At 42.5% G+C, this 288,358-nt stretch overlaps 3 protein-coding genes across 3 annotated transcripts in view; 2 read left to right on the forward strand and 1 right to left on the reverse strand.

Annotated features, from left to right (window-relative positions):
* The first annotated feature begins 31,505 nt into the window (after window positions 1-31,505).
* Window positions 31,506-122,242, forward strand: tdrd1 (tudor domain containing 1). The gene is made up of 26 exons (XM_064950951.1): window positions 31,506-31,556; window positions 32,103-32,260; window positions 36,030-36,076; window positions 36,187-36,244; window positions 36,560-36,677; window positions 37,142-37,205; window positions 51,731-51,817; window positions 52,155-52,334; window positions 52,445-52,588; window positions 55,011-55,179; window positions 55,577-55,660; window positions 57,054-57,230; window positions 85,112-85,219; window positions 85,986-86,156; window positions 86,466-86,707; window positions 95,147-95,275; window positions 98,738-98,843; window positions 99,019-99,189; window positions 100,755-101,171; window positions 105,957-106,073; window positions 106,209-106,325; window positions 112,344-112,511; window positions 112,847-113,176; window positions 113,835-113,909; window positions 114,019-114,059; window positions 121,683-122,242. Exons 2-26 carry the CDS (start codon window positions 32,113-32,115, stop codon window positions 121,743-121,745), a joined length of 3,531 nt encoding a protein of 1,176 aa, XP_064807023.1. The 5' UTR covers window positions 31,506-31,556; window positions 32,103-32,112; the 3' UTR covers window positions 121,746-122,242.
* Window positions 122,243-132,041: 9,799 nt separating this feature from the next.
* Window positions 132,042-158,654, reverse strand: casp7 (caspase 7, apoptosis-related cysteine peptidase). The gene is made up of 7 exons (XM_064950952.1): window positions 158,267-158,654; window positions 153,202-153,311; window positions 140,774-140,925; window positions 139,726-139,854; window positions 136,552-136,727; window positions 135,959-136,097; window positions 132,042-135,677 (listed from the first exon to the last, which is right to left on the reverse strand). Exons 2-7 carry the CDS (start codon window positions 153,309-153,311, stop codon window positions 135,451-135,453), a joined length of 933 nt encoding a protein of 310 aa, XP_064807024.1. The 5' UTR covers window positions 158,267-158,654; the 3' UTR covers window positions 132,042-135,450.
* A 24,304-nt stretch (window positions 158,655-182,958) lies between these two features.
* The window catches only part of nrap (nebulin-related anchoring protein), a 115,481-nt gene continuing 10,081 nt past the window's right edge, over window positions 182,959-288,358 (forward strand). The window contains exons 1-38 of the mRNA XM_064950953.1: window positions 182,959-183,334; window positions 183,813-183,907; window positions 184,891-184,972; window positions 190,512-190,619; window positions 191,424-191,531; window positions 191,719-191,814; window positions 191,913-192,020; window positions 192,349-192,456; window positions 195,277-195,384; window positions 196,457-196,573; window positions 198,972-199,076; window positions 203,690-203,797; window positions 219,816-219,929; window positions 221,040-221,138; window positions 223,780-223,878; window positions 225,642-225,749; window positions 225,904-226,005; window positions 244,990-245,187; window positions 245,559-245,663; window positions 245,759-245,857; window positions 245,954-246,058; window positions 248,032-248,139; window positions 248,424-248,735; window positions 249,447-249,551; window positions 252,881-252,979; window positions 255,179-255,283; window positions 255,498-255,605; window positions 257,305-257,418; window positions 257,824-258,021; window positions 258,544-258,648; window positions 268,570-268,668; window positions 268,769-268,873; window positions 273,219-273,326; window positions 275,038-275,349; window positions 275,680-275,784; window positions 275,876-275,974; window positions 276,198-276,302; window positions 287,275-287,382. Of these exons, the coding sequence (XP_064807025.1) occupies window positions 183,269-183,334; window positions 183,813-183,907; window positions 184,891-184,972; window positions 190,512-190,619; window positions 191,424-191,531; window positions 191,719-191,814; window positions 191,913-192,020; window positions 192,349-192,456; window positions 195,277-195,384; window positions 196,457-196,573; window positions 198,972-199,076; window positions 203,690-203,797; window positions 219,816-219,929; window positions 221,040-221,138; window positions 223,780-223,878; window positions 225,642-225,749; window positions 225,904-226,005; window positions 244,990-245,187; window positions 245,559-245,663; window positions 245,759-245,857; window positions 245,954-246,058; window positions 248,032-248,139; window positions 248,424-248,735; window positions 249,447-249,551; window positions 252,881-252,979; window positions 255,179-255,283; window positions 255,498-255,605; window positions 257,305-257,418; window positions 257,824-258,021; window positions 258,544-258,648; window positions 268,570-268,668; window positions 268,769-268,873; window positions 273,219-273,326; window positions 275,038-275,349; window positions 275,680-275,784; window positions 275,876-275,974; window positions 276,198-276,302; window positions 287,275-287,382 (4,533 nt within the window). The 5' untranslated portion in view covers window positions 182,959-183,268. The remainder of the gene's footprint in view (window positions 183,335-183,812; window positions 183,908-184,890; window positions 184,973-190,511; window positions 190,620-191,423; window positions 191,532-191,718; window positions 191,815-191,912; window positions 192,021-192,348; window positions 192,457-195,276; window positions 195,385-196,456; window positions 196,574-198,971; window positions 199,077-203,689; window positions 203,798-219,815; window positions 219,930-221,039; window positions 221,139-223,779; window positions 223,879-225,641; window positions 225,750-225,903; window positions 226,006-244,989; window positions 245,188-245,558; window positions 245,664-245,758; window positions 245,858-245,953; window positions 246,059-248,031; window positions 248,140-248,423; window positions 248,736-249,446; window positions 249,552-252,880; window positions 252,980-255,178; window positions 255,284-255,497; window positions 255,606-257,304; window positions 257,419-257,823; window positions 258,022-258,543; window positions 258,649-268,569; window positions 268,669-268,768; window positions 268,874-273,218; window positions 273,327-275,037; window positions 275,350-275,679; window positions 275,785-275,875; window positions 275,975-276,197; window positions 276,303-287,274; window positions 287,383-288,358) is intronic.

Consider the following 288,358-nt stretch of genomic DNA (forward strand, 5'->3'; position numbering starts at 1 on the left):
TAAAGCATATTTGAAATCGGACACTGTGGTGGGATTAACAACAATATTACCTTTAAAACGGTATAAGATACATGTATGATTGAGGAATTTTAATTATGAGATTTTTGTTGTTTTGAATTTGGCGCCCTGCACTTTCACTGGCTGTTGTCATATCATCCCCTTAACGGGATTGCAGCCCTAAGAAGTTTTAACTTAGCACACATCCTCCTGGTTAGAATGTACATTTGTAAAGGGAACCTTTTATTGTCGTTCATAACTCTTCACATTACAACCTCCCTTCGTTCCAGGTTTCCTTTCGCAAGTGGCCTATAAATAAAAGACCAGTTATCACTATGCATCCTTAGTCTACTTATTCATAGTGAATAGACCCCCGTTCCCCTTTAGTCTTCCTTCTCCCGGCACATATCATTCCAACATGTCTATTTCAGATAGGGTTCACAGGTCATCTTCCAAACGGACACAGTTAGAAGTCACTGTTACATAACACACATTTGTCCCTCACTCTTCAGCCAGTTAGGGAGGGTTTTGAGGTTCATTCACACTACCTGTGGACAAATTATCCCTACCATGCATTAAGACACGATCTGAGGTCACATTCCATCATAACTCCCTTATTCTACTGGCGATTCCCCCTAACCCCTCGCAGAATCCCACACTGCAGTATCCCAATCTGGTGCATTTTATATTGAAACAAAAACACAAAATGAAATCATCAATACATATACCACAATCCATTAAAGTAATAATAACATATATTTTCCCTTCTATATGCAGATTGAACAAAGTACCTCTGTATATTTACCCAAAGGCCACAACCCCCATGGAACAGGTCATTTTCCCTATGAACGTGATTCAAAAATAACATGTTAAATTAAAAAAACTATTAGAATAACTAATCAACTTAGATTGTTCTCTCTTTCTGAGTATATTCTTACTTCAAATGTTCCAATTTCTATATACTGTATATTCTTCCACCTTTCAATAAAGTATACAATTTTTTATGGCCTCACCGGGCATTCGCTGATGTCGTTTTAATATTTATTACTAAGTTACTATAATGTTCATGTATTTTTCCAATTTATCCTTACTGTTCAAACTTCTAGTATCATATTCCTTCAATGGGTACATTTATTTCAGAGCAGTATCCACAGATTTATTTTCCTGTCTGCATAGTCCTCTATTCATCTATTTATAGAGTGGTAACTACAGATTTAATTTCCTGTCCGAGCAGACCTCTATCAATCCATTTATATGGCGGTATTCACGGATATGACTATCCGTCTATGCAGTCCCATTATCAAACACCTGATTATACAGCACTTTCCTGATTCTCCTCCTTGACACAGACACGTTCAAATATACTTTTATTACAATATAACAAAAGCCGAGCTGATTCATGGAGCAACTCCCATTCCAATCATGGCACAGACTTCTTATACATTTTTCCTCCTTACGTCATACCCATAGTAACTCCTCTTAATGACTCATCCCCTCTGGCATTTAGCCACCATTGTCTTATTGCCTCACACTAATTTTAGTTTGGTTTCACATTAGGGCATGGAACCCGTAGATCCACAGAAATTGTTCAAATAGACAGACATGTTTTCTACTAAGACAGGTGCATAAATATAGGACCCAAGCAACACTCTTAGGTACTTTACATAAATAACCAGACATGTCATCCTGCTAACTCCTCTGAAAGAAACACCCATGTTCTGACAAAACCCAAGAGGTGTAACCATAGCAACAGTACATTAGGCCATAACACAGTAGGCCATAACACAGTTACAGGAATAACCAGTCGTGTCCAATCCCAAGACAGGTGCATGTCTAATGGTTTCAAATGACCGAGCACATACAGACTGCATCCATCTTACTAGCTCTTCTACAATTAATAATTAACGCACATGTTCTGGAAAATTCTAAATACTGGCAAAACTTATGTTATGGTTTTACACTCCCTGCTATATTGTGAATACAGAGTTACCTGTCTAACGGAAGCCTCTCCTACATAATCCATGTAAAATCAGGAATTACCCAGGGCAGCTGTCTAGACCCGTTACTTTTTTCAATCTTTACACTGACATGCCACTGGCTTTGAGGAAAGGCAGTGGCCTGTATGTGGATGACTCAACACTATACATGTCAGCTACTACAGTGACTGAAATGACTGCAACACTTAACAAAGAGTGGCAGTTCGTTTCAGAGTGGGTGGCAAGGAATAAGTTAGTCCTAAATATTTCTAAAACTAAAAGCATTGTATTTGGGACAAAACACTCACTCAACCTCAGCTAAATCTTGTAATAAATAATGTGTAAATTGAGAAAGTTGAGATGGCTAAACACAGTACTACATAGAACCATGAATACATGGCACGCTATTCCACATCAGGTAACTGATGCAAGCAGTAAAATTAGATTTTAAAAAACAGATCAAAATACACCTTATGGAACAACGGGGACTGTGAAGCAACACAAACATAAGCACAAACACATGCATACACACACACACCCACGATAAAATATGCACTATATACTGTGGTATCCCAGGAGGTCTACCCCGGGGGATGGTAATAGAGGGGAGGTACGTGATGCGACGTTGGCTCCCTCTGCTGGGAATACGGGAGCTGGGCACCCCGACACACACAGCTAAGTGTAGGTAATTAGGGTAAAGTGCCAACCAGCCGTGGAGGCCAAATAAAAGGAGCACTGTGGCACACCGCTAGGGAGAACGGGGAGAGCCCGACACCAAACAAAAGTAGAGGAGAAGAACCGAGCCAAACTTCAGTGATTTTCTTTGTTATGCTCATTTTCTCATAGCAAGGTTGTTTTTGCAGACTAAAACCTCCCTGTCTCGTGTGTCAATCTCTGCACGCTCAACCCAACATCCCACGGTTTACCACAATACACACATACACATGAATGTAGTACTGTAGATATGTGGTAGTAGAGTAGGGGCCTGACAGTCTGTTGTGAAATCTGTGAATATATTGTAATATTTTGACATCGTATAAACTGCCTTAATTTTTCTGGACCCTAGGAAGAGTAGCTGCTGATCCATAATAAATACAAATACTGTTCAGTCGTGTGGTTAGGTTCCACAAAAAAGGACCATCACTGCTTGCATTTATGAGTTGTGTTGACATGTTGAATGCTCCGAGCTGACTATTTGAACTACTGGTGCACAGCTCGGACACCCATGCATACTCCATAATACATGCCACAAGAATGCCAGCATCCCAGAGTCACATCTTCACTGTTAACGTTGAGACTGGTGTTTTGCTGGTACTATTTAATTAAACTGCCAGTTGAGGACTTGTGAGGCGTCTGTATCTCAAACTAGACATTCTAATGTACTTCTCTTTCTCAGTTGTGCACCGGGGCCTCCCACTCCTTTTTCTACAGTTTTCAGCTGTGATAACATAATTGCAAAAGGGTTCTAATGATAAATAAGCCATTTAAAATGATAAACTTGGATTAGCTAACACAACGTGCCATTGGAACACAGGAGTGATGGATGCTGATAATGGGCCTCTGTACACCTACCTAAAATCTGCCGTTTCCAGCTACAATAGACATTTACAACATTAACCTCTCTAGGGGGTGTGGGACAGTGGCCAATATCCAGTGAAATTGCAGAGTGCCAAATTCAAAAACAGAAATACTCATTATAAAAATTCATAAAACATACAAGTGTTATACATTGGTTTAGAGATTAATTTCTTGTTAATCCAACCACGGTATCAGATTTCAAAAAGGCTTTACGGCGAAAGCATACCATGAGATTATCTGAGAACAGCGCCCAGCAGACAAATCATTACAAACCGTAATTAGCCAAGTAGAAGAGTTACACAAGTCAGAAATAGGGATAAAATTAATCACTTACCTTTGATGAACTTCATATAGTTGCACTCACAAGACTCCCATTTACTCAATAAATGTTTGTTTTGTTCGATAAAGTCCCTCTTTCTATCCAAAAACCTCCGTTTTGTTTGAGCGTTTTGTTCAGTAATCCACAGGCACAAAGGCAGACAAACAAAAAATCCCAAAAGTATCAGTAGCCTAAAGGCCAAAATGTGCAAACTTGCAATGTATTCGATGGTTAAGTCTGAAATCACGGTTGTGAAAAACAAAATGCCTCCATCTGTCTATCACTAGTGTAAATAAAAACACAGAATATCTAATTCATTCATGGATTAAATCACAATTGCCAACATATTGCGGTTCATCTGATGAAGGTGCACATTGGCATATTTATATAATGAATATGAATTCAGAGGGCAGAAAGACCTCTCACTAAAGGCATCAGTCACAGAAAAGTTATACTTAAATCCAAACTGTTTGGAGATTATATGAGTACATGGCCATAAAGAATAGATCATTTTTAAGCTGTTCAAACATTTATAGATGACCAGCAGGGTCAAATAATATAAACAGTGGTTACATAGGGTGAAACCGGTCAGCACCTTAGGAGTAAATGTCAGTTGGCTTTTCATAGCCGAGCATTCAGAGGTCAAGAGAAAGAGAGATCATCGAAACACACACACAGTAAAGCGTATTAATGAGTTCCGAGAGCCGATCTGTTATCCAACAATTAGTTTAATAGTCCGGGTACAGCGTGAAAATCCCCCCTAAATGGTGGGGGCTTGGGCGGGTTGCTGTGGAGTTGCTGTGGAGGGTGCCGGGCAGTTGACCGGGGTAGGGGTAGCCAGGTGGAAAGCATGGCCAGCCGTAGGAAGATGCTTAATCAAATTCTCAATTATAGTGGATTTATCGGTGGTAACAGTGTTTCCTAGCCTCAGTGCAGTGGGCAGCTGGGAGGAGGTGCTCTTATTCTCCATGGACTTTACAGTGTCCCAGAATTGTTTGAGTTTCTACTACAGGATGCAAATTTCTGTTTGACTGCCTGTTTATATTTGTTCCAAACTTCCCTGAACAGTTGCATAACGAGGGGGCTATTCGATGCTAACGCAGAATACCACAGAATGTTTTTGTGTTGGTCAAGGGCAGACTGGTCTGGAGTGAACCAAGGACTATATCTGTTCCTAGTTCTACATTTTTGAATGGAGCATGCTTATTTAAGATGGTGTGGAAGGCACTTTTAAAGAATAACCAGGCATCCTCTACTGACGGGATGAGGTCATTGTCATTCCAGGATATCCTGACCAGGTCGATTAGAAAGACTTGCATGCAGAAGTGTTTTAGGGAGCGTTTGACAGTGATGAGGGGTGGTCATTTGATCGCAGACCCATTATGGATGCAGGCAATGAGGCAGTGTTCGCTGAGATCTTGATTGAAAACAGCAGAGGTGTATTTGGAAGGCGAGTTAGTTAGGATGGTATCTATGAGGGTGCCCGTGTTTACGGCTTTGGTGTTGTACCTGGTAGGTTCATTGATAATTTGTGTGAGATTGAGGGCATCAAGCTTAGATTGTAGGATGGCCGGGATGTTAAGCATGTCCCAGTTTAGGTCACCTAGTAGCACGAGCTTAGAAGATAGATGGGGGCAATCAATTCACATATGGTGTGGAAGGCACAGCTGCGGGCAGAGGGTGGTCTATAGCAAGTGGCAACAGTGAGAGACATGTTTCTGGAAAGGTGCATTTTTTGAAGTAGAAGCTCGAATTGTTTGGGTACAGACTTGGATAGTAAGACAGACCTCTGCAGGCTATCTTTTCAGTAGATTGCAACACCGCCCCTTTTGGCAGTTCTATCTTGGCGGAAAATGTTATAGTTAGAGATGGAGATTTCAGGGTTTTTGGTGGTTTTCAGAAGCCAGGATTCAGACACGGCTAAAACATCCGGATTGGCAGAGTGTGCTAAAGCAGTGAGTAAAACAAACGTAGGGAGTAGACTTCTAATGTTAATGAAACAAAGGCTTTTACGGTTACAGAAGTAAACAAATGAGAGCACCTGGGGAGTGGGAGTGGAGCTCGGCACTGCATGACCTGGATTAACCTCTACATCCCCAGAGGAACAGAGGAGACGTAGGATAAGGGTACGGCTAAAGGCTATATGAACTGGCCGCCTAGCACGTTCGGATCAGAGAGTAAAAGGAGCAGGTTTCTGGGCGCAATAGCATAGATTCAAGGCACAGTGTACAGACAAAGTTAAGGTAGGATGTGAGTACATTGGAGGTAAACCTAGGCATTGAGTAATGATGAGAAAGATATAATCTCTAGAGACGTTTAAACCAGGTGATGTCATCGCATATGTCGGAGTTGGAACAACATGGTTGCTTAAGGCATATTGAGCAGGGCTAGAGGCTCTACAGTGAAATAAGACAGTAATCACTAACCAGGACAGTAATGGATGAGGCGTATTGATTTTAGAGAGAGGTATGAGTAGCCAAGTGATCATATGCATCCAGTGAGTGGTTGGGCTGGCTGGGGACACAGCGATTCAGTTAGCAGGCCGGGGCTAACAAGCTAGCAGTTAGCAGACCGGGGCTAGCAAGTTAGCAGGAGGGCCTTTGGGGGACGTCGCAATGGAGGTAAGTCTGTTTTTGCCTCTTCGTGCCGTGACGTTGATAGACCAGTTGTGGATTAGTAGGGTTCCAAGTAGCTCTAGATAGCTAGCAGGCCACGGTTAGCAGAATGGGCCTTCAGCGGACGTTGCGCCTGAAGGGCCTGTTGGAGTCCTCGGGCAGATTATTTTAGTCGTAGAGGATCGGCGGGGTTCCGTGCCCCATACCGGCAGTAGAAGGGGTCCGGATATTGTAGCCCAGGAGTGGGCTTCAGTAGTAGCCCAGGAGCCCTAGCTTCAGGCTAATTGGTGCTTGCTCTGGGATGGAAACGCTAGCCAGGAGTAGTCACCCGGGATTGCGGTTAGCTAGTTGCGAAGATCCAGATGAAAAGGTTCAGAGTTTGCGTTAGGAATCTGGGGATATGGAAAGAAGAAAAGGTCCGTTATGCTCTGGTTTGAGTCACGTTGTATGAACTGGCAAGAGCTTTCCGAGCTAAAGGTTAGCTGATGACCGCTAGCAGTGGTTTGCTGACTGAAAGCTGGTAGCTAGTTAGCTGACTAGCTTCAGTTGAGGGATTCCAGATCCGAAGTAAATAGAAATACTTTAGAAAAAAATCAGATCCACGCCTTGGGTGAGGCGGGTGGCAGGAGAGTATTTAGAAGTTGAGGTTTAGGAAAATATTTTTAAAAGATATGCGAATAAAAATATATAAAAAGATATACAGTGGGGCAAAAAAGTATTTAGTCAGCCACCAATTGTGCAAGTTCTCCCACTTAAAAAGATGAGAGAGGCCTGTAATTTTCATCATAGGTACACTTCAACTATGACAGACAAAATGAGAAAAAAAATCCAGAAAATCACATTGTAGAATTTTTAATTAATTTATTTGCAAATTATGGTGGAAAATAAATACTTTTTTGCCCCACTGTATACAAGGGACACGACAGGACAAAGACGTCTGACTGCTACGCCATCTTGGAATAAGATAATTTTATGTCACGTTATTTAAGTGTCAGCCATTGTTGCCATTGGGTATTGGTTAGCCTACAATTAGGGTGTGGACATTTTAGGATTATTTTCCTCTTAGTAGACCACTCCCGAACGGTCACATTGTACAGTGCCATAGTTTCCTAACTGAAACCCTGAGGGTTTCATATTTCTTCGAACATAAACACCATAATATTAATCAAATTAGTTAATATCAATCCCATGTTCTTACAAATGTTTTTTTTAATTATCTAGTACAGCCGATATTAAAAACTGTCAAATGCTTCTCAAAGATGCTCTCTGGTGGTCAAACTAGCACTAACTTGCATTAATGTAAAAAATGGCTAGCAATTAAAGAACGTGCCATAGAATGTTTCAGCAGCCCACAAGGTATGACGCAACTTTTGAAGCACGAACCACTGGAGCTCGCACATTGTCTTAATCGAAATTATGGATTGCCTCAAATCCGCTTGTTATCATTTTACGCCATAGTTTGTACATCCCAATTTCAATAGAACCACATTTCTTTATGAAAGTCAGCCATATCAGCTATGCTATTTTCAAAGGCAGTAAATTAGGCTGAATGAACTGTTTCGCTGCCAGACAATGCTCCGCTGATAGCCAGGTGTAGCAGTGGTAAGGTGTTGGGACTGCTGTTGGTACTTTGCTGTTGGCCCTAAAAGTGTGTGGGCACCGTTTGTCACTGTTATAGTGCAATTAATGTAATGTTTAGTGTTGTGTAGTGGCATTGCTGGCATGCATCCCACATTTTTTTGTTGGGGCCACACCAAGATTTACATGCTAAAATTTCCACTGGCCACGAGTCTTCTTGGGTATGACGCTACACACCTGTATTTGGGGAGTTTCTCCCAATTTTCTCTGCAGATCCTGTCAAGCTCTATCTGATTGGATGGGGAGCATTTCCGCAAAGCTATTTCAAGGTCTATCCAGAGATATTTGATCGGGTTCAAGTCTGGGCTCTGGCTGGGCCACTCAAGGACATTCAGAGACATGATGCCACTCCTGCGTTGTTTTGGCTGTGTGCTTTGTGTCTTTTTCCTGTTGGAAGGTGAACCTTCACCCCAGTCTGATGTCCTGAATGCTCTGAAGCATGTTTTCATCAAGGATCTCTCTATACTTTGCTCCATTCATCTTTCCCTCAAACCTGACTAGTCTCCCAGCCATAACACTGAAAAACACCAGCACAGCATGATGCTGCCACCAACATGCTTCACCGTAGGGTTGGTGCCAGGTTTCATCCAGATGTGACGCTTAGCATGGAGGCCAAATAGTTCAATCTTGTTTTCATCAGACCAGAGAATCCTCTCTCTTTTTTTAATAATATGTTTATTATTTTACAATAAAAAATCAAATAAAAAAGACAGCAATACTAACAATGACATTCATTGTACTGTTGAATGGGATGGCCAATTTAGATGGCCAATGGTCTGAGACTCTTTCGGTGCCTTTTGGCAATCTCTGTCATGTGCCTTTTACTGAAGAAGTGGCTTCCGCCTGGACACTCTACCATAAAGGCCTGATTGGTGGAGTGCTGCAGTGATGGTTGTCCTTCTGGAAGGTTCTCCCATCTCCACAGAGGAACTCTAGAATGCTGTCAGAGTGACCTTTCAGGTTCTTGGTCACCTCCCTGACCAAGGCCTTTCTCCCCTGATTGCTCAGTTTGACCGGGTGGCCAGCTCTAGGAAGAGTCTTGGTGGTTCCAAACTTTTTCCATTGAATGAATGATGGAGGCCACTGTGTTTGGGGACCTTCAATGGTTCAAACATTTTTTGCTACCATTTCCCAGAACTGTGCCTTCGACACAATCCTGTCTCGGAGCTCTACGGACAATTCCTTCAACCTCATGGCATGGTTTTTGCTCTGACATGCACTATCAACTGTAGGACTGTCAGGAGAATTTTGTTCTCAATGTTCTTAAACTGAACTTCAATTAAAATACTCTGTTACTAAGAATTTGTAAGGTTCTTATTCAAATTAAACAGACAGAGGCCACTACAATAGTCAGCATGTTTATTTACGAGAGCTCTGCTTATAATATCCTGTACATTGGTCTATATACCTCACATTTCGTCATAAATGTCCCTCCTCCTCTCAGAAACAATGACAATATAGTTCACAAGTCTTCTCCTACTCATACATTGTCTGCCACCTGTTATACAATCTACTACAAGCCCAAGGTCTCTCCCCTCCCTGGGTGGGGACAGAATGTCCTGTAAGGAACACAGTAGTACAGCTTGTCTGTCAATAGCTCCTCTTATAATTTGTTTCACTTGCACCCTGCTTGCATACTAAAAAGGAACAAAAAGTCCTTGTTCTCATTCTGACAAACTACACACCAGATTTATAGCTGTATGATTCTAATACATTTCATACAATCATACAGTGACAGGGTAGAATTTCTAAAAACCTGTTTTCACTTTGTCATTATTCATTTAATCCATTTTAGAATAAGGCTGTAACGTAACAAAATGCGGAAAAAGTTAAGGGGTCTGAATACTTTCCGAAGGCACTGTAGATTTGAGTTAAGGAGGAAGACTTAGGACAACCTTGCCTGACCAATCACTGTCTCAGTTTTTATTAGTCACCCAACTTCTTACATTTTCTATAAATAAAGGTATATCTATAGCTGGTAAAGAAATTATTATAAGCCAGCTGGCTGACAATACTACACTTTTTCTGAAAGAAGCCAGTCTAAGCTAGAAGCTAGTATTCCCATATCGATCAATGTGATCCTTTCCCAAAGCATCTGTTCTATGTCTTTAACATTAATAAATGTGAACTCATGGCTGTCAAAGACTGTAACACACTCATATTATGATATTCCAGTGAAGGAAGAACATATTTAGGCATAACCATTCCTAAGGATCAGAAGTCGAGGCTTATTCAATTTTAACCTACATATTAAAAAAAACTCAGAAGACCCTAAATCAATGGCTATAGCAGGACTTATCTTTAAAAGGAAGAGTTGTAATAATCAAGTCTGAGGGTATCTCTAGAATAACATACGCTGCTCTATCTTCATATTTTGACTGTAAAAAAAGACAGACCAGATGCTTTTCAACTTTCTGTGGATAAACCGTACTCATTACATTAGGAAAACTGTTGTAATGAACAGTTATGATTGGTGGGCTGAATGTTCTAGACTTTCCTACCTTAAATAATACATTTAAGATCAATTGGATAAGGGGGGCGGAGCTAGCATGTTGGAGTGAACCGCTGTGTGTGAGAGGCTCCTGCAACTTTTTTGCGGAATAATCTAATTTAACCTACTTTATGGCACTTTTTACAACAAACGTTTCTTTCTAATACAAGATTGTAACTTTCTATGTGAAAATGCCGAGTAATAAGCAACCAAAGGACAATAAATCCACAGAATAGGCCTACTCCTCACTAAACAACGAGACAGACATGGTGGAAGGCACAGGCAACAACGTGACACTTACAGAACTTACCCGGGCTTTGGGGGAGCTACATGTTGCTATAGCTGAGGATCTTAAGGCTACTATTACTGAACTGGACACCAAAGTCGAGAGCACCATTCGAACGGTCGCTTCGCATGGCCAGGGTATTGTGGACCTTGAGAAAGCTTCTGAATTCAACGCTGGTAGGATCGACGAGTTAGAGAAGCTATGCACGTCAATGCAAGATAGTGTGCATAGGCTTTCTGCGAAAGTGATCAACCTGGAGGGCCGATCCAGGCGTAATAACCTTTGCGTTGTTGGTCTGGCAGAGGGGGTGGAGGCGGGCTCTCGCCCCACCGACTTCTTCGCCAAGCTATTGAAGGATGCAATGAGATCGGATGTTTTGGCTTTGGATCTCCAGCTGGACCGTGCACATCGCTCCCTTGTCCCAGTGCCTGGACCGGGCCAACGTCCTCACAGTTTCAAGACCAAGGATCTTATCCTGCGTGAAGCTCGAATGAGGGGCAACCTGTCACATAAAGGGCACCCATTCCGTGTCTATGAGGATTATGTGCCCGATGTGGCAAAGCACCGTGCCGGCTACAGAGATGTCATGACGAAACTTTTCAAACTCCATCTTCGCCCAGCCTTGCTCTTCCCTGCAAGATTAAGAATTACCCCGCCTTCCAGTGAGAAGATTTGGCTCTCTTCCTCTCGTCGTTTTGGACGCAGAGAAGTTTATCCAGGAATATACCCCAATCCCCGGTACAGGTCCAAGATGGTGTAGCAGTGAAGACGTGTTTTGTTCATCTTCTCGTGTACTTTTGTGTGTGTGTATATATATATATATATCAATTTTATTTTCAATCTCTTTTCGATTTTTAATTTGATTATACTTTCCGGTAACCTGCCTCACCCAATGTGATTCAGAATCGCTATTATTATTAATTTTAGAACACATTCAAGAACCTCCAGAAGCTAACCAGCTAATTAGCTACAAGCTATTTAGTCATTGTTAGCCACTGCTAACGGCTTTTACCTTCTGCACAGATACCAGCCCTGTTTTTCTGCCTGGATAATACTCGCCAGTCTACCAGTATCGGACTGTCTCTCCACAACAATGCCGGATTCCTGCCGTTATCCCTGGACCACTACTTCTGATCTTCACAGCTAGCTTGATCACAGCTAGCTTGCACTCACCGTGGCACCCAGTACTGAAGCTATCTCTGAGGCCCACCTCCCGGTCTACTCAGCTGTTCAACAGAACCCCAATGATACACGGCTAGAGCCCAATACTCCACCGGATCCTTGCTGTAAACTCTGGACCTTGGCACCGGATCACCGCTGCGACCGATTGGCTATAGTGGCTAACTCCACTGCCACGAAGTTAGCACCAGTTAGCCGTGAGCCAGGCGAATCTCCAGGCGAACTAAATTCTACAATACCTCTTTCGCCATCTGGCTTGGATTCTCTGTCGACACGGCGACCCGCCGCACTACCATGACTGGCCTGCCGAGGAATACTCCATCCACTGTGCCTTCAACCGGCCTCCGTCGGAGCAGACGCTCCTACTAGCCCCGGGCTACTAACCTGAAACGCTGTGTCGCCCGCGTGCTAGCGTAGTGGCGGCTTACCTGTTCCATCTACTGCTGCCCCCTGGACACTATGATCACTTGGCTACATAGCTGATGCCTGCTGGACTGTCCATTAATCACGGTTCTCCCTTCTGTTATTTAAAAAAAAAAATTATCTGTCGGCCCCAGCCGCGAACTCAAGGTTTGTGTGTAGTCAATCCGACCCCCTCTGCCTAGTCATCGCCATTTTACCTGCTGTTGTTGTGTTAGCTGATTAGCTGTTGTCTCACCTGTTGTTTTAGCTAGCTCTCCCAATCAACACCTGCGATTACTTTATGCCTCGCTGTATGTCTCTCTCAAATGTCAATATGCCTTGTATACTGTTGTTCAGGTTAGTTATCATTGTTTAAGTTTACAATGGAGCCCCTAGTTCCACTCTCCATACCTCTGATACCTCCTTTGTCCCACCTCCCACACATGCGGTGACCTCACCCATTACAACAGGCACGTCCAGAGATACAACCTCTCTTATCATCACCCAGTGCCTGGGCTTACCCACACCCCACCATACCCATACCTCTGCACATTATGCCCTGAATATATTCTACCATTCCCAGAAATCTGCTCCTTTTATTCTTTGTCCCCAACGCTCTAGGCGACCAGTTTTGATAGCCTTTAGCCGCACCCTCATACTACTCCTCCTCTGTTCCGCGGGTGATGTGGAGGTAAACCCAGGCTCCGCATGTCACTAGGTACCCTCATTTGTTGACTTCTGTGATCAAAAAAGCCTTGGTTTCATGCATGTCAACATCAGAAGCCTCCTACCTAAGTTTGTTTTACTCACTGCTTTAGCACACTCTGGCAACCCTGATGTCCTTGCCATGTCTGAATCCTGGCTTAGGAAGGCCACCAAAAATTCTGAGATTTCCATACCCAACTATAACATTTTCTGTCAAGATAGAACTGCCAAAGGGGGAGGAGTTGCAGTCTACTGCAGAGATTGACATTACTTTGCAGGCTTACTTTCCAGGTCCATACCCAAACAGTTCGAACTACTAATTTTAAAAATTACACTCCAGAAATAAGTCTCTCACTGTTGCCGCCTGCTACCGACCCCCTCAGCTCTCAGCTGTGCCCTGGACACCATTTGTGAATTGATCGCCCCCCATCTAGCTTCAGAGTTTGTTCTGTTACGTGACCTAAACTGGGATATGCTTAACACCCCGGCAGTCATACAATCTAAGCTAGATGCCCTCAATCTCACACAAATCATCAAGGAACCCATCAGGTACAAGCCTAAATCTGTAAACAAGGGCACTCTCAGATTTTATCCTGACCAACTGGCCCTCCAAATACACCTCTGCTGTCTTCAATCAGGATCTCAGCGATCACTGCCTCATTGCCTGTATCCGCTACGGAGCCGCAGTCAAACGACCACCCCTCATCACTGTCAAACGCTCCCTAAAACACTTCTGCGAGCAGGCCTTTCTAATCAACATGGCCCGGATATCCTGGAAGGATATTGACCTCATCCGGTCAGTTGAGGATGCCTGGTCATTCTATAAAAGTAACTTCCTCACCATCTTAGATAAGCATGCTCCTTTCAAAAAATGCAGAACGAAGAACAGATATAGACCTTGGTTCACTCCGACCTGACTGCCCTCGAACCAGCACAAAAACATCCCGTGGCGGACTGCAATATCATCGAATAGTCCCCGCGATATGCAACTGTTCAGGGAAGTCAGGAACCAATACACGCAGTCAGTCAGGAAAGCAAAGGCCAGCTTTTTCAAGCAGAAATTTGCATCCTGTAGCTCTAACTCCAAAAAGTTCTGGGACACTGTAAAGTCCATGGAGAACAAGAGCACCTCCTCCCAGCTGCCCACTGCACTGAGGCTAGGTAACACGGTCACCACCGATAAATCCATGATAATCGAAACTTCAACAAGCATTTCTCAACGGCTGGCCATGCCTTCCTCCTGGCTACTCCGACCTCTGCCAACAGCTCCCCCCCCCCCCCCGCAGCCACTCGCCCAAGCCTCCCCGGCTTCTCCTTTACCCAAATCCAGATAGCAGATGTTCTGAAAGAGCTGCAAAACCTGGACCCATACAAATCAACTGGGCTTGACAATCTGGACCCTCTATTTCTGAAACTATCTGCCGCCATTGTCGCAACCCCTATTACCAGCCTGTTCAACCTCTCTTTCGTATCGTCTGAGATCCCCAAGGATTGGAAAGGTGCCATGGTCATCCCCCTCTTCAAAGGGGGAGACACCCTGTACCCAAACTGTTACAGACCTATATCCATCCTGCCCTGCCTATCTAAGGTCTTCGAAAGCTAAGTCAACAAACAGATCACTGACCATCACGAATCCCACCGTACCTTCTCCGCTGTGCAATCTGATTTCCGAGCCGGTCACGGGTGCACTTCAGCCACACTCAAGGTACTAAACGATATCATAACCGCCATCGATAAAAGACAGTACTGTGCAGCCATCTTCATCGACCTGGCCAAAGCTTTAGACTCTGTCAATCGTCATATTCTTATTGGCAGACTCAGTAGCCTCGGTTTTTGTAATGACTGCCTTGCCTGGTTCACCAACTACTTTGCAGACAGAGTTCAGTGTGACAAATCGGAGGGCATGTTGTTCGGTCCTCTGGCAGTCTCTATGGGGCTGCCACAGGGCTCAATTCTCGGGCCGTCTCTTTTCTCTGTATAGATCAATGATGTTGCTCTTGCTGCGGGCGATTCCCTGATCCACCTCTACACAGACAACACCATTCTGTATACTTCTGGCCAGCCTTGGACACTGTGCTATCTAACCTCCAAACGAGCTTCAATCCCATACAACACTCCTTCCGTGGCCTCCAACTGCTCTTAAACGCTAGTAAAACCAAATGCATGCTTTTCAACCATTCGCAGCCTGCACCCGCACGCCCGACTAGCCTCACCACCCTGGATGGTTCCGACCCAGAATACGTGGACATCTATAAGTACCTAGGTGTCTGGCTACACTGTAAACTCTCCTCCCAGACTCATGTCAATCATCTCCAATCTAAAATTATATCTAGAATCGGCTTTCTATTTCGCATCAAAGCCTTCTTCACTCACGCCACCAAACTTACCCTAGTACAACTGACTATCCTACCGATCCTCGACTTCGGCAATGTCATCTACCAAATAGCTTCCAATACTCTACTCAGCAAACTGGATGCAGTTTATCACAGTGCCATCCGTTTTGTTACTAAAGCACCTTATACCACCCACCACTGCGACCTGTATGCACTAGTCGGCTGGCCCTCGCTACATATTCGTCGCCAGACACACTGGCTCCAGGTCATCTACAAGTCCATGCTAGGTAGAGCTCCGCCTTATCTCAGTTCACGATGGCAACACCCACCCGTAGCACGCGGTCCAGCAGGTGTATCTCACTAATCTTCCCTAAAGCCAACACCTCATTTGGCCGCCTTTCCTTCCAGTTCTCTGCTGCCTGTGACTGGAACGAATTGCAAAAATTGCTGAAGTTGGAGACTTTTATCTCCCTCACCAACTTCAAATATCTGCTATCCGATCGCTGCAGCTGTACATAGTCCATCGGTAAATAGCCCACCCAATTTACCTACCTCATCCCCATACTGTTTTTATTTAATTTACTTTTCTGCTCTTTTGCACACCAGTATCTCAACCTGCACATGTTCATCTGATCATTTATCACTCCAATGTTAATCTGGTAAATTGTAATTATTCGCCTACCTCCTCATGCCTTTTGCACACAATGTATATAGACTTTTTTTCTACTGTGTTATTGACTTGTATATTGTTTACTCCATGTGTAACTCTTGTGTTGTCTGTTCACACTGCTATGCTTTATCTTGGCCAGGTCTCAGTTGTAAATGAGAACTTGTTTTCAACGACCCTATCTGGTTAAATAAAGGTTAAATAAAAAAATAAAAACGGTTAGAGCTCCTTGTCACTGTGTTAGGGTCTGCTCATGGACTCGAATCCATACTATACCATAACGGGTGAAACCGTATTAAACCGGCTCAACAAGGGCTACTGAACATGTAAGACACTGAGCCGACCAATGTATGGCGGTCAGAGCTCTCATTTAATGTTAAGTTCACTTTCATCCTGGCTGTGTTCAGAGCGATGCATATTTGGGAGGCCTTCCAGGTTTGATCATTGACACTTTCGGATGGATATACTTATATTCCCCCATTTTTGTTTTGTTTCGTTATTTATTGTTCCATCCTTACATTATTCTTATTACCATACCATTTACTTATTGCTTGCAGGGTACTGGGGGTGATGGTTGGGAAGGGGCAGACGAAGACACCTGGTTAGCAAGTTGATGTTTTGTGCCGTTCTGCCTTTGTCTAGCCGTGGGCCACTCTCCCGACTAGATTCCCACCAGCCCTCTGTAGTGCTTGTATCTGTGTAGGTGTGCATACATATAATTATTATTTGTACTTTATTATTATTTTCTCTTAGCATTTTAGTATTATGTATGTGTATATTTTAAATCAGTGTAGATTGTTATTCTGGGGTATGAATGTTTGTATGTGCATATGTACTGTACATCTAAAACAGATCCTAACCCCTTAATTATGCAAAACTTTTTGGAGGACTGTAATCTTCCTGCCCTGAATCGGGAATATTCTAACTTCCTGAATAAGGAAATATCTCGATGAAATTCGAGAAACAATTAAATATCTAAAGAGTGGCAAGACCCCGGGCCCAGATGGATACCCTGGTGAATTCTATAAAACATTCAGCAACTTGCTCTCTCCCTACCTGCACAAAATGTTGGTTCAGGCCAATGAGGATGGAGCTCTCCCATCTACTTTGGATGAAGCGTTCATTGCAGTTATACATAAGAAGGATAAAGATCCGGAAGAGGGCGGGTCATACAGACCAATACCTCTCCTTAATACAGACCAAAATATTTGAGCAAAAACTCTGGCTAAGAGGCTTAGCACTTTATTTGGCAAATTGGTCCATTCGGACCAGACCGGCTCTATCCCTAACAGAAACTCATTCTTCAATCTCAGGCGCCTCTTCAACATTATGTATTCTCAGAGGTTACCCAACGTGGACCTTGCCGTCATATCTCTTGACGCCGAAAAGGCCTTTGACCAAGTTGAGTGGTCCTATCTGTTCAAGGCCCTACAGAAATGTAATATTGGAGATGGGTTCATAAATTGGATCCAGCTTTTATTTTGGAACCCCTGTGCGAGAATACTCACTAACCAATCATTGTCGCCCCGATTGAACCTTTTCAGAGGGACAAGGCAGGGTTGTGGGCTGTCGCCTATGCTCTTCGCCCTAATTATCGAACCTCTCGCTCAGGCGATTAGATCTCTTGCAGCAATACACGGCTATAATACTAAAGATACTCTAAATAAGATTTCACTATACGCAGATGACATCCTCCTCTATGTAACATAACCCCAGGCTAGTATTCCAGCTATTCTTGATGTCATCAATTTGTTTGGTACCTTCTCGGGATACAGAATAAATTTGAACAAGATTGAATGAATGCCCATACGGTCACAAAACACCTCCTGGCTAGAACATCTCCCAGTTATCTTCAGAAAAATTTACCTACCTAGGAATTGTAGTTACCAAACAATACTGCTTACTATTTAAAGAGAATTTCCCCTCTGATGCAAAAACTCAAGGCAAACATACAATTTTGGAGAACTCTCCCAATTTCTCTGCTCGGAAGAATTAATGCCATTAAAATGGTCTTCTTCCCACAACTGCTCTACCTATACCAGAACATTCCAGTATTCATACCTAAATCCTTTCATAAACAACTGGACTCAATTATCAATCCTTTCATCTGGGATTATAAAACACACAGGATAGGTAAAAAAACACCTCTGTAAATCCAAGATGGAAGGAGGACTGTCTCTCCCAAATGTTATATTTTATTACTGGGCCTCTAACCTCCGCGTTGTTACGTTTCTGCTGGATGACGCGCTTCCATCATCCAGCTGTCTTAGTATGGAGTGTGAGGAGTGCCCTTCTCCATTGGGGCTGTTATTTTGTCGCCTGTCAATCTGGAGATGTCACTTCATTGTAACAATCCTATTATACATAGCACAGTCCGAATCTGGAAGCAAATTAAAGTCCACTTTGAGCTTAGACCAATGTCATTCATGCTCCCTGTCTCCAGTAATCCCTCCTTTGCCCCCTCTAACCTTGATAACACCTTTGAGTGATGGGGAGAGTTGGGGATAAATACCATAGGGGATTTATATATAGAAGGGACCGTTGCTTCCTTTGAGTTGCTGAGGGAAACTTATTATCTTCCCAGAAGTAATTTTGTCAGATACCTACAAATTAAAGACTATGTTAGAAAACACCTCCCAACATTTGGGAATGCTAAACCTTCCATGTTTGACAGATGCATAAAAATATGCCCCAACTCAGATAAACTGATATTGCGTCTATATGATGCTTTTCAATCTGTTAGCACACCTTCTACAGATGCCATTAAGGCAAAATGGGAGGAAGAACTAGGAACTGACATTTCGGTGGCAGACTGGGAAGAGAGCCTGGAGTATATCCACACATGCTCCATTAATTCCAGACATCGTCTCATACAATTCAAGGTATTACACAGATTACACTATTCCAAAACTAAACTGCATAGGATATTTCCTGATACATCCCCTATGTGTGATAAATGTCAGGCTGCGCAGGGTACACTACTCCCCTGCTTTGCCATATGCTCTAGCTTGCATGGTTATTGGTGTGGAATTTTTGGGATCCTCTCTGAAGTTTGAGAGTTCAATAGACCCAGACCCGCTTCTGATAATCCTGGGAGTGTCTGATTCCCTAAACGAATTAACCAACCCCCCAAAACAACGAATCTCTTACAGTCTCATTTCGGCAAAAAAACTAATCTTGTTGTTTTGGAAAAGGAGTGAAGCGCCCTCTATCAAATTATGGCTCAGTGAATTGGCAAACACTGTACACTTAGAAAGAATTAGATATATTCTGAACAATAAATTATCAACATTTGATCAAATCTGGCAGCCTTTCCTCTCCTACCTGGACGAGTCGGTGCTGTGAATTTGTTCTTATTAACGCACTCTCAATTGTAATATTGTATTCTACCTTTGGGCAGCATGTGCTGGCCCCGCCACCAGAGCATCAACCCTCTTTCTTTCTACATGTCCTTGTTCTGTATGTCTTGTTTTGTAATATTTGTTTTGTACCTAGAACTCTGGGTCTTGTTGTTCCTGTCTGCTCTTTTATGTTCATATAGGTATAAAAGACAAGAATTGTATACCTATACACCATTCTTGTGTGTGTTCAATAAAAATATTTGAAACAGAAAAAAGACAAAGAAAGAAAGATCAATTGGATAAAACAATTTCTAAGAAGAACCACTTCTATGTGGAAACTTTATTCCTCATCACGTCTTCTTTGGGTGGTACACAGAAGATAACAAATAGTGCTAAGTCTGTATTATGGCAAGAACAGCTCAAATAAACTAAGGGAAATGACAGTCCATCATTACTTTCAGACATGAAGGTCAGTCAATCAGGAAATTTCAAGAACTTTTAAAGTTTCTTCAAGTGCAGCCGCAAAAATCAAGCGCTATGATGAAACTGTCTCTCATGAGGACTGCCACTGGAAAGGAAGACTCAGAGTTACCTGTGCTGCAGAGGATAAGTTCATTAGATTTAAATTCAGGCCAAATAAATACAGCCAAAGTTCAAAGTTCAAGTAACAGACACAACATCAACTGTTCAGAGGAGACTGCGTAAATCAGGCCTTCATGGCTGAATTGATGCAAAGAAACCACTACTAAAGGACACCAATTTCAAAGAAAAGACTTGCTTGGGCCAAGAAACACGAGCAATGGACATTAGACCGGTGGAAATCTGTCCTTTGATCTGATGAGTCCAAATTTGAGATTTTTGGTTCCAACTGCTGTGTCTTTGTGAGACGCTGAGTACGTGAATGGATGATATCCACAAGTGTGGTTACCACCATGAAGAATGGAGGAGGTGGTGTGATGGTACAGGGGTGACTTGCTGGTGACACTGTCTGTGATTTATTTAGAATTTAAGGAACACTTAACCAGCATGGCTACCAAAGCATTCTGCAGAGATATGTTATCCTATCTGGTTTAAGCTTAGTGGGACTATCATTTGTTTTTAAAGCAGGACAATGACTCAAAACACACCTCCAGGCTGTGTAAGGGCTATTTGACCAAGAGGGAGAGTGATGGAGTACTGCATCAGATGACTTGACATCCACAATCTCCCGACCTCAACCCAACGGAGATGGTTGAGGATAAGTTGGAGTGCAGAGTGAAAGAAAAGCAGTCAACAAGTGCTCAGCATGTGAACATTCCTTCATGACTGTTGGGAAAGCATTCCAGGTGAAGCTGGTTGAGAGAATGCCAAGAGTGTGCAAATATGTCATCAAGGCAAAGGGTGGCTATTTTGAAGAATCTAAATTATATTTTGATTTGTTTAACACTTTTTTGGTAAAAGAATACAGACATTGGACAGAGGGAGATTGGAAAAATCTATTATGGACAGACAAATCTAAGTTGGAGGTGTTCGGATCACAAAGGAGAACATTCGTGAGACGCAAAAAAATGAAAAGATGCTGGGAGAGTGCTTGACGCCATCTGTCAAGCATGATGGAGGAAATGTGATAGTTTGGGGGGTGCTTTGGTGGTGATAAAGTGGGAGATTTGTACAGGGTAAAACGGGATCTTGAAGGAAGGCTTTCACTCAATTTTGCAACGCCATGACATGCCCTGCGGACGGTGCTTAATTGGAGCCAATTTCCTCCAATATCAGGGCAATGACACAAAGCACAGCTCCAGACAATGCAATAACTATTTAGGGAAGCAGTAGTCAACTGGTATTCTGTCTTTAATGGAGTGGCCAGCACAGTCAACGGATCTCAAACCTATTGAGCTGCTGTGGGATAAGCTTGACCGTAAGAAAGCAAAGTTTGAAGGACACAATTATTATTTAAATTAAAAATAATTATTTCTAACTTTGTCAACATCTTGACTATATTTCCTATTCATTTTGCAACTCATTTCATTTATGTTTTCATGGAAAACAAGGACATTTCTAAGTGACACCAAACTTTTGAACGGTAGTGAACCAGTGATTTAAAAAAAAAACTGTAATAAAACAACCCGGGAGACCAGGGGCATGCTTTTGTATGTTACTCAATCCCATTGGCATACTACTACAGTATGACTTGTCTCTCTGTTTGCCAAAATGAATACGTTTACAGTGTATGGTAACACTTTATTTTGAATGTCCATGTGTAGATGCTCTACAGACTATCAGTAACATTTCAACTTATTATCTACTAACCCTTACCCCAACCCTTATTCTAAACTTAACTCTAACCGTAGCAAGCAGTTGCTTAGCAACACATAGTGTTCTGATAGCTGTACTTCTGTACAAAGTATTATATTGTCGTATGTTGTCATCTAGTTGCAAAGTTGGGTACTGTAGCTTTTAATTTGCTAACTCTCGGTGCAGAGCTATTTCCTGTCAGAACAATCCGAGAACAACAGACAGACAACCTCTATTTTTCCATTTTACTAGGCCTTGGTTAAAGTCTATAAGTACTTTTAGTTATTAGGACATGCTTTTGCCAATTCAAATTGTGTTTTGAGAATATTTATGATTTTTTTACATGTTTATTCTAGTTTCTAAGTTCCGATGATGCTAAGCTAATTGCGCTAACTATTGCCCATTCACTTAACATTGTGTTTTAGCATGCTAGCTAATGTTTCGTGACGAAATTTAGCTTCTTTGGGTTTTGGATGTATATAACTATTTTAAGTGTTCAGATATCTCTTATGTCAGAGCTAAAGTCACTGAAAGGGCAAGGCGCCAAATTCAAAACAACAAAAATCTCATAATTAAAATACCTCAAACATACAAGTATTTTACACCATTTTAAAGATAAAAATTCTCGTTAATCCAGCCACAGTGTCTCATTTCAAAAAGGATTTACAGCAAAAGCACCACAAACAATTATGTTAGGTCACCACCAAGCCACAGAAAAACACTGCCATTTTTCCAGCCAAAGAGAGAAGTCACAAAAAGCAGAAATAGAGATAAAATTAATCACTAACCTTTGATGATCTTCATCAGATGACACTCATAGGACTTCATGTTACACAATACATGTATGTTTTGTTTGATAAAGTTCATATTTATATCCAAAAATCTGAGTTTACATTGGCGTGTTACGTTCAGTAGTTCTTGACTCCATGTGGTGATATTGCAGAGAGCCACATTAATTTACAGAAATTCTCATAATAAACATTGATAAAGATACGACTATTATATATGGACATTTAGATAAACTTCTCCTTAATGCAACCACTGTCAGATTTCAAAAAAACTTTTACGGAGTAAGCAAACCATACAGTATGTCACGACTTCTACCGAAGTCGTTACCTCTCCTTGTTCGGGCGGGGCTCGGCGGTCGACGTCACCAGTCTTCTTGCCATCATTGGTACATTTTTCATTTTCCATTGGTTTTGTCTTGTCTTCCCACACACCTGTTTTCAATCCCATTCATTACCTGTTGTGTATTTAACCCTCTGTTTCCCCTCATGTCTTTGTCGGAGATTGTTTTATTGTCAGTGTAGTTTTATGTATAGGTGCGCGACGGGTCCTCGTACCCATGTTTGTTTATATCTGTACATTTTAGTGTTTTGGAGCATGTTGCGTGGACATTTAGTAAAAGACTCCATTTTACACTCCTGTGCCTGACTTCTCTGCCACCTATACACGCAACGCCGACACAGTAATCTGAGTACAGCCTTTAGACACCAAAGCAGCCAAAAAGATTGGGTAGTCAACATTACTCAGAAATAGCATTTTAAATATTCACTAACCTTGGATCTTCATCAGAATGCACTCCCAGGAATCAGAGTTCCACCATAAATGTTTGATTTGTTCGATAATGTCCATCAGTTATGTCCAAATATCTTCTTTTGTTAGGGTGTTTGGTAAACAAATCCAAAAGCACGTTCAGTTTGCACAGAAAGTCGGACGAAAAGTTAAAAAAGTTCCGTTACAGCCCGTAGAAACATGTTAAACTAAGTATGGAATCAATCTTTAGGATGTTTTTAACATAAAACTTCATTAATGTTCCAACCGGACAATTCCTTTGTCTGTACAAATGAAGTGGAACGTAGCTACCTTTGACGTGAGCGTGCCAGACCGAGGCTGTGGCACTCTGCCAGACCACTCACTCAAAAAGCCCTTATGAGCCCCTCCTTTAGAGTAGAATCCTCAAAACAGGTTTTAAATGCTGTTGACATCTAGTGGAAGCCTTGGGAAGTGAAACATAACTAATATCACCCTGTATCTTCAATGGGGGCTGAGTTGAAAAACTACAAACCTCAGATTTACCACTTCCTGGTTGGATTGTTTTCTCAAGTTTTTGCCTGGCATATGATTTCTGTTATACTCACAGACATCATTCAAACAGTTTTAGAAACTTCAGAGTGTTTTCTATCCAAAAGTACTAATAAGGGTAGCCTAGTGGTTAGAGCATTGGACTAGTAACCGAAAGGTTGCAAATTCAAATCCCCGAGCTGACAAGGTACAAAATCTGTCGTACTGCTCCTGAACAGGCAGTTAACCCACTGTTCCGAGGCAGTCATTGAAAATGAGAATTTGTTCTTAACTGACTTGCCTAGTAAAATAAAGGTAAAAAATAATATTCATATTCTAGCTTTTACGGCTGAGTAGCAGGCAGCTTAATTTGGGCACGTTTTTCATCCAAGCTACCACACCCCAAAGAAGTTAAGCTACATGGACACTTAGATTGTGTGTATATGTTTTGTGGCACCTTTACTGTGACGCAAATTGTCATCATTTCTGCACGGTCATTTTGGCTAGCTAGGCTTGTTTTCTTGCTGCTAGCTCATGATAGAAATGATGTTCTTTATTTGTATCCATTTGTGTGAATGTATATAGTGATTTTTCTAATACATTTTCTCCTTTCTGTGTCTGTAACAGTTTTACCAAGAAATATATTCTACTAAAGATTCTTAATGGCACCAGTGTCTCCCTGATTCTTTATTGGAAGAGTGTAAGCTGTCTGCCAAGCTTAGTAGCTTACACATTGTGAGGTCAGAACAGTAAAAACACTGACTACACGACAGGCCCAGCCACAGGAAAAGTGGATCCCTTCTTCACATCGCTATCCAGCCAGACTCTTCAGCCATCAGACTTCATCACAGGGAAGCAACCCTAGCTCATCATGCAACAACCAAAGGATCAAGGTAACACCCCAGCTTTCTTCTGCATCCAGATATAGAGGGCAGCCCATACAACACGCTGGAGACCAGGTCACAGTGCTCAAGCTCTAGAGACTAGAGACATCAGCTAGTGCTGAAGCTGCCAGGTCACAATGCACGAGTCCAAGGCATTCGAGTCACTCTAACCTGTCATCAGCTAGTAGTGCAGGCTCGTGCTGAAGCAGAGGCGGCATGCACACTGGCTTCCTATGCTATACGTGAAGCGGATATCATTAGAGAACAAGCCTGCATAGAAGAAGAGCAGCAAAGGGTTACGGCTGAAGCAGCTGCCCTGGCAGCTAGAAGGAAAGCAGAGGTAAAAGCACACTTGCATGTTCTCAAACAGCCTGAGGTTCTGGAAGCAGCTGCCAAAGATTAAAACATGGAGTCACATCGTCTGATAGAAACACAGATGACACCTCTCAGCACAGTTCAACGCACCTGTGAGTATGTACAATCGCACACAACCATGTACACTGATCCACCTCACCATGACCCAAGGTCATTGGATTCATCAAAGGTCCATCCAGCAGTGGTCAACGTTGGTACAACCGGATAATACAAAACTGAACCGGCCCACCGATTTGGCAAACAAAGTGGTCATGAGCACAGAGGTCTACCTGTCAGTCCTTCAGGTAACCAGCAGAACGGCAAAAAATATTCCCCCCTCTCCACCTCTCACCATTAAAAGCTACAGAGGTACGATCATGTCTATAGGAGAACAACTCCACAACATTGGGCGGTCCAACCAAGCTCACCTGCCGTCTCCTCAGCCACAACCACGGCCTGCAACTGCCTTCAGAGAGGACCGACCTGACACATCAGGAGCTACAGATGTAACTAAATACCTGATACATCGTGAAATGGTGAGTTCCGGGCTATTGAAGTTTGAAGACTTCCAGAAGACATCCATCCAGAAAACTATTGGGCCTGGAAATCATCCTTTCTTAGCAACACCGAATATCTAAATCTGACAGCCAGAGAAGAGCTGGACCTTCTCTCCAAATGGCTTGGACCAGAATCATCTGAGCAGGCCAAGAGAATCAGATCGGTGCACGTCCACAACGCAACAGCAGGGCTCACGATGGTATGGCAGAGACTTGAAGACTGCTACGGTTCACCTGAAGTGATTGAAAACGCACTTCTGCAGAAAATTGAAGGTTTTCCAAGATCACAAACAAAGACAACAAGAGAGCTTGGAGACATGCTTCTAGAGCTGGAGGCAGCTAAAGCTGGTGGACACCTTCCAGTCCTCTCATATCTAGACACATCTCACAGTGTCAATCCAATCATAGAGAAGCTCCCCTACAGCCTCCAAGAAAGATGGATCTCACAAGCATTGAAATACAAGGAAGATCGTCGGGTTGCATTCACACCGTTCTCCTTCGCCAATCTTATTGTCAACCAAATGAGGACCCGCAACGATCCAAGCTTCACCTTCCTAAACACACGATCCAAGCTCCACAAATACTGAAAAACCATCGGAGAAGCACAACAGAGAGCACAGAACTCCTGTGTCCGTACCGAAGACAGAAGTTTTATCCCAGTCTGAAGCTAACCAGGCTCATCCCTCAAGAAAGACAGTTGAGGAGCCAAACAAACAGTGTCCATTACACAACAAGCCTCCCCTCTGGGAAAATGCTGCAGTTTCAGGAGCTGGAAACTGGATGAACGCAAGTCTTATCTCAAGGACAACCACACCTGTTTCAGATGTTGTGCTTCAACCAAACATCTTGCAAAAGACTGAGTCAGCGGTGCAGTGCAAAGAGTGCGACAGTGATAGACATCCGTCTGCATTACATTCAGGGCCAACCCCATGGAAAACGGAGAACTCCGTAGCCAAGAAAGACCATGGCGAGGAGCATAGGGCAACACCTGCAGTAACCTCAAAGAGCACTGCGAACTGTGAAGAGGCAGTCAGCTCAAGATCATGTTCCAAGATATGCATAGTCAAAGTGTATCCCGCAGGTCACTGTCATGTTTACCGCCTCTCCGGCCTCTAGGTCACCAGACTGCTCATTATGGCGCACACCTGTCACCATCATTACGCACACCTACGCATCATCAGACTGACCTGGACTCCATCACCTCCTTGATTACCTGCCCTATATATGTCACACTTGGTTCCTTCCCCAGGCATCATTGTTTCTGTTTCTTGTCTGTGGGTAAGTAATAATGAAGTTCATTGCAACTGCAAGGATAACTGTATGTCTGGAAGAAAATAAAGAGTAATAAATTGTAAGGTATTAAAGTATTTTCTTCATAATAAAAGACAAAATATAGGGTAACTTGTTGGCTACATTCACAGTACACTTGGACAAAAATACAGTCGAACAGATGTATTTTTAATAGTGTCTGCTCTGAAACACCTCATTCATTACAGTGTGGTAAATGAGTTTCCACACATTTACCCAATTTCTGAACTGACTCTTTCTACACCAGCAAAGATTCTGGTCATTGACTACAATTACTCTTATCATGCAGTACACATTTGTTGTCATGATTGTCCTATGGAGTAGACCAAAGCGCAGCATGGTTAGAATACATTATTTAATGAAGAACACTTAAACAAAAAAATGAATAAGACGACCGTGACCGCTATATAAACAATATACTAACGTGCAACATAACAGACAATAACCCACGAAATAGCCAAAGAAGATGGCTGCCTACATATGGTTCCCAATCAGAGACAACGATAAACACCTGACTATAATTGAGAACCAATCTAGGCAACCATAGACCTACATAGACACCTAGATGACCTACATAAACACCTAGATGGACACAACCCCATAAATCTACAAAACCCCTAGACAGTCCAAATACCCTAGATGAGACAAAAACACACATACCACCCTTGTCACACCCTGACCTAACCAAAATATATAAAGAAAACAAAGAATACTCAGGTCAGGGTGTGACAGCAGTGCACTGTTTATCTGGAATTGAGTATTGAACGAAGCCAAGCATCATTCATAACATACACACTAACTATATAACATACAATTACACTGAGTTTATAGAACATTAACACTTTCCTAATATTGAGTTCCACCCGCGCCCCCCCCTTTTCCCTCAGAACTGCCTCAATTCGTCAGGGCATGGTGTCGAATGCATTCCACAGGGATGCTGGCCCATGTTGACTCAAACTTCCCATAATCGGCTGGATGTCCTTTGGGTGGTTGACCATTCTTGATACAGACAGGAAACATTTGAGAGTGAAAAACCCATCAGCGTTGCAGTTCCTGACACAAACCAGTGCGCCTGGCACCTACTACCATACCCCATTTAAAGGCACTTAAATAATTTGTTTTGTCCATTCACCCTCTGAATGGCACACATACACAATCCATTTCTCAATTGTCTCAAGGCTTAGAAATCCTTCTTTAACCTGTCTCCTCCCCTTCATCTCAACTGATTGAAGTGGATTTAACAAGTGACATTAATAAGGGATCATAGCTTTCACCTGGATTCACCTGGTCAGTCTGTAGTGGAAAGAGCAGGTGTCCTTAATGTTTATTATACTGTGTACATGCATATATTATTACCAACCTCCAGGGAATTAGACACAGGTCCTGGTGCAGCCCAACCTTCAGCTCCAGCCTCAGCCCAACCTCCTGCCTCAGCCCAACCTCCAGCTCCATCCTCAGCCCAACCTCCAGCTCCATCCTCAGCCCAACCTCCAGCTCCATCCTCAGCCCAACCTCCAGCTCCATCCTCAGCCCAACCTCCAGCTCCATCCTCAGCCCAACCTCCAGCTCAATCCTCAGCCAAACCTCCAGCTCAATCCTCAGCCAAACCTCCAGCTCCATCCTCAGCCAAACCTCCAGCTCCATCCTCAGCCAAACCTCCACCTCCAGCCTCAGCCAAACCTCCAGCCTCAGCCAAACCTCCATCCTCAGCCAAACCTCCATCCTTAGCCAAACCTCCATCCTTAGCCTCAGCCCAACCTAATGTCTGTTTTTTCATGTACTTTTGCTGTTCTATATTATTTTGTCTCTTGGAATTCAAGAGTCAATGCAATTCACACTTGGCCTTAATGTTCTACTTGTCTACTAATAAATTCAAACTAAAGCTTTGTGCAAGTTTTTTCCTATCATGCTGTACCAAAATAAATTACCACCAACTCTGTGTGGCAATAAAGAGTCTTGCTGTGACCAGTGTAACAGACCAATCTAAAGGCACAACACACAGACGAGATGGGAGACCACACCAGTCCGTCACATTATTCCTTTTGATCTGGGACGGCCATCGGTCAACAACGAATGCACCAGACTACTCTACACAAAAACTAAACTGAAACTATAGAAGAGCAAATGAGCCGTCGTGGGGCAGTGTGCCCACAAAAGCCTGGGACTTGGTTGGAGGCAGTACAGGCTCGTATTCAATCGGCACCAAACAGAATATATAATAATAATAATATATCCCATTTAGCAGACGCTTTTGTCCAAGGCGACTTACAAGTCGGCTGGGGCCACTACTTTTACATATGGGTGGCCCCAGCAGGAATCGAACCCACGACGCTTGGCGTTGCAAGCGCCATGCTCTACCGACTGAGCCACACAGGCCCAGAATGAAAATGGACTGAAACTGCAAGGGACTAACTGAACTTGTCCTATAAGAAAGGCTTGTTTTTAGTTTTCCATTGAAAAGTAGAGTTCTGCTAAGATCTGCACCAATAAATACAAACTAGTACTCACATAGGTTACAGCAGATCTACCTACTCTCTTCCTGGAGATCAACCATCCTGTGGGTATTCAGTACAACCCTAACATAACATACCTGATTCAGCTAGTTGAGGATCATGTTCCAGGCCCTGACCAAATTGCAGATAATGTATTGCATCAACCAATAGTTGCTTTCTACGTCACGTCATCAACTGCGCAGTCGGGTATTAGATTATTATACCGCTATATCATTTGGGTTCCATTCCTGCCTGACTACATTGCAAACGCCTGTCAGATCTCACAAAGCTTGGATAGGTGTTTAACATATCAGCTAACCACATCCTATGATATAGGAATGTAATGCCCGACAGTAGATGACATGGCGCACAACCATAGGTTGATACAATGCAACGTCTTCAAGGTAATCAGGTGTAACGGATGTGAAACGCTAGCTTAGTTAGCGGTGGTGCGCGCTAAATAGCGTTTCAATCGGTGACGTCACTTGAAGTAGTAGTTCCCCTTGCTCTGCAAGGGCCGCGGCTTTTGACTGTTGTTGATGTGTGCAGAGAGACCCTGGTTCGCGCCCGGGTATGGGCGAGGGGACGGTCTAAAGTTATACTGTTACATTGATGCTGTTGACCCGGATAACTGGTTGCTGCGGAAAAGGAGGAGGTCAAAAGGGGGGTGAGTGTAACGGGTGTGAAACGGCTAGCTTAGTTAGCGGTGCGCGCTAAATAGCGTTTCAATCGGTGACGTTACTTGCTCTGAGACCTTGAAGTAGTAGTTTGGGTATGGGCGAGGGGACGGTCTAAAGTTATACTGTTACACAAGCAGGAACACCACCAGTATGTGGTTAGGTGATATGTTCACCACTAGCCTCGCGTGGCCATCCTTCCAAATATTGTCTTGGAAGTCTGGAGAAATCCAGTATAGGATTCTGGGTTTGGATGGGAGGGTAGGTTTTTGTTCAGACCGTTATCTAGCGCACCTAACTAACTGGATGAATAGTTTAATCATGTTAGTTATTACTGGGTTTGGAGCGAAAACCTATAGGGTAGTAGCTCCAGGAACAGAGTTGGTCAGCCCTGCAATAGTGATTTGGGATTTGTAAAAAAAAAAAAAAAAAAAGTAGAGGCCAATAAATCATCAAATAATCTGAGCAATTTATGCTAATCTGTTCCGTTAAGTATCCGTTATAATACACTCAGAAGTTATGAAGCAATGAAGACCCATGGAACGCACCCGTGTCGACCAGCGACGTGTCCGCGGGCTTGCAAAGCAACCGTACGGAGCCTTGCAATGAACGCACCGGTGTAGACCTGCAACGGGCCCGATGGCAAGCAACGCGACCACGGGCTAGCAATGTCAGTGCAATGCTCACTCATTATTTATCAATTACCATTCCTATTGTGGGCAAGGGAGGTCTGGGTGTCGGCGTGCTGGAAATGTGATCTCGCGTTATTGTGTCATTGTTAGTACAGTACATCTACACCACGATGTGACACGTTGATTTGAACCTTCTGACCAACTAGTGGGTCAGGCGGTGCCCCACTGTTTGATTCATATCGCTTGATTTCTAATAATAGTTGATAATTATATCGACTGATTGCAATTGTATCGCATGCACCGACAGAGTTGCAACCGATGAATATGCTTTAGACAAAACACAAGTATACATTTTGAAACATAAACAATATTTCCTCAGTTTGCCACTTGAAATTACAATTTGGAGGGTCGTTCTAATGAAACTTCAGTCAGAACTACGAACTTCTGATAACTCCGACAGCACATGAACGCCCCAAATATCTCGCCTGGACAGGTTAAAATAAAAGACACATTTGAAAAACGAACACCATTAATTTGTCTACCCTATTGCCTCTTTAATTCACAAAAGGGCTCTAGAGGGCATAGATCTAATTAGCATCATAAAAGTATAATACAAAACCAATAAATATATATTTTTTGGTATATAGACAATGTAGACGTAGAACAAAAAATAGCAATTTGACACGCGCAAAATGTGGAGCGCAGCGCGTGGACATTGTCTAGTCCAGCGCGTGGGTGGATATCAGAAACGGAAAGGCACAACACCGTGTGTGACGGTGAAAGACAGGTACATTCACATTTATCACCAAATTACATAACAAAGAATTATGTTCTCATTGGAATAATGCACGTCTTTCATGTTCACACTATAAATGACTTCATATTCCAATTAGTTTTTATGCAGCCTTTGGGTTTAGCTACAAAGTAATTGGCTAGCGTCTCGCTGAGTTTGCCAGTTCATTTCGTTAGTAGTTAACGTTACTGGAGTTGGCTAAATAGTTAATTTACTAGAACGTTAAGTAGTGATTAGATAGCTAGACTAATTGAAGTGTTGTCTTCCAATGATATGGTGCAAACTCAAGGTTACTTAACTAGCTAGTTATATTGGGACACATCTTGCTAGCTATATTTCGAAGGCACATTTAACTTGCCACGATGATAGGAGAGGAAAATAACTACGTTCACCACCAGTTGGCTAGCTAGTAGTCATTCGTCAAACAACTTGGTTAGCTACATGGTTGCTCGCAAACGAAGTGCCAAAACAATCTTGGAGTGATATGGTAATGTTTCAACAACCTAGCTAAGACTGTTTTTAATATGGTCTTTGATTTAGGTTTGACAGCATGATCATGAACCGTGGATCTTTCCAAAACGTGATGCAACCCAACATGCCTTTGAGGAGGCCGTCAACCAGCCCAGCAGGTGCCACTGCAACCCCAAGGGCCCCTGGCACAACACCAGACCGGCCTCTAGCGAACTCCAACGGGGATGGTATTTGTATGAATGTGCTATGCAATGTGTCAAATGATAGTTGATTAGTGATAATGTCATTTTGAAATACAGCTCCTGGATTTATTTAACTGTAATGGCTGCTTGATATTCATAATGGTTATGCTGAATGTCTGTTATGAATACTGTAGTAATTTTATTAGGTAGGGTGTTAGGGGTCAAAATTATATTATGGTTCTGGTATTATACTTTGGATTGCATGCTATAGAGAAGCTTCTCAGGAACACAGAACACTTTATTTCATGAGGATACGACTTAACATTGCTGAGATCTTATTTTCAAGTGATTGGAAAAGGTCAAAAAGGTTGTGGACTGGTCAATGTTAATCCCTAGTCAGTAGGGATGCACGATATATCGGTGAACATCGGAATCGGACAATATTAGATACAAATGCCAACATCGGTTGGTGTCTAGCTTAACCTGTTATGGCTGAAATCCCGATACCGTTTGGTATACATCTCCAAACTCTAATTCTGGTCAGCGTTATATCGGACAAAAAAATTCAAAAAGTGATATTACCGGTCAAAGAAACATTTTAAACTAAGTACAGAATCAATCATTAGGATGTTTTTAACCGGAGTACTCCTTCTTGTCTTCTTGAGCAATGGAACACAAGTGACTACCATGAGGGAAAAGTGAGATCACAAAATGTCTGCTTGATGGACATCTGATATATTCTGCTCTCACATTCACTCCCACAACAACATAGACATCATTATAATTTCTATTGATGGTTGACATCTAGTGTAGAGGTCGACTGATTAATCGGAATGGTCGTTTTAATTAGGGCCGATTTCAAGTTTTCGTAACAATCGGAAATCGGTATTTTTGTGCACTCCATTTACCAATTTAAATATTTTTTTTACACCTTTATTTAATCTTTATTTAACTGGGCAAGTCAGTTAAGAACATTCTTATTTTCAATGATGGCCTAGGAACGGTGGGTTAACTGCCTTGTTCAGGGGCAGAACGACAGATTTTCACATTGTCAGCTCGGGGGATCCAATCTTGCAACCTTAACTAGTCCAACGCAATAACGACCTGCCTCTCTCGTTGCACTCCACAAGGAGTTACGCGAATGCAGTAAACCAAGGTAAGTTGCTAGCTAGCATTAAACTTATCTTATAAAAAACAATCATTCATAATCACTAGTTAACTACACATGGTTGATATTACTAGATATTATCTAGCGTGTCCTGCGTTGCATATAATCTGACTGAGCATACAAGTATCTGACTGAGCGGTGGTAGGCAGAAGCAGGCGTGTAAACTTTCATTCAAACAGCACTTTAGTGCGTTTTGCCAGCAGCTCTTCGTTGTGCATCAAGCATTGCGCTGTTTATGACTTCAAGCCTATCAACTCCCGAGATGAGGCGTGTGTAACCGAAGTGAAATGGCTAGCTAGTTAGCGCGCGCTAATTGTCGTTGTGTTGCTGTTTCGAGCCCAGCGAGCGAGAGAGGGACGGAAGCAATACTGTTACACTGGCAATACTAAAGTGCCTATAAGAACATCCAATAGTCAAAGGTTAATGAAATACAAATGTTGCATAGCGAAATAGTCATATAATTCCTATAATAACTACAACCTAAAACTTCTTACCTGGGAATATTGAAGACTCATGTTAAAAGGAACCACAAGCTTTCATATGTTCTCATGTTCTGAGCAAGGAACTGAAACATTAGCTTTCTTACATGGCACATATTTTACATGGAACATATTGCACTTTTACTTTCTTCTCCAACACTTTGTTTTTGCATTATTTAAACCAAATTGAACATGTTTCATTATTTACTTGAGGCTAAGTAGATTTTATTGATGTATTATATTACGTTAAAATAAGTTTTCATTCAGTATTGTTGTAATTGTCATTATTACAAATAAATAAATAAATACATAAATTGTCCGATTTAATCGGTATCTGATTTTATGGTCCTCCAATTATCGGTTATCGGCTTTTATAGCCCTCCAATAATCGGTATCAGCGTTGAAAAATTATAAGCGGTCGACCTCTAATCTAGTGGAACCCCTAGGCAGTGCAACATCATTCACATCAAGGGGATTTCATTGGGGACTCTGGTGAATACATACAAGCTCAGGTTTCTGACTTTCTGTTTTGATTTCAACTCAGGATTTTGCCTGCCAATGTGAGTTCTGTTATACTCACAGACATCATTCAAACAGTTTGAGAAACTTTAGTGTCTTCTATCCAATACTACTAATAATATGCAAATATTAGCAACTATGACTGAGGAGCAGGCCGTTTGATATGGGCATATTTCATCCAAGCTACTCAGTACTGCCCCTGCAGCCATAAGAAGTTAACGCCGACGTTAAAAACCGATGTCAAAGCTACCATGCATACCTATATAACGTAGGTACATGGCATAATGACGCCACATAAAATTTTGCGCAACACAGCATTCCGAACCTAGCCCACGATGTCTGTGTGGATCGTGCAGTCAAAAAGTTGAGCAGTCATTTGTAAGAGTAAGACAATTTCAGCGAGACAACTCAAAGGCGAAATCCATTAAAGCCAAGATAATGGAATTCATTGCCCTTGACAATCAACCGTTCTCTGTCGTGGGTGATGTTGGCTTTCACCGACTGGTCGAGCACCATTACACTCTACCAAGTGCGCTATTTTTCAGATGTTGCCCTACCGGAGTTACACAGTAATAGTGTCACTGCTATTAGCTTCACGACATACATACTATGGAACGCCGATTGGGTCTTTGCGTGTCAAAAAAGATACAGTAGCACAGTCAAAGCTGTGCAAACAAGCAACCACCGGCCACGAACGATGTGTTTACAATACGCGTTTGTAATAAAGCATAATTTGTTGGACTTCTGGGGTAGCTAGCTTTAGCTCGGTACCTAGCTAGCACCAATGCAGCCAGCCTGAAAACAATGGCCAGTAGAAACTGCAGCCATTTTCATTGTTCTTAGCAATGATTTAGGAATCCTTGTAAGTATTAGCAAGGTTGCCACTTGTTCGCCTATTGAAATGGAACTTCAATTCATGAAAATTAATAACTAGCCAGCAACTTAACCCTGTTGCCCAAAGCTAACGTTACAAGTAGCCAGCTAACTTCATCTGGCTCATGAGGCTCGACCGGACTGCGCTGTGAAGTTAGCCATAATAAGGATTTGGTACAATAATATAATTTGCGGGTTTGCCTTCAAAATAAAAGTTTGACAGTGATGTAAATGAATACAAATACTTTTATGTTGAAGGCTAAATTCAAAGTCCACTATTGTGGCTAATCCTTATTGTGGCTAGCTTCACATAGATGGGTGCGACCACCATTAACCAAATAAGAACTGTCTTAGAATTTAGGGTTATTTTAGATGACACCTAGCTAACTATAGCTACTGAAACAGATGTCATTTTGCTATGTTTTTGGGGAAGAACATTGTTTGCATCCATGAGCTAGCTAGCTTTTTTTTAATGACCAGCACTGTAGATGCGTGAGACAACTTTACCAGCATCATGGCATAGGTATCATTGTGACAAATGAAATACGAGTGAAACCGTAATCAACGTGTAATAACTACGTAAAACATTAATGAATGTGTTCAATTATTACGTTATGTGCAGTCATATTCACATGCAAGTTTTCAAATGATTTGTATTTTTACATTTATTTGACTGCTGTTTTTTTGTCGAATTCTCGCATTGCGTCCATTGTTTGTTGCGTCACCTAACACCCTAATTTTAGCATGTAAATAATAATAATTTTCTTTGTCAAAGCCGAGGCCAGCCGAAAAGAAACTACTGTACTCACAAACGGCTCTATGGTATGCATTTATTATTTTTCTATTGTAATATAAATTTTCTATCTCTCAAATGTAAGGCCTGCCTGAAAGGCAGTGACAACATGTGTAACATCTGTTATTTTCCCTTGTAGAAAACAGCCTCTATGCCCCCATTCACTGTTAAGTTGTGCAACTACTGCAGTCAGCAAGGTTGGTCTTATTTCCCTGCTAATTTCTCATTGATGTATCACTTTGTTTGTCTTGTTCTATGGCATACTGTGAACAGGATTACTGTTACGGTGTATAACATAGGAGAAGCTTTCTTGTTAACTCAAATTACTACCTGTTTAGCAGCACGTGTCCCGCATTGGAAGGTGTATCCATAATCGGTAGACATTTCTTATTAAATCCGCATCCCTTAAATCACTGATCAGTGCACAACAAATCATTAAAGCCAGTTGTTGGATGCTATTGATCGATGTCTATAACCTGGGCTAGAATTGAATAAACCTTCATCTTTTCCAGGTAACCTTCGCTGTACGCGCTGCAAGAAGACCTGCTACTGCTCAGTGGCTTGCCAGTCAGAGGACTGGAATGCACACAGGCACATGTGCAAGCCCAGTACCCCAGATACTCCCACAAGGTGAATATCATAACTAATCATGGTTTATGTTGGCTCAATCAAAGGTGATTTGTTGACTTGGATGTTTTAGTGCTGGGCAGGCAACTTTAACCCTTCCTTTTGCTTCATTTTTTTTACTTCATGTTAAGCTTAAAGGGGCAGTATGCGATTGCTACATTCATTTCTGGACTTTTAAATTAGTTATATACCCATTGATTCTTGAAGAAAATGACTTAGTTTAACATATTCCATCAGAACCCAAAATCTAAGAATTTTTTTATGAATCCATTGTTTGTACAATGTAATTGTAAATGAACACAGTATAACCTTTAAACATGGTGAGAACTATAATTTTGATCTCAGCTTATTACCAAATCAGTGGTGGGGTGTTTGATTTGTTGTTTTGAACTGCAGATTGTCCCTTTAAAAAACTTCTAAAATGCACCCCCCCCCCCTTTTTCTTTTACACCCTTCATCTCAAAAAGTGATAAGCCAAAGGAAATCCCAGCTTCACCGATGGGAAATGGGCAGAACCTGTCAGACTCGAAGGTATCATTTCTTCTGTGTTAAGATGCTGTGGAGAAAAACACACTTGTTTAAATTGGCCAAATTCCTGATGCCCTACTCTGTAGTGACGTGAAGTTTGGCTCTTTTTACTGACTCAATCTTTTGAACTTGTTCACTCAAAATAAATCTTTCGATGAATTTGTTTCAGTAATGCCCAGAGCATGTAGGACCCCATACCGGTGAACGATGAACTAAAAACTCAAGAGTCATGTTTCTACAAGCCTCTCGTTCAATATAGGAGGCTTATTGGAGCTGTCATTTGTGACAGACTTATAAGTGTGCTTCAAACAATGTACATTTTGTAACGGTTTTGACTTGAGGTTATTATTTATAGGGGTGCCAGGTAGGTTGTGCCTACCAGAGAAAACATTGGTTTCTCCTTTTGGTTTGGGAGTGAGTCCCATCTGAGTCCGTCAAGTCTACACCAATACAAAGGACTTATGTAAAAGTCAGGATGGAAATAAACTTTTCTTAAACCCTTAAAACATTGGAAAGAACTTAAAAAACAACTATATTCTTTTGTGTGGGTTGTATTAGCAACATCAATGATTACACACACCTATAATAATATATCAAAATGAGTTCTGGTTGCTCCAGAAATATCCTGTACCTCAGCCCTAAAAAGAGTCCAGCCCGGTAAATGATTTTAGGGAACCCCCGTGACCTTAGTCACGCAATGTTTGTCTGTTCATTCAAGTGTAGCGTAAACCCAGTATTCATCATACAAACAATATAACAATTATTTTACCACGGAACTTTAAAGCGTATCAACTCTTACTAAGTCTTCAACTACAACTAACTACATAAATCATCACAGTATACATCACATCAAAACAAATGAAATACCGTATACAAAAAGGTTGTAGTCAGTCAGACAATCCAATCCGCCAACAGATCTCCAGCGGAGAAAGGCCACGAAGAACAGAGAGGTGTAGTACACGGACGCGAAGAGTGGATCCGGTCCTGGGTAAACTATTAGGCTACAAAACACACGTTTAACGGCAACAAAACAAACGGAATAGAGAAGCTTCGGAACTGAGGGTTGAACACATCCTCATTCACGTCTCCATCACAACCCCACTTTTGCGCAGCTGATGCTGGCTATTGAATTGGGAATGAAAGGGAAAGCACCCTATTGGAAGGAGAAGCACTGAGACGGTTCAGAAAAATTCAGGGCCGTCACAATTTGTGATTGACAGGCATTCAAATAAGAATTCCTTGATACTGCATATGATGGCTGAAGCGGAAAATTATATTTCAATCATGCTGCAGAGCTAGACCGATACTGATTGAATAAACTCCTCGATTGAGAATGACTATTGGCGGAATGCAATTGCTTGACTGCTGCGAGGGAGATTGCAAACAATATTGTGCAAACTGCAGCAGACCCCCCCCTCCCCCCCCAATGATTCATTGTCGAGTTTAAATTTGTTGAGCAGAGACGAGCTGTGTTTTTGTTCTACAAAGCTATTTCCATCATTCCATCATTGCATTCATTCTTGCACCATGCGATCAATTATCAATTCTAAACATGTGCTTTTCATCTCTTTGCTTCCTGCAGCATGATGTATTTCTCTCTGCATACTTATACAGTTGGTGGTTAGATCACATCTCCGGAGCCACTGAGCCAGAGGAGAGCATATTAATCCTGCTCTAAAGAATCGTTTTCAAACTTCACATCACTACTGCTCTGACTCGAGTTGCTTAGAAAATTAGAGTGAGGGCCAGAATAGAGCACTGCTTACTACAGTGAGGCTGTTAAAGGAATATTAATGGAGCTGATACGAGTTAGTAAGTGTATTTCTTTATTTATTAAAAATAACAATTTTTACCTATTTTTCTCACCAATTTCATGGTATCCAATTGTTTTTAGTAGCTACTATCTTGTCTCATCGCTACAACTACCGTACGGGCTTGGGAGAGACGAAGGTTGAAAGTCATGCGTCCTCCGATACACAACCCAACCAAGCCGCACTGTTTCTTAACACAGCACGCATCCAACCCGACACCAATGTGTCGGAGGTAACCTTGGCTTGCGCGCACTGCGCCCGGGCCGCCACAGGAGTCGCTGGTGCGCGGATGATACAAGGATATCCCTACCGGCCAAGGCTTCCCTAACCCGGACGACGGTAGGCTAATTGTGCGTCACCCCACGGAGCCTGGGCACAAACCCAGAGTCTCTGATGGCACACCTGGCACTGCAGTACAGCGCCTTTAACCACTACGCCACCCGGGAGGCTAGTAAGTGTATTTCAACTTAAACATTAAAAAAAAAAAATATATTTCCTTTTTGTATTTGTACTTATTATGGATCCCCATTTAACTGCTTCCTTGAGCTACTATTCCTGGAGTCCAGCAACATAAGACAGTTACATACAGTTTAAAATACTACATGACATTACATTTCACACCTTACCCAACACATTCATTGTTTTCCCTCAGGCCACCATTCCACAACCACATATTTACAATACAACATCCATGTGCAAGTGTGTGTAGAGTGCTTGTGTTATGTATTATGTGCCTGTCTCTTCACAGTCCCTGCTGTTCCATAAGGTGTTTATTTATCTGTATTTTAAATCCGATTTCTACTGCTTTCATCAGTTACCTGATGTGGAATAGAGTTCCATTTAGCCATGCCTCTATGTAATACTGTGCCACCCTGTTCTGAGCCAATTGCAATTTTCCGAAGTCCTTATTTGTGGCACCTGACCACACGACTGAACAGTAGTCCATGTGCGACAAAACTAGCGCCTGTAGGACCTTCCTTGTTGATAGTGTTGTTAAAAAGGCAGAGCAGCGCTTTGTTATGGACAGACTTCTCCCCAACTTAGCTACTGCTTACCTTCTACTTCCGGCGCCGACAGAGATGGCCGCCTCGCTTCGCGTTCCTAGGAAACTATGCAGTTTTTTTTTTTTTTTACGTGTTATTTCTTACATTTAGTACCCCAGGTTATCTTAGGTTTCATTACATACAGTCAAGAAGAACTACTGAATATAAGAGCAGCGTCAACTCACCATCAGTACGACCAAGAATATGACTTTCGCGAAGCGGATCCTGTGTTCTGCCTTTCACCCAGGACAACGGAATGGATCCCAGCCGACGCCCCCCAAAAAATTACTTCGTAAAAGAGGGAAACGAGGCGGTCTTCTGGTCAGACTCCGGAGACAGGCACATCGTGCACCACTCCCTAGCATTCTTCTCGCCAATGTCCGGTCTCTTGACAACAAGGTTGACGAAATCCGAGCAAGGGTAGCATTCCAGTGGGACATCAGTGACTGTAACGTTCTTTGCTTCACGGAAACATGGCTCACTGGAGAGATGCTATCGGAGTCGGTGCAGCCAGCTGGTTTCTCCACGCATCGCACCGACAGAAACAAACATCATTCTGGTAAGGAGGGGCGGGGGCATATGGCTAACGAGACGTGGTGTGATCACAGAAACATACAGGAACTCAAATCCTTCTGTTCACCTGATTTAGAATTCCTCACAATCAAATGTCGACCGCATTATCTACCAAGAGAATTCTCTTCGATTATAATCACAGCCGTATATATTCCCCCCAAGCAGACGTATCGATGGCTCTGAACGAACTTTATTTGACTCTTTGCAAACTGGAATCCATACATCCTGAGGCTGCATTCATTGTAGCTGGGGATTTTAACAAGGCGAATCTGAAAACAAGACTCCCTAAATTGTATCAGCATATCGATTGCGCAACCAGGGCTGGCAAAACCTTGGATCATTGCTATTCTAACTTCCGCGACGCATATAAGGCCCTGCCCCGCCCTCCTTTCGGAAAAGCTGACCACGACTCCATTTTGTTGATCCCTGCCTACAGACAGAAACTAAAACAAGAAGCTCCCACGCTGAGGTCTGTCCAACGATGGTCCGACCAAGATGATTCCACACTCCAAGACTGCTTCCATCACGTGGACTGGGATATGTTTCGTATTGCGTCAGACAACAACATTGACGAATACGCTGATTCGGTGTGCGAGTTCATTAGAATGTGCGTTGAAGATGTCGTTCCCATAGCAACAATTAAAACATTCCCAAATGGCAGCATTCGCGTGAAACTGAAAGCGCAAACCACTGCTTTTAATCAGGGCAAGGTGACTGGAAACATGACCGAATACAAACAGTGCAGCTATTCCCTCCGCAAGGCAATCAAACAAGCTAAGCGTCAGAGACAAAGTAGAATCTCAATTCAACGGCTCAGACACGAGGTATCTGGCAGGGTCTACAGTCAATCATGGACTGCAAAAAGGAAACCAGCCCAATCACGGACCAGGATGTCTTGCTCCCAGGCAGACTAAATAACTTTTTTGCCCGCTTTGAGGACAATACAGTGCCACTGACACGGCCTGCAACGAAAACAAGCGGACTCTCCTTCACTGCAGCCGAGGTGAGTAAAACATTTAAATGTGTTAACCCTCGCAAGGCTGCAGGCCCAGACTGCATCCCCAGCCGCGCCCTCAGATCATGCGCAGACCAGCTGGCTGGTGTGTTTACGGACATATTCAATCAATCCCTATCTCAGTCTGCTGTTCCCACATGCTTCAAGAGGGCCACCATTGTTCCTGTTCCTAAGAAAGCTAAGGTAACTGAGCTAAACGACTACCGCCCCGTAGCACTCACTTCCGTCATCATGAAGTGCTTTGAGAGACTAGTCAAGGACCATATCACCTCCACCCGACCTGACAACCTAGACCCACTCCAATTTGCTTACCGCCCAAATAGGTCCACAGACGATGCAATCTCAACCACACTGCACACTGCCCTAACCCATCTGGACAAGAGGAATACCTATGTGAGAATGATGTTCATCGACTACAGCTCAGCATTTAACACCATATTACCCTCCAAGCTCGTCATCAAGCTCGAGACCCTGGGTCTCGACCCCGCCCTGTGCAACTGGGTACTGGACTTCCTGACGGGCCGTCCCCAGGTGGTGAGGGTAGGCAACAACATCTCCACCCCGCTGATCCTCAACACTGGGGCCCCACAAGGGTGCGTTCTGAGCCCTCTCCTGTACTCCCTGTTCACCCACGACTGCGTGGCCACTCACGCCTCCAACTCAATCATCAAGTTTGCGGACGACACAACAGTGGTAGGCTTGATTACCAACAATGACGAGACGGCCTACAGGGAGGAGGTGAGCGCCCTCGGAGTGTGTTGTCAGGAAAATAACCTCACACTCAACGTCAACAAAACTAATGAGATGATTGTGGACTTCAGGAAACAGCAGAGGGAACACCCCCCTATCCACATCGATGGAACAGTAGTGGAGAGGGTAGTAGGTTTTAAGTTCCTCGGCATACACATCACCGATACTGAATTGGTCCACACACACAGACAGCATCGTGAAGAAGGCGCAGCAGCGCCTCTTCAACCTCAGGAGGCTGAAGAAATTTGGCTTGTCACCAAAAGCACACAAACTTCTACAGATGCACAATCGAGAGCATCCTGGCGGGCTGTATCACCGCTTGGTACGGCAACTGCTCCGCCCACAACCGTAAGGCTCTCCAGAGGGTAGTGAGGTCTGCACAACGCATCACCGGGGGCAAACTACCTGCCCTCCAGGACACCTACACCACCCGATGTTACAGGAAGGCCATAAAGATCATCAAGGACATCAACCACCCGAGCCACTGCCTGTTCACCCCGCTATCATCCAGAAGGCGAGGTCAGTACAGGTGCATCAAAGCTGGGACCGAGAGACTGAAAAACAGCTTCTGTCTCAAGGCCATCAGACTGTTAAACAGCAACCACTAACATTGAGAGGCTGCTGCAACACACTGACTCAACTCCAGCCACTTTAATAATGGGAATTGATGGGAAATGATGTAAAATATATCACTAGCCACTTTAAACAATGCTACCTAATATAATGTTTACATACCCTATATTATTCATCTCATATGTATATGTATATACTGTACTCTATCATCCACTGCATCCTTATGTAATACATGTATCACTAGCCACTTTAACTATGCCACTTTGTTTACATACTCATCTCATATGTATATACTGTACTCGATACCATCTACTGTATCTTGCCTATCCTGCTCTGTACCATCACTCATTCATATATCTTTATGTACATATTCTTTATCCCCTTACACTTGTGTGTGTATAAGACAGTAGTTTTGGAATTGTTAGTAAGATTACTTGTTGGTTATTACTGCATTGTCGGAACTAGAAGCACAAGCATTTCGCTACACTCGCATTAACATCTGCTAACCATGTGTATGTGACAAATAAAATGTGATTTGATTTGCTGTAGCAACATGTTTAGACCATGACAGTTTATAATCCAGGGTTACTCCAAGCAGTTTAGTCACAAACTTCCTCAATTTCCACACCATTTATTACAAGTTTAGTTAAGGTTTAGGTTTTAGTGAATGATTTGTCCCAAATACAATACATTTATTGTATTTAGGACTAACTTATTTCTTGCCACCCATTCTGAAACTAACTGCAGCTCTTTGTTAATTCTTGTGGATCAGTGGGATGCCCTTACCATTTCGACACCTTCCTGTGAAATTGCAGAGCGTCAAATTCGAATTAGTTACTATAAATATTAAACCTTCATGAAATCACAAGAGCAATACATCAAAATAAAGCTTAACTTGTTGTTAATCCAGCCGCCGTGTCAGATTTCAAAAAGGCTTTACGGCGAAAGCAAACCATGCGGTTATCTGAGGACAGCGGCCAGCACACAAATGCATAACGAATCATTTTCAACCAGGGAGTTGCGACACGAAAGTCAGAAATAGCGATATAATGTATGCCTTACCTTTTGAAGATCTTATTCTGTTGGCACTCAAAGGTCCCAGTTACATTACAAATGGTCCTTTTGTTCGATAAAGGCCTTATTTATATCCATAAAATCTCAGTTTAGCTGGCGCGCTTCATTCAATAATCCACCCAGTTTCCCTCCATCAAAATGCATACAAAATGAATCCCAAACGTTAGCAATAAACTTATCCAAACAAGTCAATCAACGTTTATAATCAAACCTTAGGTATCGCAAATAAGCGATAAAATTTAAGTCTGAGAATCGTTATTGTCTGGAAACACTACAGCCAATATTGGGTGGCCATCTAGAAAAACTACATTTCCTGTCTCATTTTTCCAAAAAACAGCCTGAAATTCTTTCTAAAGACTGTTGACATCTAGTGGAAGCCCTAGGAACTGCAATCGGGTACCTGTTCGCCCTATTATAAAAGTGCCAGCCATTGAAATCAGTGAAAGGCCAAATATTTCAACATACCGCCCCCTATCCCAAAGAAGTTCAGTGTTGCAGTAATTTCACTTGCTGTAGTAGCTGAAGTGGGTAGTGTTGAGTCATTAACGTACATAGCCACACTGGCTTTACTGAAGGCAAGTGCCATGTCATTAGTAAAGATTGAACAAAAATTTGGGTCCTTGCCAGCTGCCCTGGGGAATTCCTGACTCTATCTGGATTATGTTGGAGAGGCTTCCATTAACCTCTTCGAAATAGGGGGCGCTCTTTTAATTTTTGGATAAAAAAACGTTCCCGTTTTAAACAAGATATTTTGTCACGAAAAGATGCTCGACTATGCATATAATTGACAGCTTTGGAAAGAAAACACTGACGTTTCCAAAACTGCAAAGATATTGTCTGTGAGTGCCCCAGAACTAATGCTACAGGTGAAACCAAGATGAAATTTCATACAGGAAATGCCCCAGATTTTGAATGCGCTGTGTTCCAATGTCTCCTTATATGGCTGTGAATGCGCCAGGAATGAGCCTACACTTTCTGTCGTTTCCCCAAGGTGTCTGCAGCATTGTGACATATTTGTAGGCATATCATTGGAAGATTGACCATAAGAGACTACATTTACCAGGTGTCCGCTTGGTGTCCTCCGTCGAAATTATTGCGCAATCTCCAGCTGGGTCCACTTTTCCATTAGGTTCAGAGGAGAAAGGCAACTGCCACAAATTATTTATCATCGAATAGATCTGTGAAAAACACCTTGAGGATGGATTCTAAACAACGTTTTGCCATGTTTCTGTCGATATTATGGCGTTAATTTGGGAAAGAGTTTGGCGTTGTAACGACTGAATTTTCAGGGTTTTTTCTTTGCCAAACGTGATGAACAAAACGGAGCGATTTCTCCTACACAAATAATCTTTTTGGAAAAACTGAACATTTGCTATCTAACTGAGAGTCTCCTCATTGAAAACATCTGAAGTTCTTCAAAGGTAAATGATTTTATTTGAATGCTTTTCCTGTTTTTGTGAAAATGTTGCCTGCTGTATGCTAGGCTTAATGCTATGCTAGTTATCAATACTCTTACACAAATGCTTGTGTAGCTATGGTTGAAAAGCATATTTTGAAAATCTGAGATGACAGTGTTGTTAACAAAAGTCTAAGCTTGTGAGCCAATATATTTATTTAATTTCATTTGCCATTTTCATGAATAGTTAATGTTGCGTTATGCTAATGAGCTTGAGGCTATGATTACGCTCCCGGATACGGGATTGCTCGACGCTAAAGGTTAAAGAACATCCTCCTTTTTCTGTTACAGGTAACTCTTTGTCCACAATATAGCAGGGGGTGTCAAGCCATAAGATTTTCCATCAGCAGATCGATAATGTCAAAAGCCGCACTGAAGTCTTTACAAAACAACTCCCACAATATTTTATCAATTTCTCTCAGCCAATCATCGGTCACCTGTGTAACATGCCGACCAAACCGCGCAAGTTGATTTTGTTCATCCACACCAGACACGATCAGGACACACAGGTTGAAATTTCAAAACAAACTCTGAACCAATTATATTAATTTGGGGACTGGCACGTGGGTATATGCGCCTAAAAACCAATGAGGAGATGGGAGAGGAGGACTTGCAGCGTGTTGAGGGTCACAAATAGAACCAAGTTCAATTTTTAGTGCCTGGCCACGCAGAAGCTTGCTGACGCTCACGAGCAGTGTGGTTGTAATGATTGAATAACATGTATGTGTACATTTTATTTTGCAACGCTCGTGTGCTTGTTGAATGTCCTTCCCTATTAGTGTGCTGAAGGTCTGGTCAAACACCAGTTTTTTTCCAAAAGTTCACCAAGGTTTGGTAACAGGGTGATTGGTCCGCTATTTGAGCCAGTAAAGGGGGCGTTTACTATTCTTGGGTAGCGGAATTACTTTTGCTTTCCTCCAGGCCAGAGGGCACACACTTTCTAGTAGGCTTAGATGGAAGATATGGCCAATAGGAGTGGCTATATCTTCTGCTATTATCCTCAGTAATTTTCAATCCAAGTTGTCAGACCCCGGTGGCTTGTCATTGTTTATATGCAACAGAATTCAGAATTCAAAATAACAATGCTTATCTTTTATAATTTGATCAGTTATGCTTGGATGTTTAGTGTAAGTGTTTGTTGCTGGCATGTTTGCTAATCTTGCCAATGGAAAAATCATTAAAGTAATTGGCAGTATCAATTTGTTATGAATGAGCCATCTGATTCAATGAATGATTGAGCTGAGTTTGCCATTTTTTCCCCCAGAATTTCATTTAAACTTTCTAGGGCAGGGGTTCCCTCGACAACATTCCGCTGAAATATATATAAAAAAAAAAATATATATATACAGTGCCTTGTGAAAGTATTCGGCCCCCTTGAACTTTGCGACCTTTTGCCATATTTCAGGCATCAAACATAAAGATATAAAACTGTATTTGTTTGAAGAATCAACAAGTGGGACACAATCATGAAGTGGAACGACATTTATTGGATATTTCAAACTTTTTTTAACAAATCAAAAACTGAAAAATTGGGCGTGCCAAATTATTCAGCCCCTTTACTTTCAGTGCAGCAAACTCTCTCCAGAAGTTCAGTGAGGATCTCTGAATGATCCAATGTTGACCTAAATGACTAATGATGATAAATACAATCCACCTGTGTGTAATCAAGTCTCCGTATAAATGCACCTGCACTGCGATGGTCTTAGAGGTCCGTTAAAAGAGCAGAGAGCATCATGAAGAACAAGGAACACAGGTCCGAGATACTGTTGTGAAGAAGTTTAAAGCCGGATTTGGATACAAAAAGATTCCCAAGCTTTAAACATCCCAAGGAGCACTGTGCAAGCGATAATATTGAAATGGAAGGAGTAGCAGACCACTGCAAATCTACCAAGACCTGGCCGTCCGTCTAAACTTTCAGCTCATACAAGGAGAAGACTGATCAGAGATGCAGCCAAGAGGCCCATGATCACTCTGGATGAACTGCAGAGATCTACAGCTGAGGTGGGAGACTCTGTCCATAGGACAACAATCAGTCGTATATTGCACAAATCTTTCCTTTATGGAAGAGTGGCAAGAAGAAAGCCATTTCTTAAAGATATCCATAAAAAGTGTTGTTTAAAGTTTGCCACAAGCCACCTGGGAGACACACCAAACATGTGGAAGAAGGTGCTCTGGTCAGATGAAACCAAAATTGAACTTTTTGGCAACAATGCAAAACGTTATGTTTGGCGTAAAAGCAACACAGCGCATCACCCTGACCACACCATCCCCACTGTCAAACATGGTGGTGGCAGCATCATGGTTTGGGCCTGCTTTTCTTCAGCAGGGACAGGGAAGATGGTTAAAATTGATGGGAAGATGGATGGAGCCAAATACAGGACCATTCTGGAAGAGAACCTGATGGAGTCTGCAAAAGACCTGAGACTGGGACGGAGATGTGTCTTCCAACAAGACAATGATCCAAAACATAAAGCAAAATCTACAATGGAATGGTTCAAAAATAAACATATCCTGGTGTTAGATTGGCCAAGTCATAGTCCAGACCTGAATCCAATCGAGAATCTGTGGAAAGAACTGAAAACTGCTGTTCACAAATGCTCTCCATCCAACCTCACTGAGCTCGAGCTGTTTTGCAAGGAGGAATGGGAAAAAATGTCAGTCTCTCGATGTGCAAAACTGATAGAGACATACCCCAAGCGACTTACAGCTGTAATCGCAGCAAAAGGTGGCGCTACAAAGTATTAACTTAAGGGGGCTGAATAATTTTGCACGCCCAATTTTTCAGTTTTTGATTTGTTAAAAAAGTTTGAAATATCCAATAAATGTCGTTCCACTTCATGATTGTGTCCCACTTGTTGTTGATTCTTCACAAAAAAATAGTTTTATATCTTTGTTTGAAGCCTGAAATGTGGCAAAAGGTCGCAAAGTTCAAGGGGGCCGAATACTTTCGCAAGGCACTGTGTATATATATATTTTTATTTTATTTTTAGAAATATATTTTTAGAAATATGTAACTTTCACACATTAACTTCTTATGGCTGCAATCCCATTAACGGGAGCGATTTGACAACAGCCAGTCAATGTGTAGGGCGCCATTTTCAAAACATCAAAAATCTCATAATTAACATTCCACAAACATATATGTATCTCATACCATTCTAAAGCTATTCTCGTTGTTAATCCCACCACAGTGTCCAATTTCAAATATGCTTTACAGCAAAAACACAGAAAACGATTATGTTAGGTCACCACATAGCCACAGAAAAACGAAGCCATTATTTTCCCAGCCAAAAATACATGTTTCAAAAAGCATTCTAAAGAAAATGAATCACTAACCGTTGATCTTCATCAGATGACACTAATAGGACTTCATGTTACACAATACATGTATGTTTTGTTTGATAACTCATATTTTGATAAATATGAACTTTTACATTGGCGCGTTACATTCACTAGTTCCAAAACCATCCAGTGATTTTTGCATAGGCACATCATTCAACAGAAGTATTATCATCTACATTTATGATGAGTATAAGTTATACACATGTAATTATAGATATACATCTCTTTTAATGCAATCGCTGTGTCTGATTTCAAAAAAACTTTACGGAATAAGCCAGCCATGCAATAATCTGAGACGGCGCTCAGAAATATTTGTCACAATAGCTGTCATGTTGACGTCAAGATTATTACCGGTCGAAGAAACATTTTAAACTTAGTACAGAATCAATTATTAGGTTGTTTTTAACATATAGCTTCAATAAAGTTCCAACTGGACTATTCCTTCTTGTCTTCGTGAGCAATGGAACGCAAGTGACTACCATGAGGAATAAGCATGATCATAAAATGGCTGACTGCCAGACACCTGACAGATTCTGCTATCATTCACTCCCACAACACCATAGAATTCTCATTATAATTTCTATTGATGGTTGACATCTAGTGGAACCCCTAGGCAGTGCAACATCATTAATATCTCAAGGGGATTTCATTGGGGACTCTGGTGAATATATACAAAGCTCAGATTTCTGACTTCCTGTTTTGATTTTAACTCAGGCAAAATCCTGCCATATGAGTTCTGTTATACTCACAGACATCATTCAAACAGTTTTAGAAACTTTATTGTTTTCTATCCAATACTAATAATATGCATATATTAGCAACTGAGATTGAGGAGCAGGCCGTTTTACTTTAGGCACCTTATTCATCCAAGCTACTCAATACTGACCCCCAGCCATAAGAAGTTAACAAGTCCAATACAGCAAATGAAAGACAAACATTTTGTTAATCTACCCATCGTGTCCAATTGGTATGGTAGGGTCAGGTTGGAATAATAGGGTCTGGTTGGTATAATAGGGTTGGGTCAGGTTGGTAGGGTAGGTTTGGCATAATAGGGTCCGGTTGGCATAATAGGGTCAGGTTGGTATAGTCGGGTCATTTTGGTATAAGGGTCGGATTGTTAGGGTCGGGTTGTTAGGGTAGGTGTGGTAGGGTCGGGTTGGTGTGGTAGGGTCGGTTTTGTATAATAGGGTCCGGTTGGTATAGTAGGGTCGGGTTGTTAGGGTAAGGCTGGTGTGGTAGGGCCAGGCTGGTTTAGTAGGATAGGGTTGGTATGATGGGGTCTGTTTGGTATTTTAGGGTCGGGTTTGTGTAATAGGGTCGGGTTGGTATAGTCGGGTTTGTAGGGTCAGGTTGGTAGGGTTGGTATAGTAGGGTCAGGTTGGTATGATAGGGTTGGTCTAAGTAGGGTCCGGTTGATATAATAGGGTCCGGTTGGTATAGTAGGGTCGGGTTGGTGTAGTAGGGTTGGTCTGGTAGGGTTGGTATGGTAGGGTCAAGTCGGTATGGTAGGGTCAGGTTAGTATAATAGGGTCGGTTGGTATAGTAGTGTCATGTTGGTTTAATAGGGTCGGGTTGGTTTAATAGGGTCGGGTTGGTTTAATAGGGTCGGGTTGGTATGATGGGGTCGGGTTTGTCTAGTAGGGTCGGGTTTATCTAGTAGTGTCGGGTTTGTATAGTAATGTCGGGTTGGTATGGTAGGGTCAGGTTGGTGTGGTCGGGTTGGTATAATAGGGTTGGGTCAGGTTGGTATAGTAGGTGTGGTGTAATCGGGTTGGTATAATAGGGTAGGGTTGGTATAATAGGGTCGGGTTGGTCTAGTAGGGTCAGGTTAGTATGATAGGGTCTGTTGGTATAGTAATGTTAGGTTGGTATAGTAGTGTCAGGTTGGTATGGTAGCGTCATGTTGGTTTAATAGGGTTGGTATGATAGGTTTGTATAGTAGGTTGGGTTTGTATAGTAGGGTCGGGTTTGTATAGTAGGGTTGGTATAGTAGGGTCAGGTTGGAATGTTAGGGTTGGTCAGGTTGGTATAATGGGGTCAGGTTGGTTTAATAGGGTCGGGTTGGTGTAGTAGGGTTTGGTATAATAGGGTCGGGTTGGATGGTTGGTATAGTAGAGTCAGGTTGGTTTAATAGGGTAGAGTTGGTATGATAGGGTGCTGTTGGTATTGTAGGGTTGGGTTTTTATATAATAGTAGGGTCTGGGGTTGGGTCAGGTTGGAATGTTAGGGTTGGTCATTGGTATAATGGGGTAGGTTGGTATAATAGGGTCGGGTTGGTATAGTAGGTTCAGGTTGGTATAATAGTTTAGGGTTGGTATAGTAGAGTCAGGTTGGTATAATATTGTAGGGTTTGTATACTAGGGTCAAGTTGTTATAATAGGGTATGGTTGGTATAGTAGCACAACGTTTTTGCTCCAGGGACTGAAACATTTTTCAACGTTGAGCTTACCATTACAACGGCCGGAGAAGGGAATGGAGAAATCCGCCCATTCCTACCCCTCATGCAATTTGTTGAACCTTTCACTCTGTAGTTCATGTACTTGTACAGTTGAGGTCAAAGATATTGGCACCCTTGCACTTTACAATGTGGAGCAAAATGTTTGTTTTTCTTTTTCAAACGCTATTTTTACCACGTGAAATTACACAGTAAATGAGTAATTTTGTCCAGACCATTTTTTTTCTTGTTCCTGTGTTAGTAAATCAATCAAATATACATGTAAACTTAAGTTTTTTTTTGTTTTTTTTTCTACATAGAAAAAATATTGAATTGTGCAAGGCTGACTATATATTTGACAGGCAACTGGATGGAATTTATTAGTACACGTAACCAGTCAACTGAGGAGAACATTATTTTGAGATCTGTAACACAGTTAGTTACCTGGCGTTTGCAGGTGAACAACGGTGATGTGACTTGCTCCCAGCGAGTGTACCTGCGGGACCTCCGTAAGAATGACATCACCAAAGGAATGGAATTTCAGGTTTGTGCTCTGGCTAGCTCCTTTAATGTCCTCCTGTGGTCATGTTTAGGTCTGGGAAAAAGTCTGACCTAAAAGGTCACCGTTGAAAGAATTAGAGGCAAAATTAATGACTTATCTTATTTTTTATGCATGTTTAGAAAATATGCTATGGCGATGTCTGATGTTAGAACAATGCACAGGTGTACAAACTAATCCAACATACCTTAATGTTCCACCCACACAATGACGATTGTCCTGTAGGTACATAGGCCAACATTATCAATGTAGTATGTTGAGTCTCATTGTGTTTGTGTACTCGGATGAAGTCTTCTCTCCTCCTGGTTGTCTGTGGCTTAAGGTGTCTGTGGTGGAGCTGCATAGCCCTAGTAGGTTTTTCATTCACGTCCAAAGCCCAGAGCTGGTTGAGGCTCTGAGAGCCGTTACTGTGGAACTGCAGAAGACCAATGGTGGCTCGCTAGGGACAGACTACAAGCCCAACACCGGAGAGGTCTGTGCCGTCAAATACTCCTTGGATCAGGTGATGAAGGAGAACACTGAGGAAAATTTGAAAAAATGCAGTTGTGAAAATACTACTTTGAGGCATTAAAAATCCATACTATCTAATCCTTTGCTTATCTCCCTTTCTAGAACTGGTACAGAGGTGTTGTCCAGTCTGTAGCTGCAGATGATGGAAATGCTAAAGTTCTCTACATTGACTTTGGAAACGAAGAAGATGTGACACTGGATCGGATCAAGCCCCTCGCTGCCAGCATTGAACCCATTCCACCATGTGTGAGTTCATTGTGAAAATTCACCTCAGTTCTTTGAAAACTAGAGTTCTCCTGGCTTCCACCAAACCCAGATTCGTCCGTCGGACTGTTAGATGGATATGTGTGATTCATCACTCCAGAGAACGCACTTCCACTGCTCCGGAGTCCAATGGCGGCGAGCTTTACACCACTCCAGCCGAAACTTGGCATTGCGTATGGTGATCTTTGGCTTGTGTGTGGCCGCTTGGCCATGGAAACCAATTTAATGAAGCTCTAGATGAACAGTTCTTGTGCTGATGTTGCTTCCAGAGGCAGTTTGGAACTCTGTAGTGAGTGTCGCAACCGAGGACAGACGTTTTTTACTAGCTATGTGCTTCAGCACTAGTCTGTCCCGTTCTGGGAGCTTGTGTGGCCTACCACTTCACGGCTGAGCCGTTGTTGCTCCTAGACATTTCCACTTCACAATAACCACTTACAGTTGACGGGGGTAGCTCTAATTTGACAAACTGACTTGTTGGAAATGTGGCATCCTATGACTGTGTCACTGAGCTCTTCAATAAGGCCATTCTACTGCCCATGTTTGTCTATGGCGATTGGATTGCTGTGTGCTCAATTTCATACACTTAGCTGAATCCACTAATTTGAAGGGGTGTCCATATACTTTTGTATACGGTGCCTTCGAAAAGGAGTCAGACCCCTTGACTTTTTCCATTTTGTAATGGCCTTATTCTAAAATGTATTAAATAAAACAATTTCCTCAGTAATCTGCACACACTACTCCATAATGACAAAGTGAAAACGGGGTTTTAGACATTTTTGAAAATGTATTTAAAAAATAAAAAATGCACCTAGGCTCCATTTCGAGTCTCATAGCAAACAGTCTGAATACTTATGTAAATAAGGTATATTTACATAAGTATTCAGACTGTTTGCTATGAGACTCGAAATTGAGCTTAGGTGCATCCTGTTTTCATTGATCATCTTTGAGATGTTTCTACAACTTGATTGGAGTCTACCTCTGGTAAATTCATATGATTAGGCATGATTTGGAAAGGCACACACCTGTCTTTTTAAGGTCCCACAGTTAACAGTGCATGTCAGAGCAAAAAACACGAAATGAGGTCGAATGGATTGTCCGTAGAGCTCCGAGACAGGATTGTGTTGAGGCACAGATCTGGGGAAGGGAGCCAAAACATTACTGCAGCATTGAACATCCCCAAGCATACAGTGGCCTCGGTTCTTAAATGAAAGAAGTTTTGAGCTGGCTGCCCGGCCAACTGAGCAATCGAGGGAGAAGGGCTTTGGTCAGGGAGGTGACCAAGAACAGGATGGTCACTGACAGAGCTCTAGAGTTCCTCTGTGGAGATAGGAGAAACTTCTGAAGGTTCTCCCATCTCTGCAGCACTCCACCAATTAAGCCTTTATGGTAGAGTGGCCAGACGGAAGCCACTCCTCAGTAAAAAGCATGTGACAGCCCGGTTGGGGTTTGGAAAAAGGCACCTAAAGACTCTCAGACCAAGAGGAACAAGATTCTCTGGTATGATGAAACCAAGATTGAACTCTTTGGCCTGAATGCCAAGTGTCACGTCTGTAGGTAACCTGACACCATCCCTACGGTGAAGCATGGTGGTGGCTGCATCATGCTGTGGGGATGTTTATCTGTGGCAGGGCATGAGAGACTAGTCAGGATCAAGGCAAAGATGAACAGAGCAAAGTACAGAGAGATCTTTGAAGTCCTAAGCAGGTTATCAGACTGGGGTGAAGGTTCCTGATCCAGAGCGCTCAGAACTTCAGACTGGGGTGAAGGTTCACCTTCCAACAGGACAATGACCCTAAGCACACAGCCAAGACAACGCAGGTTTGGCTTCAGGACATGTCTCTGAATGTCCTTGAGTGGCCCAGCCAGAGCCCGGACTTAAACCCAACATCTCTGGAGAGACCTTAAAATAGCTGTGCAGCGACTCTCCCCATCCAACGTGACGGAGCTTGAGAGGATCTGCAGAGAAGAATGGGAGAAACTCCCCAAATACAGGTGTGCCAAGCTTGTAGCTTCATACCCAAGAAGACTCGAGGTTGTAATCTCTGCCAATGTTGCTTCGACAAAGTACTGAGTAAAGGGTCTGAATACTTATGTAAATGTGTTATTTGTTTTATTTTTAATACATTTACAAAATAAAAAATTTGCTTCATTGATATAGGTTATTGTGTGTAGATTGAGGGAATTAAAATCAATTTTAGAATAAGGCTGTAAAGTAACAATGTGGAAAAAGTCAAGGGGTGAAATTGTGTGCACTGAAGTTAATTTTCCTTCTCCAAATTCATCTGTTTTCAAGGAGTAATATTCAATGCCCAAATATTTCCTGCCCTATTTTATTTCAAATGCGTATTTATTCTTGATGAATTGCACTTGTTCACGTTTATTTACCACAAGCTTTTTCTTGCAGGCTTTGGAGTGCAGCGTCGCCGGGATAACACCGGTGACTGACAGCTGGATGGGGGCGTGTTGCATGGCTGTGAGACAGCTGGTGGCTGGAAAGAGCCTGACACTCACTGTGGTGGACACACAGGAGAATGACCACACCTACGCAGTGGACATCCTACTGACTCCTATCGGTACTGTATCACAGGAAGGCTATGGTCAGTTGGCTACAGTGAATAATAGAAGGTGAAAGACTGAATCACCATGTTTAAATCTCCAAAATAAACCTAAGGATGATTAGTTTTAGGAACCTTGAGCATCTTTTTGGGCGCTCCTATTGGAGTACAGCTCTCCATCCGTATACAGCGTAATTTGTCCTACAAAGTGTCGCTTTGAACTATATGGATGTCTTTGCATCATTCAATTTTTTTCTCATGTTTGTATCGCTGAATGCTTAACTGACTTTAACACTATAATATAGTAACCATACTCCCCTTTTTATGTCTATTGTCCTTTGTATGACTATTGAAGTGCTTTTCACGTTGTCTGTCTTCATGTCTGCCATGTAAACACCGTATCTTTCTCTGACAGGAAAACAGCTGAGCACTTTCCTCATGGACCAAGGTTATGCTGTGAGGGAGGACGTCAATAAGAAACGTGCAGAACAGGACGTTGGTGAGCAGTGTCCATTTTATTTTGTCATCATTTTGCAACAGTTTTTCCAAGTTCCATAATAATAATTGGATTCTGATTCAAATTCTTGCTGAAATGCGTTGTCTTATACTAAACTCAGCAAAAAAAGAAGCATCTCCTTTTCAGGACCCTGTCTTTCAAAGTTAATTTGTGAAAACCCAATAACTTCACAGATCTTCATTGTAAAGGGTTTAAACACTGTTTCCCATGCTTGTTCAATGAACCATAAACAATTAATGAACATGCACCTGTGGAACGGTCATTAAGACAGTAACAGCTTACAGATGGTAGGCAATTAAGGTCACAGTTATGAAAACTTAGGACACTAAAGAGGCCTTTCTACTTTCTACAAAAGAAAGATGCCCAGGGTCCCTGCTCATCTGCATGAACGTGCCTTAGGCATGCTGCAAGGAGGCATGAGGACTGCAGATGTGGCCGTACTGTGAGACGCCTAAGACAGCGCTACAGGGAGACAGGATAGACAGCTGATCGTCCTCGCAATGGCAGACCACATGTAACAACACCTGCACAGGATCGGTACATCCGAACATCACACCTGCGGGACAGGTACAGGATGGCAACAACTGCCCGAGTTACACCAGGAACGCACAATCCCTCCATCAGTGCACAGACTGTCCGCAATAGGCTGAAAGGGGCTGGAATGAGGGCTTGTAGGCCTATTGTAGGCATGTCCCCAATGGATATCACCGGCAACAACGTTGCCTATGGTCACAAACCCATCGTCGCTGAACCAGACAGGACTGGCAAAAAGTGTTCTTCACTGACGAATCGCGGTTTTGTCTCACCAGGGGTGATGGTCAGATTTGCGTTTATCGTCGAAGGAATGAGCGTTACACCGAGGCCTGTGCTCTGGAGCGGGATCGATGTGGAGGGTCCGTCATGGTCTGGGGCAGTGTGTCACAGCATCATAGGGCTGAGCTTGTTGTCATTGCAGGCAATCTCAACGCTGTGCATTACAGGGAAGACATCCTCCTCCCTCATGTGGTACCCTTCCTGCAGGCTCATCCTGACATGACCCTCTAGCATGACAATGCCACCAGCCAGACTGCTCGTTCTGTGCATGATTTCCTGCAAGACAGGAATGTCTGTGTTCTGCCATGGCCAGCGAGGAGCCCGGCTCTCAATCCCCCTTTGTTCAGGGACACATTATTCCATTTCTATTAGTCACATGTCTTTGGAACTTGTTCAGTTTGTCTGTTGTTTAATCTTATGTTCATACAAATATTTGCACATGTTAAATTTGCTGAAAAGAAACGCAGTCGACAGTGAGAGTACGTTTCTTTTTGAGTTTACAAGGTAAAGGTTTTCTCCAGGTTGTTTTAATATTTAGTTGCTATTCCCCCCTCTGCGCCAGACTCCCTGGTGAGTGCGTCCCTGGAAAACTTCCGCCGCCAGTCGGGGGGTAAGAACAAGAACATGGAGGCACAGCCACCTGACCCTCTGACCCAGGGACTGGGAGACACCTTTGCTGCCATGGTGACGCACCTGCAGTCACCTTATGACATCATCTGTCAGAAACTGGACAACGCCAGTGAGTACAACCTAGTGACAACCCATCAATACGCTTTTGCTTAATTTCTTTATTTGTGTTTTATTAAGGATCCTCGTTAGCTGTTATCATGGCAACAGCTACTCTTCCTGGGGTCCAGCAACAATAAGGCAATTTTACAATTTAAGATATTGCTTGTGTGTTCCCTCAGACCACTACTCTACTACCACATATCTACAATACAAAATCCATGTGTACGTGTGTAGAGTGCATATATTATCATTTGTGTGTGTTCCTGTCTCTTCAGTCCCCGCTGTTCCATAATGTGTAAATGTATCTAGTTCTTAAAATAAATCTTCTACTGCTTGCATCAGTTTCCTGATGTGGAATAATGTTCCCATATAGCCATGCCTCTGTAGTACCCTGCTCCTCCCATAGTCTGTTCTTGACTTGGGGACTGTGAAGAGACCTCTGGTGGCATGTCTTGTGGGGTATGCGTGGGTGTCCGAGCTGTGTGCAAGTAGTTTAAACAGACGACTCGGTGCATTCAGCATGTCAACACTTACAAAAACAAGTAGTGAGCCATGAGAGATTTACGTGTTGGCTCTCCGTGTACATCCAAGGGCCAACTGCCCTGTTCTGAGCCAATTGTCATTTTCCGAGGTCCCTCTTGTGGCACCTGACCACACTACTGAACAGTAGTCCTGGAGTGACAAACCTAGAGCCTGTAGGACCTGCCTTGTTGATCGTGCTGTTAAGATTGCAGCACTTTATTATGGACAGATTTCTCCCTATCTTAGCTACTGTTGTATCAGCATGTTTTGACAATGACACACCATTTATTACAAGTTGTGATTTTTTTTAAATTTGATTTCATCTTTATTTCACCAGGTAAGCTAGTTGAGAACAAGTTCTCATTTACAACTGCGACCTGGCCAAGATAAAGCAAAGCAGTGTGACACAAACAACAGCAGAGTTACACATGGAATAAACAAGCGTACATTCAATAACACAAAAGAAAAAAAAGAAAGTCTATGTACAGTGTGTGCAAATGGCATGAGGAGGTAAGGCAATAAATAGTCCATAGTAGCGGCGTAATTACAATTTAGCAAATTGACACGAGTGAATAGATGAGCAGATGATGTGCAAGTACAAATACTGGTGTGCAAGAGCAGAAAAGTAAATATGGGGATGAGGTAGATAGATTGGGTGGGCTATTTACAGATTGGCTATGCACAACATCCAGTTTGCCGAGTAGAATATTTGAAGTTATTTTGTAGATGAGATCGCTCAAGTCGAGGATCGGTAGGATGGTCAGTTTTACGAGGGTATGTATGGTGTCGTGAGTGAAGGAGGCTTTTTTTGCGAAATAGGTGCCGATTCTAGATATAATTTTGGATTGAAGATGTTTAATATGAGTCTGGAAGGAGAATTTACAGTCTAGCCAGACACCTAGGTATTTGTTGTTGTCCACATATTCTAAGTCAGAACTGTCAGAGAAGTGATGCTAGTCAGGCGGGCGGGTGCGGGCAGCGAACGGTTGAAAAGCATGCATTTGGTTTTACTCGCATTTAAGAGCAGTTGGAGGCCACGGAAGGAGTGTTGTATGGCATTGAAGCTCGTTTGGAGGTTAGTTAAGTCCAAATAAGGGCCAGATGTATACAGAATGGTGTCGTCTGCGTAGAGGTGGATCAGGATATCACCCGCAGCAAGAGCAACATCGTTGACATGTACAGAGAAGAGTCGGCCCGAGAATTGAACCCTGTGCTACCCCCATGGAGACTGCCAGAGGTCCGGACAACAGGCCCTCCAATTTGACACATTGAACTCTGTCTGAGAAGTAGTTGGTGAACCAGGCGAGGCAGTCATTTGAGAAACCAAGGCTGTTGAGTCCGCCGATAAGAATACGGTGATTGACAGAGTCGAAAGCCTTGGTCAGGTTGATGAAGACTGCTGCACAGTATTGTCTTTTATCGATGGCGGTTATGATATCATTTAGTACCTTGAGCGTGGCTGAGGTGCACCCGTGACCAGCTCGGAAACCGGATTGCACAGTGGAGAAGGTATGGTGGGATTTGAAATGGTTATCTGTTTGTTAACTTTGCTTTCGAATACTTTAGAAAGGCAGGGCAGGATGGATATAGATCTCTACCAGTTTGGGTCCAGGGTGTCTCCCCTTTGAAGAGGGGGATGACCGTGGCACCTTTCCAATCCTTGGGGATCTCAGACGATACGAAAGAGGTTGAACAGGCTGGTAATGGGGGTTGCGACAATGACGGTGGATAGTTCCAGAAATAGAGGATCCAGATTGTCTCGCCCAGCTGATTTGTACGGGTCCAGATTTTGCAGTGCTTTCTGAACATCTGCTATCTGGATTTGGATGAAGGGGAAGCTGGGGAGGCTTGGGCAAGTAGCTGTGGGGGTTGCGGAGCTGTTGGCCGGGGTTGTGTTTGTCAGGAGGAAAGCATGGCCAGCCGTCTATAGATGCATATCGATTATCGTGGATTTTTCGGTGGTGACAGTGTTACCTTGCCTCAGTGCAGTGGGCAGCTGGGAGTAGGTGCTCATATTCTCCATGGACTTGTGTCTTAAAACCTTTTGGAGTTAGAGCTACAGAATGCAAATTTCTGTTTGAAATAGCTAGCCTTTGCTTTCCTGACTGACTGCGTGTATTGGTTCCTGACTTCCCTGAAAGTTGCATATTGTGGGGACTATTTGATGCTCGTGCAGAACGCCACAGGTTGTTTTTGTCCTGGTTGAGGGCAGTCAGGTCTGGAGTGAACCAAAGGCTATTTCTGTTCTTAGTTCTACATTATTTGAAAGGGGCATACTTATTTAAGATGTTGAGGAAATTACTTGTTAAAGAAAGACCAGGCATCCTCGACTGACGGGATGAGGTCAATATCCTTCCAGGATACCCGGGCCAGGCCGATTAGAAAGGCTTGCTCGCAGAAGTGTTTTAGGGAGTGTTTGACAATGATGAGGGGTTGTCATTTGACCGCGGACCCATAGCGAATGCAGGCAATGAGGCAGTGATAGCTGAGATCCTGATTGAAAACAGCAGAGGTGCATTTGGAGGGCAAGTTGGTTAGGATAATATCTGAGGGTGCCTATGTTTACGGATTTAGGGTTGCATCTGGCGGCTCTAGATTTTGCTCGCCTAAAGTAGAGTATATTGTGATAAATTGCAGGCCACACTATTTGCCTAGAGAGTTTTCAGCTGTTCTTTTCGTGGCTGTTTATTTACCACCACAGACAGATGCTGGCACTAAGACCGCACTCACATCTGTATAAGGAAATAAGCAAACAGGAAACCACTTACCCAGAGGCGGTGCTCCTAGTGGCCGGAGACTAATGCAGGGAAACTTAAATCAGTTCTATCTAATCTCTATCAACATGTTAAATGTGCAACCAGAGGGAATAAAATTCGATATCACCTGTACTCCACACACAGAAACGTGTCCAAAGCACTCCCTCGCCTTCCATTTGGTAAATCCGACCACAACTCTATCCTCCGGATTCCTGCTTACGAGCAAAAATGAAAGCAGGTAGCACCAGTGACTTGGTCTATAAAAAAGTGGTCAAGTGATGCAGATGCTTAGCTACAGGACTATTTTGCTATCACAGACTGGAACATGTTCCAGAATTATTCCGATGGCATTGTGGAGTACACCACATCAGTCACTGGCTTTATCAATAATTGCATCGAGGACGTTGTCCCCACAGTGACTGTACGTACATACCCCAACCAGAAGCCATGGATTACAGGCAACATTCGCACTGAGCTAAAGGGTAGAGCTGCCGCTGCTATGTCCTACGACGAACCATCAAACCAGCAAAGCGTCAATACAGGACTAAGATTGAATCATACTACACCGGCTCTGACGCTCGTCTTATGTGAAAGGGCTTGCAAACTATTACAGACTACAAAGGGAAGCACAGCCGCTAGCTGCCCAGTGATCTGAGCCTAAATCACTTCTATGCTCGCTTCGAGGCAAGCAACACTGAGGCATGCATGAGTGCATCAGCTGTTCCGGACAACTGTGTGATCACGCTCTCCATAGCTGATGTGTATTTTGACCTGTTTAAAGGTCTTACTCACAAGGCTGCGGGGCCAGACAGATTACCAGGACGTGTGCTCCGGGCATGTGCTGACCAACTGGCAGGTGTCTTCACTGATATTTTCAACATGTCCCTGATTGAGTCTGTAATACCAACATGTTTCAAGCAGACCACCATAGTCCATGTGCGCAAGAACACAAAGGCAACCTGCCTAAATGACTACAGACCCGTAGCACTCACGTCCATGGCCATAAAGTGCATTGAAAGGTTGGTAATGGCTCACATCAACACCATTATCCCAGAAACCCTAGACTCACTCCAATTTCATACTGCCCAAACAGATCTACAGATGATGCAATCTCTATTGCTCTCCACACTGCCCTTTCCCACCTGAATAAAAGGAACACTTATGTGAGAATGCTGTTCATTGACTACAGCTCAGCGTTCAACACCATAGTACCCTCAAAGCTAATCACTAAGCTAAGGATCCTGGGACTAAACACCTCCCTCTGCAACTGGATCCTGGCCTTCCTGACGGGCCTCCCCTGGTGGTGATGGAAGGTAGCAACACATCTGCCCCGCTGATCCTCAACACTGAAGCTCCACAAGGGTGCGTGCTCAGTACCCTCCTGTACTCCCTGTTCACCCACAACTGCATGGCCAGGCACGACTTCAACACCATCAAGTTTGCTGATGACACAACAGTGGTAGGCCTGATCACTGACAACGACGAGACTGCCTAAAGGGAGGGGGTCAGACACCTGGCCAGGTGGTCCCCGAATAACAACCTATCCCTCAATGTAACAAGAACAACATTGTGGACTACAGGAAAAGGAGCGAGCACGCCCCCATTCTCATCGACGGGCCTGTAGTGGAGCAAGTTTAGAGCTTCAAGTTCTTCGGTGTCCACATCAACAACAAACTAGAATGGTCCAAACACACCAAGACAGTTGTGAAGAGGGCATGACAAAGCCTATTCCCCCTCAGGAAACTGAAAAGATTTGACATGGGTCCTGAGATCCTCAAAAGGTTCTACAGCTGCAACATCGAGAGCATCACTGCCTGGTACAGCAATTGCTCCGCCTCCGACCGCAAGGCACTACAAAGGGTTGTGCGTACGGCTCAGTGGGGGCAAAGCTGCCTACCATCCAGAACCTCTAAACCAGGCGGTGTCAGAGGAAGGCCCTAAAAATTGTTAAAGACCACAGCCACCCCAGTCATAGCCTGATCTCTCTACTACCGCATGGCAAGCGGTACCGGAGTGCCAAGTCTAGGACAAAAAGGCTTCTCAACAGTTTTTACCCCCAAGCCATAAGCCTCCTGAACAGGTAATCAAATGGCTACCCGGGCTGTTTGCATTATGTCGCCTCACTACTTTAATAGCCTTGCTACTCTATATAGCCTGTCTTTTTTTTACTGTTTTTATTTCTTTACCTACCTTTTGTTCACCTAATACCTTTTTTGCACTATTGGTTAGAGCCTGTAAGTAAGCATTTTGCGCACGGACAAACTTTGATTTGGGTTCCTTGATCATTTGTGTGAGATTGAGGGTATCTAGCTTAGATTGTAGGACTGCTGGGGGTGTTCAGCATATCCCAGTTTAGGTCACCTAACAGAACAAACTCTGGAGATAGATGGGGGGCAATCAATTCACATATGGTGTCCAGGGCACAGCTGGGAGCTGAGGGGGGTGTCTGTAACAGGCGGCAACGGTGAGAGACTTGTTTCTGGGGAGATTAATTAAAAAAAAATTGAAGCTCGAACTGTTTGGGCATAGACCTGGAAAGTATGACAGATCTTTGCAGGCTATCTCTGGAGTAGATTGCAACTCCTCCCCCTTTTGGCAGTTCTGTCTTGATGGAAAATGTTGTAGTTGGGTATAAAAATCTCAAATTTTCCTTCCTAAGCCAGGATTCGGACACGGCAAGGACATCTGGGTTGGCGGAGAGTGCTAAAGCAGTGAGTAAAACAAACCTAGGGAGGAGGCTTCTGATGTTAACATGCATGATACCAAGGTTTTTGCGGTTATAGAAGTAAAGGAATGAGACTGCCTGGGGACACACAAGGCCGGGGTTAACCTCCACATCACCCGAGGAACAGAGGAGGAGTAGGATGAGGGTATGGCTAAAGGCTATCAAAACTGGTTGTCTAGTGTGTTGGGGGACAAATAATAAAAGGAGCAGATTTCTGGGCGTGGTAGAATTGATTCAGGGCATAATGTGCAGACGGGTATGGTGGGGTGCGGGTACAGTTCCTCCTGGTTCCTCTCTAGGTTTCTTCCTAGGTTTTGGCCTTTCTATGGAGTTTTTCCTAACCACTGTGCTTCTACACCTGCATTGCTTGCTGTTTGGGGTTTTAGGCTGGGTTTCTGTACAGCACTTTGAGATATCAGCTGATGTACGAAGGGCTATATAAATAAATTTGATTTGATTTTGATACAGTGGTGGAAAATCCAGGCACTGAGTGATAAGAGAGGTTGCATCTCTGGACTCGCTAGTTTTTCTGGGTGGCATGCATGTGTGGGAGGTGGGATAAAGAAGGCATCTGAGGCATGTTGAGTGGGACTAGGGGCTTGGCAGTAAACTAAAACAATGATAACTATCCTAAACAACAGTATACAAGGCATATTTACTTTTGAAAGAGCCATAAAGCAATCACAGGTGTTGATTGGGAGAGCTAGCTAAAACAACAGCGGGTAAGACAACGAGTAAGACAAGTTTTTAGGTTTTAGTGAATGATTTGTCCCAAATACAATGCTTTTTGTTTTTTAAATATTTAGGACAAACTAACTTGTCTTGCACCCATTATGAAACTAACTGCAGCTCTTTGCTAAGTGTTGCAATAATTTCACTTGCTGAACTGTGTAGTGTTGAGTCATCCACATACACAGACATACTGGCTTTACTTTACGCATGTCATAGGTAATGATTTTTGTTTTTAAGTATGGGTTCTAGAAAGCTGCCCTGGGGAATTCTTGATTCTTCCTTGATTATTTTGGAGAGGCTTCCATTAAAAAACAGCCTTCGTGTTCTGTTAGACAGGCAACTCTTTATCCACATTATAGAAGGGAAATAAAGCAATAACACACACTACTTTCCAGCAGCAGACTATGATCAATAATGGCAAAAGCCGTACTGAAGTGTAACAAAACAGCTCCCATAATCTTTTGGTCTTTTGCTCATCAATAGTCATTTGTGTAAGTGGTGTGCTTGTTGAAAGTCCTTCCCTATAAGCAACCTGAGTCTGTCAATTTGTTCATAGTAAAATAGTTTTGTATCTGGTCAAACACAATTTTTCCAAAAGTTTGCTGAGCTAACTGGCTGATTGGTCCACTTTGAGCCAGTAAAGGGGGCTTTACTATTCTTGGGTAGAGGAATTACTTTTGCTTGCCTCTAGGCCTGAAGGCAAACTTTCTATTTAGCTTAAATTTAAGATATGGCAAATCGTTTTGGCAATAATGTCTGCTATTATCCTCAGTAATTTTCCATCCAACTTGTCAGACCGGTGGTTTTTCATTGTTGAGACAAATCATTTTTTCACTTCTACACAACTTTATGTATTTCAAAATTACGATGCTTATCTTTCATAATTTGATCAGTGATACATGGATGTGTATTGTCAGCGTTTGTTGCTGGCATGCCAAAGTTTGCAATTTTTGCCAATGAAAAAAATCATTCAAGTAATGTTAGTGCGTTTTGTGACGAATGAGCCATCTGATTCAATGAGTGATCAAGCTGAATTAGCTTTTTCTCCCCAAACTTTATATAAAGAATGATAGTAAAAAGCTTTAGAGCAACTTAAATAAAATGTATCTTCATGTCATTGTGTAATTTTATTTTTATTCAGCATAGTCACAATTTTTCAAATTGCAATAAGTTTGTCAATCAGTTGTGCAGCCAGACTTATTTGCCATGCCTCATCCCTCTCAACCATACATCTTTTCAAGTCCTCATCAATATATGGGGATTTAACAGTTTTTACATACATTTTCTTACTGGGTACATGCTTATTAGTAACTAGAATAAGCAATTTCATAAATGTGTCAAGTGCAGTGTCTGTTTGCTCCTCACTACACACCATAGAAAGTCGTGTCTTGACTATCATTTAATGTGATTGACTGTTATTTTATAATATAATTTACGTACCACGTTAAATTATTATGCGATTTAAATTACTCATGTAACAGTTAATTAATTAGTAATCTGGTGCACCACAAAAAGTTATTTAACGAGTTACTATCTCCGGACGAAACTTTAAGATATCATTATCTCTTACATCAGTCAGTCCATTCATTCTCATTTGCCTTCAATCCAAAACTTGGATATCTGCACGACCCTAGCATAAATGATGAATCAGCGATATACAAATTTGCTTAATTTATTTACTAAATAATCACACAATTACCTAAACACACCAACAGAATAGCTTACTAGAGTCACCAAAGTCCCTAGTGGACTAAACCTGACTGCCAAATTTTTAGACAATGGAAAAGGGTGGGGACCGATAAAGAGAGGGAAAGGAGAGTGGACTACATACATCAGCTGAGAACTAGGAAATGTGAATACTTTCCACATGAACGGCCGCACATTCAAAATAATTATTTGTAATTCGTGTAAATATCTGTATGAACATAAGATTCAACAACAGACAAAACTGAACAAGTTTCACAGACATGTGACTAACAGAAATTGAATAATGTGTCCCTGAACAAAGGGGGGTTCAAAAGTAAAAGTCAGACGTGCTCAATGGGATTGAAATCCGGGCTATTTGCTGGCCATGGCAGAACACAGACATTCCTGTCTTGTAGGAAATCACGCACAGAGAACGAGCAGCATGGTTGGTGGCATTGTCAAGCTGGAGGGTCATGTCAGGATGAGCCTGCAGGAAGGGTACCACATGAGGGAGGAGCATGTCTTCCCTGTAACGCACAGCGTTGAGATTGCCTGCAATGACAAAAAGGTGGCTTTGTGCCCATAGGCGACGTTGTTGCCGGTGATGTCTGGTGAGGACCTGCCTTACAACAGGCCTATAAGTTCTGTCCTTCCTCTATCAGCCTATTGCAGACAGTCTGTGCACTGATGGAGGGATTGTGCATTCCTGGTGTAACTCGGGCAGTTGTTGCCATCCTGTACCTGTCCCGCAGGCGTGATGTTCGGATGTACCGATCTTGTGCAGGTGTTACATGTGGTCTGCTACTACAAGGATGATCAGCTGTCCGTCCTGTCTCCCTGTGGCGTTTTAGCCGTCTCACAGTACGGACATTGCAGTTTATTGCCCTGGCCACATCTGCAGTCCTCATGCCTCCTTGCAGTATGCCTAAGGCACGTTCACACAGATGAGCAGGGACCCTGGGCATCTTTCTTTTGGTTGTTAGTGTCTTACTGACCGTTCCACAGGTGCATGTTCATTAATTGTTTATGGTTCATTGAACAAGCATGGGAAACTGTGTTTAAACCCTTTACAATGAAGATCTGTGAAGTTACTTGGATTTGTACAGATTATCTTTGAAAGACAGGGTCCTGAAAAGGGGACGTTTCTTTTTTTGCTGAGTTTTTTGCTGTTGGCTCAGTCGGTGAGCATGGCGCTATGTCTTTGGGACCACCCATATGAAAAGTAGTGGCCCCAGCCGACTTGTAAGTCGCTTTGAAAACTCTGATCCGGGATATATTATTTGACATAACGTGTCAACCAGAGAACAGTCTTTCGTAGTTGTCATTTGATAGATCCATTCTTAAGAGCATTTCCCTTTCAGTGTACCTCCCGGTTTTTATCGGTCGCATATACCAGACTAAAGTACTTAAACAGTTGCAGAATGAATATTCCTATGTTGTCTTCATCTTTTTCACTCGTGAAAGTTTGTCTAGCCATTCTGATACCTTTACGCTCACGCTGGCATGTAGAGTAGTAACCATTTCAGCTTGGGCACGCATGTCTGGTCTTCAGTGTTTTAGATTTCTTAACGATTCGTGTCGTCCTGTTCACACCGTCCGCCTGCTTGGTCTCTAATGTAAATTTCATAACCAGTCCTATGTAAGCCCTCGGGGGGGAGCACAGACATGATTTACATGTCTGTGCTCAAGTGGTTGACTTCATATGAAAATGTATTCTCTCATTTAGAAGTCTAACATCACATTACATGTTCTCGCAAATAGTTGAATTTTTTATATTTATTTTCCCAAAATGTGAATGTTAATCTGATCACTGGAAAATATACACATTCAGAGATAGTGATGTTGTTCTACTGTCCTTACGTCTCAAATTAGTAATGATTTCAATGTTCTTTATGTACACACGGACCCTTCAAACTGTTTAGAATACAGAAATATTGTTTATTCCTCCACTTTTGGATGTGTCGTGGTAATTTCCTGTATTACTAAACATTGAGAGAGCAAACCACACACAAGTCAGAGTATATTATAAAGTCCATCTTTAATCATATATTAGCTTAATTAACCATAGCCCTGTGACTCAGATCAATTCAGTGTCTATAAATGAATTTTCTGAGTGCTTACAAAACAGTTCTTAGTATCATTTATACCCAAGACACACCCATCTCAACACACATGATGAATAACAGATCTTAGGAACATTGCAAAGGGCCTTTTACTTGAGAGAGGAGTATCCCATAGCCAGACAGCATTAGCTATAAATCATCGTTCAGTTTGCTCTCTTAGACAAGGTTCTACTTCTCGTTCTTGGTACCACTTAGGACCAAAACATTACCTCATCCAATGGCATATATCATATCTCAAATACAGCCCTTCCTGGACAAGATCAGAAAAGACAGTGAGCCTTTTTAGGTCATATACTAAATCAAGATAAGGGAAACCTCAGAGGGAACATACAATAGTTCCAGACACTGCCATACTCCTCCCCCAATGGGAAAAGTAGGGAGTGACTGGTGTACAGACTTGGGAGCCCTTCACATGGTTTAACAGATACATTGACGTATGAAGACAAGCCTGACCTCTCCCCTCTCTGGGCCTCAAGTGACTAAGCCCAAGCAGAGAAGAGAGGAAAATGCAACTGCCAATAGTATTATCCAAAAGAAAACATTCTAATGACATATCTCACAAGCATTATTATGTAAATAAACCATCTTATTTATCAATGTTACCTAACTAATTCTGATTCTGCTACCACAGATGATGGAGTTTTGGTGGGAATAATATTTTTGTTATCCATCGGTTCTTTCCCTCAATACTCCATGGCAGTGAAGAGTTTGTTTTGCAAGGAATTTACGACCGTCATGAAACTGTGGAGAGAGAGGCGGGAGAACCTGGCGCCTATGATCCTCACCCAAAAGGGCAAGTCATGAGAAGACCAACAAATATGATTTACATCAACAACATAGGAATCATTACAGAACTCATTGAATGACCTCTTATACACCTACAGTTGAAGTCTGATGTTTACATACACTTAGGTTGGAGTCATTAACTCGTTTTTCAACCACTCCACTTTTTTTTTTTTTTTTTACTATAGGCAAGTTGGTTAGGACATCTACTTTGTGCATGACCCAAGTCATTTTCCCAACAATAGTTTACAGACAGATTATTTCACTTTTAATTCACTGTATCACAATTCCAGTGGGTCAGAAGTTTACATACACTAAGTTGACTGTGCCTTTAACCTCTAGCGTCGAGCAATCCCGTATCCGGGAGCGTCATCATAGCCTCAAGCTCATTACCATAACGCAACGTTTCCTATTCATGAAAATCGCAAATGAAATAAATATATTGAAACGCAAGCTTAGCCTTTTGTTAACAACACAAAATATGCTTTAACCAAAGCTACACAAGCATTTGTGTAAGAGTATTGATAGACTAGCATAGCATTAAGCCTAGCATTCAGCAGGCAACATTTTCACAAAAACAAGAAAAGAATTCAAATACAATCATTTACCTTCGAAGAACTTCGGATGTTTTCAATGACGAGACTCTCAGTTATATAGCAAATGTTCATTTTTTTCCAAAACGATTATTTGTGTAAGAGAAATAGCTCCGTTTTGTTCATCACGTTTGGCAAAAACGAAAATGCAGTCACTTACAATGCCTAACTTTTTTCCAAATTAGCTCCATAATATCGACAGAAACATGGCAAACGTTGTTTAGAATCAATCCTCAAGGTGTTTTTCACATATCTATTCGACGATCTATCAGTGGTGACAGCTGGCTTCTCATCCGAAGAAAACGGGAAAATACTGCAGCTGGAGATTACGCAATAATTGCGACGGAGGACACCAAGCGACCACCTGGTAAATGTAGTCTCTTAGGGCCAATCTTCCAATGATATGCCTACAAATACGTCACAATGCTGCAGACACCTTGGGGAAAACGTGGAAAAGGTAAGCTGACTCCTAGCTCCTCCACAGCCATATAAGGAGTCATTGCCATGAGGCGGTTACAAAAAATGCGGCACTTCCTGATTGTATTTTTATCTGGGGTTTTTCTGTAACATCAGTTCCGTGGCACTCACAGACAATATCGTTTTCTTTCCTAAGCTGTCAATTATATGCATAGTCGCATCTTTTCGTGACAAAATATCTTGTTTAAAACGGGAACGTTTTTCATCCAAAAATTAAAAGAGCGCCCCCTATATCCAAGAAGTTAAACAGCTTGGAAAATTCCAGAAAATTATGTCATGGCTTTAGAAGCTTCTGATAGGCTAATTGACATCATTTGAGTCAATTGGAGGTGTACCTGTGGATGAATTTCAAGGCTTAACTTCAAACTCAGTGCCTCTTTGCTTGACATCATGGGAAAATCAAAAAAAATCAGCAAAGACCCCAGAAAAAAATTGTTGACCTCCACAAGTCTGTTTCATCCTTTGGAGCAATTTCCAAATGCCTGAAGGTACCACGTTCATCTGTACAAACAAAAGTACGAAAGTATTAACACCATGGGACTTCACAGCCATCATACCGCTCAGGAAGGAGACATGTTCTGTTTTCTAGAGATGAATGTACTTTGGTGCGAAAAGTACAAATCAATACCAGAACAGCAGCAAAGGTCCCTGTGATGATGCTGGATGAAACAGGTACAAAAGTATCTATATCCACAGTAAAACGAGTCCTATATCGACAACCTGAAAGGCCACTCAGCAAGGAAGAAGCCACTGCTCCAAAACCGCCATAAAAAAAAGCCAGATTACGGGTTGCAACTGCACATGGGGACAAAGATCGTACTTTTTGGAGAAATATCTTCTGGTCTGATTAAACAAAAAAAGAACTGTTTGGCCATAATGACCATTGTTATGTTTGGAGGAAAAAGGGGGAGGCTTGCAAGCTGAAGAACACCATTCCAACTGTGAAGCACGGGAGTGGCAGTGTCATGTGGTGGGGGTGCTTTGCTGCAGGAGGGACTGGTGCACTTCACAAAATGGATGCCATCATGAGGTAAGAAAATAATGTGGATATATTGAAGGAACATCTCAAGACATCAGTCAGGAAGTTAAATCTTGGTCACAATTGGGTCTTCCAAATGGACAATGACCCAAAGCATACTTCCAAAGTTGTGGCAAAATGGCTTAAGGACAACAAAGTCAAGGTATTGGAGTCGCCATCACAATGCTCTGACCTTAATCCTATAGAACATTTGCTGGCAGAACTGAAAAAGTGTGTGAGCAAGGAGACCTTCAAACCTGACTCAGTTACACCAGCTCTGTCAGGAGGAATGAGCCTTAATTCAACCAACTTATTTTGGGGAGCTTGTGGAAGGCTACCCAAAAAGTTTCACCCAAGTTAAACAATTTAAAGACAATGCTACCAAATACTAACTCAGTGTAATGTATTCTGACATTTCATATTCTTACAATAGTGGTGATCCTAACTAACCTAAGACAGGGAATTTTTACTAAGATGAAATGTCAGGATTTTTGAAAAATGTTTAAATGTTTTTGGCTAAGGTGTATGTGAATTTCTGACTTAAACTGTATATTAGGCCCAGACTTTCAAATTTTGTTTTTCCCTGGTATTGCTACTATATTGTGATCACTACATCTGATAGATTTGGATGTTGCTTTAAATCAAATTTCTGCAGCATTAGTAAATATCTGATCAATACATGTTCCCATGACTCTCTCTCTCCTTGGTGAGGATCGAAGGTGCCAGATCAGCTTGGCACATGGCTGACAGATAGCCAGAGAAGGATAGAGTTAGACCGGTTTTACGACTTAACAGCCGGTCATAGATAGTTTGCAGAAATTCTAATGCAAACTTTAAAACTAATTTATCTAATTGGACATTGGAACATTAATATCTGACGTCTGAATGTTAGTGTTCTGGGCGGATGGAAAGAATAATCCCGTCATATGGTTGATTTATTTGACTCCGTTAAGGATGGTGTATTAAGGTAACAGTAACTCTGAAAGTGTGCTTGTCCTTCGTAGCATGTTTACATCTAAATGTTGTGTAAAATATGATTAAATATGAGAATACTTTTTTGAAGATCGGTTGTGATTTTACCCTTCTAAAGGATAGTTGTTTTAAATATAAACTTGTGCCCAGTCAGTAACCACGCCCAAGTGAGCTCAGAGTTCGTGTCAGCATGATGGAATGCCCCCTTTGGCCAGAGTGCTTAAAGGACTCGCTAACGAAGTTTACATTGGACCAAAATATGCCGGGTTGATGCTGGTGTGTAAAGTGGTCGGTAGCTGAACCTGGAATCAACCATTGAGACCAAGCAGACGGACGGTGTATCCTCGACATCATCACGAATGGTTAAAACTACAAGAGCAAAAATACGTGAGGCCGTGGTCCACATGTTGAGATGGCTAGAAACTTTGTACTGAAACCAGACAGCGTGGAGCGGTGGCTACACAGCTGAAAATGATAACTCTGAAACTCGCAATTTCTACAGAAGAGAACCTCACCTAAGAGACCAGAATCATTCATAGTCTGTAGCTGTGCATGTAAAACGTGGTCCTAGAACTTTAACTAAAAGACACAATGTGGGAAGGAAGAATCCCTCCTTTTGATACAACTGTTGGTTCGTCTGATGCTAACAAACACCCCAAGACCAGAGAAGCTCTACAACTAAGGACATTGTGACCTTTGGTGGACAACAAGAGCCTTACATCGAGCCACAACCCATAGACGTATCGGTTGGTTTCAATAGAGCGACAACAGAGAAAGACCATATCTATAGATATTGCATTTCTAATCCGAATGAGCGGTGGTTAGGATGCTAAGTATTCTGGTAACTGTGAGCGTAGTAACCAAATGTATGTATGATAAGTTGACACTCTCTCCCTACCTTTCTATTCCCACTCCCTTTCCATTGTGTAACAAGCTGTCATATCGTGTCAGTCCACTAGGAACTTTTATCTCATGTAAGTGTATGGTATTCTGTGTTATTTAGTTAGTTAATAAATAAATGATTTCTGTCAATTTGTGTAGTACTGAATATTCAAAAGGGCTAAGGTTCTTGCGGATCCACATACTATGCGACGTTCAGAATGAGACTGAGATAATAATTGACTGTTATTGATTTCATGAACCTTGTTTCTTAAGCTACATATGTTTAATGTGGGCTATTTTTAGCACTTTTCTGGGATGGTTGCTTGTTTTCATTGCTTTACTGGGAAGCTTAGCAGAAGTAGACATGCTCATGTTATTTGTTAGTGCAAGGTGAGCTGCACGCACCTCACTTCCTACTTGGGCACACCACCTCAGTGCTAACGAAATAACTCTTGTTCATGGGCATATTGTTACTGCATACAATAGCTGTAGGATCAGCTGAGGCATTGGGTTACTTACATTGTCTACCAACTCCAATGGGATAATGTACATTTCCTGAAGCATTGTCAATTCAGCGACACAATGGTAGGGCTTAACTGAGCTGGGTTTGTGTCATTGATAAGTCATTGTCTCAACACAGCCTTAATGTGCTGTGAAAGGATCCAGGAACCCAAATGATTTGGGTGGATCCCATCCTTATAAAACTAGCTTTGTTTCCAGAATGAATCAAAATTGTCAAATGTTACACACGTAGCCAGTTATGGAGGATTAAAAGGCTGCTGAAATGTTCAATGCCACGATTTAAGGAGCGCACAGGGCCATTTGAGAATTTCCTCAATTAATATCCTGTGGAAGTGTACTTGCCTCAGTGAAAAGATTAAATATACCGAACAAAAATATATTCACAAGATGCAACAATTACATTGATTTTACTGAGTTACAGTTCATATGAGGAAGTCAGTCCAGTTAAATTAAATTCATTAGGCCCTAATCAATGGATTTCACATGACTGGGAATACAGATATGCATCTGTCACAGACTTTAAAAAATGGGCCCCACAATGGGCCTCAGGATCTCATCAGTTTTTCTGTGCATTCAAATTGTCATTGATATAATGCAATTGTGTTCTTTGTCCTTTAGCTTATGCCAGCCCATACTGTAACTGCCATCATGGGGCACTCTGTTGACAACATTGACATCAGCAAACCGCTTGCCCACCACACAATGCCATACACGTGGTCTGCGGTTGTGAGGACGGTTGGACGTACTGCCAAATTACCGAAATTGTCATTGGAGGCGACTTATGGTAGAAAAATGAACATTACATTCTCTGGCAACAGCTGGTCTGCATGCCAATTGCATGCCCCCTCACCTTGAGACATCTTTGGCATGGTGTGACAACTGCTCATTTTTGTGGCCTTCTCTCCCCAGCACAAAGTGCACCCGTGTAATTATCATGCTGTTCAATCAGCTTCTTGCCAAGGTGAATTATCTTGGCGAAGGAGAAATGCTCACTAACAGTTGTACAACAATTTGTGAACAAAATTGTAGAGAAATTCAATTAACATCCCATATCTCTTGTACAGAGGGTAGTAACTCTTTGTCTGTGCTTGTTGGGCTGTCGGTAGACCAGTGCCGGTCGATGCTGTTTTAAGATGAGGGAGGACGATAATTTTTATGAGCCTTATTTATATTACAGCATATTGGATGACTTGCATTCACATTCCATTCACCCAGCTCAATGTATCATCAATAGGTTTAGGTTACTCAAATTTTCCCAATACCCATCATGAAGTTGCTACAACCTAGCCTATGAATGAGTTTACAAACGTAGGTGCACAGGTTTGATAGGAATTTGAGTAATCCAAGTGACCAACAGTGTCACATTCAATAACGTCTTGCACACACTTGCCTGCATCTAGCTGATATATGGTGTAATCATTAGTCCAACAGTTGCAAGCTAGAGTATCTATTGGACAAATTAAGGTCTGTTTATCCACGTTTCGTTCCATTTGCTAAACATGAACAGAATTTGCCGAATGAATACACCCCTGATCACATGCAAGCACAGTTCACTTTCATAGCAACCACATACAAACTGCATGCTCACTTTGCTTGTTAATTCCTTCTCACATCTACGCACTCAACTTTTCCCTTCGGGTGTGGACTCCAGTGCACAACACATCAGCTGTCTGTGACCAGGTGGAAAAAAACTTTCCAAGCCAAACCATCTCAAAACCGCTGGACCTACATTGTTGCCACCATATTGGCTGTCATAGTCAACGTAGCTACTAGAACTAACGCATTAGTAAACCCGCTACAATCATGCAGTACAGTAAGTAAGGAGTTTAGCGGTTACACTGGCGGGCAATAAATTAATAAAACCAAAAGCTTATCTTGGAAGTGTTCCAGTGTTGGATAGCCATAGCCAGCTAGCTAACAAAGCATCCCTCTCTGAACTGGGTGTTTTGAGTAGGCTAAACTACCTAGCTGCATTTGCTAGCTAAAAAAAGTGAAAGTGAAAAACACATAACAATTATCTCTTGCTTCTCCTATTTTTGAATTTATGTAAACTATTGTCTTTCTATCTCTCTGGGTCAACTACTCACCACATTGTATGCACTGCACTGCTAGCTAGCTGTAGCTTATGCTTTCAGTACTAGATTATCTGATAATTTGATTTGGTGGACAATGTCATTCATGTTGCAAGAGCTCTGCTAGGTTTGAGGATGTCCTCTGGAAGTCGTCATAATTACTGTGTAAGTGTATGGAAGAGGGTGAGAACCTTGAGCCTCCAAGGTTTTATATTGAAGTCCATGTACCCAGAGGAGGACGGAAGCTAGCTGTCCAACGGCTACACCATGGTGCTACCCTACAGAGTGCTGTTGCGGCTACTAATCTTTTTTTGTGCAATATCTGTTGACGCGAGTATATTTAGTATAGTGTTATCTAAAAATAACTTTTGTAATGTTTTACTATTTATTTACCTCTAAGGAGCCTCCACTAATGTAGTACATTGACTCTTGTCCACTTGGTAGTGGCTGCTGTCTCTACATGTGTATACTGTAGATGTGACTGGACAAGTGTTACACTACATGAAAAACTATGTGGACACCTGCTCATCAAATTTCTAATTCCAAAATCAGTGTGCCCTCACGCCCCTACTCCACCACTACCACATATACACAGTAAAAAATCTGTGTTATCGTATGTGTATGAAGGGGTCTGTACCTTTTTGTCTCTTCACAGTCCCCATTGTTCCATAAGGTGTATATTTATCTGTTTTAAATCTAATTCTACTGCTAGCTTGAGTTACTTGATGTGGAATAGATTTCCATGTAGTCTTGGCTCTATGTAGTACTGTGTGCTTCCCATATTCTGTTCTGGACTTGGGGACTGTGAAGAGACCTCTGGTGGCATGTCTTGTGTGGTATGCATGGGTGTCTGAGCTGTGCGGCAGTAGTTCAAACGGACAGCTCTGTGCATACATGTCAATTCTTCCTCTTGATGAAGTCAATCTCTCCACTTTGAGCCAGGAGAGATTGACATGCTTGGGGAGAGAGCTATTAATATTAGCTCTCTGTGTACATCCAAGAGCCAGCCGTGCTGCCCTGTTCTGAGCCAATTGAAATTTTCCCCTTTTTGTGGCACCTAACCACACGACTGAACAGTAGTCAAGGTGCGACGAAACTAGAACCTGTAGGACCTGCCTTGTTGATAGTGCTGTTAAGAATGCAGAGCAGCGCTTTGTTTTGGACAGACTTCTCCCCATCTTATTTACTGTTGTATCAATATGTTTTGACCATGACAGTTAATTAACAATCCACGGTTACTCCAAGCAGTTTAGTCATCTCAACTTCCACATTATTTATTACAAGATTTAGTTGAGGTTTATGGTTTTAGTGAATGATTTGTCCCAAATACAATGCTTTTAGTTTTAGAAATATTTAGGACTAATTTATTCCTTGCCACCCATTCTGAAATGAGTTGCAGCTCTTTGTGTTGCAGTCATTTCAGTCGCTGTAGTAGCTGACGTGTTGAGTCATCCACATACAGTGGGGCAAAAAAGTATTTAGTCAGCCACCAATTGTGCAATTTCTCCCACTTAAAAAGATGAGAGGCCTGTAATTTTAATCATAGGTACACTTCAACTATGACAGACAAAATGAGAAAAAAAATCCAGAAAATCACATTGTAGGATTTATGAATCTATTTGCAAATTATGGTGGAAAATAAGTATTTGGTCAATAACAAAAGTTTATCTCAATACTTTGTTGTATACCCTTTGTTGGCAATGACGGAGGTCAAACATTTTCTGTAAGTCTTTACAAGGTTTTCACACTGTTGCTGGTATTTTGGCCCATTCCTCCATGCAGATCTCCTCTAGAGCAGTGACGTTTTGGGGCTGTTGCTGGGCAACATGGACTTTCAACTCCCTCCGAAGATTTTCTATGGGGTTGAGATCTGGAGACTGGATAGGCCACTCCAGGACCTTGAAAGGCTTCTTACGAAGCCACTCCTTCGTTGCCCGGCGGTGTATTTGGGATCATTGTCATGCTGAAAGACCCAGCCACGTTTCATCTTCAATGCCCTTGCTGATGTTAGGTTTTCACTCAAAATCTCACGATACATGGCCCCACTCATTCTTTCCTTTACACGGATCAGTCGTCCTGGTCCCTTTGCAGAAAAACAGCCGGAAGCATGATGTTTCCACCATGCTTCACAGTAGGTATGGTGTTCTTTGGATGCAACTCAGCATTCTTTGTCCTCCAAACACGACGAGTTGAGTTTTTACCAAAAAGTTATATTTTGGTTTCATCTGACCATATGACATTCTCCCAATCTTCTTCTGGATCATCCAAATGTTCTCTAGCAAACTTCAGACGGGCCTGGACATGTACTGGCTTAAGCAGGGGGACACGTCTGGCACTGCAGGATTTGAGTCCCTGGCGGCGTAGTGTGTTACTGATGGTAGGCTTTGTTACTTTGGTCCCAGCTCTCTGCAGGTCATTCACTAGGTCCCCCCGTGTGGTTCTGGGATTTTTGTTCACCTTTCTTGTGATCATTTGACCCCCCGTGGTGAGATCTTGTGTGGAGCCCCAGATTGAGGGAGATTATCAGTGGTCTTGTATGTCTTCCATTTCCTAATAATTGCTCCCACAGTTGATTTCTTCAAACCAAGCTGCTTACCTATTGCAGATTGTCTTCCCAGCCTGGTGCAAGTCTACAATTTTGTTTCTGGTGTCCTTTGACAGCTCTTTGGCCTTGGCCACAGTGGAGTTTGGAGTGTGACTGTTTGAGGTTGTGGACAGGTGTCTTTTTTATACTGATAACGAGTTCAAACAGGTGCCATTAATACAGGTAACAAGTGGAGGACAGAGGAGCCTCTTAAAGAAGAAGTTACAGGTCTGAGAGCCAGAAATCCAACTGGACATAGACACTCTGGCTTCCCTCAAAGCCAGTGGCATGTCGTTAATAAAGACGGAAAAAAGTAAGGGGCCTAGACAGCTGCACTGGGGAATTCCTGATTATACCTGGATTTTGTTGAAGAGGCTTCCGTAACAGAACATAGAGGGTTAATACAGGTAACTCTTTATCCACAATATAGCAGGGGGTGTAAAGCCATTACACTTCTTTCCAGCAGCAGACTATGATCGATAATGTCAAAAGCCTCACTGAAGTGTGACAAAACAGACCCCATAATCTTTTTTTCATTTTCTCTCAGGCAATCATCAGTAATTTGTGTAAGTGCTGTACTTGTTAAGTGTCCTCTGTAAGCATGCTGAAATTCTGTTGTCAATTTGATTACTGTGAAATAGCATTGACCAGATACAAACACAATTTTTTCCAGAAGTTTACTAAGGGTTGGTAAAAGGCTGATTGGTCGGCTATTTGAGCCAGTTACTCCAAGCCTGGGGGCACACACTTCCTAGTAGGCTTACATTTAAAATATGGAAAATAGGAGTGGCAATATCATCCGCTATTATCCTCAGTAATTTTCCGATCTAAGTTGTCGACCCCAGTGGCTTGTCATTATTGACAATTGTTCCACCTCTTCCACACTTGCTTTACGGAATTCAAAACTACTATGTTTGTCTTTTCATTATTTGATCTGTTATACTTGGATGTGTAGTCAGCGTTTGTTGCTGGAATGTCATGCCTAAGTTTGCTAATTTCGCCTATGGAAAAAACATTAAAGTAGTTCTCCGTATCAGTTGGTTTTGTGATGAATGAGCCATCTGATGAATGAATGAATGATGGAGCTGAGTTTACCTTTTTTCCAAAAATGTAATTTAAGGGCTATGTGCAGTCCAGTCAAGTTCTTCCACACCGATCTCGACAAACCATTTCTGTATTGACCTCGCTTTGTGGACGGGAACATTGTCATGGGAGTTTCCACAATAACAGCACTTAGTTGCCTGGGGCAGCTCTCGCAGGGCAGAAATTTGACAAACTGACTTGTTGGTAAGGTGGCATCCTATGACGGTGCCACGTTGAAAGCTACTGAGCTCTTCAGTAAGGCCATTCTACTGCCAATGTTTGTCTATGTACAGTTGCATGGCAGTGTGCTTGATTTTATACACCTGTTAGCAATGGGTGTGGCTGAAATCGCCACATCCACTAATTTGAAGGAGTTTCAACATACAGTCTATATACACACAACTGAGTCGTTTTTCAGTTGGCTTAAAACAGGACAAAACATTTTGAAATGTAGAGGTACTAGGGTAAAGTTGCACATTTTGGGGAATATTCAGAGATGGAAACTTTCTGTGGGAATTACCGGAAATGTATGCAAATTAATATTAATACCATTTAGATGTAGATGTTTTTCCCATTGGATATATTCAGCATATCATATGGAGACAAACAAATCTTTTACCTTGTCATAAGTAGACATAACTGCACATTTTTAAATCCTTCCAATAGTAATAAAACATTTTTTTTAACGAATTGAACTTTAATTAAATGAGTTGACTCTTCACATGGGATGATTTCACTGAACAACAAAAGAAAGGGAATATTGAATGATCCCCAATGATCCATCGCATCTCCCAAAAAATGTTTTCAAAATACATCTGTCTAGAAACTAAAGCTTTGGTTGTCTTCCTCTCAGGCTTCCATGTCTTCTCCCTGGACCTCCTCAATGCTGTATCCACCCCTGAGGCCTTATCTTCACTGTCACCCTCAGGTTCTAATTCTGAGTACAAACTTGACGGACACTAATAAACCAAGTTTATTCTTACCAGAGGACCAATGCAGCTGCATTAGACAAAGACCTTTTCACACAAGCACTGATATTTAACACTTCCTCCTAGGCTGAGTCTCCTCCAACACATCTGAACAAACTTTGTATCTTTACTGCTAGGCAGGACACTAAGTGATACGGGCCATAATCTGTTATTTCGTGACCTGACCCGATCTCGACCTCCCTTCATCACTAATCCAGGGCTCTCTTCTCTAATCAATGCCTGCCACGTGATCACTTTCCCTACACTCAGTATATCCCAAGCTTAATTAACCATATACTTTCCTCCTACAGATAACCATTAACCTCTGGTGTAGCCCCTCGATTAATGATTAATAAGGATGTAAACTCCATATATACAAACATATCATCACTTTCCAACCTTGAGGATTGCTCGTTGTCAGGCTCAAAAAGCCTCAAATTTGCCCGGATGGCCAACATTTGTCAAGCCTTGTATTGGTCAGCCGGTTGCGTGCTTTGTGTGTGTCTTTTGTGTGTTCCCAAACAAGGACCAGTTGCGCTCTGAGGTGGCTGATGTTGGTGGGATTTGGAGGATGATGGCGGCAACAGGGAAAATAGCCTCCGATACACAAAGTCCCTTCCACCAGGTGGCTGATGAGAGATGTTGGTACAACTGCCATATTGAATCTCCATCTCAAAGCCCTTACTTGGAAGTGTACTTTGCCAAATTGCCAAGAACTTTGCCCTCATCCAGGCCAAGGTGGCAGGACACGGTAGTGATGACACCATAGGCCTTGTTGATCTCTGCACCAGACAGGATGCTCTTGCCAGCATACTTGGGGGTCCAACATGTACGCTGCGGCGTGTATGGGCTTCAGGCAGAAGTCTTCACGCTTTTTGATGCATTTCAGAACTGCAGTTTTGCTCTGTTTGGCTCAACAGTGAAGTGGGCAGGGCAGTACGGATTTCTTCTCTTACATCTAAAAGCAGAGTCTGAACATCAGACAGGATGGCATTGTCTCCCTCAATCTGTGCAATGGCCACTGCTATAGGTTTCAGCAGTTTCAGGCTGCTTACCACTCTCTCCCAAAATAGATCATCCAGGAGGATCCTCTTCATGGGGCTGTCCATATCGGCAGACTGATATGGCTATTTCTTAGAGACTCCTACCCCTCCAGGAGATTGCCAAACATGACACACCCCCCGAACAGGTGTTGCTGGGCAGCTTCAATGTGGTGCTCTTATTCGTCTCACTTTGCTTGGCGAGGTAGATTGCTATAACTTGACCCTTCACATACCTAACCATTTCCTTGGTTCTCTTGTAGAGTGTATCCATTGTTTTCAGTGCCATGATGTCCTTGAGCAGATTCAATTCATGATCAGCACAGCCAATGGGTGTGATGTGAGGGTAGGACTCCTCCACTTTAGACCAAGCAGCCTTCACGTTCACAGCATTGTCTGTCGCCAGTGCAAATACCTTCTGTGGTCCAAGGTCATTGATTTCCTTCAGCTCATCTGCAATGTAGAGACTGGTGTGTCTGTTATCCCCTGTCTGTGCTCTTGTAGAATACTGGTTGAGGGGTGGAGATGATGTAGTTAATTATTCCTTGCCCACAAACATTTGACCACCCATCAGAAATGATTGCAATGCAGTCTGCTTTCTCTATGATTTGCTTGACCTTCACTTGAACTCTGTTGAACTCCACATCAAGCAAATGAGTAGATAAAGCATGTCTGGTTGGAGGGGTGTATGCTGGGCGAAGAACATTCAGAAATCCCTTCCAATACACATTGCCTGTGAGCGTCAGCGGTGAACCAGTTGCATACACAGCTCGAGCAAGACATTCATCAGATTTCTCTGACTACGTTCCTCCATTGAGTCAAAAAATTTCTGATTCCAGGAGGACCATGAGCTGTTGCTATCGATGAGGTGTCTGATTCATCATTTTCACCTCAAATGGAAGTAGAGGGACTTTTGTCAGAGGTTGCTTGTTGTGAGTGCCGAGGGAACTTTTGCCACTTGGCCAGATGATTCTGCATTCTGCTTTTCCTTCTACATTAGCTGCAGTGAACTGTCTCCACATCCGATAGTGTCCGTGGCATTTTAGGTACATGTTCAGGTACAGGATGGCAACAACTGCCCGAGTTAGACCAGGAATGCACAATCCCTCCATCAGTGCGCAGACTACCCGCATTCAGCTGAAAGAGGCTGGACTGAGGGCTTGTAGGCCTATTGTAAAGGCAGGTCCTCACCAGACATCACCGGCAACACCGTTGCCTATGGACACACCCTTCATCGCTGGACCAGACAGGACTGACAAAGTGCTATTCACTAACGAGTCGTGGTTTTATGTGATGGTCAGATTCGCATTTATCGTCGAAGGAATGAGCGTTACACCGAGGCCTCTACTCTGGAGCGGGATCGAGTTTGAGCTGGAGGGTCCGTCATGGTTGGGCAGTGTTTCACAGCATCATCGGACTGAGCTTGTTGTCATTGCAAGCAATCTCAACACTGTGCGTTACAGGGAAGACATCCTCCTCCCTCATGTGGTACCCTTCCTGTAGGCTCATCCTGACATGACCCTCCAGCTTGACAATGCCACCAGCCATGCTGTTCGTTCTGTGCATGATTTCCTGCAAGACCGGAATCTCAGTGTTCTGCCATGGCCAGTGAAGAGCCCGGATCTCAATCCCATTGAGCACGTCTGGGACCCCCCCCGGAAATGTCTGGGAACTAGCAGGTGCCTTGGTGGAAGAGTGGGTTAACATCTCACAGCAAGAACTGACAAAGCTGGTGCAGTCCATGAGGAGGAGATGCACTGCGGTGCTTAGTGTCTGGTGTGGCCACCAGCTGCGTTGACTGAATTTTGATTTTGACCCCCCTTTGTTCAGGGACACATTCTGTTAGTCACATGTCTGTGTGAACTTGTTCAGTTTGTCTCAGTTGTTGAATCTTATGTTCATACAAATATTTACACGTGTTAAATTTGCTGAAATTAACGCAGTTGACAGTGAGAGGAGGTTTATTTACCCACCCAGTATTTTAATCAAAACTTACCAGAAAGCATGTAGTCCTTGGCTCACAGTGTAGTAGTGTAGGCTCAATAGCATTTCATTAGTGTGCAAAATCTTGGGAATCAGCTGTACATGTAATGGAAGAATGCACTGTGCATGCAGAGGGTTGCAATTCCATTGACTAGGGGATAGTTTTAACCAAATAATGCCGCAAGACCTAGAATTGCAATGTGTATCCCTCAAAAAAAGGTTCGCTGTTAGAACTTTAAAAAAATTATAATTTATGTAAAATTCCACAAATTCCAGGGCTTAACTTCCCATAGAAAATTTCTGTAAAGTTTCCAACCCTTTGCAACTAGTGATGCACCGATATGACATTTTTTGCCGATAACAATATCTGATATTTTCCTTACCAAAAAAACGATACCAATATTTGACATTTTTGCTGCTGTTTTAAGCATTCTAGTACAGTTAACTATTTAACACACACATGGATGCAGCGGTCTAAGGCACTGCATCTCCAATGCGTCACTACAGTCCCTGGTTCGAATCTAGGCTGTATCACATCCGGCCGTGATTGGGAGTCCCATAGGGCGGTGCACAATTGGCCCTGTGTCGTCCGTGTTTGACCGGGGTATCCGTCATTGAAAATAAGAACTTGTTCTTAACTGACTAGTTAAGTAAAGGTTAGACACACCGCACAGACCAAAGAGTTATTTTGGGGGGATTTACTTATGTCCCATTACCAGTAAAACATAATCAAAACCTATTTATTTCACTCACTTGCGGTGCTGTTTTGTTTGTTCAGTCGTTTCATTCTCAACCAGGATTTCTATAAAACACCGTTTGGGACTTTGCCTGTCGAAAAATATACACTTATCAAATAAGCTTGTTGACCAATTAGGACCTCAATTGCATGTCACATAATTTAACACATTCATACATGTTTTATGTAGTTACTACACATAGAATAATCAATCACTCGTATTTCATGTCACAACGATTCATCAATACGTATGCTATGATGCTGGTAAAGTTGTCTCGCGCACCTACAGTGCTGGTCAAAGTTAGCTAGTTTATGGATGCAAACAATGTTTTTCCCCAAAAACGTAGCACAACGACATTTAGGTGTCATCTCAAATAACCCTAATTTATAAGACACTTCTTATTTGATTAATGGTGGTCGGACCCATCTGTAAAGCTAGCCACTATTGCGGTGAGCCTTCAAAATAAAAGTTTGCATAATTCTACTATTTGTAGTCATTTGCATCACTGTCAATGGCAATTTTATTTTGACGGCAACCCGTAAATTCCACTATTGTGCCTAATCCTTATTGTGCCTTGCTTCACATCGCTGTCCGGTCGAGCCTCACGAGCCAGATGAAGTTAGCTGGCTACTTGTAACGTTAACTTTGGGTAACAGGGTTAAGTTACTGGCTAGTTATTTATTTTCATGAACTGATGTTCAATTTCAATAGGTGAACAACAAGTGGCAACCTTGCTAATACTTACTCACAAGGATTCCTAAATCATTGCTAAGAATAATGAAAATGACTGCAGTTTCTACTGGTCATTGTTTTCAGGCTGGTTGTATCGGTGTTAGTTAGGTACCAAGCTGAAGCTAGCTACCCCAGAAGTTGCGGTCGAAACAAATTATGCTTTATTACAAACACGGTATTATAAACAGGTCGTTCGTGGCCGGGGTTTGCTTGTTTGCAGACTTTTTTTGTACAGCTGCTGTATCTTTCTTGACACGCAAAGAAACGGGATTCCATAGTATGTATGTCGTGAAGCTAATAGAGGTGAAACTATTGCTGTGTGACTCCCGTAGGGCAACATCTGAAAAATGGCGCTCTTGATAGTGTGTAACGGTGCTCGACCAGTGGGTGAAAGCCTACATTACCCACGACAGAGAACGGTTGATTGTCAAGGGCAATGAATTCCATTATCTTGGCTTTAATGGATTTTGGCTTTGAGTTGTATAACTGAAATTGTCTTACTCTTACAAATGACTGCTCAACTTTTTGACTGCTCGATCCACACAGCAGACATTGTGGTTTAGGTTTGGGAATGCTGTGTTGCACGTGTAGCACAAAATTTTACATGGCGTCATGTACCTATGTCATATAGGTATGCACGGGAGCTTTGACATCGGTTTTTAAATTCGCCGTTAAACTAGACATCGTGCCGATACTGATTTTGTGGCATTTTTAGCTATTATCGTCCGATTCCGGTATGTTCACCGATATATCATGCATCCCTGTTTGCAACCCTAGGAGGTACTGATAAAAAAGGTTTTTAAATGTTTTGCTCTAATGTGCCCTAGTGAATTGAATGTAACCCTGTGGAGGTGATTCAGTCTCTTGAATCATGGGTGCTGAGTGTTGTATGTCTGTACAGGTGTGATCCAGGAGCTGCATCTGAAACTGAGAGACCACTGCTCTCAGGCCCCAGCCAGCCAAAACTTCAGACCTGCCCCTGGCACAGTGTGCTGCTCCCTATTCTATGGTAAGGACACTCTCTCTAATTCTGTGTCAGGCTAGAGTACTCGCATTCACTCAGGGTACATACTCGGTCAGATAAAGGACACATGATGAGCTCTCTCCTTTGATCTTAATCTTGACCTTGTTGAGGAAATTTGTGGAGCATTGCCAGCCAATGATCTCATCGCGGTTGGTAGTGATCTTGTGGTGTCATATTTCTGCATAACAAATGGGGAGAGTTCCAAACTTCACACACCAGTCAGAGTTCTACTTAAACTACATCTTTAATAATAAGAGCTTTGCAATAGCCTTTTTGACTTTCAATGATGCGCTATCTCTAATGAACCATTGAAATTACCAACAGAAAAGTACAAATATCTTTTATAGCCAAGATACACCCCTCTCAACTTAAATGACAAACCGCAGATCTTAGGAACTGTTCACAAAGGTTAATATTTGTATGAAAGATATCTATAAAACATAGCAGACATTTACTGTTGTCAACATTTCTCATTGTAAAGACCAGTGTCTGGCCCTCCTACTCCAAACTTGAGCCGTCTCTCCCTGGTACGGCATAGAACATAACCATTTAGCTCATGTTCTCTGGAATGCTCTTTTGATTTTATCACCCGAAGACATTGTAAATCTCCCCTGTCAGTGTTATCTCACAGAGGCCAATCCTCAGTAGAACACACACAATAGTTAACAGAATGTTCTGTCGAATAAAACAAGCATTATAATGCAATCTTGCAATTTTCTATGACAATCTCTCTCCGTGTGTACGTTCCCAGAGGACAACCAGTGGTACAGGGCCAAAGTGCTGGCCTACTCATCTGAAGAGAAGGTGTGTGTAGGCTACATTGACTTTGGCAACTCAGAGGAGGTGGAGCTGAGTCGCCTGTGTTCCATCAGCTCTGAACTCCTAGCCCTGCCAATGCAGGCCATCCCTTGTGCCCTGGCAGGTATGACCTATTACATGTTCAATTCAATGTATTGATTCATCTGGAATTTCTGCTTTTCTGGTGACATCTATTCATGTGTCATTCCATTTGTCAAAGGTGTCAATAACAACCTTTTAGCAATAAAGAAATGTATTGCCATTTCATGCCTTTTTGATTCCTTCCTTTTCGTCTCAAACTCAAAGGAATCTCTAGTGCATTAAATTGTGTTTTAGGGATAGTGGTGGTGTTAACCTGATCAGTTACAAACTCATCACATTATAATACAAATTATTGCCTGTTACACACACAATCACACCCCTCCCCCTATAGGAGTGCGTCCCACAGCAGAGGTCTGGTCAGAGGAGACTGTGCTGATGCTCAGGCGGATGGTGTGCAACCGATTCCTGCGGGTAGAGATCCTGGGCGAGCGGGAGGGTATGGCGCTGGTGGCCATGATCGACGAGGCCAGCGACCCCCAGGGCAATGTGGCTGAGATGCTGGTCGCCACAGGTTATGCCTTGCCTTCCAACCATCAGGACGAAGAGCCCACCACGAAGGGGCAGGCGGAAGGAGCCTGGACAGAATCATCTCATGGTAACTAGAAGTCACACCTGCCAACCTGTACGGCATTGTTTCTGCTGTACTCATTTAGCATTAAAGTCATCAATATGGTGCTAACTAGTAACAAGATCATGTTAAGAGTTTGTGATCTAGCAGCTAATGATTAACTCAGTGGAGTAAATGCATGGGCAACCTCATGCTTGATCCTTCTTTATTTAGCAACAATATATCTCACCCTCTTCATTCAGTTAATTGAAATTCAATCATGAAGTCACATGTACAATTATCAACTTCGATCTCATTTATTTAGTGGCGGCGGCAGGCTAACCTAGCGGTTGGAGCGTTGGGCTAGTAACCGGAAGGTTGCAAGTTCAAATCTCCAAGTTGACAAGGTACAAATCTGTCGCTCTGCCCGTGAACAGGCAGTTAACCCACTGTTCCTAGGCCATCATTGAAAATAAGAATTTGTTCTTAACTGACTTCCCTAGTTAAATAAAGGTAAAATAAATCAATAAAAAGTGAGGAGAAATAGACATTTGCGCCAGGGTACAAACGCCCAATGGTGAATTTGGTATTTATTTAGCTGTCGCGAAAGATTTATCTAGTCTTCCTGAGTTCCACGTGATACATAATCCACATAATACAGAATATTAATATACTAGAACAGCTCAAGGACAGAACTACATCAATTTAAAATAGGCACACGTAGCCTCCTTATTAAAACATACACACAATCTAACTAGGTCAAATAGGGGAGAGGTGTTGCTTTATCTGTTTTTTGAAACCAGGTTTGCTGTTTATTTGAGCAAAATGAAATGGAAGGAAGTTCCATGCAATAAGGGCTCTATATAATACTGTATTCTTGAATTTGTTCAGGATTTGTGGACTATGAAAAGACCCCTGGTGGCATATCTGGTGGGATAAGTGTGTGTATGTGAGAGCTGTGTTTAAGTTGACTAAGCTAACAATTTGGGATTTTCAACACATTAATGTTTCTTATAGAAAGAAGTGATGCAGTCAGTCTTTCTTCAACTCTTAGCCAAGAGAGACTGGCATGCATAGTATTTATATTAGCCCCCTGATTTCAATGAAGAGCAAGACATGCCGCTCTGTTCTGGGCCAGCTGCAGCTTAACTAGGGCTTTACTTACAGCACCACATGACTAGACAATAATCGAAATGAGACAAAACTAAAGCCTGTACGACTTGCTTTTTGGAGTGTGGTGTCAAAAAAGCAAAGCAATCTCTTATATTACGGACCGACCTCCACATCTTTAGAACCATTGAATCGATTTGCCACAACATTCGTTACCAGATTCAACTGAGGTCTAGAATTTTGGAAATGTTTTGTATTGGCCCCTAAAAGTGGTAGTAGTGTCCCATTAGGCACACCATGGAATTTCAACATGGACAATTGGGTCATATTTGGTTGATCAATAAGATTGGAAATTCAATGTGTCATCACTTTCAACCATCTAAAAGCACAAGCAAATCCCAATGGAAAAACCATGTCTGGTTTAGTCGTCACCTAAATGTGTTATCACTCATTCAACTATTTAAATGCATAACAAAGTCAAAATTGTGAAACAGAGCCGAACTCCGCCATGGCTCGTTGGTCAAAGCCTATGGGGAAATAAATGTTTTTTTTTAGGGGTTTTGGATCAATGCTGAAAATAAGGACTATGGTAAACACAGGCCTCATACAGTGCATTTGGAAAGTATTCAGGCCCCTTGACATTTTCCACATTTTGTTACGTTCCAGCCTTATTCTAAATTGTATTAAATTGTTTGTTTTAAATCGACACACAATACCCATAATGACAAAGCAAAAAACTGGATTTTAAGAGATGTTTTTTTGCACGCCCAATTTTTCAGTTTTTGATTTGTTAAAAAAGTTTGAAATATCCAATAAATGTCGTTCCACTTCATGATTGTGTCCCACTTGTTGTTGATTCTTCACAAAAAAATACAGTTTTATATCTTTATGTTTGAAGCCTGAAATGTTGCAAAAGGTCGCAAAGTTCAAGGGGGCTGAATACTTTCGCAAGGCACAGTATATAGGTCCTGGAAGGCAGGAAGCTTGTCCGCAGTGATGTACTGGGTCATACGCACTACCCTCTGTAGAGCATTACGGTCAGATACCGAACAGTTGCCATACCAGACGGTGATGCAACCAGTCAAGATGCTCTTGAGTGTGCAGCTGTAGAACTTGTTAAGGATCTGGGGACCCCATGAAGGGGAAAACATATTGTTGTGCCCTCTTCACAACAGTCTTAGTGTGTTTTGATCATGATAGTTTGTTGGTGACGTGGATCCCAAGGAACTTGAAACTCCACTTCAGCCCCGTCGATGTTAATGGAGGCCTTTTCGGCTCTCCTTTTCCTGTAGTTCATGATCAGCTCCTTTGTCTTGCTCACATTGAGGGGAAGATTGTTGTCCTTGCACCACACTGCCAGGTCTCTGACCTCCCTAAAGGCCGTCTCATTGTTGTCGGTGATCAGTCCTACCACTGTTGTGTCGTCAGCAAACTTAATGATAGAGTTTGAGTCGTATGGCCACGCAGTCATGGGTGAACAGTGAGTACAGGAGGAGACTAAGCACGCACCCCTGAGGGGCCCCAGTGTTGAGTATCAGCATAGCAGATGTTGTTGCCTACCCTTACCACCTGGGGGTGGCCCGTCAAGAAGTCGAGGATGCACTTATTGATGAAGCCGGTGACTGAGGTGGTATACTCCTCAATGCCATTGGATGAATCCCGGGACATATTCCAGTCTGCTAGCAAAACAGTCATGTAGCATCCGCGTCATCTGATTACTTCTGTATTGAGAGATTCACTCTTAACTCCTGCGTTAGTTTTTGCTTGTAACCAGGAATCAGGAGGATAGATTTATGGTCAGATTAGCCAAATGGGGGGGGGATGGAAAGCTTTGTATATATGTGTTTGTGTGGAGTGCAGGTGATCTAGAGTTTTTATTTATTAATATTTTCTCTCTCTGGTTGCAGATGTGAGGTAAAACGGATTTAAGTTTCCTTGTATTAAAGTCCACGGCCACTAGGAGCGCAGCTTCTGGATTAGCATATTCTTGTTTGCGTATGGCCTTATACAGCTCATTGCGTGCGGTTTTATTGTCAGCATAGATGATAACTTTCTTGGTAGATAGTGTGGTCTACAGCTTATCATGAGTTACTCTACCTCATATTAAATACATCTTTAATATTAGACATCATGCTCCAGCTGTTATTGACACAAGCTGCCAATGCACGGAAAAACCAGCAAGCTCTATATTATCTGTGTCTTCGTTCAACCACGACTCTGAAACGTAAGATATTACAGTTTTTAATGTCCCTTTGATAGGATAGTCTTAATCGTAGATCGTCAAGTTTATTTTCCAATGATTGCACGTTGGTTGCACGTTGGCCAATAGTACTGATGGTAGTTTACACACTCGCCTCCGAATTCTCACGAAGCACCCTGACCTACGTCTCCTTCTTTACTTCTTGCGAATGACAGCGATTTGAGCCCTGTCTTGAGAAAGCGCTATATTCTTCGCGTCGGACTCATTAAAGAAAAAATCTTTGTACAGTTCAAGGTGAGTAATCGCTGTTCTGATGTCCAGAAGCTCTTTTTGGCCGTAATAAACAGTAGCAGCAACATCATGTACAAAATTTGTTTAAAAATTTGAAAAATAAACAAAATAGCACATTTTGTTAGGAGCCCGTACAAAGGCAGCCACCCATCCGGCTCCGTTCTTCCCCACATTTACATAAGTATTCAGACAATTAACCCGGTTTCTCCCATTCTTCTCTGTAGATCCTCTCAAGCTCTGTCAGGTTGGATGGTGAGTGTCGCTGCACAGCTTTTTTTCAGGTCTCTCCAGAGATGTTCAATCGGATTCAAGTCAGGGCTATGGCTGGGCCACTCAAGGACATTCAGAGACTTGTCCCGAAGCCACTCCTGCATTGTCTTGGCTCTGTGCTTTGGGTCTTTGTTGTGTTGGAAGGTTACAGGAATCAGCAGGATAGAGTTATTGTTAGATTTGCCAAATGAAGGGTTAAGGATAGTTTTGTATCTCTGTGGAGTAAAGGTGATCTAGAGTTTTTTTTTATTGCCTCTAGTTGCATAGGCAACATGCTGGTAGCATTAAGGTGAGACTCTTTTCAGTATCCCTGCATAAAAATCACCGGCCACTAGGAGCGCCGCCTCTGGATGAGCCTTTTCTTGTTTGCATATGGCTCTATACAGCTTGTTGAGTGTTGTCTTAATGCCAGCATCGGTTTGTAAATAGTAAGGTCTATAGCTAATCATAAGGTATTTGAACTCGGGCGAGCAGAACCTTGACTTCCTTATTAGAGGTTGCGCACCAGCTGTTAATTTCTCTGGGATATGTGGGACGCTAGCGTCCCACCTCGACAACAGCCAGTGAAATTGCAGGGCGCCAAATTCAAAACAACAGAAATTCCATAATTAAAATTCCTCAAACATACAAGTATTTTACACCATTTTAAAGATAGACTTCTTGTAAATCCAGCCGCAGTGTCCGATTTCAAATCGGCTTTACGGCATTTTCCAGCCAAGGAGAGCCCTCACAAAAGTCAAAAATAGTGATTAAATGAATCAGTAACCGTTGATCTTCATCTGATGGCACTCCCAGGACTTCATGTTACACAATAAATGTGTTTTGTTCGATAAAGTTCATCTTTATGTCCAAAAACCTCATTTGAAATTGGCGCGTTATGTTCAGAAATGCATTGTCTCAAACAAACATCGGGTGAAAGTGCAGAGAGCCACATCAAATTACAGAAATACTCATAATAAACATTGATCTAAGATACAAGTGTTATACATACGATTAAAGATAAACTTCTCCTTAATGCAACCACTGTGTCAGATTTCAAAAAGGTGGCAAAAGCACACCAAGCTATTATGTTAGGTCAGCGCCTAGCCACAGAAGACCATTCAGCCATTTTCCAACCAAGGAGAGGTGTCACAAAAGTCAGAAATAGTGTTCAAATTAATCACTTTGATGTTCATCTGATTGCACTCCCAGGTCTCAATGTTAGACGATAAAGTTCATCTTTATGTCCAAAGACCTCCTTTTTGTTTGCGTGTTTAGTCCAGTAATCCAAATGCACAAGGCTTGGGCACTAAGTCCAGACAAAGTAAAAAAAAATCCATTACAGTTTGTAGAAACATGTCAAACGATGTATAGAATCAATCTTTAGAATGCTTTTATCATAAATCTTCGATAATATTCCAACCGGACAATTCCTTTGTCATGAGAAATTAAAGGGAACGGAGCTCACGCTCACGGCCGTGCGCGATCAACAACTCAATGCTTTCAGCCAGACCTCTGGTTGAAACAGCTCTTATTCGCTCCCCTTTCACAGTAGAAGCCTGAAACAACATTCTAAAGACTGTTGACATCTAGTGGAAGCCGTAGGAAGTGCAATCTGACCCCCTTTACACTGTATATTGGATAGGCAATCACTTGAAAAACCTCAGATTTTCCACTTCCTTGTTGGATTTTTCTCAGGTTTCCGCCTGCCATATGAGTTATGTTATAGTCAGACATCATTCAAACAGCTTTAGAAACTTTTGTGTTTTCTATCCAAATATACTAATAATATGCATATCCTAGCATCTGGGCCTGAGGAGCAGGCAGTTTACTCTGGGCACGCTTTTCATCCGGACGTGAAAATAATTTAACCTCTAACTCCCCATCCCGGGTCCGGGAGCGTAATCGGACATAAATATTCCTAGAAAATATTCCTATTCATGAAAATCACAAGTGAAATATATTGAGACACAGCTTAGCCTTTTGTTAATCACCCTGTCATCTCAGATTTTCAAAATATGCTTTACAGCCAAAGCTAGACATGCATTTTCATTTGTGTAAGTTTATCGATAGCCTAGCATAGCATTTTGTCCAGCTAGCAGCAGGTAACTTGGTCACGGAAATCAGAAAAGCAATCAAATTAAATAGTTTACCTTTGATGAGCTTCGGATGTTTTCACTCATGAGACTGACTCCCAGTTAGATAGCCAATGTTCCTTTTTTCCAAAAATATTATTTTTGTAGGCGAAATAGCTCCGTTTGTTCTTCACGTTTGGCCGAGAAATCGCCCGGAAATTGGAGTCACGAAAATGCCCAAAAATATTCCAAATTATCTCCATAATATCAACAGAAACATGGCAAACGTTGTTTATAATCAATCCTCAAGGTGTTTTTAAAATATCTATTCGATAATATATCGAATATGGTTTTTCAGTAGGACCGATTGGAATAATGGCTACCTCTGTATTTTACGCGAGAATCACTCTGGGAGCCATCAGCCGCTTACGGGTATTCTTCAACATAAATGCATAAAACTACATCACAATGCTGTAGACACCTTGGGGAATACGGAGAAAAAGTAATCTGGTTGATAGCCTGCTCAACAGGGATGCATTGGAACGCAGAGCTTTCAAAAAATGAGTCACTTCCGGATTTGATTTTTCTCATGCTTTCGCCTGCAATATCAGTTCTGGTATAGTTTTGGAAACTTTAGTGTTTTCTATCCTAAGCTGTTAATTATATACATATTCTAGCATCTTGTCCTGACAAAATATCCTGTTTACTACGGGAACGTTATTTTTCCAAAAATGAAAATTCTGCCCCCTAGTCACAAAAGGTTGAACAAGTTATTCTTTCTACCACAATGAAGTATTTTTCCATTTCACTTCACCAATTTGGACTATTTTGTGTATGTCCATGACATGAAATCCAATAAAAATCTATTTCAATTACAGTTTGTAACTCAACAAAACAGGAAAAATGCAACGGGGGATTAATTATTTTGCAAGGCACTGTATGTGGCCTACCACTTTGCGACAGACGTTTGGCCATGTTGTGTATGTACAGAATTTCATGTTTCTAGGTCTCACAGCTTGTGGAGCGTTATAACTTCTTAGGGCTGCAATCCCGTTAACGGGATCGATATGACAACAGCCAGTGAAAGTGCAGGGCGCCAAATTCAAAACAACAAATCTCGTAATTACAATTTCCTCAAACATACATGTATTCTATACCATTTTAAAGATAATCTTGTTGTTAATCCCACCACAGTGTCCGATTTCATATAGGCTTTACAGCGAAAGCACCACAAACGATTGTTAGGTCAGAGCCAAGCCACAGAAAAATTCAGGCATTTTTCCAGCCAAGGAGAAGTCACAAAAAGCACAAATAGGGATAAAATTATTCACTAACCTTTGATGATCTTCATCAGGTGACACTCATAGGACTTTATGTTACACAATACATGTACAGTGGGGCAAAAAAGTATTTAGTCAATTGTGCAAGTTCTCCCACTTAAAAAGATGAGAGATGCCTGTAATTTTCATCATAGGTACACTTCAACTATGACAGACAAAATGAGAAAAAAATCCAGAAAATCACATTGTAGGGTTTTTATTTTATTTGCAAATTATGGTGGAAAATAAGTATTTGGTCACCTATAAACAAGCAAGATTTCTGGCTCTCACAGAACTGTAACTTCTTCTTTAAGAGGCTCCTCTGTCCTCCACTCGTTACCTGTATTAATGGCACCTGTTTGAACTTGTTATCAGTATAAAAGACACCTGTCCACAACCTCAAACAGTCACACTCCAAACTCCACTATGGCCAAGACCAAAGAGCTGTCAAAGGACACCAGAAACAAAATTGTAGACCTGCACCAGGCTGGGAAGACTGAATCTGCAATAGGTAAGCAGCTTGGTTTGAAGAAATCAACTGTGGGAGCAATTATTAGGAAATGGAAGACATACAAGATCACTGAAAATCTCCCTCGATCTGGGGCTCCACGCAATCTCACCCCGTGGGGTCAAAATGGTCACAAGAACGGTGAGCAAAAATCCCAAAACCACACGGGGGGAACTAGTGAATGACCTGCAGAGAGCTGGGACCAAAATAACAAAGCCTACCATCAGTAACACACTATGCCGCCAGGGACTCAAATCCGTTGTTGTGGGAGCCGTGGGCTTTACCGCCTCACTGAAGAGGTACTTGTAGAGATTCTTTAAAGTTGCCTGGTCTAAGAAGGGGACCCTTCCAGTTAGATACTGTTGCTATCAGCCAGGTCAAGCTGAGTGAAATTCTGATGAATGTATGGCTCCCATTTAGGAAAGCAAATACTGATACCTGCTGCATGTCCCTGCACATTATGTATGAAACAAGAATGTGATACACTTTGCTACAACAAACCGGTTGGCTTGACAGGCTATAGATTACATAGCGTGTCAATAGTTTGGCATGAAGGCTATGTTGTTGAAAAGGCCATTGTTTTGAAGCGTTTCCACAATGATGATGGTGATATCTTGCATTTGTATACTGTTTTTCACAAAATTAGGGGCCTTTTGGTTGTATGGGAGTATCTCACCCTTGCTATTCCATTTCTTTGTCTCGCAGTGGCCAAGCCTGCTGTGGCAGAGAAGCTACAGTGGACATGTGCTGAGCTTCCTACTGAGGGCCGGATGGTGGCACTGGTGGTCAGTGTGATGGAGAATCCTGGAGAGTTCTACTGCTACAAATATAAAGGTACAGGCATTCTAAACATCTCACAGTAGGAGTGAGAGTTTATTAGATTAGAATTAGGGAGTGTAGGTCTCCCGAGTGGCACACTGGTCTAAGGCAGTGCTAGCTATGTAAGCCAGAAACCATACATGCTGAGGCTGCATTTATTGTGGCTGGGGATTTTAACAAAGCTAATCTGAGAACAAGGCTTCCTAAATTACGCTTTCTCTGTGAACGAGTTTATTAGCTAGTGCATCGGTGATGTTTTAGCCACTGTGACTATTAAACCTTCCCTAACCAGAGACTGTGGATTGATGGCAGCATTGCGCGAATCACCTCTTTTTAATCATGGCAAGGCGACTGGAAACATGACCGAATACAAACAGTGGAGCTATTTCCTCCAAGGCAATCAAAAGAGCAAAGCGTCAGTATAGAGACAAAGTAGTCGCAATTCAACGGCTTAAACTCAAGACGTATGTGGCAAGGTCTACAGCCAATCACGGATTACAAAATGAAAACCAGCCCCGTCACGGACATCGACGTCTTGCCCCCAGACAAATTAACCAACTTCTTTGCTCGCTTTGAGGACAATACAGTGCCACTGACACGGTCTGCTACCAAAGCCTGTGGGCTCTCCTTCTCCCTGGCCAACGTGAGTTAAACGTGTTAAACCTCGCAAGGCTTCCAGCCCAGGCGGCATCCCTAGCCACGTTCTTGGAGCATGCGCAGATTAGCTGGGTGGTGTGTTTGCGGACATATTCAATCAGGCAAACAACCTCTCACTCAACGTCAACAAAAGAAAGGAGATGATCGTAGGCTTCAGGAAACAGCAGAGGGAGCATCCCCCCATCCATATCGACGGGACAGTAGTGGAGAAGGTGAAAAGTTCCTCAGCATACACATCACGGAAAACTGAAATGGTCCACCCACACAGACAGCATGGTGAAGAAGGCGCAACAGAGCCTCTTCAACCTCAGGATGCTGATGAAATTTGGCTTGTCACCATAAACACTCACAAATCTTTACAGCTGCACAATTGAGAGTATCATTTCGGGTTGTATCACCGCCTGGTACGGCAACTGCTCTGCCCACAACCGCAAAGCTCTCCAGAGATTGGTGTGGTCTGAGCAATGGATCATCGGAGGCAAACTACCTGCCCTCCAGGACACCTACAGCACCCGATGTCACAGGAAGGACAAAAATATCATCAAGGACAACTACTACCTGAGCCACTGCCTGTTCACCCCCAAATCATCCAGAAGGTTAGGTCAGTACAGGTACGTCAAAGCTGGGACCGAGAGACTGAAAAATATCTTCAATCTCCAGGCCGTCAGACTGTTAAACAGCCATCACTAACAGTGGCTGCTGCCAACATACAGACTCACTGTCGGAACTAGAAGCACAAGAATTTCGCTGCACTCGCATTAACATCTGCTAACCATGTGTATGTGACAAATACAATTTGATTTGATAGCTGTGTCACTGGAGGTTCTTGGATCGAGTTCAGGCTCTGTCGCAGCCGGCCGTGACTGGAAGACCCATGGGGCGGCGCACGATTGGCCCAGGGTTTGGCCGGCATGGATGTCCTTGTCCCATCGCGCACTAGCAACTCCTGTGGCAGGCCTTGCGCAGGCACAGTGCACACTGACACGGTTGCCAGATGCAGTGTTTCCCCCCACACATTGGTGTGGCTGGCTTCTGGGCTAAGTGGCCATTATGTCAAGAAGCAGAGCGGCTTGGTTGGGTTGTGTTTCGGAGGACGCGCAGCGCTCAACCTTCGCCTCTTCCGAGTCCGTATGGGAGTTGCAGCGATGAGACAAGACTGTAACTACCAATTGGATACCACGTAATGGAGTAAAAGGGGTACAAAATAAAAGACGCTGTGGGTGCCTCACCTCAGAATGCATTTCGTTTCTTAAGTGATGATATGTTGAGTTCAAACTTTCCTTCTATACCACTACATACAATTGCAGTGTACACTGAACATAAGTATAAAAGCAACATGTGAAGTGTTGGTCACAAGCTTTTCATGACCCGGAGTAAAAGATTCCTGACATGTTCTATATGTACAAAAAGCTTACTTCTCAAATGTTGTGCACAAATCTGTTTACATCCCTGTTAGTGAGCATTTCTCCTTTGCTAAGATAATCCATCCACCTGACAGGTGTGGAATATCGATAAGCTGATTAAACAGCATGGTCATTCATTGCACAGGTGCACCTTGTGCTGTGGACAACAAAAGGCCACCCTAAAATGTGCAGTTTTGTCACAACACAATGCCAAAGATGTCTCAAGTTTTGAGGGCGCGTGCAATTGGCATGCTGACTGCAGGAATGTCCACCAGAGCTGTTTCCGGATCGAATGTTCATTTCTCTACCATGAGCTGCCTCCAATGTCGTTTTAGAGAATTTGGCAGTACCACCAACCGGCCTCACAACCGCAGACCATGTGTAACCACGCCGGATGTGTAGGACATGGACTGACTTCATCTGCACTATAGTCTGAGACCAGCCACCAGGACAGCAGATTAAACTCTAGATTTGCACAAAGAATTTGATGAATTTCTGTGCAAATGGTCTCAGGGAAGCTCATCTGCTTGCTCGTCATCCTCACCAGGGTCTTGACTTCAGTTCGGCGTCGTAACTGACTTCAGTGGGAAATGCTCTCCTTCGATGACTGCTGGTACGGTGGAGAAGTGTGCTCTTCACGGATGTATCACGGTTTCAACTATATCGGGCAGATGGCAGACACTGTGTATGGCTTTGTGTGGGCGAGTGGTTTGCTGATTTTCAACAATGTGAGTAGTGCCCATGGTTTCGGTGGTGTTATGGTATGGGCAGGCATAAGCGACGGACAACGGATACAATTGCATTTTATCGATGGCAATTTAAATGCACAGAGATGCCGTGACGAGGCACATTGTTGTGCCATTCGTCCGCTGCCATCACCTCATGTTTCAGCATGATAATGCACGATCCCATGTCGCAAGGATCTGTACACAATTTCCCAGTTCTTCCATGGCCTGCAATACTCATCACACGTCACCCATTGAGCATGTTGGGATGCTCTTGATAGATGTGTACAACTGCTTGTTCGAGTTCTTGGCAATATCCAGAAACTTTGCACAGCCATTGAAGAGGAGTGGGACCACAGGCCACAATCAACAGCACTGCATGAGGCAAATGGTGGTCACACCAGATACTGACTGGTTTTCTGATCTACGCCCCAACCTCTTTTTTTTTTTTTTTTTTTAAGTTATGTGACCAACAGATACAAATCTGTATTTCTGGTTGTGAAATCCATGTATTAGGGCCTACTGAATTTATTTAAATTGACTGATTTCCCTATATGAACACCCAGTAAAGTATTTGAAATAGTTGAATGTTAGACACGGTTAAATATGGTACACATTCACCTTTTTTTATGTGTTACATTCCCTGTTTTCACTGTAATTGACATTGCTTCATCAGCGATATCTGTTTGTGTTGTAAGACCTGCAGGTTCTAGCGGAGCTGGGGGCTGAGCTGAAGCGGCACTGTGAGGCAGATATCACCCCTTTCACCCCTAGTGTGGGTGAGCCCTGCTGTGCTCTGTTCTCTGGTAAGAACAAACTACGAGATTACTCAAACTGAATATCTATCATACTATATGGGGTAGTAAAAATATCACCAAGGACTCAAAGGCCCTCTCTCTTACTCTCACTGGTGCAGTGAATGTAGTCGGAAACTGTATATTATGGTTAATTAATACTGGTGTGTGTGCTCTCCCTCCACAGGTGATGGGGCATGGTACCGTGGTATGGTGCAGGGTGTGTGGGCTGGCAGTAAAGCCCGGGTGTATTTTGTGGACTATGGCAACACCAGTGATGTCGAACCAGCCCACCTCAGAGCGATCACACCCGAGCTCCTCAAACACCACTTCCTGGCTATACGCTGCTGGCTAGCAGGTGTGTGTGTGTGTGTGTGTGTGTGTGTGTGTGTGTGTGTGTGTGACGGTTAAAGCAGTAACTTTTCTACATTGTCAAACTTTACAGGTTTTTTATGTGATAACAGTACAACCACCGGATAATGTAATAACTTATCAGGTGATTAACAACTTTTTTGATGGATGTTTTTATGTACTTCTTTCAATTTGATGCATATACTGCCAGTTACAAACACAAACTCATGCACATCTTCCCGGAATACTTCTATATAAACACACTCGCAGGCACACATTGAAATGTGCACAATCATACACACACACCCGAAAGTAACTGAATGCTCATAAATAGAAACTCACACTGAAACCGGTCGAGTGGAAAGAGATTTTCAAAATACCACTATAACACTTCTTTACTTGGCCATTGTACAACCGGAGCTTGTCTTTGATGTCACAGTACCCAAACCCTGACACACCAGACCCACAACAGGCTGTGTATCATGATGAGTAACCTTGCTTGAGAGCTAGTTTTGAATCCAGTCTGTGCCCGGATGGGTGTCCACTAGGAGGTGGTGGTCAAAGGTTTGAACCTCACCTGCATGTTGAGGAACCTTGTTTTACACTCCCCTGAGATAAAGATGACTTCTTGAAACCGTTTTGTGCTTGTACCTTGCTCGAGAGCACAACGGCAGGAGGTTAAATCTAGAATTAGATACCAGCAAACCCTCCAGTTGCCGATTCACATCCACCAGATTTTTCCCATGAGACCCAGGATTCAAAGGCCTGCCCCTCTAACCTCAAGGCTACGTGTGCCGCCCCATAGCAAGGTAACAAGAGACACAGGTTTGACTGCTCTGAGAGATGACATCGCAGATGGACCCTATTGGTTACAACCCCCACATAGAGCAGATGCGATTTGGCACAAACTGAGTAATACATAAACATAGCTTTTGCTATGTTATTAGCTACATATTCAGTTAAAGATAATATTATTCATCAAGTTGTTACTCCCATGATAACGTAACAAAAACCTGTGGTAGCATAACTTATAATGTAAAGTGAAAGGTTATTACATTATCTCATGTTTTATTACGTTATCCGGTAAGTTATAACATTAACTGGTGTTATACATTAACCGTTAACCATTACTGTGTGTGTGAATGAATTACATTTTAATTCATGTCAAATCTCCAGTTGGCAGCCCATACCTTACTGACTTAATTGACACTAACAACCATTACAATGATTCACGGTGATACTAAAGTGATCATTGTTACTGTTCTGTGCAGTGCGGACCATGTAAATTATTAAAGTTATCCAAGCAATAATAACAACTAGAGCAGTAAAAAAATGTTAATACAGTTAAGTAAATACAGAACATTTTTAACCCGGTCTTGCACAAAGAGATTGTATGTACATGTTTGTGTATTTGCAGGATTTTGGGGATTTTGTTCATGATATCCTCATTCATAAAATTGTAATTGTTTTCAAACCTGCTCATACGAATATGGTGAGAAACTGTTGCAAATGTCAATGTGGAAAAACATAGCAAGTCATGACTATAAAATAGTCTTCCCCCAATCCCTGTAGGTGTTGAGCCTCTGAGCCCCCAGTGGAGTGCTGAGTCTATAGTCCGCTTCCAGGCCCTGTGTGTGGGCCAGCAGCTCCATGCACGTGTCCTCTTCATCACAGAGCGAGGCTACGGACTTCAACTGGTCAGCAGTGGTCAAAACGTGGCCACCACACTGCTCTCAGAACAGCTGGCCAAAGCCCCTGGACAGAGCCAGGCCCATGCTAAATCCGTTCCCACTGTCCCTAAAATCCCCCAGCAGAAGCCTGTCATTCAGAGAGACACCACCACTAGTGTGGGACCACCCAAACCCGCAGCCGCCAATGAAAATGAGCCGCCCACTGAGAAGCAGGTCAAGAAAAACAATCAGAGCAAGGCTAGTGCCCGGCAGCCGGCAAAAGTGTCCATCCCATTTGGATCCGATGGAACTGCATCTGGTGAGTTAGATTTACTGTATTTTCGGTATCAAGAATAGACTGTAACCATGTTTCCATCCAACCATTTTTAAACAAGTCAAGTACCTGTCGGATAAAAAAAACTCATGATGAGCCTGATGGAAATAGCAAATTGTCGGTGGACTTTCTTAAATGTTGACAAAACTAAATCTGTATCATTTGATTGAAAATGTGTCGACAAGTAGATGGAAACCTAGCTTGTGTAATAAAATAACTTTTTTGGACAACAGCACAAGATTGGCTGCAATGTCACAGTTCATCTGTCTGGCCATGTCTTGCCTTCAGATCAAACAATTCTCCATTTTATTTCAGCATGAGCTTACATGACAGTGCTGAACCAATTAATTCAGTCACATTGCCAGTGCCACACACTTTTACAAGAACAATTTATGTTTATCAAATATCTCCTGTTTGTCTTTACTCGTGCCATCATACAATATTTGTTGCTAATAAATTCAATAAATTCAAGCGCAATTTAGAAATATCAACTTGAATTCCAACACGCCTGCCATCAATACAAGTAAATCATGATTCAGTAAATGTGGTTTGATAAGGAATAATTTATCATTTTTCCTGAAACATTGGTATGGTTATGGCAAAATAAGTATGTACAGTACCTTCACAAAGTATTCAGACCCCTAGACTTTTCCCACATTTTAAGTTGCAGCTGTATTCTAAAATTGATTAAAATATTTTTTCCCTCATCAATCCACACACAATAAATACCCTATAATGACAAGACGAAAACAGGTTTTTAGACATTTTTGCAAAAAAAACAAGTTACCCTATTTGCATAATATTCCGCGGGTTTGCTATGTGACTTGAAATTGAGCTCAGGTGCATCCTGTTTCCATTGATCATCCTTGGTGTTTCTACAACTTAACAGGAGTCCACCTGTGGTAAATTCAATAGATTTGGGCGTAATTTGGAAAGGCACACACCTGTCTATATAAGGTCCCACAGTTGACAGTGCATGTCAGCAAAAAGCTAAGCCATGAGGTCAAAGGAATTATCTGTTGAGCTCCGAGACAGGATTGTGTCGAGGCACAGATCTGGGGAAGAGTACCAAAACATTTCTGCTACATTGAAGGTCCCCAAGAACGCAGTGGCCTCCATCATTCTTAAATTGAAGATGTTTCAAACCGCCAAGACAATTCCTAGAGCTGGACGCCCGGCCAAACAGAGCGATCGGTGGAGAAGGGCCTTGGTCAGGGAGGTGACAGAGCTCTGGAGTTCCTCTGTGGAGATGGAGAACCATCTCTGCTGCACACCACCAATCAGGCATGTTATTGTAGAGTGGCCAGACGTAACCTTCTCCTTAGTAAAAGAGACATGGCAGCCCGCTTGAAGTTTGACAAAAAGCACCTAAAGACTCTCAAACCATGAGAAACAAGATACTCTGGTCTGATGAAATCCAGATTGTACTCTTTGGCCTGAATGCGAAGTGTCACGTCTGGAGAAAATCTGGCACCATCCCTGGTGGTGACAGCATCATGCTTTTCAGCGGCAGGGACTGGGAGACTAGTCAGGATCGAGAGGATGAACGGAGCAAAGTACAGAGAGATCCTTGATGAAAAGCTGCTCCAGAGCGATTAGGACCTCAGACTGGGCCGAAGCTTCACCTTCCAATGGGGGGACGACCCTAAGCACACAGCCACGACAACGCAGAAGTCGCTTTAGGACAAGTGTCGGAATGTCCTTGAGTGGCACAGCCAGAGCCCGGACTTGAACCCAATCTAACATCTCTGGAGAGACTTGAAAATAGCTGTGCAGCAACGCTTCCCATTCAACCTAACAGAGCTTGAGAGAAACTGCAGAGAAGTATGGGAGAAACTCCCCAAATACAGGTGTGCCAAGCACAAAGGTGCTTCAACAAAGTGCTGAGTAATGAGTCTGAATACTTTTGTAAATGTGATATTTCTTTTTTTTTTATATTTAATACATTTGCTAAATATTTGTCATTATGGGGTATTGTGTGTAGATTAAGAGGGAAAAAAATATCTAATCAAATAAAAACCAAGTAATATACACAACTGCAATATTTTATTATTACAAAGTAATTTTCTATTTATGTCTACCCAATGTGGACCTGGTGGAGACAATGGAATATCTTCAATGTTTTTGCAATTGAACATTCACTATTTTGGGCTTTTTTAAACATGTAAATGATTCTAATGTTGTTATTTCATAATGCATTTCATGTTTAAAAAAATGTATTGATCGTAATCGAACCCACCTCCAAAAAGTACTAATCGCTCAGCACTAGGATCAGTATATGATTGTTTAGTGTGTTTATGTCTGAAGCTTTATCCACAGTCACAACAGCTAAATTGTTTCATCCCTGTATGAATTGGTCTATGCCTGGTCAGATTATTCTTAAAAAATGTTTTCAGACAGTCACCACAGCTAAATGGTATCTCTCCTGTAGGAGTCAGTTTGGTTCCCCTTGAGATTGAAGCTCTTTCCTCAGTCATCACAGCTAAATATTTTTTTATTTTATTTTACCAGGCAAGTCAGTTAAGAACAAATTCTTATTTTCAATGACGGCCTAGGAAGAGTGGGTTATAACTGCCTTGTTCAGGGGCCAGAACGACAGATCTGTGGATTTGAACTTGGGGATTCGAACTTGCAACCTTTCAGTTACTAGCACAATGCTCTAACCACTAGGCTACCTTGCCGCCCCACAGCTAAATCTATTTTCTCCTGTGTGAATCCTAATGTGCGTTGGCAGATATTTTGTGTTTTAAGGTCTTGCCGCAAACGGTGCAGGTGCTGGTTATCCCACTGTGACAGAGTCAAACATGGGCCTTCAATTTACAGACTGAATTGTTCTTTTGCAGAAGCGGTATTTGCTGGGTCTCTTCTTGTCGAGAGTCACATGGCTCTGCAGGTCAGCTTTCAAATATATAACTTTTTGCCACAATCACAGCAGCTATGAGACGTGGTGCTGGGTTTGGTACAGTGTTAATGGGGTTTTGATCCAAAGATGAGCAGGGATCCAATTGTGGGCTTGGATCCAATGGTCTCCTTGTCTTCTGTTATTACAGTTTGTATATTGTGGTATTTTAGTAGGAAAGTGTATAAAAGTGTAGATGTCTTGAGTTTAGTCTGATGAAAAGTGTGCTCGAACTGCCACACAATCCAAACTAATGAGGGTGATAGTCTGTCACTGCTTTCATTATTATTAAAACTATCAAAGTCATCAAACCAACTATTTGACTAAATTTAACTTTGACTATAATTACCTGCTTTGCTGAAACATTTTAATCTTCTTCCACTACCACAAACATACTTTTAAATCAAGCCCCACATTTGATTTAATTTAAAGTTACCACCTAGTTATTATTCTTTAGCACGCAGTTCTCTGCTGCCAATGACTGGAACGAATTGCAAATACCGCTGAAGTTGGAGACTTTTATTTCCCTCACCAACTTTAAACATCAGCTAACCGATCGCTGTACATAGTCCATCTGTAAATAACCCACCCAATCTACCTACCTCATCCCCATATTGTTTTTATTTACTTTTCTGCTCTTTTGCACACCAGTATCACTACTTGTACATCATCTGCTCATCGATCACTCCAGTGTTAATCTGCTAAATTGTAATTATTTTGCTACTATGGCCTATTTATTGCCTTACCAACTCATGCCTTTGTGGCGCTCCTGCACCTAAATATAGACCGTACCAGCACCCAAAATGAGTACCGGAACCTATTTCAGTCCAAGTCCAGCACTGATAAGAAGTAATCAGGTAGACCTATTTTATGTCATTTCCACTTGATATCTTTCCCATTTCACGCTGAGTGGTTATCGAAAGGGAGAGGGCTGGGAAGATTTTTTTAAATACACTATCGGTCAAAAGATTTATAACACATACTCATTCAAGGGATTTTCATTATTTTTACTGTTTTCTACATTGTAGAATAATAGTGAAGACATCAAAACTATAAAATAACACATATGGAATCATGTAGTAATCCAAAAAGTGTTAAAATTAATCAAAATATATTTTACATTTGAGATTCTTCAAAGTAACCACCCATTGTCTCGTGACAGCTTTGCACACTCTTGGCATTCTCTCAACCAGCTTCACCTGGAATGCTTTTCCAACACTCTTGATGGAGTTCCCACATATGCACATTGTCGAAAGAGAGCATTCTGGATAGAGAGAATTACATTGTGCATCTGGGCGCATGGTTAAGCCAACGTCTGCGTTGTCCATGCATCATTTACGGTGATATGGCCTCAGCGGAAGTCTGGGCATTCATATTTCTTGAGCTTCGTGGAGCAGAGCAGAGTTGTTGGCAAGGAAGTAAGTTTGTTTTCTACAGGATGTACCACCCTCACCTACCATCAACCAATCATGTCAATGCGGCATTACACAGAGCCTTACCCATTGCTACAAAATTTGGGAAGCGAATTGCGATGCGGTACTGAGATTGATTTGTCCCGTGCATGTCTCTGGAGGCTCTGCAATTGTCACATATGGAGACTTCGGACACAATTTTCCATCAAGCATAAATTGGATTTTAGTCTTGGCCTCCGCTATGGATTAGTTGACATATTTTTGTGTCTGGTCGACCAACAACCAAACAATTGACCAGTCGACTAATTGGGGTCAGCCCTAATGCATATGTGTGGGGTGGAGGGGTGACTTGTGAGCTATGGAAATAATTGTATTTAAGGACATCAGTCAAGGAAACCATCATTAGTCAATCAATGCTAACGCTAGTAATGCTAATCAGATGAACGATATCTACCTCAGCAGACAAATTCCCTCTGGACTGGAGGACGGTGGAGCTGCCTCGCAATGAGACCTTCCAGCCTTGCATAGCAGCCGTTGTCAGCCCCAGTCTATTCTACCTTTTCAACCCCAGCCATGGTGAGGACTTTTTCTCTCATTTCTGTAGACACAAAGAACATGTCAATTCTTACAGGTGTACAATTACACCAGACTCACCCACAAATGTTCTGTGTATACGGTATGAACACTAATTTATGTCTGTGTGTGTTCTAGTGTATGTGGAGAGACTGCAGAGTGTGATGATGGACTTGGCTGTATACTGCACCACCAAGGCCTTGCCTAGTCGGTGCAAACCCATGCCAGGAGCTGCATGCTGTGCCCAGTTTTCAGGTGAGGAGTCGTCACCCCCCCCCACACACACACATACTTTCATCACCTTGTGGACAGGACTTTGCACACACGCACATGCACTCTCACTGCTAAAATACACACCCATTCAGTGCCTCACACAATGCATACACATGCAGTGCTTCAACAACAATCAGATATTATCCATTTCAATGGCACTATCAAATAATCTCATTAACTCAATAGCACTCATTTTTTTTAAACGTTAGGTGAAATCTAATTGTAAAGTGAACGGACTGTCATTTCTTTCATGCTGCTCAGGATTTGGCAATATTGCCGTCCATTCACTTTATGATCAGATTTGAACTAACGTTTCAATATGGCTAAATCTCTTTCTGGAAAGACAGAGTTCTACTGATGGATCACACATCTCTTTTGGGATGTTTTCAAACCAATTGAATGCCAACATTCGCAATATGCTTACATGAGGAACTAGGGTGGTGGACTAAATGGTAGATTGCTCTGATAAGGTGTCAAAGCACGAGATAGGAAACCCCCAAAATGGATTGGACACAGTCGATCACCTTAAGATAAAAATGTAATATTAAATATCAGTAAGTTAGACTAAATAATAGCACTTCATAAACTTGTGTGTTATAACCTTCAATCTGGATAACGACACAAAACAAATCATAAGACTACAAAAAGAAAAACAGCCCCATCTCCACGATGTCTTGCTCCCAGACAAACTAAACAACTTCTTTGCTCGCTTTGAGAACAATACAGTGCTTCCGACAGGGCCCGCTACCAAAACCTACAGGCTCTCTTTCATTGCAGCCAATGTGAGTAAAACATTTAAACGCGTTAACCCTCGCAAGGCTGCCGGCGCAGACGGCATCCCGAGCTGTGTCCTCAGAGCATGCGCAGACCAGCTGGCTGGTGTGTTTACGGACATATTCAATCAATCCCTATCCCATTCTGCTGTTTCCACATGCTTCAAGATGGTCACCATTGTTCCTGTTCCCAAGAAAGTTAAGGTAATTGAGCTAAACAACTATCGCCCCGTAGCACTCACTTCGGTCATCATGAAGTGCTTTGAGAGACTAGTTAAGGATCAGCATTTAACACCATAGTACCCTCCAAACTCGTCATTAAGCTCAAGACCCTGGGTCCTGGACTTTCTGAGGGGACGCCCCCAGGTGGTGAGGGTAGGAAACATGTCCACCCCGCTGATCCTCAACACTGGGGCCCCACAAGGGTGCGTTCTCAGCCCTCTCCTGTACTCCCTGTTCACCCATGACTGCGTGGCCATGCACGCCTCCAACTCAATCATCAAGTTTGCAGACGACACTACAGTTGTAGGCTTGATTACCAACAACGATGAGACGGCCTACAGGGAAGAGGTGAGGGCCCTCGCAGTGTGGTGCCAGGAAAATAACTTCACACTCAACATCAACAAAACAAAGGAGATGATTGTAGAGTATCCTGTCGGGCTGTATCATCGCCTTGTAACGTAACCGCTCCGCCCACAACCGTAAGGCTCTCCAGAGGGTAGTGAGGTCTGCACAACGCATCACCAGGGGCAAACTACCTGCCCTCCAGGACATCTACAGCACCCGATTTCACAGGAAGGCCAAAATGATCATCAAGGACAACAACCCCCCGAACCACTGCCTGTTCACTCTGTTATCATCCAGAAGGCGAGGTCAGTACAGGTGCAGCAAAGCAGGGACCGAGAGACTGAAAAACAGCTTCTACCTCAAGGCCATCAGACTGTTAAATAGCCATTACTAGCACATTAGAGGCTGCTGCCTATAAGCATAGACTTGAAATCACTGACCACTTTAAGGAATGGAACACTAGTCACTTTAATAATGTTTACGTATCTGGCATTACTCATCATGTATTTACTGTATTCTATACTATTCTAAGGTATCTTAGTCTGTTCCGCTCTGACATCGCTCGTCCATATGTGTACAGTCTTAATTCATTCCTACTTAGATTTGTGTGTGTTGGGTATATATTGTGTAATTTGTTAGATTTTGCTGCACTGTCGGTGCTAGAAGCACAAGCATTTCACTGCAATAACATCTGCTTATCACGTGTATGTGACCAATAAAATTTGATTTGATTTGCCTTGATGATAGCTTTGCAAACCCGACCTCAACCATCTTCATGAGGAATGCTTTTCCAACAGTCTTGAAGGATTTCCCACATGCTGAATACTTGTTGGCTGCTTTTCCTTCACTCTGCGGTCCAACTCATCCCAAGCCAGGTTGGGTATTGCGGTGGCCAGGTCATCTGATGCAGCACTCCATCACTCTCCTTCTTGGCCAAATAGCCCTTATACAGTCTGGAGGTGTGTTGGGTCATTGTCCTTTTGAAAAATAAATGATAGTCCCACTAAGCACTAACCAGATGGGATGGCATATCGCTGCAGAATGCTGTGGTAGCCATGCTGGTTAAGTGTTCTTTGAATTCTATATACACTGCTCAAAAAAATAAAGGGAACACTTAAACAACACAATGTAACTCCAAGTCAGTCACACTTCTGTGAAATCAAACTGTCCACTTAGGAAGCAACACTGATTGACAATAAATTTCACATGCTGTTGTGCAAATGGAATAGACAACAGGTGGAAATTATAGGCAATTAGCAAGACACCCCCAATAAAGGAGTGGTTCTGCAGGTGGGGACCACAGACCACTTCTCAGTTCCTATGGTTCCTGGCTGTTTTGGTCACTTTTGAATGACAGCGGTGCTTTCACTCTAGTGGTAGCATGAGACGGAGTTGACAACCCACACAAGTGGCTCAGGTAGTGCAGCTCATCCAGGATGGCACATCAATGCGAGCTGTGGCAAGAAGGTTTGCTGTGTCTGTCAGCGTAGTGTCCAGAGCATGGAGGCGCTACCAGGAGACAGGCCAGTACATCAGGAGACGTGGAAGAGGCCGTAGGAGGGCAACAACCCAGCAGCAGGACCGCTACCTCCGCCTTTGTGCAAGGAGGAGCAGGAGGAGCACTGCCAGAGCCCTGCAAAATGACCTCCAGCAGACCACAAACGTGCATGTGCCGCACAGCCCTCCATGTGCTCGCCAGAGGTAGCCTGACTGCCATTAGGTACCGAGATGAGATCCTCAGACCCCTTGTGAGACCATATGCTGGTGCGGTTGGCCCTGGGTTCCTCCTAATGCAAGACAATGCTAGACCTCATGTGGCTGGAGTGTGTCAGCAGTCCCTGCAAGAGGAAGGCATTGATGCTATGGACTGGCCCGCCCGTTCCCCAGACCTGAATCCAATTGAGCACATCTGGGACATCATGTCTCGCTCCATCCACCAACGCCACGTTGCACCACGGACTGTCCAGGAGTTGGCGGATGCTTTAGTCCAGGTCTGGGAAGAGATCCCTCAGGAGACCATCCGTCACCTCATCAGGAGCATGCCCAGGCATTGTAGGGAGGTCATACAGGCACGTGGAGGCCACACACACTGCTGAGCATAATTTTGACTTGTTTTAAGGACATTACATCAAAGTTGGATCAGCCTGTAGTGTGGTTTTCCACTTTAATTTTGAGTGTGACTCCAAATCCAGACCTCCATGGGTTGATAAATTTGATTTCCATTGATAATTTTTGGGATTTTCTTGTCAGCACATTACACTATGTAAAGAAAAAAGTATTTAATAAGTATTCATTCAGATCTAGGATGTGTTATTTTAGTGTTCCCTTTATTTTTTTGAGCAGTGTATATCACAGACACCGTCACCAGCTAAGCACCCACACACCATAACACCACTGAGCTCATCCATTCACCTACTCTGCGTCTCACAATGACACCACGGTTGGTACCAAAAATCTCACATTTGGACTCCAGATCAGTGGACAGATTTCCACTGGTCTAATGTCCATTGCTCGTGTCCAAGCAAGTCTCCTTTTCTTGGTGTCCTTTAGTAGTGGTTTCTTTGCAGCAATTCCAACATAAAGGCCGGATTCACACAATCTCCTCTGAACAGTTGATTTTGAGATGTGCTGTTACTTGAACTCTGTGAAGCATTTATTTGGCCTGCAATCTGAGCTGCAGTTAACTGTAATGAACTTATCCTCTGTAGCAGAGGAATCTCTGAGTCTTCCATTTCTGTGGCTGTCCTCATGAGAGCCAGTTTCATCATAGTGCTTAATGGTTTTTTGCAACTGCACTTGAAGGAACTTACAAAGTTGAAAATGTACAAACTTGAAATGTTCCGGATTGACTGACCATGTCTTAAAGTAATGATGGACTGTCGTTTCACTTTGCTTGCTTGAGCTGTTCCTTGCCATAATATGGACTTTTGTCAAATAGGGCTACCTTCGGTATACCAACCCTACCATGTCACACACAACTGGCTCAAACGCATTAAGAAGGAAAGAAATTAACAAATTAACTTTTAACAATGCATTCAAGGTGACTACCTCATGAAGCTGGTTGGGAGAGACAAGAGTGCGCAAAGCTGTAAAGGGTGACTAAAGGGTGAAGAATATCAAATATATTTTGGTTACTACATGATTCCATGTGTTATTTCATAGTGTTGATGTCTTCGCTATTATTCTACAATGTAGAAAATAGTAAAAAAAATAAAAAAAAAATACCCCTTGAATGAGTGTGTCCAAACTTTTGACTGGCGCTGTAAGTATTCACACCCCTGAGTCAATATGTTAGAATCACTTTTGGCAGTGATTATAGCGGTACGTTTTTCTGAGTTTCTAAGAGCTTTGCACGCCTGGATTGTACAATATTTGCATATTATTCCTTGTAAAAAAAATCAAGCTCTGTCAAGTTGGTTGTTGATCATTGCTAGACAGCCCTTGAAGTGTTGCTGTAGATTTTCATGCCAATTTAAGTCAACTGTAACTGGGCCACTCAGGAACATTCAATCTTGTCTTGGTCAGCAATTATTGCGTATGTTTGGCCTTATGTTTTAGGTTTTTGTCCTGCTGAAAGGTTCATTTCTGGTCATGGAACATGGGACCATCACTTTACATGTTCCATTTATATTTTTTGTTCAGTATGTACACACATGTAAAGTAGGGATGCACGATATATCGGTGAACATATCGAGAATCGTCCGATATTAGCTAAAAATGCCAACATCTGTATCGGCTGATGTCTAGTTTAATGCCAATTTTTAAAAACCGATGTTGAAGCTACCTTGCATACCTATTTAATATAGGTACATGACATAAGAACGCCACGTAAAATTTTGCGCTACATGTGCAACACAGCATTCCTAACGTAGCCCACAATGTCTGTTGTGTGGATCGAGCAGTCAACAAGTCATGCAGTCATTTGTAAGAGTAAGACAATTTCAGCGAGACAACTCAAAGGCGAAATCCATTAAAGCGAAGATAATGGAATTCATTGCCGTTGACAATCAACCGTTCTCTGTCGTGAATGATGTTGGCTTTTGCCGACTGGTCGAGCACCGTTACACACTACCAAGTGCGCTATTTTTCAGATTTTGCCCTACCGGAGTTACACAGTAATAGCGTCACTGCTATTAGCTTCACAACATACATACTATGGAACGCCGATTGGGTCTTTGCATGTTAAAAAAGATACAGTAGCACAGTCAAAGCTATGCAACCACCGGCCAGGAACGATGTGTTTACAATACCGCGTCTGCATCATTTGTTGGACTTCTGGGGTAGCAAGCTCGGTACCTAGCTAGCACCAATACAACCAGCCTGAAAACAATGGCCATTAGTGTGTGGAAGTACTGACCTGATTGTATGAAATGTGGACTACACATTCCTTTTGACTATAGCCACATGAACATGGATGAAATCGAATATGAATTAATTCTCTTTTTGTCCTTCAAAAGTTGTTCAAGTCAACTATTTTTGGATGAGCTGCATACGGTACAAAGGCAAACATATTGTGAGTTTTTTTATGGACAGTCATCTGTTGTCCATCAACTGTCAACGGTTGGCTCAATCCCTCATTTTTGTACACAATCTCAGTGGCGCTGTACATGTGGACCACATTCCTCTAGATGAGGAGAGCTATTGTTGTTTCACACCGCAGGTGATAAGAATTGGTACAGAGCCGTGTTCCTGGAGACCACAGAGACTGAGGCCAGTGTTATCTATGCTGACTATGGCAACTCCGAGAAGCTCCCCTTCGCCAGCATTCTGCCCATCCCCACAGAGTTCCTGGAGCTCCCTTTCCAGATTGCCCGCTGTGCCCTCACAGGTAAGAGGGGCCACACAAGGCAGAAGTCAACTGCACAGTCTGAAGTTAATGCCTAGCCCTGTAAGCTGTGATCTTGTCCCGTTGTGTCTGTCTGGGCCTGTATGAGCACTTTGAGATGTGATCTATGTCTGTGTGACTGGTCTGTCTAGTTTCTGTGGCACTCATTTTCTGTTGATAAAGAGGGATATGATCTATGACTTGTGTCTTCCTGTCAGCTGCCTGTGTGACTGATTCGTCTTGTTTCTGAGTCTTCATCCCTGTATTTAACAAGTGCTCTGAGATGATACCTGTCAGTCTGTGTCATGTCTGTCTGTTTGGCCCTGGCCCTGCTGTAGGTAAGGAGCATTTCCCGTCAGTGTGGCCCGTAGAGGTCCTGGAGCTTTTCAGTGCCCTGCTGAGTGACGGCGTGCTGGCCTCAGTCCAGGACTTTGATGGCAACTCCAACCTGTTGTCAGTCACCCTGCAAATAGAGCGAGGCGGGGGCCACCTCAACACTATGATCCTAGAGGGGCTGCAGAGCACACAAACTGGCAGCGCCAAGACCCGCAGACAGGAGCCAGGCCAGACCAAGACCCCCATCAACGCCACAGCTCCAGTCACGCTGGCCACAGCTCCAGTCACGCCGGCCACAGCTCCAGTCACGCCGGCCACAGCTCCAGTCACGCCGGCCACAGCTCCAGTCACGCCGGCCACAGCTCCAGTCACGCCGGCCACAGCTCCAGTCACGCCGGCCACAGCTCCAGTCACGCCGGCCACAGCTCCAGTCACGCCGGCCACAGCTCCAGTCACGCCGGCCAGCTCCAGTCGCCGGCCACAGCTCCAGTCACGCCGGCCACAGCTCCAGTCACGCCGGCCACAGCTCCAGTCACGCCGGCCACAGCTCCAGTCACGCCGGCCACAGCTCCAGTCACGCCGGCCACAGCTCCAGTCACGCCGGCCACAGCTCCAGTAACTGGTGTGTCAGTTCAGATATCCGTGTTCTTATGGTACTAATAGACAGTATCAAAGGGATATTGTAGTGTGTGGCAGGGAGCCTAGAGGTTAGAAAGGCCTATAACTGGACGGTTTCCAGTTCGAATCCCATGTGTGACAGGAAAATCTGGTGCTATTCTAGGTATCATAGATGGCATTTCCTGCTGTTGTGCTCTTCAGCAAGGCACTTAACCCCTATACTGCTCCAGGATCACCGCACTGTGGCGATGTCTTGGGCAATGTAACCATTTGTTTGTTTTTTGTATCTTGCTCATTGTGTTTGTAGTATCTTCTAATTAAATATTGCACATTAAGCCTTTTAGATGAGCTGTATATATAAATCTTGTGTATTTTCAGATTATGCTGCCACGACGAATACTGAACCCAAGGAACCACAGAGCCTAATTTGCTCAAAAAGTGTGAATGGTATGTCCAAATGACTCATCAGATACTGCTTACTTGCTCACTTTGACACATTATTGGCATACTTTACCTAGCTGTTGGTTAAGCACTGACTCCAGTATTTGTTCTCCAGATTATGCCTCTCCATGCTGCTGCCGGGACTTGGTGCAAAAGGTGAAACACATTTTTCTACTATTGCTACTAACATATTCAGGTGGCGGCACCAGGCCATGATTTGGTCACACAGTAATTGTTACTTTGTCACGCAGTAGAAAAATTACTTATAAAGTAATTCACAGTGCTAATGAGATGATATGATTCAAGTAAATAAATACATTGTTTAATCTGACACATCCAAAAAAGATTGTTGCTATATTTTACTCTCAAAATAGGGCTACAGAATTTGATTTATTTTGTTCAATGAAATCGAAGTTTATTGGCCGTGTACACAAATTTGCAGGTACATTGAAATGAGTGTTTCTAGAACCAACAGTGCAATAAACACAGTCTTCCCAAAAATTAAGAAATTAGGAAATATCAGAACGAGCAATGTCAGAGACCTTGACTTTTTCCACATTTTGTTATTATTCTAAAATTGATTAAATGGGGGGGGGGGGTGAAAATGACCATCTTACATGAAATTACCAGCTGTGGAATGGCACTACTGGCTGTGGAGGTGAGAGGTCACACAGTTGACAGTGCATGTCAAAGCAAAAACCTAGCCATAAGGTTATAGGAATTGTTCACAGAGCTACAAGACAGGATTGTGTCGTGGAACAGATCTGGGTAAGGGTACCAAGACATTTCTGCAGCATTGAAGGTCCCCAAGAACACACTGGCCTCCATTCTTACATGGAATAAGTTTGGAACCACCAAGTCTCTTCCTGCAAGAATTTCGCTTTGTCATTATGGGGTAGTGTGTGTGTGTGTGTGTGTGTAGATTGAGGCCTTTAAAAAAAATTTAAATCCATTTTAGAATAAGGCTGTAATGTAACAAAATGTGGAAAAGGGGAAGGGGTCTGAATACTTTCCAAATGCACTGTACAGTCGTGGCCAAAAGTGTTGAATGACACATTTATTTTCACAGTCTGCTGCCTCAGTATGTATGGTGGCAATTTGCATATACTCCCGAATGTTATGAAGATTACATTTACATTTAAGTCATTTAGCAGACGCTCTTATCCATAGCGACTTACAAATTGGTGAATTCACCTTCTGACATCCAGTGGAACAGCCACTTTACAATAGTGCATCTAAATCATTTAAGGGGGGGGGTGAGAAGGATTACTTATCCTATCCTAGGTATTCCTTGAAGAGGTGGGGTTTCAGGTGTCTCCGGAAGGTGGTGATTGACTCCGCTGTCCTGGCGTCGTGAGGGAGTTTGTTCCACCATTGGGGGGCCAGAGCAGCGAACAGTTTTGACTGGGCTGAGCGGGAACTGTACTTCCTCAGTGGTAGGGAGGCGAGCAGGCCAGAGGTGGATGAACGCAGTGCCCTTGTTTGGGTGTAGGGCCTGATCAGAGCCTGGAGGTACTGCGGTGCCGTTCCCCTCACAGCTCCGTAGGCAAGCACCATGGTCTTGTAGCGGATGCGAGCTTCAACTGGAAGCCAGTGGAGAGAGCGGAGGAGCGGGGTGACGTGAGAGAACTTGGGAAGGTTGAACACCAGACGGGCTGCGGCGTTCTGGATGAGTTGTAGGGGTTTAATGGCACAGGCAGGGAGCCCAGCCAACAGCGAGTTGCAGTAATCCAGACGGGAGATGACAAGTGCCTGGATTAGGACCTGCGCCGCTTCCTGTGTGAGGCAGGGTCGTACTCTGCGGATGTTGTAGAGCATGAACCTACAGGAACGGGCCACCGCCATGATGTTGGTTGAGAACGACAGGGTGTTGTCCAGGATCACGCCAAGGTTCTTAGCGCTCTGGGAGGAGGACACAATGGAGTTGTCAACCGTGATGGCGAGATCATGGAACGGGCAGTCCTTCCCCGGGAGAGGAAGAGCAGCTCCGTCTTGCCGAGGTTCAGCTTGAGGTGGTGATCCGTCATCCACACTGATATGTCTGCCAGACATGCAGAGATGCGATTCGCCACCTGGTCATCAGAAGGGGGAAAGGAGAAGATTAATTGTGTGTCGTCTGCATAGCAATGATAGGAGAGACCATGTGAGGTTATGACAGAGCCAAGTGACTTGGTGTATAGCGAGAATAGGAGAGGGCCTAGAACAGAGCCCTGGGGGACACCAGTGGTGAGAGCGCGTGGCGAGGAGACAGATTCTCGCCACGCCACCTGGTAGGAGCGACCTGTCAGGTAGGACGCAATCCAAGCGTGGGCCGCGCCGGAGATGCCCAACTCGGAGAGGGTGGAGAGGAGGATCTGATGGTTCACAGTATCGAAGGCAGCCGATAGGTCTAGAAGGATGAGAGCAGAGGAGAGAGAGTTAGCTTTAGCAGTGCGGAGCGCCTCCGTGATACAGAGAAGAGCAGTCTCAGTTGAATGACTAGTCTTGAAACCTGACTGATTTGGATCAAGAAGGTCATTCTGAGAGAGATAGCGGGAGAGCTGGCCAAGGACGGCACGTTCAAGAGTTTTGGAGAGAAAAGAAAGAAGGGATACTGGTCTGTAGTTGTTGACATCGGAGGGATCGAGTGTAGGTTTTTTCAGAAGGGGTGCAACTCTCGCTCTCTTGAAGACGGAAGGGACGTAGCCAGCGGTCAGGGATGAGTTGATGAGCGAGGTGAGGTAAGGGAGAAGGTCTCCGGAAATGGTCTGGAGAAGAGAGGAGGGGATAGGGTCAAGCGGGCAGGTTGTTGGGCGGCCGGCCGTCACAAGAATGCGAGATTTCATCTGGAGAGAGAGGGGAGAAAGAGGTCAGAGCACAGGGTAGGGCAGTGTGAGCAGAACCAGTGGTGTCTTTGACTTAGCAAACGAGGATCGGATGTCGTCGACCTTCTTTTCAAAATGGTTGACGAAGTCATCTGCAGAGAGGGAGGAGGATTCAGGAGGGAGGAGAAGGTGGCGAAGAGCTTCCTAGGGTTAGAGGCAGATGCTTGGAATTTAGAGTGGTAGAAAGTGGCTTTAGCAGCAGAGACAGAGGAGGAAAATGTAGAGAGGAGGGAGTGAAAGGATGCCAGGTCCGCAGGGAGGCGAGTTTTCCTCCATTTCCGCTCGGCTGCCCGGAGCTCTGTTCTGTGAGCTCGCAATGAGTCGTCGAGCCACGGAGCGGGAGGGGAGGACCGAGCCGGCCTGGAGGATAGGGGACATAGAGAGTCAAAGGATGCAGAAAGGGAAGAGAGGAGGGTTGAGGAGGCAGAATCAGGAGATAGGTTGGAGAAGGTATGAGCAGAGGGAAGAGATGATAGGATGGAAGAGGAGAGAGTAGCGGGGGAGAGAGAGCGAAGGTTGGGACGGCGCGATACCATCCGAGTAGGGGCAGTGTGGGAAGTGTTGGATGAGAGCGAGAGGGAAAAGGATACAAGGTAGTGGTCGGAGACTTGGAGGGGAGTTGCAATGAGGTTAGTGGAAGAACAGCATCTAGTAAAGATGAGGTCGAGCGTATTGCCTGCCTTGTGAGTAGGGGGGAAGGTGAGAGGGTGAGGTCAAAAGAGGAGAGGAGTGGAAAGAAGGAGGCAGAGAGGAATGAGTCAAAGGTAGACGTGGGGAGGTTAAAGTCGCCCAGGACTGTGAGAGGTGAGCCGTCCTCAGGAAAGGAGCTTATCAAGGCATCAAGCTCATTGATGAACTCTCCGAGGGAACCTGGAGGGCGATAAATGATAAGGATGTTAAGCTTGAAAGGGCTGGTAACTGTGACAGCATGGAATTCAAAGGAGGCGATAGACAGATGGGTAAGGGGAGAAAGAGAGAATGACCACTTGGGAGAGATGAGGATCCCGGTGCCACCACCCCGCTGACCAGAAGCTCTCGGGGTGTGCGAGAACACGTGGGCGGACGAAGAGAGAGCAGTAGGAGTAGCAGTGTTATCTGTGGTGATCCATGTTTCCGTCAGTGCCAAGAAGTCGAGGGACTGGAGGGAGGCATAGGCTGAGATGAACTCTGCCTTGTTGGCCGCAGATCGGCAGTTCCAGAGGCTACCGGAGACCTGGAACTCCACGTGGGTCGTGCGCGCTGGGACCACCAGATTAGGGTGGCGCGGCCACGCGGTGTGGAGCGTTTGTATGGTCTGTGCAGAGAGGAGAGAACAGGGATAGATAGACACATAGTTGACAGGCTACAGAAGAGGCTACGCTAATGCAAAGGAGATTGGAATGACAAGTGGACTACACGTCTCGAATGTTCAGAAAGTTAAGCTTACGTAGCAAGAATCTTATTTACTAAAATGATTGAAATGATACAGTACTGCTGGAGTAGGCTAGCTGGCAGTGGCTGCGATGTTGACACTACACTAATCAAGTCGTTCCGTCGAGTGAATAGTTTCTACAGTGCTGCTATTTGGGGCTAGCTAGCTAGCAGTGTAGATTGCGTTACGTTACGTTAAAAGAACGACAATAGCTGGCTAGCTAACCTAGAAAATTGCTCTAGACTACACAATTGTCTTAGAACAAAGACGGCTATGTAGCTAGCTAGCTACGATAAAACAAATCAAACCGTTGTACTGTAATAGTTTCTACAGTGCTGCTAGTCGGGGGCTAGCTGGCTAGCTAGCAGTGTTGATTGCGTTACGTTACGTTAAAAGAACGACAATAGCTGGCTAGCTAACCTAGAAAATCGCTCTAGACTACACAATTGTCTTAGATACAAAGACGGCTATGTAGCTAGCTAGCTACGATCAAACAAATCAAACCGTTGTACTGTAATAGTTTCTACAGTGCTGCTATTCGGGGGCTAGCTGGCTAGCTAGCAGTGTTGATTGCGTTACGTTACGTTAAAAGAACGACAATAGCTGGCTAGCTAACCTAGAAAATCGCTCTAGACTACACAATTGTCTTAGACGTTAGCTAGTTGCTTAGCTAGCTGCTGGGCAGATAGCAGTGTAGACTACGTTAGGACGACGAAATACGATAATTACGCAATTATCTTTGATACAAAGACGGCTATGTAGCTAGCTAAGAAATTGCTAAGATTAGACAAATCAAGCCGTTGTACTATAATGAAATGTAATGAAAATGTAATGAAAGGTTATACTACCTGCGGACCGAAGTGTAGATGCGACCGCTCGCTCCAACCCAGAACCTTTCACGCACAGTGAGGCGAAGATGAGTTGCAATTAATTGCAAAGTCCCTCTTTGCCATGCAAATGAACTGAATCCCAAATAAACATTTTCCCTGCATTTCAGCCCTGCCACAAAAGGACCAGCTGACATGTCAGTGATTCTCTCGTTAACACAGGTGTGAGTGTTGACGAGGACAAGGCTGGAGATCACTCTGTCATGCTGATTGAGTTCAAATAACAGACTGGATGCTTCAAAAGGAGGGTGGTGCTTGGAATCATTGTTCTTCCTCTGTCAACCATGGTTACCTGCAAGGAAACACATGCCGTCATCATTGCTTTGCACAAAAAGGGCTTCACAGGCAAGGATATTGCTGCCAGTAAGATTGCACCTAAATCGACCATTTATCGGATCATCAAGAACTTCAAGGAGAGCGGTTCAATTGTTGTGAAGAAGGCTTCGGGGCGCCCAAGAAAGTCCAGCAAGCTCAAGGACCGTCTCCTAAAGTTGATTCAGCTGCGGAATCGGGGCACCGCCAGTACAGTTCTTGCTCAGGAATGGCAGCAGGCAGGTGTGAGTGCATCTGCACGCACAGTGAGGCGAAGACTTTTGGAGGATGGCCTGGTGTCAAGAAGGGCAGCAAATAAGCCACTTCTCTCCAGGAAAAACATCAGGGACAGACTGATATTCTGCAAAAGGTACAGGGATTGGACTGCTGAGGACTGGGGTAAAGTCATTTTCTCTGAATCACCTTTCTGATTGTTTGGGGCATCCGGAAAAAAGCTTGTCCGGAGAAGACAAGGTGAGCGCGACCATCAGTCCTATGTCATGCCAACAGTAAAGCATCCTGAGACCATTCATGTGTGGGGTTGCTTCTCAGCCAAGGGAGTGGGCTCACTCACAATTTTGCCTAAGAACACAGCCACGAGAAAATAATTGTACCAACATATCCTCCGAGCGCATCTTCTCCCAACCATCCTTGTACAGTTTGGTGACGAACAATGCCTTTTCCAGCATGATGGAGAACCTTGCCATAAGGCAAAAGTGATAACTAAGTGGCTCGGGGAATAAAACATCAATATGTTGGGTTCATGGCCAGGGAACTCCCCAAACCTTAATCCCATTGAGAACTTGTGGTCAATCCTCAAGAGGTGGGTGGACAAACAAAAACCCACAAATTCTTACAAACTCCAAGCATTGATTATACAAGAATGGGCTGCCATCAGTCAGGATGTGGCCCAGAAGTTAATTGACAGCATGCCAGGGCGGATTGCAGAGGTCTTGAAAAGAAGGGTCAACACTGCAAATATTGACTCTTTGCATCAACTTCATGTAATTGTCAATTAAAAGCCTTTGACACTTATGAAATACTTGTATTTATACTTCAGTATTCCATAGTAACATCTGACAAAAATATCTAAAGACACTGAGGCAGCAGACTTTATGAAAATTAATATTTGTCATTCTCAAAACTTTTGGCCACGACTGTAATAGTGTAAGACAATATGACCAGTATATGAATAGAAAAGCTGTGTACAGCAGTAGTTGTATAGGATGAACCATGACTAGAATACAGTATATACATGTGAAGTGGGTAAAACAGAATGTAAACATGATTAAAGTGACCAATATTTAATAACGTTGTACATAGGGCAGTAGTCTCTAGGGGGAAGGGTAGTGTACCGAGTGGTAGCCGGGCTAGAACAGTGATTAAGGCTAGTGGTGACATTCAGTTTCTGTCTATCAGTCCCAGCTTTGATGCACCTGTACAGTAAAATGTATTTTTGTGCGCTGGCTATCCATTTATTTGGCCCTTGTTTCTGATTTGATTTGTTTCTGTGAAATCTCATTCATTGAACCTTATGCTCTTTTAACACTAGAACAGCCAACGTCTTTTGAACATGGGTCTTTTGAGCGTCATGTGATTTAACAATTGTAATATCGCTGCCATTTTTAGTCATGTCCCCCACCGTCCTTGACTTTTCCTAAATAAGTCTTTCACACACTTACGTTGTGAGAATTTCAATACCGCAGAGTTTGTGATAAGCAGTTTTACGAGGACACTCAACACCTGAACTATATCAAAACTAATTCCACACAAAAACATAATAAGTAGCATAAAGGCAAGATTAAATAGACAATATTCTGGTGGTTGACAATATTATCAATTGTGTCTGAACAATGCACCTTGTGTAATTGCCAAAAATTGAAGTCTTCATCGCAAAAAAAACTATTGGAAAGAGCAGATTCTATGGTTTCTGAAACACCTACGTTTGCCAAACAACTCAAGGGTTCTATTTTGATCACTTTTTTTGTAGAATAACCTCTCTTTCATGCGTTACACACATGAGCAGTCGTGGCAGCATATAGCCTAAGCACAGACTAGTTACATAATTTTAAATATGCTGTTCTTTTGAAATACATTGTTTTTTAAGACCTGCCTAAATGAAATGATGAGTTTCTTTGTGATGGTGTATAGTAAATTGATTTATTAGACTGTTAAAATAGACACGACAAGGGTGCGACATTGGCCTGGATTAGTATGCCTCACGGCCCGGCGGTTCTAGTGTTAAGGACCATCTTCTGCCCAAAGTGTAGAACCAACATGTTTTGAACCCCCTTCTCTTTCACAGATTGATCAACTGGAAGAGCACATTCTGTTCCTCATGGAGAAAATAGGTGGATTGTCAAAGTGACTGCCATACACGAGTACACAACTCTATGTTCTAGGAATATTCATGAATACATGTAGGTATTCAGTTTCAGTGATTTATGCTTTGCAGTTCAGTTGGGATGTTCCCTCAAGGGTTTTTGGTGGGTGAATGTTGCATCTTGGCTGTGAAAGGTATTTACATTATGGATATAATATGATGGAACAGCTCTCTTGATCAGGACTTAGTTTTAAACTTTGGTTTAAAATTGCTAATCTAATTGTTTTAGGTATTGTTTAACTGAAATGTAATCATATTTTACACTTTCATCATAAGCTATATCATAATTGTACTTTACAGAAGTATGCAATCTTAGAATTGTTATTGTTTTGTGACCATGTGGTCAGTGCATCAGTAATGTTAGGATGATTACATGATTATGTGCCTTCTCATTTAGTGTTCCACCATCTGTTGTAGAGGCATGGTTTCTCATTTACTTGTGTTAATTCAAGTTCAGTTTGGGATATGGAATGGCTTTGTTACATTAAATGAAAGCATTTACTTGAGCAGATTTTTTGATGGCTAACCAAACAGCACAGACTACATGCCGATGAGAAATGTGTTTTAGTGCTTGATCTAAGATAGGAAAATAAATATTGTTGTCTTATGTGTGAAATAGCTTCGCTAGATATTTGGGCCCTCATTTGCTCCATGTAGATCTCACTTTTTGTCAAATTATCAATGTTCATTTTATGAGTTGAAGACCTGTAAAGGAGAATGTTGCTATTTTTCAACCTAATCTGTATTTTTTATGTTAATGGCATGTTATAAAAGGGTGAAGACACTTTTTTTTGTGTGTGATTTTTACTTGTTTTTGAGAAACTTACCAGTCGTGATAGACTTCCTCATTGCTCGTGGTACAGTGTGCGGGCATCCAAAAAGCATATCCAAAAACACCCAAATATGTGCTTTTAGAAACACGCTCTCAGTATCGTGATGCAGGTCTTTAGATGTTGTACACATGCAATTGTGTCATTCCGAACTTCATACACAACGTTATATTCCATTTTGTGCAAGTCCAGCGGTTTCCCTCACCAGCTTGTGCTACTTCTCTGTGTAGCCTGCGCAGCAAAGAAGTAACGGTAAGTTTAAAAAAAATGTTTTACCTTTATTTTACTAGGCAAGTCAGTTAAGAACAAATTCTTATTTTTAATGACGGCCTAGGAACAATGGGTTAACTGCCTGTTCAGGGGCAGAACAACAGATTTGTACCTTGTCAGCTCGGAGTTTTGAACTTGCAACCTTTTGGTTACTAGTCCAAGACTCTAACCACTAGGCTACCCTGCCGCAAGTACATTCATTTTTTTGACACTTCTCAATATAAAAACTGACTTATACCCATAAGTTTAACAATGAAATCTTTTAATACAATTAGTAAGCTTTGGTTTTCAGATGTAAGAATGTCCATGTTTTGATTTAAAATCCTTGGTTTTAGTTTTTCTAAATCCACCCTGAATCTACTCTTCCTGTGGGATCAAGATTTTCCAGATGTTCTGCATCAAAACTAACCTAATCACACTACCTTGGAGTTTTGAAAAATGCAACTACAACTTTGAATGATCAGAATAAAATGTTCAGTTTTGAAATACACAATTCTAAGATTGAATCCCATCCGATTGACGAAATCCGATCAATAAAGTTAATAAAAAAAATAAAAAGAGCCTGGGATGTTGAAGCGTTGGGTAAAGTGGGGCAAAACACTTTCCCTGGCTGCCACAGTGGTTCGGTGGTTTGTGTCAAACTGAATTGCGCACCTTTTGATTTATGATGGGGAGGTGTCCAGTGGTAATTAAAATACATAACCAGGTGGTTTTACCCGTGGTTGTAAACAGGCTTTGTGAGATACTGATTTTGTGTGTGTGGGAGCGGGGCTGTAGTTATGTTAAGACTAAGTTGGCAGGAAATAGTTTTATTTGGGGGTTGTCTGTGATTGATATGTGTTGTAGCGTTAGGTAGAAACTTACGACCATATCTGTACCGTCTGATTTCTGTAGGAGAGTGTTAGACATTAAATATGTAACTTTGTTTTATTGCATTTGTGAGATCATTTAAGATAACTTTTCAATAATGCTGCCGACAACAGTTTTCAAGAAGTTCCATTGGTGATGGAAAAATGTATTCTGTTCAGGGACATACAGTACGTCATCACGTACAATCTTTCATATTGTGGTCAGAGACGCTTATGTTAGGAACTCAGTCCTGCCGGTGGTCAATTGATGGATGTTAAGGCTTACCATTGTCCCCTGAAAACAACAAGTGAACTTACACCCAACGGGGGGGTTGAGAGGAAATGATATCTGTTGGTTGTGGTTAGTTTTTTTAAATGGTCTTTTCACTCATGGTATACAGTAGATAACACCGTAAACCCAAGGCTAAATCTGCATAAACATTGTTAGTTCACTGTTACCTCAACATCAAAGTCGCGCTTCTCTAGACCCCATTCTATATTGTAGTTAGATGTAGGGTGGTTTGCATCGAGCTCTACTTAAAACTGCGATTTATGAAGGGGTTTGTCCTGAGGGGTTTATTAAAAAAGTGGTCACCTTGCATTGTATGTAAGCACTTTTTATGTAGGTTTTGTGTGTGTGCCGTTCGTTAGTTTAGGCACTCAAGGCTGAGAGGAAGGGGTTGTCCTGTCCTGTGATCAGACCAACCAGTTTGAAACCACCAACAAACTAGACAATAGGTTGTCTCTTGTATCCAAGTGTCTGTGTTGGAAGTGAGGGTTAAGACATGTCTTTGCTCCCCTTTCCAAAATGTTTTATAAATAGCCAGATACGTGACATTAACCATGTCCATTGTGGTTAATTTATATAGAACCAGAGAACAGGGGTGAATCAAACATGATTATGTTTACAAGTTGTTACGAATCTCTTTTGGCCCAACAATCTAGGGAGGGGAGGGGGGGGGGTTAGCGAGACCTGTAATATGACTCATGCAAATTATAATAGTGGAAGACTGAACGAAATAACCACAGACAATTAAATTACCGTCAAACACTCATGATTTATTTGAAAAAACACGGTAATGGGGGGAGCAGGATAAGGGGCTGAGCTCGATCCAAGGAAAGAAATAATAAGTATTCAAAAACACCCCTAAGCTAGACTAGCCTACTTCACCAACAGCTAACTAACCAAAAATACAGTGGGTGGTTCGCCCAGTTCTAACTAGTGTTTTTATACAAAGTATTCCTACGGGTAATGTATGCCCATGGGTGACTTATCTTGGTATGTGATAAGGTAATGGAAACAGGAGGAGGTGTGTCTTCTGATTAGCGACTGATTGGGGAATGATGATTGCCACCTGTGAGGAGGAGAGAAAATAAATACATACACAGGATACCTGTATCCGTAACACAAGTAAAGTGGGCTAACAAGAACGGAGCTTTTAACAGGAGAGAATGTCTTCAGCACAAGTATTTGTTGGTTTACCTGTAAAAATGAAATCAACCCAATTCCTATGATGGGTTGTAATGTATAGAAAGTACACTGTATAATAAGATGTTTAAACACTGATTCTGTCTGGCCATTTGTGTGCGTGTTGTCTGTGGTTGATCTCTGTTTATATCATATGAGGCTAGCTTTAGTGTAACTTAACATCTCACAGCGTGAAGTTATTGGTAATTTATTTTCAAAGTAGCTGTTTTACCAGTCAGAAGTTTGGGGACACCTCATTCCTTTATTTTGTTATTGTTTTCTACATTGTAGGATAATAGTAAAGACATCAAAACTATGAAATAACACATGTAGTAAAAACGTGTTGAACAAATCAAAATATTTGAGATTCTTGAAAGTAGACACCTTTTGCCTTGATGACAGCTTTGCACACTCTTGGAATTCTCTCAACCAGCTTTGAGGTAGTCGTCTGGAATGCATTTCAATTAACGGGTGTGCCTTTCCCACGTACTGTTTGTTTTCTGTGCGCATATAAGCAACAGTACAATCTCTATCGTACAGCATGTCACACAAACTCGTCACTTTTTTCTACCCAAACCATGCCAGCCCTCCTAGACTCCTGTCTCACCATGGCAGTTGGGATCACTGTCTAAGTTGGCTCTGTTTGGTGTTATCTGCGGTGAGGCAGAAATAGAGCTGCACCTCCTGGAATTTTGAGATATTTGACAAAGTGTCATAAACTGCAGAATATGTTCTTTCTGATACTATACTGAACAAAAATATAAACGCAACATGCAACAATTTACAGTTACAGTTCATATAAGAAAATTAGTCAATTGAAATAAATGCATTAGGCCCTAATCTATGGATTTCACATGACTGGGTATACAGATACCTTTAAAAAAGGTAGGGACGTGGATCAGAAAACCAGTCAGCATCTGGTGTGACCACCATTTCCCTGAGGCAGTGGAGACACTTTTTTTTTTACCTTTTAACTAGGCAAGTCCGTTAACTTGTTATGGCTGCAATCCCACTAACGGGATAAGTGTCATCAACAACCGCTGAATAGCATAGCGCTACATTCAATAAATATTACTACAAATATTTATATTCATGAAATCACAAGTGCAATATAGGAAAACACAGCTTAGCCTTTTGTTAACCTCTCTAGGGTACGTGGGATGCGAGCGTGCGTCCCATCTGGCCAACATCCAGTGAGATTGCAGAGCGCCAAATTCAGTTACAGAAATGCTCATTATAAAAATTCAGAAAACAAAACATATTTTACATAGGTTTAAAGATGAACTTCTTGTTAATCCAACCACAGCGTCATATTTATAAAATGCTTTTCGGCGAAAGCATACCTAGCACAGAACATACCGAGCCCAGAACATAGCCCAGTTGACAAATTATTACAAACAGTAACCAGCCAAGCAGAATCGTTACAAAACTCAGAAATAGAGAGAAAATTAGTCCCTTACCTTTGATCTTCATATGGTGGCAATCAGAAGACATTCATTTTCTCAATAAATGTTCCTTTTGTTCGATGAAGTCTGTTTATATCTAAAAACCTCCGTTTTGTTGGCACGTTTTCTTCAGTAATCCACAGGCTCAAACGCAGTCAATACAATCAGACAAAAAAATTGAAATTGTATCCGTAAAGTTCATAGAAACTTGTCAAACAATGTTTATATTCAATCCTCAGGTTGTTTTTTTAGCCTAAATGATCTATAATATTTCACCCGGACAAAAACATTGTCAATATAAAAGGTAAACAAGAAATGCACTTGCCATGAAAAAGCTCTGCGACACGGTAGGATCCACTCGTTCAGACTGGTCTTACTCCCTCATAAGAATACAAGCCTGAAACTATTTCTAAAGACTGTTGACATCTAGTGGAAGGGATAGGAACTGTTGACATCTAGTGGAAGGGATAGGAACTGCAAATAGAGTCCTAAGTCAATGGATACTGTAATGGCATTGAATAGAAAACTACAAAACCAAAGAAAAATCCTACTTCTTGAATGGATTTTTCTCATGTTTTCGCCTGCCAAATCAGTTCTGTTATACTCAGACAGTATTTTAACAGTTTTGGAAACATTAGAGTGTTTTCTATCCAAACTACTAATTATATGCATATCCTATCTTTTGGGCCTGAGTAGAAAGCTGTTTAACTTTTCATCCAAAATTCCAAATGCTGCCCCCTACCCTAGAGATGTTAACACCAAACGAAGCCTATGTAAACTTCCGACTTCAACTGTACATGTTATTCAATGATTGCACCCACACTGCTCACAAGTGTCTGCGTGGCCAATTGCTTCTATTTGTGGCACTCAACGCGCTGCAAGTCCGATTTAGGAGCATATACCCATGTGCCATCGCCTCAATGGTTTTTAGGAGCATATACCCACGTGGGTGATTGAAAGATGAACTTAGGTCCGCACTCCGGTCGTTGTAGTAATGCTGTAAATTTGGTTGCCAACCGCCATATAAAGTCAAATAAAAGCCATATACAGTCCAAATAAGAAAAAGGATGGAGGAGCGATGACAAATAACTTTGGTTTAGCGTTTTATCTTTGGATTAATTGTCGGGGTAGAGGACCTTGTGCATTTAAGGTAAAATAACAACCCAATGTTTACATCCCAGGACAAATTAGCTAGCAACAGCAAGCTAGCTAGCTAAATTGCCATAAATGTTTAATGATTTTTGACCTGTCCCTAAATTAATATAATTGGTTTAGAGTTTATTTTGATATTTCAACCTACGTGTCCTAATCGCTTCTGGTGTGGTTGAATAAAATAATGTGCGCACAATGGCGCACTCGGATGCATGCCCGTGTCCAGTTTGGTCAGGATGTTAGAAAGTACATTTACAAACGGGACCATATATTACCAGTATTAACTTTTCTCATTACAGTCCCTGTTTTACTGTCGTGAGTTACAGGTCGGTATCTTAATGGCTGGGCTCCCTGCCTGTGCCATTAAACCCCTACAACTCATCCAGAACGCCGCAGCCCGTCTGGTGTTCAACCTTCCCAAGTTCTCTCACGTCACCCCGCTCCTCCGCTCTCTCCACTGGCTTCCAGTTGAAGCTCGCATCCGCTACAAGACCATGGTGCTTGCCTACGGAGCTGTGAGGGGAACGGCACCGCAGTACCTCCAGGCTCTGATCAGGCCCTACACCCAAACAAGGGCACTGCGTTCATCCACCTCTGGCCTGCTCGCCTCCCTACCACTGAGGAAGTACAGTTCCCGCTCAGCCCAGTCAAAACTCTTCGCTGCTCTGGCCCCCCAATGGTGGAACAAACTCCCTCACGACGCCAGGACAGCGGAGTCAATCACCACCTTCCGGAGACACCTGAAACCCCACCTCTTTAAGGAATACCTAGGATAGGATAAAGTAATCCTTCTCACCCCCCCTTAAATGATATAGATGCACTATTGTAAAGTGGCTGTTCCACTGGATGTCAGAAGGTGAATTCACCAATTTGTAAGTCGCTCTGGATAAGAGCGTCTGCTAAATGACTTAAATGTAAATGTTAATGCATTTGAATCTAAATTACAATAAGCTTCTCAGTGTGTCGACCTCCAAAATCAATTTTGTTTCTGGTGTCCTTTGACAGATCTTTGGTCTTGGCCATAGTGGAGTTTGGAGGATGACTGTTTGAGGTTGTGGACAGGTGTCTTTCATACTGACAACAAGTTCAAACAGGTGCCATTAATACAGGAAACGAGTGGAGGACAGAGGAGCCTTTTAAAGAAGAAGTTACAGGTCTGTGAGATACAGAAATCTTGCTTGTTTGTAGGTGACCAAATACTTATTTTCCGCAAATACATTCATAAACAATCCTACAATGTGATTTTCTGGATTTTTTTTCTCATTTTGTCTGTCATAGTTGAAGTGTACCTATGATGAAAATTACAGGCCTCTCATCTTTTTAAGTGGGAGAACTTGCACAATTGGTGGCTGACTAAATACTTTTTTGCCCACTGTATGTAGATATTCAATAAAAATCAGCTGTTTCCAGCTGCAATAGTACTTTACAACAAATATACAACATTTACAACATTAACAATGTCTACATTTGATGTTATTTTAATGGACAACGAAATGTGCTTTTCTTTCAAAAACAAGGACATTCTAAGTGACCCCAAACTTTTTCAACAGTAGTGTATATTTGAACAAAAATCTACTAGTTTTCTAAATTGAGAATCCTGGGGAATCCTGAGAATCATGTTCATAACGGAAATCGTATTTAAAAGCATCCTATAGTGATCCTCACTATAGGAGCCCGATACAATTCCCACCAAGTGGGCTAACTCTATTGGTGCAATACGTAGGGTGCTTGCCTTTCATGTCACCAACCTGAGTTTGCTTCCCTGCCCCGCCATTCACTACATTGGAGTCAGAAGTGAAATGGCGGCTGTGAGGCTGTCGGAATGTGTGACCCGGTCGTGTGAGGGCTGAGTAGTCAAAGCAGAGGTACGTCCCTTCCCGTTTAGAGAGGACAGCATAGTGATCCTTGCTATATGAGCCATGCTACAATTCCCAGCAAGTGGGTTGACCATATTGGTGCGATGCGTAGGATGTTTGCCTTTCACACAAGCGATCCGGATTTGCTTCCCTGCCCCGTCGTTTGCTACAATATGATACCCATTGAAATATGGAAAACATGATATTATGTGCCACTATAAATCGCAAAATAATGTTTTAATTCATTATTAATCTAACTTTTTTTATTGCTCGTGCATAAAAGATGATGCATTGGGATGAATGCCGAAATATTGTGCCTATTCTCAATAAAGACCTTTTAGAAAAAGAAACAAATTGCTCAATGTGTATAGTGTGTGTTTTACTCAGATGCCTCTGACGTTGTCGATGACCCTGCCACTACCCACCTGAAACGTATTACCTCCCCTAAGGGTGATTTGGGTAAGTAACCTGGCAAGAAGTCCCAGAGAAACCCTCACGCTCTGACACCACCCTCAACGCCATCAGACAGCAGGGCTTCCGAGAGGGCCGTCACTATTTGAAGGTGCAGGTGAGTTGAAAGACCTACTGGGCGATAGACCTCACCTAGTCAAGCCAAGCATCCTATGCAAGGGCTGTGAAGAGTTCTTTAATGGGGACTACAAAGCATGGCATAACAGGGTGGGCCATGAGCACCCCGTGGTTGCCGGACTGTACTTCACTCACATTGGTATATACTCTAGCTTCCCCGGGGGCCTGGTGTGCTTTCTGGGGGCTGACACCATGACCCCTCTTCACTGCTATGTGGGCACCTTCACCAACGTCCTTCATGTCCTGCCCAGGCTATGACAACCAGGGATCCAACTGGATTTGCGATGCCTTACGGTCTGCCTTCAGATGGAGGACAAATGCCAAGGTTGAAGGGAATGGGGGTGGCATATGACTTCTGTCAAACTTTTTTGTGTTGTAGACCAAGCACACCAAGTCTGACTGCTGCTGAAATGGTATGTCCGCTTCCAATCCAATTATGTTTGATCCAAACAAGCTTCAGAGTTAAATAGCAACCATTACAATACCTTCCAGTGCGTGTTACCTACTGACAGGCCTTTTTTCATGTTTCCTTCTGTGTTTTTCGTTTAACATGTACAGTATATTCTTGTGTATTTGTTTTTTTATTATTGTTTTTTTTATTATTATTGGAAACAAGACATCCAAATACCATGTTATAGCTTTCTATGGGACTTTATGGCTATCCATTCTATGAAATTATATCTATGCTATGGAAAAAAACTGTCCTTTCTCAACTAAGATGTCCCCAAACCAGTGTCTATGATTTCTTTTAAATGACCTAGGTATTGGGAGTTATGGTTTTGATTTAAAATAATTTACAGCATATGGTGACTTCATCCAAAAGGACACTGAGGGTAGATGGATTCTATTGTACCTTACTATTGATGAAATACGGATAAGTGATGTGCGCTGAGAGTTGGGAAGCAAGTTCAGGGAGTGAGTGTTTGACCCAGAGTGTCTGACCCAGAGTGTTTTAGAATAAGTCTGTAACGTAACAAAATGTGGAAACATTTTAGGGGTCTGAATACTTTCCGAATGCATTGTATATGTGGGGCTCCCGAGTAGCACAGTGATCTAAGACACACAGTGTAAGAGGCAGCAGGTAGCCTAGTGGTTGGAGTGTTGGGCCAGTAACCGGAAGGTTGCCGGATCAAATCCCAGAGCTGTCAAGGTAAAAATCTGTCGTTCTTCCCCTGAACAAGTCAGTTAACACACTGTGCCCCGCTAGGCTGTCATTGGAAATACGATTTTGTTCTTAAAACTGACTTTCCTAGTTAAATAAAGGCTACATAAAAAATTAAAGTATTTTCACATTACTTGGTTCCTGCCGGATGGGGAAGGTTTTTATTTTTAGAACTCACAAAACAAATATGTTAGTATAGGATTCTTTCTGTCAAACACTACTGTAAACTATAAAGGATTGTGGGAGGTCTCAAGATTTTACTGATAAGTGGGACCAAATAACATGTCAAGAGGGATGGGCCTAATTTTGTATATGAAAAGGTACTCCTGATCACCAGTGATATGACAATTCTAGTTGTATGTGAGTAAAGAAAAAATCTATTCCTGTGGTTTGTTAGGGTTACGTTTTTTTTCAAGTAGCAAAACAATTCACTCACCTAGCTGTAGCAGATCAGGCTGACGAGCCCAAATACATTTCCCAGAGCTTGAAACACCCACCTAATGGTGAAACGATTGTTTTTACACCATTTGGACTTGGTGTGCAGGCCCTAAGGCATCTCTGAAAGTTTTCAATTGAACTGAATTGATAGATTGCTATTCCTGGATTTACATGATTATACGACGTTATACGGCACAAAATGACAAAAATAACCACACTACTCATTTCACAATAGAATCTTCATGTTTAATACAATAAAAGTGTGTTAACATAGGCATTCATTTGATGTGAAGTAATTTAAACATTGTATTGCCCCAGATTCAAAGGGGGCTGCAGAGTATGGCAATATTTAGTAAATTCACAATAAAAACATTTTTTGGGTGGGGGGGGATTCGTCTCCCTATACTATATATTCGTTTTTCCAAATCTTTTATAATATATTAATGAGGACAATAGCATTTAACACCGGAAAGCATTTAAAAAATAATACTTCTAAAAATATGATTTTTCCCTTAAATTCCATTCCAAAACAAGTGGAGCTAACACTCCTTTCAATACAGAATGGGCACTACATCACTGATAAGAGATTCATGTGTCGAGAGGATTCAAGAGTGCCATCTGTGTGATTGACAGGTATGTGTAAAATGTCTACTCGGTCGCCAGCATACTGTTCACTACTGTGGTTCATAGAAATATTGTGTAATCAGGTAAAAAAAAAAAGACTGATGCAATAAAACTAAGATGAGGGGGGGGGGGGAATAGCAAAGCTAGCACCGGATGTTTTCCCAAAGTTACTAGCAAACTATGGAAGCAATCCTGTAAATTGCGCTGGAACGTTGCAGCAACATTGGAAGAATGCAGTGTGCGAATTGAGACATGTGAATTATGAATGATAACACTTGTCACCACCAGTAATAGCTGCCTCTGCAGATGACAGAGTATTTCTGACTTTGGGACAAACAAGCAGTGGATATGCCATGACGATCTTAAATATGTATGTGTGCTTTTGAAGGCCACCAAAGTGCTGTCAATTGAAGGTATTAATGATCAAATGTATGTGACTATTGGACACTCAAACCATTTATCAATTGTCATGAGAATAACATTTAACAAACGTTTTGTGTTTCAGTTGTATATACATTTCACGTATGTAAAATGTTAATGAATTAGATTTTTTAATTGAAGGACAATGCAAGGTGTCTTTAACCGTGGTAATAACTGACAATTTACCACACTGATATACAGTGAAACAATGTGGTCATTTGTGCTTTGAGACCAGATTCAGTTCACTTATCACATGGACTTCCTCCATTTTGACAAACAAATTCAGGCATACATCATTTTACAAGCAACGAAATGAGTGAATTTGTAGGCCAACATAAAGGGGTCTTTCAAAAGAAAAGTTAAATGATCCTTGGCCATTGATAAGAAGACATTGATAACAAACCATATATTGACAATGTATACTGGGTATACCAAACATTAGGAACACCTTACTAATACTGAGTTGTCCTCAGAACAGTTTATTGGGGCATGGACTCTACAAGGTGTGGAAAGCATTCCACAGGGATACTGGCCCATGTTGACTCCAATGCTTCCCACAGTTGTGTCAAGTTGGCTGGATGTCCTTTGCGTGGTGGACCGTTATTGTAAAAAAAAAACAGAAGCGTTGCAGTTCTTCACACAAACTGGTGCAAAGGCACCTAATACCATATCCCGTTTAAAGGTGCTTAAATCTTTTGTCTTGCCCATTCACCCTCTCAATGGAACACATGCACAATCTATGTCTCAAGGCTTACAAATTATTCTTTAGCCCGTCTCCTCCCCTTCATATATACTGATTGAAGTGGATTTAACTAATCAGTAAGGGATCATAGCTTTCACCTGGTCAGTCTATGTCGTGGGAAGAGCAGGTGTTCTTGATGTTTTGTATACTCATTGTAAATACATTGACTCCAGTGGATAAAGTTTACTGACAAGCTTCATCATCTTCAACCTAATGAATTCATGTGTGTACATATAAACTGGCAAAATCTCAAATCCTCCTTGCTTGTGGTATGATGGAACATTTCCTGTGCCCTTGACCAAAAAACACATAACGTTTTTTTTTTCATGCAACAGATTAGCACTCTTTCCTGACAATTGTGCCAGTGAAACTCAAAATCCACAAAAAATAAATCTCACTCACAAAGAAACCTGAGGATGACAGTAAAATGTAATCTTTAACAGTCACTGCTGGGAGTGCATTCTTGGTATGAATAGTTAAATTATTCGTACTTGACTTTGTTACCTCTGTTACATGGGATCATATGACAAGTGATTGCTCTTTGAGTGAGACCTATAATCCCATTTTAGGATCAATGATATTATAAAAACATTAAGACAAATAGCCCAAAATTGAAATTGTACATTTTCCAGCCGCTACCCTCCTGATTCAGTTGAAATTCAGCATATTGCTGTGATCTTTCATAAGGTAAGGTGCTTTTAAACTGACCCGTGTAGCCTACATTCTTAGACAACTATTATGCTGCTGCGATAAGCAAGTCCCCTCTAATAGTCTGATGTCCTTACACACCTAATGAGACGTGGCATCTCCCAACCAACTAGGATCAGGAATGTTTGATCTGGTTTCCGTGTGGTTGTATAACGTCCCCAAACACTTGTAGAACGTTCAGGTACGGTGTTTTTTATAAACACAGTGGCAGTGTCCAATTACCCATACTTGCGTTCTAAATAGAAGGCATGTTGAGTATGCGAAAAATGTTTAGTTTTATATTATGTGAACTTTAGTACGCTTTAAAATGCCAAGATGTCATACTTATTTCAGCTTTTCATCGAGCAGAATTTGCTGCACACTACTTAGTAACAGAACCGTCTTTCGAAACCCACGTGTCTGACAACAGCTGATAATGGCAGGACTCAACGCAATTGCGCATTAGATTAGGCATTCTTAGTAGGATGAGCCTAGTATGCTGATTTGTGTAGCTTACTGCATCTATTTTTTACTGAACAGTGCATTCTAAATAGTATGTAGTACTATCAGTACCACAGTATGCAGCTTGAGTAGTAGGCAAGCCAGTTTTCGGACATGGCCAATGTCTCTAGAAATCTACTTCATGTCAAGAAATGCCCCCTTCCCTCCAAAACTAAAATAAATGCCCTGAGGCATAAATAATGTTAGCTGGGATCTTGGCCAATCAATCAAATGCTTGTACGCATGTCCAAATTTGGACAAGCTGGAAAATGAACAAGAACATTTTCAGATATTACAGATTTCAGATATAACTGATTTCTAACCTTTTAACAACCCTACAAAACTGGCAGCAAATTTCCTGGGTCAGTAAAATAACATGGATATTTCACACAGCCTGTTGACAAAAACCAGATCAAATGTGACATCATTATTCCTAGGAATAACCTGAAGAGGCAAGTATCACCACCAACACATGAACGCAGCGTGCCACTGTATAAATTTATTTGGAGAGCTTGTTTTGTGCCCAGCTACGCTACACGTGCAAAACGGCATTCTCTCCCAAACCGCGCAGCAGCCTGCTGGACCTGGATCAACCCTGAATTTTGAGACCGCTCGGTTAGTGCGTGGTTTAGTTAGTCTCAGTCTGTGGTCAATGACGGTCAGTTAAAATACAGCTCCTTGGTCAGCATGGAGACCACGCAGGGGATCTGCTTCTTCTCGCTGAAACGTGGGTCCTCGGACCAGGACTCGAAGCTGGTGGCTACCATGTAGTTGACACGTGTGAGGATCTGCATGATCTCCAGCTGCTTACCAAATTCATTGAGGACGTTGCAGAGTGCCTGGACAAACCAGGAGCCGCGCCCAGGGTTCCTCCACGAATAGTACCCTGGAAGAGTAGTTGCGTCACTCTCTCCAATTGGCACTGATGCTCGCACAAACGCTCACACACTATACAAGTGCACAGACAGAATCTCTAACACAGTAACAAACACTATGAAAACAACTGGATAGTGGATGTGCGTTACCAGCTACCAAGGTTGATTGGAACATCCAGGGTGTGAGGTAGAGATGGTGGCTGTGGGATTTCTGTCAGACTATCAGTGCAAGGAACATTTAGGAGTGGGCGAACTAGTTTAGCTGGAAATGTACAAGAATGCTGTGGGTTACCTGGCACGGTGGAGTAGGCAAAAAGGAAATCTGCCTCGACAGGAATCTTGTGCCTGGGATTTGCATCCGTTTCCAGGGTATCATTGGGGGGCCCAGAATCAGTCTGTATGCCATCATCGAACTCAGAACCTCGACAAGCCTGGTGAATCAAATGAAAGTTGAGATCAGGAATATCTTTTCAAGGACCTAGTAAAAAAGGGCAATATGTCTTATTAAGTTCTACAAATATGGCTGTATAGTTAGTAATCTGTCCATCAAGAAAAATGACAGTCACCTTGCATATAAATGGGATAACCATAATCTATATACATTTCTAAAAATAAGAGGTCCTGTAATTCAGCCTTGTGGAACACCATAAATTATTTACAAGTCCTTTTATTTCAAAACACTGCACAGCTCACTTACAGACATTGGGTAAACTATCTAGTTTCGAAGCAGGTGCCAACTGACAATATTTAACCATGATTAATCATCTACCTCTTCTATAAGTTTAAGACGCTAAGCTCAACAATAAATGCTTTAATCAAGCCTAGCTAGAACAAACGCCTGGGCTTTGTGAAGCTGCCCAGCCCAGTGTTGGCTTTGGCCCTCACCTGGATGAAGAAGAGTTTGGGCTTGCCCACTAGACTCTTGCACATGTCACCCCTGAAGAGTGAGGTCATGCTCTTGATGGGCATGGCTCCGTCAGTGCCATAGATCATACCCTCCTCACCGTGACTCAGCAGGATGCAAGCAAAGCAGGAGCTGTCGCTGTGGTCCTCCTCTGAGGCTAGGACACACACACACACACTTTTAGGGTTAAATAAACGTTTTAAATGCATTGCCATTCCCAGTTTCCTATTTGTTGTCACCCTTATTTATGTGGGATGTCAATAAAAAGTAAGTAAAGGTTACAAAAATAAAATCTTGGTCAATCAAGAATAGACTGTTCTTTCGACCAATCGACTGGCCCACATTTTCAAATGTGTGTATTTCCATCCTTTGTGTTTTATAAAAAAGAAGCTAATGCTTTAAGCAAACTGTTTGATTACATAATTAAGACACACAAATGACTAGAGAGAGTCCGACCGCAATTGATTAGATTGTGTCAGGCTTAGACTTGCAGCGTTGTGTTAAAAAGCACTGTGGTTAAAAAATATATATTTTTAAAGGCAGTGAGTGACTGACTAGAACCCATTGTCTCTCTCTCTCCTGACCTATAGCCTATCATAATCACATCAATAAATTGGTTATAAACTCTGAACACGTAACAGCAAAACGGCATGATGCAGACATGATAAATAAACTCAAAACGGGGGAATGTTTACTGGTTGCGCAGGCGTTAAAAAGGGAGTAAATGTGACTCGTTGTGGAACATACTGGAGATCAAGAAAAATAAAGTAAGGAGCCAGCGCTGAGTGCTTGTCAAACAGGTGCTGTTAGGTTATATTAACGGTTTAGGCCTATTTATTGTTTACGCTAATTATTCAATAGGTCGCTTTATTTTATTTTAAAACTAAAATGCTTGATTGCATTTCAAATCATGAATGACTCGTAAATGATTGATTGATATAGGCCTAAGTTAATTCCAGTATTAAGACAGGATTAAACAGGATGCGCTCTTAGGCCTACTGATGATCATTATAATAAATCACTATAATATATTATAATAAGTAATGTCATCATCATAAAATAAGGAGATGATCAAGGAAAAGGAGGGTTATTATAATAATAATAAATACCCATTTGGAACAGTGTAAACACTAAATCAATTCTAAGCAACACCAGAGGGGAAAAAAATAGACTTTATTACAGCATAACAAATATTAAAAACAGCTGAATTTGTGAAATTGTTTATCTGACATGTGGTTACATTAGATTTGTTGCTCAAGGACTCAGTAGGCTATTAAACAAATACTAAAACAGGCAACATAAGCAGGATCTGTCTTATTTCTGTAGATGCACAGTTAGTCAGAAGTTTACATAAACTGAGTTTAAATGTATTTGGCTAAGGTGTATCACAAATCCTGACATTTAATCCTAGTAAAAATTCCCTGTTTTAGGATTTTACTTCTTTCATCACATTCCCAGTGGGTCAGAAGTTAACATACACTCAATTAGTATTTGGTAGCATTGCCTTTAAATTGTTTAACTTGGGTCAAATGTTTTGGGTAGCCTTCCACAATAAGTTGTATGAATTTTGTCCCATTCCTCCTGACAGAGCTGGTGGAACCGAGTCAGGTTTGTAGGCCTCCTTGCGCACACAAGCTTTTTCAGTTCTGCCCACAAATGTGCTATACGATTGAGGTCAGGGTTTTGTGATGGCCACTCCAATACCTTGACTTTGTTGTCCTTAAGCCATTTTGCCACAACTTTGGAAGTGCTTCACGGTTGGGATGGTGTTCTTCGGCTTGCAAGCCTCCCTCTTTTTCCTCCAAACATAATGATGGTCATTATGGCCAAACAGTTATATTTTTGTTTCATCAGACCAGAGGACATTTCTCCAAAAACTACAATCTTTGTCCCCATGTGCAGTGGCAAACCGTAGTCTGGCTTTTTTTATGGCGGTTTTGGAGCAGTGGCTTCTTCCTTGCTGAGCGGCCTTTCAGGTCATGTTGATATAGGACTCGTTTTTACTGTGGATAGAGATACTTTTGTACTTGTTTCCTCCAGCATCTTCACAAGGTCCTTTTGCTGTTGTTCTGGGATCGATTTGCACTTTTCGCACCAAATTACGTTCATCTCTAGGAGACAGAATGCGTCTCCTTCCTGAGCGGTATGACGGCTGCGTGGTCCCATGGTGTTTATACTTGCGTACTATTGTTTGTACAGATGAACGTGGTACCTTCAGGCATTTGGACATTGCTCTCAAGGATGAACCAGACTTATGGAGGTCTACAAAAAACATTCTGAGGTCTTGGCTTTTGATTTTCCCATGTCGTCAAGCAAAGAGGCACCGAGTTTGAAGGTAGGCCTTGAAATACATTCACAGGTCCACCTCCAATTGACTCAAATGATGTCAATTAGCCTATCAGAAGCTTCTAAAGCCATGACACATTTAACAGTTAGGCTGTTGATTATAGACCTAATTATGTTGAGGTTTCCTCTCTCCTCACTTTCCACAGACAATTAACGCAAGGACTGTTTTCTCGTCTCCTAACTCCACTGCTGCCTCCCCTGGTTAACTTGGCTATTATGCACATAGCAACATGGTCTAGGAAAAGGCGCCATTTCAACAGCGCACTGATGTGTTTCAGAACCGACCACTGTCCAACGCGGGAGAAAGCGCATTTGTTATAAAATAATGTCACATTAGTGTTGCACCACTGTTCTTGCATAATATAACCATATATCATTTCAGGAGCACATGTTTTAGTCTGATGGACTGTGCCATCCCCATGGACTCCACAAATGGATCAGTCCTCTCTGATTCGCGCCTGTCTGAGTGGTGTCTTGTACACCAGTATTATAAATCATTTTTTCCCCCTACTGCTTGTCTAAAGAAATCTCGACCAACAACCAATCGACCAGTCGACTGAATTGGGTCAGCCCTAAACAGCACTAAAAGAGAATGTGATGGTGTTGGTGCCCTGTTTGAAAATGTATGCACTGGAACTGTAGGGGGGGTGACAGTGAGACCGGGTACTTTCACTGAAGTCGCCCCTAGAATAGATACTTGGAACTGTAGGGGGGAGTGACAGTGAGACAGGGTACTCTCACTGAAGTCGCCCCTAGAATAGATACTGATGTCAGGCCTACGGACAATATGTACTCAGTGTGTTACTCACCCTCTCGGAGAAGATGCTCCATCTTCTCACATGTCTGGTCGTTGTAGATGCAGACGTCGAAGCCCAGGCTCTTAAAGCACTTAAACAGTTCGCCTGCGTCTCGATCCGTGCCATTGCGTACATTCATCCCTGACAGACAATATGAACAGCATTCACTGTACTCTACATGTACAGAGTATAGCTTACACAGTGTTATACAATAGGCCACTAAAATCAAGCTATATCAAATGGCAGGGCTCCAGACTAACATTTTCCCCTATTGGCACTGGTGCCACTAACTTTTCAGTTGGTGACACGAGCCCATAATTTGGTCGCACCCAAAAATAAACAAAATTGCAGCATCACTCAATAGAAACAATAAGAGTAATCACCTTATAAAGTCATTAAAAATTCTTTCAAGATGTGTCATAAAATACTGAGATGTTAGACGTAACAACTTATTTATTGAATACTATGTCCAATCAGCAATGTATGACTCAAGAAATTGATATTCAACCTAATCCAGTGATTGTCATGAATTGAGTTGACAATCCTGTATTTAAAAATATATATATTTTACTGTCAAAATAGGGTTTCAGAAAGCTGAGATCCTCCTCTCTTTATCAGGTAAAAATAGCATTTTTTCACGCAATTGCATTTTGAAATGTTACACAATCAGAATGCATTTTTCGGGGTGCACGAGGGGGGAAGAGAGAGAATGTGCGAGGCTCCCGCATTACAGCAGCCGGCCCCAGTGAAACAGGCAGGGCAGACACTTGACGTTAATGCACCTTAATGTTTGACCAAAAAAATGGAATGTTCTGATTGACGTGACCAGGTAGAATGTGGGGCTTGCACCAGTGTGACCAATTGAAAGCCAAGTCAAAGGGCTGCAAAATGTGACTAAATGGTCACAGTCTGGAGCCCTGAGTGGAAATGAACAGTCTTATAAAGAATAACTGTGTTACATATATATATTAGTGTTGTATAAGTTTAATAAAGCAGTGTGGATAATATAAAAGTGTTAGACAACCATGTATCCAAGTCAACATAAAAGGTGATGCCATACCCGTCTTTTCGTCAAAGTTCTTGTTGTTGATTATGATGCACTTGCCCACTCGCTGGTGGCTCATCTTATACTGGAATGTTGGTGAAATGATTCTGTAATGGCTTTCAGAGGAGTAGTCCTGCTCCCGCGTCTTGCCATCCTTATTCTTCTTACTGAGCCATAGGGACAGAGAAAAAAAAAAGAGGTTAATTCAATCAAATTTTATTGATCACACTCGGGCTCCCAAGTTAAATAAAAGGTTAAAAAAATGTAAATACACCTTCAGCAGATGTTATTGCAAGTGTAGCAAAATGCTTGTGTTCCTAGCTCCAACTGTATATAACAATACACACAAATCTAAAAGTCAAATGATGGAATTGAGAAGTATATAAATATTAGATTGCTCAATGTCAGAGTGGTATTGACTGAAATACAGTAGAATAGAATACGTTATATACACATGAGTAAAGCAGTATTTAAAACATTATTTAAACCTGATTAAAGTTGCCAGTGATTCCAAGTCTATGTATATAGGGCAGCAGCCTCAAGGTGCAGGGCTACGTAACCAGTGGAAGCCTGCTAGTGATTCCAAGTCTATGTATATAGGGCAGCAGCCTCAAGGTGCAGGGCTACGTAACCGGTGGAAGCCTGCTAGTGATTCCAAGTCTATGTATATAGGGCAGCAGCCTCAAGGTGCAGGTCTACGTAACCGGTGGAAGCCTGCTAGTGATTCCAAGTCTATGTATATAGGGCAGCAGCCTCAAGGTGCAGGGCTACGTAACCGGTGGAAGCCTGCTAGTGATTCCAAGTCTATGTATATAGGGCAGCAGCCTCAAGGTGCAGGGCTACGTAACCAGTGGAAGCCTGCTAGTGATTCCAAGTCTATGTATATAGGGCAGCAGCCTCAAGGTGCAGGGCTACGTAACCGGTGGAAGCCTGCTAGTGATTCCAAGTCTATGTATATAGGGCAGCAGCCTCAAGGTGCAGGTCTACGTAACCAGTGGAAGCCTGCTGGTGATGACAAAGACGACACACATAGGTATCCATTGGTACCTGGACAAATGTTTCAGGTAAAGTTACATCAAATGTATTATAGTGACAGACTTATGGTTTGTATTACTGGCACCAACAGACCAACCTGTTTGGACAGGCCTACGTCTATAACCTCTGGTAAACAACTCAACAAAATTCCTCTGCAAAGAGAATTTGGCATCACTTTCAAAGGGTGAATCTTAAAAAAGGTTTTAAGCACTAGATAGAACAGTACACCTTCAAACAGTACCCACATAACACAGGGCATTCTTAAAGAAAATACATGCCACTTTTAAAGTCATTAGACATGACACACATGCTACTGAAAAAATATATACATTATTGACCCTCACTGTATTCAACATAATATAATAATAATATATCCCATTTAGCAGACGCTTTTGTCCAAAGCGACTTACAAGTCAGCTGGGGCCACTACTTTTACATATGACCGGGAATCTTGATGCTCTACCAACTGAGCCACACACCAAGGATTTAAAAATATCAGACCTTGATATAAGAGCGAGACATCTGTAAAACAGTATTCTTACTCAAGGCTATTTCTGGGGAAGTAGGTAATCCAGAGAATGCCCTGCTTCCTTGAGAAAAGGCTAACTTGACACAACTCCTTCGATTACTTCAACATTAGACAAGCTAACATTTTTCAAAACATTCTGCTGACTTCAACAAATCAGGAATGCCAAAAAGTCATCCAAACACACAGAATTCATGAGAATCAAAAACATCCTTGAACCACTTACTCAGAGACCATTGAGCACGTACATTTTCAAATGAGGCATTAATGTCATGGCCAAATCTGTTGAAGTAATCCACTGGCAGGTGAATTATAAAGTTACAACATGTTCAGCTTGCTCGGGTATTAAGAAGTCATAAGTGAATCAAAGTATGTCCCCGACAGAGTAAATCTTCCCGAGTGACAATTCTCACAGACCTGTCATATTTCCATTCTTTAAAGGACCCATCCAGATAGATAGGCCACAGTAGCCCATTGGGCTCACAATATCAGCATGTGTTCTAGAAGAGCCTAGTCATCAGGTTACCCAAGAACTGCAACAATGGGACCCTATATTCAGATGCATGCGCACATGCACGCTCACATGCACGCAGAAACAGAAAATGGCCAAACAGGCCATACTATACCCCACATGTGATCCAGAACTTTTCCATAGCCCCTCACCCCCTCCCTCATGGTGCCAGAATGCCTAGCAATGGTCCGAGAGTGGGCAAAGAGCCCTGCCTCTGTGGCACTGTGGGGTGGGAGGGGTCCCTTACCTGGGTTCCTCATTAAGCGCCACGCCACTCTGCATCTGAAATACGTTGCTCCTCTTGTCTCGCTCCTTTTTTAGTTTTTTTGCCTTCTCTAAACCTCGAGGTGTCGATTTTTTGGGGCGTACGGAGCGGTTGGTGTGCACTAGGATCCTGACATGCTCTCTATACTCTATAGACACTGGACTTGGCCTACGTGCACTGGGGAGGTGCACTGTAGCTCCCTGAGTCAGCAGCCACCACACCAAACCAGAGTTTTCTAAAGGCCTATTCAAATGACCCTGCACACTGCGGGGGTCAGGCAGGGCAGCACGTAGCCTTTATGGCTGCTGACAAGCACAGAATCAGCCTCTCTCTCTCGCTCAAACACGATTATTAACAAGCTATACTGTATGGTTATTAGTAGTTCCTGTATATGTGGTCAAACTGTATAACAGACTATAGGTTACTGTATGGTTATAAACAGCAGACTAGCTACATCCATAAGTGGGGAAGTCTAGGGAACAGCACTAGGTCTGGGTAACATGGTAGATTTTTTGGGACACTTTGAAAGGGGAGAGGGGTGCTCTATAGACCGAAAATCCTCGCAACAAATCAAGAATTTCAGTATTCAGGGCTTAAATGTGAGCGGGAATTGTGCTCTTGAAAAATAACATGACAGAGACAGACACAATGCGGACGCAGATAGCTACCCAGCAAGCCGGGAACATTCCCAGGACATTAGCTAACAATTCCCATTCATTTCTAGTTAGATCAAACCCTAACATCCCAATAATGTTTTTGATAACCTTTTTTTTTTACTAAGAAAACGTTTGACATTAAATTGGCTATCCTTGGACCATTCATATATAAACCACAGAACATTCCCCTATGTTTATTATTAGGTTACCATGGAATGTTATAACACAATGTTCCAGTGATGTTGTTAAAACATAATTTCAGCAACAAAACGTGGGAGATATAGAAGTGGTTCTGAGAAATCATTGGAGTGTTTTGCTGATGGAGATGCTATTCAAAACACCCTTACCAACCAGCAGGGAATATTCCCACAATACTCTCAAAGTTATAGTGTGATGTTAGGACATGACGTAAAAAAAACGTTCCCTAAACATACTTCAGCGATCATGCCTAGATTCAATGAAATTGTTTATGAGAAAACATTACTGGAATGTTCTGCTTATGCTGATGTCATCCAAGACACCTATAACAACAAGCACAGAACATACCTATAATACTCTCAAAGTTAGAGCGATGTTCTGACTGTTCCAAAAATGTTCCCTCAATATACTTCAGATATTGCCAGAATACAATGAGTGGTTATAAGAAAACAATATTGGAACCTCCCATTATGTCTATGGATGCTGCCCAACATATTGTAGCAAATCTGCCATTCTTCAGACCGAAAAACGCTCCATCAAGGGACACCCCAATAAGTTATTCTTTAATTATGCCGTTACCAATAATGTTCTAAGAACATACAGTATTGTTAATGGAAGTAGTTCTGAAAACATTACTGCAATGTTCTGTTAATATTGATGTATAGTGTAACATTATAGGAAGTTACTTACCTACATATGGCAATTTAATCTAAACTCATCAAAAAAGAAACATCCTCTCACTGTCAACTGCGTTTAGGGGGGGATCAAAATCAAGTAACAGTCAGTCTCTGATGTGGCCACCAGCTGCATTAAGTATTGCAGTGCATCTACTCCTCATGGACTGCACCAGATTTGCCAGTTCTTGCTGTGAGATGTTACCCCTCTTCCGCCAAGGCACCTGCAAGTTCCCGGACAATTTCTGGGGGGGGGGGGGGGGGGAATGGCCCTTCCTATCCAACAGGTTCCAGACGTGCGCAATGGGATTGAGATCCGGCCTCTTCCCTGGCCATGGCAGAACACTGACATTCCTGCCTTGCAGTAAATCACGCACAGAACGAGCAGTATGGCTGGTGGCATTGTCATGCTGGAGGGTCATGTCAGGACAAGCCTGCAGGAAGGGTACCACATGAGGGAGGAGGATGTCTTCCCTGTCTTCCCTGTAATGCTCAGCATTGAGATTGCCTGCAATGACAACAAGCTCAGTCCGATGATGCTGTGACACACCGCCCCAGACCATTACGGACCCTCCACCTCCAAACTGATCCCACTCCAGAGTACAGGACTCGGTGTAACGCTCATTCCTTCGACGATAACCGCGAATCCGACCATCACCCCTGGTGAGACAAAAGCGCGATTAGTCAGTGAAGGGCACTTTTTGCCAGTCCTGCCTGGTCCAGCGATTTTGTGCCCATAGGCGACGTTGTTGCCGGTGATGTCTGGTGAGGACCTGCCTTACAACAGGCCTACAAGCCCTCAGTCCAGCCTTTCAGCCTATTGCGGACAGTCTGAGCACTGATGGTGGGATTGTGCGTTCCTGGTGTAACTCTGGGAGTTGTTGTTGCCATCCTGTACCTGTCCCGCAGGTATTATGTTCGGATGTACCGATCCTGTGCAGGTGTTGTTACACGTGGTTTGCCACTGCAAGGACAATCAGCTATCCTTCCTGTCTCCCTGTAGCGCTGTCTTAGGCGTCTCACAGTACAGACATTGCAATTTATTGGCCACATCTGCAGTCCTCATGCCTCCTTTGCAGCATGCCTAAGGCATGTTCACGCAGATGAGCAGGGACAATGGGCGTCTTTCTTGGTGTTTTCAGAGTCAGTAGAAAGGCCTCTTTAGTGTCCTAGGCTTTTATAACTTTGACCTTAATTGCCTACCGTCTGTAAGCCGTTAGTGTCTTAACGACCGTACCACAGGTGCATGTTCATTAATTGTTTATGGTTCATTGAACTAGCATTTACTTGTGATCTGCTACTTCCCAGCCCTGTACTTAGCACACTGCACCACCAGGATGGAGTTGGATCTATACAAAAAGGATAAGAATTTCAAGTCTCGCTGCTATGTCTTAGTAGATACTTGCATATATCTATTGACACGTCACCGAAATCTGGCAAGCAATAAGTTCATGTTAATATACAGTACCAATCAAAACTTTGGACATCATTAACTATTTTCTACATTGTAGAATAACCAAAAAAGTTACAAAAAAGTGTTAAACAAATCAAAATATGTTATATTCTTCAAAGTAGCCATTCTTTGCCTTGATGACAGCTTTGTACACTCTTGGCATTCTCTCAACCAGTATCACCTGGAATGCTTTTCCAACTGTCTTGAAGGAGTTCCCACATATGCGGAGCACTTGTTGGCTGCTTTTCCTTCACTCTGCGGTCCAACTCATCAATTGGGTTGGGATTTGGTGATTGTGAAGGCCATGTCATCTGATGCAGCACTCCATCACTCTCCTTCTTGGTCAAATAGCCATTAAGCAGCCTGGAGGTGTGTTGGGTCGTGATAGTGATGATCGTCCCACTAAGCCTGAACCATATGAGATGGCGTATTGCTGCAGAATGCTTTGGAAGCCATGCTGGTTCAGTGTGGCTTGAAGTTTAAATAAATCACAGACAGTGTCACCAGCAAAGCACCCCCCACACCACCTCCTCCTCCATGTTTCACAGTGGGAACCACGGTGGGAATCTCCACATGCTGGTTGAGAGAATGCCAAGCATGTACAAAGCTGTCATCAAGGCAATGGGTGGCTACTTTGAACAACCTCAATTATACAATATATTTGGATTTGTTTAAAACTTTTTTGGTTACTACATGATTCCATGTGTGTTATTTCATAGTTTTGATACCTTCACTATTATTCCACAATGTAGAAAATAGTAAAAATAAAGAAAAATCCTTGAATGAGTAGGTGTCCAAACTTTTGACTGGTACTGTACATTTGTACGGAAGTCGAAACATCTAAATTTGACATGAAATGAAGAGGACTGGTGAAAGTAAAAAGTATTAGGACGTTAACTGTGGCACAGTGGATTAGTTCATGGTTAAAACTACAAAGGTCACAGATGCAAGTGGGGAACAAACCTACAGTTGAAGTCGGAAGTTTACATGCACCTTAGCCAACTACATTTCAACTCAGTTTTTCACAATTCCTGACATTTAATCCTGGTAAAAAAAAATCCCTGTTTTAGGTCAGTTAGGATCACCACTTTATTTTAAGAATGTGCAATATCAGAAAAAGATTAGAGAGAATTATTTATTTCAGCTTTTATTTCTTTCATCACATTCCCAGTGGGTCAGAAGTTTACATACACTCAATTAGAATTTGGTAGCTTTGCCTTTAAAATTCTTAACTTGGGTCAAACATTTTGGGTAGCCTTCAACAAGCTTCCCACAATTTTGGTGAATTTTGGCCCGTTCCTCCTGACCGAGCTGGTGCAACTAAGACAGGTTTGTAGGCCTCCTTGCTTGCACATGCTTTTTCAGTTATGCCCGCACATTTTCTATGGCATTGAGGTCAGGGCTTTGGTTATGGCCACTCCAATACCTTGACTTTGTTGTCCTTAAGCCATTTTGCCACAACTATGGAAGTATGCTTGGGGTCATTGCCCATTTGGAAGACCCATTTGCGACCAAGCTTTATCTTCCTGACTGATCTCTTGAGATGTTGCTTCAAAATATCCACATAATTTTCCGGCCTCATGATGCCATATATTTTGTGAAGTCCACCAGTCCCTCTTGCAGCAAAGCACCCCCACAACATGATGCTGCCACCCCGTGCTTCACGGTTGGGATCGTGTTCTTCGGGCTTGCAAGCATCCCCCTTTTTCCTCCAAACATAACAATGGTCATTATGTCCAAACAGTCATATTTTTGTTTCATCAGACAAGAGGCCATTCCACCAAAAAGTACGATCTTTGTCCCCATGTGCATTTGCATAAACATTTTTTATGGTGGTTTTGGAGCGGTGGCTTCTTCCTTGCTGAGTGGCCTTTCAGGTTATGTCGATGTAGGACTCGTTTTACTGTGGATAGAGATACTTTTGTACCTGTTTCCTCCAGCATCTTCACAAGGTCCTTTGCTGTTGTTCTGGGATTGGTTTGCACTTTTCACACCAAAGTACGTTCATCTCTAGGAGACAGAACGCTTCTCCTTCCTGAGCGGTATGACGTCTGTGTGGTCCCATGACGTTTATACTTGCATACTATTGTTTGTACAGATGAATGTGGTACCTGTTCCCAGACCGCTGCAGAGTACGCACTCACCTCCCGGACTATGACAGCCTCCAGCGGATGAAATGAGCAGGCACTCCGCACCCTATTCAGAAGAGGACAGCGCGAAGAGATCCAGACGGAGCTGGTGTGTCGAGACAACCTCATTGGAAGCACTCATCACGATGGCCATCCATCTGGATAATGTTCTTCGGGAGCGTCGGCACCTCCATCGCATCTCGCTCTCCTCCTTTGGACTTCCTGAGACAAAGCCTGAACCCAAGGAGGTAGGGTCCACACACCTCACCGTGGCAGAGCGATGCTGTCGGAGATGGCTGGGGCTCTGTCCCTATTGCGGTCAGGAGGGGCACCAGCTTCAACGGTGTCCAGTGCGTCCCAACCAGGGGTCCACGAGGGCTGAGGAACGGCACTGTGATCATCCATTTCCCATGGTAGGCGTGAGTATTCCATCATCACTTTCCACCAAACCCTTTCTGGTTTAAATTTCACTGGCTGGCTGTCCCTCATGTGTTGTTTCTGTAGCACTAGTGGACTCCGGTGCCGCAGGAAATTTCATTAACAAGTTCAAACACTAGATAGTTGACCACTGGGATCCGGGACAATCACACACATCACAGCACCAATCACCATCACTGTGGGACCCTACACCAAGAAAGCCATCCTCGACCTCCCAAGGCTCCAACGTCATGACCCCACCATCTCCTAATCAAGGATGGAGGTCACTGCCTGGGCACCCTGATTTCAGAAGTCCTGCTTTCCCTTACCCCGTGGTTCCACGTCCGTTGAGAGTCCTGTAGTTGCCTTCCAGGCCGACATCGCAGGTGTTTACCAGGATATCTGAGAGGTTTTCTCCAAGACCCGCGCCACATGTTTCCCTCTTCATCACCCCTGGGACTGTGCCCTCAACCTGCTAGCAGAAACTACGCCTCCGCGCAGCCACGTCTACCCAGTTGGTGGCTGAAACCAAAGCTATGGAAGAGTACATCCAGGAAGCTCTCCAACAGGGTTTCATCTGCCCCACCACCACTTCTTTGTGGTCAAAGAGGGAGGTCTACGTCCGTGCATAAACTACAGATGTCTCAATTTCATCACCAAGTACCGCTACCCTCTCCCGGCCGCCATCGAACAGCTCTGTGGGGCCCGGTTTTTCACTGGACTGGACCTGGCGGAGTGCCTACAATCTGAACGGCATTCAGCACAATGTCTGGCCACTACGAGTACTTGGCGATTCCTTATGGATTAGCCAATGCTCCACTCCCCTTCTTGGTAAAATTGCCCTTACACAGCCTGGATGCGTGTTGGGTTATTGTCCTTTTGAAGAACAAATTATAGTACCACTAAGCACAAAGAAGACGGTATGGCGTATCGCTGCAGAATGCTGTGGTAGACATGCTGGTTAAGTGTGTCTTGAATTCTAAATAAATCAGACAGTCTCACCAGCAAAGCAACATTTCCTTCCAATCGGCACGTGTGGACACAAAGCGTCATCCAATTAACAAAAAATATTGCCGTAAAGCGTGTGATTTGCAACATTAAACAAAATAAACGATAGAGCATAATATGAAACAATAGATGTTTTTTATCGTTTGTTTCATTGTGTCGCAAATCACACTCTTTACGGCAATATTTTTTGTCAATTGGACAACGCTTTGTGTTCTTCTACACGTGCCTTGTGGAAGGAGATTTGCAACACAAACAAACATGGAGGAGAGTGAACGTGACACAGAGACATGGAGCTCGTACCTAAAAGAGGGGCTACTTCGGTCGCATGGATGTGGTTTGGGTATGAAAAGTCTGACATGGACCAGAAAATCATCCTCTGAAAAATATGTCGCAGGCTGGTACCGACAACAGGATCAAACACCACTAACATCTTTTACCACCTACGCTAGAATCATGTGGAACAGTACGGAGAGAGTCCACGGATGAGACCCAAAAAAGTACAGTCGAGGGCTCAAAACATACCCCCGACTCAGAACGTTGCAAGAGGCTTTTGCCCGCAGCACACCATATGGCAAAGAATCACGAAGATGGAAGGAGATAACAGCTGCCGTTACAACGTACATCTGCAAAGACATGGCCCCAATTCACACTGTCGAGAAACGGGGGTTTTGTGAGTTGGTGCTAACACTCAACCCAAGGTACCAAATGCAAATTTAAATGTGACACGTATTAATGCCAAAATAACTTGCAAAACAGGCAAGACCCCCCCTAAAAAAATACATACATACATACATACATACATACATACTTATTTATTTTAGACTTAAATTTTGTTTGCAACTATAGTTTAAGTGTTTTCCATTGACCTTTTTAGATTTTATACATTAATATTTTGATACATGCTTAATTGAAAATTTGCACAAAGGTTCTACATAAAATGAGAAATAATCAAATACGAGTAAGTACATTTTATTTGTTGAGTATAATTCAAAACGTAAGAAATATTTATTAATTGAATTTACAGAAAATGTGCTATATCAATATGTACGTTTATATGAAATGAACTATATCGGGATATGAGATTTTGGCCATATAGCCCAGCCCTACTGTGAAGCATTTATTTGGGCTGCAATCTGATGTGCAATTAACTCTAATGAACTTATCCTCTGCAGCAGAGGTAACTCTGGGTCTTCCTTTCCTGTGGCGGTCCTCATGAGACCCAGTTTCATCATAGCGCTTCATGGTTTTTTCGACTGCACTTGAAGAAACTTTCAAAAAGTTCTTGAAATGGTCCGTATTGACTGACCTTCATGTCTGAAAGTAATGATGGACTGTCGTATAAAATGTGGCCTAACTGAATCTTAAAAATTCCGTCAACATAGCATATTATTTATGCAAATAAAACACCATCAAAATTGTAAGGCTTTAAAAAGGGGCAATCTGGGATTGGTACATCCATTTTTTACATTTTTAATTATGCCAAAGTTTAGGGTTATTTTCTCTTCGCCCTCCATTGTTTTTCCCATTTTCTAAATCTCCAAATAACAATCTGTGCATGTGCCACAAACCTAGGCCCAGATTTCAATACCCCAGGTAGATTATATGAGTGTTGTGTTAGTGTAGCTGTGAGATGACTTGATGTTTATCATAAAAGTTACTGACCTAATGTATTTCAGTTATGTGAAACTGAAAAATATTTTAAAATGTAAAATCTCCATTGAGCATGAAGTGGACTTAATCTGGATCTAGGAAATGGCCTCAAGGGTTTAACCTTTATACTGCTGGAGGAACTGACACTTCTCAATCTCATTTAAAAAAAAAATGTTTATGAGCATGCTATACTTAAAGTTATTGAACCTTCCATTTTGGACTCTACATCTCAATGTCGAGTCCTTCCTACGATTGCGTTGCACCCCCTTTTACTCTCAGAGTAGCCTCAATTAGTCAGCGCATGGACTCGACAAGGTGTCGAAAGCATTCCACAGTGATGCTGGCCCACGTTGACTCCAATGCTTCTCACAGTTGTGTCAAGTTGGCTGCATACACACAGGAAACTTGTGTGAAAAACCCTGCAGCGTTCCAGTTCTCGACACAAACCGGTGCGACTGGCAGCTTTTTAAAAATTGAACCTTCAATTAACTAGGCAAGTCAGTTAAAAAAAAAAAAGTTTTTTAAATGACAGCCTACCGGGGAACAGTGGGTTAACTGCCTTGTTCAGTGGCAGAACGACAGATTTGTACCTTGTCAACTCTGGGATTCGATCCAGCAACCTTTCCATTACTGGCCCAACGCTCTAACCACTGGGCACCTAACTACTGTACCCCGTTCAAAGGCACAAATCTTTTGTCTTTCCCATTCACCCTTTTAACGGCACACACACAATCCATGTCTCAATTCTCTCAAGGCTTTAAAATCATTCTTCAACCTGTGTCCTCCCCTTCATCTACACTGATTGAAGTGGATTTGATAAGTGAATGATACTTTCTGAAGGCACTGTATAATCAATACACAACTTCCAAGGAGTAGGATGCAAACATAAAAAATGTAACTTTTCCATTGTATAAATGTACATAATCACATTCACTCATGGAAGGCAATTAGGCCCTGGCCAGCAAACAAAATCTCTTGCTTCATTTTGTAAATGATTGAAGACAAAATGTTTTTACTCTCTTATTGCACACTCTGCATGGCTCGAGAACAATGACGTGAAAACACACGTACACAATTTGAGGACGCTTTTTGGCTCTAGCGCTACTTTCAAAACTACTGGCTTAAAAGTATTTTGTTAAACTCTGCAGCCTCCCTTTCAGAAAGTCATGCACTTACATGATTTTGTATGCACGTGTGGGTTCTAATTGTGTGTCTCAAAGTACTTCAACTTGGCCTAGAAGTACTGTAGTTGATTCGGCCACATTATTTGAAAATACTAAAATACACAGAAAATAAGTATTTACAATACAAATACTTAAATATGCAAGTATTTGAACACAGGTCTGTTTAATTGCACGTAACCTGCACTGAAAGCAGTAGATAAGGTTTGTAGCACCCCCTTGTGGTGAAAACTGGTTGAGGGGGAAATCACATATCACACACGGTTCTTCCCCCTTCACAAATTTATTGAAACACTAATTATATATTTTTTTTTCATTTGCACCAACAGACTTTCAATAGTCTGAACATTAACACTCTTAAATGTTATGCTTCTACTTTTTTTAATAGGCTGTTCTTGATTGTGGCTGTTGGTCGACCATTAAATATAGATTTTAAAATTATTACTCAGTTAAATATCAGTCCGAAAAGTTAATTGAAAAGTTAATTGAATTTCATTCATGTTTTTATAGTTCATTTTACAGGCCTAGACAGGCATAATATCTTAATATTATTAATGCCTTATGAGTTAAGTACCACTGTCCTACCTTAAAACCCCAAATTTAAGATTGTATAGCTTAAATCCGTTGTTTATGTGTAGCTTCAAAATATGATTCTAGTGAGTCCTTGCATGTAGTGTATAGCTCCGCCAGGGTAAGACTGTTGAAACATGCACCTCATGTCTTTTGGACAAGGTACTCACAATCCAAAGAGGAGGAATCTTCCCTTTCGGTCAGGTTTGGCATCTGTTACATCTTCAAGCTCCTCGACTTCTCCCTCAAGCTGAGTAACATCAGGTTCTCCTGCCGCCATCTATGTCACACACACAAAACATCAGCCAATTTATATAAACAGACATAACATACATTATATTTCTTACATGGCTCCAGCTGGGCCTATTCATTAAAGCTACATTCCAGGATTTGAAAAAAAACAAAACAAAAACAATCCCTGCCACTTGGAATAGAGCTGAGGGATGGGGTCAGGGAAATGTAATCTCTTCTAAATTCATAGAAAGTGCTCTAGATACAAGGACTGACAGTCTGGCATCCAAGATAGGTTTAATCCAGTGAGTCCCACTGTTGCACCAGAGTGATTTACAACTTCCTACCCATTTTCAACATTGTGTGTTTAACATTAGTCTGTGTGATTTAACAGCGGCTTAGCTAGAGCAGTGTTTGTGAGATAAGGGCGGATCCCGAAGGGGCTCAGGCCGGATCTTTTTTTACAAAAACGTCTGTACGTCTGGTTTGAGCAACAAACTAGTAAAGCTATCTATGAATAGTTGAGACTCTCAAATACGCACGTGGAAACATGTTTTACTCTATGATGCTCACAAGCGTCTTCAGAAGTTAAGGGGCTCTTCTACATAGAAGATCATAGGAAATCCCAGGACATAGTGTCTATAATAATCTTACAGTTGCTGTCCCAAACTCCACGCTGTTGTCACTGACTAGTTGGCTATTAATTTCAATACAATAGCCCATCTGTGTAAAGGACCGACGAGTTGTGCGTTCCGAGATGCCGTTCTGCACACCACTGATGTACTGCGACATTATTTGTCTGTTTGTGGCCCGTCTGTTAGCTTGCAAGATTCTTGCCATTCTCCTTCGACCGCTCATCAACTAGCAGTTTTTACCCACAGGACTGCCGCTGACTGGATGTTTTTTGTTTGTCGCACCATTCTCTGTAAACCCTGGACACTGTCATGCATTAAAAGCCCAGAAGGCCGGCCGTTTGATATACTATCATACCACGCTCAATCTAACTTAGAATGGGCAAAACGAGTGACCTAACGTTCAATCAAAAAGTGAATGAATGCCTCAATGCCTGTCTGTCTGCTTTAAATAGCAAGCCGCGTGACTCACTGTCTGTAGGAGCGAACCATGTAAATGGGGTGGTGTACCTAATAAACAGGCCCCTCATTGTACGGCATTCATATAAATACATTTTTATCAGGTTTTGTTTTGGCAGACCTTATTTTTGTATTGACACATTTAATGATATGGATATTTAAGCTACAGAACAGATTACCATAACTAGCTAGCTAACGTTATATTTGCTATCGCAAACACAAGGCATTAACAAGGCATTCCGCCTTATCAATAGGGTTCTCAACTATAAACACCGCTACCGGTGGGACATTGAACTACAATCCCGACGCTCTGTTAACATTTAGAAACGTCAATAATCAACGCTTGCAATATGATTTTAGAAACATATGGTGCGCTGTAACATGGAGATATGGGCATGTGGGAACAATAATCCTAGCCATAATAAAAGGTGTGTAGTAATTTAACCTTTAAAAAAAAAAGTAACTTAATTATCGCTGATATGAAAGATACGTACCTATGTTTCCAAAACCGTACCTCATGCAATGTGTTAACGTTCAGACTGAGCTTCGGGGCACTTAAAACTCCCCTGCCAGAAGATTCCTTATTCTATTCTACTGTATAGTATTTTAGTCAATGCCACTGACATTGCATATCCTAATATTTATATATTTCTTAATTCCATTATTTTACTTTAGATGTGTGTATTGTTAGATACTTCTGCACTGTTGGAGTTAGGAACACACGCATTTCGCTACACCTGCAATACATCCGCTAAATATGTGTATGTAAACAATCAAAAGTGATTTGAATAGATGCTAGGTAGAACTGATATAGCTACAGTGCCTTGCAAAAGTATCCATCCCCCTTGGCGTGTTTCCTATTTTGTTGCATTACAACCTGTAATTTAAATAGATTTTTATTTGGATTTCATGTAAGGGACATAAACAAAATAGTCCAAATTGGTGAAGTGGAGAAAAAAAAACTACGAAAAAGTGGTGCGTGCATATGTATTCCCCCTCTGCTATAAAGCCTAAATAAGATCTGGTGCAACCAATTACCTTCAGAAGTCACATCATTTAGTTAAATAAAGTCCACCTGTGTGCATTCTAAATGTCACATGATCTCAGTATATATACACCTGTTCTGAAAGGCCCCAGAGTCTGCAACACCACTAAGTAAGGAGCTCTACAAACAGGTCAGGGACAAAGTTGTGGAGAAGTACAGATCAAGGTTGGGTTCTAAAAAAATATCAGAAACTTTGAACATCCCAGGGAGCACCATGAAATCCATTATTAAAAAATATAAAGAATATGGCACCACAACAAACCTGCCAAGAGAGGGCCTCCCACCGAAACTCACAGACCAGGCAAGGAGGGCATTAATCAGAGAGGCAACAAAGGGACCAAGATAACCCTGAAGGAGCTGCAAAGCTCCACAGCAGAGATTGGAGTATCTGTCCATAGGACCACTTTAAGCCGTACACTCCACAGAGCTAGGCTTTACGGAGGAGTGGCCAGAAAAAAAGCCATCACTCAAAGAAAATGGCATGTGGGAGACTCCCCAAACATATGGAAGAAGGTACTCTGGTCAGATGAGACTAAAATGTAGCTTTTTGGCCATCAAGGAAAACACTATGTCTGGTGCAAATCCAACACCTCGCATCACCCCGAGAATAACATCCCCACAGTGAAGCATGGTGGTGGCAGCATCTTGCTATGGGGATTTTTCCATCGGCAGGGACTGGGAAACTGGTCAGAACTGAAGGAATGATGGATGCCGCTAAATACAGGGAAATTCTTGGGGGAAACCTGTTTCAGTCTTCCAGAGATTTGAGACTGGGATGGAGGTTCACCTTCCAGCAGGACAATGACACTAAGCATACTGCTAAAGCAACACTCGAGTGGTTTAAGGGGAAACATTTAAATGTCTTGGAATGGTCAAGTCAAAGCCCAGACCTCAATCCAATTGAGAATCTGGGGTATGACTTAAAGATTGCTGTACACCAGTGGAACCCATCCAACTTGAAGGAGCTGGAGCAGTTTTTCCTTGAAGAATGGGTAAACATCCCAGTGGCTTGAGACTTGCAGCTGTAATTGCTGCAAAAGGGGGCTCTACAAAGTATTTACTTTGGGGGGGGGTGAATAGTTCAGTTTATTTGTCTTATTTCTTGTTTCACAAAAAATATTTTGCATCTTCAAAGTGGTAGGCATGTTGTGTAAATCAAATGTTATAAGGCAACAAAACAGGAAAAATGCCAATGGGGTGAATACTTTCACAAGCCACTCTATATCAGTTCATAGCTTGAAGAATGATAGCCAAAAGGCCAGCAGATGGTGAAATATTGAGGTGTGTCATCTTACTGTCCAAATGCACTGTATGCAGCTGGCAATACATTCGTGTCCCTTGTGGACCGGTTCATAACTAAAACATTCTCCATTAAGGCTGCATAGGCTTGGATTTCCTCAACTTATGTTATTTATTTTAATGCTTAATTCATTAATGACTTAATTATTTAATGAGCAGGCATGCTACTAGTGGCTAAACGCTAATCCCGAATGTTATGTAACAGCTTTATCCAATCAGGTTGAAACTCTCAGCCCAGGGGTTCTGTTTCTTTTACGCCTGCTGCATTTGCAGCATCTCATTAGAGGAAAATAAGACTGTTCCCAGGGCAGACCTGGTTGTAGCTAGGTATGTTTGAGTCCATCTGGGACCCTTTTCGCAAATATTCAACTTAGTTCACCGCAGAAACAAGGTAATTAACTACAATGACCATAATCCATTGCGCCTGTTTTTTCCAGCTGGAACATAGATGGATACACTTATGCCTACTATTCTAATTACACACAGAACGCATAGATCACATGAGAGGAATGTACACAACACAATGATGAGAGAAAGGGACAGACAGTTCGTAAAGTATGCCTTATCTACTTGAAGAACTAGTAAAATGATTTCATCAGACAGCTCTGCAGCAAGCTTTGGCAGGCTAGCCTAGTTAAAGAGGATGACTAAAGAGTACAGTGTGGGGAGCATAGGTGTCTGGCTGTTGGGCTGCTACTGCCTGAGCAGAGACGCCATGATGACTTAAGGAATTAAAATGAATAAAGTCCAAATAAAAACTAAGTTAATATACACCTGAAATATTGTACTATTTTATAGTAATTTCCTATTTTTATATTGATGTCTACCCAATGTGGACCTGACAGAAACAATGGAATATTTTCAATATTTAGTAAGTTAAATATTTTGGGCTTTGGAATTTCCATTAAAGAAACACTTTATAGTGCAATTAATGTTTAAGAAAGAAAAAGTGAAACCAAAATCCGTGATTATTTTTTCAATAGTCGAACCGACCTCAAAGCACTAAGGTTAATTACTCAGCACTAGATTTGATCTAACCTTAGGTGGAAAAAAACAGACTGTTACAATCTGATTTGGCTGAACGCGATACACAATATCCGGGATTAGCATTTAGCCACTCTAGCATAGTGGTGGTAAATGGTTTCACAAAGAACGTACGCATATTTTCCACTTTTTGTCCACCGTCTCGCTATTCAATAAAGTTGAGTAAATCGAAGCCTATGCAGTTTTAATCGGTTGTTTTATGTACGAAACGAGGGATGCCAATGTATTGCCGGCTGCATACAATGCATTGGTACGGTAAACTGACACGACTCAATATCGCCATCAGCCGGCCTTTGGTCTGGAAGAATGACTGAAGTCCAAAGTTTTCAAATCCCACACCACACCATACCATACCAAAACCACAATTTGTCTAGCTAGAAATATCTGCTCTATATTTTGTCCAGCCAGAGGTAATTCGTTTTCAGGAACGAGCCCCCGACGGAAGTCAAGTTTGGAAGCTGGCTAGCTAGCATTGCAGTAAAGTTAGTGCCACAACAAGATGATCAACAAGACAGTACGACTTACTTTTGTTTTAAGCAGTTTGTCATCTAGTGAAATACCTTGTGTCTGTCAAAACTGGGCAGAATATAATACCTAGTTCGCTATATAGCATAACTAGAATAATTCGTGTTCGTCAAGTTGATGCACCTTCACCTTCAGCTCACAGGAAGAAAGTGAAAGTAGCCTCAGAGTTTCTGAACATACTGATGCCGCGTTCAAAACAACTGGGGCAAATACGAGGTCAAATAATGACGTCCGTGATCTTCAGGTCGGAATTCTAGAAAGAGACCCGAGTTTTTTACCCCATATTTTTTTTTTAAGAGGCCCGAGTTGCAATTCAGAGTTGGACGAGCGTTCAAATCTATTTCTCTAAGTCGGAGAGGTCTGTAGTCAGAGATTTCCGAGTTACGAGTTCTCACAGTTGTTGTGAACGCGGCATGTACTGTTTCTTGAAGCCATGGGCGCAACAACGCGAGACTTCCGGGAACGCTGGCGAAACAGACCAAGCCGAGGCTTGACAAGTGGAACATTTTTCCTCAGCTGTTAATTTTCTGGTAATATAAAGGCATAACCTACATTCGAGACAATGTTATTACTACAACCGGTGTTTCGTGTTGATAACCGCGTAAATTGCTCTCAGACAAGGTAATTTATATATTCGGCTCTAATTACCAACCCCAAAACGAAATACTAATTAGCTGCTAATGTGGCTATCATACAGAACTACAAATCTTGTCGCAAGCTGTGACTTAATATGCCAATGCGAGCGTTGCAAAATAAATGTAAACATACATGTTATTAAATTATTGCGCAACAAAGGGCGGCTGCGTTGCCAATCGCTAAAATAGGGCTTACGTCCAAACACTTCAGACACCCTATCCCCTCAAATAAAGTGAACACTTCTGATGACGTATCAAGACGTCCGAGGAGTGTACACTTGCGAGGGAGGAGGGAATGATTTAAAAATATATATTTTTATTCATAATACAGATCAACAACTTACATTCCGACATCATACAAAACAGAACGCAGGTATTAACAAGAAAATACTAAAATATGTAACGACCATGGGTTTATAAACTGAGATCGACCTTGCAGCTCGAGCATGTTTTTGCGGAACAGTCGATAGCCGCCGGACTTCGGGCTAGAAGGTCGAGGGTTCGACACCTGCTCCCTGCCTGTTTCATTACAATACAATACAATATATATATATATGTATGTCAAATGCTACTTGTTGAGATTCACTATATTCACTATGGATGTTTTAATAAGTTAAATTCAATCAAAAATGTGTAATTTTTGTTTGGGTATAAAGTATTTGCTGGTGACACTCAGTGATTTATTTAGAATTCACACTTAAGTTGCCCCTCACTACAGCTGCACTCCGCCACACTTCTCCCTTTTTTACCTTTATTTAACTAGGCAAGTCAGTTAAGAACAAATTCTTATTTTCAATGACGGCCTAGGAACAGTGGGTTAACTGTCTGTTCAGGGGCAGAAGGACAGATTTGTACCTTGTCAGCTCAGGGGTTTGAACTTGCAACCTACTAGTCCAACGCACTAGGCTACCTTGCCGCCCCAGCTTTTATGCTCATCCTTGAAAAATGGCAGAAGGTCTGAAATGGACACCAAAGTCGACGTATTGGACAAACAATATTATCTAGGCTAAGTAAAACCAAATAATGTTTTTTATCTACTGCTCTGCTAACTAACTAGCTAAAGTGTAGTCAGTGACTAGCTAAGACTGTGAAAGGGGACTTAAAATGTTAATGGATTGGACACAGAAAGCTGGATCGCACTGGTGAACGGAAGCTGACAGTGTCTGCTAGAGATGACATGCAGGACTTTGTAGTCTTGCTGAGGTCTTCTGTTGCAAATTAGAATTGTGCATTTTTGTGTTGTAAATCTAGGCAAATATATTGATGAAACTCACCTTGTCCAGACAGAATTACACGGTTATCAAAACATCACGCCTGGCTAAGCCTATGTTACCGGCCTCAGTCTGTAGCTGAAGTGGCCTGTATTAGTAAAAGGAACGCACACAAGTTTATGTCAGCAAAGATCTGGAGCTTTCTTTATTCTGCAGAATGGTGCGCGCTTGGCCAGAACTTGCTGTTTCTCCTACTACCACAGTGCAATAGCGCCATCTATTGGGCTGATGGACTGATGCTAAAGCATGTAAAATATACAATTTAGATGAATTAAGACAAATACATAAACAAATTGGTTAAAAAAAATAGAAAGTGATGTCTGTTTTTAGTGACTTTGTTTTCAAAACCATTACACTTACATGAAACACAGACCTTTATATGAAGTAGTTCTAAAATTCCAGATGTAAAAATTAATGGTGAAAAACTATTGGAACCATTACCGGGTTTTATGGGTCCCCTGTGCCGGACAAGATTCAGAAACTGCTTCTCCAATCTTCAGAATGTACAGTTTAGGTAGCACTCAACACTTATTTTTAGGTTGTGCTTTATAAATTCACTCTTGAGTAGGGTTGAATATTTTCCTGGTATTTTACAAATGTTCCATCCCGAGAATAAATCCCTTTTCTTCTGGGTAACCTGGTATTTCCTGCCAAAAATGGAAGTGCCATTCAAAAGCATTATAAAGCATATTAATAGGCCTATGTCTGGAGTTGATTAGAGTTGTGATTGAAAATTCAAGCCTGATGCTACCTGAGCCTAATGGGCCATACTTTAATTACATTTGATGAGCCCTACATTAAAGACGTTTAATGAGCCCAAACCCAAATGATTGTGCCATTATCCAATACATATATGATATAGGCTACTGCACGACAGAAAAACATAAAAGCCCATAGATGTAGCTAGCTATATGTTCTTGGGTAAATACATGAAACTAGCTCCAGTAGGCTAATCTTTTTGACTGTGGACTGTATTACTGCACTGTACTCTTATATGACTGGAATTACGCACATCATTCAAACCATGGTAAAGCAGTGAGAGAACATGCGATTCTGGTGCAGCACATGCAGCCTACAAAGTTACAAGTATAGGCTAGCGAATTTGATTTTAATTTTGAAACATAATATAATATTTGTATAATTAGTAGGTGTATATACCTTTCATAATGTTTCCCCTAATGTTATTTGCCTACCTACTCTTTCTCTCTTTATTGTTGCTGCATTCCTTCCTCCCTTTCAACAGATACATGAAATAAGTTTAGTTGTCCTTATCTTCATCATTCTAACATCCTTGAATAATATAGGAATATAATTAGATGCAGAAGACTTTGAATGGTTATGGGTCTGAATAAATAACTGCTATATCCTATCGCCACCGCGCGTTTGCTCTTCTTTCAAACTACCGTTGAGCTCTATTGGCTGCTGTATATAACACTCAGCAAAAAAATTGCTTGCATCCCTCTTCGAATACCTATTGGTAAAAATGTCCTGTGAGCTATTGTAGTCCAAGGAGCGTTTTTTTTAGAAGAGGCTAGCAGAGCACAGGTGCATGCATATTGAGCAAGAGACAGAGGCTATAAGTTAGAAAACGTATTATGCATAACCCATCATTAATTTGTTAAATACAGTGCATTCGGAAAGTATTCAGACTCCTTCACGTTTTCCACATTTTGTTACGTTACAGCCTTATTCTAAAATTGATTAAATATTTTTGTCTCACATTCGACACACAATTCCCCATAATGACAAAGTGAAAACAGGTATTTAGACATTTTAGCAAATTGATATGTAAATAAGTTGTCAGTTTTTAAAATGATTTTTATAAGTATTCAGACCCTTTGCTATGAGACTCAAAATTGAGCACTTGCGCATCGTGTTTCCATTGATCATCCTTGAGATGTTTCTACAACTTGGAGTCCACCTGTGGTAAATTCAATTGATTGGACATGTTTTGGAAACCACACACCTGTCTATATAATGTCCCACAGTTGACAGTGCATGTCAGAGAAAAAACCAAACCATGAGGTCAAAGGAATTGCCCGTAGAGCTCCGAGACAGGATCGTGCCGAGCACAGATCTGAGGAAAGATACCAAAAAATGTCTGCAACATTGAAGGTCCCCAAGGTCTTCCATTCTTAAATGGAAGAAGTTTGGAACCACCAAGACTCTTCCTAGAGCTAGCCGGCCAAACTAAGCAATCTGGGGAGAAGGGCCTTGGTCAGAGAGGTGACCATGAACCCGAAGGTCACTGACAGAGCTCCAGAGTTTCTCTGTGGAGATGGGAGAACTTTCCAGCCTTTATGGTAGAGTGGCCAGACGGAAGCCACTCCTCAGTAAAAGGCACATTACAGCCCACTTAGGATTTGCCTAAAGGACTCTCAGACCATGAGAAACAAGATTCTCTCGTCTGATGAAACCAACCAACTCTTTGGCCTGAATGCCAAGCATCACGTCTGGAGGAAACCTGGCACAATCCTTACAGTGAAGCATGGTGGTGACAGTATCATGCTGTTGGGATATTTTTCAGCGGCATGGACTGGGAGACAAGTCAGGATCGAGGGAAAGATGAACGGAGCAAAGTACAGAGAGGTCCTTGATGAAAACCTGCTCCAGAGCGATTAGGATCTCAGACTGGGGCGAAGGTTCACCTTTCAACAGGACAACGACCTTAAGTACACAGCCAAGACAAAGCAGAAGGGGCTTCAGGACACATCTCTGAATGTCCTTGAGTGGCCCAGCCAGAGCCCGGAATTGAACATCTCTGACTTCTCTGCCGCCAGTACGCACCGCATTACAATCTAGAACAGAATTATCTATTTTGGATGCAATTTGAATTAAATTGGAGAGAGACTGCAAGAGTGCTTGCTCGTGCACTGATTTAAATCAATGTTTTTAAAATTCTGCAGCTGCAATAAAATAAAACAAATCTTTACAATTATAAAATAAGGTGACCCCGAAAGCCAGATGGAGATTAAATTAGAAGTGTATTTGGTCTTAATATTACTGTAACCCCAGATAACACATTTTGGTTCTGGGAATATTCCCTGAACTTTGCACCAATGTTCACTTAAGGTTCAAATGGATTGTTTTCTTAACGTTCTTTGAACGTTCTCTTTTAGTTGTATGAAGGTAGTTATCTAAAGGTTAAAACTTTGGGAACACACACAGCCAAGAGTACAAAATTAAATATGAAAAATTAACAGAATTATAATTTCAGTTATACATTTGTTTTATATAACGGGTTCGGGGGAAAATTTGCAATCTGATTGGCATAAACACACAGGCTGGCATAATGAAATATTAACAGTTCTTATTTTTGTTCTAGGGATATACAATTTAACCCACTGAAGACATTTTTTATTTAAGTATACTCGGTCATAACAGACTTCACATGGGCAAATAAAACTCAGAATAAAAAGGTACATTTTTTGTCTTCCAAAACTTAAAAATAACTGATATTGGCACAAGATTAAGGGTATGTTGGAACATCACTAACAAAATTACAGTTAACAAAAATGTACACTTAATACAGTATACAGTATAAACAATTCAGCTCAATCTGTTTTCCATTAGGTTTCTATGGCAATCCCTTTTTAAGTAGAAATATGCTTGCAGTTCCTATGGCTTCCACTAGATGTCAACAGTCTTTAGAAATAGGTTGGTGTTTTTCCTTTGAGAAATGAAGAAGTAGGCCTGTTATTTTCATGTGTCACTCCAGGTGCACTCTAATGTTTTGGTGCGAGCTGAGCACAGTATTTCCCGTCTTAAATTTGATTGATTATTTACGTTTTAGGATACATCAATTTGGATTAGGAACGTTCTTTGAAATTGTTTGGACAAAGTTTACAGGTAACTTATTAGATACTTTGTAGGCATGTTGGGGGAGTTGGAACCGGTGTTTTTCTGAATCAAACGCGCCAAATAAATAGACATTTTGGGGATATAAAGAAGCAAATTATTGAACAAAATGACCTTTTGTGATGTTTATGGGACATTTTGGAGTGCCAACAGAAGAAGATCTTCAAAGGGAAGGCATGAATTATATCGTTATTTCTGAGTTTTGTGTTGAAATCTGATTGGTTGAAATCTGATTGTCATGTGTTTGTATGCTGGGTGCTGTCCTCGGATAATCGCATGGTCTGCTTTCGCCATAAAGCCTTTTTGAAATCTGACACTGTGGCTGGATTAACAAGAAGTTCAGCTTTAAACCGGTGTATAACACTTGTATGCTTTTTGAATTCTTATTATGAGTGTTTCTGTTTTTGAATTTGGCGCGCTGCAATTTTACTGGGAGTTGTCAAATCGATCCCGCTAAAGGGATAGGCACGCGAAGGGATCCATAAGAAGATTTAACACTTACAATTTTAGTTAACAATTCAGGAATCTGCAATCTGATTAACACACACACACACACACACACACACACACACACACACACACACACACACACACGGGATTACATAATTGTCTCATCTGAACACTGTCTAAGGTACAGGGGACTCAAGGGCTCACTCTTCCACCACCTCTTCTGCAACCTGTAAAACAAAGAGTTCCTAGTTAAATACTAATATTAGGGTTTTTAAGGATAGTGTCCTTCCCAAAATGTATCATTGCCCATTGGTATTTAACTTGTGCTTAAAAAAATGTTCAGTGCTTTGACCAGAAATCAAAAATCATATACATTTGCTGGGTTTTAAATCCAAACCAGAATAGAGAAATAAAACATGACTCAATCCAATGCTTAAATGAGGGTAACCTTTGGTGTACACTTAGGGAGGTAGAGCAGGGTTTCTCAAACTATGGGTCAGGACACAATGTAGGCCCTGGTTATGTGAGAGGTGGGCCACATTGTTAATCACATATACTATTTCTTCTTAGTTTGGGTTGTTGGACAGTTAATTCCTAATTTGGGTCTCGAGCTGAACCTCTGATTTAGAGAATCAGGACATAACACAAATCATGTCACATACACAAAGGTGATGAGAGAGATAATTCTGTATTGCTCAGGAAGCAGACTGGGAGCAGGACCTCGGCAGAACCCTGACTGGGAAAGATGGTCACTACATGGGACAAATTATTGTCACTGGCTGTTGGTGTACTTTGTAAGAGCCATTTTGCCAATATGTGGTCGTGAAAACTGCACTGCACAGAAAGCACCCTGAGGATGATTACTTTCTGTATAGCAGTGACATTGGTTGTGATGGCAGTGCCTCATTCTGCAATCAAAGGATCAAGGAGGGGAAACCTTTATCCTGCATCATCAAAAGCCTCTGCACTCACAATGATTAAGGAAGGGATGGCAACTCTTGCTGTACACGCTCTTGAAGAGAAACTTGTGTTGAAGGAATGAAAGAGAAAACAAACAGAAGGAAAGTACAGAGCTTGAACTGGACATCAAATATCTTGTATCAATGTTTAAAAGCAGTGAGTAGAGGAGCGACTTGAGATGACATGATAGCTCTCACTAGGATGGACTCAACAAAAACACAAATTACTCAATGGCTAACACTGAAACAAAACCCAAACTCTAATTCCATGTCACACTGTAAGGGGTGCGTATCTGGTGGCAGGGAAGTCAGACGCAGGAGCGCAGAACTGGGTAATAACCGGAGCAGTTTAATTATCAAACCCAATGGCATCCAGAACTACAAAATATGGGTACAAAACCCGTCGCGCACCAGTCAAAAATGACATTCTCCCTTACAACAAATAATTTCACACACAGACATGGGGGGGACAGAGGGTTAAATACACAACAAGTAATGAGGGAAATGTAAACCAGGTGTGTGGGAAAACAAGACAAAACAAATGGAAAATGAAAGGTGGATCGGTGATGGCTAGAAGACCGGTGACTTCAACCGCCGGACGCTGGCCGAACAAGGAGAGGAACCGACTTCGGCGGAAGTCGTGACAGTACCACCCCCCCCAACACCGGCCTCCGGGATGACCCGAAGGGCGAGGTGCAGGGCGATCCGGACGGAGACGGGGGAACTCCCGCAGCATTGAAGGGTCCAACACATCCTCCACCGGAACCCAGCATCTCTCCTCCGGACCGTACCCCTCCCACTCCACGGGGTACTGAAGGCCCCTCGCCCGACGCCTCGAATCCAGTATGGAGTGGACGGAATACGCCGGGGCCCCCTCGATGTCCAGAGTGGGCGGAGGAACCTCCCGCACCTCAGACTCCTGGAGCGGGCTAGCCACCACCGGCCTGAGGAGAGACACATGGAACAAGGGGTTAACACGGTAATCGGGGGAAGAGTTGTAAACCTGTAACTAACCTCGTTCAGTCTCCTCAGGACTTTAAATGGCCCCACAAACCACGGCCCCAGCTTTCGGCAGAGCAGGCGGAGGTGCAGGTTTCGGTTCGAGAGTGGTCTGTGCTGGTTTTCTGGCGCACCACGTCCCACTGAAGGTGAACATGAGCGGCGTCCCAGGTCTCCTCCACGCGCCTGAACCAGTCGTCCACCGCAGGAGCCTCGATATGACTCTGATGCCAAGGCACCAGAACCGGCTGGTACCCCAGTACGCACTGGAAGGGGGAGAGGTTAGTGGAGGAGTGGTGGAGCGAGTTCTGGCCATCTCTGCCCAGGGCACGAACACCGCCCACTCCCCCAGCCAGTCCTGGCAGTAAGACCTCAGAAACCTACCCACATCCTGGTTAACTCTCTCCACCTGCCCGTTATTCTTGGGGTGTAAACCCGAGGTAAGGCTGATCGAGACCCCCAAACGTACCATGAACGCCCTCCAGACCCTCGACATGAATTGGGGACCCCGATTAGACACTATATCCTCAGGTACCCTGTAGTGCTGGAAGATGTGCGTAAACAAGGCCTCCGCAGTCTGTAGGGCCGTAGGGAGAAAGGGGCAGAGGAAGGAGACGGCAGGAATGAGAGAAACGATCCACAACAACCAGGATCGTAGTGTTTCCCTGTGATGGGGGTAGATCGGTCAGGAAATCGATCGACAGGTGCGACCATGGCCATTGTGGAACGGGTAAGGGGTGTAGCTTACCTCTGGGCAGGTGCCTAGGAGCCTTATTATACTGGGCGCACACCGAGCAGGAGGAAACCAGAGGAGGGGAGGGTGGGTGTCAAGGGTGACTTGTGGGCCGAATAGATCAGCCGGTCAAGGACAGCAGACGGAATGTACAGACGCCCAGGCTCTGCACGCAATGCCTGCTCAATGTCCGCATCCAGCTCCCACACTACCGGCGCCACCAGGCAGGAGGCCGGGAGTATGGGGGTAGGATCCATGGGACGCTCCTCTGTGTTGTCTTGACATTGGCCTGGGGGTTAGGTTTATGACATTCATAAATACCTCTTCTCCCCTTTTTCCTTTCTCTACCCTACTGATGTTACATTTGCAAAACCCTTGGTTAACATAGAGATTCTGGGAACATCAGAAGGTGGGGGGAAATGAACTATATTCTGGTTATCTGACCAATGGAACATATGCAGTGGTACTTAATGAATATGATGTCAGTTCGGTTGTCATCTGAGACATTCTCATTAATGATAAGATGACATAAACTCTACAGTGGAAAGTCTAGAGTTATCGGATTCACATGGAATTTTTGTTCAATTTAAATGTTTGAATATGAAATTATTCGTGATGGGATGAAATGGGATTTTAGCTTCTAAAATGTGAGATTTGGGTTTTCATAAGATAGGGCTCTGCTTAATCAGTGGCCCACCCCTGTGAAGGGACATGGGCTATAAAACTTTTCAAACACGTCCTCCTCTCCCTTCCTATATAAGCCCTTGACGACAATGTAACCTCCGTTTCCGAGGATGTAGAACGACGGTCCGATGTCAAAATGGTTCAGATAATAACTACAGAACGAAGCCAACATCAGCGTGAGCTTTGGTGGCGAATGGTATGACCTTTGAACTCTTATTCACTACAGAAGCGATACCTCCTAGCCATTGAGTTAGCAACAGCCGCTGCAAACGAGGGTTAGGAAGGAACAGACAGAGTATCCCTTCTACCACACAACGACGTTGCGACAACGTATTCAATTTACCAGCAGAGACATTCTTCAAAAGAACAAAGGCCTCGGTTGGGCAACACGGCCTTCCATCTACCACCAACCTACCGAAGTGCAGCTCAGATTAAACATTTATTGAATTTTCCTTTTCCAAATGGGTGGTAATTTAGAATGCATAAGATACTGTATTTGTGGCTCGATGACTCATTGCGAGCTCACAGAACAGAGCTCCGGGCAGCCGAGCGGAAATGGAGGAAAACTCGCCTCCCTGCGGACCTGGCATCCTTTCACTCCCTCCTCTCTACATTTTCCTCCTCTGTCTCTGCTGCTAAAGCCACTTTCTACCACTCTAAATTCCAAGCATCTGCCTCTAACCCTAGGAAGCTCTTTGCCACCTTCTCCTCCCTCCTGAATCCTCCTCCCCCTCCCCCCTCCTCCCTCTCTGCAGATGACTTCGTCAACCATTTTGAAAAGAAGGTCGACGACATCCGATCCTCGTTTGCTAAGTCAAACGACACCGCTGGTTCTGCTCACACTGCCCTACCCTGTGCTCTGACCTCTTTCTCCCCTCTCTCTCCAGATGAAATCTCGCTTCTTGTGACGGCCGGCCGCCCAACAACCTGCCCGCTCGACCCTATCCCCTCCTCTCTCCTCCAGACCATTTCCGGGGACCTTCTCCCTTACCTCACCTCGCTCATCAACTCATCCCTGACCGCTGGCTACGTCCCTTCCGTCTTCAAGAGAGCGAGAGTTGCACCCCTTCTGAAAAAACCTACACTCGATCCCTCCGATGTCAACAACTACAGACCAGTATCCCTTCTTTCTTTTCTCTCCAAAACTCTTGAACGTGCCGTCCTTGGCCAGCTCTCCCGCTATCTCTCTCAGAATGACCTTCTTGATCCAAATCAGTCAGGTTTCAAGACTAGTCATTCAACTGAGACTGCTCTTCTCTGCATCACGGAGGCGCTCCGCACTGCTAAAGCTAACTCTCTCTCCTCTGCTCTCATCCTTCTAGACCTATCGGCTGCCTTCGATACTGTGAACCATCAGATCCTCCTCTCCACCCTCTCCGAGTTGGGCATCTCCGGTGCGGCCCACGCTTGGATTGCGTCCTACCTGACAGGTCGCTCCTACCAGGTGGCGTGGCGAGAATCTGTCTCCTCGCCACGCGCTCTCACCACTGGTGTCCCCCAGGGCTCTGTTCTAGGCCCTCTCCTATTCTCGCTATACACCAAGTCACTTGGCTCTGTCATAACCTCACATGGTCTCTCCTATCATTGCTATGCAGACGACACACAATTAATCTTCTCCTTTCCCCCTTCTGATGACCAGGTGGCGAATCGCATCTCTGCATGTCTGGCAGACATATCAGTGTGGATGACGGATCACCACCTCAAGCTGAACCTCGGCAAGACGGAGCTGCTCTTCCTCCCGGGGAAGGACTGCCCGTTCCATGATCTCGCCATCACGGTTGACAACTCCATTGTGTCCTCCTCCCAGAGCGCTAAGAACCTTGGCGTGATCCTGGACAACACCCTGTCGTTCTCAACCAACATCATGGCGGTGGCCCGTTCCTGTAGGTTCATGCTCTACAACATCCGCAGAGTACGACCCTGCCTCACACAGGAAGCGGCGCAGGTCCTAATCCAGGCACTTGTCATCTCCCGTCTGGATTACTGCAACTCGCTGTTGGCTGGGCTCCCTGCCTGTGCCATTAAACCCCTACAACTCATCCAGAACGCCGCAGCCCGTCTGGTGTTCAACCTTCCCAAGTTCTCTCACGTCACCCCGCTCCTCCGCTCTCTCCACTGGCTTCCAGTTGAAGCTCGCATCCGCTACAAGACCATGGTGCTTGCCTACGGAGCTGTGAGGGGAACGGCACCGCAGTACCTCCAGGCTCTGATCAGGCCCTACACCCAAGCAAGGGCACTGCGTTCATCCACCTCTGGCCTGCTCGCCTCCCTACCATTGAGGAAGTACAGTTCCCGCTCAGCCCAGTCAAAACTGTTCGCTGCTCTGGCCCCCAATGGTGGAACAAACTCCCTCACGACGCCAGGACAGCGGAGTCAATCACCACCTTCCGGAGACACCTGAAACCCCACCTCTTCAAGGAATACCTAGGATAGGATAAGTAATCCTTCTCACCACCCCCCTTAATGATTTAGATGCACTATTGTAAAGTGGCTGTTCCACTGGATGTCAGAAGGTGAATTCACCAATTTGTAAGTCGCTCTGGATAAGAGCGTCTGCTAAATGACTTAAATGTAAATGTAAATGTATTTACGCTAGCACATTTTCGCCCTTTTGTTCCTCAGTCTTCCCGCTCTTTCACTCATACCCAGACCCTTTTCTTTTGTGTAACAAGCTGTCATATCTGTTCCACTCGCTAGGGACGTTTTCCTTTATGACGTAATTTGTAATCAAGTTGTGATTTAATTACAGTGGGGCAAAAAAGTATTTAGTCAGCCACCAATTGTGCATGTTCTCCCACTTAAAAAGATGAGAGGCCTGTAATTTTCATCGTAGGTACACTTCAACTATGACAGACAAAATGAGAAAAAAATTGTAGGATTGTAGAATTTTTAATGAATTTATTTGCAAATTATGGTGGAAAATAAGTATTTGGTCAATAACAAAAGTTTATCTCAATACTTTGTTATATACCCTTTGTTGGCAACGACAGAGGTCAAACGTTTTCTGTAAGTCTTCACAAGGTTTTCACACACTGTTGCTGGTATTTTGACCCATTCCTCCATGCAGATCTCCTCTAGAGCAGTGATGTTTTGGGGCTGTTGCTGGGCAACATGGACTTTCAACTCCCTCCAAAGATTTTCTATGGGGTTGAGATCTGGAGACTAGCTAGGCCACTCCAGGACCTTGAAATGCTTCTTACGAAGCCACTCCTTCGTTGCCCGGGCGGTGTGTTTGGGATCATTGTCATGCTGAAAGACCCAGCCATGTTTCATCTTCAATGCCCTCGCTGATGGAAGGAGGTTTTCACTCAAAATCTCACGATACATGGCCCCGTTCATTCTTTCCTTTACACAGATCAGTTGTCCTGGTCCCTTTGCAGAAAAACAGCCCCAAAGCATGATGTTTCCACCCTCATGCTTCACAGTAGGTATGGTGTTCTTTGGATGCAACTCAGCATTCTTTGTCCTCCAAACATGACGAGTTGAGTTTTTACCAAAAAGTTCTACTTTGGTTTCATCTGACCATATGACACTCTCCCAATCTTCTCCTGGATCATCCAAATGCTCTCCAACAAACTTCAGATGGGCCTGGACATGTACTGACTTAAGCAGGGGGACACGTCTGGCACTGCAGGATTTGAGTCCCTGGCGGCGTAGTGTGTTACTGATGGTAGGCTTTGTTACTTTGGTCCCAGCTCTCTGCAGGTCATTCACTAGGCCCCCCCGTGTGGTTCTGGGATTTTTGCTCACCGTTCTTGTGATCATATTGACCCCACGGGGTGAGATCTTGCGTGGAGCCCCAGATCGAGGGAGATAATCAGTGGTCTTGTATGTCTTCCATTCCCTAATAATTGCTCCCACAGTAGATTTCTTCAAACCAGGCTGCTTACCTATTGCAGATTCAGTATTCCCAGCCTGGTGCAGGTCTACAATTTTGTTTCTGGTGTCCTTTGACAGCTCTTTGGTCTTGGCCATAGTGGAGTTTGGAGTGTGACTGTTTGAGGTTGTGGACAGGTGTCTTTTATACTGATAACAAGTTCAAACAGGTGCCATTAACCTGTTGATGCTCTGGGGGCGCGATTTCATTTTTGGATGAAAAACGTTCCCGTTTTAAACAAGATATTTTGTCACAAAAAGATGCTCGACTATGCATATAATTGATAGCTTTCGAAAGAAAACACTCTGACGTGTCCAGAACTACCAAGATATTTTCTGTGCGTGCCCTAGAACGTGAGCTTCAGGCAAAACCAAGATGAGACGGCATCCAGGAAATGAGCAGGATTTTTGATTTTTGATTTTTGATTTTCCATTGTCTCCTTATATGGCTGTGAATGCGAGAGGAATGAGCCTGCCCTTTCTGTCGTTTCCCCAAGGCGTCTGCAGCATTGTGACGTATTTGTAGGCAGATCATTGGAAGATTGACCATAAGAGACCACATTTACCAGGTGTCCGCCCGGTGTCTTGCGCCGAAATTGGTGCGCAAAACTCAGCTGCCAGTATTTTTCCATGGGATACAGAGAGGAAAGCAAGCTTCCACGAACTGCATATCAATGAAGAGATATGTGAAAAAACACCTTGAGGATTGATTCCAAACAACGTTTGCCATGTTTCGGTCGATATTATGTAGTTAATCCGGAAAAAGTTTTACGTTGTAGGTGACTGAATTTTCGGGTCGTTTCGGTAGCCAGACGCAATGTAGAAAATGGAACGATTTCTCCTACACACAGACGCTTTCAGGAAAAACTGCGCATTTGGTATGTAACTGAGAGTCTCCTCATTGAAAACATCAGAAGCTCTTCAAAGGTAAATGATTTTATTTATTTGGTTATCTGGTTTTTGTGAAAATGTTGCGTGCTAAATGCTACTCAAAATGCTATGCTAGCTTTGCATACTCTTACACAAATTAGTCAATTTCTATGGTTCAAAAGCATATTTTGAAAATCTGAGATGACAGTGTTGTTAAGAAAAGGCTAAGCTTGAGAGCAGACGCATTATTTTCATTTTATTTGCGATTTTCAGAAATCGTTAACGTTGCGTTATGCTAATGAGCCTGAGGCTTTAGTCACGATCCCGGATCCGGGATGGGGAGTTCCAAGAGATTAATACAGGTAATGAGTGGAGGACAGAAGGTGTGTGAGAGCCAGAAATCTTTCTTGTTTGTAGGTGACCAAATACTTATTCTCCACCATAATTTGCAAATAAATTCATAAAAAATCCTACAATGTGATTTTCTGGATTTTTTCTCTCTCATTTTGTCTGTCATAGTTTAAGTGTACCTACGATGAAAATTGCAGGCCTCTCTCATCTTTTTAAGTGGGAGAACATGCACAATTGGTGGCTGACTAAATACTTTTTTTGCCCCACTGTTTGTTGGGTTTTCTCGCTGTCCTGGTATTTTACCTAAGGTTACTATATTGTTTTTATAGTTACGCCTGTTTGGGTATACTATCTTGTTCCTTTGATTTTGGACATTAAAGCGTGTTTTTTCCCGCATCCTTTGCTCTCTGCTCCTAACTCCACACCCTTTCACTCATTGAGCGTTACATATTGACTGCTATTGATGTAAAATATTACTAGGTCTTTAAGAGTTTATTCGGAAGATAGCAGCTCTATAAATATTATTTTGTGGTGCCCGACTCTCTAGTTAATTACATTTACATGATTAGCTCAATCACGTAATATTAATTACGGAGAAATTATTTTATAGAATAGCATGTCATATCTCTTAATCCGGCATAGCCAAAGACACAACAGTGTCATACAGCCGGGACAGTGCGTCTGCCTTCACGTTCTGGGAACCTGGTCTGTAAGAGAGGGTGAAAATAAAATGGGTGAAAAACATGGCAAACCTTGCCTGGCGAGGGTTCAGTCTCCTCACCGGCCTGGTGTACTCCAGATTACGGTGGTCAGTCCAGATGAGAAAAGAGTGTTTAGCCCCCTCAAGCAAATGTCTCCACGCCTTCAAAGCCTTGACGACAGCCAACAGCTCCTGGTCCCCCATGTCATAGTTTCGCTCCGCCGGGCTGAGCTTCCTCGAGAAGAAAGCACAGAGGCAGAGCAACGGTGGCGTACCCGAGCACAGAGAGTACGGTTCCTATCCCAGCCTTGGACGAGCCGAGGTAAACAGAGCCCGCAGATGACCAAAAACCCTGTCCGCCTCAGCTGACCACTGCAAACGTACCGGTCCCCCCTTCAGCAGTGAGGCAATGGGAGCCGCTACCTGACCAAAACCCTGGATAACCCTCTGGTAGTAATGGGAAAACCCTAGAAACCGCTGCATCTCTTTTACCGTGGTGGGAGTCGGCCAATTACGCAAGGCTGAAATGCGGTCACTCTCCATCTCCAGCCCTGAGGTGGAAATGCGGTACCCTAGGAAAGAGACAGGTCATGCTCCAACAGTCGACCAAGCACCCTGCGTACCAGGGACACATGCTCGGCGTGTGTAGCGGAGTATATCAGAGTATGTCATCAATATACACCACTACACCCTGCCCGTGCAGGTACCTGAAAATCTTGTCTACAAAGGCTTGGAAGACTGATGGAGCATTCATCAACCCGTACGGCATGACGAGGTACTCATAATGCCCTGAGGTAGTACTGAATGCCGTCTTCCACTCGTCTCCCTCCCAGAGACGCATCCTGAGATCTAGTTTGGTGAAGAAGCGCGCCCCATGCATTGACTCAATTGCTGTGGCGATCAGAGGTAGCGGGTAACTGTACCTCACAGTGATCTGATTGAGGCCTTGATAGTCAATACATGGGCGCAGACCTCTCTCCTTCTTCACAAAAAAGAAACTCGAGGAGGCGGGTGAAGTGGAGGACCGAATGTACCCCTAACGCAGGGATTTGGAGACATATGTTTCCATAGCCTCCGTCTCCGCCTGTGACGGGATACACGTGACTGCTGGGAAGTGCGGCGTCTACCAGGAGATTTATTGTACAATCCCCCGTCAATGGGGTGGTAATTGAGTCGCCTTCTTTTTGGAGAAGGCGAGAGCCAAATCGGCATATTCGGGGGGAATGCGCACGGTGGAGACCTGGTCTGGTCTTTCCACCGTAGTAGCATCAACGGGAACCCCTAAAAACCTCCCCGAGCATTCTCGCGACCACCCCGTGAGAGCCCTCCATTGCCATGAAACAGTGAGGTCATGATAAGCTAACCAGGGTAGGCCTAGCACCACATGAAAAGCAGGAGAGTCAATAAGGAAGAGACTTTTCTCTCCTTGTGACCTCCCTGCGTCACCATGCCCAGAGGAGCGGTGGCTTCCCTAATCAACCCTGACCCTAATGGTCGACTGAACGGTGGGGATCCCTAAACTACAGGCAAATGATCTGTCTATAAAATTCCCAGCCGCACCTGAATCGAAGAGCGCCTTATACTGGGAATGCGGGGAAAACCCAGGAAAAGTAACAAACAAAAACATGTGTGCAACAGAAGGCTCTGTGTGAGAATGGTGCCTTCTCACCTGGGGTGACGCCAGAGTGCCCTGCCTGCTGCCTCGACCCCCAGAGGGACCAACACAGCACCGACTGGCAGTGTGACCTCTGCGGCCACAGATGGTGCATGAGATGGAACCTCCTCCGGTCTCCCTGAGCGCAGCACCTCCCAGCTCCATGGACATCAGAGCGGTGGTGCTGGGGGATAGAACCAACAGACCCCGCTCTGGACGTCTGCGGGTGGCCAGCAGGTTATCCAGCCAGATGGACAGGTCCACCAGCTGGTTGAAGGTGAGGATGGTGTCCCTGCAGGCCAACTCTCGACGGACGTCCTCACGCAAACTGCAGCGCTAGTGGCTGTCGTTCCATCCTGCGCCGGCGGCCAGGGAACAAAAGTACATTGCGAACTCATGGGTGCTCCTCGTCCCCTGCCTCAGATGGAAAAGGCATTCCTCGAAATTGTCCATCGCCACTTCTCTTTCTCCCCACACGGCATTGGCCCACTCCAGGGCTTTCCCCGAGAGGCACGAGACGAGGGCGGACACCTTCTCACAGTCCGAAGGAGCCGGGTGGAAGGTTGCCAGATAGAGCTCCAGCTGCAACAGGAAAACTAGGCAGCGTGCAGCTGTGCCGTCGTACTCCTGGGGAAGGGCGAGACGAATCCCACTAGGAGGCGAGTTGTGGAGACCCTGGTAGTGCTGGTGGAGGCGCTGGAGGAACTCCCTGTCTTTCCCAGCGGTCCATCGTTAGGACAACACGGTCCATTGCGATGCCGAGACCTTTCAAAGCAAATTTTCCCAGTCGGAGCTAGTTTTTTTCAGATTTCCCAGTCTTGACACACAGAAGATAAAGATTTCCTAGCTCCGAGTTCCCAGTTCTTTTGAACGCGGTGTTATGTTAATACTCAGGTTCTAAATAAACAATCGGACAACTAGGGGAAGCTCAAACAAAGTTTATTCACAAACTGGGTCCAATAGTTGCAAAGACATTAACACAAGCACATATATTTATACCTTCCTCCTATGCTGAGTCCCCTTACACATCTGGACAACCAATACATCTCTGTTGCTGGACAGGACTTTAGTGATGCCTTTTCTTTTTCACTTCATCTGACCTGACCTTGGCCCAAATTCCTCACTCCTCCCAAACTCACAGCTGTCCTGTTGACTGGAACCAGACTGTGGCCCTTCTCTCCATAGGATACCTAACTCACAGCTGTCCTGTTGACTGGAACCAGACTGTGCCCCTTTTCCTCTCCGTAGGATACCTAACTCACAGCTGTCCTGTTGACTGGAACCAGACTGTGGCCCTTCTCTCCATAGGATACCTAACTCACAGCTGTCCTGTTGACTGGAACCAGACTGTGCCCCTTTTCCTCTCCGTAGGATACCTAACTCACAGCTGTCCTGTTGACTGGAACCAGACTGTGGCCCTTCTCTCCATAGGATACCTAACTCACAGCTGTCCTGTTGACTGGAACCAGACTGTGCCCCTTTTCCTCTCCGTAGGATACCTAACTCACAGCTGTCCTGTTGACTGGAATCAGACTGTGGTCTTTCTCCTCTCCATAGGATACCTAATAGATAAAGGGGGATACCTAGTCAGTTGTACAACTGAATGCCTTCAATTGAAATGTGCCTTCTGCATTTAACCCAACCCCTCTGAATCAGAGAGGTGTAGGGGGTTGCCTTAATCAACATCCACGGCACCCGGGGAACTGCCTTGCTCAGGGGCAGAGCAACAGATTTTTACCTTGTCAGCTCTGGGATTCGATCCAGCAACCTTTCGTTTGGCGCCTAACAATCACATGTTCTTACAGAATGTAATCTTTCTGTATTCCCCTCTTTCCCTTAATAACATGAATAAGGATATTTCAAGTTCAGAAGTCAGTACCCATCAGCTGTCTCCAGTCATGCAAAAGGACATAGAATTGCATAAAATGTGTTTATGAAAAGGTCAAAAACTTATTCTAAGTGCCTCTACTCTACTGCTCTATGCCACTACTCAAATGTAGTGCATGCAATGCTTTATTATAAAAGGTGATTTTTTCCCCCTCATGCATTCAGGTACCACAGAGCTCCCCAGGTCACCCCCCTCTCGTGCTCACTTTTTGTGCCGTCACCTCCCGATTTACAAACTAAGCACTGGTGCAGGCTAAGAATAGGATATACACACAGAAGGACCAAGGACAATATTAATCCTCCTCCAGACCCCCTGACTCTCCTAGGCCTCTGGCCATGTCTCAATAAGGCCTCAGACCCCCAGAAATGTTTGTGCTCAACCATGTATCTGTCAGAGCCCTTGATTCCACCAGTAGACTCATGCCTCTCGTAGAACCCATAAAAACTCTCCTAACGCAAACTGAATATACACCCCATGTATGTAGTTTGATCTGTGAAGATGGTCACTGATTGGAGCAGTGTACAAAAGAAAGGAAATGCACAAGGGGAATATGAACTTTCTACAGGAAGAGGGATCTATTCTGGCTGCTCAGGAACATTGCTGCCTGCCTCTCAACCAAACCAATAGCCCTTGCTAACCATCAAACATCAGGTCATGTTGGGGCCAGGAAGCAAGTGTAAGAACTGGACACGCGCTGAGGAAGGTGCAAGATAAAACATACTCAAGTGGTGTATTGCAATTATGAATTTTAAAAAAGAAACACCAAGCTTTAACTGTAAATTATATCAAGTGAGTGCTGATCCTTAAGTTTTATCTGAACAATTTAAACTATTTGCTGGACCAACAGATTAACCCCCCAGAGTCAATTGACACACCGGCACCTCAATCTAAGTAACATAACAAAAAATCCCCTTCAAAATCGGTCAGTCAGTTTAAGTTAGAGATGTTTTCTGTTTTGCTCTACGACCCTCACAAGTATTAGGAGACTTGTCTGAAGTCGGTATCCTGCACCTTCTGTTTGGTAGCATCCGAACCATTTGGGCTACAAACTAATTGGAAAGGGGAGATTCTCACGAACATGATGGTGTTCTGCATTTTGCTCTAAAACCCCCACAAGTGTCACGGGACTCGTCTGAAGGTAACCGGGGCCGGTTTTTAAAAACGAATGGAAGTACAAAAGTAGTTTTGTGCCTGCCCAAAATGAGGGGTTAAATATGTGTAAAAAATATATATAATTATGTACAGTGGGGCAAAAAAGTATTGTCAGCCACCAATTGTGCAGGTTCTCCCACTTAAAAAGATGAGAGAGGCCTGTAATTTTCATCATAGATACACGTCAACTATGACAGACAAAATTAGAGAAAAAATCCAGAAAATCACACTGTAGGATTTTTAATGAATTTATTTGCAAAATATGGTGGAAAATAAGTATTTGGTCAATAACAAATGTTTATCTCAATACTTTGTTATATTCCCTATGTTGGCAATGACAGAGGTCAAACGTTTTCTGTAAGTCTTCACACACTGTTGCTGGTATTTTGGCCCATCCCTCCAGAGCAGTGATGTTTTGGGGCTGTTGCTGGGCAACACGGACTTTCAACTCCCTCCAAAGATTTTCTATGGGGTTGAGATCTGGAGACTGGCTAGGCCACTCCAGGACCTTGAAATGCTTCTTACGAAGCCACTCCTTCGTTGCCCGGGCGGTGTGTTTGGGATCATTGTCATGCTGAAAGACCCAGCCACGTTTCATCTTCAATGCCCTTGCTGATGGAATGAGGTTTTCACTCAAAATCTCACGATACATGGCCCCATTCATTCTTTCCTTTACACGGATCAGTCGTCCTGGTCCCTTTGCAGAAAAACAGCCCCAAAGCATGATGTTTCCACCCCCATGCTTCACAGTAGGTATGGTGTTCTTTGGCTGCAACTCAGCATTCTTTGTCCTCCAAACAAGACGGGTTGAGTTTTTACCAAAAAGTGCTATTTTGGTTTCATCTGACCATATGACATTCTCCCAATCTTCTTCTGGATCATCCAAATGCTCTCTAGCAAACTTCAGACGGCCTTGGACATGTACTGGCTTAAGCAGGGGGACACGTCTGGCACTGCAGGATTTGAGTCCCTGGCGGCGTAGTGTGTTACTGATGGTAGGCTTTGTTACTTTGGTCCCAGCTCTCTGCAGGTCATTCACTAGGTCCTCCGTGTGGTTCTGGGATTTTTGCTCACCGTTCTTGTGATCATTTTGACCCCACGGGGTGAGATCTTGCGTGGAGCCCCAGATTGAGGGAGATAATCAGTGGTCTTGTATGTCTTCCATTCCCTAATAATTGCTCCCACAGTTGATTTCTTCAAACCAAGCTGCTTACCTATTGCAGATTCAGTATTCCCAGCCTGGTGCAGGTCTACAATTTTGTTTCTGGTGCCCTTTGACAGCTCTTTGGTCTTGGCCATAGTGGAGTTTGGAGTGTGACTGTTTGAGGATGTGGACAGGTGTCTTTTATACTGATAACAAGTTTAAAGAGGTGCCATTAATACAGGTAACGAGTGGAGGACAGAGGAGCCTCTTAAAGAAGTTACAGGTCTTTGAGAGCCAGACATCTTGCTTGTTTGTAGGTGACCAAATACTTATTTTCCACCATAATTTGCAAATAAATTCATAAAAAATCCTATAATGTGATTTTCTGGATTTTTTTTTAGTTAAAGTGTACCTATGATGAAAATTACAGGCCTCTCATCTTTTTAAGTGGGAGAACTTGCACAATTGGTGGCTGACTAAATCCTTTTTTTGCCCCACTGTATCTCCTAGATTTAAAGACAGACACTTCAAAACCTTGTTTCTTATGAAAAAAAGTTTTACTGTCTTTTTTGCCATTAATGTGTTATTCAGTGAGTTACTACTAAAACCAATACAAAAGGCCAAAATCAATATTTTATCAAATATTTTTAAAATATATTTTTTATAATTTCTAAATCAAATAGCTAAATGATCCATAGTATGACCATTTGAAAACAATTCCATATGTCAGCTTAGCACCCCCGTCCCCAGAGTCTTAAACTCTAAAGAAATAAGGAGGAAAGGTCAATCTAATTTGATGCATGGAGGAGACATGAAGGAGATGCAGAGGTGTGTCAAAAACAGTCTATCAGTAACCCACGTATCAAGTGGCTAATTAGAACCCTAGGAATGATGTTGCAACTGTGTTCAATGTGCAACTACACTAGCCCAGTACAGCTTAGCTTGGCTCAGTTTCTGTTCTGTAATGTGAAAATGAACCTGTTTCTGTTACTTCCCTCCATTTCTTCAGTAGGGCTCCAATGACCTCCACAACTTCAGTATTCTTAACTTTTTGAAAGTTAAGTTGGCTCCTATAGTAACACCATACAGAAGGGGAATTAGAGACAGGATTGTAGGAACAAATGAGAGAAATGCAACAGAAAAGATGTAGTGATGTAGCCTATCATTTAAGAAAAGCAATAGGTCAAGATAACATGGGATTTCAGCATGGCTATGACATGGGCAAAGTTACAAAAAACAGGTACTAAAGATTCAGACAGACAGGGTTGCCAAACACTTTAAATAAATTCCCTGGTTTCCCAGAAATCCTGGTTGGAGGATTACCGATTTCCTGCTTATTCCCTTCTAATTCTGGGAATACTCCAACCGGGATTTCAGGAATAAAGGGATTTTAAGTTGCCGGAACCCTAGATGGACATACATTGAGTATACAAAACAATGCTCTTTCCATGACATAGACTGACCAGCTGAATCCAGGTGAAAGCTTTGATCCTTTATTGATGTCACTTGTTAAATTCACTTCAATCAGTGTAGATGAAGGGGAGTATTGGTTAAAGGAGGATGTTTAAGACTTGAGATAATTGACACATGGAATGTGTATGTGTGCCATTCAGAGGGTGAATGGTAGTAGGTGCCAGGCGCACCGGTTTGTGTCAAGAACTGCAACGCTACTGGGGTTTTCACACTCAACAGTTTCCAGTGTGTATCAAGAATGGTCCACCACCCAAAGGACTTCCAGCCAACTGGACACAACTGGGGGAAGCATTGGAGTCAACATTGACCAGCATTCCTGTGGAAAGCTTTCGACACTTTGTAGAGTCCATGCCCCGGCGAATTGAGGCTGTTCAATATTAGGAAGATGTTCTTAATGTTTTGTACAGTCAGTGTAGGTTAGTATTGAACCTACTGGTTATTAACCTGTAAATCACCAGGTCCTGGAAGCACCGTTTCTCCTTCCTCCCTCTCAAGCTGTAGTGTTTGAGGACATCATTGGTAGCCAGTGGTGGATTTAGGCATAGGCGACATGGGCAGCTGCCCATGGCGGCATCTTGCCAGGGGCGGCATGGGGCGCCACACAATATATATTCTTTTAAATACAAATAAATAAATACAAATATATTCTGAATGGTGACAATCGGTTTCGCAATTGGTTTTCTATCATTCATTTGCACGTCACGTCAATGATATCATGTCACCGTGTAGGACTGTGGGTCAATTAACCTTGTCGGAGTGGGAGCCCTGATTCTAGTTTGTGAGCTAGGCAGGCTACTGCCTGGGAAGGTCTCCCACTCAGAAGTACGAGATGGGGAGTTGACCTTAGGTCTCCCCACTGGAAGCCCGAGGTAGGGGGAGCGGGGGAATCTATCAAATAGCGCACCTCTAACCTTGTACAGTACTAATGCAATTAGTTGTGAAATTAGTTGTGAAATTTAGTTTGTGTGTTTCTTGTTTAAAGTGCAATAGTGTAATAATCAAGTTCTCTTCTTTACAAATGTGTTATTCTATTTGTGTATTTGTGTGATATAGGATTTGTGCAATTTATTTGTGTGTTTTTCGGGTAAGAGTGTAGTAATTAAATTCTCTTTTTTATTAGTATTTATATACTACAATTTGTTTCTATTGGTCTTTGTTACTTCTTTTGATATGTTTGAGTCTATTTTTGTATATATACTGTACATATTTAGATTAGAAAAGTCAGAGCGGCATAGACTAAAATACAGTAGAATACAGTACATACATAATTTTTAAAGTGACTAGTGTTCCAATTATTAAAGTGGCCAGTGATTTCAAGTTGATGTATATAGGGCAGCAGCCTCTAAGGTGCTAATGATGGCATTTAACAGCATGATGGCCTTGAGATAGAAGCTGTTTCAGTCTCTCTGTCCCAGCTCCGATGCACCTGTACTGACCTCGGCTTCTGAATGATAGCGGGGTGAACAGGCAGTGGATCGGGTGGTTGTTGTCCTTGATGATTTTTTTTGGCCTTCCTATGACATTGGTGATACAACCCAACAGGATGCTCTCAATTGTGCATCTGTAAAAGTTTGTGAGGATTTTAGGTGCCGAGACAAATTTCTTCAGCCTCCTGAGGTTGAAGAGCCGCTGTTGTGCCTTCTTCACCACACTGTCTGTGTGGGTGGACCATTTCAGTTTGTTAGTGATGTGTATGCCGAGGAAGCTTTGCACCTTCTCCACTGCGGTCTCATCAATATGGATGGGGGGTGCTCCAGGCCCGGACATGGCTAACCATGGAGATCCTTCCAATCTTCACCGAGTTAGGTAAATGTGCTTTTAGTTTAAAGTTGGTGGAGTTGGTGCCTCTAGGGAAATTCAGGCGGATGTTTGAGGGCCTTTTTACTGTTTTGTTTTTTGTGTTTTGTCTGCTTTTCATGTATTGTGTAATTGTATATGGTACTGTATATACAGTATGGTTTAATTGTTTTTTTTTATGTATTCATGCAGGGCTCATCTGCGAAAGAGACTGTGGTCCCAGCATTACTCCCTGATTAAATGAAGGTTAAATAAAAAATACATTTAAAAGGGGGTGGGTCCTCCTGGGTCCTGGTGTCTTGTAACAGACAGGGTTGATCTGTCTGTCACAATCGAGAGCTAAGTTTATCATTGCCAGAGGCACTACTACCAGAGACTGTCTAGGAGATCCTGCCTCTCTTTACTGCTGCCTGGGCTTTTGCTCTCTCTTGGGGCTAATATTCACTTCACTCAAGCTACCTTTTAGTTTTTTTCCTGAGTACTTTTGGTAAGGGGAAAGGTTACGAAGATGCAGTCCTGCGCCAGGTGTGGGTTTGTGGTGTACCCAGCGGAGAAGATCAATTGTATTGATCAGGTAAGACAGAGTTACTCCCATACTTTACCTCTAGTTGGATTTCAACTCTATATCTGACATGGTATTGTTGTCTTCTTTTTTTAAGCCCATAACCATGTGTGTGAGGTGTATAATTTTGTTTCAAAGTAGACTTGTTTAAGACCACCAAGAATCACTCTGTGACCCTGATTTCGCCTTCTAAAAGGTTAAGGAAAATAATGAATTTAACATATTCATCATCTGACTGCTATTGCTCCTTCATAGTTCATACTGTCAGTGGTATGGTTTGCTTATTCAAGGACAGTTGAGCAACATTGTGAGCAAGTATATGTTTAAAATCGCAGTCTCTTGGTCTATGATGTCAGACATCCATTTAGGTCAATTAAAAGCACTCTTCACTGTGTTTCTTTACAATAACTTAGATTGGAGTCATAATTCCTAGATCAGAACCCAGGATTTTATGTGTGTAACACACTTGTGTTTTTTCCCCTTTTCTCAGAACTGGCACAAAGCATGCTTTCACTGCGACGTCTGTAAAATGGTGCTCACAGCCAAGAACTTTGTTAGCCACAAGAAGCGGCCATACTGCTCTGTGTAAGTAGAAAGGTGTTATTTCACTTTTTTACTGAGGTTTCTTTCACTGTTTAGGGAATTTATAGGGATAGTTCCCTCCAAAATCAAAGTTTGTTAAGCGTTTTCAGACCTCAACAGTGGTCTATGAGTCCACATCCCTCGCCATCGGTGTAGATAAAGCCCTATGCCTCAATCCCAAATGAATGGGGAAATTAGGCACTGAATGAAATGAGGAAGTTGGTTGGATGATAGTACTTTAAAGTACTATGATTGTTGTCATTTGAGTCATTCCACCAAAATAAAACTTTGAATTCAACATTATGTCATAAAGAGCACATGTTCAACTTTATATAATAAAAAATCTAGCCTGTCTCTCTATGGGTAAAAGGTTTGACATATGCTTGAACTACTCAGTTTTCCACCACAAAACACCAGTAAATGCCCAAAAAGTATAGAACCAGCTCACCTGCTTTTACATTATGATTGGGCTATTTATTCAATGTATCTTTTGAAAAAATATTGAATAGGAATAGTTTCACCATATTAAAATAAGAGTGCAGTTCACGTAACAGGGTGGACCTTAAAATGAGGGCCAGACATATGTGAATCACTAATCACATGAAATAAATAATCATCTTCAGAAATGACTTTCTCAAAACAACAAAAATAACCAGGGCTTTACAATGATGTTGAGAAATCTTGTGGTTAATCTTGTGCCAAAATTCTTCATTCATATAAAAAATAGGATTTATTGAATTCTCCATGTGGTCTATTTTAAAGGGCACTTCATTTAATGTGACAGGCTTTTAAAATGCAATATTGGTGCACAAGTATGCAAAAGGCAGTCATTTTGATGAATGACCCATTCAGCATCTTTAGCGTTCTAGTCCCATGTCACTGGAATTGTATTTGTAAATGGCTACGAGTATGGACTAAACCAAAAGTGAGATTCTTAAAAATTCTTAAAATGGGTTGATGATGACCTCTCACCTTTAATCCCTCAGACACAATCCAAGAAACAATATGTTCACCAGTGTCTATGAGACCCCCATCAATGCCAAGAAGCAAGCCATTGCCAGCAGTGAGGTGAGTAAGCAATGATGTCACACCAACATGCAGCAAAAGTCCCAGTTACTGGGTCTAGATGTATCAGGAATCAAGAAGTTGTTTTTTTAGACTTCGCATGTAGGACTTTGTATTCTACTTCAACATGGCTATTGAACTTGACATGTGTGTGTCATTATTCTAGAATAGCAGTTTGAAACAGCTCCACCCTCCTCCACTCAAGTGACAGTGGAACTTAGGTGTGCTGGGCTTGAAATTACTCAATGACTCTCATCGAACATTTCACATGAGTTAGTCATTCACTGTAGTCATCGCGCATGGTATTGTGGAAGTATGACTACATGAGTACACCGGTGTACACACAGCATGTGGCATTGTGAATAATGGTATTCATTCTGATTGTTACGGCTCACGAGTTGATACATAGATAGACATAAATAGACACCATGGAGGATGTTGGTTGGGTAATGTAATGGAAGTGTAAAGGACGTCACACTGATGGCTTGTTGTAATTTTGAAAAAACTGCTGTCCAGTAATGAAGCAAATTTCAATGTTTTGTATTCCCATACTTGACCGAAACCAGAGACAGCAGTATGCAGATTAATTTATTTTTGTTTTTTGTTGTGTTTTTTTTATAGTTGATGCATTGTAACCTATATTCTTGCAGTGAAGGAAGAAATATGTTTTTGACCTACTTGTATCCCTGTATTTGATTTAGTAGGGCTCAATGATCCTAAACAGTCGTTTTGATAGAATTGAGAACGTTAACCTGCATTATGCTGTTCTAAACAGAAGGGGTTTCTCCTTTATACTGGTCTTTTTGTTCCAGAATATAACAACCAGTTACTAAAAAGAGCGACATGTAGCTGCAAATAGTGTGTTCACATGGAGCCACTGCATTTTACCTGCTGTGGAACTTTCAAAGTGTGGAGGCTGCAAATAGTGTGTTCACATGGAGCCACTGCATTTTACCTGCTGTGGAACTTTCAAAGTGTGGAGGCTACAAATAGTGTGTTCACATGGAGCCAACCTGATATAGACAAATAAACTGTACATTTATTATGCTTGTCAATGAGAAATGCAGTTTTCCCCTCTTTATGAAAGAAAGAGAGTCGTAAAGACATAAACTGCACAAGTTCCACAGACACAGTGACTAACAGAAATGGAATAATGTGTCCCTGAACAAAGTAAGCATTTCAGTGTAAGGTCTACACCTGTTGTATTCTGCGCACGTGAGAAATAAACTTTGATTTGATTTGATTTCGGAGAGCTTTGGGCCCATGTTGACAGCATAGGTTTGGAATGGTGTGCATGACTATCTATTTCTGTGACTGTGACAGGGACACGGCACCCCTTGCTGCCCTAGTTTATGTTTCAGGAGGTTAAAATTATACCTTCAGAAAACAGCCTCTCCTCGCCTCCTCTCCAACACCCTCAGCACTCCACCTGTCCCTGTCTGTCTGCATGTCTGGTCTGAATGTCTGTCTGGCACTCAGTCTCCCTTCAGCTTTTTTTGCCTTTGTTAGTCATAGAATATTGCCATGGCTAACATTCCTGCTAGCAAGACTACATTGAGTAAAATAAACTCGGCAAAAAAAGAAACGTCCTCTCACTGTCAACTGCGTTTATTGTCAGCAAACTTAACATGTGTAAATATTTGTATGAACATAACAAGATTCAACAACTGAGTCATACACTGAACAAGTTCCACAGACACAGTCACTAACAGACATGGAATAATGTGTTCCTGAACAAAGGGAGGGGGGGTCAAAATCAAAAGTAACAGTCAGTATCTGGTAACGCCACCAGCTGAATTAAGTACTGCAGTGCATGTCCTCCTCATGGACTGCACCAGATTTGCCAGTTCTTGCTGTGAGATGTTACCTCACTCTTCCACCAAGGCACCTGCAAGTTCCCAGACATTTTTGGGGGGAATGACCCTAGCCCTCACCCTCTGATCCAACAGGTCCCAGACATGCTCAATGGGATTGAGATCCGGCCACTTCGCTGGCCATGGCTGAACACTGACATTCCTGTCTTGCAGGAACACAGAACAAGCATTGTAACCTGTATTCTTGCAGTATGGCTGGTGGCATTGTCATGCTGGAGGGTCATGTCAGGATGAGCCTGCAGGAAGGGTACCATATGAGGGAGGAGGATGTCTTCCCTGTAATGCACAGCGTTGAGATTGCCTGCAATGACAACAAGCTCAGTCCGATGATGCTGTGACACACCGCCCCAGACCATGACGGACCCTCCACCTCCAAATCGAACCCGCTCCAGAGTACAGGCCTCGGTGTAACGCTCATTCCTTTGACGATAAAAGCAAATCCGACGATCACCCCTGGTGAGACAAAACCGCGACTCGTCAGTGAAGAGCACTTTTTGCCAGTCCTGTCTGGTCCAGCGGCGGTGGGTTTGTGCACATGGGCGACATTGTTGCCGGTGATGTCTGGTGTGGATCTGCCTTACAACAGGCTTACAAGCCCTCAGTCCAGCCTCTCTCAGCCTATTGTGGACAGTCTGAGCACTGATGGAGGGATTGATTCCTGGTGTAACTGGGGCAGTTTTTGCCATCCTGTATCTGTCCCACAGAGGTGATGTTCGGATGTACCAATCCTGTGCAGGTGTTGTTACACGTGGTCTGCCACTGCGAGGACGATCAGCAATTTGAAATTGTGTTTTTTACATTGGATAAAAGTAGAGACTCAGAGCTACAAAACTGTATATCATACACTACAGTTGAGGAACAATGGGAAAGTAATTTTGCTTTGAAAGTTGATAAACTTGTAAACTCACTTTTGAGAAATTGGCCTTGAATGTTTTGGTACTACTATTGGAGCACTCTTTTTGTCTACACCCATTCAGCATCGTTCACACACTCTTAAGCTTTAGCCCCACCCATCTCTTTAAGGGTCGATCTGAAACTGTGCTCGCAGATTGTCTGTTTGTAAATTCAGAGTGTTTCACTCTCGGAGTGTTCAGAGCACACACTGGATGCTCTGGTCGATGAGTAGGGTTGATCAGAACGTTCTGACCTCATAACAGCAGTCAAGCACCCAAGCTAACTGGTTAACATTGACTAGCTTGCTAGCTACTTCCAGACACAAACCCCAATCTGACAATTTTACTTGACCTAGCAGAGCTGGTTAGGCTGTTTTCATGTTATCCAGAGCATTGGTGACTGGAACTGTACTGCTGGCAACAATTACGATTTTTTTTGCAGACTTTTACTGTCACCGGCCATAATCAACAGGTGTTGAGCTTTCGTAAAACCACCAGTTATTCTGCGCTCTGGCACACTCAGATGAAAGTCTTTTGTTAAGACATGTAGCTAGCTAAGTAAACAATGAACCATAATCCCAACTCATGACGCTACGACACTGCATGAATCTGCAGGTAACTAACCAACCAGGTTCAATGTTAGCTAGCTAACATTAGGCTATAACTGGTCAAGCAAATGGCTCTGAGATACAAATAATGAGATCATACACGTAACGTTAGCTCGCGAGCCAGCCAGCTAACGTTGGCTAGCTAGCTAACCGTACACTACCTTGAAATGAAAAGACTTTATGACAAAATTAGAAATGTGTAATATCTGAAAATGGACAAAAGGAACACCTATGTGAGAATACTGTTCATTGACAACAGCTCAGCGATCAACACCATAGTGCCCTCAAAGCTCATCACTTAGCTAAGAACCCTGGGACTAAACAACTCCCTCTGCAACTGGATGACACAACAGTGGTAGGCCTGATCACCGGCAACAATGAGACAGCCTATAGGGCGGAGTCAGAGACCTGGCAGTGTGTTGCCAGGAAAACAACCTCTCCCTCAACGTGATCAAGACAAAGGAGATAATCATGGACTACAGTAAAAGGAGGGCCGAGCACGCCCCCATTCTCATCGATGGGGCTGTAGTGGAGCCGGTTGAGAGCGTCAAGTTCCTTGGTGTCCACATCACCAACAAACTAACATGGTCTATACACAACAAGACAGTCTTGAAGAGGGCATGACAAAGCCTATTTCCTCTCAGGAGACTGAAAAGATTTTGCATAGGTCCTCAAATCCTCAAAATATTCTACAGCTGCACCATCGAGAGCATCCTGACTGGTTGCATCACCACCTGGTATGGCAACTGCTCGGCCTCCAACCGCAAGGCAGTACAGAGGGTAGTACATCACTGGGGCCAAGCTTCCTGCCATCCAGGACCTCTATACCAGTCGGTGTCAGAGGAAGGCCCTAAAAATGGCCAAAGACTCCAGCCACCCTAGTCATAGACTGTTCTCTCTTCTACTGCATGGCAAGCAGTACCAGAGTGTACCAGGCTTCTTAACAGCTAACAGCTACCCCCAAGCCACAGCTAATCAAATTGCTTCTTAACAGCTTCTACCCCCAAGCCACAGCTAATCAAATGGCTTCCGGAACTATTTGCAGCACGCATATATTTGTACGTTGTTGTATTCTCTGTTTATTATCTATGCATAGTCACTTCACCTCTACCTACATATTACCTCAATTACCTCGACTAACTGGTGCCCCCGCACATTGACTCTGTACTGGTACCCCCTGTATATAGCCTTGCTACTGTTATTTCATTGTTGCTCCTTAATATTTTGGTATTTTTCTATTTTGTATTTTATTAATACATGTATTTCTTCAGTTTATTGAAGTGGGGGTGGTGGTATGATCTTTGCATCTTTCTTACTGATAATTATTAATGATTGATTCATGATTATCCATTGTATCACGTTTCAGGTGTGACCCAGATGCAGACAGTGTCAAATAAACAAAAGTTTATTTCTAAAACAGGGGCAGGCAAACGACAGGTCAAAGGCAGGCAGGGGTCAGTAATCCAGAGATGGTGCAAAGGGTCCAGAACGGCAGGCAGTCTCAGGGCAGGCAGGGGTCAGTAATCCAGAGAGGGTGTAAAGGCTCCAGAACGGCAGGCAGTCTCAGGGCAGGCAGGGGTCAGTAATCCAGAGAGGGTGTAAAGGCTCCAGAACGGTAGGCAGTCTCAGGGCAGGCAGGGGTCAATAATCCAGTTAGGTGAGGTACAATACCAAACAGCAGGCAGGCTCAGGGTCAGAGCAGGCAGAATGGTCAAAACCGGGAAGGACTAGAAAACAGGAGCAAGAAACAGGCATGAGCAGGGGAACAAATGCTGGTAGGTTTCACGAACAAAACGAACTGGCAACAGACAAACAGAGAACACAGGTAGAAATACACAGGGGATAATGCGGAAGATGGCCGGCACCTGGAGGGGGGTGGAGACAAGCACAAAGACGGGTGAAACAGATCAGGGTGTGACACATAGCATCTACATGAATGTACAAGTGTTCAGAAACATATTATATTCTTACTTACGATAAAATTGACTCCAAAGACAGTATTCACCATTCGGTTCCTATTGGGCAAAACAAAACGCATCCAAAACAAACTGCTTTTGGGAACCACTACCTGAACAGTTAGCTAACTAACTCATTGATCCTGTTTCTGGAACCGCCCCCAATATAATGAGAGTCCTTAGTTGATTCTGTGTGCTTTGTGATTCAACAGCAGGACTATCGGGCTAAGTTTGAGGAGCAGCAGACCTACTCGTACTCAGGCACCATCACCAACCAGGAGATTGTGAGCGTGACACAGGCCCAAAAAACCATCAGTGATGTGAGTATCTTCCTTATTTGTATAACAAACACAATGTTGGACCAAGTCTGAAGAGTAGATATAAAAAAGTGACTCATTTTGAATTGAATTTCAAAAAGGAACATATGGAAACATAACACAAAAACACATGATAAAACACATAACAGAACAAAATACTTTTGATGTACATTCAATTGTCGAAAATGGCCCATGTGATTACTAAAAATGGAGTACAACTGCATTTGCCCTCCTATTAAACAAACAGATTTTGCAATACAATGCAGCTACAGATGTACAGGTAGGTGCTAAATATAGATGAGTACAATATGTATTCGATCGTAAGTGGAGTACAAAAGGGGACATGAAGAAAAATTGACACAATTTACCTCTGTGGCCGACACCTCCCATATTCTACATGCTAAGACTGGAGGCTCCCTGGCCAGTGATGTAAGCACAGAACAACCAACCAACATGAAAACAACCCCCAGACAAACCTACACATACCTTTCTCATAGTTATACACACACACACACACACACACACACACACACACACACACACACACACACACACACACACACACACACACACACACACACACACACACACACACACACACACACACACACACACACACACACACACACACACACACACACACACACATACCCCCACCCTGTCAAATTTGCCCATTTCAAATGGTTCAAAATTACACAGAAAACACGTAGTTATGGCATAGGAAACGTTCCTGTACTTGTCATTCAGTAGTGGTCTGACTGTGTTTGTGTCATAAAGTTTGGGGACATACTTTCTCCCTGATGACAGGTCAAATACACTGAGGAATATGAGCAGAATAAAGGAAAAGGCAGCTTATCCACCATGATCACACCAGGATACCAGATTTCCAAGACACCAAATACCTTGGCCAGCAGCGTAAGTGCAGCTCCCTCTATAGGGGCAGAACAGTACTTCGGGAGGCAGGTAGTGTGACCATAAAATAACCAGTTGATTTCAGCTCATGACATTAGCCGTAATTACTATACATTTTATTATTACAGTGTTATAGCGTGTTATGAGGGGGCAAAAAATATGTTAACATTTTTGTTTCTCTGTTATTCAGACGGAGTACAATAAAAGAGAGGAGAAAGTGTCAAAATATTCCTCCGTAGCCAAAACCCCTGAAGTGCTTCTGGCCAAAAGCCAAGGACAGATCAATGTATTTATTACAAACCCTACTCAATCTGATTTATGCTTTCCTCCAAATGCAATTATGTCACTTTTCGTGTGTCCATGACGTGGTATTTTCCCTCCCAGTATGTCTACACTGAAGAGTATGAACAGCAGGTGGGTAAAGGCAGTTTCCCCGCCCATCTCACTCCTGGCTACCAAGTTTCAAAGAAAGCCACAGAGATGGCCAGTGGTGTGAGTAGAGGACACACACACACACACACACTCACACTCACACTCACACACACTGATGCTCACACACACACACACACACACTGATGCTCACACACACACACACACACACACACACACACACTGATGCTCACACACACACACACACTGATGCTCACACACACACACACACACACACTGATGCTCACACACACACACACACACACACTGATGCTCACACACACACACACACACACACAAACTGATGCTCACACAAACTGATGCTCACACATACAAATGCTAAGTCATATGCATACAGTACACTAATGTTGACACTGTGATCATATCTTAGGTGAAGTACCGTCAGATGTATGAGCAGGAGATGAAGGGAAAGGCCACCTCAGATGCTGGGGCAGCAGAATTCGCTTCTGCCAGAGAAAATGCTGGGAACTTCAGCCAGGTGAAAACAACTGAGGCATAGGATACATTGCAAGTTGGGGGGATTTTTCACACCTCGCCGAGCTATTAGACTATCCTTTTGTAAATGTATATATTTGTAGGGGTTGATGCATTTTTCGTTAGGGCAAATCTGGTCTGTGATATTGAGTTAGAAATGTAAAACCTTAGAGAGAAAAATATATATATCTGTTCTTAATTCATGGCGTGGTTTCTTTTTAGCCAAATGTTGAATAGAGATGCAGACGTATCAATTAGTACATGGAGGATAAGAGGAATACTAGAGTACTGTCTGTAGTCATAAAAACAATTAGGCTAAATAAATGGATATTATTTGTTGGGTAACCGATTGGCTCTCGGAACTAATTAATAGGAGGCTTCTATCTTCAATATAATCATTAATTCAGAGGGTTAAACCCATAGGTTTTATGGCCTGCAGTAAATTAAAATAGATTACCAGGTTCATTTTTCATTAGGTTATAATAATTCATGCCTTCTGGGAATGTTATGAAGTCCAAAAGTTATGGGTGGAGTTAGAAATTTGGCTGTCAGAAATATTACAATGTCAGCCTTTAAATGCTTCATTATCAAAATATTGAATGTGCGTGTGGGCGACAGAGAAAAACAAAATGGTGCAGTATGAGGCAATGTGGCAGAGAGTGATGCGGGCTTTGGAGATGGAGATGGGAGTGTGAGCAGGTGTGAGCAGGTGGATCTGGACAGGTGTGATGTAGTTGTCGTTTGTATATGTATGTTTTGTATTGTCTAAAAATATTAAATCAATTCCTACAAAAAAAAATAGGGAAAAATGTCAAACTTGCGACACACATCTGATTATTCATTATGAATAGGATTTATTTCATTTACATTCTTCATTGTAACCACAATGTCACAAATAATTGGTCACACACAACATGAGTAGATTAACTTGGTCAAAACAATAAAAACGTTTCTTGATTTTGATCCAAAGCCACGAATGAGTGAGTCACTCAACTTTATGCTGACAAATCCTCGCTGGACTCTTTCATTCCGTTTCTTCTTCACATCAGCAAATAAGGACTCCGCGTTTCAGAAACTCACTTTACATAGAGGGGCCAGTTTGTTATTTAGAATGATTTCTTTCTGTTTTTAGAGGGAGAGAAACCAAAAGCCCACCGTGCCTATTTTTGTAGAAAACTGTCAGTCCACATGTCAAGTGTAATTGCACCATTTTATTTACCCAAGTTCTCTCTCAACTCCAGAACCACCCGCCAGCTATTTTTTTGCTGTTGCCTGATGCAGGGCTCTAGTGCCAGAGAAGAGAGACTCTCGGACTGAAACATTCAGACCTCCATTAACTTACAAAAATATAGTCAGGATAGTGCCACAGTCTACACTATTGATAGATCAGCGTTCTAACTCCCCCTTGTGATAGAGTGGTGCAATGACAGAATGAATGACGCAATTTACCACAATCTGCCACAAATGGTCGGGGCATAAACTCAAAACTTTTAAAGGAAAAACCACTGTACATCCAATCCTTGCAGATCAGCATGCTGAGTAGAATTTGATTTTGTATTGCCATTGCTACTCCCCCTTACATTTTTTCCCCAGCAGGGGATCGATAAGGCCATATAATTATTATTAACGGATTTCTTTTTTCTTTTTTTAAGTGAGGCGAGCGAGCAAATTGTATATTTTTAAGTCGACCCTCTTGTTAAAAATACTATAGCCTCCTTAGTTCAACACCTAGCGACCTAACCAAGAGATTTTAGCCTCTTGGCGAGGATGTTCAGCCAATATCTGAGAGGAAGTTATGTATCTGTTAACCGGAAGCTGAAGTACATAATTTTTTCTATAATAATGCAATTTTTCAATACAACTTCAACATTTTTCAGATTTATTTTTTTTCTTTCTGAGAAAAGTGAAGAGGGAGACCTGTGAAACGTTCAATTAAATTTGAAATGCGTAATTGATTATAGGGCCGCAAGTTAAATTCTACTGGTAGTGGTTACATTGATAAATAAAACTACTAAAGTATCTTATCCCCAACGAGGACTGATAGTTGTTTAACTTTACAATGCCTCTCAGAAAGACAACAACCCACAACACTCTTCCAGATTGGTATAAATTGGTCTGGCTCCAAACTTAAGTGGAAAAGTAGTTTTTCAGTTGAAGCATCCAACACAAATTGTCCTTACAATGAGTAGCCGATATCTTATATCTTCACAGACATGGTTGTTGTACTGTTTGAGATTCTTTAATGCCTTAGAGATGCCTAAATCTTTTAACTTCCAGTTGTTTTCACTTTCCAACCAAGCTTTCCCTATATCAGATAGTCTTTTTTTATTTAATCAATATTCTTCGGATTGTAGTTGTCACTATTTGATATGATTGTATGTATGCAAAAGTACGTGGAACCCATCTGAAGTGGGTGAAACAGAGCCATACCTGGATGATGCTGGTACCTAGCTAGACAGAACATTTTCTCTTGTCTGCCAAAATGATCGCTATGCACATAATGCTTTGGGATTAGGTTTACGCATTGGTGTCGATGTGTCAGACAGTGACATGAGTTTAGAATACTAGGTGAGATTGATGGTAGTGTGTGCATGTATTTATACCCTTATATCATTTGCTGAATTGTTGTAGCACTGTACATATTATATGATAACAATAGGGTGTGCAGACATTTCCATCCCAACACAACAATACTCAGTTCAACTAATCAAGGTCTTATGAATCAAATGTGTTTGTTAGCCCAGAACAAAAGTCTGCCATACTCTCCCTGTTCCCATTCTATCTGTAGTATCAACTGTGTGCTGATGTGTGTTCCTCCTTGCAGATTGCCTACACTGAAGAGTACGAGCAGCAGAGAGGGAAGGGCAGTTTCCCAGCCATGATCACTCCTGCCTACCAGCTTGCCAAGAAAGCCCAGGCCCACGCCAGTGATGTGAGTAGTGTCTCTGCTGAACAAGTATGCTCCTCCCCTTTAGGGGTGTCTGTTGCACAAAGTGGTATTGTGGGTGGATTAATTAGGTTAAACTCCTCTGCTTTAGGGGTGTCTGTTGCACAAAGTGGTATTGTGGGTGGATTTATTGAGGTTTAACTCCTCTGCTTTAGGGGTATCGGCTGCACAATGTTGTATTGTGAGTGAGTTTATTGGGGTGAAAAGTTGTATTGTGTATACAACTTTGTGCAGTAGACACCCCTAAAGCGGAGGATCATATGTTAGGGTATGTGGGTGAATTCATTTTCAATAAGGAAACACAATTGACAGACAGTCTGTTATCTGTCTCATTTTGGAGCTGTATAGTCACTATGGATTGGACAATATATTGAGGAATCTAGTAAAGAGAGAGGATAGTTTAAAGGGATCCCTCCTTCTATTCTTGAAAGTAATGACTTATATGCCATGACTGAATTTGTGAAAACGATGTACTTCAGTGGTTCTGTGATTACTTCAATGAAGGGAGGAAGGAAAGATGCATTTCAAACACATTTTCCGAATAGGTCCAGGGATTCTCAAAACTCACAATAAGTAGGCATTTCACTGCAAGGTCTACACCTGTTGTATTAAGTATTTCACTGCGAGGTCTACAACTGTTGTATTCAGCATTTCACTGCAAGGTCTACACCTGTTGTATTCGGCGCATTTGACAAATACAATTTGATTTGATCACATTCATCCGTCACCTTGTCTGGTGTTGCCGGGTGGAATTTCAGGTCATGGTCACAGGGATAAGTAGCGTTCCCCGTGACTCTCACCAATAATTCTGTGCTGTCATGTTCCAAACTCTCCACAGACCAAATTAGACTGTGTGTGTGTGTGAGTGAGAGAGCATGCGCGCATGTGTGTGTTTCGCAGTTGTGTGCCTGTGTGTTTGTTGCCGATTGTGTACAGCATGTATGAAGATGTGCTCATAGACAAGTTATGTAATCTGACAGATGGGAATGTGTGACCGAGGATTCTTCTGCTCTTTTTTAATCTTTCTCTGCTTCTCTTTCCATTTTTAACCCCCCAGCTGAAATACAAGAAGGACCTGAGTAAGATGAAGGGCTCATCCCACTTTCACAACCTGACCAGTGAGGACAACCTGGCCCTGAAGAGCGCCCGCAAAATCAACAAGATCGTCAGCGAGGTGAGATAGACCTGAGAAATGAGAGCAAAAAATGGGGGCAAAAAAGATGGAAAGGTTGTGGGCAGAGTCATTTTTTTTTACAAGTAAGTTTCAAGTCTTAGCACTCAAGTCCCAAACTTTGAGATTCGAGTCATCATGAGCTCTTCACCAAATGTAATACCATTTTATATTTTAACAAGAGTAATAGTTAGTGTATTACATTTACGCAAATCATGAATGCTTTAAAATATATATATTTATTACTTTCCAAATAAACATTATATTTCCATGAGAAAGTCTCCCGCTATGGGGCGCAATCGGGCGATGTAGGCTTGTACACAATCGCCCAACCTTCTCTCTCACACACTCTCTCTCTATGTGTGTGGTTACAGTAGGCGAACGTATGTCAGTGGTTTTAGGAACAGCAGTAACATCAGCCAGTTGTAGCTCAATCTTGGGTGCAATGGTCAAGCTCCCGCACTGACTGACAGTGTGGACGGCTCGTTGACTTAATGTTACGTTAGCCTACACGCTACACAAGCAAAGTTATATATAGCTGTCGGCTATATTAGCCACGTTCTTTGTGCAGCTTCAAATGTCGAACAAAGTTGGAAGTTGTTGCGCCTCCGTCTGTCATTTTCTTCCCGCATCTTTTGTAAGTTGCAATCGGTTTTTGATGAGTACAGCGTAGTCTTTATATCTGAAAAAATAATTTTGGGTATCATCTTTCCAAGGGCTCCTTCTGAATGCACCCACCAACGTTCCACTGCACTGCCACGCGCAACTTTTTCTCAGCTGGCACAATTTGATTGGCTGCTGTCCGATTCAAACTGTACTCCGTTAAATGAAGAGCTGATGAGCTGCACACTTTTTTTAATAGCATGATTTTTAATATTTGGGATTGGGGAGGGTTGAGGAGGATTGGGGAGGATATCAAGTCAGGTCGAGTCAAAAAGCTCAAGTCCAAGTTAAGTCACGAGTCATTGGTGTTAAAGTCAAAGTCGAGTTGCAAGTCATCATATTTGTGACTTGAGTCTGACTCGAGTCCAAGTCATGTGACTCTAGTCCACACCTCTGGTTGTGGGTATATACATGTAGTGCACACCTCTGGTTGTGGGTATATAAATGTAGTGCAAACCTCTGGTTGTGAGTATATAAATGTAGTGCACACCTCTGGTTGTGGGTATATAAATGTAGTGCACACCTCTGGTTGTGGGTATATAAATGTAGTGCACACCTCTGGTTGTGGGTATATAAATGTAGTGCACACCTCTGGTTGTGGGTATATAAATGTAGTGCACACCTCTGGTTGTGGGTATATAAATGTAGTGCACACCTCTGGTTGGGGGTATATAAATGTAGTGCACACCTCTGGTTGTGGGTATATAAATGTAGTGCAAACCTCTGGATGTGGGTATGTAAATGTAGTGCACACCTCTGGTTGTGGGTGTATAAATGTAGTGCACACCTCTGGTTGTGGGTATATAAATGTAGTGCACACCTCTGGTTGTGGGTATATAAATGTAGTGCACACCTCTGGTTGTGGGTATATAAATGTAGTGCACACATCTGGTTGTGGGTATGTAAATGTAGTGCACACCTCTGGTTGTGGGTATATAAATGTAGTGCACACATCTGGTTGTGGGTATGTAAATGTAGTGCACACCTCTGGTTGTGGGTATATAAATGTAGTGCACACCTCTGGTTGTGGGTATATAAATGTAGTGCACACCTCTGGTTGTGGGTATATAAATGTAGTGCACACCTCTGGTTGTGGGTATATAAATGTAGTGCACACCTCTGGTTGTGGGTATATAAATGTAGTCCACACCTCTGGTTGTGGGTATATAAATGTAGTCCACACCTCTGGTTGTGGGTATATAAATGTAGTCCACACCTCTGGTTGTGGGTATATAAATGTAGTGCACACCTCTGGTTGTGGGTATATAAATGTAGTGCACACCACGAACAATGAAGATAAAAAAGAAACAGAAGAGGACAAAATAATAACAAAAGTCCACTTATTTGCATTGCCATGTTCCACAATCATTTACATATTGTCCCAAATTTGATGTCCGCTCGGCCCTCTGGACTTAACTTAGCTCCTTGGGCAGGGAAAGGTAATTCAATTTGTCCTTGAGCACGTTGATAAATGCAACACGTTAGTTGGAGCATCTATTCTGAACCATTTCTCCTCTAAATCATCTCAACAAATTCTTCTGTGGAGGTCAATGGTCAGGAAAGTCTCTGCAGGGGGCAGATTTATACAGTGACATCATCCATACACATTCCTTTGAGGTTAAGCTTAGGGCGTCAGGATCGAGCTCAGAGACACATTTGGGATTCAAGTTTGCCTAATTGTCTGTCTGACTGTGATGGAACACCTATTGTAATGTGTGCTCTGTTTTATCCCTGGCAGGTTGAGTACAAGAAGGACCTTGAGAACACTAAAGGCCACAGCATCAACTACTGTGAGACGCCCCAGTACAAGAATGCATCAAAGGCTGCCAAGTTCAGCAGTGATGTGAGGAATGCATGACCAACACGGCAGATGCATTTGCAAAGATGCTTTTCATATGGTGTTGCTACTACATTAGTTTAAGCACCAGCTAAGCATTGCCAAAGTGTCATAGTTTAAGATTTAAATACAAAAATAGATTGGCGAGTATGGAGTATGGGGAATGAGTATGTAATAGATGCTAGAATGGTTCGTAAATGGAAACATATAACCAAATACTCTAAATAGCAGATGTGAGCTAGTTAGCACTAGTAACCATCGTGGGTGATGTCATCCTCCCTGAGACCTGAAGTAGTGTCGTCCTTGCACAAACCTAGACCATGGTTTTGATAGTGGTAGGCACGCTAGCTTTGGGAGCACAACGTGTCATTGTGGATGGTGGTTCTGCCGGAAAGGCACGGAACTCATACATCACAAATACTTTAATTTGACCCTTATTTTACAAGGTAAGTTGACTGAGAACACATTTTCATTTACAGCAACGACCTGGAGAACAGGGGAGAGAAGGGGGAATGAATGAGCCTTTTGGAAGCTGGTAATGATTAGGTGGCCATGATGGTATGAGGGTAGGGCTGTGGCGGTCACAACAATTTGTCAGCCGGTGATTGTCAAGCAAATAACTGCCGGGCTCACGGTAGTGGAAAGTTAATTAACAAACACATTTAGCATCTCCTGGCTTCCACGCACAGCCTAAAAGCAACTGATGCAGAACTTTGAAACTTCTAAATTTTAAAAAGTATAATAAATGCATGTAATATAGCCTACACATCACAATAAATCGAAATATTTATTTTAGACAGGTCTAAAGAAACATGATATGAAGAAAATATAGTCTATTTCAGAAAAACAGAATAGCATACACTGAATTGTCCTTATGTTAGGCCCTGAACTGGCTATGCCAAATGGAATACAATTGAACATAGCTGAATAAAATAGAAAGGATATTTTCTCCAAACGATTTGAGGGAGTGAGCACATGAGGGTCTTCTGTGTTGAGAGGTTAACAAAGAAACAGGCACACCTATATGCTTATTTTAGTTATGTATGTAAATTTAGTTGTGATAAAAATGTTGGGCTATATGTTTTGATTTTTAATACATTCTAAGGCTGCATGATTTGACTATAATAATGATTAGAAAAATGTTGCATGAAAGGCATGAGCGCTGCTTAGTTTTTTGCACAGGCTTTACACACTTCATCAGTCTCTCATTCACAATTTGACAAGCACTTGATAATGCCTTGAATTTCCCAGCTGCTTCCCCTTTGTGAGGCCACAATGCCCCCTAAAAAATACATGCCTTTTGCGCCCAGTGGCCGTTGTGCCGAGTATTATAATTCCCTTCTCCCGGCTGCATGCTGAAGCTCCTCTCACTCACATGGCTCTCCTTCACGTGATTGCGTCTTTCTCACATGCTACAAGTAAAGACAGACACATTGGAGACAACTGCGTGCGTCCTTATCCAAATCCGAGGCGCATATTGAAGATATTGGAAGAACTGTCCACGTTGAATTTTCATCAGCCAATTTTTCAGCCAATCATCATCAGATAATTAGGCCTAACGAACAGCAAAAGCACTAGCCTATGTCAATCTACTATCCCACATAGTACAAAAGTTGACCTATTCTGTGCAAGAAATGTACAGTGCATTCAGACCCCATGACTTTTTACACATTTTGTTAAGTTACTGCCTCATTCAAAGAAAATAAAGAATTTCCCTCATCAATCTACACACAATACCCCATAATGACAATGAAAAAAGGTTTAGACATTTTTGTAAATGTATGAAAAATTAAAAATGGAAATATCACATTTACATCAAGTATTCAGACCCTTTACTCAGTACTTTGCTGAAGCAACTTTGGCAGTGATTACAGCCTCGAGTCTTCTTGGGTATGACGCTACAAGCTTGGCACACCTGTATTTGGGAAGGTTCTCCCATTCTTCTCTGCAGATCCTCTCAAGTTCTGTCAGGTTGGACGGGGAGCGTCGCTGAACAGCTACTTTCAGGTCTCTCCAGAGATGTTCGATCGGGTTCAAGTCTGGGCTCTGGCTGGGTCACTCAAGCACATTCAGAGACTTGTCTTGAAGCCAGTCCTGCATTGTCTTGGCTATGTGGTTAGGGTCGTTGTCCTGTTGGAAGGTGAGCCTTTACCCCAGGAGCTCTGTCAGAGTGACCATTGGGTTCTCGGTCACCTCCCTGACCAAGGCCCTTCTCCCCCGATTGGGCAGCCAACTCTAGGAAGAGTCTTGGTGGTTCCAAACTTCTTCCATTTAAGAATGATGGATTCCAATATGTTCTTGGGTACCTTCCCTGCTCCAGAAATGTTTTGGTACCCTTCCCCTGATCTGTGCCTCGACACAATCATGTCTCGAAGCTCAACGGACAATTCCTTCGACTTATGGCTTGGTTTTTGCTCTGACATGCACTGTCAACCGTGGGACCTTTTTATAGACAGGTGTGTGCCTTTCCCAATCATGTCCAATCAATTGAATTTACCACAGGTGGACTCCAATTAAGTTGTAGAAACATCTCAAGGATGAGCAATGGAAACAGGATGTACCTGAGCTCAATTTAGAGTCTCATAGCCTAGGGTCTGAAAACTTATGTAAATAAGTTATTTCAGTTTTTAAATGTTTATACATTTGCAGAGAGGTTTTCGCTTTGTCATTATGGGTATTGTGTGTAGATTGATGAGGAAGTTTTTTATTTAATCAAGGTGTCTGAATATTTTCCGAAGGCACTGAATATTCCAAACATAGTCTGGGACAGTTGTGGGATGCGATAGATCCCAAATCAATACAACCACTAGCAGCAAAAAAAACTGTTTTAAGCAATGAGCCTGACGCAATAAATCAGAACATTTAGCTTAAAATGTTTACTATTATGCTATTTCTTCACATGTAAAGCTGATTATTGTGCATCATTTTAAGAAGTCGTTTGTCCACTTTAGTGTTTTGATACTATGGGCTAGGCTACATGAGGTGTGTGACTATGATTTGAAAAACTAGAAAAAAAATCATGCCTGTTTCTTGCCTTAAACTGGGCATAATTCACAAGTGATAATATATCATTAATAAGTGATAGGCTAATATTGTCACCAATCAAACTATTCTTGATTCAATCTTGTTTTTTCATGTAAAATAAATAATATATTTGTGAAATTTGTTTTGCACCTGTCTCAAAACAGTGGCAGGGGAAAAATATACACTTAAGATGTAGATGTCCTAACCGACTTGCCAAAACTATAGTTTGCCCTCTGACGAACCATCCCCGACTGAGTCTGTAATACCAGCATGTTTCAAGCAGACTACCATAGTCCCTGTGCCCAAGAACACTAAGGTAACCTGCCTAAATGACTACTGACCCGTAGCACTCACGTCCGTAGCCATGAAGTGCTTTGAAAGGCTGGTCATGGCTCACATCAACACCATTATCCCAGAAACCGTAGACCCACTCCAATTTGCATACCGCCCCAACAGATCCACAGATGATGCAATCTCTATTGCACTCCACACTTCCCTTTCCCACCTGGACAAAAGGAACACCTATGTGAGAATGCTATTCATTGACTACAGCTCAGCGTTCAACACCATAGTGCCATCAAAGCTTATCACTAAGCTAAGGACCCTGGGACTAAACATCTCCCTCTGCAACTGGAATTTGAAAAAGAGGGCACGACAAAGCCTATTCCCCCTCAGGAAAGTAAAATGATTTGGCATGGGTTCTCAGATCCTCAAAAGATTCTACAGCTGCAACATCGAGGGCATCCTGACTGGTTGCATCACTGCCTGGTATGGCAACTGCTCAGCCTCCGACCGCAAGGCACTACAAAGGGTAGAGCGAATGGGGCCAAGTACATCACTGGGGCCAAGCTCAGTGCCATCCAGGACATCTACACCAGACGGTGTCAGAGGAAGGTCCTAAAAATTGTCAAATACTCCAGCCATCCTAGTCATAGATCGTTCTCTCTGCTACCGCATGGCAAGTGATACCATAGTGCCAAGTCTAGGTCTAAGAGGCTTCTAAACAGCTTCTATCCCCAAGCCATAAGACTCCTCAACACCTAATCAAATGGCTAGCCAGACTATTTGCATTCCCCCCCCCCCTCATTTACACCGCTGCTACTCTCTGTTGTTATTTTCAATAACTGTGCCCACATGTACATATTTCCTCAACTAACTGGTGTCCCCGCACATTGACTCTGTACTTTTCTGTATTTTATTGCTGCTCATTAATTATTTTTTTTTACTTTTATTTATTATTCTTTTCCATATATATATATATATATATATATATATATATATATATATATATATATATTTAATATACTGTATATATTAACTGCATTGTTGGTTAGGGGCTTGTAAGTAAGCATTTAACTGTAAGGTCTACACCGGTTGTATTCAGCGCATGTGACTAACAAAATTAAATTTGATTTGATTTGTTTGGGCCAAGTATAGGCCGGTCCAGCATGGACTTCTGTGGACGTTGAAATCAATGCCGGTCCGGACCAAAAATAAATAAAAAAACACTGGTCCGGACAGAAAAAAAAAGACGTTCATGGATGTCGCCCTATACTCAGTGGGGTCAAAGAGTGACATTTTATATTTTCCTACAGAACAAGTACAAGGAGAAGTATACCAACCACATGAAAGGGCACTATGAAGGCTCTGAGATGGACAAGAATGCTGTACACGCTATGAACGTCAGAAAGCTGGCAAGCAATGTAAGACTTTCTTTGTTTTTACTCTGAACTAATACACTACATGACCAAAAGTATGTGGACACCTGCTACTCGAACATCACATTCTAAAATCATGGGCATTAATATGAAGTTGGTCCCCCCATTCCTACTATAACAGCCTACACGCTTCTGGTAAGGCTTTTCACTGGATGTTGGAACATTACTGCAGAGACTTACTTCCATTTAGCCACAAGAGCATTAATGAGCTCAGGCACTGGAAAAGTTAAGGTAGATGTACAATTTTAAAAACATTACAATACATTCATTTCAGAATTCACAACACACTAAGTGTGTGCCCTCAGGCCCCTACTTCACAAGCACATATCTACAACACAAAATCGATGTGTACTTGTGTATTTATATGTATGTTATCGTGTGTGTATGCATGTTTTCTGTGCCTATGTTTGTGTTACTTTACAGTTCCCACTGTTCCATAAGGTGTATTTTTATCTGTTTTTAAAATCTGATTCGACTGCTTGCATCAGTTACCTGATGTGGAATAGAGTTCCATGTACTCATAGCTCTATGTAGTACTGTGTGCCTCCCATAGTCTGTTCTGGAGTTGGGGACTGTGAAGAGACCTCTGGTGGCATGTCTTGTGGGGTATGCATGGGTGTCTGAGCTGTGTGCTAGTATTTTAAACAGAGCTTGGTTCTTTCAACATGTCAATACCTCTCATAAATACAAGTAGTGATGAAGTTAATCGCTCCTCTACTTTGAGCCAGGAGAGATTGACATATATATTATTAATGTTTGATCTCTGTGTACATCCGAGGGACAGCCGTGCTGCCCTGTTCTGAGCCTATTGCAATTTTCCTAAGTCCCTCTTTGTGGCACCTGACCACACGGCTGAACAGTAGTCCAGGTTTGACAAAAATAGAGCCTGTCGGACCTGCCTTGTTGATAGTGCTCTTAAGAATGCAGAGCAGTGCTTTATTATGGACAGACTTCCCCCCATCTTAGCTACTGGATTTTGACCATGAGAGTTTACAATCCAGGGTTACTCCAAGCAGTTTAGTCACCTCAACTTGCTCAATTTCCACATTACTTATTAGAAGATTTAGTTGATGTTTAGGGTTGAGGGAATGATGCCAACTGTAAAGGTCAGGGCTCTGTGTTGGCCAGTAAAGGTCAGGGCTCTGTGTATGCCGGTCTAGTTCTTCCACACCAATCTCAACAAACCATTTCTGTACGGACCTCGCTTTGTTGTTGGGGGAATTGTCATGCTGAAAAAGGAAAGGGCCTCCGCCAAAGTTGGAAGCATAGAATCGTCTAGAATGTCATTGTATGCTGTAGCGTTAAGATTTCCCTTCACTTGAACTAAGGGGCCGAGCCCGAACCATGAAAATTAGCCCCAGACATTTATTCATCCTCCACCAAACTTTACAGTTGTCACTATGCTTTCTGGCAGGTAGTGTTCTCCTGGCATCCGCCAAACCCCGATTTTTCCGTCAGACTGTCAGATGGTGAAGCATGATTCATCACTCTAGAAAACACGTTTACCTTAGTAATTAAGTTACTTAATAATATATTATTTGTATCAATAACTGTAGCATGTGGTATCTATTTAAACAGTCTACCATGTATTAAAACAGTCTTTTTAAAATATTTTTATCCAGTGTCTTCAGAAAGTATTCATACCCCTTGACTTATTCCACATTGTTGCGTTACAGTCTAAATTCAAAATGGATTAAATCATTTTTTTCTCACCCATCTACAAAAATAACACATATTGACAAAGTGAAAACATTCTTTCAAATGTATTGAAAATGAAATACAGAAATATGTAATTTACATAACTATTCACACCCCTGAGTAAATCCTTTGTCGAAGCACATTTGGTGTCTTTTTGGGTAAGCCTCTAAGAGCTTTCCACACCTGGATTGTACAATATTTGCAGATTATTCTTTTTAAACTTCTTCAAGCTCTGTAAAGTTGATTGTTGACCATTGCTAGACTGACATTTTCAGGTCTTGCCATAGATTTTCAAGCCACTTAAATGAAAACTGTAACTATGCCACTCAGGAACATTCAGTGTTGTCTTGGTAAGCAACTCTAGTGTAGAATTGGCTTTGTGTTTTAGGTTATTGTCCTGCTGAAAGGTTAATTTTTCTCATGTCTGTTGGAAAGCAGACAACCAGGTTTTCCTCTAGGATTTGGTCTGTGTTTATAAGCTGTATTCCCCCCCACCCCCTCAAATCCCTAGGCCTTCCCGAAGACAAGCATACCCATAACTTGATGCAGCCAGGCACCATCCATGAAAATATTAAGAGTGGTGCTCAGTGATGTGTTGTGTTGGATTTGCCCTGCACATAACGCTTTTGTATTCAGGACAAAAAAGTAACTTTCTTTGACAGATTTTTTGCAGTAATACTTAAGTGCCCTGTTGCAAACAGGATGCATGTTTTGGGATATGTTTTATTCTGTACAGTCTTCCTTCTTTTCACTCTGTCATTTAGATTAGTATTGTGGAGTAACTACAATGATGTTTATCCCTCCTCATTTGCTGTTTTAAAATCAGTACTGGCATCATGATGAAATGCCTGAGCAGTTTGCTTCCTCTCTGGCAACTGAGTTAGGAAGGAAAGCGTGTATTTTTGTAGTGATTGATACACCATACAAGCCTAATTAATAACTTCACCCACTCATCGCTCAAAGGCATATTCAGTGTATTTTCATCTCACAAATCTATCAATCGGTGCCCTTCTTTGCGAAGCATTGAATAACCATTCTGGTCTTTGTGCTTGAATCTGTGCTTGAAATTCACTATTTGATTGAGGGACCTTAAAGATGATTGTATATGTGGGGTACGGAGATGGGGAAGTCATAAAGAAATCATGTTAACAACTATTGAATGATCAACTGTAAGTTGCATGGAAGTCAGAAGTTTACATACACTTAGTTGGAGTCATTAAAACTCGTTTTTCAACCACTCCACAAATTTCTTGTTAACAAACTTTAGTTTTGGCAAGACGGTTAGGACATCTACTTTGTGCATGAAACAAGTAATTTTTCCAACAATTGTTTACAGACAGATTATTTCATTTATAATTCATTGTATCACAATTGGAGTGATGGAAGTACAGTTGAAGTTGGAAGTTTTCATACACTTAGGTTGGAGCCATTAACTCATTTTTCAACCACTCCACACATTTCTTCACTTGTTCAAACTATAGTTTGGCAATTGCTAACAGACAGATTATTTCACCTAGAATTCACTGTATAACAATTTCAGTGGGTCAAAAGTTTACATACACTGAGATGACTGTGCCTTGAAACAGCTTGGAAAATTCCAGAAAATTATGTCATGACTTTAGAAGCTTCTGACAGGCTTATTGACATCATTTGAGTCAATTGGAGATGTACCTGTGGATGTATTTCAAGGCCTACCTTCAAACTCAGTGCCTCTTTGCTTGACATCATGGGAAAATCAAAAGAAATCAGCCAAGACCTCAGAAAAACAATTGTAGACCTCCACAAGTCTGGTTCATCCTTGGGAGTAAACACCTGAAGGTACCACGTTCATCTGTACAAACAATAAGTACAAAAGTTATACTTAAATCCAAACTGGTTCTCTAGTCAATTGGTACGAATGTCTCATCCTATATTCAGGAAGGACCTTTCCCCTTTATTCAGATTACACCTGCTCACTTTCGGTTGTTTGAAAAGGAAATCATCTCCAAAATATCTTTATTTTTTAAACAAGCCTTAGAAAGTTGGTTGCAATTTCAGTTTAATCCACCTGAAAGGACCGAACAAATAGTACAACAAATATTGTGGTTAAATTCAAATATACTAATTGATTAAAAAAACTGTATTTATCGAAGAAATGTTTTAAAAAGGTATACATTTAGTGAATGATATCATAAATAGGACTAGTGGAGTTATGTCACACATGCAGTTAACACAGACATATGGAAATGTTTGCTCTACCCAAAATTACAACCAATTAATTGCAGCATTACCACAAAAATGGAAGAGGCAAGTGGAAGGGGAAAAAGTAAGGAACTTGTATGTCGGCCCTGTATTAAAGAACATAAATGGTTAAAGAAAAGTGTGATAAATAAAAATATATACCAATGTCATTTAAGGACCAAAAACTGATAGCTGTGCCATATAAATTGCAAAAAAGTTGGGAAGAGATTTTCGATGTACCCATTCCATGGCACATGGTTTATGAATTGATACGCAAAACAACGCCAGATTCAAAACTTCGAATTTTTCAAATTACTATACAAAATTCTTGCAACTAATAGAATGTTATATATATGGGGGATAAAATCTTCCCAGCTCTGTAGATTCTGCTGTGAGGAGGCAGAGTCATTAGATCATTTATTTTGGTATTGTCCATATGTAGCTCATTTTTTGGTCACAGGTCCAAGAATGGCTGAAGAATTGCAACATTTGCCTAGAACTAACACTACAGATAGCAATACTGGGTGATTTAAAAAGCTTTAGTCAATCAATCAATAATATAATAATTATTTTAGCAAAAAAATTTATTTTTAATTTACAATCTGTAGAAGCTATGAGAATAGGAAGGTTCAATTATTTTGTGAAGCATCACAGCACAGTTGAAAAATATATGGCAAGTAGAAATCCGAAATGGATGATGTTGAGAGACAGATGGGAGGGGTTGAGTGGAGCTGAAGGGTGGGAATAATAACAAGATAAACAATGTAGGGCATAAGGGATCTGTAGAATGTATATAGGTTCGAGGCTTTTGTGAAATAGCATAGTTACAAATAGAAATCAAACTGGATGGACATCAGAAATAGAGGAAGGACTAAGAACAAACAAGAGAGAACTATGGTAAAGTAGACTGTGTCTGTAGAGTATGTACAAGATGTATGGATTGAAGGCAGAAGCAGAAGTGTTTATTAGTTTACTCCAATTGGGGGATCGGCGGAAGGGCTTGCAGGGAATAATAATAAAGGTATATTCTTAAAGAAAAAGTATGTATGTCTATATAGGTATGTGTATGTATATATGTGTACAGTGGGGCAAAAAAGTATTTAGTCAGCCACCAATTGTGCAAGTTCTCCCACTTAAAAAGATGACAGAGGTCTGTAATTTTCATCATAGGTACACTTCTATGACAGACAAAATGAGGAAAAAAATCCAGAAAATCATATTGTAGGATTTATGAATTTATTTGCAAATTATGGTGGAAAATAAGTATTTGGTCAATAACAAAAGTTTATCTCAATACTTAAATACCCTTTGTTGGCAATGACAGAGGTCAAACGTTTTCTGTAAGTCTTCACAAGGTTTTCACACACGGTTGCTGGTAATTTGGCCCATTCCTCCATGCAGATCTCCTCTAGAGCAGTGATGTTTTGGGGCTGTTGCTGGGCAACACGGACTTTCAACTCCCTCCAAAGATTTTCTATTGGGTTGAGATCTGGAGACTGGCTAGGCCACTCCAGGACCTTGAAATGCTTCTTACGAAGCCACTCCTTCGTTGCCCGGGCGGTGTGTTTGGGATCATTGTCATGCTGAAAGACCCAGCCACGTTTCATCTTCAATGCCCTTGCTGATGGAAGGAGGTTTTCACTCAAAATCTCACGATACATGGCCCCATTCATTCTTTCCTTTACATGGATCAGTCGTCCTGGTCCCTTTGCAGAAAAACAGCCCCAAAGCATGATGTTTCCACCCCCATGCTTCACAGTAGGTATGGTGTTCTTTGGATGCAACTCAGCATTCTTTGTCCTCCAAACACGACGAGTTGACTTTTAACTATAAAGTTATATTTTGGCTTCATCTGACCATATGACATTCTCCGAATCTTCTTCTGGATCATCCAAATGCTCTCTAGCAAACTTCAGACGGGCCTGGACAATTACTGGCTTATGCAGGGGACACGTCTGGCACTGCAGGATTTGAGTCCCTGGCGGCGTAGTGTGTTACTGATGGTAGGCTTTGTTACTTTGGTCCCAGCTCTCTGCAGGTCATTCACTAGGTCCCTCCGTGTGGTTCTGGGATGCTTGCTCACCGTTCTTGTGATCATTTTGACCCCACGGGGTGAGATCTTGCGTGGAGCCCCAGACCGAGGGAGATAATCAGTGGTCTTGTATGTCTTCCATTCCCTAATAATTGCTCCCACAGTTGATTTCTTCAAACCAAGCGGCTTACCTATTGCAGATTCAGTCTTCCCAGCCTGGTGCAGGTCTACAATTATGTTTCTGGTGTCCTTTGACAGCTCTTTGGTCTTGGCCATAGTGGAGTTTGGAGTGTGACTGTTTGAGGTTGTGGACAGGTGTCTTTTATACTGATAACAAGTTCAAACAGGTGCCATTAATACAGGTAACGAGTGGAGGACAGAGGAGCCTCTTAAAGAAGAAGTTACAGGTCTGTGAGAGCCAGAAATCCTGCTTGTTTGTAGGTGACCAAATACTTATTTTCCACCATAATTTGCAAATAAATTCATAAAAAATCCTACAATGTGATTTTCTGCATTATTTTCCTCATTTTGTCTGTCATAGTTGAAGTGTACCTATGATGAAAATTACACAATTGGTGGCTGACTAAATACTTTTTTGCCGCATTGTATATATATATATATGCATGCGTGTATGGAAATATATATTTCCTCAAAAATATGGGGGATTGGAAATGATGCAGACAATTACATTGGAAGCAACATTCTTTCCACAATATTAAGCTGACCCACTCTCTAAAAACAATATACGCACGTATAAACACCATGGGACCACGCAGCCGTCATTCCGCTCAGGAAGGAGACGCGTTCTGTCTTCTAGAGATGAACGTACTTTGGTGTGAAAAGTGCAAATCAATCCCAGAACAACAGCAAAGGACATTGTGAAGATGCTGAAGGAAACAGGTACAACAGTATCTCTATCCACATTAAAACGAGTCCTATATCGACATAACCTGAAAGGCCACTCAGCAAGGAAGAAGCTATTGCTCCAAAACCGCCATAAAAAAACAGGCTACGGTTTGTAACTGCACATGGGGACAAAGATCGTACTTTTTGGAGAAATGTCCTCTGGTCTGATGAAACAAAAATATAACTTTTTAGCCATAAAGACCATTGTTTTGTTTGGAGGAAAAAGGGGGAGGCTTGCAAGCCGAAGAACACAATCCCAACCGTGAAGCACGGGGGTGGCAGCATCATGTTGTGGGGGTGCTTTGCTGCAGGAGGGACTGGTGCACTTCACAAAATAGATGGTGTCATGAGGAAGGAAAATTATGTGGATATATTGAAGCAACAACTCAAGACATCAGTCAGGAAGTTAAAGCTTGGTCGCAAATGGGTCTTCCAAATGGATAATGACCCCAAGCATACTTCCAAAGTAGTGGAAATATGGCTTAAGGACAACAAAGTCAAGGTATTTGAGTGGCCATCACAAAGCCCTGACCTCAATCGTATAGAACATTTGTGGGAAGAACTGAAAAAGTGTGTGCGAGCAAGGACGCCTACAAACCTGACTCAGTTACACCAGCTCTATCAGGAGGAATAGCCCAAAATTCACCCAACTTATTGTGGGAAGCTTATGGAAGGCTACCCCAAACATTTGACCCAAGTTAAACAATTTAAAGGTAATGCTACCAAATACTAATTGAGTGTATGTAAACATCTGACCCACTGGGAATGTGTTGAAATAAATAAAAGCTGAAATAAATAAATCTCTCTACTATTATTCTGACATTTCACATTCTTAAAATAAAGTGGTGATCCTAACTGACCTAAGACAGGGAATTTTCTTTGTTACTGGCAGACGTCATCAGAGCGGTCAGACATCATCAAAGAGCACAACAGGACACTGTACTGTCCACACTGTTTGTTGTTTACATTAAAACATTTTCATTAAGTCGATTTTAATCCGAACTAAAGTTTTGTTACTAAGGATTCCACAACGCGGTTAGCCTTTACGGACTGCAAGTTTGTGTTCCTTTTTTTGCGTGGATTCCGCGAGTGCTAGCTGGCTGTACTACAGACACCTGTCATTGTCGTGGGAAAGACTCATTGTTATCTTTTCGTAAAACAACTGGTTACAGTAAAGAGACAATCTGGATACCAAGCAGATCCTGAGGGAATCGACGAGTACCAACAGCTTTACGCTATGGAGGAACAACATACTCCTTCATGGAAAGATCCGACCGCCTAACAAAATAACTTTAACCCGACAAAAAAAAGAAAAAGAGATGAATCTACAGACACAGATGAATTACTTACCATTGAGGTGGAGGCTAGTGCTCTGGCTGGAATCCATGCAACAATAGAAAAATTGTGTGAGGAGGTAGCAGGGCTGAGAGGGAGTTTGGAGTTCGGAGTTCAGCTAGAGTGAAATTCTCAAGCTCCAACGAGAAAACAAGACACTCACAGCCAAGGTAAAAATACACGATTCCAACATGGATTGTTTACTCAGGGAAAGCAGGGTGATGAAGGAGACGCTACTAGACATACAAAGTCGTAGCATGTGTGAAAATCATTTTTTTCTGTTATTCCTGAAGACGCATGCAATAATCCAGAGGGAGCGATCAGAGAATTCCTGCAATCCGCCTTGAATCTTCTTCTAGAGATTGTAAGGTGGCTTTCTATCGAGTACACAGACTTGGAGTGACAAGACCAAGGGTTCCCGACCGATTATCGCAAAATTTGAATACTACCAACAAAAGGAGCTGATCAAAAGCAGAGGAAGGGACCTTAAAGGGACCAAATTCGGTCTCAATGACCAATTTCCAAAGGAGATAAACGAACCTCGTAAGAGACTGTATCCGGTACAAAGACAACAAAGGATGGATGGTAGGCGTGCCTTTATCATTGTGGACAAACTCTTTATAGATGGACAGCTATTCCAAGACAGCTCCATAACACTATGGCTGTACTAAATTATACAGGGACTTCAGGTTATGAAATAAAAGAAGGTATGGGAACTGCTTAAAATATCTGAACATTATGAAGTGGACATGAACACACACGTACTCAACTACATGCTTGCTTACACATAGACTTACACACACACACACACACACACACACACACACACACACACACACACACACACACACACACACACACACACACACACACACACACACACACACACACACACACACACACACACACACACACACACACACACACACACACACACACACACACACACACACACCTGATCTCGCTCTTCTCTCACTCTCTCTTTCTCTCCTCTTCTCTCCCTCTCTCTCTATTGTCGAGAACTGTTTTATAATTTAATGTTTATTGTTTATCTATATTTTTTATGTATTTGTCCACAAGTTTATATATGTTTACAACAAGCAAGGGGAAGATATCAAAATATGGGCATTGGGGAATAATAACATATTGTACGGAATACATTTGTACTGTAGTGAAGCCGTCTCTAGAGTCTCTTTCATGATCATGTGAAACGTCAATTGCTATGGAAATGCTGGGATGTGTTTTTCAATTATGTTAAAGGTAATTATGATGCAACTATGATGGCGATACAATATGAATTACAATTATGAATATTAAGGCTATACGCACTACATGTTACACACATAGACACTCAAACATGCAAATTGGCAGAGTTATTATTCATTTGGACATCACACATTATAGTCTTACTCTTATACAGACATCGTACACACTCTCATTATATCATATCCAATATCATACACATCAACCTACTCAGATTTGTTACACACAGAATTTGTCTACATTTTCTAACATTTGTGGCATTGGCTTACAGACAAACAGGCAAGGGAATTAAAATAATATTGCTAGGAATTATTGAATTCTAAATATCAGACATTTGAAAGCTCTAGTTTTGACCTTCATAATACCTCTGATGGCAATGACTTTACAAGCACTAATTATGTTAAAATTAGCCCGAGACTAGTATCTAGTTATGGTAAGGGGTGACATCAGTATAGCTAGTTATAATTGTAAAGGTTTGGCAGATTATAAAAAAAGAAGATCAGTCTTTACATGGCTAAAAGAAAAGGAATATAACACATACTGTTTACAGGAAACTCACTCTACATCCTTAGATGAAGTTGTGTGGAAAAAGGAATGGGGTGGTGAAATAATTTTCTGTCATGGACAAAGGAACTCAAAGGGTGTGTGATATTAATTAACAAAAATGTTGATCTGAATGTGCAAATAATCAGGAATGATTCGCAAGTAAGGTGGATCCTTTTGAATATGAAAGTGGAAGAAAAAGAGATTTGGCTCATTAATCTATATGGTCCAAATCAGGATGATCCACACTTCTTCAAAAACAATTATACCAATTTATTGAATTTACAGGCAACAGATGATCTAATCATTATGGTAGGAGACTATAACAGAGTGTTAAGTACCTCAATGGACCGTAAAGGTAATCACTCTACAATTATTATTATTATTAGAAATAGTGGATATTTGGAGACTAAAAAACCCTGACCTACTTAATCAAGCTAGTCATCTTGACTACTTTCTTGTCTCTTTCTCTTTTGCATCAAAGGTTAAAAAGGTTTTAATAGGAGACAGAATGCGATCGGATCATCATCTAATTGGCATTCACATAACTCTTATAGATTTTCCACGTGGACCTGGGATTTTAATTAAAGTTTACTAGAGTACAACTTATATTTAACTGAGACAAAATAATTAATAACTTAATTTGTCCAGTATAATATAGGTTCAGCAAATCCCCTTATTGTTTGGGATACCTTTAAAATGTACCTTCAGGGGTCATTCAATATTCATCAAAAATAAAAAAGCAGTTTCTGGCTAAAGAATCAAGACTAACAAGGGAAATCCATGAACCATACTACAGAGATACAAAATAAGTTAGAGGAAAAACAAAAAGAACTTGAGGAACTTATTCAAGAACGATCTAATGTAATCTATTACAAAAATAAAGCAAACTGGATGGAATGTGGAGAAAAATGCACAAGATTCTTCCTGAATCTCCAATACAGGAACGCTAACAAAAAGAATTTGCAGAAACTCATTACTATTAATCTCCGAATGATATTTTAAAAGAGGAAGCTAATTATTTTAGACAGATGTTCTCTTTCCGTCTCATCCTCTCCCACTGAATGAAGATTACGGTAAGGAATTCTTTCCAAATAATATACAAAAATGGAAAATTAACAAATGTACGGAAAGATCAGTGCAAAGGCCAAATTACATAGGAAGAACTTTGCGGCTATTAGATCCTTTCAGTCTGGAAAAACCCCAGGGCTTGATGGCATACCGGTAGAGGTATATCAATATTTTTTTGATATATTAAAAGCTCCATTATTAGACTGTTTTAACTACTCCTATAGAAATGGTAGTCTGTCAGGTACTCAGCAGGAAGATCTTTTTTCTCTATTATTAAAACAAGACCCAGATGGCAAATATAAAGACCCAGTCTATCTAAAAAACGGGAGGCCCCTTACACTTCAATGTTGTGATGCAAAAATACTAGCAAAATGCATAGCACTCAGAATTAAAAGGGTTTTTACCAGGTATTGTTCATCCTGATCAGACAGTTTTTTTACATGGACGATACATTGGAGATAATATACGACAAGTACTAGAAATAATAGAACATCATGAAACATATAAGAAGCCAGGAATGGTATTTATAGCGGATTTTGAAAAGGCATTTGATTAAGTAAGACTGGACTTTATTTATAAATGCCTGGATTTTTTCAATTTCGGTAATTCTCCTATAGAATGGGTAAAAAATTATGTATAGCAACCCCAGGTGTAAAATAGTAAATCATGGCTACTTCTCAGAGAGCTTTGAATTGTCAAGAGGTGTTAAACAAGGGTGTCCACTGTCACCATATCTATTCGTTATGGCCATGGAAATGCTAGCTATTAAAATCAGATCCAATAACAACAGAGGATTAGATATCCAAGGCTTAAAAACAAAGGTGTCCATGTATTGTGATGACTCAAGTTTTATGTTAAGTCTGCAAGCTAGATCCCTGCAATGTCTCATTAAAGATATAGATAACTTTTCTGTACTCTCTGGACTGAAACCTAATTATGATAAGTGTACAATATTACGTATTGGATCCTTAAAAAATACAACTTTTACATTACCCTGCAGCTTACCTATAAAATGGGCTGATGGTGGAGTAGACATACTCGGTATTCCTATCACAAAAGATGTAAATAAGCTCTCCACAATGAATTTCAATAGAAAACTTGTAAAAATAGACAAGATCCTGCAACCAGAGAGGTAAATACCTGTCTATTTAGGGAAAGATTACCCTGATTAACTCCTTAGTCATATCTTAGTTTACTCACTTACTTATGGCGCTGCCTATTCCTGATGATTCGTTTTTCAAATCATATGAGCAAAAAATATTTTGCTTTATCTGGGACGCTAAACCAGACAAAATAAAACGTGCCTATCTATATAATGAATATCAATTGGGTAGGTTGAGATTATTAAATATAAAAGCACTAAACCTCTCTCTAAAAGCTTCACTTATTCAAAAGTTTTATTTGAACCCTAAATGGTTCTCAAGTAGATTAATAAGAAAAGCTCATCCATTGTTCAAAAATTGAAAATTGTACTTTTTTCAAAGTATCTGTCTTTTTCAAACCAACATTGCAGAGCTGGCTACAATTTCAATTTCATCCCCCTGAAAAGATAGAACAAATATTACAACAAATATTATGGCTGAACTCAAGTGCTGGTTGATAAAATACCTGTATTTATGGGAAAGATGTTTGAAAAGGGTATTTTGCTCTTGAATGATATTGTAAATTGTAATGTTAGAATTATGGAGTGATCAGAATTGTATGGGAAGGTCTGCTCAATCCAAGAGTACAACCAATTGATTGCAGCATTGCCCCAAAAATGGGGGAGGCGGGTGGGAGCGGGAGGAGGTAGTGAACTGGTCTGTCTGCCCAATATAAAAGATCAAAACTTTCGGAGGAATAAAAATAGCATAAATAGGAAAGTATACCAGTTTCATTTGAGGACCAGGATGTTGACAAATAGTTGGGAAGAGATTTTTGATGTACCCATTCCATGGTACAGGGTGTATGAGTTGATATATAAAACAACGCAAGATTCAAGACTTTGTGCTTTTCAGCTAAAATTATTATATAGAATTCTTGCCACCAACAAAATGTTGAATATTTGGGGCATAAAATCATCGAAGCTCTGCAGATTTTGTTGTGAGGATACAGAATCAATAGACCATTTATTTTGGTATTGCCCTCAGGTAGCCTGTTTCTTTTCTCAGGTTCAGGAATGGCTGAAAATGCATAGCATTGATCTAAAATTTACCCTAAAAATAGTACTGTTAGGAGATCTGGAGAGACCGGGTCAGTCAATGACTAATATACTAATACTCTTAGTAAAAGTAAATCTACGCAATCTGTAGATTATATTCGATTAGATCAATTGAAATTGTACGTTAAACATCATAGGATAGTTGAAAGATATGTGTTGTGTAGAAACACAAAGTGAGTGGCCAGCAGAGGTAGATGGGATGGGCTGAGGGTTGGTATGTGGAATTGGAGACAAGTGGGAGTGGAGTTGCTGTGTGTGAGAGAGAATGATGGTCAAAAGATAAAGGAAAAAAAGTCAAAATAATAATAAGTACATTTGAATGACACTAAGTGGCAGTGTTTTTACAACTAATGCCGGTTTGCCTGAGCCTGATGCCGTGCATGTGTTTGTACACATGCATATACACACACTCTCATTCAAACAAACACATACAAGAACACACACATACATGTAATAGTGCCAGACATGCACACAAACATATACAGTTGGCATTGCTGTTATGATTTTAGGTGTCCTTGATGTTCTTTGTTTTAAATGTATTATTTTGTATAATTTATTTTGCGTTGTTGTTTTCTGTCTTTTCCTTTTTTCTCTTTAGTTCATTCTCTTGGTTGTTGGTGCATTGGGGGTTCTTGGGGGAATGGAACTAATTGTATTTTCTTTTCTTCGGGGAGGGAGGGGGACTGTTGGAGGGGTCTCGAATGGTTGAGGGACAGCTATTGGGGAACTGTAAGGGGATCTTTGAGGGTTCGTGTTTCACAAGATTGTGATCATGAAAAAGGAAACTATGACATATTTTATATCACTATCATGCACACGCACCCTCACACATAAGGATGGCTCTGCTGCGGAAAGACTGATACATGTTTGATAGTGTCTTGATGCTGTATTGTTTGTCCTTCATGTTCTAATACTTTAATGTTACCCCTTGCTTGTGTTTTTTGTTTAAAAAAATAATTTTAAAATTAAAAAGACAGATTTTTTTACTAGGATTCAATGTCAGGAATTGTAAAAAACTGAGTTTAAATGTATTTGGCTAAGGTGTATGTACACTTCCGACTTCAACTGTATGTGATTTGTCAAACACATTTGTACTCCTTAACTTTTTTAGGTATTGCCATAACAAAAATGTGTTGAATACTTCTCCCCTGAAGACCTTCAAGCTTTAAATTTGTATTAATTTAAAAAATGTTCCACAAACAAAATTCCACTTCAATGTTATGGGGTATTGTGTGTAGATCAGTGACACAAAATTTCAATTCAATCAATCCATTTTAAATGCAGACTGTAACATAACAAAATGTGAAAAAATTTAAAGGGGTGTGAATATTTTCTGAAGGCACCATATACTTAATTTAGCAGACACCTTTATCCAAAGTGACTTACAGTAGTGTATGTGTGACCAGATAGACATTAGCTACACTATGCCACCCATTAGTTTAGACAGGAGCAAAGGGTAGCTCCAAACTAAGGCTCCTAACACAGGCCTATCAAATAAATTATAGAAGTACACCAGAATACAAAAAAAGCTTTTATTTAGAAAAATAGAATTCTGTTGTTGAGCAATACTAAGGTTTCTTGTAAAAAATATACATTGTTTCTTTAAGACCAACTCTACCACAATTGCAACTGTATTACAAGGATAAGTCATTGATTAGGTTAGAATAGAAATTGTTAGGATGTACCCAATAGTCAATTGAAACTGTCACCAATTACACATGCGTGTTTACGCAATAAGTCTCACTTTTAGGTTATCAAAAAGCAGGTTCACTCAATAAGTTCTACAATTATCCTGGCACTGCACTGCAACACCGTGGGAAGTGGCTCTAATTCTTAGTTTAGGATCGTCGTTCCACGAATAGTGCCTTCTATGTCTCTCAGGAATTATGCGTATACATTTTGATGAAACACTTAATCTAACAGTTGGATCACATACATATGTTCCCCTTACTAAACATAACATAACATATAAAATTCCAATAGCAGTTTTTTATTTATTAAATTAAGTTATTTGTTTTCTCTGAAAATCCCCCTTTTGGACTGTCCCTCGTTTATAAAATGTTTTCTAAATTTGAGCTAGAAAAGCATGTTTGTTATGAAGTTGAACATGTGATCTTTTTAACAGAATGTTAAAATTGCGTGAAATATAGTTATTTTTTACAAAAAGGCACTCTAATCGTGGAATGACACATTAACAAAGAAAAAACAGAGGTTGGATAAGCAATTACAATTAGTGCATCCTTAGAGTCACGTCAGTTTCACCAAGAACCACCTTGAGCGGTCTACTTCAGCTTCACCATGATGTTCAACCTTATTCAAACAAAGCAGGCACATTAATATGACCCAAGGTAAAGGAGTCTCTCCAAGTGCCTGATTAGAATTCACTTTAAATAGGGAAGTCAGGAAATTAATCAGAACCTTTTAAGATTGACCATCTGAGGCCCTACCTGTTACACATGTACACATTTTCATGTGGGTGGCCCCAGTGCGAATAGAACCCATTATCCTGAAGTTGCAAGTGCCATACTCTACCAATTTAGCCTCACAGGACTGAGCCACACAGGTTCTTTCTTTATGAATCTTTTTTATGGTGTTGTTTATTTAATTGGTAAATGTGGCACATATAATGCCTATCAGCCATCAGTACTCACATCTATGTGTTCTGTCTCATGCATGCCTGTATTGGTACTGCTGGGGATCAATAACGTTAATTCAAATGTTTCTGTGACCTGCAGATTGCCTACAAGCAGGAGTATGAGCAGGAAAAAACTGACCATGTGGAATACAACTACCCAGCCACCATCACACCAGGCTACCAGAGTCAGAGGAAACTGGATCCACTCAAGGACGTGAGTTTCCCCTTCGCCTCATAAGTTTAACCTGGCTCTCATACTGGACATAGTAACCAAAACCAGTTAACAGGGTGCTTTCGCAGATAGAAAAACCCAAAGGGTTCCTCTTGAGGACTGTATAATTCAAAAGTGGGCTATTTTAAAGAGGCCAACTTAAGGGGGTCGAGTAGCTGGGTAAACCATTTTAAATGTGGATCATCCATTAAACTAGACTAATATATAGAGTGAGCTCAACCCATGACATCTAAATCATAAACGCACCGTTGACTTCACATCTTCTCAATTCTGCTCATTATGTATTTGTATTTATTATGGGTCCCTTGGCAGCTGCTACTCCTCCTGGGGTTCAGCAAAATTAAGGCATTTATACAATTTTCAAAACATTACAATACTTCACAACAGATTTCACAACACATTAAGTGTGTTCCCTCAGGCCCCTACTCTACTACCACATATCTAATACACAAATCCATGTGTACGTGTGTGTATAGTGCATATGTTATCTTGTGTGTGTGGTTGCATGTCTCAGTGCCTATGTTTGTGTTGCTTCACAGTCCCACTGTTCCATAAGGTGTATATTTATAATTTAAAAAAATCTAATATTACTACTTGCATGAGTTACTTGATGTGGAATACTCATGACTCATGGCTCTATGTAGTACTGTATTATGGACAGACTTCTCGCCATCATAGCTACTGTTGTATCAATATGTTTTTACCATGACAATTTAGTCACCTTACCTTTCTCAATTTCCACATGATTTATTACAAGATTTAGTTGAGGTTTAGGGATTAGTGAATCATTTGTCCCTAATACAATGCGTTTCGTTTTGAAATATTAAGGACCCATTTTATCAGGCACAATTGCTAACTTTCATAAAGTTCTACCACTGCCCTGAACTTGTTTGTCAACTGTGTGCGTAAGTCTCACACCTAACACAGCCCACATTCTATGGTTTTGGGGGCCATTATCTTTACCACAGGATTCAAATAACTCAGGGGTAGAAAAAAATATGTTCAGAGGCAGCACTACAGATGTCTTTACATACTGTGTCTTTCTACCCTGATACATTAATCATTTATTGCATCTCTCATCTTCCCATGTAGAAGAACTACAGACAGCACATTGACCAAGTCAAGTACAGCTCGGTGACAGATACCCCTGACATCGTCCAAGCCAGGATCAACGCTCAACAACTCAGCAATGTAAGTCCTTCTTGATGCTTTTTGATGTGGGGGAGGGGGGTGAGACACTGTTGCATGTTTGACATTGATTAATAAATGTCCTTCTGACACGTTTCACCGTTAAATCATTCAGCTATTTGTCTAACCTTACCTGACCCAATGCTGAACAAGCTAATACACACACACACACACACACACACACACACACACACACACACACACACACACACACACACACACACACACACACACACACACACACACACACACACACACACACACACACACACACAAATAAGCAATACTGCAATATACCACTTTATTTCATCTTTATTTTAACAGGGAATCTCATTGAGAACAAGGTCTCTTTCACAAGGGAGCTCTGCATAAACACAATTTACAAATTACTATAGAATACAAATATACAACATTACAAACACACTCAAGAAAAACAATCACATTCCTCAGCAAAGAGGTCCCCAATCAATATTTTGAACTACCTGAGTGGGACCAGTACATCCAGTTGTTAGGAACTTTGGGAACATGGGATGCTAAGAAACTAAAAGCTGATTTACCTTACTTGGGGGAGACCGAAGGGATTTCCAGAGTTAGCCATCCCTGAGACTAGGTATGGTGCCATACATCTGAAGGTTATTAATGATGTTAGGTACGGTGGGATTTCCAGAGTTAGCCATCTCTGAGACTAGGTATGGTACCATACATCTGAAGGTTATTAATGATGTTAGGTACGGTGGGATTTCCAGAGTTAGCCATCCCTGAGACTAGGTATGGTAGCATACGTCTGAAGGTTATTAATGATGTTAGGTACGGTGGGATTTCCAGAGTTAGCCATCCCTGAGACTAGGTATGGTGCCATACATCTGAAGGTTATTAATGATGTTAGGTACGGTGGGATTTCCAGAGTTAGCCATCCCTGAGACTAGGTATGGTACCATACGTCTGAAGGTTATTAATGATGTTAGGTATGGTGGGATTTCCAGAGTTAGCCATCCCTGAGACTAGGTATGGTGCCATACGTCTGAAGGTTATTAATGATGTTAGGTATGGTGGGATTTCCAGAGTTAGCCATCCCTGAGACTAGGTATGGTGCCATACATCTGAAGGTTATTAATGATGTTAGGTACGGTGGGATTTCCAGAGTTAGCCATCCCTGAGACTAGGTATGGTGCCATACATCTGAAGGTTATTAATGATGTTAGGTACGGTGGGATTTCCAGAGTTAGCCATCCCTGAGACTATGTATGGTACCATACATCTGAAGGTTATTAATGATGTTAGGTACGGTGGGATTTCCAGAGTTAGCCATCCCTGAGACTAGGTATGGTAGCATACGTCTGAAGGTTATTAATGATGTTAGGTACGGTGGGATTTCCAGCGTTAGCCATCCCTGAGACTAGGTATGGTAGCATACGTCTGAAGGTTATTAATGATGTTAGATATGGTGGGATTTCCAGAGTTAGCCATCCCTGAGACTAGGTATGGTACCATACATCTGAAGGTTATTAATGATGTTAGGTACGGTGGGAGTTTTTATAAAATAGACTTGTAAATAAAAAGAGAAATGAATTAAATCAAGTGTTCCATTAGCGGGAAAACACCATTCTCAAAAGTGGCGGCAAATGTGATTATGCATGTAATGCTTTTATTATAAAGGTGAATTTGTATGGTGAAAGTGAAAATTCCCCAAACTTGAAACTCACGTGCTGCGTATGTATGCCAGTTGGGCTCTACACCCTTTGTAAAACGGATTCATGTACTTAATTTCAAGAAGTTATTTTGCCACTTTAAATCTGTTGGCTAGGCTACATGAGGTGTGCGACTCTTTTAAAAAGATGCACACAAGCTTTAAGGCAAAGCTAATATTGTCACCCACCAGACTATAATTGTTTTGGTCAGGTCTTGAAAAATACTAAATAATATATATGTGTGAAATTTGTTTAGATTTAGAATGGACCATTATCATGCACCTTTATCATGCACCTATCTCGAAACAGGGTCAGGGGGAAAATACATGTCATCTATGCACTTAAATAGTGAATGGAGGAACACTTTCCCCGTGGTTCATTTTCATGCCAGCCAGGTAGGCTATGCTCCTGTTGTAAAGATAAGCAATGTGCTTAATATTAGGAAAGTTGAGAAATAAATATAGTAGTCCTAGCCTATACAAACTGATGGGATCCTCCTCTTTTTAATAGAGGCCATCACTTAGTTTTCTCAAGCAATTGCATAGCCTATAGAAATGTTGCGCAGCACGAGCTCATGGGCTCTCATGAAGTGTTTGAGTAGATTTTCAATAACATTTTCATTGTCAGAGTGATTAGTGGGACAATAGAATGCTGAGTACCAGGCAGTTATCAAGTATACTAGGCTACTATTGACCATCAGCAGCATCAGAGTTTGGAGAAGCCTAATTAGTGACTGCAGGTTATGTGAAATTTGACTGCCATCATGACTCTTGACCACAGATGCGGCGGTAATATGGGCACCATAACAGCCCTACTTGTAGGTTACAATTTTTTACAGACAAACCAATATTGTTAATGTATATAGTAAAAAGTACTGGAAACAAAACCAACCTATGCGGAACCCCTTTCATAATATCAAGGAAACCTAACTTGATATCTCTGATTCCCCCATGTAGGTTAACTACAGACAACACATTGACCAAGTCAAGTACAGCTCGGTGACAGATACCCCTCAAATCGTCCAGGCCAGGATCAACGCTCAACAACTCAGCAATGCAAGTATAGCCAAAGATAGACATGTACACTATCTTTCTATCACGCCACGGTCTATACCAAACATTACACTGTATACAGTACATACAAACAACATAGCTTTCGCTCCGCATTTGCATATAAAGTGCATTTGGAAAGTATTCAGACCCCTTGACTTTTTCCACATTTTGTTACGTTTACAGCCTTATTCCAAAATTAATTAAATATTTTTTGATTCTCATTAAACTACACACAATTGCCCATAATGACAAAGCAAAAACAGGTTGACATTTTTGCAAAGTTATTATTATTTGCGTAAATATTCAGACCCTTTGCTATGAGACTCGAAATTGAGCTCCGGTGCATCCTGTTTCCATTGATCATCCTTGAGATGTTTCTCAACTTGATTGGAGTCCACCTGTGGTGAATTCAATTGATTGGACATGATTTGGAAAGGGACACACCTGTCTATGTAAGATCCCACTGTTGACAGTGCATGTTAGAGCAAAAACCAAGCCATGAGGTTGAAGGAATTGTCCGTCGAGCGCCGAGACAGGATTGCATCAAGGAACAGATATGGGGAAAGGTACCAAGACATTTATGCAGCACTGAAGGTCCCCAAGAACACAGTGGCCTCCATCATTCATAAATGGAAGAAGTTTGGAACCACCAAGACTCTTCCTAGAGCTGGCCGCCTGGTCAAACTTAGCAATCAGGGGAGAAAGGCCTTGGTCAGGCAGGTGACCATGAACCCGATGGTCACTCTGACAGAGCTCTAGAGTGCCTCTGTGGAGATGGGAGAACCTTCCAGAAGGACAACTATCTATGCAGCCCATCACCAATCAGGCCTTTATGGTAGAGTAGCCAGGCGGAAGCCACTCCTCAGTAAAAGGAACGTGACAGCCCGCTTGGAGTTTGCCAAAATGCATCTAAAGGATGCGGACCATGAGAAACAAGATTCTCTGGTCTGATGAATCCAAGATTGAATTCTTTGACCTGATTTGAAGGCGTCACGTCTGGAGGAAACCTGACACCATCCCTACGGTAAAGCATGGTGGTGGCAGCATCATGCTGTGGGGATGTTTTTCAGCGGCAGGGACTGGGATACTAGTCAGGATCAAGTGAAAGATGAACGGTGCAAAGCACTAAGAGAACCTTGATGAAAACCTGCTTTAGAGCGCTCAGGACCTCAAACCGGGGCAATGGTCCACCTTCCAACAGGACAAGGACCTTAAGCACACAGCCAAAACAGTGCAGGAGTGGCTTCAGGACAAGTCTCTGAATGTCCGTGAGTGGCTCAGCCAGAGCCCGGACTTGAACCCGATCAACATCTCTGGAGGGACCTGAAAATTGCTGTGCAGTGACACTCTCCATTCAACGTGACAGCGCTTGAGAGGATCTGCAGAGAAGAATGGGAGAAACTCTCCAAATACAGGTGTGCCAAGCTGTAGCATCATACCTACGAAAACTCAATGCTATAATCATTGCTAAAGGTGCTTCAATGAAGTACTTGGTAAAGGGTTTGAATACTTGTGTAAAATGTGATATTTCAGTAGATATTTTGTAAAAATTTCACAGAAAATAGTTTTTGTTTTGTCATTATAGGGTTACTGTGTGTAGATTGATGAGGGAAAAAAAACATTTTAGAATAAGGCTATAATGTAATAACATGTGGAAAAGGTCAAGGGGTGTGAATATGTTCAGAATGCACTACATTCCGAAAGGGTTATACACATACCATATGAATAAGGGTTGCTGTAGTTTTTATTTATATACATGATTCCAGATCAAATACAAGGAGGACTGGGAGAAGACCAAGTCCAAAACATGTGACATCGGCCTGGACACGCTGACCGTCAAGGCTGCCAAAGCATCTCGGGACCTGGCCAGTGATGTAAGCATTCCCTTCCTGTAGCTGGTACTCCCACAGAACAGTCCTTTCTTATGTAATGAGAATGAGATATTAGTGGATAAGAATGAGGGAGGGATTGGTCATCTGATTATAAGTGACTGGCTGATGTGATTTGGGGGGTGGCTGTGTGTTACAGATTAAGTACAAAGAGTCCTTCATGAAAAATAAAGATAAGACAAGCAATGTCAGTGACTCCAAGACCCTGCACTCTCTTCAGGCGTCCAAGATGACCAGTGAGGTAAGAATATGACACACAATAAACATGCTGTTGCACCATATGTATTTGGACAGTGAAGCTAACATTTTTAATTTGAACCTATACTCCAGCAGTTTGGATTTGAGATGAAATGTTTCATATGATAATGATTATAGCTGCAAGCAGCAATGAAAGGGATACTGGCTTGTTCATTGGAGCTGGGGATTTTAACAAGGCTTATCTGAAAACAAGACTCCTAAATTCTATCAGCATATCGATTGTGCAACCAGGGCTGGTAAAACCCTGGATCATTGTTATTCTAACTTCCGCGATGCATATAAGGCCCTCCCCCGCCATCCTTTCGGAAAATCTTGACCACGACTCCATTTTGTTGCTTTCAGCCTACAGACAGAAACTAAAAACAGGAAGCTCCCGTGCTCAGGTCTGTTCAACGCTGGTCTGACCAATCTGATTCCACGCTTCAAGACTGCTTCGATCACGTGGATTGGGATATGTTTCACATTGCGTCCAACAACAACACTGACGAGTACGCTGATTCGGTGAGCGAGTTTATTAGAAAGTGCATTGGCGATGTCGTACCCATAGCAACTATTAAAACATTCCCAAACCAGAAACCGTGGATTGATGGCAGCATTCGCGCGAAACTGAAAGCGCAAACCACTGCTTTTAATCAGGGCAAGGTGACCGGAAACATGACAAACAGTGTAGCTACTCCCTCCGCAAGGCAATCAAACAAGCTAAGTGTCAGGATAGAGACAAAGTATTGTCGCAATTCAACAGCTGTGACACAATAGGTATGTGGAAGGGTCTACAGTCAATCACGGATTACAAAAAGAAAACCAGCCCCATTGCGGACCAGGATGTCTTGCTCCCAGAAGGACTAAATAACTTCTTTGCTCGCTTTGAGGACAATACAGAGTACAGTATATACGTATACATATGAGATGAATAATGTAGGGTATGTAAACATTATATTAGGTAGCATTGTTTAAAGTGGCTAGTGATATATTTTACATAATTTCCCATCAATTCCCATTAATAAAGTGGCTGGAGTTGAGTCAGTGTGTTGGCAGCAGCCACTCAATGTTAGTGGTTGCTGTTTAACAGTCTGATGGCCTTGAGATAGAAGCTGTTTTTCAGTCTCTCGGTCCCAGCTTTGATGCACCTGTACTGACCTCGTCTTCTGGATGGTAGCGGGGTGAACAGGCAGTGGCTCGGGTGGTTGTTGTCCTTGATGATCTTTATGGCCTTCCTGTAACATCGGGTGGTGTAGGTGTCCTGGAGGGCAGGTAGTTTGCCCTGGTGATGCGTTGTGCAGACCTCACTACCCTCTGGAGAGCCTTACGGTTGTGGGCGGAGCTGTTGCCGTACCAGGCGGTGATACAGCCCGCCAGGATGCTCTCGATTGTGCATCTGTAGAAGTTTGTGAGAGCTTTTGGTGACAAGCCAAATTTCTTCAGCCTCCTGAGGTTGAAGAGGCGCTGCTGCGCCTTCTTCACGATGCTGTCTGTGTGGGTGGACCAATTCAGTTTGTCTGTATTGTGTATGCCGAGGAACTTAAAACTTACTACCCTCTCCACTACTGTTCTATCGATGTGGATAGGGGGGTGTTCCCTCTGCTGTTTCCTGAAGTCCACAATCATCTCCTTAGTTTTGTTGACGTTGAGTGTGAGGTTATTTTCCTGAGGGCTCAGAACGCACCCTTGTGGGGCCCCAGTGTTTAGGATCAGCGGGGTGGAGATGTTGTTGCCTACCCTCACCACCTGGGGGCGGCCCGCCAGGAAGTCCAGTACCCAGTTGCACAGGGCGGGGTCGAGACCCAGGGTCTCGAGCTTGATGACGAGCTTGGAGGGTACTATGGTGTTAAATGCCGAGCTGTAGTCGATGAACAGCATTCTCACATAGGTATTCCTCTTGTCCAGATGGGTTAGGGCAGTGTGCAGTGTGGTTGAGATTGCATCGTCTGTGGACCTATTTGGGCGGTAAGCAAATTGGAGTGGGTCTAGGGTGTCAGGTAGGGTGGAGGTGATATGGTCCTTGACTAGTCTCTCAAAGCACTTCATGATGACGGAAGTGAGTGCTACGGGGCGGTAGTCGTTTAGCTCAGTTACCTTAGCTTTCTTGGGAACAGGAACAATGGTGGCCCTCTTGAAGCATGTGGGAACAGCAGACTGAGATAGGGATTGACTGAATATGTCCGTAAACACACCAGCCAGCTGGTCTGCGCATGCTCTGAGGGCGCGGCTGGGGATGCCGTCTGGGCCTGCAGCCTTGCGAGGGTTAACACGTTTAAATGTTTTACTCACCTCGGCTGCAGTGAAGGAGAGTCCACATGTTTTCGTTGCAGGCCGTGTCAGTGGCACTGTATTGTCCTCAAAGCGGGCAAAAAAATTATTTAGTCTGCCTGGGAGCAAGACATCCTGGTCCGTGACTGGGCTGGTTTTCTTTTTGTAATCCGTGATTGACTGTAGACCCTGCCACATACCTCTTGTGTCTGAGCCATTGAATTGAGATTGTACTTTGTCTCTATACTGACGCTTAGCTTGTTTGATTGCCTTGGAGGGAATAGCTGCACTGTTTGTATTCGGTCATGTTTCCAGTCACCTTGCCCTGATTAAAAGCAGTGGTTCGCGCTTTCAGTTTCACGCGAATGCTGCCATCAATCCACGGCGGTTTCTGGTTTGGGAATGTTTTAATCGTTGCTATAGGAACGACATCTTTAACGCACGTTCTAATGAACTCGCACACCGAATCAGCGTATTTGTCAATGTTGTTGTCTGACGCAATACGAAACATATCCCAGTCCACGTGATGGAAGCAGCCTTGGAGTGTGGAATCAGATTGGTCGGACCAGCGTTGGACAGACCTCAGCGTGGGAGCTTCTTGTTTTAGTTTCTGTCTGTAGGCAGGGATCAACAAAATGGAGTCGTGGTCAGCTTTTCCGAAAGGAGGGCGTGGCAGGGCCTTATATGCGTCGCGGAAGTTAGAATAACTATGATCCAAGGTTTGCCAGCCCTGGTTGCGCAATCGATATGCTGATACAATTTAGGGAGTCTTGTTTTCAGATTAGCCTTGTTAAAATCCCCATCTACAATGAATGCAGCCTCAGGATGTATGGATTCCAGTTTGCAAAGAGTCAAATAAAGTTCGTTCAGAGCCATCGATGTGTCTGCTTGGGGGGGAATATATACGGCTGTGATTATAATCGAAGATAATTCTCTTGGTAGATAATGTGGTCGACATTTGATTGTGAGGAATTCTAAATCAGGTGAACAGAAAGATTTGAGTTCCTGTATGTTTCTGTGATCACACCACGTCTCGTTAGCCATAAGGCATACGCCCCCGCCCCTTTTCTTACCAGAAAGATGTTTGTTTCTGTCGGTGCGATGTTTGGAGAAACCAGCTGGCTGCACCGACTCCGATAGCATCTCTCCAGTGAGCCATGTTTCCGTGAAGCAAAGAACGTTACAGTCTCTGATGTCCCTCTGGAATGCTTCACTTGCTCAGATTTCATCAACCTTGTTGTCAAGAGACTGGACAATGGCGAGAAGAATGCTAGGGAGTGGTGCACGATGTGCCCGTCTCCGGAGTCTGACCAGAAGACCGCCTCGTTTCCCTCTTTTACGAAGTCATTTTTTTGGGTCGCCGGGATCCATTCCGTTGTCCTGGGTGAAAGGCAGAACACAGGATCCGCTTCGCGAAAGTCATATTCTTGGTCGTACTGATGGTGAGTTGACGCTGCTCTTATATTCAGTAGTTCTTCTCGACTGTATGTAATGAAACCTAAGATGACCTGGGGTACTAATGTAAGAAATAACACGTAAAAAAAAAACTGCATAGTTTCCTAGGAACGCGAAGCGAGGCGGCCATCTCTGTTGGCTCCGGAAGTACAAGTCCACCCACACAGACAGCGTGGTGAAGAAGGTGCAGCAGTGCCTCTTCAACCTAAGGAGGCTGAAGAAATTCGGCTTGTCACCAAAAGCACTCAAACTTTTACAGATGCACACTCGAGAGCATCCTGTCGGGCTGTACCACCACTGTACTGCTCCGCCCACAACCGTAAGGCTCTCTAGAGGGTAGTAAGGTCTGCACAACGCATCACCGGGGGCAAACTACCTGCCCTCCAGGACACCTACACCACCCGATGTCACAGGAAGGCCATAAAGATCATCAAGGACAACAACCACCCACATTGACCAATAGAACGGATGGTAATGGAGGTTTACTCACTTGCCTACGAATTCTCAGCTTGACCTCCGCTGTCTTTTCTTCACTCCCGTTCTCGAGAAAGCAGTATTTCCGTCGAGTTAAATAAAAAAATATTTGTCCAGTCGAGGTGAGTAATTGATGTCCAGAAGTTATGTTCGGTCATAAGAGACGGTAGCAGCAACATTACGTACAAAATAATACAAAAAATTTGAAGAAAAACTAACAAATAGCACAATTGGTTAGGTGCCCGCAAAACGGTTGCTGCACAGCTATTTCCAGGTCTCTCCAGAGATGTTTGATCTGGTTAAAGTCCGGGCTCTGGCTGGGCCACTCAAGGACATTCAGAGACTTGTCCCAAAACCACTACTGCTTTGTCTTGGCTGTGTGCTTAGGGTCGTTGTCCTATTGGAAGGTGAACCTTTGCCCCTCAGTCTGAGGTCCTATTCGCTCTGTTCAGCCTTCCCTCGATCCTGACTAGTCTCCCAGTCCCTGCCCCTGAAAAACATCCCCACAGCATGATGCTGCCACCACCATGCTTCACCATAGGGATGGTATTGGCCAGATGATGAGCAGTTCCTGGTTTCCTCGAGACGTGATGCTTGGCATTCAGGCCAAAGAGTTCAATCTTGGTTTAATCAGACCAGAGAATCTTGTTTCTCATGGTCTGGGAGTCCTTTAGGTGCCTTTTGGCAAACTCCAAGCGGGCTGTCTTGTGCCTTTTACTGAGGATTGGCTTCTGTCTGGCCACTCTACCATAAAGGCCTGATTGGTGGAGTGCTGCAGAGATGCTTGTCCTTCTGGAAGGTTCTCCCATCTCAATGGAGCTCTGTTAGAGTGACCATGGGGTTCTTGGTCACCTCCTTGACCAAGGCCCTTCTCCCCCGATTGCTCAGTTTGGCCGGGTGGCCAGAGTCTTGGTGGTTCCAAACTTAATTTAAGAATGATGGAGGCCACTGTGTTCTTGGGGATCTTGAATGCAGCATATATTTATGGGTACCCTTCCCCAGATATGTGCCTTGACACAGTCCTGTCTCTGAGCTCTGCGGACAGTCCCTTTGACCTCATGGCTTGGTTTTTGCTCTGACATGCCCTATATAGACAGGTGTGTGCCTTTCAAGATCATGTACAATCAATTTAAATTTACCACAGGTGGACTCCAATCAAGTTGTAGAAACATCTCAAGGAGGATCAATGGAAACAGAATGCACCTGAGCTCACATTTTAGTCTCATAGCAAAGGGTCTGAACACTAACGTGAAAAAGATATGTTTTTATTTCATTTGCAAAAATGTCTAAAAACCTGTTTTAGCTTTGTCATTATGGGTTATTGTGTGTAGATTGATTAGAAAAAATATATAGAATTTGATCCATTTTAGAATAGGGCCGTAACATAACAAAATATGGAAAAAGTGAAGGTGTCTGAATAATTTCTGAATGCTCTGTATGCAGTAGCATAAAATGCATTTTTGGACTGACCGTTGTTGTGCTGTGCTCAAATCAAACTTTATCATCAAAGTATGACATTGTCTGGATTTATGGTGCCTTAAAGACAACTGGGAACTCAGAAAAAAAACTATGTTGAATCATGACGTCAGTGATCTTCAGGTCGGAGCTCTAGAAAGAGGCCAGAATTCCCGACTTGTAATTCCCAGTTGGAGCTTGTTTGTTTTTCGAGTTCCCAGTTGTCTTGAACGCACTGAAGTCTGAGATGTCCCAGTTCCGAGTTTCCAATTGTTTTGAACACAGTAGAAGTCATGCTGGATTGACAGCGTGGCCAATACACTCTGCCTTTTCTGGCCCATGGTGTTGCGTGTGAATGTTTATCCTTTAAAACTTGGAAAAGAGACCCTTTCAGACAGATGTTTTAAATCCTTAACCTCTTGAAACTCCCCATCCCGGATCCGGGATTGTGACTAAGCCTCAGGCTCATTAGCATAACGCAACGTTAACGATTTCTGAAAATCGCAAATAAAATTAAAATAATGCGTTTGCTCTCAAGCTTAGCCTTTTCTTAACAACACTGTCATCTCAGATTTTCAAAATATGCTTTTGAACCATAGAAATTGACTAATTTGTGTAAGAGTATGCAAAGCTAGCATAGCATTTTGTGTAGCATGTAGCACGCAACATTTTCACAAAAGCCAGATAACCAAATAAATAAAATCATTTACCTTTGAAGAGCTTCTGATGTTTTCAATGAGGAGACTCCCAGCCACATACCAAATGCGCAGTGTTTCCTGAAAGCGTCTGTGTGTAGGAGAAATCGTTCCGTTTTCTACATTGCGCCTGGCTACCGAAACGAACCGAAAAATGCAGTCACCTACAACGTGAAACTTTTTCCGGATTAACTACATAATATCGACCGAAACATGGCAAACGTTGTTTGGAATCAATCCTCAAGGTGTTTTTTCACATATCTCTTCATTGACATGCAGTTTGTGGAAGCTTGCTTCTCTCTGTGCCCCATGGAAAAATACTGGCAGGTGACTTTTGCGCACCAATTTCGGCGCAGGACACCGGGCGGACACGTGGTAAATGTGGTCTCTTATGGTCAATCTTCCAACGATCTGCCTACAAATACGTCACAATGCTGCAGACACCTTGGGGAAACGACAGAAAGGGCAGACTCATTCCTCTTGCGTTCACAGCCATAGAAGGAGATCATGAAAGACAGAGCCTCAAAAATCCTTGTCATTTCCTGGATGCCAAGTCATCTTGGTTTTGCCTGAAGCTCACGTTAAAGGGCACGCACAGAGAAGATATTTGTATTTCTGGACACGTCAGAGTGTTTTCTTTCGAACAGTAGCAATTATATGCATAGTCGAGCATCTTTTTGTGACAAAATATCTTGTTTAAAACGGGAACGTTTTTCTTCCAAAAATGAAATAGCGCCACCATAAGTGTAAGAGGTTAAACTTGGACCACACACCTTCTCCACCGAGTTGCAGGCAGGGGAAACAAAACAGTGACTGCTTTGCAACTCTTGCAACTGATTCCTTCCAAACCAAACATTGCTGAATATGCGATTTCCGACTTGTTATCTAATGTTTATGTCCCATGGCAGATGAGCACCGATACGTTTTATCTACAATTTCTCTTCATGTGACAATGATTGAAAAGGATTTGCCAGTCGGTTGTCAACGTGAGTCATGATGATGAATACTTGTCTACTTTGCTAGCTAAGATTCTGAAAGTATGTTGTTAACATGATCAGTCTAATCAACGATACACTAGATATAAAGTGATTAGAGCAATGGTGGCACTCCTAATGTAAATCTACGGCAGCACCAAAGGGGGCTTGAACTGCCTAGGTCTCCCTGTAGATTCTTTGGTGGCATAGTGTCCCCATGAATGAAAGAACACTGAGCCAATCACAATGGCGGTTGTGTGTGGACCATTTCAGTTTGTCAGTGATGTGTACACTGAGGAACTTTCCACCTTCTCCACTGTGGCCCCTCTGCTGTTTCCTGAAGTCCATGATCAGCTCCTTTATTTATTTATTTTTTATTTAATTTCTACCCCTTTTTCTCCCCAATTTCATGGTATCCAATTGTTTTAGTAGCTACTATCTTGTCTCATAGCTACAACTCCCGTACGGGCTTGGGAGAGATGAAGGTTGAAAGTCATGGGTCCTCCGATACACAACCCAACCAAGCCGAACTGCTTCTTAACACAGTGCGCATCCAACCCGGAAGCCAGCCGCACCAATGTGTCGGAGGAAACACCGTGCACCTGGCAACATTGGTTAGAGTGCACTGCGCCCGGCCCGCCACAGGGGTCGCTGGTGGCACAGCTGGCGCTGCAGTACAGCACCCTTAACCTCTGCGCCACCCGGGAGGCCCTTCCTTTGTTTTGTTGATGTTTGGTAACAGGTTATTTTATGGGCACCACACTCCCAGTGCCCTCACCTTCTCCCTGTAGGCTGTCTCATCATTGTTGGTAATTGTTATAAAAAAATGTATTTAAACTTAACTTTAAATACGCAAATCAGTTATGAACAAATTCTTATTTACAATGATGGCCTACACCAGCCAACCCTGGATGACACTGGGCTAATTGTGCACCACACTATGGGACTCCCAATCACGACCAGTTGTTTTCATTTTTTTAATCAACATTTTACTGCTTGCATCAGTTACTTGATGTGGAATAGAGTTCCATGTAGTCATGGCTCTATGTAGTACTCTATGTAGTACTCCCATAGTCTGTTCTGGACAAGCTGTTGTTTGTATGCCTCTGGGACCAACTCATAAGCACGAAGAATAGCAGCTTTGACAGTGTCATGATCTGAACTCTGGATAAGAGAAAGCAGCGTACACTTTCTAAGCCTTTCCCACAAGAACTCCTTGGAGGAGCAGTGACCAAATATGCCATTTTAGGGATGTGGCAATCTGCTCAGACAGAGTAAAATATACATCAACCTGCATTTGGTTGAAAGGCAGTACAAGTTGGCTGTTCCAACCAAAATCAAACTCTGTTGAGGGTGGCCTGACTGGATTCATTTACATACATTTAAGTCATTTAGCAGACGCTCTTATCCAGAGCGACTTACAAATTGGTGAATTCACCTTCTGACATCCAGTGGAACAGCCACTTTACAATAGTGCATCTAAATCATTAAGGGGGGGGGTGGTGAGAAGGATTACTTATCCTATCCTAGGTATTCCTTGAAGAGGAGGGTTTCAGGTGTCTCCGGAAGGTGGTGATTGACTCCGCTGTCCTGGCGTCGTGAGGGAGTTTGTTCCACCATTGGGGGGCCAGAGCAGCGAACAGTTTTGACTGGGCTGAGCGGGAACTGTACTTCCTCAATGGTAGGGAGGCGAGCAGGCCAGAGGTGGATGAACGCAGTGCCCTTGCTTGGGTGTAGGGCCTGATCAGAGCCTGGAGGTACTGCGGTGCCGTTCCCCTCACAGCTCCGTAGGCAAGCACCATGGTCTTGTAGCGGATGCGAGCTTCAACTGGAAGCCAGTGGAGAGAGCGGAGGAGCGGGGTGACGTGAGAGAACTTGGGAAGGTTGAACACCAGACGGGCTGCGGCGTTCTGGATGAGTTGTAGGGGTTTAATGGCACAGGCAGGGAGCCCAGCCAACAGCGAGTTGCAGTAATCCAGACGGGAGATGACAAGTGCCTGGATTAGGACCTGCGCCGCTTCCTGTGTGAGGCAGGGTCGTACTCTGCGGATGTTGTAGAGCATGAACCTACAGGAACGGGCCACCGCCATGATGTTGGTTGAGAACGACAGGGTGTTGTCCAGGATCACGCCAAGGTTCTTAGCGCTCTGGGAGGAGGACACAATGGAGTTGTCAACCGTGATGGCGAGATCATGGAACGGGCAGTCCTTCCCGGGAGGAAGAGCAGCTCCGTCTTGCCGAGGTTCAGCTTGAGGTGGTGATCCGTCATCCACACTGATATGTCTGCCAGACATGCAGAGATGCGATTCGCCACCTGGTCATCAGAAGGGGAAAGGAGAAGATTAATTGTGTGTCGTCTGCATAGCAATGATAGGAGAGACCATGTGAGGTTATGACAGAGCCAAGTGACTTGGTGTATAGCGAGAATAGGAGAGGGCCTAGAACAGAGCCCTGGGGGACACCAGTGGTGAGAGCGCGTGGCGAGGAGACAGATTCTCGCCACGCCACCTGGTAGGAGCGACCTGTCAGGTAGGACGCAATCAAGCGTGGGCCGCGCCGGAGATGCCCAACTCGGAGAGGGTGGAGAGGAGGATCTGATGGTTCACAGTATCGAAGGCAGCCGATAGGTCTAGAAGGATGAGAGCAGAGGAGAGAGAGTTAGCTTTAGCAGTGCGGAGCGCCTCCGTGATGCAGAGAAGAGCAGTCTCAGTTGAATGACTAGTCTTGAAACCTGACTGATTTGGATCAAGAAGGTCATTCTGAGAGAGATAGCGGGAGAGCTGGCCAAGGACGGCACGTTCAAGAGTTTTGGAGAGAAAAGAAAGAAGGGATACTGGTCTGTAGTTGTTGACATCGGAGGGATCGAGTGTAGGTTTCTTCAGAAGGGGTGCAACTCTCGCTCTCTTGAAGACGGAAGGGACGTAGCCAGCGGTCAGGGATGAGTTGATGAGCGAGGTGAGGTAAGGGAGAAGGTCCCCGGAAATGGTCTGGAGGAGAGAGGAGGGGATAGGGTCGAGCGGGCAGGTTGTTGGGCGGCCGGCCGTCACAAGAAGCGAGATTTCATCTGGAGAGAGAGGGAGAAAGAGGTCAGAGCACAGGGTAGGGCAGTGTGAGCAGAACCAGCGGTGTCGTTTGACTTAGCAAACGAGGATCGGATGTCGTCGACCTTCTTTTCAAAATGGTTGACGAAGTCATCTGCAGAGAGGAGGAGGGGGGGATTCAGGAGGGAGGAGAAGGTGGCAAAGAGCTTCCTAGGGTTAGAGGCAGATGCTTGGAATTTAGAGTGGTAGAAAGTGGCTTTAGCAGCAGAGACAGAGGAGGAAAATGTAGAGAGGAGGGAGTGAAAGGATGCCAGGTCCGCAGGGAGGCGAGTTTTCCTCCATTTCCGCTCGGCTGCCCGGAGCTCTGTTCTGTGAGCTCGCAATGAGTCATCGAGCCACGGAGCGGGAGGGAGGACCGAGCCGGCCTGGAGGATAGGGGACATAGAGAGTCAAAGGATGCAGAAAGGGAAGAGAGGAGGGTTGAGGAGGCAGAGTCAGGAGAAAGGTTGGAGAAGGTATGAGGAGAGGGAAGAGATGAAAGGATGGAAGAGGAAAGAGTAGCGGGGGAGAGAGAGCGAAGGTTGGGACGGCGCGATACCATCCGAGTAGGGGCAGTGTGGGAAGTGTTGGATGAGAGCGAGAGGGAAAAGGATACAAGGTAGTGGTCGGAGACTTGGAGGGGAGTTGCAGTGAGGTTAGTGGAAGAACAGCATCTAGTAAAGATGAGGTCGAGCGTATTGCCTGCCTTGTGAGTAGGGGGAAGGTGAGAGGGTGAGGTCAAAGAGGAGAGGAGTGGAAAGAAGGAGGCAGAGAGGAATGAGTCAAAGGTAGACGTGGGGAGGTTAAAGTCGCCCAGGACTGTGAGAGGTGAGCCGTCCTCAGGAAAGGAGCTTATCAAGGCATCAAGCTCATTGATGAACTCTCCGAGGAACCTGGAGGGCGATAAATGATAAGAATGTTAAGCTTGAAAGGGCTGGTAACTGTGACAGCATGGAATTCAAAGGAGGCGATAGATAGATGGGTAAGGGGAGAGAGAGAATGACCACTTGGGAGAGATGAGGATCCCTGTGCCACCACCCCGCTGACCAGAAGCTCTCGGGGTGTGCGAGAACACGTGGGCGGACGAAGAGAGCAGTAGGAGTAGCAGTGTTATCTGTGGTGATCCATGTTTCCGTCAGTGCCAGGAAGTCGAGGACTGGAGGGAGGCATAGGCTGAGATGAACTCTGCCTTGTTGGCCGCAGATCGGCAGTTCCAGAGGCTACCGGAGACCAGGAACTCCACGTGGGTCGTGCGCTGGGACCACCAGATTAGGGTGGCCGCGGCCACGCGGTGTGGAGCGTTTGTATGGTCTGTGCAGAGAGGAGAGAACAGGGATAGATAGACACATAGTTAACAGGGTACAGAAGAGGCTACGCTAATGCAAAGGAGATTGGAATGACAAGTGGACTACACGTCTCGAATGTTCAGAAAGTTAAGCTTACGTAGCAAGAATCTTGTTGACTAAAATGATTGAAATGAAACAGTACTGCTGGAGTAGGCTAGCTGGTAGTGGCTGCGATGTTGACACTACACTAATCAAGTCGTTCCGTCGAGTGTAATAGTTTCTACAGTGCTGCTATTCGGGGCTAGCTGGCTAGCTAGCAAGGTTGATTGCGTTCCGTTACTTTAAAAGAACGACAATAGCTGGCTGGCTAACCTAGAAAATCGCTCTAGGCTACACAATTGTCTTAGATACAAAGACGGCTATGTAGCTAGCTAGCTACGATCAAACAAAACAAACCGTTGTACTGTAATAGTTACTACAGTGCTGCTATTCGGGGGCTAGCTGGCTAGCTACGTTAGAAGAACGACAATAGCTGGCCAGCTAACCTAGAAAATCGCTCTAGGCTACACAATTGTCTTAGATACAAAGACGGCTATGTAGCTGGCTAGCTACGATCAAACAAATCAAACCATTGTACTGTAATGAAGTGAAATGAAAAAATGAAAATGTGATACTACCTGTGGAACGACGCGGAATGTTGACCGGGTAGTTGGAGTTCAATTCGGTAGAGGTTGGCTAGCTGTTGGCTAGCTAGCTAGCAGCATTTCCTACGTTAAGGACGACAAATAGCTGGCTAGCTAACCTCGGTAAATTAAGATAATCACTCTAAGTCTACACACTCTAAACTGCACAATTATCTTGGATACGAAGACAACTATGTAGCTAGCTGACACTACACTAATCGAGTCGTTCAGTTGAGTGTAATAGTTTCTACAGTGCTAGTGGACAGTGGATGTTAGCTAGCTGCTTAGCTAGCTGCTGGGCAGATACGTTAGGACGACGAAATACGATAATTATGCAATTGTCGTTGATACAAAGACGGCTATGTAGCTGGCTAAGAAGAAATTGCTAAGATTAGACAAATCAAACCGTTGTACTATAACGAAATGTAATGAAAAGTTATAAAAAGTTATACTACCTGCGGACCGGATTCGGAATGCTTCCAGATCTATCTCCCTTTGTCGCGCTTCCAGCTCCAGCTCTTTTAATCAAATACAATTGTATTCATCACATGCGCCTAATACAACACCGTGAAATGCTTACATACATGCCCTTTACCAACATCATAAAATGCAGTTATTAAAACAAATAATTAAATAGCGGCAGTATAATAACAATAACGAGGCTATGTACAGGGGGTACCGGTACAGAGACAATGTGGAGGCTATATACAGGGGGTACCGGTACAGAGACAATGTGGAGGCTATATACAGGGGGTACCGGTACAGAGACAATGTGGAGGCTATATACAGGGGGTACCGGTACAGAGACAATGTGCAGTGTACAGACTCAGACAGGGAGAGGTTGAAAATGTCATTGAAGACACTTGCCGGTTTGTCAGCGCATGCTCGGAGTACACGTATTGGTAATCTATCTGGCCCTGCGGACTTGTAAATGTTGACCTGTTTAAAGATCTTACTCACATCAGCTACGGAGAGCATGATCACAGCTGTCTGTAACAGCTGATGCTCTCATGCATGCTTCAATGTTATTTGCCTTGAAGCGAGCATAGAAGTAATTTAGCTTGTCTGGTAGACTAATGTCACTGGGCAGTCTGTAATAGTTTGCAAGCCCTGCCACATCTGACAAACATCAGAGCCGGTGTAGTACGATTCAATCTTAGTTGGCAGGTAGCCTAGTGGTTAGAGCATTGGACTAGTAACCGTAAAGGTTGGAAGATCGAATCCCCGAGCTGACAAGGTAAAAATCTGTCGATCTGCCCCTGAACAGGGCAGTTAACCCACTGTTCCTAGGATGTCATTGAAAATAAGAATTTGTTTTTAACTGACTTGCCTAGTAAATTAAATAAAATAGTCCTGTATTGATGGTTCGCCGGAGGGCATAGCGGGATTTCTTTTAAGCTTCTGGGTTAGAGTCCCGCTCCTTTACCCTTTAGCTCGATGCGGATGTTACCTGTAATCATTGGTTTCTGGTTGGGGTTTGTATGCGGTCACTGTGGGGACGATGTCATCGATACACTTATTGATGAAGGCAGTGATTGATGCGGTGTTATACTCCTAGAATCCCGGAACATATTCCAGTCTGTGGTAGTAAAACAGTCCTGTATTTTAGCATCTGCTTCATATGATCACTTTTTTATAGACCGAGTCAATGGGGATTCTTGCCTTAATTTTAGTTTGCAAGCAGGAATCAGGAGGATAGAATTATGGTCAGATTTGTCAAATGGAGGGCGAGGAAGAGCTTTGTACGCGTCTGCTGCACATTTCACATGCTGGTAGAAATTTGGTAAAACGGATGAGATTTCCGGTATTAAAGTTCCCGGCCACTAGGAGCACCGCCTCTGGGTGAGCGTTTCGGTTTACTTATGGCCGCACACAGCTCAATGACTGCGGTGTTAGTGCTAGCATCGGTTTGTGGTGGCATGTAGACAGCTACTAAAAATACAGATAAACTTTCTTGGTAAATAGTGTGGTCTACAGCTTATAATGAGATACTCTACCTCAGGCGAGCAAAACCTTGAGACTTCCTTAGATTTCGTGCACCAGCTGTTGTTTACAAATATTCACAGAGCCCCTCCCCTTGTCTTACCAGAGGCCGCTGTTCTATCCTGCCGAAAAAGCTTAAAACCCACCAGCTGTGTGTTATTCATGTCGTCGTTCAGCCACGACTCGGTGAAACATAAGATATTACAGTTTTTAATGTCCCGTTGGTAGGATATTTTATTACTGATTGATTGTTCTTAACTGACTTGCCTAGTTAAATAAAGGTAAAATAAAATACAAATTGTGCGTTGGCTAATAGGACCGATGGTATAGGTAGATTACAGATTACCCTCTCGGCGACGGATCCTAACAAGGCACCCGGATCTTTGTCCACGATTGTCACGCCTTGGCCATAGAGAGGCTTTTATTCTCTATTTTGGTTAGGCCAGGGTGGGCATTCTATGTTCATTTTCTCTGTTTTGTATTTCTTTGTTGTTTGGCCGGGTGTGGTTCTCAATCAGAGGCAGCTGTCTATCGTTGTCTCTGAGAACCATACTTAGGTAGCGTTTTCCCACTGGGTTGTTGTGGGTAGTTCATTTCTGTTCAGTGTGTTGTTCAGTGTGTTTTGCACCTGACGGAGATGTTTCGGTTGTTCTTTTGTTGCTTGTTGTATAGTGTTCAGCTTTACCATTAAAATGACGAACACGTACCATGATGCGCTTTGGTCCTCACCTTCTTCCACCAACAGCTGTTACAACGATACTTGTGTACAGTTTAATAAAAAATGTAAAGCTAAAATGTCAATTCGTATTCAACCCATTTTGTTATGGCAAGCCTAAATACGTTCAGGAGTAAAAATGTGCTTCACAAGTCACACATTGCGTTGCATGGACTCTGTGTGCAATAATAGTTTTTAATAGGATTTCTGAATGATTACCTCATCTCTGTACCCCACATATACAAGTATTTGGAAGGTCCCTCAGTCAAGCAGTGAATTTCAAACACAGTTTCAATCACAAAGACCAGAGAGGTTTTTCAGTTCCTTGCAAAGGGCACCTATTGGTAAAAAAAGCAGACATTGAATATCCCTTTGAATATGGTGAAGTTAGTAATTACACTTTGGATGGTGTATCAATACACTCAGTCACTACAAAGATACAGGTGTCCTTCCTAACTCAGTTGCCAGAAAGGAAGGAAACCACTCAGGGATTTCACTATGAGGTCAATGGTGACTTTAAAACAGTTACAGAGTTTAATGCCTGTGATAGGAGAAAACTGTGTATGGATCATCAACATTGTAGTTAGTCCACAATAGTAACCTAAATGACAGAGTGAAAAGAAGGAAGCCTGTACAGAATATAATTATTCCAAAACATGTATCCTGTTTGCAGCAAGGTAATACTGCAAAAAATGTGGCAAAGCAATAAACTTTTTGTCCTTTAATTTTTAAAATGTATTTAACCTTTATTTAACCAGGTAGGCTAGTTGAGAACAAGTTCTCATTTACAACTGCGACCTTGCCAATATAATGCATAGCAGTGTGAACAGACAGCAACACAGAGTTACACATGGAGTAAACAATAAACAAGTCAATAACACAGTAGAAAAAAAAGAGTCTATATACATTGTGTGCGAAAGGCATGAGGAGGTAGGCAAATAATTACAATTTAGCAGATTAACACTGGAGTGATATATGATCAGATGGTCATGTACAGGTAAAGATACTGGTGTGCAAAATAGCAGAAAAGTAAATAAATAAAAACTGTATAGGGATGAGGTAGGTAAAATGGGTTTGCTATTTACCGATGGACAATGTACAGCTGCAGCGATCGGTTAGCTGCTCAGATAGCAGATGTTTAAAGCTGGTGAAGGAGATAAGTCTCCAACTTCAACGATTTTTGCAATTCATTCCAGTCACAGGCAGCAGAGAACTGGAAGGAAAGGAGGCCAAATGAGGTGTTGGCCTTAGGGATGATCAGTGAGATACACCTGCTGGAGCGCGTGCTACGGGTGGATGTTGCCATTGTGACCAGTGAACTGAGATAAGGCTGAGCTAGCATGGACTTGTAGATGACCTGGAGCCAGTGGGTCTGGCGACGAATATGTAGCGAGGGCCAGCCGACTAGAGCATACAGGTCACAGTGGTGGGTGGTATAAGGTGCTTTAGTAACAAAGAGGATGGCACTGTGATAAACTGCATCCAGTTTGCTGAGTAGAGAATTGGAAGCCATTTTGTAGATGACATCGCCGAAGTCGAGGAATGGTATGATAGTCAGTTTTACTAGGGTGAGTTTGGCAGCGTGAGTGAAGGAGGCTTTGTTGCGAAATAGAAAGCCGATTCTAGATTTGATTTTGGATTGGAGATGTTTGATATGAGTCTGGAAGGAGAGTTTACAGTGTAGCCAGACACCTAGGTACTTATAGACATCCACATATTCTAGGTCGGAACCATCCAGGGTGGTGATGCTGGTCGGGCGTGCGGGTGCAGGCAGCGAATGGTTGAAAAGCATGCATTTGGTTTTACTAGAGTTTAAGAGCAGTTGGAGGCCACGGAAGGAGTGTTGTATGGCATTGAAGCTCGTCAGGAGGTTAGATAGCACAGTGTCCAAGGAAGGGCCAGAAGTATACAGAAGTATACAGCGGAGAAGGTACGGTGGGATTCGAGATGGTCAGTGATCTGTTTGTTGACTTGGCTTTCGAAGACCTTAGATAGGCAGGGCAGGAAGGATATAGGTCTGTAACAGTTTGGGTCCAGGGTGTCTCCACCTTTGAAGAGGGGGATGACAGCGGGCAGCTTTCCAGTCTTTGGGGATCTCAGACGATATGAAAGAGCAAATTTTTGGTGGCCTTCCTAAGCCAGGATTCAGACACAGCAAGGACATCAGGGTTGGCAGAGTGGGCTAAAGCAGTGAGTAAAACAAACTTAGGGAGGAGGCTTCTGATGTTGACATGCATGAAACCAAGGCTTTTTCGATCACAGAAGTCAACAAATGAGGGTGCCTGGGGACATGCAGGGCCTGGGTTTACCTCCACGTCACCCGCGGAACAAAGGAGTAGTAGAATGTGGGTGCGGCTAAAGGCTATCAAAACTGGTCGCCTAGAGCGTTGGGGACAAAGAATAAAAGGAGCAGATTTCTGGCCGTGGTAGAATATATTCAGGGCATAATGCGCAGACAGGGGTATGGTGGGGTGCGGGTACAGCGGAGGTAAACCCAGGCACTGGGTGATGATAAGAGAGGTTGTATCTCTGGACATGCTGGTTGTAATGGGTGAGGTCACCGCATGTGTGGGAGGTGGGACAAAGGAGGTATCAGTGGTATGAAGAGTGGAACTAGTGGCTCGATTGTAAACTAGACGATATGAAAGAGCAAATTTTTGGTGGCCTTCCTAAGCCAGGATTCAGACACAGCAAGGACATCAGGGGACAATGATAAGGACAATGATAACTAACCTGAACAACAGTATACAAGGCATATTGACATTTGAGAGAGACATACAGCGAGGCAAAGTAAACACAGGTGTTGATTGGGAGAGCTAGCTAAAACAACAGGTGAGACAACAACAGCTAATCAGCTAACAACAACAGCAGGTAAAATGGCGATGACTAGGCAGAGAGGGTCGGATTAACTACACACAGAGCCTGAGTTCGCGGCTGGGGCCGACAGATAAAAAATAATAAACAGAATGGAGTAACGTGATTAATGGACAGTCCAGTAAGCATCAGCTATGCTGCATCAGCTATGCCTAATTACAAAGTGTTATGTTTGGGGCAAATCCAATACATTACTGAGAACCACACTCCATATTTTCAAGCATAGTGGTAGCTGCATCATGTTATGGGTATGCTTGTAATAATTAAGGACTGGGGAGTTTTTCAGTATAAAAAAATAAACAGATTGGAGCTAAGCAAAATTCTAGAGGAAAACCTAGTTCAGTCTGCTTTCCACCGGACACTGGGAGATGAATTCACCTTTCAGCAGGACAATAACCTAAAACACAAGGCCAAATCTACACTGGAGTTGCTTCCCTAGAAGACAGTGAATGTTCCTGAGTTACAGCTTTGTCTTAAAAGTACATGGAAATCTATGGAATCTATGGGTTGTCAAGCAATGATCAACAACCAAATTGACAGAGCTTGAATAATCTCTTAAAGACTCCCACAGAAAAACTTAGAGCTGTAATCACTGCTAAAGCTGCTTCTACACAGATTTCACTCAGGGGTGTGATATATTTCTGTATTTCATTTTCAATAAATTTGCAAACATTTCTAAAAACTGGTTTCACTTTGTCATTATGGGGTATTGTGTGTAGATGGATGATAGAAAACATCTATTTAATCCATTTTGAAATCAGGCTGTAACACAACAGAATGTGGAATAAGTCAAGGGGTATAATACTTTCTGAAGGCACTCACAATACTATTGTGGGTCACAGCACACAGTTCACAAAACCCTCGAAATGATGCAGTGTACAAAACACACACACACACACACACACACACACACACACACACACACACACACACACACACACACACACACACACACACACACACACACACATACACACTCAACCTCCTGATTCTCAATCTCCTCCATTATCTGTCTGTCTCTCTGTTATCCACAACAATCCCAACAGATTGAGTACAAGAAGAACTCCAAGGAGAACCAATCCCAGTTCAGCTTGTCCATGGACATGGTCAACCTGAGCCATGCTAAAAAAGCCCAGGCCCTTGCCAGCGACCTGGACTACAGGACGAAACTCCACCACTACACCATCCTATCCGACGACATCCAAGTACAGCAGGCCAAAAAGGCCTATAACCTGCAGAGCGAGGTGAGTCAGAGAGGGGTGGGCCATGGGCGGCACTGGTGGAGGGTTCTATGTGTGTTTGATAGACTAAACTGAACAGCTTACACTCTCATGCAGATAATAGAATTTGAGTGCCAATGTTTAAAGGGGTAATAATCAGAAAGCTTTGGTTGAGGTTTGGTGAGAGGGCCGGGAGAGCAAAGGGAAGGTGAATAGGGATTTAGGAAAATATCTATATGGGTGTTATTCAAGTTAGTGTTTACTATCAAATATGAATGAATTGTGAACTCTCTCTTTTTCGGGTCTCACACTCTTTACCTGTCCCCCACCCTCCCTCTCTCTCTGTCTCTCTCTCTCTCTCTCTCTCGCGCTCTCTCTTTCACTCTCCCCCTCAGAATCAATACCGTTCAGATCTGACCTGGATGAAGGGAGTTGGCTGGGAGGCTGATGGATCTCTGAATGTGACCCAAGCCAAGAAGGCTGGAGAGCTTCTCAGTGACGTCAGTATAATAGGGTAGAGCGTGTATGTGTGTGTAGTATTGTATTTTTGATTTGTTTCTTTAGTGTTGACTCCTCACTTTGTTTCCTCTCACAGAAAAAGTACCGTCAGAAAGTGGACAACGTCAAGTTCACCCAGGTGGCCGATACTCCCTCTATCAAACACGCCAAGAAGAGCCAGGAACTGCAGAGCAAGGTGAGATTGGCTGATCATTTGCTATAACCCTGTCCTGCTCTTTTCTTCTGGCTGTATTCAGTTGGCTTGTGTTTTATTGGCTATTTCTCCTGTCAGCTAACGTATAAGGCGGGCAACGAGCAGATGATGCACCAGTACACCATGGATAAAGATGAGCCACTCTTCAGGCAGGCCAAAGCCAATGCAGACCTCCTCAGTGGGGTAAGGACTCTGGCAGACTACATACTATTAGTTCATTTTAGTAGACCGTTGTGAACAAACGGTATCCTTTCAGTTGAGCGTACTAGCACTTTTTCTGTCTACCGGAAGTTGATGCTGTTGCTATGCAACTTCTTGCAAGCTTGTTACTAGCTAGACATTTGACAATTTCTGGTGTGTTTGTAAATTCAATCTGGAGTGCCAGAGTGCGTTCAGAGTGCGCTATGGTCGTTTGTAAATCCAAAGCGTTGTCAAATTGTCCATCGTAAATTCTGAACATTTTGCTCTCAGAGCACATCACTGGATGCTCTGGCTAAGGAGTACGGCAGTCGAGCACCCAAGCTAACGTTGGATAGCTTGCTAGCTATTTCCAGACACAAATGAGAGAACACCTCACTCTGACCATTTTACTCACCCTAGCAGAGCTGTTTTAATGTTATCCAGAGCGTTGGTGACTAACTGTGCTGCTGGCAACAATTTAATTATTATCTTTTTTGCTTACGTTTACTGACACCAGCCATATATTCAAAGGGTGTTGAGCGTTCGTAAATTCATCAGTTATTCTGCACTCTGGCTCACTCAGACGAGAGTACTCTGAAATCGGAGTAGATAGACAGAATTAACAATGTCCATTGAGAACAACTACACCACTTAGCTAAGAATGACATGAATAATCAAGTCAATAAACATTGGGTAGTTAGTTAGATTATAGTTAATATACTGCCTGGCAAGTTAACTGTATTAGTAGCAAACTAACGTTAGATAACTAGCTGACATACCGGTACATAATGCTGTTTTTGGATGCTAGGAAGATCAGCTTACATTACGGCGTTAGCTAATGGGGATCCTGATAAAAATTAACATACTGCTGTAACGCTATGCGGTTCGTAAGGATAGCGTAGCCAACAAATCTTCAGCCAACATATAACGTAACTTATTTGGAAAGTCATTACTTTATTACATTGCTCAAAATGTTAACATCTGTCATAATTAGTTAAGGCAATGAATTTGTATCCACTCTCGTCGGACTTCGGCCGCATCATTTCTGCCATTTCCTTTAAATCTGAAAACGTTGTGAAGCCCCGCCCATTTTCAGAAGAATTGCATTATGGGCCCTAAAAGCACGGAATGTATCCACTGCTTGTATTCTTCGTATTTTGGCGGATTTAGTACGACATCCGGGAACATTTGGCATATTAACTGTATCCATACTATGAACAATAAGCATATAATATACTCAATTTACGTCAAACAGTGCGGTTAGTATGAGTACTCAAACACAGCTCTGGGCAATTTACGTCACACAGTGCGGTTAGTATGAGTATTCAAACACAGCTCTGGGCAATTTACGTCAAACAGTGCGGTTAGTATGAGTATTCAAACACAGCTCTGTGCAATTTACGTCAAACAGTGCGGTTAGTATGAGTATTCAAACACAGCTCTAGGCAATTTACGTCAAACAGTGCGGTTAGTATGAGTATTCAAACACAGCTCTGGGCAATTTACGTCAAACAGTGCGGTTAGTATGAGTATTCAAACACAGCTCTGGGCAATTTACGTCACACAGTGCGGTTAGTATGAGTATTCAAACACAGCTCTGGGCAATTTACGTCAAACAGTGCGGTTAGTATGAGTATTCAAACACAGCTCTGGGCAATTTACGTCACACAGTGCGGTTAGTATGAGTATTCAAACACAGCTCTGTGCAATTTACGTCACACAGTGCGGTTAGTATGAGTATTCAAACACAGCTCTGGGCAATTTACGTCAAACAGTGCGGTTAGTATGAGTATTCAAACACAGCTCTGGGCAATTTACGTCAAACAGTGCGGTTAGTATGAGTATTCAAACACAGCTCTGGGCAATTTACGTCAAACAGTGCGGTTAGTATGAGTATTCAAACACAGCTCTGGGCAATTTACAATTCATGTCTGTCTTTTAACATGTTCAATCATTCGATCTTGTTCTCATTTCAGAAAGTGTATAAGAGTAGCTGGGAGCAACAGCGAGAGAAGGGCTTTGAGTTGCGCATGGACTCCTTGTCCATCCTCACAGCTAAGGCTAAGAGAGACCTGGCCAGTAACGTGAGTTACCCCCTTAATGTATTCGTTAACCTTTATTTGACCAGGTACCAGGCATAGCACTATGCTAAGTATCTCTGTCACTCACAGAAATGCATTGATACAAGAACAGCAACAACATAATCACAAATGCTAATTTTAAGTAGGATGTGGTTGGTCAAAATACCAATCAGAAAGGGTATGGTAGGCAGGGATTAGTCCCAGAAGTTAGTGTTAGGGATGGGGCTAAATGTCCTTTTCAAGGATCTCTTCTAACGGCCACTAATGAGAAATCTCTGACTGGCCAGGTGAAATACAAGGAGAAGTACGAGCAGACTAAGGGGAAGATGATTGGGGTGAAGATGGTCACTGACGACTCTCAGATGGCGCACTCGGCTCTGGCCACCCGGTTGCAGAGTGATCGCCACTACAGAAAGAAGTACGAGGACACTAAAACCAAGCATAGTGCCTCTTTGGACATGTTGACCATGACCCACGCCAAGAAGGCCCAGGATCTGGCAACTGAGACCAACTACAGGACCTTCCTGCACAAGTACACAACCCTGCCCGGCGACATGAAGGTGGCCTGGGCCAAGAAGGCCTACGGACTACTGAGTGATGTAAGTTTTACCTGCCGGAACTACATTTCCCAGCATTCTCAGTCACGTAAGTCTAAGGCTGCATTCACAGCAAATCGGAGTAATAGTAAATATAAATCCCGACTTGGAAAAAATGCTCACGCCAGCTTCCAAGCTGTACATACAAGTTGAAAACTCTCTGGTCCCTAACTTTCCTTATATGCTGAACGCTGACGTAACCTATTACCACAGAAATTACTTTGATGACAGCATTGTTTGGCAGTTAAATATAACATTTTTGAAATTTTTTACTATATATATATTTTTTTAACACCATAATTTGATTGTGGGCCACGTGATAGCTGTACTTTTAGATTATGTTTGCTGTAGCTAGTTAGTTGTTAGCATTCTAAACGAGTTCGAAGCAAGTGAAAGCTCCCAAGTTGTGGCTCCAAGTTGACAATCGTTCCTCTGATTACTCCGATAGGCATGAATGCAGCATCAGAACAACTAAAGCACCAGGAATGTCTGCTGGCATTTTTCTCTTTTACCCTAAATACAGATATCATTATATCATAGATGTTGAAGGTTATTTGCATATGGACATTTTACAGAATGAATGCACCTTTAAAAGTTTTGTATTTAATGTATGAATTAACTTAACATGTGTTTAACCAGGCAAGTCAGTGAAGAACAAATGAGTATTTAAAATGACGAAGTGGCATGAGAGCTGTTCCTTGTTTGTGTATTCAGAAACAGTACAGGTCGGATCGGAACTGGATGAAGGGCGTGGGCTGGGTGGCAGCAGATTTCCTGGATGTGAAACAAGCAAAGAAGGCTGGCGAGCTCGTTAGCGAGGTAACATTTAAATCATTAACCTAGAAAAGAATGCTCAATCTTAGGTCAATGAGGTCACTTGATATAAAGGGGAATAGAGGACATACTGTATGACTGGGTTAAGAATCACATACTTTCATACTTAATCGACTATATATGACGCTAAGTATATAGTTGTAGTCGGAAGTTTACATGCACTTAGATTGGAGTCATTAAAACTAATTTTTCAACCACTCCACAAATTTGTTGGCAAATATAGTTTTGGCAAGTCGGTTAGGACATCTACTTTGTGTGTAACAATATAACTTTAGAACGTCCCCTCGCCCATACCCGGGCGCGAACCAGGGACCCTCTGCACACATCAACAACAGTCACCCACGTCACCGATTGAAACGCTATTTAGCGCGCACTGCTAACTAAGCTAGCCGTTTCACATCCGTTACATGTGCATGACACAAGTCATTTTTCCAACAATTGTTTACAGACAGATTATTTCACTTATTCACTGTATCACAATTCCAGTGGGTCAGAAGTTTACATGCACTAAGTTGAGAGTGCCTTTAAACAGCTTGGAAAATTCCAGAAAATGATGTCATGGCTTTAAAAGCTTCTGATAGGCTAATTGACATTATTTTAGTCAATTGGAGGTGTACCTGTGGATGTATTTCAAGGCCTACCTTCAAACTCAGTGCCTCTTAGCTTGACATCATGTGAAAATCAAAAGAAATCAGCCAAAAAATTATAGACCTCTACAAGTCTGGTTCATCCTTGGGAGCAATTTCCAAACGCCTGAAGGTACCACGTTCATCTGTACAAACAATAGTACGCAAGTATAAACACCATGGGACCACGCAGCCGTCATACCGCTCAGGAAGGAGACGCGTTCTGTCTCCTAGAGATTCACATACTTTGGTGTGAAAAGTGCAAATCAATCCAGAACAACAGCAAAGGACCTTGTGAAGATGCTGGAGGAAATAGGTACAAATGTATCTATATCCACAGTAAAACGAGTCCTATATCGCATAACCTGAAAGGCCGCTCAGCAAGGAAGAAGCCACTGCTCCAAAACCGCCATAAAAAACCCAGACTACGATTTGCAACTGCACATGGGGACAAAAATCATACTTTTTGGAGAAATGTCCTCTGGTCTGATGAAACAAAAATAGAACTGTTTGGGGAGGAGGAGGAGGTAGGGAACTGGTCTGTTTGACCAATATAATGGAGCAAAACTGGCGGAGGAACAAAAATATGAAAATATACCAGTTTAATTTGAGGACCAGGATGTTGACGGCTGTGCCATACAGATTGCAAAATAGCTGGGAAGAGAATTTTTTTATGTACTGATTTCATATCAGAGGGTGTATGAGTTGATATATAAAACAGCGCAAGATTCAAGACTTCATGCTTTTCAGCTAAAATCACTGTACAGAATTCTTGCCACCAACAACATTTTGAATATTTGGGGCATACAACCATCACGGCTCTGCAGATTTTGTTGAGAGAATACAGAATCAAAAGACCATTTCTTCTGGTATTGCCCTCAAGTAGCCTGTTTCTGATCTCGTGTTCAGGAATGGCTGAAAAGGCATAACATTAATCAAAAATGTACCCTAGAAATAGTATTGTTGGGAGATCTGGAGAGACCAGGTCAGTCAATTACTAATATACTAATACTCTTAAGTAAAAATGTTTATCTTCAACTCGTCCCCGATTCAATTGGGTGAGGGATCTGTCCTTGTGCCCTTGGGTGGGGCACTTGACCCTGGTTGCTCCTGTCTGACGCTCTGGATGGGAGTGTCTGCTAGATGATGGAATGTAATGTAAATGTTGAGTGGCTTCACTGCAGATAGATTGAATGTTAAAAAAAATGTAATAAAAACTATTTGGTTGTAATCACCTCATCACCTCTTAAAGAGCATGGTCAGACCACATTTCGGATTATTCTATGTAAAACAATTGTGCACATTTAGCTCTATGATTAGAGTTATACAGAAATGAACTAACTGCATGCTTTTCATGATGAGGAAACATAAATTCATCATGTAATTTAAGATATGCAGGGTAGCCTCACAATGTCGCTCAATATTGGCCACCATTAATTGGATATGTGAGTGATATAATATCAAAGTGAATTCAACCTGACAAGTATGAGTGGTTTATTTTTGCATATATTGTGGGCTCTGCCTGTCAAGTAGCAGAAGCGGGCATTTGCCTGTTTACTTCGCAAGCTACCAGCAGAAACTTTGTCCATAGTGGTAAGTAGTGTTGACCTAATGTACTTTTTCGCCAACCAATGTAGGCCTACCTAGAGAAGCTAGCTAACATGATCCCCTTTTCAACATTGTTTTTAAGAATGTTTAATTACGATTGCTGCTGACACATGATATAGGCTACATTGATTGATGAACCAGGTGAAATTGGCTAGCTTGCTAATAACAGATCATGTCAATATGGCTCGTAAAAAAGCTAACTTTCGGGGTATAAACTAAATGACTATATCCAAATATTATTTGATTTCCTTGACATATATAGTGGTGAAAACAGTAGACCAACTTGCCGATGTCAACCTCGTTCCAAAATACTAATCTCTGATGAAGCGAAGCTAAAGGATGTTGTTTGTTTAGTACATGCCAAATGGATAGGTACCTGTACGTATCTGAAATTACATTATCATTGATGTTTACTGATCATGAAAAGTTACTTACTGTATAACTCTCATGGAGCTAAGTGTGCAATTGTTTTATATTGAATAATCGGAAATGTGTAGTTCTGACTATGCTAAATAGGTGATTATACAGTATTAAAACCAAATAGTTAACATTTAACTATCCCTTAAAAACGGCACATAGTTGTTAATGGTTTTGGGGAGCTGGGGGTCTCCTTGCCCACCAGCAACCAAATCGAGTGAATTGTGAAGTTTTATTGAAAAACAGCAACAGTATAGCTGTCTACGTATCATAACGTCTTTGTATTGCTCTGCACCTTTTCCTTCTTGACCTCAATCCAACCGTGACACGATATGTGAAAGCAATATGATTGACCCATCTCATTATTTTAGCTAGCAGTGAGCCTTAATCCTTCACTTCTGTGAATCTCTGCAGGGGTGATTTTAAATATGTAAAGTAATGATCTTTATTATAATTTCCTTAACAACTATTTCAGCTCCAGAACAGTCTAAAATAGATTGACATTAACTGGGGGGTAGAGTTATTTTGGACCCAGCCTACCTCTTATTTGCTTTAACGTTATTTGTTTTACTGTAAAGTGTGTTTTACATTTTAAATGCATTTTTAATACAGTTAGATTTTATTTCATTTCCCATACTGTGCTTTATCTGTGGTGTTTTCCAGAAAAAGTACCGTCAACATGTCAGCGATCTGAAGTTCACCAGCGTGGAGGACACTCCCGAGATGGTCCAGGCCAAACTCAGCAACAAACTGGCCCTAGACGTAAGTCCAACAGTCATCTATACATAGCGGCTTAAAAAGGGACACTACTTAAATTCTGGGCGGTTGCTTTGGATCCGATAACACGTGCACTTGTAACAGTATAATTTTAAACCGTCCCCTCGCCCATACCCGGGCGCGAACCAGGGACACTCTGCACACGTCAACAACGGTCACCCTCGAAGCGTCGCTACCCATCGCTCCACAAAAGCCGTGGCCCTTGCAGAGCAAGGGGAACCAGTACTTCAAGGTCTCAGAGCAAGTGACGTCACCGATTGAAACGCTATTTAGCGCACACCGCTAACTAAGCTAGCCGTTTCACATCCGTTACACACTAACTCCATCTAATAAGGTAAAAAATATAAATTAATGACACACCATTCATAACCTACAGCGATTTCCTTGTTGGAATCGAACTCAAATCTTACTGCTGGCAATGCCATAAGCATGCATCCCCCTCTTCCCACAAGCTATTTATCATGCATTATGAATATAATCAACGAGGTCAAGCTCAGCAAAAAACAAAAGTGGTCATCTTAAGGCAATGCATTTGTTTATCCATTGAAATGACATCACTTACATTGTACTCGTTCTGCTTAGATGCGGTTGCTTAATTTCATTATTTTACAATGGGAAAAGTGAATGGGGAAAACGGTTGGAATTTCTCGCCTGTCTGTTATTTCTTTTTAAACAAACTCAATAACATCTTCAGTCATCCTGGCAAAGACACGTCGTTAAAAGATTTGGTAACAACTGCTTGCAGTTCTGAGCCAAATGTGATACTAAGGAGATCCTGAGGGAAATCGACGAGTATCAACAGCTTTATGCTATGGAGGAACAACATACTCCTTTGTAGAAAGATCCGGCTACCTCACAAAATAACTCTAACCCTACAAAAATAGAAAGGCAGATTAATCTAAAGACACTGACTTACTTACCTTTTGAAGTAGAGGCGAGTGTTATTGCTGGAATCCATGCAACAATGGAACAGTTGTGTGAGGAGGTAGCAGGGCTGAGGGGGAGTTCGGAGTTCAGCCAGAGTGAAATTCTCAAGTTCCAAAGAGAAAACAAGACAGTCACAGCCAAGGTAAAAATACACAATTCCAACATAGATTGTTTACTCAGGTCAAATAGGGTGATGAAGGAGACGCTACTAGACATACGAAGTTGTAGCATGTGTGAAAATGTAATGTTTTGGGGGGATTCCTGAGGACGCATCAAATAGTCCAGAAGGGGCGATCAGATAGTTTGTGCAATCCACCTTGAAACTTCCTATAGAGACTGTAAACCAGGTGGCTCAGTGCGACAAGACCAACGCAAAGTTTGAACACGACCAACAAAAGGTGCTGATCTAAAGCAGGGGAAGCGAGTTTAAAGGGACCAAATCCATTACCAATTTCCCCGGGAGACAAACAAACGTCGCAAGACACAGAGGCAACAGACGGAGAGAGGTAAGCGTGCCTTTCTCATTATGGACTGCTCTTCCGAGACTGCTCCATAACACCTGTACTAAATTCTACCGGGACGTCAGGTTACGGAAAAGAATTGGAGCTGAACAAATGTTTGAACACTATCAACTTTATCAGCACACACACACTCACTTACATACACGCTTATACATACGAACACTCGATCGAACACTCTTTATTGTGAAACTTCTCAAATGTAATGTTTTTGTTTGTCTATCCTTTGTATGTCTGTCTACATGTTGATATATGTTTAACAAGCAATGGGAAGATATCAGAACAAGGACGTTATGGAATAATAACATATTGTACGGAATACATGTGTACTGTAGTGAAGCAGACTATAGAAATGCAAGATCTCTTTCATGATCATGTGAAATGTCAATTGCTATGGAAATGCTGGGATGTGTTTTTCTCTGAAAATGTTGTTACATTTCAATATGATGCATCTATGATGATGATACGATAAGGATTACAATTAACATCCGGAATATTAAGGCTATGCTCATTTCATGTTAAACACATACACTCAACAATGCAAATTGTCTGGGTTATTATTTATTTGGACATCACACGTTATTGCCTTACTCTTATTCAGACATACACACTTTCACATCCAATATCATACACATAAACCTACTGTAATTAACACAAGGGAAGACAGAGAGCTGGTTTCAAGCGCAGGGCGCAGAAGGTGTTTATTGTAAAGGTGTTAAAAATAAAGGATGTTTTTCAGAGGCTGTACAGGGAAAAGGGGGAACATATGAAGCACAACTACACACTCTCCGGAGATCTGCCTGAACACGTGCAGGCCAAGCTCAATGCCATGAACATCAGTGAGGTCAGTACCCTAGACACACACACACTCCTGCAAAGATGAATAACGAATAGAGTGCTGCCTTTTCATCCATCCATTGATCCATTAATTTACCCGTTCTCTCACTTGGTTTTGCAGATAAATCAAGCAAATGTGGATAGTTATTTTTTCTGATTACCTATCGTTGGATCCATTTGTGCTGGTATTTTACGGACTTTGATTTTTTTTGTCTTGGCAGACCCGCTATAAGGAGTCGTGGACTAAAATCAGAGATGGTGGCTACAAGCTCCGTTTGGATGCTATTCCCTTCCAGTCAGCCAAAGCATCTGGGAACATACTTAGTGATGTGAGTTTGATTTTACGTCATATATATAATGTTACTATATTGCATATAAAGAAAGACCATGAAAACTGTCAACACATTTTTTTCATGAATTAATGCTGTATATATTTTAGAGAGCATTCGGAAAGTTCACTTTTTCCACATTTTGTTACTTTACAGCCTTATTCTAAAATTGATGAAATACATGTTTTCTCTCATCAATCTACACACAATACCCCATATCGACAACGTGAAAACAGGTTACTTATTTACATAAGTATTCAGACCTTTTGCTATGAGACTCGAAATGGAGCTTTTGCCATGAGACTTCAACTTGACTGGAGTCCACCTGAGTTAAATTCAATTGACTGGACATGATTTGGAAAGGCACACACACATGTCTGTAAAGTTCCGACAGTTGGTAGTGCATGTTAGAGAAAAAAACAAGATCGAATGAATTGTCTGTAGAGTTCCGAGACAGGATTGTGTCGAGGCACAGATTTGGGGAAGGGTACCAAAAAACGTCTGCAGCATTGAAGGTCCCCAAGAACACAGTGCCCTCCATTGTTCTTAAATGGAAGAAGATTGGAACCACCAAGACTCCTAGAGCTGGCCACCCGGCAAAACTGAGCAATCTGGGGAGAAGGGCCTTGGTCAGGGAGGTGACCAAGAACCCGATGGTCACTCTGACAGAGTTCCTCTGTGGAGATGGGAGAACCTTTCAGCAGGACAACCAAAATATCTCTGAATTTCCTTTAGTGGCCCAGTCAGAGCCCAAACTTAAATCCAATCGAGCGTCTCTGGAGAGACCTGAAAATAGCTGTGCAGCGACGCTCTCCATTCAACCTGCCGAGCTTGAGAGGATCTACAGAGAAGAATGGGGAAACTCCCCAAATACTTGTGTGCCAAGCTTGTAGCATCATACCAAAGAAGACTTGAGTCTGTAATCGCTGCCAAAGATGCTTCAACAAAGTACTGAGTAAAGGGGTCTTAATACTTATATAAATGTGATATTTCAGTTTTTTTATTTTTAATACATTTGCAAAAAAATCCAGACCTGTTTTTGCTTTGTCATAATTGGGTATTGTATGTAGATTGAGTTAACAGTGTAATCCATTTTAGAATATGGCTGAAACTGTCCGGTATGAAGGTAAGACCCAGATGCAGACCACTTCGAACAATAGTTTAATATTCCGACAGGGGCAGGCAATAGACAGGTCAAGGCAAGCAGGGTTCAGTTAACCAGAGGTGGGACAGTGGTACCGGGTGGCAGGCAGGCAGAGTGGTCAGGCAGGTGGGCTTGGAGTCAGGACAGGCAAGGGTCAAAACCAGGAGGGCGAGAAAAGAGAGACTAGAAAAGCAGGAGCTGAAACACAAAACACTGGTTGACTTGAACAGACAAGATGAACTAGCAACAGACAAACAGAGAACACAGGTCTAAATACACAGGGGATAATGGGGAAGATGGGTAACACCTGGAGGGGGTGGAGACAATCACGAAGACAGGTGGAACAGATCAGGGTGACAGAAACATAACAAAATGGGTCTGAATACTTTCTGAATGCGTTGTACATGTATATTCTATTTTGGGTGAAATTTGATTCCAGACTATATAATTTAAAAGCATTATTTAAATGTGTATTTCCAAAGTGATCCTCTCTGTGAAACATCTGAACATACAGTACATAAAACATATTGTACGTAAATGAAACATTTGTTATAGCACAAGTACAAGGAGCAGTTTGAAAAGACCAAGGGGCATATGATTGGACTGAAGGGACTGGAGAACGACATGAACATGTCTCACTCTGTGAATGCCAGCAAACTGCAAAGTGACGTGAGTACCAGCTCAACATGAGCAATGGGTTTGTATCAGAGTAATATTGGTGTATTGGGTGTCGTATGAAAGGGAGTGATTGGAGTGTAGATTAATACACTTCATACAGTAAGGCAGTGTTTCTCAACCAATTCCTGGTGGAAACCACCAGGTGTGTGTTCTAGTCCACCAACAATCCATCTGATTAAACTATTTCTGAGCATTTGATTAATTTAATCAGGTGTGTTCCTGTTAGGGAAAAAATGTGCACACCCTGATGCTCAAACACCAATGGATTGAACAAGACTGCAGAACGTTAAATGTTGAGTGTATTGAAATGGTGTAGTGTAAGTGATGTATAGGGACATACACTGTTAGAGGACACAGTGTAATTGAATTGTATTCTTTGGCGCTCTCTATTTGCAGATCAAGTATAAGCAGGACTCTGTGAATAAGCGCTCTCAGTACCACCTTTCTATGGACATGTTGGAGATGGCCCATGCTAAAAAGGCCCAGACCCTGGCCAGTGAGCAGGACTACCGGCTTACACTCCACCAGTACACTACTCAACCCGATGACATGAAGGTGCAGGCCGCTAAGAGAGCCTACCAACTACAGAGCGAGGTAACAACCCCTCACCAGGGGTCTATTCACTAGGAACCAAATGGTTGACACTGGGAGGGACCTACATTTGTCCAATAAGAAACTCTTGTTTTCATTGAAAAATGTTATGCTATGGTTTTCTACAGTGTGCACCAATGAATACATCCCAGCTAACCAGTAACTTTTTCCCGCTGTAGCTGCCATTTGCTCAGTTATTCATATTTTGATATAGAATTAAAATGTAATAAACGTTGCTGTTGTCAGAATGTTTCTAGAACAATAAGACAGTCAAACAAAAGACCAAGCTTTGTTCAGGGAACCTTCTCTTGTAGTGTTTAGAAGTTATAAGAGGGGTTCTGTTTCTAGACTGGTCATTGAATGTCTCTGGATAGAGGAGCATTATTCCCTACAGTTTCAAAGAACATTTAAAGCACATTGAAAACTCTTTTGTGTATTGTGTTCGATAGTTTGTTAGATAGCTGTGTGCTACTTTGCATATTAAACCAATTATTTTGTTTGCGTGTGTGTGCATGTGGCCCTCAGAAAGTGTACCGCTCTGACCTGAACTACCTGCGTGGTGTAGCCTGGATCAGCACCGGGGCCCTCCAGATGGAGGGCTTCAAAAGGGCCACAGACCTTATTAGTGAGGTGAGTCAAACTCCACTCTTCTATAACTCTGTCCTTAGCTGCCACCCAGGGGAGACTTGGGCCAGAATTAAATCAAAGCAGAGTAATCGACAAGCACATTGTACTTGTCTCTGCAGCGCTTACCATGAGTGCGATCTTGCCTTTAAAAGGTGCATTGTCAGTACCATTTAGGCAACTGCTCTAGCCCTCCGACCGTCTTTCAAATGAGAGGCTAAACTGAGGTCCTGACTCTTTGTGGTCACTAAAGATACCATTGGACTTATTAAGTATAGTATGTTAACCATAGAAATAGAATGTTGAAATGTATGCAGTGCACACATGACTGAAAGTTGATTTGGATAAAAGTGTCTGCTAAATGGGGTGTACTATGTGTTAAATTGTTTCAACATCACAGACTCTGGGCTTTTTCAGCTGGCGCTAAGGCAGTGCTCCTGTCAAATGCATGTTAGTTGGCAATTTTGGCATGTAACAACTGGCACTCTGGAATTTCCCACCCCTTGCACCATGTTCAGCAATTTACCCGTCTAGCATCAGCTCACTTTGAGAGGTGAGAGGGGTAGCAATATTTGAGGTGTGTCCTTAAAAACAAGTGACAGTTTCATACAGAGCAAATGGGGAGAATTAAGACCCACAAAAAGCACGTCCTAGAGGTAACACAGTTGGTAATGGCATGGATTTTTAGAGTGGAATCGCAGCCTATCCAGCCATGATGAACAGTGCCCTTATGCTCATGGAACAAGATATGTTATTTTTGTGCTGGTGAACCTTGTATTTAGAAACTTTTTCCCATTTTGTTACATTTGATTAATAACCAAGCATAGCCTCCCCTCTCCTCAATGAAGGCTGTTTATGTTATCTTTCCCAATGCATTCGCCAAGTTCATGATGCTGTTGACCTTAACAATGGCCACAGGACCATTGGAAGCAAAATAGCCCCATAACGTCAAAGATCCACCACCATATTTTACAGGAGGTGTGGGGTTATTTTCTGCTTATGCATTCTCATTTCAATGCCAAATCCACCACTAGTGTGTGTAGCCAAAGAGCTCTATTTTCATGTCATCTGACCAAGGCATCGGTTCCAATCTGCCGTGTAGCAAACTCCAGGTGTTCACATTTGTTGGATGACATGAAAATAGAGCTCTTTGGCCATGCACACCAGTGGTGGCTTTGGCGTTGAAATGAAAATGCATGAGCAGAAAAGAACCCCATCCCTACTGTGGATACTTGATATTATGGGGTTATTATCGACTGGTCCTGGGGCTTTAAGGTCAACGGCATCATGGACTTTACCCAGTACCAGGACATTTTAGCCATAAACCTGGTGGCTTCTGCGGCAGGCTGGAACTTGGCCGCAAATGGATCTTCCAGGAAGACAATAACCCTAAGCACACATCAAAATCCACAAAGAAATGGTTAATTGACAACAAAAACATTTTGCGGTGGCCATCTCAGTTTCCGGATTGAACACCATTAAACACCTGTGGTTTGCACTGAAAAGGGCAGTTCATAAGCTCAGACGAAGGATATCAATGATCTGGAAAGATTCTGTGGAAACATTTGAGAAAAAGGCTCAGTGCCGCTATCCTCATAATGTATTCAAAACGTGGGTGTCAATAATTTTGAGCCCTACCTTTTTGAAAAAATATATATAATTACTCGTTAAACACAATCTCTTTCTTTGAGCAATTGTATTAGTATAAAAAATATACGTAATTTCCCTCTTTTTTTTGCATACATTATCTAGCTCAGTATTTTAAATATTTATTTTTGGTCATCTTTATCAAGGGTGACAATAATTTTGGACCCCACTGTATATATATTTGAACCTTTCTTTTTTACAGAGTTATGCTGAGACCAAGGTCTAAAATATACACATCAAATTAAATGTAAAACAGAAAAACAAAACACCATCATAGAAAACAAACACAAGGTCCTCAATCTGCAGTCTTAATTGCCTTAGACCTAGAGGCACCAAAACAGAGAATTTTGAAGACTATTCCGTAAGTATGGTGCAAAAAAACAACCTAAAAGCTGATTTACCTAAATCTATAGGGACTACTGTTGCACGCTGTACTGAAACTTTGGTACTTTGAACTATAACATGAAAAACACATCGGTATTAGAATTTGTGTTACTTACAGTACTTATGTCAAATGTCTCCTGTAATTTTTCATGAACTTTTTATTTAATCAGGGGAGCCCAATTGAGACGAGGGGCTCATTTTCAATGGCGCCCTGAGACCATATATAACAAAATACAAGTACACTACACCAGAACATCACCAACATCACAGCCATCATAAACTAGTTACTATATCAATAAATCAAAACAATTGCACACCTCGTGAACTCATTTATCATCAGGGTTTTAAAGTGCCCTAGTGGGATCAGGGAATCCAAATGTAATTCATTTTGTAGGTGATTCCAAACATGTGGAGAGGGAAAACTAAAAAGGGGATTTACCTTCCTGGAGATCCGACTAATCTGAAGAGTTCAGCCACCCAGTGAAAGGGTTTGGTATCTCATTATTTTATACGTCAGCAACGAAGTTAGGTCAGTTTGGAAGCTTGTGTAGTAGGGCTTTGTAAACAAAGGGCGTAATTAATTCATCTTTGTGAATTTAATGAGGACCAGCCAACCTTTTGATACAGGATGCAATGGTGAGTATTAAAACTGCATCCAAAGGTTTAAGAGTAGTGGCTGCTGCAATCTGGGTAATGGTGTCACCATAATCAAGAACTGGCAGGAAGGTTGACTGTACAATCTGCTTCCTGCTATTTAGGGTGAGGCAAGATCTATTTCTAAAAAGAAGCCCACTTTAAATTATAGCTTTTTAACAAGCTCATCCCCATCTTTTGTAAACATGAACTCTTTGTCAATTCAGATGCCCAGAAATGTATAGGTGGGAATCCGATCAATGGGAGAACCACCCAATGTATAAATACTGACAATATTTTTTGATATACATAGTAAAGAGAGCAGATCCCAATACCAACCCCTGCAGTACAGGAAACTAGACACCATCAGAAATCACGCATTGTGTCCTATCTAACATATAATTCTCAAACAAGTTGCAAGAAGCCTGATCCAGGCCTATTTCAGTCAGCCTTTGAATGAGAATGTAGTGGTCAAGACGGTCGAAGGCCTTGGAAAGGTCTATAAATAAGGCAGCACAATTATTTTTATCATCCAAGCAATTTAACATATCATCTAAAACAGGCGTAGCAGCTGAAACTGTTCTGTGTCCATGTTTAAAACCGGATTGGTTCACATTAAGAATAGAGTGAGAAGTTAAAACAAGTTCTTAGCTGAAAGTTTGTCAGGGATTCTGAGTGAGACCAAGGCCCAGTGTGGTATGCGTACATTCTCTTTTAATGAATGAAACGCTTAACAAAACCAAGGAACGTAACGTGACGCTATACAAATTAGTGCAGACAGGCAACTAAACATAGTCAAGATCCCACACCAGAAAGTGGGAAAAAAGGGCTGCCTAAATATGATCCCCAATCAGACAACTCTGATTGGGAACCCTATCAAGCCAACATAGAAATACACAACATAGAATGTCCACCCCAAATCACACCCTGACCAAATAGAGAAATAAAACGTCTCTCTAAGGTCAGGGCGTGACAAAGGCACTACATCATAGACATTGTCACCCCCTGCCCTTAGAGAGCCTTTTTATGTCTCTATTTTGGTTTGGTCAGGGTGTGCTTTGGGTGGGCGTTCTGTTTTCTATGTTTTTGTATTTCTATGTTTTGGCAGGGTATGGCTCTCAATCAGGGACAGCTGTCTATCGTTGTCTCCGATTGGGAATCAGATTAGGCAGCCTTTTCCCCTTTTGTCATTGTGGAAAGTCGTCTTTGTTAGGGGCACTATAGCCTTTGTAAGCTTCACGGTCATTTTTGTTATTTTTTGTTTTGTTGGTGACATTTTTACAAATAAGAGAAAATGTATGCTCACCACGCTGCACCTTGGTCTCATTCCGACAACGCCGTGACAGGCATCAAAGGGTTGAAATGAAAATGAAGTATGCGAGTCTGTTAGTGCATCATTCTCTACAATGTTATTTTATTCTGTTCTGTTACTTAATATTGTTTTATTTTTTAAAGAAATATTATGTAGAATATAACATATTTTATTTGTTATTTTAGTTCTACCAGTTATCAACATATTGTTTAAAAAAAGCCCAGTGGTTATTTTGTAACTTTAGCTAATACGCTTTCTTTTTTTGTCGTAATATTGTTTCGGCATCGAGTTTTGGTATCGTTTCGGTATCGAGTATCGTTTCGGTATCGTGATACTAAACCTGGTATCGAGTATCGTTTCGGTATCGTGATACTAAACCTGGTATCGGCAATGAAGTCAAAATGATGGTATCATGACAACACTAGTCGAGACCGGAGGAATTTCCAGAGTTAGCCATGCATGAGCCTGTGTGTGGTAACTCGTTCCTCAAAAGGTTATTCATGATGTTAGGTAAAATGTTTTTGTAAGAGGGCTTTATAAATGAAAAGAGAACAGTGAATAAGGCTAATGGTGACTGTTTAACAGTCTGACAGCCGGGAGATAGAAGCTGTTTCTCAGTCTGTCGGTCCCAGCTTTGATGTACCTGTACTCTCCTCCTTCTAGATGGTAGCAGGTGAACAGGCTCAGGTGACTGAGATCCTTGATGATCTTCTTAGCTTTTTTCCTTTGTTAATCTTTTCACAATACCCCATAATGACAAAGCGAAAATTAGAATTTTAGCAAATTTATTCCAAATAAACTTATTTAAATAAGTATTCAGACCCTTTGCTATGAGACTCGAAATTGAGCTCATGTGCATCCTGTTTCCATTGATCATGCTTGAGATATTTCTACAACTTGATTAGAGTCCACCTGTGGTAAATTCAATTGATTGGAAATGATTTGGAAAGGCACACACCTGCCTATATAAGGTTCCACAGTTGACAGTGCATGTCAGAGCAAAAATCAAGCCATGAGGTCAAAGTAGTTGTCCGTAGAGTTCTGAGACAGGATTATGTTGAGGCACAGATCTGGGGAAGGGTACCAAAAAATGTATGCAGCATTGAAGGTCCCTAAGAACACAGTGGCCTCCATCATTCTTAAATTGAAGACGTTTGGAAACCACCAAGACTCTTCTTAGAGCTGGCCACCCGGCCAAAATGAGCAATCGGGGGAGAAGGGCCTTGGTCAGAGCGGTGACCAAACCAGATGGTCATCATGCTGTGGGGATGTTTTTCAGCGGCAGGGACTGGGAGACTAGTCAGGATCAAGAGAGAGAGATGAATGGAGAAAAGAACAGGGAGATTGTTGATGAAAACCTGCTCCGGGGTGCTCAGAACCTCAGACTAGGGCGAAGGTTCACCTTCCAACAGGACAACAACCCTAAGCACACAGCCAAGACAACGCAGGAGTTTCTTAGGAACAAGTCTCTGAAAGTCCTCGTGTGGCCCCGATAGAGCCCGAATTCGAACCCACTTAAACATCTCTGGAGAGACCTGAAAATAGCTGTGCAGCGACACTTCCCAATACAGGCGTTCCAAGCTTGTAACATCATACCCAAGAAGACTTGAGGCTGTAATCGCTGCAACAGGTGCTTCAAAAAAGTACTGCGTAAAGGGTCTGAATACTTATGTAAATGTTATATTTCAGTTTTTTTTGTTATAAATTTGCAATTTCTATAAACCTGTTTTTGCTTTTCCATAATGAAGTATTGTGTTAAGATTGATGAGAGAATTAAAAATATATATATTTTAGAATAAGGCTGTAACTTAAAAAATGTGGAAGTCAAGGGGCCTGAGAACTTTCCGATTGTACTGTATATGGATAGGGCTAAATTGTACTCTATATGGATAGGGCTAAATTGTACTGTATATGGATAGGGCTAAATTGTACTGTATATGGATAGGGCTAAATTGTACTGTATATGGATAGGGCTAAATTGAAATGTTTTCTACAGAAGAAATATGAACACCATATGCAAAAGCATGGTAGCAATTGAAAGCGAACCGTTTGGAGGTTATGGGGAAATGATTAGACCAAAGTTGAATCGTGTCAGGTGATTTTATATTGACTGTACTTTCGCTGCATTTGTTGATAATGAAATCTGAATACTCTGGATACATTTAGTAACATGATAAGAATATTATTTGAAAATGTGGGGCAGGTGCAACATATGACAAAACATTTACAATGGTTTGAGTGAGTAACTTGTCTTCCAGTGGCCGCAAACCTCTCTGAAGTGTGCGGGTTCCTAAGTCATTTAAATGCAATTCTATGACTGTAAGAAGAGTCTTGAACTGTAAGGTGCTTTTCAATAATTTTTTTAATCTCTCCTATTGCCGTTCAGGAACTAGAGCACACGTTTTGTTTAGGAACACAACACTGGATCTGTACATCAAACATTGTGATCATAAACGTTGCCACGGTATATGACATGAGTTTTATGATATGGAGATGTGAAGTGCACATTTGGACTCATTGGTGTTTGACTTGCTTTATGCAGTATTTGTATTTATTATGGATCCCCATTACTCTTCCTGAGGTCCAGCAAAATTAAGGCAGTTTATACAATTTTAAAAACATAACAAATTTACAGATTCCACAACACACTGTGTGCCCTCAGGCCTCTACTCCTCCACTACCACATATCTACAGTACAAAATCCATATGTACGTGTGTGTATAGTACATATGTTACTGTGTGTGTGTGTGTGTGTGTGTGTGTGTGTGTGTGTGGATGCATGTGTCTGTGCCAATGTTTGTGTTGCTTCACAGCCCCCGCTGTTCCATAAGGTGTATTTTTATCTGTTTTTTAAATGTAATTTTATTGCTTGCGTCAGTTACTTGATGTGGAATAGAGTTCCATGTAGTCATGGTTCGATGTAGTACTGTGCGCCTCCCATAGTCTGTTCTGGACTTGGGGACTGTGGAGAGACCTCTTGTGGCATGTCTTGTGGGGTATGCATGGATGTCTGAGCTGTACGGCAGTAATTCAAACTGACAGCTCGGTGCATTCAACATGTTAATACCTTCTCTCATAAATACAAGCAGTGATGAAGTCAATCTCTCCTCCAATTTCAGCCAGGAGAGATTGACATGCATATGATTAATATTAGCTCTCTGTGTACATCCAAGGGCCAGCCGTGCTGCCCTGTTCTGAGCCAATTGCAATTTTCCTTTTTTGTGCCACCTGACCACACAACTGAACTGTAGTCCAGGTGAGACAAAACAAGAGCCTGTAGGACCTGCCTTGTTGATAATGTGGTTAAGAAGCAGAGCTTTATTATGGACAGACTTCTCCCAATCTTAGCTACTGTTGTATCAATATGTTTTGACCATGACCGTTTACAATCCAGGGTTACTCCAAGCAGTTTAGTCACCTCAACTTGCTCAATGTCCACATTATTTACTACAAGATTTAGTTGATGTTTTAGGGTTTAGTGAATGATTTGTCCCAAATACAATGCTTTTAGTTTTAGAAATATTTAGGACTAATTTATTCCTTGTCACCCATTCTGAAATGAGATGCAGCTCTTTTGAGTGTTGCAGTCATTTCAGTCGCTGTAGTAGCTGACATCTATAGTGTTGAGTCATCTGCGTACATAGACACACTGGCTTTACTGAATGTAGTTAGTAAAGATTGAAAAAGTAAGGGGCCTAGACAGCTGCCCTGGGTAATTCCAGATTCTACCTGGATTATGAAGGAGAGGCTTCCATTAAAGAACACACTGTGTTCTGTTAGACAAGTAACTTTTTATCCACAATATAGCAGGGGGTGTAAAGCCATAAAACACATGTTTTTCCTGCAGCAGACTGTGATCAATAACGTCAAAAGCCGAACCGAAATCTAACAAGACAGCCCCCACATTTAACTCATCAATTTCTCTTAATTTGTGTAAGTGCTAAGCTTGTTGAGTGTCCTTCCCTATAAGCATGCTGAATGTTTGTCAAATTGTTTACTGTAAAATAGCATTGTATCTGGTCAAGCACAATTTTTTCCATAAGTTTACTAAGGGGTTGGTAGCAGGCTGATTGTTCAGGCATTTGAGCTGGTAAAGGTTGCTTTATTATTCTTAGGTAGCGGAATGACTAGCTTCCCTCCAGACCTGATGGCACACACTCTCTAGTAGGCTTAAATTGAAGATGTGAAAAATAGGAGTGGCAATATCATCCGCTATTATCCTGAGTAATGTTCCATCCATGCTGTCAGACCCCGGTGGCTTGTGATTGTTGATAGACAACAATAATTTGTTCATGTCTTTCATACTAAATTTATGGAATTTAAATTTACAATGCTTGTCTTCCATAATGTGGTCAGATATACTTGGATGTGTAGTGTCAGTGTTTGTTGCTGGCAGGTCATGCCTAAATTTGCTAATCTTGCCAATGAAAAAATAATTTAAGTATTTGGCAAAATCAGTTGGTTTTGGGGTGAATGAGCCATCTGATTCAATGAATGCTGGAGCTGTTTTCCTTTCCCCAAAAAATGTAATTTAAGGTGCTCTAAAGCTTTTTACTATAATTCTTTACTTCATTTATCTTTGTTTCATAGTGTAGTTTCTTCTTCAGTTGTGCAGCCAGACTTATTTGCCATTCATTTTGCCTCATCCCTCTCAACCATACCATTTTTCAATTCCTCATCAACCCAAGGGGATTTAACCGTTTTTAGTCATTTTCAAAGTGGGTGTGTACTTATTAGTAACTAGAATAAGCAATTTCATAAATGTGTCAAATGCAGCGTCTGGTTGCTCCTCATTACACACCACAGACCAGCAAATATTATTTACATCCTCAACATATGAATCACTACAAAACTTATTGTATGACCTCTTATACACTATATTAGGCCCAGCCTTTGGAACTTTGGTTTTCCTAGATATGGCTACTATACTGTGATCACTACAACCTACGGATCTGGATACTGCTTTCAAGATGATTTCTGCAGCATTAGTGAAGATGTGATCAATACATGTTGATGATTTCATTCCTGTGCTGTTTGTAAATACCCTGGTAGGTTGATTGACAACCTGATCCAGGTTGCAGGTACTGGTTACAGTTTGAAGTTTTTTCCTGAGTGGGCAGCTCGATGAAAGACAGTTAATATTTATATCATCCAGAAAATATACCTCTGTTTATACCACATACATTATCAAGCATTTCACACATGTTATCCAGACACTGACTGTTAGCACTTGGTGGTTTATTGCAGCTTCCCACCAGAATGGGCTTTAGGTGAGGTAGATTAACCTGTAGCCATATTATTTCAACAGTATTTAATCTTTACAGGAATGTGGTTCTGAATATAAACAGCAACATCTCTCGCATTGGCATTTCTAGCTCAATTCCTCTGAGAGCACAGGATGATTATAGTTAGCGGTATTTATTATAATCATCAATGTCTTTCAAAATATATTGAGTACAGCATTTCCCTCACTCAGACAACAAAAACTGTGCAAAAGTTGCCCAATTCGCAGGAGGGAAACTTCTTCTTGGTGTGTGCGGTGATCATGTTCAGAACGGCTCTCAGTCACAACCCATACAACAAAGCGAAGTGCAGAGCCAGAGCCCTGACATCATTTATCGTATGTTACTGGCCAGGCATTGCATTCAAATTTAGGTGCTAATCAATGCCCAAATCTGTAATTTTCAACCTTTTACGAGTGCAAAAGGCTACACATGCTGTGTTGTGTGCTTATTCCTTTATCATTGATATGTTCTAGGCTATTGTAAGACCGTAACGAGCATCAGGTACTGCTAGAAGGTCCATATTTTTGTGAGACATTACACTAGTCACATAAAACACGAATAAACTATTTACTTATCTATTATACATGCTTTTATTGCAAGGTGTATAGTGCCACCTAATATGCTGGTATGAAAATGTTAACCTCTTCATTCTTTCCTCTCCAACAGAAAAACTACCGTCAGCAGCCTTGCTCCTTCAAGCACACATCTGTCGCAGACTCACCAGACATTGTCCATGCCAAACTCAGTAATAAGCTTACCAACGAGGTGAGATGTGCCACTTATCGGTACACTGAGGTGACATATCTTCACATAGTCCTGAACAGACATTCAAAATATCCTTTTTGTAACATTTTCTTCTCATCAGCGCCTGTACAAGATGAAAGGGGAGAATGACCGGCATAACTACACAATGACATTGGAGAGACCAGAGATAACACAGGCTAAGATCAACGCGGCTAACTTCAGCGAGGTATATCTGTCTTAGCCTAAGGCCGGGATACAATTAATTGTATTAGCCCTGTTTATACGTGGTTCTAACGTGTACCTTTGTCCTGATCTTGTCCATGTTCTGATTGTACCCACATTTTTAATCAGGTGTAGATGATTAAAACACGCAGCCTGACCACCTCCGGAAGAAGACCCAATTTGTACCTTGCATTAAAATAATTTGCATAACAAGAAACCCATGTTAATGCCAGGTCTAAATGCAAACAATGCACATAATGATCGGCATGTAAGCAGAATTGCCTGAGGACCTCCGGAGGTGGATGAGGCCAGTTTGTGTTCCGATCTCAGCTCAGTGTAAATGCAATCGGGCCAGCCTGACAACATTCAGTGGGCAACATCTTGATGCCTCATCAGTGCATCAAGAGAGCAACGGCAGAGCGGACTATTGGACATGCCCTTAAATATTTCAATCTGGATTATATATTTTTTTAAGAGGATCAATGCCATTGGAGAATTAACATCTCAACTAAATTGTGGCCGTTTTCGGGCGATGTTGTTACATTATATCATTGTTTCTTCCTCAGAGCACACATTATGAGTATAGTTAGTCTCTCAATTTATCATCACCATTCAATGTGATTGCACTCTTGTGCTCTCTTTCCTTTCAAACTCCCCGCCAGCTCTTTGGTCTGTGGTATTTTAGGCCTACATGCAGCAAACAAGAGCAAGCTTGCATCAAGAAATGTAATCAATTTTAGAATAACGCTGTAAGGTAACAAAATGTGGAAAAGGTCAAGGGGTCTGAATACTTTCCGAATGCACTGTACTTGGGGTACCAGTACTGAGTCAATGTGGAGGGGTTCCAGGTAATTGAGGTAGATATGTACTTAAACAGTAGTTAGGGATAAAATGACTAGGCAACAGGATTGATGATAAACAGTAGCAGCAGCATATGTGATGCAGTCTGAGTTAAATAGTTACACTACTAACTATTTAGCAGTCTTATGGCTTGGGGTTAGAAGCTGTTTAGAGTCCTGTTGGTTCCAGACTTGGTATCTGTAGTGCTTGGTACACAGTAGCACAGATATCAGCCTATGACTTAGGGGGCTGTCTTTGTCTTTGACAACTTGTAAGGCCTGGTCTAGAGGTCCTGGATGGCAGGGAGCTCAGTACCAGTGATGTACTGGGCCGTACGCACTACATTTTAGTAATTTAGCATCCGTGCTTATGTGGAGCGACTTACAGTAAGCAGTGCATACATTTAAATATTTTTTTTCGCACAGGTCCCCCTCAGGAATCGAACCCATAACCCTGGTGCTGCAAGTGCCATGCTCGAAAAACTGAGCTACACAGCACTACCCTCTGTAGTTCTTTACGGTTGGAAGCCAAGCAGTTGCCATACCAAGTGGTGATGCAGCCAGACGAGATGCTCTCAATGGTGCATCTGTAGAACCTTTTGAGGATCTGTCGAATATTTTCAGCCTCCTGAGGGGGAAGAGGAATTGTCGTGCCTTTTTCATGACTGTGTTGGTGTGTGTAGACCATGATAATTCCTTTGCAAGCGGAAGCTCTCAACCCGCTCCACTACAGCCTTGTCTATGTGGATGGGGGCGTGCTCGGCACTTCCTTTTCCACGATCAGCTCCTTTGTCTTGCTGACGTTGAGAGTAGTTTGTTGTCCTGGCACCACACTGCCAGGTCACTGACCTCACTATAGGCTGTCTCATCAGGCCAACCACCATCATGTTGTCAACAAACTTAATGATGGTGTTGTAGTCATGCGCGGCCATGTAGTCATGTGTGAACAGAGGGTACATAATGGGAATAAGCACACACCCTTGAGGGGTCCCAGTATTGAGGGTCAGCATAGCGGATCTGTTGCTGTCTACCTTCACCACCTGGGGGCAGCCCGTCAGGAAGTCCAGGATACAGTTGCAGAGGGAGTTGTTCAGTTCCAGGGTCCTGAGCTTAGTGATGAGCTTGGAGGGCACTATGGTGTTGGACACTGAGCTATAGTTGGTGTTGATGACCAGCCTTTCAAGCCTTTCAAGGCATTTAAAGGCTTCAGCTGTGAGTGCTACAGGGCGGTAGTCATTTAGACACGTTACCTTGGCATTCTTGGGCACAGGGATTATGGTGGTCTGCTTGAAACATGTAGGTCAGGGCTGCCCAACCCTCTTCCTGGAGGTCTACCGTCCTGTGGGTTTTCAGTCCAACCCTAATTTAACACAACTGATTCTGCTAATTAGCTGCCTGTCAACAAGACCTTAACTACCTGAATCAGATATGCTAAATTAGTTGGCCTAAGTCTTAGCTAGAGTGTTTGTTAAAAAGGTTTTGCAGCAATTGTATCTTTGTATTGAACCTTTATTTACACAAGGAAGTCCCGTTGAGATGACGTCTCTTTTGCAAGGGAGCCCTGCTTCACAAAAAAATGCTGCAAGAAATACAAAATACAAAGTAAAAAAATAAATAATAATTAGTGATACAATTACAACAATAAATGCGGGATTATGAGAAATGCAAAAATACTAATATAATGATTAAAGACACGTACATTAGTCTTTACCAGAACCATTTACCAGAACCCTAAAATGATTGAAAGGCACTAGTGCATGTAAATAAAAAGGAATTTCAAGAGTTAGCCATTCATGTGAGCAAGTAAGGTATTTCATACTTCTGTAGGAGGAGCAATGTAAGGTAAAATGGTTGTTTCTGCATGAAAGCTTTGTAAGTGAATAGAAGGCAATGTTGCATTCTCTGTGTTGCCAGTGACGGCCAGCCCACATTCTGATACAGATCACAGTGATGTGTGCAAAATTGGTCACTCGTAGCAGAGTGCACTACGATAAACAACATCCAGTGGTGTTTAAAGTAGTGGCAGCTGGGTTCATATAGATAATGTTGCCATAGTCAAGGTCTGATGGGAAAGTTGACTCAATACTTTTTTCTGCTATCAAGGCACAGTATATTTATGTAGAAGAAGCCCAGGTTAATTATCAGTTTCTTTGTTAACTCATATGTTTTTTAAATGTGATTTACATTACAACTTGTCATCACTCCAAATTCCAAGGTATTTACATTAGGGGACTTGCTCAATTTGTGTTCCATTTAACGTGCAAATATGTAAGTCTGTATGGTCAAAGTTGTGCTCTAGAAAATATTATATAGGCCTACTTTTTTGTCTGCATGCAGTACCAGTTTAAGGTCAATGGTTTTTTGTACGACATTAAAAGCCATCTGCAGATCAGCTATAGCCTGGTTCAGAGAGGAGGCAGAAGTGTACAGCCCAGTGTCATCAGCATAAAAGTGTAGCTTGGTATACCAATATAATTTAAATACGGTGTGAATAGTACTGGCCCTAACATAGACCCTTAAGGAACTCCTTTTGTGACTTTGAGGAATTGCGAGATGACATAGTCAGCAATTGAGAGCAATCCATTAGGTTGTTGTTTTTTAACCAAGCAGATGCATTTCTATGAAGTCCGCCAGTGGACCGCTTTGTAATAACAATGAATGATCCATACTGTCGAAAGCTTTTAACAGGTTTTATAAACAAGGTAGTGTAATGCTGTTTTTTTATCAAGAGAGCATACAATATCGTTGACAACAAGGGATGCAGCTGAGATGGTACTATGTCCTTGTCTCAATCCAGATTGATATGTACTGTATTTAGGATACAGTTTCTGTTAAAGAAGGAGCGACTTTGAGAGTTTATCAATAACTCTAGTGCTTTAGTCAAACACAAAAGTGTTGATATCGGGCAGATGTGAAGAGGAAAAACATGCACTGTTTTCCATTCTTTAGGAATAATCCCGGAAAGAAATATTACTAGGAAAATATGGGCTATGGGTTTGACAATAAGAGGGACTGTCACAACGAGATGACCGGGATCTAACTGGTCTGCCTCTGCACTTAACATCTATAGTAAGCAAAGAATCAAGCACGTCCTTGTCTGTAAACTGATTAAAGGAAAACAAGGGATCCCTAGTGTCTGTTGAGCTCCACACTGTCTACAGTCTGCGTAGAAACATAAGGTAGAGCTACATTCTCAAATATTGAGAGTAAAAAGCATCACATATTTCTATTTTGATGGGCCAGTGATGGGGCCAGAAACTGACATGATTTGGGCAGCGAGATGTAATCGTTTTCCAAAATGTAGATACCATCAGAAAGAGAGTCTAGATAGTAAGTTGATTTTGACAAACAGCTCAGGTGTAATGACGCACCTTATGATGGGATCTCCAATGAACAATTGTAACATTAGATGATAAATGATATGAATAACTGATCCAGTCTACGTTAAGGCTTATGAAGGCTCTGGCAAACCAGGGCCTGGACTTACTGATGGTTTGTTTTCCTCTTCAGACCAAGTACAGGGAGTCATGGCACACTCTAAGGGCTCAGGGCTATAAACTGACCATGCAGGACATCCCCTTCCAGGCTGCCAAAACCTCGATGGATTTAGCCAGCGATGTGAGTAATACTCCGTTTATGAATGCACTCTTTGAAAGTACAGTAGTTGTAATAGCCATTTTTAAATATTAGAAAATGTGCTAGAATTGTGTAAGAAATATAAAGAATATTACCTGGAGAAATAAATATGTTTTGAACCCATTTTATTCAGGTTATTGTACCACCTGCTGGCCATTCCTGTTACTAACACCTAGAAGCAGTTTATATATGGCAATATGGCACCATTTCCATGTCTTTCATTTCATATCTCTCCTTATCCTTTGGCTGTTTTTGTTTGATCATTTTGTATCTTTTTGAGTTTGCGTTTTATCATTATCATCTTGGATTTTGTTCAAATAACCTGGAAACAATCAATGCCTTCATTACTCAAAATTTGAAACTGAGTTCATAACTGAACTTAGTGAGTAATAAATATGTTAATAATTGCAATTGAGAAATGTACAGTTGTTTTATTGGAAGATGAGTTGTAACCCTTACCTGTATTTTGGTGTCCAATAGAAATGGCGAATTGGAACATTAGAACAGAAGCCATAACAACGGTAGAATGTGGTTCCAAATCTCAGCTGTTGAAAACTACATTTTTGTCTAAAAGAAATGTGAGATAATGTCTAGATGCTTTTCTTAGTGGAGATCAATTTTATAAATTGCCTGGCTGGGCTGATGAGTTAGTGGATTGCGCAGTCAGATGGAACAGAGAAATAGGCATATTAACATCATAGCTTTAGCCAGTGGTAACTTGTGGAATAGACACTGGCTGGAAGGCAGTTTTAACCAAATCAGCATTCAGGATTAGACCCACCCGCTTTTATAATAGACACCAAAATAGATGTAGGGTTCCAACTAATTTCTAATTAATGCAAATCTTCCAATAAAACAACTTGAGATTTCTTGATTGTAATTATTCCCAGGTACAGTTGTTCCAAGGTTTGAGTAATGAACACATTGATTATGTCCAGGTTATTTGAACAGATTCCAGGATGATAATGATGGCAAAAAGGAAACTCAGAAACTGCACAAAATTGTCCAACAAAAACAGTAAATGAAAGGACAAGACACAAAATAAAAGGAACCTTAGCTGGGAACCTTAGGCACTACAGTAGTACCTATTTGCATGCAAGATACACTGAGTATACAAAACATTAAGAACACCTGCTCTTCCCATGACATAGACTGTTCAGGTGAATCCAGGTGAATACTACGATCCCTTATTGATGTCACTTATTAAATCCACTTCAATCAGTGTAGATGAAGGGGAGGAGACAGGTTAAAGAAGCTTTTCAAGCTTTGAGACAATTGAGACATGGATTGTGTATGTGTGCCATTCAGAGGGTGAATGAGCAAGACATAAGATTTAAGTGCATTTGAATGGGGTATGCAACGCTGTTGGGTTTTTCACGCTCAACAGTTTCCTGTATGTATCAAGAATGGTCCACCTTGTACAATGGTCCACACCTTGTAGACTCCATGCCCGGATGAATTGAGGCTGTTCTGAGGACAAAACGGGGAGTTTGGTATTTGAGGGCAAAAAGGGGGGTTTGGTATATGAGGTGCACAACAATACAATGGGGTGTGGGGAAATAAACAAAAAAAGGTGTTTTATTAACAAAGTCTAATTATGAAATGTATATAATGAAGTCACCAATGTATGACAGTCAATCATAAGATACACTTATTGCCTGTTCACTCTTCTCTTTCCCTTCTACCAACCTAGGTCCAATACAAGCACCACCACCTGCTGGATAAGGGCAAGCACATCGGCGCCCGCAGCATTCTGGATGACCCGCGCATGCTACACTGCATGCAGATGGGCCGGATGACGAGCGAGCAGGAGTACCGCAAAGACGCACTCTCCACCAGCGGCCAGTACCACCTCAATCCAGATATGATCAATTTAGTGACAGCCAAGAACGCCCAGGCTCTGGCCAGCGATCAGGACTACAGGAAGAGGCTCCATGCGTACACTGTCCTACCTGACGATATTAAAGTCCAATGGGCCAAAAAGGCCTACAACCTGCAGAGCGAGGTGAGGCAGCGAGGAGAAGGGTGGGTGGAAGAGGAGAGTGGAGGGTGGAGGGGAGAGGGAGAACATGATTAAGGGAAATATACTATTAAGTATTAGGATATTGGAGCAGGGGCTTTCCCCTCAAATTAATTTAACAAATCATGTCCCAGGGTGCAACATTGTTTAGAATAGACTAGAAGAGAATACAATCAAATAGAATAATTTTTACCATAGTACATTTTCATCTCAACCAAAGTCTTTCTCAGGAAATACAAAGAACAATATTCAAATAAGAGTGTCAGTAAATATGAGGGTATAAATAGCAACCCTCTCCCTGCATCTGTTTTCTAGAAACTGTACAAGTCGGATCTGAACTTCATGAAGGGCGTGGCCTGGGATGGTGTGGGGGCGCCTCAAATGGAGTTGGCAAAGAAAGCCGGAGAACTCACCAGTAATGTAAGAACACATCTAGCGGCCGTGTTACCTGAGAAATAAGAAAGTGAGAGTGTGTGTGTGTGACTGATCCTCATGTGAATTGGTCTTGCAGAAGAAATATCGTCAACTGCCAGACAGTCTGAAGTTCACCCAAGTGGCGGACTCTCCAGACATTGTTCATGCTAAGAACAGCTACCTCCAGTGCAGTGAGGTATGAGCTCCTATTCATTTTGTAAAATCTTCAGTGTCCTGTTGTGAAGGGCTACTAAATCTAATGGAACTTGCTATTTGAGCAGACCAGGCTTCAAATACTATTTGGGAAATATGTAATATACAGCTGAGCTTGATTGAGCTTGCCTAGTCTCAAAAGAGCAAACCCCTTCAAAGGCAAATTCTGTGTAATTGTTATCAATGTTATTCTCACCACGTTACAGAGGCTGTATAAGTCTGGAGACTCGGACTCCATGCACAAATACACCTTACATGCCGACGACCCAGACTTCATCAGAGCAAGGATCAACGCCCAGCAGATTAGCAATGTAAGAGACCAACTATGCTTGTTTTTCTTTAATGCCTTGCACACACTCAGGTTATACAACTGATGTACAACAAAGACAACTGTTTTGATACAACGGAGAGTTTGTCTACACAAAAGTGTTTAGATGAGTTGCCGAAACACATCACAATGGTTGTTAAACTCTCCATTGTACTACAAAAATATCAGTTGCATCACAACCTTGTGTCAAATGTGTTGTAGATAAGTTGTCAATCTGAGTGTGTACAGGGCCTGAAAATGTCAAACAAAATAATTAGATGCATAATGTCCAAGACAAATCCAAACACTGAGAGACGCATATTGAGATTGACCACACGGTGGTGCTATAACGGGCACATATTTATTCTCATTAATGCATATAAATCAGTCACGGATTTAAGTATTGTAACAACTTGGTACACATGTTCCAAACACTGTGAAGAGAACATATTCAAGCACATTCAGATCCACATGCAAATTCCAGTGAGATGATAAGGCCTATGAGGGTGCAACCTGGCATGATGGTAAAGCGCCAACACACTCTCTCATAAAATGCCTTGCCAATTGGCCACATTGTGGCACTATAACAAGCGATTGAAAATGCTAAATTTAAAAGGTCACACCCCTCACCCCGTGTTAGCTAGGGTCCAAAAATGTGTATATAGGTTCCTCTCCTCACACTGTGGGCCTGTAACGGGCACATGTTTATATCTCTTGATCTGTTTGACTCAGAATGATGGAATTTGGCACACATGCTCAGGGATATGAGTCTAGCTAACCTGTAAAGTACGGTATATTTTGGCTGCAATAATGTTTTTTCCTGTCCAACGCACATTAATGCAAGCTCATTGGCTCATAGCAGCCATACTGTTTCAGTTAGAGTCCTGCAAAATGTTCAGTTTAAAGACATGGCTCCTTAGTTGATATATACCAAATTTGGTGCCAAGCGGTACAGCGGTCCTGGAAAGGAAGACATTTAAAGTAGTCAACATCATTGAAAATGGTCCAAAATACCTCAAAAGCAATATATTGCATGACTTGTTCAGTGTGGAGTTCTGATATTTGGCAAGCATTGTAAACAGTACAGAATTAGCTCATCATAGTGCAATGTGTCCAATTTGTCCTGATGGTGGCACAGTCAGCACACAGCTGAACCCCGGCAACACTACCTGCAGCTTTAATTAATATTATTATTCCTCTTCTTCCATAAGGCAAAATTAAAATGCAAATTACAGTGAGATGGTGAGGCCAAGGAGGGTGCAACCTTACATGATGGTAAAGAGCCATGGGCCACACTTTGGAATCATGTAGTAACCAAAAAAGCATTAAACAAATCAAAATGTATTTTAGATTCTTCAAAGTAGCCACCCTTTGCCTTGATGACAGCTTTGCACACTCTTGGCATTCTCTCAAAATGCTCCAACAGTCATTAAGGAGTTCCCACATACTGTATGCTGAGCACGTGTTGGCTGCTTTTCCTTCCCTCTGCGGTCCAACTCATCCCAAACCATCTCAATTGGGTTGAGGTCAGGTGATTGTGGAGGCCAGGTCATCTGATGCAGCACTCCATCACTCTCCTTCTTGGTCAAACAGCCCTTACACAGCCTGGAGGTGTGTTGGGTCATTGTCCTGTTGAAAAACAAATGATAGTCCCACTAAGCGCAAACCATATGGGATGGCATATCGCTGCAGAATGCTGGTTAAGTGTGTCTTGAATTCTAAATAAATCACAGACAGTGTCATCAGCAAAGCACCCCCACACCATCACACCTCCTCCTCTATGCTTCACGGTGGTAACCATATATGTGGAGATCACTCGTTCCCCTACTCTGCGTCTCCTAAAGACACATGCCTGGAACCAAAAATCTCATATTTGGACTCCAGACCAAAGAACAGTTTACCACCGGTCTAATGTCCATTGCCCGTGTTTGTTGGCCCAAGCAAGTCTCTTCTTATTGGTGTCCCTTTGTAGGGGTTTCTTTGCAGCAATTCGACCATGAAGGCCTGATTCACGCAGTCTTCTCTGAACATGTGTCTGTTACTTGAACTCTGTGAAGCATTTATTTGGGCTGCAATTCCTGAGGCTGGTAACTCTAGATTTAAGTCAAATCTGTAACTCAGCCACTCAGGAACATTCACTGTGTTCTTGGTAAGCAAGTCCAGAGTAGATTTGGCCCTGTGTTTTAGGCTATTCTCCTGCAGAAAAGTGAATTCATCTCCCAGTGTCTGGAGGAAAGTAGACTAAAACAGGAGGCTAGGATTTTGGCTATGCTTAGCTCCAGTCTGTTTATTTTTCATCCTGAAAAACTCCCTAGTCCTTAACAATTACAAGCATACCCATAACATGATGCAGCCACTTGAAAATATGGAGAGTGGTAATCGGTAATGTGTTGTATTGGATTTGCCCCGAACATAACTATTTGGAAAAAAAGAGAGACTTTCTTTGCTAAATGTTTTTGCAATATTACCTTTGTGACTTGCAAACATGATGCATGTTTTGGAATATTTTTTATTCTGTACAGGCTTCCTTCTTTTTCCTTTGTTTATGTTAGTTATAGTTCTATATTATATTATAGTTAAGTTCGTATTGTGAAGTAACTACAATGTTGTTGATCCATTGTCAGGTTTCTCCTATCACAGCCATTAAACTGTGTAACTATTTTAAAGTCACCATTGGCCTCATTTTGAAATCCTCAAACGGTTTCCTTTCTCTTCTGCAACTGAGTTAGGAAGGATGCCTGTATCTTTGTAATGACTGGGTGTATTGATACACCATCCAGAGTGTAATTAATAACTTCACGATGCTCAAAGTATATTCAAGTTTCTGCTTTTTCTTTTTTTACCCATCTACCAATAGGTACCATTCTTTGCGAGGCATTAGTAAACCTCCCTGGTCTTTATGGTTGAATCTGTGTTTAAAATTCACTGCTCGGCTGAGGGACATTACAGATAATTGTATTTGTGGGGTACAGAGATGAGGTAGTAATTTTAAAAATAATGTTAAACACTATTATTGCACACAGACTGAGTCCATTCAACTTATTATGTTAAAATGAAGATGGCGCCAGAGAGGATGGCTGCTGTTTCATTGGCTCTTAACCAACTGTACTATTTTGTTTATTTATTCGCTTCACTTGTAACTTATTTTGTACATAATGTTGCTGCTACCGTCTCTTATGACCGAAAAGAGCTCCTGGACATCAGAACAGCGATTACTCACCTCGAATTGGACTAATCATTTTTCTTTCATGAGTCAGACGGGAAGGATATACTCCGAACACCTAAACAGGCCCTCATTCCCGTCATTCGCTGGAGAAAGAAACTGAGATTTCACAGAAAGAGATCGGGGTGCCTTGTGAGGATCAGGTGACGAGTGGTTAATCTGCCTTTGCCATCCGATTTGTTAGCCAACGTTGAATCGCTGGAACATAAATGGGACAAACTGAAAGCATGTATATCCTACCAACGGGACACTAAAAACTAATATCTTATGTTTCACAGAGTCGTGGCTGAATGTCGAAATTAATAACATACAGCTGGTGGGTTATACACTCTTATCGGCAGGATAAAACAGCAGCCTCTGGTAAGACACGGGGCAGGGGCCTATGTACAGTATATTTGTTAACAACAGCTGGTGCAGGATTTCTAAGGAAGTCTCAAGCTTTTGCTCGCCTGAGGTAGAGTATCTCATGATAAGCTGTAGACCACACTATCTACCTAGAGTTTATCTGTATTTTTCATAGCTGTCTACATACCACCACAGACCGATGCTGGCACTAATACCGCACTCAATGAACTGTATACCGCCATAAGCAAACAGGAAAATGCTTATCTGGAGGCGGAGCTCCTTGTGGCCGGGGACTTTAATACAGGGAAACTTAAATCCGTTTGACCTCATTTCTATTGCGTATTAAATGTGCAACCAGAGGGAAAAAACTTGAGACCACCTTGACTCCACACACAGAGACCCATACAACGCTCTCCCTCACCCTCCATTTGGCAAATCTGACCATAATTCCATCTCCATGATTCCTGCTTACAAGCAAAAATTAAAGCAGGAAGCACCAATGACTCGGTCTATAAAAAAAGTGGTCAGATGAAGCAGATGCTAAGCTACAGGACTGTTTTGTTAGCACAGACTGGAATATGTTCCAGGATTCTTCCGATGGCATTGAGGAGTACACCACATCAGTCACTGGCTTCATCAATAAGTGCATCGATAACGTCATCCCCACAGTGACTGTACGTACAAACCCCAACCAGAAGCCATGAATTACAGGCAACATTCGAACTGAGCTAAAGGGTAGAGCTGCTGCTTTCAAGGAGCGGGATTCTAACCCGAAAGCTTATAAGAAATCACATTCTGCCCTCCGACGAACCATCAAACAGGAAAAGCTTCAATACAGAACCAAGATCGAAGCGTGCTACACCGGCTCCAATGCTCGTCGGATGTGGCAGGGCTTGAAAACTATTAGACTACAAAGGGAAGCACAGACGAGAGCTCCCCAGTAAGACAAGCCTACCAGATGAGCTAAATAACTTCTATGCTCGCTTCGAGGCAAGTAACACTGAAACATGCATGAGAGCATCAGCTGTTTCAGACGACTGTGTGATCACGCACTCTGCAGCCGATATGAGTAAAACCTTTAAACAGGTCAACATTCACAAGGCCGCAGGGCCAGACGGATTACCAGGACGTGTACTCCAAACATGTGCTGATCAACTGGCAGGTGTCTTCACTGACATTTTCAACCTCTCCCTGTCAGCAATACCAACATGTTTTAAGCAGACCAACATAGTCCCTGTGCCCAAGAGCACCAAGGTAACCTGCCTAAATGACTACTGACCCGTAGCACTCACGTCTGTAGCCATGAAATGCTTTGAAAGGCTGGTCATGGCTCACATCAACACCATTATCCCAGAAACCCTAGACCCACTCCAATTTGCATACTTCCTCAACAGATCCACAGATGACGCAATCTCTATTGCACTTCACGCTGCCCTTTCACACCTGGACAAAAGGAACACTTATGTGAGAATGCTATTCACTGACTACAGCTCAGCGTTCAACACCATAGTGACCTCAAAGCTTGTCAATAAGCTAAGGACTCTGGGACTAAACACCTCCCTCTGCGACTGGATCCTGGACTTCCTGACGGGCAGCTCCCAGGTGGGAAGGGTAGGTAACAACACATCTGCCACGCTGATCCTCAACACTGGGGGCCCTCAGGAGTGCGTGCTTAGTCCCCTCTTGTACTCCCTGTTCACTCATGACTGCATGGCCAGGCACGACTCCAACACCATCATTACATTTTCCGATGACACAACAGTGATAGGCCTGATCACAGACAACGATGAGCGATTTTCTAGGTTAGCTAGCCAGCTATTGTCGTTCTTTCAACGTAACGTAACGTAATCAACACTGCTAGCTAGCCAGCTAGCCCCCGAATAGCAGCACTGTAGAAACTATTACACTCAACGGAACGACTTGATTAGTGTAGTGTCAACAACGCAGCCACTGCCAGCTAGCCTACTCCAGCAGTACTGTATCATTTCAATCATTTTAGTCAATAAGATTCTTGCTACGTAAGCTTAACTTTCTGAACATTCGAGACGTGTAGTCCACTTGTCATTCCAATCTCCTTTGCATTAGCGTAGCCTCTTCTGTAGCCTGTCAACTATGTGTCTATCTATCCCTGTTCTCTCCTCTCTGCACAGACCATACAAACGCTCCACACCGCGTGGCCGCGGCCACCCTAATCTGGTGGTCCCAGCGCGCACGACCCATGTGGAGTTCCAGGTCTCCGGTAGCCTCTGGAACTGCCGATCTGCGGCCAACAAGGCAGAGTTCATCTCAGCCTATGCCTCCCTCCAGTCCCTCGACTTCTTGGCACTGACGGAAACATGGATCACCACAGATAACACTGCTACTCCTACTGCTCTCTCTTCGTCCGCCCACGTGTTCTCGCACACCCCGAGAGCTTCTGGTCAGCGGGGTGGTGGCACCGGGATCCTCATCTCTCCCAAGTGGTCATTCTCTCTTTCTCCCCTTACCCATCTGTCTATCGCCTCCTTTGAATTCCATGCTGTCACAGTTACCAGCCCTTTCAAGCTTAACATCCTTATCATTTATCGCCCTCCAGGTTCCCTCGGAGAGTTCATCAATGAGCTTGATGCCTTGATAAGCTCCTTTCCTGAGGACGGCTCACCTCTCACAGTCCTGGGCGACTTTAACCTCCACACGTCTACCTTTGACTCATTCCTCTCTGCCTCCTTCTTTCCACTCCTCTCCTCTTTTGACCTCACCCTCTCACCTTCCCCCCTACTCACAAGGCAGGCAATACGCTCGACCTCATCTTTACTAGATGCTGTTCTTCCACTAACCTCATTGCAACTCCCCTCCAAGTCTCCGACCACTACCTTGTATCCTTTTCCCTCTCGCTCTCATCCAACACTTCCCACACTGCCCCTACTCGGATGGTACCGCGCCGTCCCAACCTTCGCTCTCTCTCCCCCGCTACTCTCTCCTCTTCCATCCTATCATTTCTTCCCTCTGCTCAAACCTTCTCCAACCTATCTCCTGATTCTGCCTCCTCAACCCTCCTCTCTTCCCTTTCTGCATCCTTTGACTCTCTATGTCCCCTATCCTCCAGGCCGGCTCGGTCCTCCCCTCCCGCTCTGTGGCTCGACGACTCATTGCGAGCTCACAGAACAGGGCTCCGGGCAGCCGAGCGGAAATGGAGGAAAACTCGCCTCCCTGCGGACCTGGCATCCTTTCACTCCCTCCTCTCTACATTTTCCTCCTCTGTCTCTGCTGCTAAAGCCACTTTCTACCACTCTAAATTCCAAGCATCTGCCTCTAACCCTAGGAAGCTCTTTGCCTCCTGAATCCTCCTCCCCCTCCTCCCTCTCTGCAGATGACTTCGTCAACCATTTTGAAAAGAAGGTCGACGACATCCGATCCTCGTTTGCTAAGTCAAACGACACCGCTGGTTCTGCTCACACTGCCCTACCCTGTGCTCTGACCTCTTTCTCCCCTCTCTCTCCAGATGAAATCTCGCTTCTTGTGACGGCCGGCCGCCCAACAACCTGCCCGCTTGACCCTATCCCCTCCTCTCTTCTCCAGACCATTTCCGGAGACCTTCTCCCTTACCTCACCTCGCTCATCAACTCATCCCTGACCGCTGGCTACGTCCCTTCCATCTTCAAGAGAGCGAGAGTTGCACCCCTTCTGAAAAAACCTACACTCGATCCCTCCGATGTCAACAACTACAGACCAGTATCCCTTCTTTCTTTTCTCTCCAAAACTCTTGAACGTGCCGTCCTTGGCCAGCTCTCCCGCTATCTCTCTCAGAATGACCTTCTTGATCCAAATCAGTCAGGTTTCAAGACTAGTCATTCAACTGAGACTGCTCTTCTCTGTATCACGGAGGCGCTCCGCACTGCTAAAGCTAACTCTCTCCTCTGCTCTCATCCTTCTAGACCTATCGGCTGCCTTCGATACTGTGAACCATCAGATCCTCCTCTCCACCCTCTCCGAGTTGGGCATCTCCGGCGCGGCCCACGCTTGGATTGCGTCCTACCTGACAGGTCGCTCCTACCAGGTGGCGTGGCGAGAATCTGTCTCCTCGCCACGCGCTCTCACCACTGGTGTCCCCCAGGGCGCTGTTCTAGGCCCTCTCCTATTCTCGCTATACACCAAGTCACTTGGCTCTGTCATAACCTCACATGGTCTCTCCTATCATTGCTATGCAGACGACACACAATTTATCTTCTCCTTTCCCCCTTCTGATGACCAGGTGGCGAATCGCATCTCTGCATGTCTGGCAGACATATCAGTGTGGATGACGGATCACCACCTCAAGCTGAACCTCGGCAAGACGGAGCTGCTCTTCCTCCCGGGGAAGAACTGCCCGTTCCATGATCTCGCCATCACGGTTGACAACTCCATTGTGTCCTCCTCCCAGAGCGCTAAGAACCTTGGCGTGATCCTGGACAACACCCTGTCGTTCTCAACTAACATCAAGGCGGTGGCCCGTTCCTGTAGGTTCATGCTCTACAACATCCGCAGAGTACGACCCTGCCTCACACAGGAAGCGGCGCAGGTCCTAATCCAGGCACTTGTCATCTCCCGTCTGGATTACTGCAACTCGCTGTTGGCTGGGCTCCCTGCCTGTGCCATTAAACCCCTACAACTCATCCAGAACACCGCAGCCCGTCTGGTGTTCAACCTTCCCAAGTTCTCTCACGTCACCCCGCTCCTCCGCTCTCTCCACTGGCTTCCAGTTGAAGCTCGCATCCGCTACAAGACCATGGTGCTTGCCTACGGAGCTGTGAGGGGAACGGCACCGCAGTACCTCCAGGCTCTGATCAGGCCCTACACCCAAACAAGGGCACTGCGTTCATCCACCTCTGGCCTGCTCGCCTCCCTACCACTGAGGAAGTACAGTTCCCGCTCAGCCCAGTCAAAATTGTTCGCTGCTCTGGCCCCCAATGGTGGAACAAACTCCCTCACGACGCCAGGACAGCGGAGTCAATCACCACATTCCGGAGACACCTGAAACCCCACCTCTTTAAGGAATACCTAGGATAGGATAAAGTAATCCTTCTCACCCCCCCCCCTTAAATGATTTAGATGCACTATTGTAAAGTGGCTGTTCCACTGGATGTCATAAGGTGAATTCACCAAATTGTAAGTCGCTCTGGATAAGAGCGTCTGCCAAATGACTTAAATGTAAATGTAAATGAGACAGCCTATAGGGAGGAGGTCAGAGACCTGACCCTGTGGTGCAAGGACAACAACCTCTGCCTCAGGGGTCCTCAGATCCTCAAAAGGTTTTACAGCTACTCCATCGATAGCATCACTGCCTGGTATGGCAACTGCTCGGCCTCCGACCGCAAGGCACTACAGAGGCTAGTGCGTACAGGCCAGTACATCACCGGGGCCAAGCTTCCTGCCATCCAGGACCTCCATACCAGGCAGTGTCAGAGGAAGGCCCTGAAAATGGTCAAAGACTCTAGCCACCCTAGTCATAGACTGTTCTCTCTGCTACCGCATGGCAAGCGGTACCGGAGTGCCAAGTCTAGGTCCAAGAGGCTTCTAAACAGCTTCCACCCCCAAGCCATAAGAACATCTAATCAAATGGCTACCCAGACTATTTGCACTTCCCCCCTCCCCTTTTCTACGCTGCTGCTACTCTCTATTATCTATGCATAGTCACTTTAATAACTCTACCTACATGTGCCCCCGCACATTGACTCTGTACCGGTACACCCCCCCCCCTGTATATAGTCTCGCTATTGTTACATTACTGCTGCTCTTTCATTACTTGTTATTCTTATCTCTTACTTGCTTGGGGGTATTTCCTTAACTGCATTGTTGGTTAAGGGCTTGTAAGTTAGCATTTCACTGTAAGGTTGTATTCATCACGTGACAAATAACATTTGATTTGATTTGGCTTGTTAAACACATTTTAACTCCTAAACTTGACATAACAGAGGGGTTGAATACTTATTGAATCAAGACATGCCAATTTTTCATTTTTTATTAAATTGTAAATAATTTCTAAAATGTGGTATTGTGGTGTAGGCCAGTGATATTTTTTTCCTTAAATGTAATTCATTTTAAATTCAGGTTGTAACAACAAAATGTTGAAAAAGTCAAAGGGTGTGAATACTTTCTGAAGGCACTGTATACATCCCTAACGCTGAAAGACATCCCCACAGCATGATGCTGCCTTCACCATGCTTCACCATAGGGATGATGACAGTTTTTCTCCAGATGTGATGCTTGGCATTCAGTCCAAAGAGTTCAATCTTGGTTTCATAAGACCAGAGCATCTTGTTTCTCGTGGTCTGAGATTCCTTTAGGTGCCTTTTGGCAAATTCCAAGGAGGCTGTCATGTGCCGTTTACTGAGGAGTGTCATCCGTCTGATTGGTGGAGTTCTCCCATCTCCACAGAGGAGCTATTGAGCTCTGTCACAGGGACCATCGGGTTCTTTGTCACCTCCCTGACCAAGGCCCTTCTCCCCTATTGCTCAGTTTGGCCGGGTGGCCAGCTCTAGGAAGTCTTGGTGGTACCAAACTTCTTCCATTTAAGAATGATGGGAGGCCACTGTGTTCTTGAGGACCTTCAATGCTGCAGAATCTGCAGAATGCTGCAGAACCCCAGATCTGTGCCTTGACACAATCCTGTCTCGGAACTCTACGGACAATTCCTTCGACCTCATGGCTTGTTTTTTGCTCTGTCAACTGTGGGACCTTATATATTTTTTCTTTATTTTTTATTTCACCTTTATTTAACCAGGTAGTCTAGTTTAGAACAAGTTCTCATTTGCAACTGCGACCTGGCCAAGATAAAGCATAGCAGTGTGAACAGACAGAACAGAGTAAACAATAAAGACAGGTATATGCCTTTCCAAATCATGTCCAATCACTTGAATTTACCACAGCTGGACTCCAATCAAATTGCAGAAACATCTCAAGGATTATCAATGGGAAACATGATGCACCTGAGCTCAATTTCGTGTCCTATAGCAAAGGGTCTGAATACTTATGTAAATAAGTTTTTTTTTTTTTTTACATTTGCAACAATTTCTTAACCTGTTTTCACTTTTTCATTGTGGGGTATTGTGTGTAGATTGATGAGCGGATAAAATGAATGGGTCAGAATACTTTCCGAATGCAATGCCCGATAATTACTCCTCAGTTTGTAGGGATGCATGATTGGCAATGTGCCATTTTTTACCAGACAAGTACTGTTATCGACTTAGTTATATACAGTGTACTTGACATAAGTACCAGACCAAAACACCAGAGTAAGCCTAAAGTAATGAACCATGTGCTAAAACAGTGGGGGTAACCCGCCCAGATCTTCATGCATCACCTACTGTGTATGAACAGTCCATAGTGAAACACACAAACTATCCTGATTTAGTAACCATGCCTGTCTATCTCTTTGTCCCGGCCTCTGCAGAAAGCCTATAAAGCGTCTGGGGATGAGATGAGGTCGGCAGGCTACGACTTGAGGCTGGATGCTATTCCCTTCCAGACGGCCAAGGCTTCCACGAATATCGCCAGTGATGTGAGTTTAGTTTACACGAGAAAAAAGCAACGAAAAATACTAACACATTGCTGTTTTAATTGTCTTTCTTGCACTTACACTTGTATTTTACTTACTAGCACTGATTTTGCTAATAGCTGCTTTATTGAGGAAGGTTTTTGTCTTACCTTGGACGTTACACCAATTTGTTGATTTTGAGAAGTCTGACTTGGTTAAAAAAAGTTTGATTTCACCTTGTTGTAACATTCTGTCGTAAAGATCACATTCAAATTCTCTCACCCATCTCTCAAGTCAGCCGTATATCCCCTTGTGACAGCAGGAATGGAAGCTTGTTGTGTGCAACAGGCAGTGGCAATTTACCCTTTGCTAAGCCCCGCCCCTCTTGGTTACTGTTGCAACCTTGGACAACATTTTCCCAGGAAGCCCAATTTCACCTTCTAACCACTGGCGAAAGGCCCTCACAATGATCTCAAATGTGTTTTCAACACACATTGAAAATAAACACAGACTACCCCTTGCTAATCAGGAAACTCTCGCATATGTTGTGGTGGACTGTCATTACAATTGCTTCACGGCAATTTGGTAAAATTATGTTTGTGGTGTGACTAGGCACTGAACTCTCAAATCGTATCCTGATGTTGACAACAGACAGTTGTATTAATAACATGGCTAACTTAGCTAGCTAGAAAACAAGTTTTTTTAAGTGGCGAGCTAGCATTAGCAACATTTGGTGGTCAATGAGACTGAAAGCTAGCTAAACAGCTGAGATACAGTGGTTGCTCAACTAAAAGTTTTGAGATTATACTGCGGGACTTAATAATTCATTAAATAGGTAATTTGTGTTTTAGTACGGTACCCTGGCACACTGCTTCATTGCTCCAGACCAGCCCAAGGGGGAGTTAGAGCACTGGTTATGCTTTTGGGTCCCAAGGTGCTAATGTGTCTAACTGACAATGAATGGGCAACGTGAAACAAATAGAAACGGATAATTCTGAAC

The sequence above is a fragment of the Oncorhynchus masou genome, chromosome 31 (assembly GCF_036934945.1).
Source record: "Oncorhynchus masou masou isolate Uvic2021 chromosome 31, UVic_Omas_1.1, whole genome shotgun sequence".
NCBI lineage: Eukaryota > Metazoa > Chordata > Actinopteri > Salmoniformes > Salmonidae > Oncorhynchus > Oncorhynchus masou.

Bases quoted from the DNA above. Each gene is read 5' to 3' on its own strand.
- casp7 (XM_064950952.1), bottom strand. From the start codon at position 153,311: ATGGCGGCAGGAGAACCTGATGTTACTCAGCTTGAGGGAGAAGTCGAG. The intron at 139,855-140,773 runs GTATGGCATCAC...ATTGTCTGTCAG, and splicing joins GAACTTTGACGAAAAGACGG to GGATGAATGTACGCAATGGC. The intron at 136,728-139,725 runs GTGAGTAACACA...TGTGTGTCCTAG, and splicing joins GGAGCATCTTCTCCGAGAGG to CCTCAGAGGAGGACCACAGC.
- tdrd1 (XM_064950951.1), top strand. From the start codon at position 32,113: ATGATCATGAACCGTGGATCTTTCCAAAACGTGATGCAACCCAACATG. The intron at 98,844-99,018 runs GTAAGAACAAAC...CTCCCTCCACAG, and splicing joins CTGCTGTGCTCTGTTCTCTG to GTGATGGGGCATGGTACCGT. The intron at 106,074-106,208 runs GTGAGGACTTTT...TGTGTGTTCTAG, and splicing joins CCTTTTCAACCCCAGCCATG to TGTATGTGGAGAGACTGCAG.